Source organism: Melanerpes formicivorus, unplaced genomic scaffold, assembly GCF_026170545.1.
Source record: "Melanerpes formicivorus ecotype bairdi unplaced genomic scaffold, bMelFor1.0.p_v2 SCAF_13, whole genome shotgun sequence".
In the NCBI taxonomy this organism is placed as follows: Eukaryota; Metazoa; Chordata; class Aves; order Piciformes; family Picidae; genus Melanerpes; species Melanerpes formicivorus.
In genome coordinates this window covers 555,310-786,132 of record NW_027142365.1, presented here as the reverse complement: position 1 = coordinate 786,132, position 230,823 = coordinate 555,310, and the positions used below count along the sequence as shown (strand labels likewise).

At 48.7% G+C, this 230,823-nt stretch overlaps 4 protein-coding genes across 11 annotated transcripts; 3 read left to right on the top strand and 1 right to left on the bottom strand.

The window, feature by feature from the left end:
- Positions 1-38,972: 38,972 nt before the first annotated feature.
- On the bottom strand, positions 38,973-46,146 carry THNSL1 (threonine synthase like 1). 5 transcript variants are annotated; one of them, XM_068145756.1, is made up of 2 exons: positions 46,064-46,146; positions 38,973-45,215 (listed from the first exon to the last, which is right to left on the bottom strand). In XM_068145756.1, exon 2 carries the CDS (start codon positions 45,156-45,158, stop codon positions 42,936-42,938), a length of 2,223 nt encoding a protein of 740 aa, XP_068001857.1. In that variant the 5' UTR covers positions 45,159-45,215; positions 46,064-46,146; the 3' UTR covers positions 38,973-42,935. The 5 variants fall into 5 exon arrangements, with proteins under 5 accessions (XP_068001857.1, XP_068001852.1, XP_068001855.1 ...); XM_068145751.1 differs by having other exon boundaries at positions 45,766-46,145; XM_068145754.1 differs by having other exon boundaries at positions 38,973-45,218; positions 45,920-46,145.
- Positions 46,147-46,333: 187 nt separating this feature from the next.
- Positions 46,334-54,905, top strand: ENKUR (enkurin, TRPC channel interacting protein). The gene is made up of 5 exons (XM_068146421.1): positions 46,334-46,816; positions 47,818-47,963; positions 48,383-48,606; positions 50,402-50,548; positions 54,576-54,905. Exons 1-5 carry the CDS (start codon positions 46,740-46,742, stop codon positions 54,747-54,749), a joined length of 768 nt encoding a protein of 255 aa, XP_068002522.1. The 5' UTR covers positions 46,334-46,739; the 3' UTR covers positions 54,750-54,905.
- Positions 54,906-63,068: 8,163 nt separating this feature from the next.
- On the top strand, positions 63,069-117,390 carry PRTFDC1 (phosphoribosyl transferase domain containing 1). 2 transcript variants are annotated; one of them, XM_068145750.1, is made up of 12 exons: positions 63,069-63,143; positions 65,746-65,852; positions 66,510-66,693; positions 82,684-82,749; positions 89,463-89,480; positions 90,858-90,940; positions 91,347-91,393; positions 92,459-92,535; positions 93,507-97,054; positions 107,721-107,871; positions 115,552-115,720; positions 115,813-117,390. In XM_068145750.1, exons 1-9 carry the CDS (start codon positions 63,084-63,086, stop codon positions 93,552-93,554), a joined length of 690 nt encoding a protein of 229 aa, XP_068001851.1. In that variant the 5' UTR covers positions 63,069-63,083; the 3' UTR covers positions 93,555-97,054; positions 107,721-107,871; positions 115,552-115,720; positions 115,813-117,390. The 2 variants fall into 2 exon arrangements, with proteins under 2 accessions (XP_068001851.1, XP_068001850.1); XM_068145749.1 differs by having other exon boundaries at positions 107,716-107,871.
- Positions 117,391-119,121: 1,731 nt separating this feature from the next.
- ARHGAP21 (Rho GTPase activating protein 21) lies at positions 119,122-211,821 on the top strand. 3 transcript variants are annotated; one of them, XM_068145746.1, is made up of 26 exons: positions 119,122-119,210; positions 120,336-120,646; positions 158,696-158,878; positions 161,963-161,987; positions 170,806-170,898; positions 172,980-173,058; positions 176,276-176,330; positions 181,658-181,687; positions 183,128-185,078; positions 194,966-195,124; positions 195,673-195,775; positions 195,866-195,902; positions 196,327-196,452; positions 197,317-197,601; positions 198,601-198,665; positions 198,748-198,896; positions 200,647-200,789; positions 200,885-201,040; positions 201,146-201,224; positions 202,709-202,782; positions 202,873-202,962; positions 205,286-205,411; positions 205,621-205,662; positions 205,984-206,089; positions 207,888-207,919; positions 209,235-211,821. In XM_068145746.1, the coding sequence occupies exons 2-26, from the start codon at positions 120,566-120,568 to the stop codon at positions 210,966-210,968; spliced, it is 6,003 nt and encodes a 2,000-aa protein (XP_068001847.1). In that variant the 5' UTR covers positions 119,122-119,210; positions 120,336-120,565; the 3' UTR covers positions 210,969-211,821. The 3 variants fall into 3 exon arrangements, with proteins under 3 accessions (XP_068001847.1, XP_068001849.1, XP_068001848.1); XM_068145748.1 differs by lacking the exons at positions 119,122-119,210; positions 120,336-120,646 and adding an exon at positions 123,660-123,677; XM_068145747.1 differs by lacking the exons at positions 119,122-119,210; positions 120,336-120,646; positions 181,658-181,687.
- Positions 211,822-230,823: the final 19,002 nt, after the last annotated feature.

Here is a 230,823-nt window from a genome sequence, read left to right as displayed (position 1 = left end):
CGCTCCCGCAGTGCTGCGGGGGTGGGACGGGAGAAGCCCGGCGCAGCTCCAGCGAGATCCGCAGAGTGTGGGCTGGTGGCTGTCAGGGCTGCGTGCTGCCGTGCGAGGAAGGCGCTCTTGCCTCCGGCAACTCTGGGATAAGCGGCAGGGAGGTACGGGGCCGCTCCTCGGCTTCCCCAGCAACGCGTGGGCAGCCTGGCAGCCCTGGGAGAGAGGAGGGAGGCCTTTGACAGAGAGCACGAATGGGTGCGAATGGGCAACTTTGTGTTCTGGGGGCTCCGGGCCCCCAGCCCGTGCTCCGTGCAGGTGCTGCCGTGCTCTCTGTGCTCCTCGGGTGGGTTGCCCCACATCTGCCCCAGAACAGCCCGGGCATGGAGTGCTTCCTCCCACTCCCAACTACAATGGCTGGGCGATTGTCTCTCTTCAGCCATATCCTTTTCTCCTCGTTTCCCCCTGGTGTTTCGACTCCAATAAGCCAATTCCTACTGCTGTCTTCAAAAAAAGCCCCGGCTTTCAGGGCTGACCTGCAGAGCACCTGTGTGGAGCTGAAGCAGGGCAGGCAGATCTGACAGCTTTCCCCCTGCCTTGCTGAAACCACGCTGGAAAGACACAGCTGGTGTTTCAGAGGTAGTTAAGAGTTTCCAGATACACCATCGGTTATCGGGTCACCACAGCAGTAATGCTGATCTGGTTTAGCAAAGCATTTAAATGTTCAACTTTGCACATTTGCTTTGGCAGAAGTATTTGTCTGCTCAGTGTCTTACTGTTGGATGAAAGGGTTGTAACAGGAGGCAGATAGCAAAGGGCTGATTTTAGGGGAGGTGGTCCACAGCAAAAATCTCTCAATTATAATTAATTCCATTCTGAAACTCCATTGTGGAATTCAAAAGTGCAGATGAGTAGTAAAAAGAAGATGCTATTTATGCCCCCCTTTATCCTACACACGTGCTTGCACATCCTATAAGGAGCAGATCTCAGTCATGCAGAATGTAGGATCTAATTTTAAATTACCAGCAAGATAAATCTGCTCCTTAAAACATACTCTGATTTTAGAGCTGTTTGAAACCACACTTAAAGGAATAGTCATTTTAATATAGCTAAGTCTAAATCCCATCTGCAGTCCACATACCCCATATGTGGGTAAGACAAAGTTAAACATAGGCTTTGGGTGCTGGGCTTCTGTCTTGTGGCATGCAGTTGAAAAGGATATTTGGTGTTTTCAAGAAGAGTTTACTTGTGCTGAAGGTTCCCTCAAGTGAAGAGGCTGTGAGGTTATTTAGAAGCTGGTATTTACAGTGTAGCACAGCACGGGGAATCTGTGCTTGCAAGTCTGCACTGAGCAAACACCTGAAGATGCCTTGTTTGCTGTGGATAAGCGAGAACCAGGGCTTTTGACAGGAGCAGCTGTCAGTTCTGAGCTAAGCTAACACAGGATCAGTTACGTGGGGAGATAGCAGTGGCAACATAAATAAACATTTCTATTTCCTCGTGGGGGGCCTGTGCTGCTTCTCTTGACTGACTCATGGGATGCTCCGAAGGAAAGGCGACTGCTGTGTGCAGGGGACCCATCCACGCAGGGCCTCCACTGACTGTGTTACCGAGCAGGCTGGAAGTCTGCCTTTGGATGTCGCCTGAGCTCAACCTGGCTCTAATTACAGTGTGGAAAAAATAGCAGTGCAAAATGTTAGCATTTTTTAACAGACCAGAGTGAGTGTAACCTACTTTCTCCAAGCGTGGCCTGTACAGAAGACTCTTGGCATATCTGAACTGTTTGAAATGCTGGAAGCATCAGAGCTCTCACGTTGTTAAACTCAGGTAGAAGAGAGGAGAGGCTGCTGTGGCTGTGCAGTGTATTAACAACTTCTAAGCCAGTGTGGTGATGCACAGACTATACTCATGGAATCACAGAACCATAGAATCCTTCTGGTTGCAAAAGATCTTTAAGAGCATTGAGTCCAACCATTCTCTAACTCTACCAAGGCTGGTGCTAAACCATGGCCCTCAGCCCCACATCTCTGCAGCCTTTAAACACCTCCAGCGATGGGGAATCAACCACCTCCCTGGGGAGGCTGTGCCAGTTGTTAAGAACCTTTTCAGAGAAGAAGTTTCTTTTCTCTAGGCTGGATTAATACATTGCTTCCCAGGCTCTCCTTTCTAAAGCTGTTGTCCTGCTGTTCTCTTCTTGTCTGCCCACTTTGTTAGCCTCTTTCTCTAGGTGTCCCAGACAAGGCATCTTCTGCAGGCTGTGTAAAACCCTCTCCTAACACACTCCACGCTGAGGTCTGCCTGGCTTTCACCTTCACCACAATATTGGCCACTACTCGAGTCTCTAATGCTATGTAATCCTCATAACCTTTCAGGATGTATTGCTCCCTAGTTATCCATTATCTATTTTCTTTCAGGATTTGAGCTCTGTTTCCTCTGTTTCCCAGTACTTTGCACCTGGCTTGTTGCATTTTACCTTACTGATTTTAGGCCATCTCTCTGAGTTTTCAAGACTGTCTTAATTCCTATCTGTTACTCAAAATGCTTTTATCTCCCTGTTCCTTGCAGTAATTTGCTCATTTTGTGATCTTTTATTTCCTTATCCATTTTTCTTCCTTAACCTGTCTAATAGAATGCAGCTGCAATCAGCACCCTTCAGGAACCTACTTGAAACGTCCTCCTGGTTTGATAGTACACAACTGATGCTTAGTTTTTGAGAGTGACTTCAGAAGCAATCACTTGCCTGCTCATGACCCACCCACACGATGTTTCCCTAGCTCACTGATGAGAACCTCATGCTAAGTATGTGATGGATGCTGCTGATGCAGACACACAGCACATCTACTGCTTTATCACAGACCATGAGGTCAGCCATGAGTCACAGAAGAAAATTGAGTTTATTTCCTGTGGAGTTTTCCTGACAGTCCCACATTTGCTGATTTTCATGGATTTATTATTTTCTAGGTGATTACCAAGAAGGATCACCCAGTTCCAACCCCCCTCAGGGCAGGGACACCTCACACTGGATCAGGTTGCTCAGAGCTCCATCCAGCCTGGCCTCAAGAACTTCCAGGGATGAGGCTTCCACCACCTCCCTGGGCAGCCTGTGGCAGTGTCTCACCACCCTCATGGGGAAGAACTTCTTCCTGATCATCTCATATTTGCTTTCAGCAATATAAAGTAGAACAAATTGTTGTCTGATGTAGCTGTGCATGTCTTTACTGAAGCCAATGAAGTGATACGAATTTGTCTGGGGAAGTATTTGCCCACTCACCTTACACACAGAAGGCAAGATCCAGAATTCCTATTAAAATGTTGCATAAACCTACGTCCTGTTACATTTTGTTCTAAGGATCTGCAGATGTCAGCTAATGAAAATAAACTTCAAAGGGAGGAATAATTTGAATTAATTGGGAGCTAACTCACAATCTCAGAATCAGCTCTGTTTGGAAATGGTTGTGGAGTGGGTCTCAGCCTTTTAACAGCTCTGCTCTTGACACCAAGCTGGCCACTTGAAAGAAGTAAAGAGCAGAAGGTACTGAGCATGGACCTCGAGGTCTGAGGCAGAGGCAGCCTTTACTTCCAGACTGACAAAGTACTCAAACTCTCAGCTAAGATGTGGCTTTTTATTTTTCTTCTTGGAAACCCCCAAGATTTCCCCAAGAAAAGCAGATTCCCCTCTCCTGTTCTCCTGTCCTTCTGCCCCATGCCACACTCAACAGTGAATCCAGAGGCTGATCTGGTGAGGATGTCCCTGCTTCCTGCAGAGGGGGGTGGACTGGATGCCCTTTGGAGGTCCCTTCCACCCCAGACCATTCTGTGCTTCTGTGAAGTGAGTACATGCCAAAGGAGGTTTGGATTGGATATTAGGAACAATACTGTTACTGCAAGAGTGGTCAGGCACCGGAGGAGGGTGCCCAGGGAGGTGGTGGAGTCACTGTCCCTGGAGATGTTCAAGAACTGTGTGGACATGGGGCACTGCAGGACGTGGTTTAGTGGCCCTGGTGCAGCTTGTAACCATTTCCTCTGGTCCTGTCGCTTGTCTTCAAGGAGGAGAGGCTGCCCCCTCCTCCAGCCTCCCTCAGGTAGTTTGTAGAGAGTGATGAGGTCTCTCCTCAGCTTCCTCTTCTCCTTGTCATTTGCAAATGTTTAATGAAAGAGAATAGCGCATATGGATAGTGAATGATTCTGAGTCCTAAGCCCCTCACACTGCCCACCCTTGGTGCATGTGGCATAGATGGGAACAGCAGCTGGGTAGTACTGTAAAGACAGCTCAGTTACATCCATCCCACACTGCTGGACAGGATCTGGGGGAAGTGAGCACCCTTCAGGTGCAGCTATGCTGAGGAGAGCTCAGGTCCACACCTGCTTTTTAACTTACTTGCAAGAGAGCACCTTCTAGTTTTACCCTGCTATGCTTGGAAAGCACACAACCTTCAGCTTTGCTCCCAGCATCACTCATTTGCAGCCAGCATTTTCAGCAGGTGGGAGCAGCCTGTGGGCCACTGGCTCCTCTGGATCCCAGTTAGTTAGGAGTCATTTTGCAAAGTCAGACCTGGACTCTGCAGGCTTGGGCAATTCACAACCTTTCACTTTTTTTGCCCTTCCACAGCTCTTGCAGAGTGATGTTAGAGGACAGAAAGCATCCCCTCTCTCCCACAAACACGAGAGGCATCTCCTGTTTGATAAGCCAGACATTATCAGCCATCTGATCTCAGATCAGCTATTTTTTACTGCCCTTCTGCCAATGTGTTATCCTTGCCCTGCACACTGTTTCTAAGGCATCTTCAACAAAGCCTACAGATTTCTACATCCAAAATGAGCACCAGGAATTTATAAAGAAGCTGCAACTCAGTCTTCCCTGTGGCTGCTGTGTGTGGGAGTGTGTGCCTGGCTGTGTGTTTGTGTGGGTGTAGCTGCATTCAGCTCTTCAGTTCTGTTCCTGCTGGGAAAGCGACTCGTGGAGCAGTTGATTCTGATACCAAATTGCAAGGTTACTTCATTTTCCAGAGGGGCAGCTTAACACATTGAGAGGAGGGAGCAAAGTTTGGTGGTTTGAGTTGTTTCTTTCTCCCTAAGATCTGCAGTGTCTGTGATGCTCTGTAGCAAACAGAGCAGAACAAACTCCTAGTGACCATTTCATGGAAACCTGAATGTGCTCAGTGAGCCAACAAGAAGCAGGAAGGGAAATCAAAGATGAGACTTGGTGATTTTATTTTCCCCCTCTTCCAGCCATTCCATCTGAATTTCTGTGATTTTATTTAAGGCAGAGATATTGCACTTAAGGGGGGGGCGGGGTGTCAGTGCTGGGTTTAATTAAATATGCTCAATTAGCTTGTGAGGAAACATTTCTCTGCAAAAATCAGCTGGGATCCTTGGTGAGTTCATCCTTTCCCTAAAGCTAAACCCAGCTGTAATAGCTTCCCTCCTAACTCCAGAGAGAAACACTCTGTAACTTTGGCACTTTAATCTCCACAAAGCCTGTATAGAAACAATCACAACAAATGAAGATTGAAGAATGAAGACAAGACAGCTTTAGGGCTCCATTACTCTAAAAATAGGAAGAGAAAGAAAGTGTCTTCAGAGCCTGCAAAGTACTGTAGCTTCTGCTACAAAAATGAAAAGCTCAGCTGCCTGCAGCTGGCTCCTGTCCTACCATCTCTGTGACTGAAGGCAGTAGGAGTCTCCTTTTTCTCTCTCTCTGCTCAGATGAGGATTTGCACTTGTCATTTTGGTCTATCTCTTGGGGAGAATTCACAGCATCTGCTTAAAGCCCATCACACCTGCTCTCTGCAGGCTGTCGGTGTCCCAGTGTCAGGGTTACTTTTCAGGGTCCCATAGGCTCAGCCAGGAGGGACCTGTCCATAGAATCACAGAACGGTTTGGCTTGGAAGGGACATTAAAGGCCATCTAGTTCCAAGCCCCCTGCCATGCTGAGTTTTTCATCAGCTGACACCCCCAAGTCCTTTTCCTCATGACCACTCTCAAGCCATTCTCTGCCCAGCCTATATTTGTGCTTGGAGCATCTCCCAGCAGCCTCACCCTGACCCAAGCCCTAGATTGTCTGGTGCTGGCTGGGGTTCCCCGGGGTCTGCCTGAGCCCCAGGCCCTGTTAGTGTGGGAGGGAACACCCCAGAACTGCCTGGGAGCAGTGCTGCAGCTGGAGTTGCCTTTTTCTTTGCTAGAGCTGACAAAGCTCCTGTGCCACACACCAAACACACCAGGATACCTCCATCAAGCTATCCAACCCTGCAAAACCAATCCAGCACTCAAAAAACATCTCCCTTTTCTTCACTTATCTTCATATTCTGTTTAACGGCTTTGGCCCTCTGATACTAATTTAGCTCTTTGCTTTTGTCCCTTCCGTGGCCTGCCCCCTGCCCTGCCACGTACACACCTCAGCACACTTGCAGCCCTATGACACTGTCTCAACCATCTTCTTTTTCTACTCCAAACTCCTTCTGCCATTTACCTCTTTAAGCCCAAGAGGCTCCATTGCTCAGCTGAGGCAAGGTCACCTCAACCATCTGCAAGGACAGGAAGAGGAAGGTGCAGCTGGGTTGCACAGCTGGGAAGGACCAGGGGGCAAGAGAGGTGGAAGAGCTCTTTCAGCATTCCCATTCTCCCAAGAACTAGTGCTTGCTGCCTCCAACAAAGGCTGCAGTGCTGCCAGGTAAGGGTTAAGTCAGCTGAGGACACATCTTCTGACTGAACCTTGCAGTGCTTTTGTTTTCTCTGCACCCTGCAAGCTCCACAGAGGTGTAGCTGCCAGCCAGCTCTGTTGTGCTTTCCACCTCTGTGCCCTACACTGCAGATGGTCTCCTGCCACTTTGCTCTAGGCCATCAGACTTGATAAATTCCTATTGCAAACAGGAGATAAGCTCCATGTTCAGCAGAGTGGACTGATACCAAGCCTGGTTTGATTTCTGCTCCCCCAGGAATGTGCATGCTGTGTGTATCTCACGTTGATGCCAGCCGGCCTCGGTTCTGCATTCTCCTGAAGCTGAAGTGATTACCTCTGGGGTTGGCAGGGGAGCAATGATGAGGGTGATGCTGTTTTACTTGAACAGGATTTTAACTCATGGCCCCACTCAGCATCTTCAGCATATTCTGCTTTGAGCCACCTTGTTTTGAATGAGGATGTGGAAGCTGGCATGGTTCTGTCAGTAGCAGGTACAGAGGGTAGAGCAGCCCCCGCAGTCCTTGAATCTCCCCTTGGAGCTTTGGTCCCTCTAGGGGCCTTCTGTTGCAAGGGGAGCAACACCGTGGTCCTGAGCAGCAGCACACAACCTGCACAGGTAGTGTGGACCCTGGAAGGCTGCTGGCCTTGCCCAGTACCTCTTCCATGGCAGTTTGGGCATTAATGCTGACCTGGGACTATTGCCAGTAGGATTTCTGCTCAGCGGTCTGAAAGCTCTTAGCCCTACAGGTGCAAGCTGCACTGGGGCCAGTCAGCCTCTTAGTGGTCCCTGGGCCATTTTTCCAGACACAGCTTACAAGTCTGGTCTGACTTTGCTCCTGTCTTTGCTATTTTCACCCCATGGATTCAGCCATTTCAAGCTCATCCTCCAAACAGATGTGCTCCCCCTCTCTCCCCCTCTCTGCTTTGTCACTCTCCGGCAACTCCTGGATGCTTTGACCCCTTGCCCAGGTGCAGTTTGCCAGTCCACCACCTCTTACCATCTTCCATTTCTTGTCATCTCAACATTGTCCCTTGTGTCTTGTGTAAATTCCTGCTGCTCTTCCACCTTTGCCATCTCCTCCTCCTTTCTTTGTTGGTGCTGCTGACAGCACTGTGGATGGTTGCACAGGGTTGAACTCTCATAGTTCCTCCTTTTCTTTTTCATTTCTTTTTCTCTTGGTTCTCTTCTCCAGTGACTTTCTGTCCATGCCATTTCATAGTCATTTCCCAGCTGTTCAGGATTCACCAGCACCCTGCTTTCCCTCTGCACCTTTGCAAGCTTTTTTGGTTTTTCTGTTTTTCTCCCCCCCCTTTTTTTTCCAGGCAGTGGCCACTCTCAACCTCTGCAGGAACAAATTCATCTCTCTGCAGCACCTGTCACCTTCCATGCCCCAGCTTCTCATTCTACATCTGGTCCCATTTGCATAGCCCAGTCTCCAGCTGGGTTTCCTGGTGCCTTTCATAGCTTTCCCCACATCGTTTTTAATCTTTTCTGTGCTGCTCCTCCCTTCCTTTTCCCCCAGAGGCAGAAGGGGCCTGTTAGCCAGCTCCCTTTCACAGGAAAGTTTCTCTCAACATCAAAGAATTCCAGATTGCAAACACTGTTAAAAGTAGTGCACAGCTCTCTAGGTCCTGGTGAGTTATAAGACTGGCAGGAGGTCTATGCCCCAAGACCTCTTACTCTTCCTTGATTTTAGTGCAAATCCATTTTGTCTAGCCCAGAAATTTTGCTGCTCAGTTTATCTCTTTTTCCATGGCTGTACCTTTAGGTCAGCTTTGGAAAATCATGATTTCCTTACAACCTTGCCCTGCTCTCCCAGTCCCTCACCTTTGCCACTGAAATGCACACTGGGAGTATATTTCTTGTTCTAGGATTAAATAATGGTCAAAATTCCTTATGAGTGGAGCACCCACAGCCTTCCCAAGCAGCCTGACCCCTGCCAACCAGCCTTGCTCACTGCCCTTTCTTAGCCCTCTTGCAATGCCAGCCTATTTCTCTTGTGCCAGCACAGTGGGCATGGTGAACTACTCCCTCCTTCCTCACTGAAGGAACCAGTTGGACCTTGCACATATCCACTCCCAGCCTTTCTTTCTCTGGATTGCACTGCTACAGGATTTTCACTCTTCTTTTTGTTGGAGCTCTGACCATGCTTGTGTTCACTCCTCAGGTCCCTCAGGATCTCCCTCTGTGCTGGCTTGCTCATACCAACACACTAGCCCTGCATTCCTGAAGAGAAGCATTTGCCTCTCCAGCAGTCTGCTTGTTCCTTAGTTCCTTAGCTCATTTTCTAGTGCCTTAGCTCATTCCCTATTTCCCTAGCTCATTCCCTAGTTCCTTAGTGCATTCCCTAGTTCCCTAGCTCGTTCCTTAGTGCCCTAGCTCATTCCCTAGTTCCCTAGCTCATTCCCTAGCTCATTCCCTAGTTCCCTAGCTCGTTCCTTAGTGCCCTAGCTCATTCCCTAGTTCCCTAGCTCATTCCCTAGCTCATTCCCTAGTTCCCTAGCTCGTTCCTTAGTGCCCTAGCTCACTCCCTAGCTCGTTCCCTAGCTCGTTCCTTAGTTCCCTAGCTCGTTCCCTAGCTCATTCCTTAGATCACTCCCTGGTTCCCTAGCTCATCCCCTGGTTCCCTAGCTCATTCCCTGGTTCCCTAGCTCATTCCCTGGTTTACCTTGTTTTATGTACAGTCTTCTGGATTGGAGAGGAAACCTCAGTGCCCAGCTCTGTGGTTCATATGATGACCTAAACCTGAGTGTGGCTGCTTGTTAAGAGGCAGAGAAGCACGTGAAATAACTCTGATCTCACCCAGCACAGGCTTCTGGCACTCACCTCTCACCCCTGTGCCACAGGCTATGTCACTCTTTCCTAGTGATTGTTAGCACTCCTTTGGTAGTGCCTTTGGGCTGAGAGCACCCTTGGTTTCACTGTCAACTCCCTGAGTCTGCAAGAATTTACTTGTAAGTAGCTCATTTAATTTCTACCAACAGTTTCCTTTCTCCCTAAACCCAGCAAGGGTTAATCAGAGGCTTTGTGGTATCCATCAGCATTTCATTCCTATAATTTCCTGCAGACATAAAGGGCCAAACACACAGAGTTCAGCACTGTGTTTCTATTTGAAATGACAGAAGGGGATAAATCCACCTACAACTGGTGACCTTTGGGGATCTGCAGCATTAGATCACAGGGGGAAACTCTGAAGGATGGAAAATAGGGAAAGCAATACCTGGGCTCCCTGGGGAAATATTTGCAAGAAAAGATCCTGCTTTGCCCTTGGGTTTATTCACACCTTTTGCATCTGTCCTCAGGCCAAAGTGCTCAAACTCATCCATAAAAAGCAATCCACCTTTGGCCAGATTTTGCCTCTAATGAGATGTTGGCTGCCTGCAGTAGGTGGTTGGTTTTTTTTTGCTCTGAAAGCCCTGTCTAGCTTTTTTCCTGTGACAAAGGTTGAAGCTAATGTCAAACCTGCAATTTCCTTACGGTAACTTTGTGGTTCCCAACAGGACTGTAGGAAATGAGGATGCCCCAAAGGGCAACACAGCAAAATCTGCTCTGAGTGATAGGTAAGACCTTCTGGAGGTGGATGTCCATCCATAGCCATGCACAGACACACAGGGAGTGCTTGAAGGTCACCATGTGAACTTTTGCACTGATGCTTATCACAAACCTCCCCAGAGAGCTTTTCCACTTTTTAGAGCTAGTTTAGACACTGATCTGAAATAAACATAAATGCTGAGATACCACTCTTGATGATGGAAAAATCCAAGAGAATAAGTAACAGATTTTCACCCAAGAGTCCTTCATCTCTAGCTTTGCTTCAAGTTTTGCTCTCAAGTCACACAAAGTCAAAGCAGTGTTCCTAAAGCTTATCTGGTCTCCTTCTTTCAGTAGTTCAAGAGGCATTACACAGGCTTGGATGTGTCTGCCTAGACTTCAGTAAAGCCTTTGACACTTTCCCCTCTGCATTCTCCTGCAGGAACTGGCTGCTCATGGCTTGCATGGGTGGAGGCTTTGCTGGGTAAAACATTGGCTGGATGGCCAGGCCTAGAGTGGTGGTGAGTGGAGTTAAACCCAGTGGTGTTCCCCAGGGCTCAGTCCTTGGGCCAGTGCTTTGTAATGTCTTCATCGATGATCTGGAGGAAGGGATTGATTGAGGCCATTCTCAGCAAGTCTGAAGACAACACCAAGCTAAGTGGAGTGCTGATCTGCTTGAGGGTACGAAGACTCTACAGAGGGACCTGGACAGCCTGGATTAATGAGCTGAGGCCAACTGTGTGAGACTCAACATGACCAAGTGCCAGGTCCTGTACTTGGGTCACAACAACCCTAGGCAATGCTCCAGGTTTGGGGCAGAGTGGCTGGAAAGCTGCCTGGTGGGAAAGGGCCTGGAGATGTTGATTGAGAGTGGATGAAGATCAGCCAGCAGTGTACTCAGGTGGCCAAGAAGGCCACCAGCATCCTGGCCTGGATCAGCAATAGAGTGGCCAGCAGGAGCAGGGAAGGGATCATGCCCCTGTGCTCAGCACTGGTGAAGCCACACCTTGGGTCCTGGGCTCAGTTTTGGGGCCCTCACTACCAGAAAGGCATTGAGGGGCTGGAGTGTGTCCAGAGAAGGGCAATGAAACTTGTTTACAGCACAAGTTTTATGAGATTATGAGGGAACCAGGGCTGTTCAGCCTGGAAAAAGAAGGCTCAGGACAGACCTTCTCACTCTCTACAGCTCCAGAAAGGAGGTTAGGGAGGTTGTAGCTTGAGAGTCCTGCAGGCTTCTGGACCTCTGAATGGAAAGAGGAACCTTCACAGTATCACAGTATCACTTAGGTTGGAAAGGACCTCGAGGATCATCGAGTCCAACCTATCAACACAGACCCCATGACTAGACCATGGCACCAAGTGCCACGTCCAATCTCCTCCTGAATGCCTCCAGGGTCGATGACTCCACCACCTCCCTGGGCAACCCGTTCCAATGCCGAATGACTCGCTCGGTGAAGAACTTCCTCCTCACCTCGAGTCTGAACCTCCCCTGGCGCAGCTTGAGAACAGTATCACAGTATCACTTAGGTTCCATAAGATAACTCTCACTCACTGGTGTTTCAGAAGATGATCTTCACCTGTGCAAAGCTTGTGAACTTCAGAGCCTTTCAGTGGGCTCTAGAGATGAGATGCTTGTCCGAAATAGGGTGGATTTTGCTCCCCATTAACAACCACCTTTGCATTTCTTCTCCTGGCAGTAAGTTTAAAAAGGAGGAACAAACAGAAAACCAAAAACCTACAAACAGCCAAAAGCTTCTCTTTACCATATGATTCCCAGGATCTTCCACTGGGATCTATGACCATAATGAAAGCAGACAGCATGCCTGAAATCCTCAGGGCTGGTTAAAGAAACATTACATAAAGCTGCATCCAGTGACTTACAGAGCAGCTGAAAAATTCCACCTGCACCAGTGCCCTGGGACCTGCAGAGGTGAAAGCAAATCCTCTGGCATGCCAGGGAGTGGAATTTGCCTTTAATCCTTAAATACAGGCTAGGCATTTCGTTTTCACTTTGTTCCTACTTTTGAGTTAGCAACCTGAATAGCTAGGAAGAGCTTCTCCTAGGAGGTTTGACACCAAGAAGAGCCTTTAGACTCTTACATGGCTCAATCTGAAGAGCAGAATCAGCTAGCACCGTTAGGGTGGGCTAGCACAGGCTCCTTACCCAGGTCGGACACCCTGAGCACCTGTCCCTAGGGTCGTCCTTGGCCACCTGGGCACTGCTGGCTCGTCTTCAGCTGCTGTCACCCTGCACCCCCAGGTCTTTTTCTGCTGGGCAGTTTCCAGCCGCTCAGCCCCAAGCCTGGGGCGCCTGGGGCGTTGTCGTGACCCAAATGCAGGACCCAGGGCCCTGTCGAATCTCATGCAGCTGGCCTCTGCCCATCGACGGCTGGGGATGCGGGGTAGGGCCGGGTGCGTGCTGCCAAGGCCACGGGACGCGCGGCGCAGCACCTCGGGCAGGAGCTGCGGCAGCCGGGGGCTGCAGGGCATGGAGACAACGTTAGGGGGCGCTGCGTCACCTCCTGCGCTGAGCCAGGGGTCAGGCTCCGTGCCAGGCTCAGCTCCCGGGACATCCCTGCAGCTCCTGCCCAGGAACACAGGTGAACAGCAAAGGCAGGCTGACAGGAGACCTTCTCGTGGCCTTCCAGTATCTGCAGGGGGCTACAAGAAAGCTGGGGAGGGACTTTTGAGGGTGCCAGGGAGGGACAGGACCGGGGGGGATGGAGCAAAACTAGAAGTGGGGAGATTCAGATTGGATGTGAGGAAGAAGTTGTTCCCCATGAGGGTGGTGAGAGACTGGCACAGGTTGCCCAAGGATGTGGTGGAAGCCTCATCCCTGGAGGCTTTTAAGGCCAAGCTGGATGTGGCTGTAAGCAACCTGATCCAGTGTGAGGTGTCCCTGGCCATGGCAGGGGGATTGGGACTGGATGATCCTTGAGGTCCTTTCCAAGCCTGACAATTCTGTGATGTTCCTAAGATTTTAGTGCTAGAATGTAGAGATCAACTCTAGGCTCTGTTCAACAGGAAAGATAAAATGCTTTATACTAAGTGGTCTCTTACCCGTCTCAAAACACTTCCTGCCCTGAGGAGTCCCTGAAACAGCAGCAGTGGTGGCACAGCAGTCCACAGTTATGCCTTGAAGCACATTTTCAAGCACCTAAGACAAAAGGAGGAGGCTTTGTGCTCAGGTTCTGTGTGCACCATCTGCTGAGAGGAGACACACAGACTTGCAGAAGGCTGCCAGCTGGCTGGCCATTCCTCTTGTTTCAAATAAACATTCAACATGTTTTCAGTAAATTCTGAATGATAAAAGTCTGCTTTTCCCTTTCTGCACTTCCCACCAGAGAGGGTGAGAGCTGCCTTGGTTTTTTTACTCCCCCCTCCCCCCCATTTCCAGCAAGATGAACTTTCACATCAGATTGAACCTATCTAATAACAATAATTATCATCATCATCACATGATGAACTTCAAGGGGGTTATTAGCTCTTTGAAGCAGGCTAAAGAATAAGATCACTTAAAGACTCTTCCCTGAGCCTATACCTGAAGTATTCCAAGGATGTACCAATAAATGATTTTAAACAGAGATTTTTCTTCCTAACACCTTCCAGACCCCTCTGGAGCGACACAGACCCTGCACTACTTCTGCTCTATAGTGGCGCAAGGTGAGGAGCCAAGGCCACGCCTGGGTGCAGGACACGGACAAGCACCCTGATGTAATGGCTGTGTTTAGCAAGGACCCTGCGGCCAACACTGGGTGCTTTCAGGAGTTGAGATCCCAGTGACACGTGGGGGAGGATGCTCCTCAGCCCTGGGCACCCCGATGTTCACGTTTGAAGTGAGCAGAGTGGAGCAGTCAGCATGGAGAATCTGACAGGAACACAAACCTGACCCTGTCACTCTCAGGGGGAATGCAGCCCTGCAGCACCACTTCACATTTGTTATCTCAACATTTTCCACATAGAATCACCAGGAGCATCAAAGTCTTTGGCACACCTGGGTCTCCCTGCCTCTCTCTTAATGCCTACGAGAGCATGCAAGCAGTTGTTGTAAGAGGAAGTGGCAGAGCATCAGCTGCTCTCTGGTAACTGCTCATCTGAAGGCTCTTCCCTGCAGGACCTGGGAGGTCATTTTCCCCTCTGTCACTCACAGATCAGCAGTCCCAGCCCCTTTGGTCTGCAGAGGTGCAGAGAGTTGCCCTGCAGCCCTGAACTGTGCCTCCCATATTCTGAACCTGTGCCTATGACCACACCAGCTCCATCTCCTCACATCTACAGCTGAACCTTCATTTCAGATTCTTAACCTATCCAGGCACTTTCCTCCATCTGCTTCTTTGCATCTTGCATAAAAGAGCAGATTGATGTTTTTCCCTTTCTATGAGCCAGGAGAGCTTTCATTGTACAACCTCAAGTGTGAGTACCAGGACTATGCCAAAGGATTCAAAGGGGTTTGGGTGGCAAAAGACAGGTGGACAGACAAAGAGACAAAACACAGGGTTCAGAGACCTGGGGATAAATATTCATAGCAGCAGCCTGATCCTTCAAACAAGCATTTGGGTCAATAACTTTCCTTGGGCTTGTTCTCTTAGCAACTTCAGTAAGTCTGTGTAAAATTATTCACAGGCATAAACATTGGCAGAACCTTTCCAGGGGTCATTTCTCATCACTCAGTATTTTAAGCTCATCTTTCTCTTTGGTGACATATATTGTTCACACATGGGGAAGCTAAATCCAAAGCACTCTGACATTTCACTGGTTTGAAATTGTTTGGCTCAAACCACAGGACAACTTCCTCCCCAGGAGGATGTCTCATTTAAAAACCCAAACCCAACAGTTCTGCCATAGCCTTTTCACCCTCCACCTACCCCCAAAATGTCAACAACTTCATATTTAGCTCATTTCCTCCAGGGTTGGAGGAAGAGTGTAAGTGAGAGTCCCTAGAAGATTAGTGACCATTAATTTACCGGCAGTACCAACAGCCTGTCCAGTGAAGCAGGAAGGAAGCAGAGTTCATTTCAGCAGCAATTCCTATTGTAAGGAATGTTTCACATGCTGAAATGTTCCCCATGGCCATGAAAACTCATCCTCACGCTGCTAAAAACAGGCTGGGAGGTTACTGCTCACAGAAACACAAACAACAGAAGTTATAATTCCCTAAATAGCACAAAAAAGAATGAAGAAAACAATCAAGTGGAGGAAATTCCTCCTGAAGGTGGTGACCACATCAGGCAGGGGCATAACAAATATAGCACACATCAATGAACTGAGGCATGCTGAAAGGTGAAGCTACTGAAGTGCCTTCTGCACAGCTCATATCCTGCTGCATTAACTACCCCATCTGCATCCAAATATATCAATCAGCCAACTGGTAGCACAAGCCAGGGAGCAAAATCTCCTACTCTGGGGTCAAGTTCCTTTGCCTTCATTTGTCTTCATTAGCAGCACCTCTCAAGGCTTTCCCCAGAATAGAAGGTGGTGAATTAGACAAAGAGATTGTAAAAGTCAGTCTCAGGAGTGCTCAGGAATACAATAGCAGGGCTGGCCCCAGAGCACGTGAGAAGCAATGGGAAAGATTGCTGTGATCAATGAAGATTACCAAAGCTGCATGTTCTTGGCAGCCCTCCACCGCCCTCTGCCCAGCAGTGCCCTGCCCCAGCACGGTGCTGCTGCAACACCAGGGCCTGGAGGGAAGGAAATCCTCCCTCAAGGAGCAGCAGTGACTGGAGAGTTCACCTGAGCACTTCCCTGCCTGACCTGGCTGGACAGAGAGAAGCAAGGCCTGGATGGCTCTGTTTTGAAGCTTCTAAGGAGCCTTAGCTAATGGTTCTGAGTGGATATTTAATAGATGAAATAGGAAAATTAATTTACTTAATGTTATCATCAATTTCCTTGCAAAAGCTCAAGAGAATTACAATGCCAGACTCTAGGTAGAAAATTACTTCTGCAAGAAAACAGATGCTGAGCTGCAGGACTGGGCCCTGGCAGATCAGCCCAGGTCCCTCAAAACAGGCTGAGGCTTCTTTTGAAAACATCTTCCAAATGTGATCTGAGCAATTAGCTCTTCTCTGGCGTTGCTGGATCCCTAGACAGCCCCTCTGAAAGGAAGGACATCCACCAGCCCACATTTCAGTCCTACAGAGAAGCCAGATTAGCAGCACTGCCTGCCCCTGCTGAGACAGCTCTCCCTGCTGCTGGTCTGGGTGCAAAGCCAACAGAATTGTGCAGCCCAACCTGCTCCGAGGGAGGAAGGTTGATCTTTATACCAACTGCCCAGGGAGCTTGGCCAGCCCCCTGTGTGGGCACAGTGATAGGATCAGAGAATTGTTCCAGTTGGAACAGACCTCTGAGATCGGTGAGTCCATAGTGAGCAGTTTGGAGATCTGCCTATAACAGCTTATAAATCCCAGCTGAAGACTTCTGCTGCAGAGCCTCAGAAGCCATGCCTACATATCAACTGGCCAGCTTCACTCTGTGAGGCTGATCTGCCTTTCCTGCTGCTGTCTTTACAGTTTGGGGGAGTAGATGCCAGCACTGATGCCAAAAGACAAGCTGTGGGCTTGGTGGGGCAGGACATTTTGCCCAGCACTGGGCAGCTCTCTGGCCAGCTGCATGCTGCAGTGCTCTGCTTACAGCAACAACCTCCTGTGACCTTTACCCATCCCTTTTGATTGTCTTTCCCAGCCTCCCTTCCCTTGCTCATCCTTTTCCAACAGCTGTCACACTGGTATCATAGAACTGGAGAATGGTTGGAGTCAGGAGGGACCTCCAAAGGTCATTTAGTCCAACTACCCTGCAGTGAGCAGGGACATTATCTGCCTTCCCATCTTGATTGGGTAGAGATCTGGTTGGGTAAGTCACACAGAGGTATTGCACAAAGCAGAGCCAAGCCAGATGTGTCTTTCCCCCTCTCTCCCAGAGCCTGCCTGCATACTATCCCAAGCACCCAGCTCCCAGGCTCAGAGTGCAGCTGGGTGTCCTGGGAGCTGCTGGCAGTTGTGTTTCCTCCACTTGAAGTGGGGCTGGTTTCTGGCAGTGTTGGAGCTGATTCAAACTCCTCACAATATCAGCTGACTAATGAGACAACAGAAACATTGATCAGCAGGAACCATCCCCTCCTGAATATTCAGGAAGCCCTAAAGTAAAATCTCTCTGATAATGACACCCCCTCTTTCATGACGTCTGGAAGTGTCTCATTCATGGTACTGAGCTACCAGCTTCCCCTCCAGCCTCCTTGTACAGCAGAATCTGCTCATGATCGTGCCCAGGAAATACTCTGACAACACTCACAAAGTGACAGAGGTTTGCCATGCACTGATCACTCAGCATTGGCTGCCCAGGAAGGTGAGGGAGTCACCATGCCTGGCTGTGGTGCTTAGGGAGATGGTGGAGTGGTGGTGGCTTAGCAGCTGGATGTGATGATCACAAAGGTCTCTCCCAGCCTGGACAGTTCTGTGGTTCTGTAATAAAAGTCAGTGTGAGCTCCTGCAAACGTAAAGCAGGTGACCACGTTCTGCAGACCTCTGCTTCTCTGTTGGCTTTCACCAGCTCTACCCTGAAGCCACTGTGGCCTATTGAAGTGGGCAGGGACAACCTCAGAATCCCCCTGGCCACAGCATCTCTCATTCAGAGGCAGCAGCAGCAGCCAGGGCTTCGTAGGAGCCAAGAGCTTTGCACATACTGGCAGTCCAGCCCCATGCAGAGCAGCTCCAGCAGCAGGGACAGGGGTGACAGCTTCAAGGCTGGCGTCCTCAGCCCTCGTTGTGAGATGAGACACAGGTAGTTTGGCATTTCTGTATGGAGAGCTATCTAATTGGACTCATTAAAGCAGCCTTTGCATACATTAGCATCAGCACTGACACAGAGCAGAGCTGGGATTGTGTAACTGTCCCCATTCAGAAGGGGCCTTCAGTCAGACACCTATGGAGCTGGCAGCAGGCACAGGGATGGCACATTGGCACAGGGAGGACTGCAGCCTCCTCTCCATGCCACTGCTTGACAAACAGGATTGTATCAGCCAGGAGGCTTCACTACCTGTCACTGTGAGGAGGCATGCAAAGGGAAACCTGTCTGCACTTAGCTGTGTGCAATTAAACAGAGAGCTTCAGCAGCTTCTCAGCTAAACTCTGAGCAAAGGGGACTGACATTTTCCAGCACAGTTTTTGTCTTGTTTCATAAATCACACCAGAAGCTGTGAGCCTTTCCTTTCCTGGATGACTTTGGATCACAAGCACACACTGAAGCAAAATTTCTTATATCAGTTGTCCACAACTTCTTGTGATGCTCAGCAGGTCACAAGCTCTACAGCACAATCACCAAGTTAGTTTGTGTATTCTGGACTAGAAGTCTTCTTAGAATCACTGAGGTTGGAATATTCCTTTAAGATCACAGAGTCCAACCATGAACCCAGCACTGTCAAGTCCAGCACCAAGCCAAGTCCCTCAGCACCACACCTGCATGGCTTTTAAGTATCTCCAGGGATGGAGACTCCAGCACCTCCCTGGGCAGCCTGTTCCAGTGGCTGAGAACTCTTCTGCTGAGTAATTTCTCCCCCAATCTCCAACCTAAACCTCCACTGGTGCAGCTTGAGGCCATTTTTTCTTGCCCTAGTTCTTGTTACTTGGGAGAAAGAACCAACCTGCAACCTCCTCTCAGGGAGCTGCAGAGAGCAATGAGGTCTCCCCTCAGCCTCCTCTGCTCCAGGCTCAACACCCCCAGCTCCCTCAGCTGTTCCTCCCCAGCCCTGTCCTCCAGACCCTTCCCCAGCTTTGCTGCCCTTCTCTGGACCTGCTCCAGCCCCTCAGTGTCCTTCTTGCAGTGAGGAGCTTGATGCAATTTGGGCAAATACTGAACACCCTTTAATGCATAATTCCTGGGTTTCTTCCCCTGGGAAATGAACACAGAGGATTGACACGCTTGGGACCTGGTCTCAGCCCCTGGCAGTGACATCATCCCCAGTGTGCCCATGTGAGGGCAGTCCTGCTGAGGGAGGAAGAAAGAGAAGACTTCTGAAGTACAGCTTCTTATTAGTTTTTGGTACAGAATTTGCCTGGAAGGTTTTACAAACAAAACCTTTTGTTCAGTAAAACTCTGCATTTGGGACATGACTGTGTCTCATAAAGCAAAAGCTATCAGCCTGGGAGCTGCGCTCTTGCCACACAAGTGTCCTTCCAAACAGGACATCACAGATTAAAACTTGAGCCATGAGTGCCTGTGTGGCCTGCAGGAGCCAGGGCTGTACAGAGGCATCTCCCTGCTGCACCACCAGGGTCCAGCAAGCCTGCAGAACTTAACCAGTGACAGCCACATAAAGTGAGTGCTGAGGGCTCCTTCCAAGCAGCTGGGGATAAGGATCTTTGTGACAACCTCTGTGATCAGTGCAAAGCAGCCTCTGCTCCCAGCCTCATTATGGATGGAGCTTGTGATGGGGAAATGATGGGAAAGGTGGCAAGATGCTGTCAGACCCCTGCCACAGCCAGAGCCAAATGGCATTGCCCAGGCAATGCTGCTGTACGAAACAGGCACTGAAACACAGCACCTCATGCAAAGGAGGCAGAAGAAGGGGAGTCTGGCAGCAGTTCAGTGGCCCTGGGCAGGCAGAGCACCACCAGCTTTTCTGGAGGAACAGTGAGTTTGCTACTTGATAGGAAGTGCCAGGGAAGGAGCCTGAGGACCCACTGGCCAAACTCAGAACTCTGAAGAGATCTGCCAGCAAGCTGAAGCAGAAGGTGACTATGAGCTTCTGGCTAGGAGAGGTTTGTGAAGGAAGCAGCTGGGTGAGACCCTGCAGGCTTCAGTCAGCAGCTGCTGAGAGCTCGGGCTGCAGACAGGGGTCAGGGAGATGTTTGCATACAGCATTTCAAATCGGGTCCTGTGACTCACCAGAATACAAACATCTTCCTCAGTGAATGTAGGCAAACAAAGATCACCTGTGGAACTGCAGCCATCTAACCACTGCTGCATGGGAAATACCAATAATGAAAGAGTAACCATTCTGAAGATCACAGGAGAAGAGGACAGACTAAAGGATTTCCCTGTGATGACTCTGATTGCCTCTTAAAAAACCAAACCTTGTGAGACCGTGTGTTTGCCACAAGCTAGCAGCCCTCTGGCTTCCCAGCATTAAACCAACTCAGTTAAGACAACAAAAAACCCCTCAAGAAATGGCACTTTCATTTCTGCTGTCTCCTGCTTCCCCCAGCCACATTTCCCTGCAGAGGGAACAGCACAAGAGGAGTGCAGCAGAGTCTGTCTGCCCTTTGCTCTGCCAGGAGAAGCCAGTGCTGCTCTCTGCCTCCCAGCCCTGCAGGCAGCCAGCCTGGCTCTGCAGCATGCAGCTTATCTTTGAAAGAACTGGGATGAAAGTGTCAGTTCTAAGCCAGGCAAACAGTCTGTGGTGTTTGCTGCAAAGGTAACAGGCTAACCCTCTGCATTCAGCCTTCATCTGGGGCTAACCTACAGCAGCTTGCTCTATCACACAACAAACCCCCCCAGCAGAGAGGGGGAAGCAGGACAAGGAGAGAGGAGCCACAGGTTGGAATCAAACTGGATTCAATGAAACAGTAAAACTATTACCAATATAAAATATATCAAGTTATACTCAGCCCAGCAAAACACATGGTGGTCACAGCAACCAGGAAAGCAGTGCTCAGGAGCAGCCCCAGCAGGAAGCTCCTCTCTCCTCAAGCTCTCCATGCTGAGTGTGATGCTGATGGTCCAGGGCTCACCTGTGGCCAACTCAGCTCAGCTGTCCTGACCCAGAGCTGCTGATGGCCTGCAGCCCATGGCTGGCCTGGTGCTCTGACCCAGCAAATCCAGGACACCACCCCACAACTGATAGCTGCACTTATGGCTCTAATACTGTTTGTTTTGCAGGACAGAAGGAGGATTGGAGCATGGTCCTGAAACACTAAACCAGGCAGGCCACTATTTCCAGGCAGACTGGGCTGCGTGGGTCTGAAATGAGCTGCTGATACCATCCCACTCTTGAGGGCAGTAGCTACTCCCATTAGGAAAATCCTCATCAAAGCTGTTGTCTTTCTCACTGGAGAGAGAAAGTGCAGGTCCAGGCCTCCCTCTTTTCTCAGGGCAGTCCTGCATCCTGCAGGGGCAGGCTGGGTTGCCACTGCCTGGGGATTTGTACCCCTGCATCCATCTTGGCTTACTCCTGCTAGAATAAACATGTTGGCAACTGGAAATCGTCCCCAAGATGTCTGGAAGAGCAGTGGAGACAAAAACCCCTGTGGGAATTGGAGGGAAAGGGAAGGAAGGAGAACAAGAGGATGCAAAGGGCTGATTTGTTTAACTGCCCTCCAGATGAAGAAATCCTGGAGCCAGGTCTTTAAAGCAACAACTTCAGGGGGTGCAGACATCCCTTTCACATGTGCTGCATCAGCTCCAGGAGAGCTGGTGAGACTCAGAAAGAAGGAGGCTCTGCTCCGTCCTGCTCTATGAGAGTCCCTAATGAGATGATTTCATCCAGCAGACCTCTGGAGAGCCCGCACTGCACGGCAGCTGCAGCAGGGCCAGGCAGCCTGAGAGCGAAGGGCGTTCAAGGTTTCACACCCCCACCCTCCCTCACCTCAGCACGATGGAGCCAGCCTGCAGCAGCCAGCCTGCAGCAGCCAGCCTGCAGCAGCCAGCCTGCAGCAGCCAGCCTGCAGCAGCCAGCCTGCAGCAGCCAGCCTGCAGCAGCCAGCCTGCAGCAGCCCCTGGCAGCCATGAGGACAGAGCTGTTTGTCGGTCAGCAGCGGTCAGGCGCCCGAGGGATCGCCTCGGTCCTGGAGAGAGGGCACTGAGCCTTTGTCTGCACCGCCGTCTGCTCCCTGACAGGTGAAAAGCAGACTTCACTGCCGAGTTTGTCAGGTGATAAACTCAGGTTAATTGGAGGCAGGAAAGATGGAAAATACATAGGACTGTGGGTGGGCTGTGAGTGCACAGAGGGGGCTCTGGCAATGCCCCTCCTGCCCAACAGGAGCAACCTGAGCACCGGCTGCACTGCAGGGGTGTGAAAGCCAAGCAGAGACCTCGTCATTATCTTACAGTGCAGGCAGTGTCATCCAGCACTTGTCCTCCCTGCAGTGTCAGGAGAGCTGTTCTTCCAGCCACTCAGCTCCTGATGCCCTTAAAGCAAGCAGCTCGTCTGTCTGCTCAGCCTGGCAGCACTTCTCCAGTCCACCTCCCTGGCTCACAGGAAGCCAGGTGGAGTTCAAACCCTTCTCAGAAAGGAGAGAGTGCCAGGGCTGGTAAAGCAGCCTCAAATTCAGCTGCTGGATTCACAGCCTCACTTGGGGGGAGAGTTTGGCCAGTCAGGAGGAGGGGAAATATCCTCCACTGGTATTCCTTAGCAGATGACTGACACCAAAGCAGTGCTCCTGGAACAGCCCTCACAGCCCACCCTGTTGTCAGCTCTGCATCTGGGGGTTAGAGAGCAGGTTTCTGTCCTCATCTAAAGCTTCTCCTGGCTGACCAGAAGTGATCACCCAGGGCATGCTGGAGCTGGAGGTGGGAAGTGTGTCCCTGAGGCACCTTCCTGAGCATCTTCAAAGCACAAGATCCTGGGTTTGATAGAAGAGCTTTAATACAGGAGTTGCTTCCCACTGAGCTCCAGAACACTGAGATAACAGAAATACCAACTGCGAGAGTCAGAGCCTGAGCTGCTGAGTGCAGTGAGAGAGTAATTTATTTGTTTCTGTTGAGGATCATTCCTTTGCTTGCTACAGAGATACTGCAGGATTTACTCTCACTTGAGGATGAGCAAGTTCAGAAATGCTGAGTGTTTGAAAATACTTTGCTGGAGAGGCAGAGGGAGAAGCTCTCCTTGAAGATGGAGAGCAGAGACCAGGTCACTGAGTCACACTCCTTGCTGTCACACAGCCTAAATCATGTCATCCCCTCCAGACACCAGCAGCCTTTCCTTGGCAAAATCACAAAGCATTTGCTCTGTAAGGGGCTTGAAGGGCTCCATGGGCTGCAGGTGGATATCTGCTCCACTGTTAACCTCCACGGGCTGCAGGAGGAGAGCCTGCCATGGTCTTCACCTTGGGCAGCAGGGGAATCTCTGTTCTGGTGCCTGGAGCACCTCCTCCTTCACTGACCTTGGTGTCTGCAGAGTTGTTTTTCCACTCTGCTTTGTGGCTGCAGCTGCTGTTGCACAGCATCTTTCCCCCTTTCTTAAACATGTTACCACAGAGGCACTACCACCAGCACTGCTTGGCTCAGGCTGGGCCAGCAGTGGGTCCATCTTAAGCCAGCTGGCATGGGCTCTATCATCAGACACAGGGGAAGCTTCTAGCAGCTTCTCAGAGAAGCTCCTCTAGCCCCTTCAATACCAAAGCCTTGCCATGCATCCCTGAGACAGCTGATGGAGCTCAGCAGGGAGCCCTCACAGTCATCCCTCAGAGGGCAGAACATCCTTGCCCTCCAGCCCATGCTTAAAAGGATGAGGCCTCCTGCATCTCCCTGGAAAAACTGCCCTGATGTGAAGGGGAAGAGAGTAGGAGCTAGAGGAAGGTCAGGATGGGGCCCGTGGCCCTGCACAGCACCTGAGGCTGCTTTTCTTTCTGCCTGGCACTAGGGGTAGGTAAAGGCTGAACTCAGTGATCTTGGAGGTCTTTTCCAACCAAAACATTGCTATGATTCTATCTAGAAAGCATCCAGATTAAAACCACATGGGAGAGCCTGCCCCCTGCAGAAGAGCAGCAGGGCAGAGGCCTGTGCCATCTTTGAGGGGAAGCAGTGACTCCTCGCCTGTAAGGTGCCCCCATGGCACTGTGCCCAGGGGCACAGCCCTGCCGTGGCAGCAGGCTGCTGCAAGCTGGGCAGCCTCACTGGGGAGCACCAAGGGTTGGCACAAGTTTTGGTTCTGTTCTGCAAAGCTCCCCACAGTACTCAAGGACATTCTCCAAAGCCCTTTCTCCCAGCTCGCTGCTTGCCATCCCATAAATAGCTCCTCTTCAAACAGTGCTGAAAGCCCCAAGCAAGAGGCCAAGACTGAAAGTGCTTCACTCCTTCAGCTCTTCATTGCGTTTGTGCAGGCCAAAAGCTTCAGTGCCCTGTTCAGCTTTTCAGAAAGGACAGTAAGCACATCCAAGGAATGCTGTCTGCTCCCTGGCACTGCCATCCATCAGGGCCCTTTGCCTTGAGCCATCAGAAGCACACCCAGGGAGCAGGGGAGGCTGAGGAAACAGCAGAGGAGCTGAGCTGCAGCTCCATGTGCCTGCCTGAAGTGGGCTTGGAGATCATGAGCAGGGTTTCCACATTCAGGTACCTAAATATAGAGCTGTGCATCCTCACCATGGCTGAACTGCCAGGAGCCTTTCTATTCAGAGCTGGAGCTGCATCAACAATTTCTGAACAATCAGTCTCTGTGGTGGCTAATTTTGGGTACCAAAAGGCAAATCTATTTCAGAACACAAGTTCCTTCTGGAATACTGAGATTGGTTTGCTTTCCTGTCTCGTTTCTGGGAGTGCTTTGCTCTGTGGCTGGGAAGGCAAGGCCAGGGAGCAGCAGCCTGAGCTCTCTTAGTGTCAATACCATATATTATCACTTAATAAATATCATAACAACCTGGTTATCCCAGCCTGTTCTTTCAGCACCTCCTCACATCGAGATGAAGTCAGTTTTCTGACTTAAGGCAAGGTCGTGATTTTGGAGGCAGAACTTTGCAAAGGCAAAGGATGGTTTGGCTTCCTGGGGACTCTCCACCTACAGCAGCCTGCACTCTGCTAGCTGCTCCATCCAGCACACGGCCTGGGGCAGTCCCTGGGTGCACTTCTGCTCCCCATGAAGCAGAAGGACCAGGGAAGTGATGGTGCCCCTCTACTTGGCACTGCTGAGGCTGCACTTCCAAATCTGGGCTCAGCTTTGGGGCCCTCACTCCAAGAAGGACATTGAGGGCTGGAGCAAGTCCAGAGGAGGGCAACTAAGCTGGGGAAGGGTCTGGAGAACAGGGCTGGGGAGGAGCAGCTGAGGGAGCTGGGGGTGTTGAGTGTGGAGAAGAGGAGGCTGAGGGAGACCTCCTTGCTATCTCCAGCTCCCTGAGAGGAGGCTGCAGTGGGGTGGGGGTTGGGCTCTGCCCCCTAGTCTCAGGTGACAGGAGAGGAAATGGCCTGGAGTGTGCCAGGGAAGGCTCAGGCTGGAGATTAGGAAAAATTTCCTACTGAAAAGGTGGTCAAGGATAATACTAAGGAGCTGGAGAGTAAAGGTGAGTTCTCCCTTCTTTGGGGACAAAGCACAGAAGGAGTTAGTCTGATCCTCAGAAGTCAGATTGGGTTGGTAGAGCAGCAAGAGGCAGAGCAGGCTTGCAGGCACAAAGCCCCAGGTGTACCCAAAGCGATGCTGGCAACTCTCTGACTGTCAGCTCAGGACAAGGAGTGGCCTCCAGGCCAGTGTGGAGCTGATGGGTGGGGGGAGAGCATCTTTGCTGTACTGACATTAAGAGCTCATTTGCAATTTTTGACTCAAATCTGTTCACTTCAAAGGCTCAGCTTGGGGACTGAGAGGGAGGTTTTTCAACCAAACATTAGTCTCAATTAACTAAATGTAACTAAGATAAATGAGCTGGGCAAAAATAAATAGAGAATGGGAGCAGATAAAAGTGATGAGACCATTAGATCTGTGGAGGGAAGGTGCTGAGCCTTGGGAGGCAGCAGAATGCAGTCAGGGTCAGAGAGGGATAACAAGGCCCTCTGAGGATGGAGATGCTGAGCAGCCAGACATATTGACACAGACAGACAAACAAGGGCACAGCCCACAGCAAACACTGGGGAAGGTGGGGAAGGTTCTTAATGAGCAGTTCCAGCCTCATACATCCACTGAAAAAAGGACTTGGCATCCTTCCCAACCACAGTGCCCTCCAGATGAGAGACTGAGCTGCAGCATCCTCAGGGGAGGATGAAAAGAGACGGCAATAGAGTTGCCTCCTCGCTTTCTTTGATCCTGATCACTGACTGTAACCTGTGTGCCTAAGGGCCAGGCTGGGGCAGCAGGAGCAAGCTGGAGGATAACAACTGAAATAAAATGAGATTGATTGGGATTTACTTGAATAGAGCAGAATAGAACCATGGAATTGCTTCTGTTGGAAAAGACCTCTAAGATCATCCAGTCCCACTGTCATGGTCCCAAGTGCCACATCCAGATTGGAATGGAATAGGATGGGATGGGAGAGGACCATGCTAAAATAATATTAACTGGTTTCAGGGCATTAATGCAAAGCTTTATGAACACCTACAGCAGGTTCTGCCCTCTTAGGTAGCCAGTAACTGATTTCAGCCTCAGTGCCCCTTTAGAAGACTATCTTCTGGTGTCCCCAGCAGGACCACCCCCCCAGCTCTCTCAGACCAGGCAGGTGTACAGCAGCAAGCACTATGTCGTGGGATGTCAGGGGCTGCCCTCACACACCCCACAGAAGAATCAGTGTGCACAGGGAAGGCAAAAGGAACCAAATGCTCTTCAGGCATCAGGGAGCACCAAAACCCTCAGTTGTCTGCTCCAAAATATCTGCACTAGGTTATGAGCCCAGGGTGAACAAGTCAGAGGCTTCCCCTAGGGGCCATTACAGCAGGGCTGGGGGCTGGCAGATGGCTGCTGGGGGTGCCCAGGAAGCTGAGAATAAAAGGAGCATGTCCTAGAGCACAGCTGATCTGCTCATGGATCCTCCTCCCTGCCCATGGTGGGGAGGTTGGAGCAGATGAGCTCTGAGGTCCCTTCCATTCTATGACTCTGTGAACCAGGACCCTTGAAAGTAATGAAATGCCTGAAAGATGTGCAAACTCTTAGCCTGGAGAAGAGGCTCAGGGGAGACCTTACTGCTCTACAACTACCTGAAGGGTGGTTGTAGCCAGGAGGCAGATGGTCTCTTCTCCCAGGCACCCAGCACCAGAACAAGAGGACACAGTCTCAAGCTGTGCCAGGGGAGGTTTAGGCTGGAGGTGAAGAGAAAGTTCTTCCCAGAAAGAGTAATTGGCCTTTGGGATGTGCTGCCCAGGGAGGTGGTGGAGTCACCATCCCTGGAGGTGTTCAAGAGGGGACTGGATGTGGCACTTGGAGCCATGGTTTAGTTGTCAGGAGGTGTTGGGTGACAGTTTGGACTGGAGGATCTCTGAGGTCTTTTCCAGCCTTGTTGATTCTATGATTCATTGCTCCTCCACCAGCTTGTGAGCAGTGACAACTTTTCCCCACCTGCAGAGGTTATCATTGCTCTTGCAAACACAGGGTAGATCCTTCACAGAAAAGGCTTTAAACCATCAGGATTTTCCCTTTTGTTTTTCCCTAGGCAGAGCCCAAACTCTTCAGTGGTTTCTACATCAGTGGCTCCCCTCAGGTTTTTCACTTAAGAATCAGAGAGGTACAACTTTGCCTCCGTGGATTATTGCTCTTACTTGCTTGTGCCTTTGCCTGTAAACAAGGCTGGCTGCTTAATGGGCAGCCATCTCCTCTGTTTCTCAAATAAGGAGGTAGCTGCTGTCCCAGAGGCAGACACAAATAATTGCCTGGTAACAGCCAGTGGAGAGCTCTGCTCTTCACCATGAGCCTGCTCCCTGCACAGGGACTGAGCAGCTGCTGCCGAGAGCAAAGGGAGACCTGCAGTGCTGCTGCCACTCCTGGAGCAGCCTCACCCCAGCCCTGGCTTCGCTCCAGAGCCCTCTTCAGCAAGGCTGGCCACCTGCTCTGGACCTTTCCTCTGCAACACCATTTACAGAAGTACTTTTCTTGGAAAAGAGATTCAATGCCATCAACCATCCAACCATTCTCTAACTGTAACAAGGCTGGGGCTAAACCATGGCCCTCAGTACATCTCTGCCTCTGAAACACCCCCAGGATGGGGATTCAACCACCTCCCCGGGAGCCCATTTCAGTGGTGAAGAACCCTTTTAGGGAGGAATTTTCTTCTCATCTCCAAGCTAAACATCCGCTGGTGCAACTTGGTGCCATTTCTTCTCATCCTATCACTTGTTCCTAGGGAGAGACCAACACCCACCTGGCTCCAGCCTGCTTTCAGGGAGAGAGCCAGAAGGAAAGCCTCAGTCCCCTTTTCTCTGGACTAAGCAGCCCCCTTAGCTGCTCCTCCCCAGCTCTGTTCTCCAGACCCTTCCTCAGCTTTGTTTTCCTTCAGTGGACCTGCTCCATCCCTTCAGTGTCCATCTTGGAGTGAGGGACCCCAAACTGAACTTAGTGCTCAAGGTGTGGCCTCACCAGTGCTGAGTACAGGGAGATAATCCCTTCCCTAGTGCTGGTGGTCACACAATCGCTGATCCAGGCCAGGATGCTGTTGGCCTTCTTGGCCACATGCATTTTAACTCACCCTGGAATGAAGTCCTTTAGCCTCAGCTAGCAAGGCTGAGCTCTGCCCATCAGGCAAGTAAAGAGGGCTGCACTGCTGGGGGGACACTGGCACATCACCTTGGCCAATGCAGCTCTGGCAAAACACAAGGGAGAAGTGGATGGGAGAAACAGAGATGTGGCTCCACTCTCTCCTCCCTGAGCAGGCATTAGGAGGAAATAATGTGTGGGGATGTAATCAAATACTATGCTGTGAGGGTGTGTAGGGAAACTGGGTTCAGACTGCCTGGGAAGAGGTGACTTGGTTATTCCCTGACCTTGGAGCTGTGGCATTTCTTTACCCAAGTTTTCCCATCCTATTAATAGGGAACTTCAGCAGCTGTAGCCACAGACTCAACAAGCATCTCCAGCGACCATGTCCCTTGTTGTCTTTTGGCTTCATTACACAGTGAGCAAGAGGGAGACGGGAAGAGTGAATGAGAGTTTTAATTGCTTTGAAAGGAGGATGTCCTGCTCATGTTCAGAGCTACATGGAGTCAGAGCTGGGGTAGCAGGCTTCTAGCCTGTGTGAAAGCAGGACTGAAAGGATGAAGAAGGAAAGTCATGGACAGCTCTTTAAAGTTCACAAATACATAAAGAATTTCCAGTCTTCCTCCCAGAGAGCTCCTTGGCAGCTTTGGGATTCAGCTGAAATGAGTCAGGTTGCAAAGCTATCAAAAAGCCCAGCACTGAAACTTGTTACCCTGAAAGTCCAGGGTCTTCTTCAGAGGGGCATAGTTCTCTTGCTCCCACTGCACAGAGGCAGGGGCTGGTGCTGCAGTCACCCAGCTGGGCAGGTGATGGGCAAGAGCAGGCTAATCCACAGCCTGCTTAAACAGATGAGCCTCAGTGAAGCTGCAGATTGTGTTTCAAAGGGATCATTCATCACTTCTCTCATTTGCAAGGGAGCTTCAGCTTTTCCTGGCAATCCATTTTGGAATGCTGTTTGGGAAGTGTATTCCAAATATTTATTCCCAGATAAAATGTCAGCTTATCTGTCAGTGCTTTAGAGATCTGTCACTATCCTCCCCGAATACCCAGACTGGCCCAAGGGCTCTCAGCAGTGCAGGTAAAGCCACTCACTGTGGGGAAGGGCAGTGGCAGCAGGCAGCTGTGGCATGGCAGCAAGGGGAGAGAACAAAGGGGCCCAGGGCAGCACAGGGCAGCTGGCACTGGCAGTGCTGGGAAGCAGGACCCAGCCCCACGATCACCCTGGTGTCATCACCTAGTCCTGTGAAATGGCAGCAAGGTTCCCCAGCTCCTGCTCCAGAGATGCTCTTGGGGAGGCTGTGTTAGTCCTATGCTGCAACAGTGTCTCTGTGGGCAGCAAACCTCTCCCAGACCTCAAAGTCAGGCTTGGCATCTGCAGGCTTGTTAAAGCCTGTGGTGAATCAGGAGTGAACCTTGCCAGGGTGCACTGCCAGTGCCTGCCAAGCAGAGACTGTGTTTAGCCCGGGGCTAAACCCCAGCAGTTGCTCTGTCCCCAGTGACCCTTCCCCAGCAGAGAAGGGGAGCGGCCAAAGGAGAGAAGAGCCACAGGCTGGAATGAAAATGGATTTGATGAAACAGCCAAGCTGGTACCAATGTCTGCACAAAGAACATGAAGTGATACTCACCCAGCAACGCTGCAGCAGCCACAGCACCCAGGCAGGAAAGCACTGAGAGCAGGAGAGGAGTGGGGTGAGGAAGGGGGTGAGGAGCCTTCCTTCTCCCAGCCAGCTCCTCCCTGTGCACCGAGCGTGATGCTGCTGGGCTGGGGCTCACCTGTGGCCAATTCAGCTCAGCTGTCCTGGCTGACTGGGAGCTGCTGATTGCCTGCAGCCTGTGGCTGGCCTGGTGCTCTGGCCCAGCAAATCTGGGACACAGGAGTGCACTGCAGCTGCATCTTCCAGTGCAGCCTCTGAGCTACTCTGTCTTGGACCTTTTTCTCATCGGGGTACCCATGCCAGCAGTTTGGGTTTAGGCATCTTGCCAGCCCTCTGCCAGACTCTCATTCCCTTGGGCAGGCTGTGTAAAGCACTGAGCCTTTGCTTGGCATCAGTGTGCTGGGTCCTGGGTCCCAGTCCTGAGAGGACTTCTTGTGACACAGGGCACCCAGACTCCTTCCAAAGGCAGACTTCTGGCAGTTGTTCCATGCTAGGCACTGCTGCTGTTGTCTCAGAGAAATGAGTTGTTTTCCCTCCGTCTGATAACTCACAGCATTTCTGCTGCAAACTGTATTAAAAGACTCAGCAAACTGAAAATTATTTTCACTGGAAGTGATTTTCTTCTTCAGCTTTTCCCTTATTTGTCTTTTTTCCCCCCACATTTTTTTATGTAATAAAAGCAATCAGCATTTCCAAAAATACTCCTCTCATTTATGTATCATCACAAGGCAGAAACTGCTCTTGAATTATCAGTCTGTGGAGGAAACTGTCATAACTTTACAGACACCAGAACAAAGAGCTTATTTTTGTTATCATGAAAGGCAAACCCACGTTGCCTTCAGCCTGCCTGCGTTTCAAAGCCATCAGAGGCAGGGCAGCAGGTGGGGCAGGTTCTGGCAGTCAGCTGAACACACTGATGATTAATTACTTGTATGCCCCCAGACCTCTACCCCTGCTCCAAAAGCCAATCTCTCAGACCAGGCTGAAGGCAAACGAAGGTGCAGAGGACCACCTGCTCTGCCTTGTGCTGCACACTCTGTGCTCCTAGCCCAGATGCAGCTGGGGGTGGAGTGAGTCTAAGTTCAGAGGCGGCAGCTAAGGACAGCAGGGTACAACCCAGTGGGCTGCAGAGGAGGAGCATTTATTTTCCAGCTGCTAGACTGGTGAGAGTCTCTCTCAAAACCACCTTTTCTCTGCTGATCAAATGCCCCAGAGGAAATGTTCTTGGGCACCGTGCACCAGCACAGCTTCAGCTCACTCCAAGCCCAGACTGATTTGCCCAAGGGAGCTTGGGCAGCAGGGCTAGCACAGAGCAGGAGCTGAGTGCAGCTAGGAAGCCTTCCTTCCTGAATGCCTTCAGCTCGCTCTTCTCTCTGAAGTCCCACTTCAGCTTCCAGAAAAGGGAGAGAAGGAAAGAAGACAGCAAACACAGGAGGTGGTTTGTTGCTTTTTGTTGGGGTCACTGACTTTGTGTTCCATAAGAGAACCATCCCAGTGATGTCAAAGCGCCCAGGAAATCAGCACAAGTCCTCACAGTCACAGAGGTGCAGTTTTCTACATCTCTATCTTTTCTCCCTCAGGTTTTATAGATTCCAGGTCAGTATTTTGCCTCCAGTCCCTAAACCACTCAGCAGCTCAGCACTTCCAGTTCTGCCTGCTCATACTTCCCTTATCTGGCAGGGTTTCAGTTTGCCCTCTCCCAGCTCAGCAGCAGGGAGCCAAGGTCAGGCAGTGCTGCACAGAGGCCAGCTGGAGGCCTGGGCTTCAGACCAGGCTGTGTCCCCGAGCCTGGCTGCACAGCTCAGGGAGCTCCTGTGGTCCTTCTGTGACATCTCATACATCTTGCACAGGAGGGGTGAGTGCATAGGCCAGATGCCACCTGGCCCTGCTGATGTGGCAGATGGGTCCCCACAGGGATGCACATCTCTTCCTACACCTGATCTGAGATGCATCAGTCAGGATGACTTTCACAGGGACCCTGTGTGTCTGATACTCTGTGAGGGCTGCAATACAGAGGTGATCTATGTGCCTGGACATCACAAACACTTCTGCACACACCTAAACTCTCCCATCTTTTCTGCCTCTCAAAACAGAGTAAACTGAGGAGGAGGGGAGGGGAGGACTGTTGCCAGAGTCACCACTCTCAGGCTTTGTGAGAAAGGTATCAGCTTACCAGACAGCAGCACACTTGTGCATATCACAGACTCACAGAATGTTAGGGACTGGAAGGGACCTCAAAAACTCATCCAGTCCAACCCCCGGCCAGAGCAGGGTCACCTAGAGCAGGTCACACAGGAATGCATCCAGGCATGGTTTGAGTATCTCCAGAGAGTGAGACTCCACAACCCCCTGAGCAGCCTGCTCCAGGGCTCCAGCACCCTCACAGAGAAAAAATTTTCCTCCTGTTTCCATGGAACTTCCTCTGCCTCAGCTTTCACCACTGCCCTTGTGCTGTCCTTGGGCATCGCTGCTCTCCACCTCTGCTCCTCGCAGGTCAGGTTAGAGGAACAAAATCATGACTTCTGGCTCTTCTGTCCACTGAATATTGTTGTATTCATATTCTTGTCCTCCTGTTCAGAACTGACAGCAGCTTCAGGGTGCACATTCCAAAGGATCCCTGATCCCAGAAGAGAAAGAAAACTCTTAATTTGCAGTCCAAGCACCAGGCCAGAAGAATCTTAATGATAGGAACTACAGAAGTATTTATTCCAAGTTGTTTTGGGGGTTCATTTTGTGATTCTAGTACTTTGAGCTGTAATACAGAGCTGAGTTTATTCTAGAGAGACTGAATTTGCAAAGGTAAAAGGCTCAAAAGGTAGTGTGTGATGGTGGAGAATCTGAGTGCACTACACAGACATCTGCTCTGCAGGCCAAAATGGATGACCAAGGTGCTATCAGTGGCACTCCAAAGGCTGCTCTTACATCTCCCATTTCTGCTTTTTTTCATCCTAGTGGGACCACACCTGGAATACTGCATCCAGTTTTGGGCTCCCCAGTTCAAGAGAGACTCCAACAGAGAGCTACGAGGATGATGAAGGGACTTGGACTATGAAGAGAGACTGAGAGCCCTGGAGCTGTTTAGTCTGGAAAAGAGAAGGCTGAGAGGGCATCTGATCAATGCCTATCAATAGCTGAGGGGTGGCTGTCAGGATGAAGGTGCCCAGTGACAGGATAAGGAACAACAAGCTCAGACTGGAACACAGTAGGTTTCACTGGGACTTAAGGAGAAGCTTCTTTACTGTGAGGGTGCTGGAGCCCTGGAGCAGGCTGCCCAGAGAGGTTGTGGGGTCTCCTTCTCTGGAGACCTTCCAAACCCACCCTGGCTGATGCTTCTTTGTCAGGGGTTTGGTCTGGATGATCTCCAGAGGTCCTTGCCAACCTCTAACACTCTGTGATTGTCTACCCTGTAAAAACAGATCTACAGACCACAGTGTCACTGACAGCATCTATTGCAGCTGGCAGAAGAAGGGAAAGCAAATTAATCCCAGCACATACAGAGAGGGATTTAGGAGCATGGGACTGGGCAATTGCTGCTGGGGAACTGGAGACAACTGCATAACAAAATTGCTTTCATAGGTTGATCAAAAGCCATCCTAAATTAAAGTGACAGGAAACTCATGGGGGGGAAGTGAAGGGGGACTGGAGGTTAAAGAGACCAATTTGGTGTTTCTCTTTGCTCCTTACCTACACAGCCACAGTAGCCATAAGGCACAATAACTCAGAGCTTCTCAGCTGCACAATTACATAGAAAGGGAAGAGCTTAAAGGTAATTTATTTATGAAGCAGACAGTGCAATAAAGCCAGGGAACCAAACCTCACCACCAGAGAAGGAGGTGCTGCTGCTGCCCCTGACCTGACCACCACGGGTGCTGGGAGCCCTGCTCCTCACCCCATCGGCTTAGCACAAGCTCAGTGCTCCCAGAAGCCAGATTTGATTTTGGAGGGATTTAAAGAAGAAAGAACTGCAGTTTGGAGTTCTTCATTCCCTTCCCTCAGCTGTCAGCTGTGCCTTGAGCAGCAAGTGGAGATATTGGGCACTAAAGAGACCTTAGCAGGCTGCGCAGTGGTTTTCATCCAGCTTTTCTACAGCGGCTCTATACAGTGCTGGGAAGTTCACTTTGCACTCAGCATCTCCCAGCTCAACTTCACTACTACATGTTTTGAGAGGAGGTTGTACTGCTTGATGTGTCTGCAGTGAAGTAATTCTAGTGTCAGGCAAAAGTAACCCAGAGGATAATTGTGCCTGGCTTATGTGCAGTGAGGGAAGGGACCTGCACTCATTGCACAATAACATAAAGGAATGAGAAAGCAAGAGCTTGAGCACCAGGGAGCCAGGAGCACAAGGAGCACGAGAGCTGTGGGCAGGGCAGGTGCTGCACGCTTCCTGGAACCCAGACTCCAGACCTCCTTTTGTTTGGGATGATGGAGCACCATGTGCCTCTCCTAGAGGAAGTGAGGATTGCCTTCCTCTTCTCAGCAATCATCTCCGGCATCCAGCAGCAGTTTGGAGAGCCTGTTTTGATCACAGGCAGAGTAAAATTAGACCATTTCAAACTGTATTAAATATTTAAGTATGAGGTAATTCTCTAAAATGTCTGTTTCTGCATTCTGGGGCTGAGGAAGTGAGAAAGGTTATGCTGCTCATTAGAGGGAGCAAATCCCTGCGCTGCACAATGATCCTTTGTAACCTACCTGTTCAAAAACCTCCTGAACCTGCTTTATAAACCCAGCTTCTTCTCCACAGGCAAACCTGGCCATCTGTGGAGGGCAAACAATGAATTCCCTTTGGAGTACCCTTATTCCAGAAGAGTCCTTCATCACAAACATGATCCAGAGTGATAAATCACTTAGGACAATAAAATTACTTGCATGAACAAACACAGCTCCTGTCAGCAACTGAGCTTGCTTGCCCTAGGCATTAAGTTCATTACACAGGGGAAGGGATAATGCTTGCAGTTACAGTTCCCAGTATCACATTTTCCTTTCCCAGATCACACTTACTCACAGCATCCAGCAGCAGTTATATAAGATGCTGTTCCAAACATTCATAATCCACCTCTTGCAAACCACAGACTGCACCAACTTAGCCCCTGACGTGCTCTGTGCTAGCAGAGCAATCTGCAGATCAGTGGTGGAGCACCAGGAGCAGTATCTGCCAGCAGCCAGCGTGGCCACGGCTCTGCCAGTGACGCCTGCAAGTGCATGGCTGCAGGAACTTACAGTGCCTGGCGTGGAACTGAGACACCCTCAGGCAAAAGCACAAATGTGGCATATTTACCCCATTTCTGGGAGCTGGAGCACACACCCACGTGATTCAACATCTTGAGAAGTCCTAGAAGCAACATCAGCAAGGTTTGAGCCCCCTGGTTTCTATGCTAGTGTCCATCATGCTGCTCATCATGGCATTAGAGTGTGTCTGTGCTCAGCCTGCATCTGGGGCTAAGCTACAACGACCTCTCCCCAGCAGAGAAGGGGAGCAGGAAAAGGAGAGAAGAGCCACAGGCTGGAATGAGAATGGATTTGATGAGGTAACCAATGTCTGCACAAGGTGTATAAAGTGATACCCAGCAAAGCTGCAGCAGTCACAACACCCAGGCAGGAAAGCACTGAGGGCAGGAGAGGAGCAGGGTAAGGAGGAGCTCTAGCAGGAGCCTTCCTCCTCCCCAGCCAGCTCCTCCCTGTGCACCGAGTGTGATGCTGCTGGGCTGGGGCTCACCTGTGGCCAATTCAGCTCAGCTGTCCTGGCTGACTCCGAGCTGCTGATTGCCTGCAGCCCGTGGCTGGCCTGGTGCTCTGGCCCAGCAAATGTGGGACGGGGGGCCCTGAATGCTGCTGTTGCCTGAAGTAACCCAGCTGCTTTGCTTAGCTGTGTGTATTTCTACTTACAAACCATCCTGCAGCTTAAGCTCTCTCCATGTGCCAGCCATCAGCCCTGGAGAGCAGAGACTGTTTCTTTCTCCAGTACATTTGTTTTGCCTTGTTTAAAACCTTCTCCATGGAAGAGGCTTCTTGCTCTTCTCAGTGGACTCTTGTCCACCCTTTCACCCAGTGCTCTGCCTAATCATGACTGGAAAAATAAAGACTAAATAAAACCAGTGTTTAACTGAGCTTGAAAGTTAACAGCAACAAACCATTTAATTCCTCAGCAACACTTGATGATTATTAAGTGCAGCTTTCTTTGCACTGCCATCCCCACATCCTTCCAGCAGTCATCTCCACCTCAACACATTTCCTTACAGTTTGCAGCAAGTGGGAGATGTTCATGCCCTCAAATTTTACCCGTGGTCATTAACTGAGGTTTGCCTCTGCAGCCCTCCTGCCCAGTTCAACCAGCAGGCAGGTTCCTACCAACCTGATCTCCCTGGCAGTGGTTGCTTTCACTGCAACTGTTTTCAACAAACTAAAATTCACATTCTGCTTTGCAGAGCCACCTCTGAGAGATGATAGAGGTGTAACAGCACGTTAGGAAAAACAACATCTGCTCAATGTCAGAGCAGTACCTGCTCACTCCACAGAGACTGTCATTAGTGTCAGCAGCTGATGCAGCCACGGCTCTGTCCTCTCAGCTGTGGCAAATCATAGGAACCAAAACCAGAGGGCTGAGGCATCAGCAGGGGGGCACAGGAGGATTAGCAGGATGTGTGCACATGCATTAGAAAGAGTCCTAGAGAAGTCTGGCTGCCATGAAATACAGCAACAGAAAGAAAACAAACCAGCCAACCCCTCCCAAAGCAGAAACGAGAACAAACAAACACAAGCCCCTAAAGCAAACAAAACCCTGAACAAGCCAAAACAAAAAGACAAACCCCAAACAACAGCCTCCCCTCCCCACCCCTGCCCCCAAACCAAGCAACCAAGAAGCCCCTCACAAAATAACCAACCAGCAACAAAACCCCAAACAGGTAAGAAAGTGAGTGAACGAGGCTGTCAGAATCCTTCCTGTCGCCTTGGGACAACAAATACAGTGACAATGGACAGCAGGTTCCAGTTCCAGCAGACACTTAAGGTAAAGTCTTTTTATATTCCACCCCAGGATGCAAGTAGGGCACCAGCTAGAGCAGGAACATAAAGGATCCCTTAGCTCGGGTCTGATCTTAGGGAATCAGCAAAAAAGCAAAGTAAGAGCAGGACCTTGACCATGGGGAAGAGCAAAAGCAAGAACAAGATGCTGTCTCCGTTATGTAACACCTGGTGCATGGCTTCAGCAGGTTGTGTTGTGCTCCCCTTGTGCTTGCATTTAAGGATAAAACAGAAATAAGAAGGCATTTGAATTCAGCACACAAAGACTGCCAGGACCTGGGAATGATGAAAAGCTTGGAAGCAAGCAGGGCTGCTCATGGGCTCTGCTAGCAGCCTGGCTGACAGGGACTTGAGAAGGTGCTGCTTGGTCACTTTAACACTGAACTATGACAACCCTGCCCCTGCACAGCAGGATTGCTTCTCCTGGGGGGTTATTTTTTTCTGCTATTATCTGCTCTTTATCCCCAAACTTGCTACGAGCCTCATAAGTTGCACCCTGTTCAAAACCCCAGACACTTGGGGTTTGTATTATTTGTGTTCATGATTTAAATGAGACTTTGGAGGGGGCAGGAGACATATTTTAGATCCTTATATTAAAGCAAAGTTGATGCAAGATGTACAGATGAAAATTCTTTAGCAGCCACATAATGCCACGGGTGGTGTTTCCCTGACCTGGAACCACCACATATTCCTGGGCACTCCACGTATCAGAGAGTGTTAATTACGAAGGTTTCTTTCGTACCCCTGTATTGATTCCATGCTGCTGAATCCAAACCCCTCCGAGGCTGCGCAGGCAGCTGGGGCTGGCAGCCTTCCCCTCAGAGCCCCTCGACGCCCGGCAGCGCTCTGTTAGGGCGCCACCTCGTGGCTACAGGCTGTAAGCGGCAGCCGTTAGCTGCTGCGTTATCGACATTCCTGCTTAAGATCACAGGATCGTTGTGGTGGTAAAAGACCTTGAAGAGCATCGAGTCCAAGCATTCCCTAACTCTGTCAAGGCTGGGGCTAAACCATGTCCCTCAGCAACACATCTCTGCCTCTTCTGAAACAGCTCAAGGGATGAGGATTCAACCTCCTCCCGGGGCAGCCTGTGCCGGTGGTTGAGAACCATCTGAGGGAAGAAATTTCTTCTAATCTCCAACCCAAATCTCACCTGCTGTAACTTGAGGCCATTTCCCCTCGTGCTAGAATTTATTTCCAGGAGGAAGAGGCCAACACCCACCTGGCTCTAGCCTCCTTTCTGGGAGCTGTAGAGAGCCACAAGGTCTCCCCCAGCCTCCTTTTCTCCAGACCGAACAGGTCCCTCAGCTGCTCCTCCCCAGGTCTGTTCTCCACATCCTTCACCAGCTTTGTTGCCTTTCTCTGGACCTGCTCCAACACCTCCCTTCCCTGCTCCTGCTGGCCACACTATTCTTGAGCCAGGCTAGGATGCTGTTAGCCTTCTTGGCCACCTGGTCACTGCTGGCTCATCCTCAGCTGCCTGTCACCCAGCACCCCCAGGTCTTTCTCTGCTGGGCAGTTTCCAGCCCCTCAGCCTCCAGCCTGGAGTGTTTGTGGGGAGGTTTTGACCCAAGCACAGGACCTGGCCCTGGGCCTAGTCAGATCTAGTTGGCCTCAGCCCACTGCTAAAACCCTGGGTTTGCACAAATGAGCCATTCCTGCCTCCCCTTTCAGAGCTGTGTCGTGCTCTCATTACCCATTCTGGATGCAAAGAACTGTGACCATGGCTTCCCTGTCCTCATCTGTGTACAATGCGGATTAATGATGCAGGGAGCACCAGTTTCATTAGGAGAGGGGATGCATTTATTAGCATTTCAAACAGTCTCAGATTGCCACATGTACCGAGTCAAAAGTCCACTAAATGCCAACAGAATTTGGTGATTTAAGCTGAACCGAAGAGAAAATGCACTTGTCCCAAAATACATTTGTAAAGCAGAGCCCTGTGAGCACACTTTGTCCTCTCTGACCTTTGCTTGGTATATAAAAGGTTGAGTTGAGGTATAAAAAGGACACTTCTTCAGTTTGTCTTATACTGGTCGTATAATGAGCCAAAAAGGAGCTGAAACTGCCTACTGGATCACGACTTGTCATGAAAGCAGAGAGAAATGCCATTCTGTCAGGGGGTAGGGAAGCTTTACAGCAGGATCTAGACAGGTTAGATCCATGGACCAAGGTTAATTGTATGAGGTCCAACAAGGTCAAGACAGATCCTGTAACAGCTTACCCTATGGCAAGCTACAGACCTGGGGATGTGTGGCCAGAAAGCTGTGACTTGGAAAGGGACCTTGGGGTAGTGGTTGGCAGTCAGCTGAACTTGTGACAGCAGTGTGCCCAGGTGGCCAAGAAAGCCAATGGCATCCTGGCTTGGATTAGAAACACAGGGGCCAGCAGGGAGAGGGAGGCTGCCCTGTGCTCAGCACTGGTGATTCCACACCTCAGGAATTGTACTCACTTCTGGGCTCCTCAGGATGGGAAGGACACAGAACAGCTAGAGTGTGCCTAGAGAAAGGTAACAGAGGCTCCTGCAGGGCCTGGAGCATATGGCCTCCAAGGAGGGGCTGAGGGAGCTGGGATTGCTCTGTCTGGAGAAGAGGAGGCCAAGGGGAGACCTCATTGCTCTCTATCAGTAGCTGGAAGGAGGCAGGAAAATGGTTCCCAGGTGCACCAGGGAAGGTTCAGGGTGGATGTTAGAAAATGTTTGTTCACTGAAAGGGTTCTCAAAGGTTGGAATGGTCACCATTCCTAGATGTATTCAAACAGTGTGTGGACAGGGTGCTCAGGGACATGTTTTAGTGATGGACTTGCAGTGCTGAGTCAAAAGTTGGACTGGAAGATCTTGAAGGTCTCTCCCAGCCAGAGATATTCTGCACAAAGAACAGAAGGGGTCCAAGCACATCTCATGAGCTGCAAAATGTCTCTTAGCTTCCAAAAGCTTGGTAAAACCAAGCAATAATTAGCTACACTCACTACAGCTGACATTTGCATAGGCACTTGCCTCCCATGTGCCTTCACCTCATTTCCATAATGAAAGGAGCTCTTGCCCAACCCCTCACAACACACATTGTATAATGAAATTGAAAACTAATGATCCATATCCTAATAGCCATGAGTCAAGTCAGTGTGCATGAGTAGCCCATTTGCAGCTCTCCAGGGACAGAGAGAACAAGGCTAAGCACATCCAGCAGCCTGTTCAGCACACAGCATCCTCTGCGTGCAGCAGAACTGAGCTCACCCTCTCTGCTGCTTGAGCCTCTGTGAAACTCCCTCCGTGAGGAAAGGCTGAGAGAGCTGGGGCTGGTTAGCTTGGAGGAGGCTGAGGGGGATCTTACCCCTGCTAATACATTTCTGAAGGGTGGGCATCAGGAGGATGGGACCAGCCTTTTTTCAGCTGTCCCCAGTGACAGGACAGGAGAGACAAACTTGATCATAGCAAGTTCCCTCTAAAGATGAGAGAGCCACTTCTAAGTTACTTATTCAGTTCATATCAGCTGCTAGCAGGGCTCATGGGACATGAAAATAGCAAGTAGAAGTGTTACTAACACCTTCTCCTTTAAAGCAAGCTTGGGTTGCTGCCATGACCTTTGAAATATTGATCACCTGAGTCATGCCAAAATAAACCCTCTGCCACCTGAGGTCTGACTGTTTAACAAGCACAGAATGCATTGGGTTGGAGGGGGCCTGCAAAGGGCATCTTGTCCAACCCCCTGCTGTAGGCAGGGACTTCTCCAACCAGATCAGGTTGCTCAGAATCCCATCAGGTTTGACCTTGAATGTCTCCAGGGAAGGGGTCTTCATCACCTGTCTGGGCAACCTGTTCCAGTATTTCACCATTCTCAAAGAGCTTCCTCCTGCTGTGCAACCTAAATCTACCCTGCTCTAGTTTCAAACCATTTCCCCTCATCCCCTCACTACAGGCACTTTGTGAGTCCCTTCCCAGCCTTCCTCTAGGCCCCCTGCAGATATGGAAGTGCTGCTCTATGGTCTACCCCACAGCCTTCTGTTCCCTGGGCTGAACAGCCCCAACTCCCAGCCTGTCCTCACAGCAGAGGTGCTCCAGCCCTCTGATCATCTTGGTGGCCTGCTCTGTGCCTGCTCTGTACCTGCTCCAGCAGGTCCATGTAATTTTCCTGCCAAAGGCATTCCCTGTGGCAGATGCACATCTTGCCTGGGCCTTGCACTTTGAGCAGGGAGAAATGGCAACTCTTTAAAATGCTTGGCTAGATGGTGTCTTCTTCACCTCTTGTGTGGCAGAAAGTACAAGCAGACACAGGAGGGGGAGCCACAGTTCAAAGCCTCAACTGAGTCCTGACATCTAGAAGATGCTGCCTCATTGAGAGGCTCCACTGTTATCAGTTTACTACTACTCTTGATAACACTTTTCCTATTTGAGTCCTGGTGGGAAGCAGCCTCCCATAGCTCTGTGTGCTCACATCTGAGGACTCTTGGCTGTTAACCTGTGTCTGCACACCATTCAAAGCTTGCCAATACATCACTTTGCCATTCTCTTAGTGTGAGATGTAGTCAGAGTTTTATGCCCTTGCCAAATGCAATCTGCAGTTAGCAGAACACATTTGTCCATAGCCAAATGGTCTCCTAGGGCAACCTGCTCTGGTGTTTGCTGATGGGAAAAACCCCAAACAATCAAGAACCTGTCATTAGCAAAAGCAGACTGCTAACACAGATCTATTTCAGGTTACACAATGAACACCTCTGATGCTGTCACACTTTCCACACACACTAGAATCCATCCTTCACGTTCCCTGATGAGATGCCAAGCACTTTGGGAAGCTTCTTATGCAAGCCAAGGAAATCAGTTTAAGGGGGGAAAAGATATGGAAACAGAAGTGCAGCAGTACAACAAATCAATGTGACCTCAAGGATAAAACAGATTCTAAGGACTCTGAACAAAACAAATACGAGTAAAAAAGGGTGAAGCCTGGCTCTTATTTAAGAAGACTCTGCTGCTGCTGGAAGCAAATTCTTCTAGAACATTAAAGGATTCCAAAATTGGAAGTTCCAACAGGAAAGATCTCAGAAAGGGACTACCACACCTTAAAGGAAAAAATCACAGCTCAGAAGGGATTCTAAATATTGAATAAAGGATTCTGTTTGGCACAAGAAAACTTCTGGGAGGATAAAAAAGAGCCTGAAACCCAAAATTACCAAATGATTTTAACATCAACGCTGTCCTCACCATAAATACAACAGATTCTACAACACATCACCAAACTGAGTGCCTCAAGGGTTAACACCACAAGTGTCCCTCAGTCCTGGTAGTGAAACCAACCCTCAGCAGCAGCATGTGCACATCCTTACAGCATCCTGCCATGTTTTGGTGCCCTAAGTGAAGGGAGTCAAAATGTAACTAATCATCCACTGCCCAAAGGATCACGTCCTTCCTGCGAGACCACAGGAGCTGTCAGTTTCAGAAAGGTCAGACGATGTTCATCATCTTCCTCCTTCCTGGGAGAAGCCTCCAGGCAGGTGAAGGAGAGAGCACAGCCAGGGACAGCCAGCACTCCTGGTGTCTCTGCTACCTGTGACCTGCAGAAGAGCATTCCAGTCTTTGCACTTCCAGTTCATGACCTTCCATCACAACCAGAAATCTCACAGGTGCTACAAATACTGCTGAGAACTCCACAGCTGGATACAGGACTGTGGCTGTTGTGCTGGGCCAGACACAGGCCAGGTGAATCGTGCCTCAGTTCAAACATGCAGCTTGGTAAGAAGGCATGGCCAGAGAGAGTGCAGGGCTGATCAGAGCACTTTCATGAAATGACTCTGAATTAAGGTTTCTATATGGGACATCAGCACACTCATATCAGCAGCACAGACCTGGTGATCCTCATGGCCCCTCTTTTTCAGGGTCTCCAATAGGCCCCAGTGGACTGGAGGTAGAGGGCCATAAGAACTCAGCAAGTGAAGCTGACTGACTGGACTCTGGTTGATTTCTGCAATCCTCAAGGCCCTCAAGATAGCAGGGGCAAACTTGGAGTAATGAGCTGTAGAGGAAATAATAACTGGGCAGCTTCTGTCCTGCAATCGATCTGCAACTACTTTAGCCACCGCCGTGTGCGTGTCCAAGATGTATCCTGTAGTGCTGTAGACAGAGTGGATGGCAGCCAAACACTCCTCCTCTGAGCACCAGCCAGCCACCAAGTCCTGCTGCAGCCTTCCAAGCAGATCTCTCCCTAGCTGGAAGTGGCCCTGATTTTCCAGCTGGTCATACAGGTGTGTCACCAGCTGCCCATCCTCCTGAGCAATCATGTACAGGTATCGCTCCAGATTGGAGGACTTCAGAATATCTACAGCTGGAGACAAGGTGGGAATCAATTTTCTTGCCCTCAAATCATACACACCTGTCCTGATGAAGTCAGTCAAAACATTGTTCTCATTGGAAGCACAAACACATCTCCTGATAGGAATTCCCATCCTTTTAGCATACAGAGCAGCTAGGATGTTGCCAAAGTTTCCCGTGGGAATGCAGACATCCACAGGGCTCCCGAAGGGGATGGTGCCTTGCTGAACAAGATCCAGGTACGCAGAGGCATGGTAAACTACCTGAGGAAGCAGCCGAGCCCAGTTGATGGAGTTGGCTGCAGCTAGAGCTGTCCCATACTCCACTGTAAGAAAGCCAGTATAATCAGGGTTAGTGAAGAGCTGCTTTATAGCTGTCTGGCAAAAGTCAAAGTCAGATTTGACACCTACTGACCAGGCATTTTCCTTCTGACAGCCAATCATCTGCCATTTCTGGATTGGGCTTACTCCATCCTCAGGAAAAAAGTTCATCACAGCAATTCTCTGTTTGTCTGTGTCGTGGAGACGACTAAAGCCATCCAGGACAGCACTCCCTGTGTCACCAGAAGTAGCTACCAGAACCAGGTAGTTGCAGCTTCTGGGAATGCAGTATGCAAACATATGTGGCACCAACTGCAATGCAAAGTCTTTAAAGGATGCTGTTGGTCCATGAAATAGCTCAAGCAGAAACTGATTGCCTGCCAGGTGCCTGACTGGTGCAATTCTAGAACAAGTGAAGTTTTCTCCATAAGCTGTTCCAATGATTTCTGCCAGCTTAGAAGCAGGAATGTCAGCAGGGTGTATGCATCTTTCCAGCACCACCTGGGCTCTTTCAATGTAAGATGCTTCTATTAGGCTCTGCCATTCTCCAGCAGTGAATTTTGGAAGTCCTCTCTGAGGAACAAAGAGTCCTCCATCAGGGGCTAAGCCCTCAGTTATGACATCACTGAAGTACTTATCAGAGTCTCTGCCCGTGCTCCCCTCGGACCTGCTGGACCTGGTTGACACGAAAGTTTCCAGCTGTGAGTTCTGATATCTCTTCACAGCATCAAGTACCTTCTCTGCTACAGCCTCTGCTGAAACACCCCCTGCACAAAGGACACGGATGTCGTGCCACCTCTGGTAGAACTGCTTCCTGAACTGCAGGATGTCCTTGAGAGAAACACCAGGAGCCTGGCCCACGATGCGATCCACCTTCATTGACTGCAGCCTGCTCATGATGACCGCCGTGGGCACGTCCAGGTACACCACTATCCCGCTCCTCTTCACGTGCTGCATGCTGGCAGCATGCATTGGGTTGGACCCAGTAAGGGAAATGACACTTCCAGATGCTGAAAACTTCAACAGGGCTTTTCCTTCCTCCTCTAGAAACTGCTCACTCCCAACATCCCGCAGTTTGTCCGAGACACTCGTGTTCCAGGCTGCTTCAAGGACATCATCATCTATGTCCACAGCAGGGCGATCCAGCTTCTGAGCTACTATTCTCCCCACCGTTGTTTTCCCAGCACCTGGGGGTCCCATCAGGATGATGTTTTTGTTTCCAACAAGAGAATGGCTTGAGGACCAGGACTTCCAGATCCATACCAGCGCAGTGGGTCTTGAAAGCATCAGCTTCAACCACGTGCTGGAAAGATTGGTTTGGGTTAGCAGTCTCACAGGCTGATGCTGGACAACGTGAAACATCTTCTGCTGGGTTGTTTGGCTGGGGGGTTTTCCAAGCCAACTTGACAATCCACTCAACTGCTTCAAAAAGAGGAAGAAATCCACATTAGTTAGTCCTTCAGCAAACACCTATGGAGAAACCCAAAAGGATATGAGAACCAGAGCAAGAATTCAAACACAAACCCAGTGCCAGAACTTCATCAGTGCCAGGAAGGTACTTCTCAGCCTGTGACTCCTTTACTTCCCTGCACAAAGCATCAGCAACTAAACAGAGCTTTCACCACCGCTGGCCAGGACGAGAACCCCGGTGAAGGCTGGGCTGTGCTACTGGCACGGGCACAGAGCTGTACCAACATAACCTGTGGCTGAAATGCAGGAGCCGCAGCAGCCAGCTGCAGCTCACAGCTGCCAAGAGCTCAGGGGAGGTCAGGACTAAGGGCTACCACACTTCGAGATCATTAGCGCTGGACAGCTTCCATTCGACTGTTCCCAGAGCCTTCTGCAGAGAAACCAAACCACACCACACCACCCCCAACTTCAGCCCTCCCATGGCCGTCCCACAGACCAAGCTCCTGCAAAGGCTCCCCAATGGGGAGGTTTAGGTTGGAGGTTAGAAGAGATTTATTGCCTGAGAGGGCACCGGGGAGGCGCCGGGAAGAGGCAGGGACGTGGCGCTGAGGGACACGGTTTAGCCTTGGTCGAGTTAGAAGAGGGTTGGACAGGACGTAAAGGCTCTTCCAACCGAAGCAATCCTGTGACTCAGCACCGCCCTCCCTCCTCACCGTTCCGACGGCCAGAAGGTGTCAAACGCGCGGCTGGGAGCGGCTGGAGGAGAGCGGCCGGGCCGCGCCGCACGGGGGTAAACGCGACACCACGGAGCCGTGTCAGTCTCGCCCGCCCCGGAGAGCACAGCCCCGAGCTCGCACCTCCCCTCGGGAGCGGCGGCGCCGGCCCCGCCTGGCCCTGCTCCCTCGGCTGGGCTGGGGGCGGCTCAGCTCCGTCCGGCGCTCTTCACCCACCGGCCCCGCCCCTGCGCACGCGCAGCCCCGTGCCCGCCCCGCCCTCACTCGGGCCCTGCCGGCTTCGTCGGCGCCAATTGCGGCTGCGCGGCCCGGGGCCCTGCCCGGAGGAAGGCGGCAGTGTGTGACGTAGTTCCGCCCCGCGCCTGGCGCCGTTACCTAGCGTCAGCGCCGCGCTTCCCTAGCAACCGCGAGGCAGCCGCGCGCCCATCCGCGCCCGTGGCGGCTCCGCGGCGGGAGCCAGCTGCGAGCTGACAGCGGCACGGGGCCGGGACCCAGCTGCGAGCAGACAGCGGCACGGGGCCGGGAGCCCGCTGCGAGCAGACAGCGGCACGGGGCCGGGAGCCCGCTGCGAAGGGAGGGAAGAAGAGGCAAGGTTGGCACTGTCCAGGGCCCCGCCGTGGGGTGGGCGCTTCACTGTGTCTGAAGCCCCGCAGCGAGGCGGGCGCTGCCCCGTGTCCAGGGCCCCGCCGTGAGGAGGGCGCTGCCCCGTGTCCAGGGCCCCGCAGCGAGGCGGGCGCTGCCCCGTGTCCAGGGCCCCGCCGTGAGGGCGCTGTCCCGTGTCCAGTCTCTTAGCCAGAGGATGCCGACCCCTTGCACGCAGGAGAGCATTTATAACCTCCTGCCCCGCCGGGAGCAGAGGCCTGTCGAACCTCCCAGGTAGGTGGGAGTGAGAGCACCCCTGCAGACGCGGCGCCTGGCTCTGGCACGGCAGCACGTCTCACGGGGAACATGCTCCAGCTTGGCGTGGCTGTTGCTCCTCCTGCTGAGTCACTAGCCGACATCTGAGCTCATGATTCAGTTTGGTATCTTCAATGTCATCTTGGTCATTGACAAAGAATTTACAAAGCCTCTTTCCACGCAGAGGAGTTGGATGACATCTTTGTTATTGACACTGCAAATAATTTTTCAGTGAACAGCTGGGAAGCTGGGGGGTTGTGGGGTTTACCTCAGTGCCACACTTCCATTCTCTTCACCTCTCAGGTGTGTCTGCTGACGTTGTTCCTTTTGCTTCTTTCTCACACCTTACCTTAAAAACATCTTTAGAAGTCTTTTGCCCCTATAGAAACTTTCCTTGGAGAGTTTCTGTTATATTTTTATTTGATAATTATGCACACAAATGTTGTTTTCTGCAAGGCTCTCTCCATGAAATAAAGCTGCCAGAGTTAACATCCTCAGTGAAAGGGTAACACAGGTCCTAACTCAATAGCTTTAAAATATCAGTGACACTCATCAGAACAAAGACAGCTACTCCTCTTCAGGTAGGAGGGTTCAAACTTGTGTGATTTCTACTTCTGAGCCTTTTCTGTACAAAAACACATCATACATAACCATTTGTTTGTTTCTCATATTGGAAACTGAAATGACAGTATGGCACACAGCACATTAGATCTGTTCCTGTCTGAACACCCTCCAAGGGTTTGGATACTGCATGACCCTCAGGGGTAGTTTAGGCCAGGGATTCTTTAGGCTGGATACAACCTAACTGAACCCCCTTCGGAACTCGCTGACTTCTGTTGCCCCCCCACTTCCTGCTTTGATTAGCCAGCTGGTCACAACAGTGTTGAACTGGTTGATAGCATGATCTGACCAGTCTGAAGCAATGCATGCAAAACCTTGGGTCTTTTTTCAGCCTTTTCCCCCCCTGGCTCTTTTCTAAGGTATATATCCACATTCAGACCATCTGTGAAACGTGAGGCACAGGAAAATAAAGCTCAGTGCAAAACTATGGGACCAGCAAAAGTTGCAGTGCCATCTCCAAAGAATTTTCTGCAGAAACATTCAAAGGAACCCAAGCTTCCAGCAAGTAAGTGTGGAAGTGACCTATGTGAAAGGTCATGTGTGGGTTTGGCTTTTCACTTGGCAATGTTGAAAGTAACAATTAGTTGCAGGGAATGAAATGTGCAAAGCAACTTAAATGGTTTTAATTACATTTAACAAAAGCCCTGCACTACTGCAGCTAAGAGGCAATGGGTGGAATGTGATGAGGGAAAGCCATCTAACCCTACACAGTGCTTCCTGGGTCATGAGCCTTCTGCTGTGGCAGACAAGTCTGCTCCTTTTCACCACAGTACACCCCAAGTCCATCCTTTCATTACAGACACAGTTGGTTTCTGCTTTTGTCTCATTTTATACATAAATTTTACCTTTTGAAAAGTGGAATACCACTGAATTGCAAAGCTCCTCGTGGCTGCTGCTGAGAATGTCTAAATGCTCAATTCACAGGGCAAAAGGAACAGGATAAGAAATTGCCTGCACTGTCGGTGCCACGGAGGACAGAGCGCCCAGTTATGGGAATCCAGAGTAAAAAGAACTTCATAAACACAAATGCAGTTGCTGCTATCACAAGACTGCCTAAAAAGCCTCAACCTGTTTATGTTGATAGAAGACAGGGAGATAAATATCTGCTTGAAACTTCAGGACTTGTTCCAAAATACATTAACAAAAAGGTCAGTGTTACTCCAGTGGGAAGCCTCATAGCAGTGCCTGGTTTAGGTTCTCCTATCAAATGCTTATGATTCTGTTTGATATTTATGTGTACTACTGCTGTGTGTGGTTGAGTCTGAGGGTCTTCAGGGACAAGTCATTGGCACTAGCACTGTGCTTTGCCTTTGCTCTGTGCCCACCTGCTTATGGGCTCAGCAAAGCCTTGGCAGAATGCTGCTGCTAAAGCCATAGCCTATGGGCTGTGTTGGGAACCCAGAGAGTGTCTCATGGGAAGAAAAATGGAGTTCTGTGGTGAATGAATGCTGGCTCTTTAACAAAGGCAGGGAAGAAGAAGGACTGCCCTTTGGGGTTGCCCTTCTCCCAGGTAACTAATGATAGGACAATAGGTAATGGGCTCGGGCTGCTCCAAGGCGGCCTAAGGGTGTGGGGTGGGTGTCCCAGGTGCCAATGGTCACATTCCTCTGGTTCTGCTACTTAGAAATGAGAAGGAACTGGTTGGATGTGTGCTAATCAAGAGTAGTCTTGGTTGCACAGGTGATGAAGTAGTTCAAGATCCTTGGGAAGACAGATGGTAGTGCACAGATCCTGTACTTCAGAGTGCAAAGATCAACTTATTGAGGGAACTAGTAGGTAGGACCTTGTGGGAGAGAGCTCTGGAAGCAAAGGAGCTTGAGAGAGCTGGCATGCCTTTAAGCACAGCCTCCTCCAGCCCAAGCACAGGCCCTGCCACTGCTTAGGAAAACAAGATTTGTTGGAAGTCTGGCTTATCTAAACAGTAACTCCTGGCAGAGCACTAAGATTAGCCAAGCTTTTTAGACACATCAGATGGCACATGACTTATGACAAGGATGCAAAATGTGAACCTGCAGCCCTTGCAGTTCTTTGCATGCCCACACACAGATGTAAACCATGCTGGTCATGATGCTAGCCAGCACTGAAAGATGTGGGACTAACTGAGCATTTAAAGAAGGTTGGCTCTGGTACCTTCTAGTAGAGCTTCACTTGCCAAAGGACAAGGAATAGATGTGTTCCCCCAAGTACAGCTGGGATGTTTAGAAACACAGCTCAGCCCCACACGGTGTGGGAAAGTTTGCCATTCCCAGCTGGGCCAGTTCTCATGTGTGTGTTAATACTAGAATCAGGGAATCATTAGGCTGCAAAGACCCCTAAGGTCATCAGGGCCAACCTTCTACCCAACACCTCCATGACCACTGGGCCACATCCCAAAGTGCCACATCTACTCATTTCTTGAGCACCTGCAGGGATGGCAACTCCACCACCTCTCTGGGCAGCCTGTTCCAGTGTCTGACCACTCTTGCAGTACAGAATGTCTTCCTAATATCCAACCTGCTCACTCTCATCTGTGGCATGCAACATTCAGCAAGGGTCAGGATACAGGAGGACCTTACAGAGAAAGCACCTAAGGAATGTGTTTCAGATGGTAGAGTCTGACACCACATAAAAATGTACTATAGCTTGCTGTCATTGACAGGTTTCAAACTCCTCACTCGATCATCAGTTCTTAGGAACAGACTTCTTCTCTTTTGGTTTCTGGATTCTGTTGTCTTCCAAGGCTGCAAAAAGAATTGGAAGGGAGTTGTTTGTCCACTTGGCTCAGGCTACAAAGACAATTACATTTGGTATTTCTAAGAACACAGTGGTTGAAGATTTTATTGCTCAGTGGCACAAGGCTGCATTTCCAGCTGTCTTTGCAAATGTAATATACTGTGGCTGACAGATAGGTCTTTGTTTCCCTCTTATAAACACCTATGAGCAAATTCTTCCTTGCCCTTACAGGATTTTGGTAGGACACCAAAATATGTCACAAAGAGAAATGAAGAAGAGAGGAGAGCTCGGGAAGAATATGAGGCCAGTATCTTGGAGACTCTCAAGAAAAGAGCCATGAAGCGGCTGTCTGATGAGGAAAGGACAAGTCTTCTGCAGGTGTGTGTTTAGATGCAGAGCTGTTAGTAACATAGACAACTCAGTCAGCAAATCTGAGTCCATGTGAACAGTTTTACAGTCGAGCTTTAAGGGAGGCAGGTGAGCTGGCTCCTTTTTCACTAGATGGAGCTGCAGAACAGTTGTAAACTGGACTGAAGGGAGCTGCTCTAGCTGCAGCTTTAGTCCACTCCTACAAGAACTTCAGTTCGGCTGGATTGCTGTTCCACTTCCTGACTTGGAATCTCAGTGAAGCTTCACATGATCACAGAAAATCGCCTACATGGATGCAGTAACAGTTCTGAGGCTCTACTTGTGAACTGTGGAAAACCAGAAATTATTTGGTTTGCTTTGATTTGGTTTTTCCCCCCACATTGCCACTTTTATTGGCAGTTTCTGTCTTCACATTGTGACCTCACTGACTAAAGCATAAGGTCATGCTTCAGTATGGAGCAAGACCTGAAAACAGAATTAAATTGCAATATATCTGTAGAACTGGTTGGAAAAAATGTGTTTTGCATAGTCTCTTTCATACAGTGTTCATTGCAGGAGATTTTCTAAATGGAAATAATACCACAAAAGAAGTAGAGCAGAGATGTTAAAAGTCCATCTCTGCTTGAGCTGGAGTTTCCCATGACCACATTTTAGCCAAGTTTCCTGTCCAAATGGAACCTGAATTACTCTGATATTTGTTTATTGGTCTGCCCCTTAATAACCGGACCTTAGCAGCCACCTGAAACAAATTAGCAGATGGGTGGACATCTCCAAGATGCTAAATTCCCACTACAAATAAAGCCAGCAGAGTATCCAGAGAGATTGGATCCAGTGAGTGTCTAACTGACTTGCAAAGAATAACTGGTTGGTCAGCAAGATCCAAAACAGTGTGTGCCTTGCTTGTGCACTAGAAGTTAAGCAGGAGCATGGGAGAGAGCATTAGAGAGAGCACAGCAGCAAGGGTGAAGACTGAGATATATTTATGTTGGGAAAGGCATGAGACAGACTGATGGTCCAGCAAGTTAACTATGCAGCAGAAATATATGTGGAAGAAGGCATATGAGTTCAGCTGCTCCCAGTTCTGCTCCTGGATTGGTCAAAATGATCTTCTACCTTTTTTTTTTAATGAATGAGTGCACTGGATTTTATTATTTACTTTCAATTTTAAAGTTTGTTGTTTGTTCTTTTAGTTAACTCAGTATTTTCCTTTACAGTTTTCAAGTTGTTCTTTCAGGGGCCAGATCATTTACACAGTTATGTTGTCAGGGGAAATTCGTGTCCCCAGGGTGTGTGGCTTGCCCCCAGCGCTCAGCTGTAGCCATGTGGGAATTCCTGGCTTCTAAAAGAAGAGGCAGTGCTGGTGAACAGATGTGCACCACCTGATCTGGGAGCAGACGTGGCAGGAGATGTCTGAGGACAAACCCAAGCCTCGGGGGCTTACAGAAATACATAGGAGCAATCTGTGCCAACGTTTTCTGGCCCCTCCCTTACACTCACTTGTGGTGGGATTTGATGAGAACTAAAAAGAATGTTGCTAAATGCTGGACATACTTCTCCCTGATCCAGTGTCTATTAGAATCCCTCACAGAGTTAGATCCTCAGTTCGTGATGGAGCCCTTTGCAGCAGTGGTCAACATGTTACACTTGGAGGTCTGCAAGGGAGATTTTAGCAGAGAGAAGCGTGAGCTGCTCTTGACCTTTCCACTCCACAGGGAGAGAGTCAGCTGGGATGAGTGCATGCTTTCTTGTCTTTCAAAAGCCAGGGTTCAGGGATTTCCCAACCAGCTTGGCATTATTTAACAGAAAACGTTTTGGAAAGGCTATTTATTTGTAAACTGCACCTGACCCCCGGGCAGAATCAGACAAGCACAAGAGTCCTTCAGTTCTGAAACAGAAGCAACAATCTTCAAAACTCACTAGTTATGAGGAATAGCTCTTTCAGACTTAACTTCAGTCACATGAATCGATTAGCTAGTCTGGGAGACAAGATGCTGAATAATAGTGGAGGAGTGTGTTCCCCACAGTGTGGAGAGCAGGGGAAGAGCAGAGCTGGGATCCAGCCACTTCTGCCTGTGGAGGGTAAAGGGTGGGAGATTCTCTTCACTGAGCAAGACAAACTTCACTGAGCTTAGACTGGATGTGAGGAGATCATGTCTCGACTGCAAGAGTGGTCAGGCATTGGAACAGGCTGCCCAGGGAGGTGGTGCAGTTCCCATCCTTGGAGGTGTTCCAGAAATGTGTGGCCATGGCACTTTGGCACATGGTGTGATGGCCATGGTGGTGCTGGGTTGAAGGCTGGACTGGATGATCTTAGAGGCCTTTTCCAACCCAAACAATTCAGTGATTCTGTGAGGCTGGAAATCACAATGTGCCGTCAAATCAGCGTGTCAGTTCATCCTGGTTTCACTTACTGGGGAGAGCTGAAAACTTGTATGTGTAGATTTTGATTATCTTCTTGAGGAGAGAAAGTAAGAGCAAGTGTTGCAGTAATTGCATCAGTCCCTCCTGGAGAGGGACTTTTTGCAAGGGCTTGTAGTGACAGGATGAGCAAATTCCTTACAGTGAGCTTGGGGAGACACTGGAACAGGTTGCCCAGGGAGGCTGTGGATGTCCCCTCCCTGGAGGTGTTGAAGGCCAGGCTGGATGAGGCCTTGAGCAACCTGGGCTGGTGGGAGGTGTCCCTGCCCATGGCAAGGGGGTTGGAACTGGATGAGCTTCATGTTCCTTTCCAACCCAACCCCTTCTTTTGAGTCTATGATGATTGCAAGGAGGCAAAGCTTTTACATTTATGGTTCCATTCATCATATATTGGTGAATAAAAGTTTGTTTCTGCTGTTGAATTAACAGACTTATGAGAAAGTTTCAGCATGGTTGTGTGAGGTTTTCCAGGCAGAGTTAACCTTGGGGTTTTGCTCATGGCAGATGAGGTTTGCTTTCTCTAGCAAGGTAATTCTTTGCACAGCAGCATTCAGGAGAGGCAGCAGTTACTGGAATCATTGTTGATAGAGCCAGTGGCAGCTAGGGGTTTGTAGTCCAAATGAGAAAGAAGCTACCTGCAGATGCTATTGTAACTGGAGATTGGGAAGGGGAATGAAATCATTTAGATAATTTTTCTCATAGCAGTTTACAGAAGTTAAACCATCCTGGGATCAGTTTGGTGTCGATGGTCTGAGCAAAGCCTCAGAGAAAATGAAGGTAGTGGTGAGATGAGCTGAAACTGCAGCTGAATTTTGGCTGGAGTTCTAAGTATTGGTACTCTTGTGATTACTTAAGGTTGGAAATGCCACTGTGTGGTGTGTTGATATCTGTGGGAGGCAGGTTGCTGTTTATGGAGACGTGGTTTCTGTAGTGCAGTTCCTAAGATAATTCCTGCTGCATTTTGGAGAAAAGAAAGCATTTGAGTGACAGAAGTTGAGGCAGCTTTTGAGAATCCTGGTAGCTCCTCAGTGAGCACATTAGCATCAGACACAATGGAGCAGTCAAAGTTGCTTACCTGTAGATGGTTGAGAGCACAGAAAGTCTCTTCTGTAGAATGGGAGTCACTCTTCAGGGACCTCGTGCAGTTTTTTCTTGGAGACACTGGGGACTGGAAATGAAGTGAGCAGACTTCCTTAAGCTCCTGGCAGGCTACAGAGCTGACTATTAGTCACAGGGACATACTGTCTCAGTTCAGCATTTTCATAGCTTGTCCTTCTTTGCCTAGTTTAATTATTGTGTTGTTGCCTCTGAAGACTGGAACATTTTCTCTCCAAGGCACAGAGGGGTTTTAGGACCATTCCTTAGACTGCATCAGAATGAGTCCATTTATTTTATTTTTTTTTGTGGCAACTACTTTGACTTTTAAGCCTTTGATTAACTTGGTGCAATTAAGGTGATGAAACATTATCCATGTGTTTATTTATCTATTATTTTAACATTGCAGTGACACTTCTCAAATACAATATTAACAACAACAGGAAAAGCTCCCAAAGTGTGCATGTGGTTCTCACTGAAGTAAGTTTTTCTCATGTATTTCCCTTCCATCTCATGGCACCAGGGGCTGAGAAAGAACTGGAAGGAAGTCTACCATGAATTTCAACGTCTTCCAGTACAAATAGACACCATACCCAAGAAGCTAAATAAAGAAAAGCTGGAAACACAGATGAAACAGCTGGAGCATGACATAGAAGTAATTGAGAAGCACAAAGTTATCTACATTGCAGATGAGTAAGGACTGCTTTTCAGATATTGCCTCTTTCCTCCCTTTCTTTTTCTCAATCCCCACACCTCCACAAAGTCTCCCTCTAAATTCTCAGAAGAAATTAGCACCACCAACTACCAACAAGTAAAATATTCAACTAATAAAAGTATGTAGCTTCTTAGAAAAGTGATTGCTTTTAGCTTTCATATATAAACCACAATTCAATTCTTCATTTAACTTCAGGTATAATTAATAGATCTATTTAATCTGTTATTCTTTGTAATTTTATTAACTGGTAAGATTCCTATCAACATCATACATAAAAGCATAAAAATTACTGTTTCATAGCTTTGGAGCAGCTCCTTTCCTTCTATAACCAAAGCAAAGTGAAATAATGGGCTGCTGAAGACAGCTTGGTAAATACAACTTCGGGGTGGGATTGCTGCTGGACTGGTTATTAAGGAACTGTTGCACTTTAACAGCTTGAGTGATTGTACTTCTAAACAATTTGGCTTCTGCATAACATTCTGTGTACTCAGTTTTGGTAACCAAGCACAAGTTTTTATAGTGGAAGCCTACAATCATACAGACTGGAGGCCATACAGAGAGCACACAGAGCATGCTGTGTATGTGTAAAGGATTCTGCAATGCTCCAGTAAATGTGTTTTGGTTGCTGTTGTGTGTGCATTGTAAGAATGAAAGCAACATACTAGCACATGAGTCAAGGCCCAGGCAGAAGTGATATCAGCACACTCTACTGCAATTATCTGCATTTAAAAATCATGGGTGTTTTTATTTCCTGCTGCTTGACCTTTGCTTCAGAACCCAGCTTCTTCTGCCCAGTGTCAGTCATTACCAGCAGCAGCTGTTCTGACATCACACAATCTGACATCAGCAGAGGCTGACGTAAAAAATGTTAAATCCACTATTAAAAGCCAAATTTTCACATACATCAAATTCCTTTCATAAACTTGTCAGGGACTGGCTTTGAAGCCTTCACAGTGATTCTAGGGTATGTTTCCTCCTCTGCTTACACTGGTCCGTGACATGCAGCAGGGAAGCGTGGGTGAGCAGGAATGTGTTGTGTTCTTTGTAGCCTATTGTTGAGCAGTCCTGTTTGCTTCTGAAAGACACAAGCTGGCAGAAAGCTGTGCTTCTGTGAAATATGAATTTCACTTACTGTTTACTCCAAGAATTACTTCTGCTGTGTGTTTTAACCAAACCACAGCAATTACAAGCACTCAATGACACGTCACGTTATCTCCTGTCAAGTACAAGATGCCTCCTTTAACAGAAGCAATGTAATCAAAGGTGGCTCTTTCTGGTGCCTTTCCTCCCCTAAGATGTAACTCCAAAACAGCTTGCATTCCCTCTGCCTCCCCCTCAGCTTTCAGTTACTTGTAGCCCACTTGGGACTCTGGATAGGGCTCTTCCATGTATCAGCAGTGCTAGCTGCAGGAAGATGTGAAGTAGGTGACTCTCTCTCCCAAACTTTGAGGCGAACAGCTAGGCTGCACTTGGAAGCATCCCTCACTCACCAGTGACAACGGCTGCTCGATTGTCAGAGGGGTATTAGATTATGACTTAATTATGAGAGGTTAGGAAATGGGTGGGAAGGGATGCAAAAAGTGCTCCTGCTTAACAGGAGGGGGAAGACTAAAGCCAGAGCTCTCCTGCAGCTGTCACTAGTGTCTCTGAACTGTATTGTGAGGTTTTCTTTGCATACACCTGATATACAAAGTGCTTTGCAGGTAGCTCTGCTGCCACACAGAAAGTTCCTCTCTTGGGAATGGCTGCTGCCACCTGTGGAGAGGGAGGTCATTAACTCCTTCCATCTGTTTTGATGTGTTTTCCACACAACCTCCTTAGACTTCTGCTTATGGAACAAAAATGCACTGAAAAGAGAGACAGAAGGCTAACATTCCTCCCCTTTAACTCTCACTGGGGAGTCTGACTAAATAAATTCACAGAATCCAAAGAATGTAACTCTGTATTTGTATGTTCAGGAAATGACAATACTGGAAGGTGTAAAATGAATCAGCTGATGTGTACCATGAGTGTAGCTACAGCCAAAACTAAACTTTATTGTTGGTTCATAAAAGGTAATAAATAGTAACAGAAACAAGTCTGCCCACAGGCTAAAAACTAGCATTACCAGTTGAAATGCTCTCTAAATTCACTGGTAATCAGTGAAATCATGAGAAAGCAAATCCTTAAAATGCTCCTGGTAATTGCTAATTACCAAAGTGCTGGTTTTAAGTGGTCTGTGTTCAACTGGACAGCCATCAGAAAACACAGGCAGAAGAGGGGATGAATGCTCTCCACGTCGGTAAGAGTCATGCTGCTGGGAATAGTTCCTGTTGGAAGTTATGCATGGTAAAACTCTGTATCTATTTTTTAAAAATAGCAGCATGAAATTATGATAAATATCTCACTGGCTGCTCTTCAGCATGAGACTATTTATATCCAGGAAGGAAGGGATCAGATACGGCATCGTCACACACAGGGAGCTCCTGATCGTATGGCTCCGATAGAGCTGCCTCCAGCAAGCAGCAGGTCTGACAGCAGCATATGGGCTCCATGTGGCTGCTCTCAAAGCAGAGTGGTTTCTCGGGCTCTGCATGTGTTCCTGTGGACTCAGACTGGGGCACTTCCTCAAAACCTTACTGGCAGAGGCCTAAACTCATTCCCCTCATGAGACAGTAAGGGCAAAATTCTGTGGGAGAAATTCCTCCCCAGTTTCGTTGTCCTTAGTCTTTGCAGGTGAGTGCTGGTGGAGGAGGGCCTGTGCTGGCCCTTTGTAAGTTCTGTGAGAAGCTGGCATCACAAACTGCTTTCTGCTGTCTCTGCCCCAGAGCTAAAATCCAGTCCTTTGGCTGGCACGCCTTGCAGGGAAAACAACATCTCTAACCATTTCAGCCCTGATGAAGGCAAACAGCTCTCAGATAAGAAAATTTCACATGTATGCAGATTGCTGGGAGGCTAGATAAATACTGGTCCTAGTCAACACTTTCATCCTCAGCTTTATGATGCTTATAATATTAACAATGTAATGACAGGAGAGGCAGGTTGCAATACCTATTATTTAGGTTGGCTGACACTTCCCATAGGCAAGCAGGCCAGCTGCTGAGCCCTGATCATCCAGCCCAGCAACCAGAAGTGGTTGGAGCCTGACCAGGCTAAGGAGGACTGGCCACTTCTCCCCAGGAGTGGACCTCTGAGGTAGTGATGTGTGCTTGGCTGCTGAATGCCTAGCTTCTGTCTTTATTTTCCCTTTCCATTCTCAGTCTTGCTCCAGCTCCTTTTTGTTCTGCACTGTTCTGTAAACAAAATATGAGTAAATTCAGGCTAAATCCTCCAGGCTAAGCAGTGGTGTTATGGTAGGAATCCAGGCTGAGCTGAGCTTCATGTTTGTGGTGTTTTCTTTACTGTTTAAAGGGTGCTGAATTCCACTTCACCCAGTTATAAAGAACATTCTTTGCCCCCCCCCCCCCAGACTGTACCTCCAGCAAACAGTTGTAGATGGAGCAGCCAAAGGCAAATGGTAGACTACATTCGTGTCAGCTGCTCTTGTTGATGTTGCCATGAAGACAAACTTGTGTTCAGCCACCACACTGTTAATTCCTTACTCCATCCCTGACTCTACAGCATGGAGACATTCACACAAACATGCAAACATTGCAATAACTTCATCTTCAAATCCTTCCTCGAATATTCTTTGCAATGGTGCCCACCAAAAATTCAACAACAGCTGAGCTGCTGACGAGCTGAGATCAGGGCCTGTCTCCCTGAACGGTGCAGTGGCACCACAGCCGGCTGCTTCTGGTCTGAGGCTTAGGTTATAAGTTATCTCTCATGTGGATCATCTTTTTCTCTCTTTGCTCAGTGTCTGACACAATCAAATTCTTGTCTGCAAGTGGAGCTCCTACGTGCTCCTAATAATAATAAACAGGATCATCTGGGAATGACTGAAGAGCAGGCAATAGAGGGAAGGGATTCGAGCTGTGTACAGAAAGGATCTGTGTTCCAAGAACCCTCGTGTCATTGGCTTCAGCAACTGAAAGTAGGAGTTGAAGGAAGAGAGAGGAGATTTAGAGCACTTAAGTTATTCCCTGGAGCATTATGATTTATTCATGTCTTTGTCACAGAATGTGTTTGTAATGCAGTGGTGAATGGCTCCTACCTGGCTTTGTCACTGGGAGCCATGAGTACTGCATTTCTCATTTTGGGGGTTCCTGACTCCTGCAAACCTCCTGAGCCCATATGTGTTAAACACAGGATAGCGTGCCTTAAGTTGGAAGCTCCGCTTTGACCCTAGGCAGCACTAAGACATCAGTTTGAAAGCTATTGTCTCAGACTGATCACTTGAAGTTAACAAAACTAAACTAATTCTTCTTTTCCTCTCACTGGGAGAGGGTCCCTGTCGGGGAAATTCAGGTGGCTCAAACCTCTAACTCCCAGAGCCTCTGTGAAGATAGACAAGTACCTTTAGAACTGCTCCCACATTGCTTTGAGGGCCTCTAAAGCTAAGGCAGCAAGGCAATAATTCTCTCTTCAGAGGGAAGATATTCAGTGGTGTTCAACTTGTGGCCCCAACCACTGCACAATGAGGAAGGAGCCAGGTTTTGCTCTGTCTTTCACACAGTAAAATGAGCTCCAGGTCTAAGCCCAGCATCCCAGCGCCCTCAGGGAGCAGGTGTTCTGTGCAGCCACACGGCTCAGGGGTTGGCCAGGCCGTGACCAGGCAGACACAGGAGAACTTGCTGGGCCAGGTTCTGCTTTTCAGCACACTTGTGCTGCTGCACTGCTTGTTCTAGGCAAGCTGTGAAGTATACAGAATTGCATCAAAGACCCAAACCCAAACCACCACCATGGCTTCTCATTTACTTTTTAAAGCAAAGATCTTGGTTTGCAGATTTCCCTCAATTTGCTGTAGTTTATTAAAGGAAAAAAAAGGCACAGAAAGCAAAGGGGGGAAAAGGAAAAAAGTGAACAAGCTCCTTTGAAAAGAAAACAAAGCCTCCCAGCTCAACTCATTACCTGGGTGTGACCCACTATATATTTACAGTTCCCTGAGTAGTTTTCATGGCCGTGTGTGAGGAATTTGTCACAGGACATGGTGGGAGCAGCATTTCTTGAGCATAATGCTTGATCCTTCCAACACCAGCCCTGCTCCAGAGCTGCTGTGGGGAAATATTTGCATAATATGATGAGGGAAATCAAGTTTGTTCTGGTATTAAAGGAGAAGAGGAAATTTTTGTTTGCACTGACTTCAGATATGAAGAGCTATGTATTAATAACATGAACCTGAAAAGCAGGAAGAGTATCTTCAGGAGCCAGGAAATTGCCAAGTGAAGCTCTTGCTGCTCTGCTCTGGCACAGTGAGATTAATAACAAACAAAAACGTAGGTTTGTATTAAAGATGTTTATCACAGACCAAGTAAGTCCAAGCCCAGAATTCTGTCAAGCAGTGACTCAAACTGATCTAAAGGTCATTGTAAAAAGGCCAGGCTATATCTTGAACGGCAGCTTCTAGCCATTTTACCAATTCACAGATTGTATCAGGTGGAAGGGACCCTCAAAGGGCATCTTGTCCAACAGAGCCAGGTCTCTCTTGTGCTGGTGGTCCCACAGCTGGACACAGCCCTGCAGGTGAGGTCTCGGCAGAGCAGAGCAGAGGGGCAGGATCCCCTCTCCATCTCTGGCCATCTTTCTTTTGATGCAGCCCAGGCTGCCCCTGGCCTTCTGGGCTGCCAAGTGCCCATTGCTGGCTCATGTTCAGCTTCCCATCCACCAGTACCCCCAAGTCCTTTTCTGCAGGGCCGCTCTCAATTTCATCATTCCCCAGCCTGGATTGGCAGTGAGGATTGCCTCAGCCTAGGTGCAGGACTTTCCATTTTGCCTCATGGAACCTCATGAGATTTTCTTGATACTGAGCTTATCATAATTAACTTTCAAAGCCTAGGCCAGTCTTGTAGACCCAGTACAGCTTTCCTGTGACAGCTAAATGCCCTGAGCTTCCCCTGTGGATCCTAGAGGCTACAAGTGCTTTAAAGCTGAACTTCCAGTTCTTCAAGATGCTAATTCTGCTCAACTGGAAGGTGTGCAGGAGCCAGGGCCCAGCTTGCAGCACCACCCCCAGCACCTCCTGTAGCGCAGTAGTCACAAAGTTGCTGCCATTCATCATAGTGCTACCAGCCCTACCTAACTGGGCAGCTTTCCCTACAGCCTCCCTAGGTGCCTAGGTGGAGGAGAGTGGCTTGAAATAGGTTCATGTTCTCCCAGGTGTCTGGAACACAGTCTGGCAAATAAGTTCTGCTGCTCAGGGGCTGCAGCAGCTGCACTATGGACCAAGGAACTGCCTCGGGTTGTGCACAAGGACTAAACATTCTAGAGTATATTAAAACTGGATATGAAAGCAATTTAGAACTGGTTTCTGCATGCCCTGAGGCACTGTACATGCTTTGGGGTATAGCATTCCCTTCATGATCATTTTACCCCCAAATGTCCTTCTCTGCAAGAAGCTGGGGGGCTGCTTGCCTTGTAAGCACTGAGAAATGCAGGTTTGTGCCTGATAAAGGTTGTTTAAAGAGTGCTGCTGCTCACAGAACAGCTGCAGCAACAGGCAGAACCAGAATCAGAGCTCTTACTTCATCCCCTCATGGACAAGCTTCTACCTAGGTAAGCCATCTTCTGGGCTTGGGTGAAAGATTCTGGGTTTTCATGCTTTTCTTGTCTGTTTTTGGTGTTTATGTATTAAACTGATGGTGGAAATGCTTGTTAGAACTTCTTCGGGGAATGCATAATCGAGTGGCAAAGACTGCCAGGTAAGTCCGTGCTAGTGTTTGTCTTGGACTACGCTCTTGATAGATCTCTGCTCCCAACCTTCTGTTTTCAGTATTTTTTCACAGTAGAGTTGTGAAAGAGTGGATACTACACGTGCTGCTTCCATCAGTGGCAGGGCAAGGGAGGAAAAGATCTGTAAGTGAAAGGAGAACGTTTGTTGTGTGACATAAACACAAGGGTTTGGATGCAAGTCTGAACTCTGCTTTGTGTCGCCACGTGTTGCCTCTTCCATCTGCTGCTTTATGTCTTTTGGCTGTGTCCAGACCTACCCAGGCCTACTTGTTAGTATGATCTACTCTGTTTTCTTTGTTCTTTCCCCCTTTGATCGTTTCCCATGGTTGTCTATCTAAAACTGTTTATTCTTTTCCTCCTATTTTTAGTTCATGAACAAACAGCTAAACAAAGATAATAGAAACATTCTTCAGAATACTTTTTTTTCCCCCTCTGACACCATGTCTGAAATAATCATACATTGGCCCTAATTAAAAAAGGGTTTGAAACCTCACTGTACACTTACTCATTCCACACCGGTTCACACCGTACAAACCCCGTGTCAGCGCTGAGCACATGCAGCTCCCCAGCGAAGTCCCTGGCGGCTTCACTCCCACCATGCACAAAGAGCCTCATGAAGTCTGTGGCTTTGCAGAGCCATGGGTTTGTCTCATTTGCAACAAACACTAAACCACATGGACTACATTTGTATTACAATGGGGAAAGTTACAGGGGGAAGAGCGACTTTGTGGATGGGACCAGCGGCTGTTGATAGCCGCACGGCCATTGAAACTGCACTGCAGCCAAACCGACCCAGGGTTTGCTTTGCATACTTTTATTTATTGTCACGAAGACACGACCCTCAAAGGGCATCTTCTCCAACTCCCTGTTCAGTCTGGAGAGAATGCCCCAGGGAAACCTGCTTGTGGCCTTCCGGTACCTGAAGGGGCTACAAGGAAGCTGGGTGCCAGGTAGCGATGGGACTGAGCGGAACAGCGCAAAGCTGCCCCATGGCTTCGCGCACAGCTCAGCCTGCGCCGGGCACTCTCCGTTTCCTTTCCTTTTGGGAGCCTCTGCGACCGAGCCTGCCCTGTGACGGCGTGAGGAAAGCCGATGAGCGCCTGTGCCGCGAGCCCCGGGCACTGCTGCCCGGGGCCTGCCCTCAAACACAGGAGCGCACCCGCAGCCCCGGGCCTGCCGCTCGGTCCCCGCGCGCTCGGTCCCCGCGCGCTCGGTCCCCGCGCGCTCGGTCCCCGCGCGCTCGGTCCCCGCGCGCTCGGTCCCCGCGCGCTCGGTCCCCGCGCGCTCGGTCCCCGCGCGCTCGGTCCCCGCGCGCTCGGTCCCCGCGCGCTCGGTCCCCGCGCGCTCGGTCCCCGCGCGCTCGGTCCCCGCGCGCTCGGTCCCCGCGCGCTCGGTCCCCGCGCCGGCTGCCGCGGCCCGGCAGGGCGCAGCTGTGGGCAGGGCGCAGCTGTGGGCACGGCGCGAGCGCCCCGCCCCGGCGCAGCGGCTCGGGCGGGCCGCAGGAAGATGGCCGGGGGAGGCGGCAGCGCGGCGGCGGCGCCGAGCGGCGGAGCCCGCGGCCTTGTGGTAAATGCGAAGCGTCGCCCGGCCCGCTCCGGCCGCTCGCCCCCGCGGTGCCCCCGCGGCCCCTGGTACCCCCCGCGGCCCCTGGTACCCCCGCGGCCCCTGCCGCTCTCGCTGCGCCGCTGCTCTATGCGAGGGGTCCCCGCGACTGCCCTGCCCTGCCCTGCCCTGCCCTGCCCAGCCGGGCGTCGGCGCAGCTCCGCTCCCTGCCCTCCGCCGGTCCCCTGCCAGGCCGCCCCGGCCGGCCCCCGGGCCCCGTCCCCTCGCTGTGCCTCTCTTCACGGCCTGAGGAGGGGGCGGCGGCCGTGCCGGCCCGCGGGAGGTGCGCGTGGGGGTGCCCGGGCTGCGGCGGGCGCTCGGCGCTGAGCCGTGCGGCTGTGCTGCTCCCCGGGCTGCCGCAGCAGCCCAGGACAGCCTCCCCGCGGCTCCCGGCGTGCCTGGCTCGCCGCGAAGCTCAGAGGCCTCTGAAGGATGCCCGAGGGCTCCGGGGCTGCCCTGTGCCCTTCCGCGGTGGGAGAGAGCCCCGGCTTGGGCAGTGTGCCTCGTCAGCGCCCGCGGGGCCGCCGTGTGCCGAAGGAGGGAGGCGCCGCTCGTGCGCTGACCCTGCCCTGCCCTGCCCTGCCCTGCCCTGCCCTGCCCTGCCCTGCCCTGCCCTGCCCTGCCCTGCCCTGCCCTGCCCTGCCCGTGCTCACTTCGCAGAGCTGCAGCGCAGCTGCCCAGGTGGGGGCCCAGAGCCGGGGGCTTGGTGCGGGCAGCGATTCCCCTGTCCCTGCCAGTGTCCCCTCACGCCCCTTCCAAACTACTGTGTTTCAGCTCTGTCTGAAACCACTGTGCAGCTGCCACCTCTCCGGGGCTCAAGCTGCATGAGGGGTTTGGGTGGGAGATAGAAGAAACTTCTTCCTGAAAGGATTCTCAACCACTGGAACAGGCTGCCCAGGGAGCTGGTTGGGTCCCCATCCCGGGAGGTGGTGAGGAGGCAGAGGTGTGGTGCTGAGGGCTGTAGTTTAGCAGCAGCCGTGGCAGGGTTAGAGGATGATTGGACTGGGTGAGCTGAAAGGGCTTTTCCAACCGGCCTGCTTCTGTGACGTTTTTGAGGTGCATGGCTGTGTGTAGCACCACAGCCAGGTGAGGCTAGGCAAAGGATGAATGCTCATAACCATGTTTTACTGTACTAATTAATTGCTTCTGCTTGCTACTGGAGCTGGGGCTGCTTAGTTTGAAAGAGAGGAGGCTGAGGGGAGACCTCATTGCTCTCTACAGCTACTGGAAAGGAGGCTGTGGAGAAGCTGCTGCTGGTCTCTTCTCACAGGTAATTAGTGGTAGAACAAGAGGGAGCAGCCTCAAGCTGCCAGGGGGTAGCTGTAGACTGGACATTAGGAACAACTTTTTCCCAGCAGGAGTGGTCAGGCCCTGGAACATGCTGCCCAGGGAGGTGGTGGAGTCACCAACCCTGGATGTGTTTAAAGGTGGTTTAGATGTGGTGCTTGAGGCTATGGTTTAGGGGTGACCCTTGCAGAGTATGGTGCTGGGTTGGACTTGGTGATCCTGAGGGTCTTTTCCAACCTGAATGCTTCTGTGGTTCGGTGCTGTGGATATTTTTTGGTGTTGAAAACCTATACAAATGTACAGTTACTTCAAATTGTCCTAGAGCAGAACACTCTGAATAGCTTCAGGGAATTTCTAAGCCTTTATTTTGGGGGAAATGCCTGTTTAAGAGGAAGAGGACTGTAGCTAGGCTTTATTGTGCTAGAATAATGAGAGAAAGCAGAAAGTACACTTGAATCGAATGCTTGTTGTCCAGTGTGCACCTGTAAATGAGAGCTTCTCCATTCCTGCAAAGCAATGCAGTTTATGTTCTTAGATTCAAGAGCACCAGAAGGATAGATAAGAAAATCAACATCTCATCCTGATCCTGTTTCCTGAGGGCCATATTGTAACCCCAGCAAAAGCCACTGGTCCCTTCCGAAGCAGTTTCCATCTGTTTAGTTTGATCTTTTGCATCATACCAGAAACATGCAACGAGCAGAGTGCCTGAGCAAGCACTACTGGGAAGGCTTCTTAGTGGGTGGTGTAGTGCAATTTAAAGCACTCTCTGAAATGGTTTCAATTGCTGTTACTTTTGAAGGAAACCATGCCAGACCGGCCCCTGCTGCAGAATGTTTGCAAAGTGTCAGCCAGCCCTACCTACTGAAAGGCAGATGGGAAAATGAGCTTCCCAGGCCTTCTGCAGCAGTGTTCTGGGAGCTGGGTTTGCTTCTAGTGACAGACCTCGCCAGGGAGGTTATTTATAATCTGTTTCTATGGAAATGAAGAACAGCACTAAGTAACTTTTCTTTCTTCTTTTGTGTAGCTTCAAGGCTTGTGTAAGTGAGGGGGAAAAGCTTTCACTGAGTGCAGGGATCTCCAAGTCATGCTCTGGATGGGCAGTGGCAGCTACCAGCAAATGACTGCTGCAGGTGAAATAATTACTAGGAAAAACAAGCCAGTAAATGAGAATGAAAGAGGAAGTCTTGGGATTAAGCCAGGCAACAGAGTGTGCTACAGCACTGCCTCCCTACCTGTTCTGTGTTGTGAGGTGTTCCTAATGGTGCTGTTTGCTGTGCAGATTTCTGACAACTGGCCTGGATACAGCCTGGATTTGTTCACTTACCCCCAGCACTACTACGGGGATCTGGAGTACGTGCTCATCCCCCACGGCATCATTGTTGACAGGTATGTGCAGGGTGAGTGGGGCTGAGTCCCCTCTGTGGCCAGGCTGATTCCTTTTCAGCCACAGGCAGCCTGGGTGCACCATTTTGTCCTGGAGTAGTGCCTTAGCCATTGCAAAGATGTTTTTTATTTGTTTAACCTGGGAAGGAAACAAATGCTTGCAGGTTAGGAAATGCCAGGCTTGCAGCTGCCTTTGCACCTCATTTGTCTGATTTCTTTCACCTAGTTGCTGATTTGGGCATTGATAAGGTTCCCACAAAAAAAGGGAGTGGAATCACCTAGTGAAATTGGCACTGGGATGTAAATTGCAAGAGAGCTGAACTGGGGGTGAAAGGGCAAGTAGAAGGCTCTGGATACAGTACCACTTGGATGTCCCACTTGCTCTCTGACCATCCTGGGGTTTTGCTGCAAACAGCATTAAAAAAACTACCTCCAGTTATGTAAGACTCTGTCAGCTCTCTGCTGCAAGTTACCAGTCCCAGTGAACCTCCTGATTCCCAGCTGCACCACTGACTTCTGCCATTCAGCACAGCTGCTCCTCCCCAGCCCTGTTCTCCAGACCCTTCAGCAGCTTTGTTGCCCTTCTCTGGGCACAGTCCAGCCCCTCAGTGTCCCTCTTGGAGTTACTTCATCCTTTGTCATGCTTTTGTCTTCCCCCAGGACAGAACGGCTGGCCAAAGATATCGTGCAAGACATTGGAGACAATGACATTGTGGTTCTCTGTGTCCTCAAAGGTGGCTACAAGTTCTGTGCTGACCTCGTGGAGCACATCAAAAATCTCAGCAGAAATTCAGAGAGGTTCATCTCCATGAAAGTGGAGTTTGTTAGACTGAAAAGTTACCATGTAAGTCCCCACCTCATTTCCGTGGGTTCCAGTCCCCTGTGCAGAGTGAATGCTGAATTCTATCCATGGATTTCCCCCTTCAGATTCCAAGAAAAACAGTGTGAAGAGTATTTTTGTTTGAAGCACCTGTGAGGTCTTTCATCCAGAATCTTTGCTCATGTCTCTGTATGCTGTGGACAGTGTGGATGAGGGGAGGCAGCATCCTCCAGCTGCATTTTGTTAGGAATTTAGTCTGCCTTCACCTTTGGTTGAGTCGAGTTTTCATCCTGTAAATGTCCTCACGTTCTCAGAGCCCTCAACACTACTGTCAGGCTTGCTGCATGCTGCTTCATTTTCCACCTTCATGTAGTTTGGCATAACTGCAAGGTGACAAATCTGTGTCTTATGGCAAACATTCAGTGCTATGGCAATGAGCTGCTCCCTGCTTTGCAGCATGCAGCTTGCACGGAGCGGTGTATGCCACGGGTTGATAGGTGTCTAGTAAGAGAAAACTGACCCAAACCCAGTGCTGAGCAAGACTTCCTGTTAGCTGCAGAGGAAATGGTGCTGTGATTTGTTGCAGTGAGGCCCTGCCAGAGAGACAAGTGCCCTTTTTTAGGATGCAGGGTTACAGTTTCTTTTTGCAGAAGCTCTGCATTCACATTCCACCTCAGAGAGCACATTCCATGGGAAGGGAGAATTTCTGGAAGTGAGTTGTCCTGGAACTGTCTGAGGAAGTACACTAAATAAATGCAGTGATAATACAGTTTCTCTCTGAGCACAAATGCAGCTTGCTGAGCCCAGTGTTTCCCACAGCAGCTCTGTGTCCTTCCCTCAGACAGGAGCTGATGTGTTGGCATTTTGCTTTGCCCCCATGGTAATGACAGCACCTCAGTGATTCTGCAGGGTAAACTGGGGTTTCTTTTGCACTTGGCATGTGGGCAATGCACATTTCCTATTGGGTTGTCTCTTCACAGAATCACAGAACATTAGGGATTGGAAGGGGCCTCTGGAGATCATTCAGTCCAGTCCCCTGCCGGAGCAGGTTGCACAGGAACACATCCAGGCAGGTTGCGCAAGTCTTCAGAGCAGGAGGCTCCACAGCCTCTCTGGGCAGCTTCCTCCAGGGCTCTGCCATCCTTCACCTCTGGAGTTACTGTTGTGTCCTGTCACGCTGCAGGCTTTACAGAGTGTGCCCTTGCCCACACAGCCATGCTCAGGGCACTTGAGGGACTTGCTGTAACTAGTGTGAGTGACTCTTTACCCTGGCCATATATGAGACTCCCAAATTCCCCCCCTCAGTTCATTCTGTGATAACTTACCTCTCACAGTCTGTTACACTTTACCCAGGGGCAAGTCATTACAATTTTAGAGCTAAGACTCTACAGGAAGCCTTGGAGCATTGCCACCTCTGCTGCTTTGCTTCCCTTTGCCTTTTCTGTTCTGCTCCCTAATAGTACTTACTACTTCTCTCTGGTTTTATCCCCTTTTCATTTTATTGACACTGTTCTCCTCACATTATTGATCCTGCTTCCTTTTGCTAACTGTTCTCTGTTTCTCTCTTAAAGGCTGTCCTGCTGCTCTCAATATACTTCCTTCAGCTATGTCTCCCTTTTCCCCTCCAGCTATATAAATCCAACAACTAATTTCAGCTCAGACTCGTGGGATTTCTGAATTGTCTCGTTCCAGCTTCAGTGCTGAAAGGTCAGTGGACACTCAGAGCTTGCAGTTTACAGTGGCATTTCTTGGGTTTAGATGTGTAGCAAGCCAGATCTTGGCCTCAGTGAAAGGAGATCTTAGCTGCCAAGTGCCAGTGGAGAATGTCCTACTTGGATGTCTGGCACAGGGCTGTGCTTACAGGCAAAGGAGGTTGCAAGTATGACCAGCTTTACATGGCCCTTTCTTTTGCCAGCCTGACATCATATTCCAGAATGTAGAGGCTTAATTAGTGTGTGATGATCTGCTTTCACATTAGGTAGCTGGGACTTGGGCAGGGAACTGCTCTGTTAAAGACTTCTCCATACAAATGAACTGATGGGGTTTGTTGGTTTTTGAGCATAGTACATTTAGATTCTCTGAATGTTGCCTCTGGCTGCCTGTGCTTCCATCATCAGGTTGGGCTCAGCTGGTTTGCAAGGCACTGACAGATATGCCTAAGCCTAGTCATTGCAGTGAGAAAGTTCCCTGGGTTTTGGAGGTGGTGTCTTGTTTCACTGTCTCAGATTGCCATGGCAGGTGACTGGGCTTGGTGTGCGCACAGGCAGCAGGGGAAAGAACACTGGGGTTTTATTTTGAGAGGACATCTCCACCTTGAGCACAGATTGTCACACAATATTGATCTCTGTTCCACATAGTGTCTGAATTGCAGACTCTAGAAGTGCTCTTCTCATCTTGGAATGTCAGGAGCATAGTGCTGCAAGTCATGCTGAAAATGAACTTCAAAGGAGCGTTGCTGGCTACTTGGAGGAGTCTCCTAGAGGCTCTGTCCATTCTTCTGATTCTTTAAAATGAGGACATTATTTTATGTGGCTTCCAGAACATAACTAATGAAAGAAATGTGACCTCTGAATTCTAATCCATGAGTAATGGTTGCATTGAAGCCTGCTCACAAACATATCCATTGATGTGATCTGTTTCCTCTTTGGCCTCCAGTTGTTTGAAATATATTTACAACTGTTGGCTATTAATCTTGGTATCAACAGGACCCTTAGTGCTGCAGAGCTCTGCAAACAAGCAACAAAACAAGCATTGTTCAGCAGCAATCTGAATGTTTTTGCTATATGAAGCCATCTCAGTAAATAGTTTTGCTAAATCTCTCTGCTGTAGGAGTAAGGAAACAGAGGGATTTTGTAAGCAGTAAGTTGGAAGCTGGGTGGTAAATGCAGCAAAACATGTCAGTCTTCTGCAGTGCAGCTTTGTTCCCCACACACCATTGCTGAATATTTACATCTTCAAACCCACAGCAGCATGGGGCATCAGGCTGTCAGCAGAGGGGAGAGTGGGGTGAAATGTGCATCCCTGTTCTTCTTCAGTATCATTTTACTCTCTGCATCTTGCTTGGTTTTGAAGAGCAGTGTGAGCTCCACATCTGGAGATGTGGTATAATCATCACCCTAAAAAGCAAGCAGCTCCAAAGGGTTTCATTAGCTTAACAGCAGAAGAGCAACAGCTAAGGGTATTGCTCCCATTTGGTGATTCATACCGACTCCCAGACTCTACACCAGTGTTGCACTGACTGCTGGCCTCCATGCCCACGTGTCATGACAACAGAGTTTGTGATCTCCTGACAAAAATGTGCAGCCTGAGCTGGAGAATCCACTTCAGCTTTTGTCCTTGCCGGTTTTCTCCTGGGCAGGTTGTGGGTTTGCTTTGTTTTGCTTCGTGCACACGCCTGGGCTGATAACTGTGTCTTCTCCTTGGTGCTGAGTAGCCATCAAAGAGTTGCAAATTGGACATTTCCTCCACAGCAGCTCCCAGTGTCAGGGGGACAGATTTTAGCTGTGTTGCTGTCCTGAGGAAATGTGTTCCAGTGACTGGAGACAGTGTTGCCAAATTGCTGTCTCCTGGGCAAGAGGAAGATGAAACCTGGGACTAGAAATCTACCCCGGGCTTGCTAGAGGGCTTTCCTCTCTGTGTCCCACAATATCCAGGAGGGCAGTCCTTGAGAGCAGGACAGAAAAGAGCAGTAGGGTGAGGAGAAGCCTGAGGAGGAGCTCAAGCAGCAGGCTCCCATTGTCTCAACCTTTCCCTTTTACACTGAGTGTGGTGCTGAGGGTCTGGGGCACACCTGTGGCCAATTCAGTTCAGCTGTCCTGGCTGACTCAGAGCTGCTGCTGACCTGCAGCCTGTGGCTGGCCTGGTGCTCTGGCCCAGCAAAACCAGGACACAACCCTGATTATTTCTGGAAGCCACCCACTTTCTGTAGTGTTCTCAGGCAAAGGGGAGAAGGCTGCACCATATGTAATAAAATGTGACCTTAAAATTCAGTGTTTTGGAGCTTCTCAGGTCTGACAGAGGCAGATGCTCTCCTTCCTAGACATCTATAGCTTCCATTTAACATGATGGCAGAGTTGTGAGGTATGAGAGCTTAAATTCATCACTTGCTCAGGGCTGTCTTGCCTGTAAGGAGGAAGAAAGTGTTTCTGATTTGAGTTATTTCAATTAAAACATGCAGTGTTTCCCTGCTGGACACCTCTGAAGGGCTTGGAGCATTACTAATGATGTAAGTAGGCATCAGCCTGTGGGCACAGCTCAGGAAAGGCCATCACAAGCCTGTCACACAGTCGGTCTAGCAAGTTCATCTTAATGGAAAACTTACTCAGGGATGATCCCTGTAGCTCTGTGCATCAGATAACACACCTACACACCGTTTAAATTTGTTAGCACCATCTGAGTCCCTACTGATGTAGGGTTTTTAGTATGAGTAAGTGTTTCAGTGACTCACTGGGGAAGGGAACAGCTCAGCCGGGGGAGAGCTGAGTAGGAAGTGGCCTGATTGCCATAGGGACAGAAGGAGAACAGCTGTGGCCATGAAGGCAGAGTGCTGCTGAGCTGTGCTGCAGCTCCAGCAACACCAAAATACTCTTTGAAGGCCTCTCTGGGACACAGCAAAGCCAGGAATTTCATGTCTTGTCAGGGCACTTTTCAGCTGGGTGTGTTGTCCCCTGCTTAGGTGTCACCTTCCTTCCTAGTGACTTCTGAGTTTTACTGTGGAGCTCTTTCTCTAACTGGAAAGGATGTGGCAGTTTGCTTGTCTTGTGGGTGATCCTCTGCTCTCCTGGACTTAGATCTGCTGCAGGCTCCACAGGAGGCATTTTCTAATCGTCCTGGAGAAGTTTGTCTCCCTGGGGGTCACATTTTTCTGACAAGCTGTAATGTTTGGTTTTGAAAAGTGTTTTCCACTTTGCAATAACTGTTGAGGCTTGGTGTATGCCACAGAGGTGCAGCTCCCATCTAGAAATGGAGCTGGAAATGTGAAGTTAGTTTCTCTTGGCTTGTTTATTTTTTTCAGGGTGCTTTCTTTGGGGGGGTTGAATCTTTGGTATGCTTAAGCAAGCCGGGTGTCTGGAACATCTTAGCATGCTCAGTTTGAGAACAGATCCAAAGCATCAAGGGATTCTATTAGAAGCATTCTTTTCAAAGAGTTAGGTTGTGAGGTTGCCCTGGATACAGTGTTTGTTGTAATGCAGTTGTTTGTTACAGAGCCTGGAAAGTGGAACTTTAGTCTTACTAAAGTACAGTTTCCTATTCCACCAAAACCCCAGCAAGCCACTGCTGGATGATGACATCTGCAGCAGTACTGTATGTCATCATCAGGAGAGACTTTAGGCTGTGTTCTCAGTCTGCCTCACAGAGCCTTACATGTTAAATATGTCCAGAACACAGCAGTGTGCTGGGGTGGCCAAGAAGGCCAACAGCATCCTGGCCTGGACCAGCAACAGTGTGACCAGCACTGGCCCCAGCACTGGTGAGGCCACACCTTGAGCACTGGGTTCACCTTTGGGTCTGTCACACCAAGAAGGACATGGAGGTGCTGGAGTGTGTCCAGAGAGGGACAACAAAGCTGGTGAAGGGTCTGGAGAACAGGGCTGGTGAGGAGCAGCTGAGGGTTGTTTAGTCTGGAGAAAAGGAGGCTGAGGAGAGACCTTCTGGCTCTCTCCAGCTCCCTGACAGAAGGATGTAGCAGAGTGGCTGTTGGTCTCTTCTCGCTAGTAACAAGTGCTAAAATGAGAGGAAATGTCCTCAAGTTGCCCCAGGGGAGGCTTAGGTTGGAGATTAGAAGAAACTTCTTGACTGTAAGGGCTCTCAGCTGCTGGCACAGGCTGCCCAGGGAGGTTGTTGAATGTCCATCACTGGAGGTGTTGCAAAGAGGCAGAGACATGGTGCTGAGGAATGTGGCCTAGCTCCAGCCTTGCTGGAGTTAGATTGTGGTTGGACTCAATGATTCTAAAGTTCTTTCCACCCAAAGTGATTCTGTGATTCTCTACTGGTTGCTGCTCCTGTTGTGCAGCTCTGATCAGACCAGTCTGAGAGTGCCATGCCATGTGCTCTGCAAAGATCACCCCTTACTTAGGAGGGTGCTAATAACAGCAGGCAGGGGGTGTGTGGTTTGTAGTAAGATCTGAAATGGAGCAAAATGAATTAAAAGAAGCCACAGGGTTCTAATGTTCCCAAGGAATCCTGTGACTCCTTTTCCCTGGCATCTCCTCATGCTCCTTCATAAAGCAGATCCTGGCCTGTGCAGGGTGCCTGCAGTGCCACCCTGCAGTGCCACCCTCCAGCGCCGCCGGCAGACCTCCAGCTGAAAGGTTACTTTAAAAGAGCATAGCAGTGACAGGAGTGCTGTGTTCCTGCAGTGCCCCTCTGCCTGACAAGTGCAAAATGCTCTTCCCTCCTCATTTCAGACAAGTTTGAATATTTAAGCAGAGGAAGCATAGTGTAAAACAAGCTTGCAGGGAAACTCACAAAGGACATGTGCTGGCAGAGGCTTCCAGGTTGTCCCTGGCCAGGGGACTAAAGGCCGTGGTAATAAAGTGAGCAGCACTGAATTGTAAGTCTCAGTGACACACAAGGCTCCAGACTGCTGGGAGGGACTAAACATCTGAGGGTTTCATCAGTCTCATCCTCTGTGAGTTTGCTCCCACCCATCTCTGTCTTCTCAGCCTGTGGCTTCTTGACAGATCTGAAGATCCACAGAATGCGTCGGGTTGGAAGGAACCCTCGAAGGTCATCATCTCCAACCTCCTGCAGTCAGCAGGGACATTTCCAGCTAGGTCAGACTGCCCAGGGCCACATCAAGTCTCATCTTGGATGTGTCCATGGATAGGGCCTCAGCCATATCCTTGGGCAGCCTGTTCCAGTATCTCACCAACCTCACTCTAAAGAACTTCCTCCTGATGTCCAACCTAACTATGCCCTGTTCCAGCTTCAAACCATTGCCCTTTGTCCTATCACTGCATTCCCTTTTAAGCAGGCCTTTGCCCCCTTCCCCCCCTTTTCTCCTACCTTTCCTTATCACCACATCCTAGGAACTGCTGATAGTCAGGGTCAGAAGGTGAGTACTTGGTGCTTAGCTTGGAGAAAGTAGTTTCCTCTGGTGCTTGCAGAGCCCCCTCGAAGGACAGCCTCATACTATGGAGCTACAACTCCACTCTACAGTTTTTCACAAGGATAACTTACTTTTGTTCATTGCTTTACCAGAACAAGCAAAAGGCTGAGTCCCTGGTACCTCTGGATCTAGTATTGGCACAAAGGGCTGGGAAATGGGAGTTGTAGTTCTGCTGCTGTGATATCCATGCATTTAAGGCTAAACAAAACTGGAGTGAAAGGCAGGTGCTCCAGTTAACAGGGATCTGAGCCCAAGCTGACTTTGTCCTGCTTGAGTCCAGTGTAGCTGCCCATAGCTTGATGTCCTTCATGGTTGTTGCATTACCCTGGCACAGTAACAGGACAAAGCTGTTCCCTGTATTCTTGGGCTTGTGGTGGCCTGCTGAGGGAGAAGAGAAGCCCAGGTCTTCTGCTCCAAGATCATGGGCTTGTATGCATTATCACAAAAGGTGGACAGCCTTTGCAGTGCCTCCTGGCAGTGCAGAGTGAGCACCTGGGTAGGGTATGGCAGTTGTAGGAAGCTTCTCAAGCTGCTCTTTTGCCTGCAAGTTTGAAGCTTGATTTGCCCTCCTGTCTCTGGAGCCTGCAGGCTGAGCCTCACTTTCTGTGGCTGAGCAGTCCCCTGGAACTGTTTGTGCCTTTGCTCATCCTGGAATGCACACAGATTTTACTTCTGTTTCAAACATTATTGTACAGCAAACAAGGATCCTTCAGCCTGCAGAGATCTGAGCACTCATTGTGCTTGGGATTTATATGCTGTGCAAACCATTGGCATCACAGCTTCTTGATTTCAGTTCCTGTTGATCTTCTGAAGTGCTGTTTGTGCTGTGTGGTTCTAGGTGGTGCTGCAATCCTGCTGCCCTCTTCTTAAACAAAACAACCTATTGAACCTGAACCAAACAAGCAGAGAAACCTTAGCTCCTAAACCAGAAAGGAAAAGGTGAAACATTTTATTGTCCATAATCCTTGTTAGCCAAGGTCTAAATCCTGCTGCAGTTTACAACCCTTTGGCCCTTTCCCTGCAGAGCTGCTTCATGTTTGTGCCAATAAAACTGAAATCCTATCTCTGCTTTGAGATTCTTAAGGCCATTTTTACCTGCAGTAAAACTCCAGGGGTAGATCATCTGTGCAGTCCTGGTTCCAGCAAACTCCCTTTGTTTGAAAAATGCTTGTGAGATCTTTATTCTGTACATCTACAGAGCTTACTAAGTGGTTGAAACAGAGTGCTGAGCACATGCCTCCTGCACAATGGAAGAGAGTAAAGAAGTTACAGCTTTTAGCAGTCACCCCTAGCAAATCTGTTGTTAGCTGCAGGCATGACCTGCATTAGCCTGTGTTAACTCCATTCATATCGTGTGTGAGTTCACCTTTGTCGATGTCTGAGAGATGTCTTGGCCAGGATGGGAAAAGCTTCAGTGGCAGTTCATGCTTCATGGGGGACTGGAGAGTCTCCATGGAAGCAGCTCCTGTAGCGCATGAACTTTCTAGTATCTGTTTCAAGATCTCAGAATCACAGAACACCTCAAGGATCACTGAGTCCAACCATTCCCTAACTCTGCCAAGTCCAGTGCTAGACCATGTCCCTCAGCACCCCATCTCTGTGGTGTTTAAACACCTGCAGGGCTGGGGATTCAACCACCTCCCTAGGGAACCTGTTCCAGTGGCTGAGAACCTTTTCAGGGAAGAAAAATCTTTACTTTCTTCAGGTTAAGTAGAGAGGAGGCATGCCATTAGGGTGCACAAGAAATGACTGAATGCCTGGACAGCTGACTGTAAACAGTTCAGGTGATTAAGGACTTGCTGCTGCTGTGAGAGCTGCTGAAGCTGAATGAGCTGCCTTGCTTTTGCAGTTGGGAAGAGACATAGAGGTGTTAGCACAGGCCAGCTGATAAGGAGTACCTCACTGGCTGTAAATCCACTGTTTGTCCTCCTCTGTCCAGAGCCAACTTCCTTATTGCAGGGCTCTGGCCTTCCCTGGGACTGGATAGACTAGCCTGCCTTTGAAGCACTTCCAGACCTGTGTGATGGAGCTGCTGGCTAAGGAATAACAACAATGCAGGAAAAAGAATAAAAAGCAAGCAAAAACTTCAGATTAGTTCTATTGCAGGGCTAATCATGGAGAAGTAAGGTATGTCTTAGACTGGAATAACTAGAGCTCTGACAGACCTACAGCAGTGTCAAGTTCACTATTGCAGTGGGTCCAGAAGAGAGCCACAAAAATAACCAGGGGGCTGGAGCAGCTCTGCCATGGCAACAGGCTGAGGGAGCTGGGGGTGTTCAGCCTGGAGAAGAGAAGGTTCCAGGGAGACCTAATAGCAGCCTGCCAGGACCTGAAGGGGCTATGAGAAGGATGGAGAGAGACTGTTTGCAAGGGCCTGCAGGGACAGGACAAGGGGCAATGGCTTCAGACTAGAGAAGGGCAGATTTAGGTTGGATGTTAGAAACAGGTTGTGCACCATGAGGGTGGTGGAACACTGCAACAGGTTGCTGAGGGAGGTGGCTGAGGTCCCATCCCTGGAGATGTTCAAGGTGAGGCTGGACAGGGCTCTGGGCAACCTGATCTACTTAGGGATGTCCCTGCTGACTGCAGGGGGCTTGGGCTGGATGGCCTTTGGAGGTCCCTTCCAACCCAGATGATGCTGTGACTCTATGATTCTATCCTGGCAGTAGCAGCAGGGCAGATCTGGGTGCAGCACAGTCAGCGGTGTGGTTTCCAAGCAGCTCAAGGAGGCAGCTGTGAAGCTACCAGAGACACAAAGCCATGAGTGCTTCAGTGCCCTTGTAGGAGAGGGATGTTCTGGCAGCAGGTGTGTGCCACTTTGCTGTTTGATTTCCAGTTGGTTCAGCATTGTGAGCTTTGTTTGCAAGGTATTCAAGGCAGCTCCCACAAATAGATCAGTGACCTGGCACTTACTTGTTCTGCACGTGGGTGTGCCCCAGAGCTTGCAGACTGCCTTTGGTATACATCTGGTTCTGAGGAAGGGAAGGCATGCTTTCCATGGCTTTCCTGGGAATGGTAGGGGTTGGAAGGGACTCTTGAATACCCTCAGCTCCAACCTCCCTGCCAGAGTAGGATCACAGAGAGCAGGTCACACGGAGCACATCCAGATGGGCCTTGCAAGTCTCCACAGATGGAGACGGGCAGCCTCTGCCGGTGCTCTGCCACCCTCAGACTAAAGAAGTTCCTCCTCATATTTAAAGGGAACTGCCTGTGTTCAAGCTCATGCCCATTACCTCTTGCCTGTCACTGGGGACCACTCAGAAGAGCCTGGCCCCATCTGCCTGGCACCCACCCCTTAGATACTTGTCAGCATTGATCAGATCCCACTCAGCCTCCTCTCCAGGCTAACCAGCCCCAGCTCTCTGAGCCTTTCCTCGTATGAGAGGTGTTCCTCTCCCCTGTTAATCACCCCCTGTAATGTCTCTGTAAAATAATTGCAAAGACTGCTTGCTAATAATTCTTCATGACCTAAGCTGGAAGAAATACTAGATTGGTTGTATCTTGAAATCTCTCCTCAAATACATCTCACCCAGATGGAAATCTGACCCTGGAGTGAACATGCAAGCAAATGATCCTGGAGCGGTGCCAGGAGGAGTTGTGTCGAACGTCTGCCTGAGCCAGAGCCTGGCTGGATGGTTTGGGAGGTTACTCATGGAAAATAGGCAAGGTTGTTGCTTTTTATGTGCCTCTGCTAAATGTGATTGAAAATAATTTCTTTCTGAGTGCTCAGTGAGGCTTTTAGGAAGAAAATTTTGATCTCATCTCTGACGCTGGAATTGTTTTCCAGCCAGCATCAGATTGGTCACAGTTAGATGCCTGGATGTAAGGTGCTTGCTGTAGACTTCCCCTGTGGTGACAGGGATGATTGATGTGATCTGCCTTGTTTTCTCCACTGATCATGGAGTCCAGGATGCATAGATACAGGTGTCCTAACTTTCAGATGCCCACTAACCTTGTCTTTAATGAAGACATTTCAACTCATGGGTCACCCAGTGGGAACAGAGCCAGCATGGATCACATGCAGCTAATAACAGTCTGAATGACAGTCTTAAGGCAAAACCATAACAGAAACAAAAAGGTGAGGCCAAAATGAATGTGGAGACTGAAGTCTGCTCTTTTTTAGTGGACATGTTGCACTAACCCTGTTCCTGAAGTGGTGCTTGACTCTTGCTCTTTAGACTCTGCCTATTGTGGGTACAAGTCAGGAACTTCACAGTAGTAATTCTGTCCTAACCATTTCACCTAGTGATAGGGAAGGATAAGGGAAGCTTTAGAGATGTTCTGTATTCAAGGGCTTGAGTCCCCAAGGGACAACTGAAAGTGATGGTCTGACACTTGTTTGTGGTGATTCTGCCCCTCTCCTCTGCTCTGCTGGGACCCCCCACCTGCAGCACTGCATCCAGTTCTGAGGCCCCCAACACAGGGAGGACATAGAACTGCTGGAGCAGGTCCAGAGAAGGCCACAAAGAGGATCAGAGGTCTGGAGAAGCTCTCCTACAAGGACAGGCTGAGAAAGTTGGGGCTGTTCAGTCTGGAGAAGAGAAGGCTCTGGGGGTACCTTATAGCTGCCTTCCAGTAGCTGAAGCAGGCCCACAAGAAAGCTGGGGAGGGCCTTTTTACAAGGGCTTGTAGTGATAGGATGAGAGGGATTGGATTGAAGCTCGAGGAGGGTAGATTTAGAGTGGAGATGAGGAAGAAGTTCTTTAGAGTGAGAGTGGGGAGACACTGGCACAGGTTGCCCAGGGAGGTTGTGGCTGCCCCTCCTTGGAGGTGTTCAAGGCCAGGCTGGATTAAGTGCTGAGCAACCTGGGCTGGTGAGAGGTGTCCCTGCCCATCCAAACCACTCTCTGAAAACCCTCCTGTAAATCCCAGCTGTAGGCAATGGGCTGATGGTGCAGGGTGAGCTGTCCTCACAGCATCCTTAGGCTGGGGGAGCTGCTGCATCACCCCCGTGGCAGGAAGCAAAGCAGAACAGGGCCTGGTCCTTCCTTCTTAAGAGTTTTGCCAGCCAGTTTGGGGTGAAAAAGGTGATCACATTCTGGGGGGAAGAAATTCCATCTGAACTCTGCAGACTATAGACACCTGCTGTGTGACAATGGCCTGGTGTCCACAGCTCATCATTTAGTTCTGCATCTAAACTGTTAGGGGAGAGCTCCTTTTTTTTATCTGGCCATGATTAAAGACTCTTTGTTTCACTGAGGCCAGTAATAATGCACTCCAGATTCTGTTTCTGTGCAGGAGTAACAGATGGTCACAGTTTGGTGCAGTTTTCAGATGAGCAATGCTGTTTATAATATATTTCCCTGAGACCACCCAACTCATTTCACTTGTACCTTGAACTGTGTCCAAGTGTGGATCCCAGGAGGTGTAAAAGAGATGTGATAATTCTGTGCCCCACCCAGTTTAAAAGACATGACTTGGTATAGATGGAATTTAAATATCTATACTTCTAATTAATACAGAAAGTCAACATTTTGTCTGTGAAAAATGGAGGTGGAAGCAGCAAGATTCCTGCTTTGGTTCCTCAAGTATTCCTAGGATCTGAGGATGCCTATTGGCAAGGCCTGAATGAAGGAAAAAATTACCAACTGGGGGTGAACAGCTCCAAAAGCACAGCACAGCAACTAAAAGCACAGAAATGGAGAGTTGTCCTGGGAAATGCAGATTCCTTAAGCACAGGGGAAGAAGGAGTGTGAAAGACAGCAGGGAATGGGATGTGGGGATGCAGCACGAGGCACTGTCTCTTCTGGAAGCACCCTGTGCTGCACTAAGCAAGCAGTGTGTGGTTTGGAGCTGCCTCTCTCCAGGACATTGTATTTCATATCAACTATTCTCCAGCAAGATGGAGCTGGCAGGCTTGAGAGCAAGGAGTGAGTGAGGAATTCTGGGTGACGGGAAATGAACCTTTCATTCATGTCTCTACATGTGTAAGAAGTCCTCAGGACTCATAGATTGGATTGGGTTGGAAGGAACTTCAAAAGCTCACCCAGTTCCAAGCCCCCTGACATGGGCAGGGATGCCTTCCACTAGAGCACTTTGCGCAAGGCCTCACCCAGCCTGGCCATGAACACCTCCAGCCAGGAGGCAGCCACAGCCTCCCTGGGCAGCCTGTGCCAGGGTCTCACCACCCTCACTATCAAGAATTTCTTTCTCATCTCCAGCCTAGGTTATATCTAGACCAAGTCAATCAGTTTTGGCAAGGCAGGGAACAACTCCCAAAGGAAAAAAGCAGCTCTGAATGACTGGAGACCCTGCTGATTAGGAAACAGTCTGAATTGCCAGGAGCTTGTGCTGAATGAAACAGGTTTTTTTCTCCTGCCTGACATTTACTGTACTTTATACATATTTAGTGCAGCCTTGTTTTGAGGTTGTAAAGTGAGAACTTGGGGAAAGAGTCATGGAGAGGTTCCCATGGCAACCCCAGCATGCACATTAGCTCTGAACATTGTGGCACTGAGTCTTGCTGCTTGGCAGGTCTGTGTTTTACAGTATGAGTTAATTAATGACTGTGGAGATAATTATAAATGCCAGTAAAATCAGTGATCAGGCTTTTAATTTGTTTTGGCAAGAGAGTCTCTGCTCTTGGTGGTGCAAGGAGTTCCTTGCAGGCGCTGTGGGGGCTTCAGGGCTGCGTTTTCCAGGCCTGCTGACTGCTCCTCGCCGGGCCCTGGCAGCAGTTTTCTCTGGGCAGAGCAGGAGGGTTTCATGCTTGCCTTACAGCAGCCCATGTGTGACCATGCAGACTGACAGGATGCTGAGATCCCCCAGCTCTCAATGGCCTTTGTGTTTGCTTAACTGCTTGCCAGCAATGAAGATGCTATTTCAGCATCTTCCTTTCAGCTGGAGCCAGGACTGCCGAAGGCAAAGGAAGCAGTGCTGCTGTGAGGGCTGCTGGAAGGCATTTGGTGGAGATTTGTTTTGCTTTTAGTTGAAAATAGATAAATTCATTAATCACTGCACCTCACTGTTATCTTTGTAGCTCTTCTCCTTTTCAGCTGAGGACAAGCTGCCTCTCCAATAACTGTGCTGTGTGGATTGTTAATGAAATGCCAGACTTTCTCATTTGGAAATGAAGGAATGTTTAGTCACTGCCTTGGTTACATGTGGCCACTGCAGGCATTGTCAACTCTTTCTTCTAGTCTTATAATAGTCTTGGCCTGGCTAAGTTCCTGACTTCTGAAGTGACCTGTCTTGGTCTACAACAAAAGGCTTATCCTCTTGAGCCTGAGCTTAGAAATCTTCCTCATCTCCACTTTGTATTTAGTGGTTTTAACCATCTGAGGAAATCAGTTTCTTGCTTGGTTAGTTGTGGGTTTGTTTTGGTTTTGTTGATTTGTTTTGGTTGGATTCTTTAAATCTTTCTGGTTTTCCTTACAAAAATGAGAAATGTTGGAACATATTAAAAATCATATGCAGTGTAACCTTCATTCCTGCTGAGCTCTGTCTCCCAGGAAACCACTCAGAGCAGACTGCAAAGGATCTAAAGTTCCTAGCTCCAGTGCAGGAGAAGCCAGGGCAGGTCTGACAACCCTCCTGTGAGGCAGTGACTGCTAAGCACCTCTCACAAAGCTGTGGTGTGAGAGGCTTTTGGGCAGGGAGTCCAACTGAAAGGGGAGCCCTTTGCTGGGGCTGTAGTGTCCTCTGGGCATTCTGCAACCCAGAAAGGCTGTATGAGTTTAGACAGCCCCTTCCCATGGGGCTGGGGCACCTGTGTGGCCTGCCCTAGGTGTGGCCTGCCCTAGGTGATCCTGCTTTGGCACAGGGCTTGGGCTCAATGATCTTCAGAGGTCCCTCCCAACCCCTACCATTCTGTGACTCTGATTCTGTGACAGTTGCTGGGGTTGTCAGCTTGCTTGGGGTCAGGTGGCTGCAGAGGTGCTGTGGAAGTCCCTGGACCTCTGGCACCTGTGCTGTGAGTGTGGGCAGGTGCAGTGTCCCTCTGCAGAGGTGAGCAGCTGTAAGTCAGCCACGTCTCAGCTGCCTGTGTGCTGCTGCTGCTGCTTTCTGGGGGGAAGAAGGAAAGCTGTGAGGTCTCCCCAGACCTTTCTCTCCTGTAAGACAAAGGTATCAATAAAGGCTTTACTGATGTTTTTCACACCTCTGCTGACAGGGAAGTGGAAGCATCCTGCCCTGTTGCATCTGGTTAGACCTGACTAGCAGTATTTGATTTTATGAAACTGAGCTCAATGTTTTTATCTCTGAATGAGCTGAAAATGCAGGCCCACAACCTTTGACACCATGGGGCACTCTGGAACTGCTCTTGGTAGAGGGGATAGGTTTTGCAAAGCTTTGGCTGCCCCCAGGAACGCTGACTGAATTTCTTCAGACCCAGCTGAGTCCTCTGTGTGAATGACAGGCACAAGCACATTTTGCCTGTGCTCCTGAAGATTGCTCTCTGGCCAAGTGCTGAGGTGCTCCTGTCCTCCTCTTATGAGAGGGACAAATGGAAATGCTGGAGCAGGCACCAGGGGAGGTGGCTGAATGCCCATCCCTGGAGGTGTTTCAAAGAGACAGAGAAGTGGTGCTAAGGGCCATGGCTTAGCCCCAGCCTTGACAGAGTCAGAGAATGGTTGGACTGGATGAGCTGAAAGGGCTTTTCCAACCAAGCCAATTCTACGACTGTCTGAAATATGTTTCTCAGCACTTGTCACATTAAGAAACTGCAAGCAAAAGGAGAGAGGCAGCTTCTAGTTCAGTGAAGCCTGGAGCTTGGTGCTGGCTTAAGTGTAAGCACGAGACGATAGTGGAACAAGTGAGTGTGGGTTTGTCATACACCAGTACTACTGAGCATTAGGAAGCACTGGTTACCAGGACTGAGAAAGAGCCAGAAAAAGTGAAGCTGATTATTACTTGTGTGTCTCACAGTTACATCCAGTTTCAAAGTTTGGTCTTTCTTCTTTCAGAATGATCAGTCCATGCAAGAGATGCAGATCATGGGAGGAGATGACCTGTCAAAGCTGACTGGGAAGGTTTGTTCACTTTAAGAAAGACAATACTAAAACCACTGGAGAAATACTGTGTAATTTTGTACTGGGGTTGCAGATGCTGGTACTGGAACCCAGGGAATCTTACCAGTCTCTACTGAATTGATGTAATGTCATTGCCTTCAGATAGCAGATGCTCTAAAAGTTCACAGTGTAGCCTCTCCACCCTAGTGCAGAGCTTTCCCAGTTGTTATTTGTACAGCCTCAGTGAGACTGGGGGTAAATGTTTTGCAGAGAAGCTTCCCCTGAGCTTGTTCCATGTCTTGGAACCTTGTTTCTAAGGCCTTCATGTAAGCAGACTGCACACTGAGTATCCCTGTTGGACTCAGCACATGCGGAGTTCAGCACATGTTGCCCACTGACCAAGGTTCACTTGTAGAACCTTTCACCTGTGGGAGGCTGGCCCTGTGGCTTAGCACTGTACTTGAATATCCTGGTAATGAAAGAGCATGGCTGGAGGCAGTGAAAAGGCTGTTTTCCTCCTGCCCTGGTGATACAGAGCAGCATTTTGCAGAGAAAGGAAGGTTGGTTTCATTAGGCAAATGGTTGTGTGGAGAATGGTCAGAAATGGATTCTCTACTGATGCATTGAGGCAACAGAACACTTACCTTGCTGTTTGTACTGGACATGCAGTGGCTTTTAATTAGCTGGCACTAGATAATCCTGGAGTCTTCAAGGCACTCAAAGGTAGCACGAGCAAACTCAACCTCTTCTCCTCTCCTCTCCTCTCCTCTCCTCTCCTATTTCTCTCTCTTCCACACAAGTTAAATAAAAAAAGGAGAGAAAAGCTTCCAATCTTTCATTCATATCAAGTGGGTTTTGATGCAACCAGAACATCAATGAAAACACTGCTGTTACACTCAGGATGTTGGAGTGATACAGATGGCCTTGGTTTGCATTTCTGCAGACTCCTGCTGGGTGTTTGTTTCCAAATGATCACTAAAGCATTAATCATCTTCTTGGGAAATATGAATTGGTTGGCTGCTTTCTGACACTGCAGCTACCTGGTTTGCTCTGATGACTTCATGTGTCTCTCTGCCTCACAGGCAGAGCTGGCAGTGCACATATTCATCTTACCTAACATTTCTCTTCCCCAGATAGTCCACACACTTTCTAAGATGCTAGGCCCAGCTCTGCTTCCCCACCTTCCAATCCCAGATTTTCTTGATGAACAGTTTCCATTATGATTTTTTCCAGACACAATCTTTCTAGTATCATTTCAGTTCACTGGGGCAAACCATCAGTTTCTTTCCCAGGACTTCTTTGTATTTGCATGTCTCCATGTGTCTAGGAGAGAGGAGGAGAATTTCACCCTGAGTAGTTGTGCTCTTTTCCAAACATGAAGTAAATTGTTTTCTTACACTGAAAATCCCAGGGACTCTTCTCTCATCAGCTCTCCTGCTCCCAGATGTGGAACAGGACACAGACATTGGCTAGGAGATGCTTGGGAAAGGCTGAAAGAGTCAGTTTAGGCTTGCTGGGTAAGGAGGCTGGGCTCTGGGTAGGCGTGAAGGGGCTGGTTTGGGAATGAAGGCAGCTGCTGCTCAGGAAGGGAGCCCAGTGCTGGGAGCCCAGTGCTGGGAGCCCAGTGCTGGGAGCTCAGTGTGGAGAGTCTGAAGCAGAGCAGGGGGGAAAGGCTGGGACTGCCAGGGGAGCAGGCTAGCTGAAAGGGCATGTTGAGTATGTGTGGCTATCTGTGACACAGCTGATGTGTCTCTGCAGCACATGGGAAGGGGGCTGGGCAGAAGGCTGGGATGCAAAGCTGGAGCTCACTCATACTGATGTGCCTAAAGTTGGATGTATGAAGGAGTGTCCTTGTGGCCACAGATGCCAACTCCTCCATCTGTTGTTGGCTTAAGCAATTAGTGCAAGTATTCAGCACATTTTACTAATCAGCCATTTGCAGACTGATTCAGAGCCTCCTACAGTCAATGTAAATCCTTCCTGAAGTGTTTTCAGTACCTTAGTTTAGCTGCTGGCTTTTAAAACTGCTGGCTTCAGTAACCAAGTCCCTGACTGAATTAGTGGAAAACTTACTGACGGGATTCAATCTCTCTGCTTTTGAGTGAGCTGAGTGCTTCTCCTGCCTGCTTGGAGCACTTACTGAGAAGAGATTGTCAGCACAGTGAAAAATGAATATGCCAGGTTAATTCCCCTTCACTTAATAACCATGGAAGGTGTTTTCAGAAATGCCAGCATGGCTTCTGAACAGAGGTTCCATTAACCTGCTGTAAAGTTCATAAAGCAGCAATAAGATAAACACTGTGAAGCCTGCAGGGAAAACCAGGTTCAGAGATTTTGATCTTAAAGTGCTCTTCATTAATACCTGGAGGCTCAGCTAACCTGCAGTTTCAGTGAACAGCTAAATAACTTCCATGCTTTACTTATTCCTGGAAACAAAGACTCCTGACTCTGTTCAAGTACAAGCTGTTCTAGAGCAGTGCTCTTGCTTTGGGTTTTCTCTGAGGAAGCTTAAAGAAAGCAGAAAGTTTGAGAAGCTGCTCAGGATAATAGCTCTCCAGAGGAAGGACATCTCCTCTGTACTGCCCTACAATATGCTTTTGTTTATAACAATATTCTGAGCCTTGAGGAAAATGGCCCAAGCCAGGGAAAAGAGAAACACTCTGAGAGAGGAGGTTTAGCTTACAGACCCAACTTGTTCTCTCTGGTGACCAGTGAGAGGACATGAGGAAATGGAAAGAAGCCATGTCAGGGGAAGTTCCAGGTGGACGTGAGGAAAAGGTTCTGCACTGAGAATGTGCAGCCACTGGAACAGGCTCCTCAGGGAAGTGGTCACAACACCAAGCCTGTCAGAGTTCAAGGAGCACCTAAACTGTGCTCATAGTCTTATGGTTTAGTTTTAGGTAGTCCTGCAAGGAGCAAGGAGTTGGACTCTGATCCTTATGGGTCCCTTCCAACTTGAGATGTTCTATGGTTCTGTATTGCACCAGCCTGCTCCCTGCCAGTGAGCTGGTAGAAGCAGCCAGGTGAATCACTCAGCAGAAAGGTGTTTCAGCCTCTGAGGGTTGAGCCTCCACCCCTGCTTTACTTGCACTCTATAAGTACTACTCAGACAGTTACAGGGTCCTTCCTTCTCAAGGTAGTGAAAAACATGAGCTCTGCTGCCTCAGCTGAAGCCCTGTGCAGGTGAGTGGCCAGACAAACCCTTCAGGCATTTCTGGATCCATGTTGATCTTCTTTCCTTCATGTGAATCATTTGTGATAAGGAAATGCAGACAGGATGACATTCTATTAGAGGAAGGTATAACTGGTTGGCAAGCTCTCTCCAGAAACAGTTAATTACCCTTCACTGCCAGCCTGGCTGCATTACAGCCTATTCTCCAGGGGCTGCTCAGTATTTCACTCAGGATTCAGAAGGTGGAATTAGCATTTGGTGCTGCTGATACTGCCTGGAAAAATACTACAAGAGACAATTGTGATCTTAAGAGCTTGGTTGAAAGAATGACCATGAAGATGAATATTCACTGCTGTGCTGCTGCAGAAGGAATCCTTTGCACAAATGCATGTGGGGAAGGAATGAGGAAGCAACAGCTGTGAGCTGGGGGGCAAAGGAGGCTCACAGCTTGCACAGGACGACGGTGCATGTTCCTAAGAGATGCTGTGCTGCAGCATGTAGAGAGGAGGATTCCTTGTAGAGCATTCAGGGTGCTCCTTTTGTTCACCCCTCCACTGGAAAAGGCTTCTCTTTGGTTTGGGGTACCACAGCTGGAGAAGGATTCTCTCCAGAGCAGAACAAAAGCAAGGGACTTTTTACAAGGTCCTGTAGTGATAGGATGAGAGGGAATGGACTGAAGCTGGAGGAGAGCAGACTGAGACTGCAGGTTAGGAAGAAATGTTTGCAGTGGGGGTCGTGGCTGCCCCCTCCCTGGAGGTGTTCAGGGCCAGCTTGGATGAGGCCTTGAGCAACCTGGGCTGGTGGGAGGTGTCTCTGCCCATGGCAGGGTGTGGGAACCAGATGAGCTTCAAGGTCCCTTCCAACCCAAACATGCTATGAATCTAGGAAAGATAGAAGATGTAACTCATGAGCAAATGTTGGGTGAGTTGAGGTGGTTTGGTCTGAAGGAGAGGAAACTGAGGCCATACACCTGTCTGCAAAGGTAGAGGTTAACAACAGAGTAAAGCTTCTGCTCTGTCCACTGGGAAACAGGGTCAGGTCAAACAGCCCCAGATCTTTCCTTACTGTGTGTTTGCTCTCAGATAATGAGGCAGTGAGACCCTTGGCCAAACAAGTCACAGGCCTGCCTGCTGGCCTGGCTGGGGCACTGTGGGGTTGGGCCCTGGCTGGCAAAGCCTCTGCACTGCCACCTGTGTCGCTGCGCTCTACCCTTCGCTCAGGGACCAGCCAGCCTTTGGCACAAGCTGCTAATGCCAGACTTCAGCCCTCTGCCAAGCCAGTTTTGGGATGCCCCATCTGCACCAGGGGGGCTTGGCACTAGAAGACCTGTGCTCTTCCTTTGGGAGGAAAATTCTTGTCAGCAGTTGGAGGAGCATGGACCTGGCAGAAGGGCTCAGGATGGCAGGCTGCTATCGGGCCAGCCTCTCTTGACAGGTGGCACTTGCAGTTGCCCTGGACTGCAGTTCATGCCCATCTTTAGTTCTGGTGAGGTTCTTTCTTTGCCAGCCCTTCTGTCCTCCCCCTCTAGCACATCTCTGTGTGTTTCCATACACACAGCAACATTTATACATTTCAGCAGCTGCCCAAGTTCCCTGGGGCATGGTTCAGGCCCAGCTCCTGCACACAGTCTTCAGGTGTCCACTGACTGAGCTGAATGATTTGGTTATGCCTCAGACCCAGGTGTCCTGGGCAAGTCTTTGGAAGTGCTCTTCCTACTTAGGATTTCATCCAGGAAGCCAGAGGAGAGCCTCCCTGGTGTGGGATGCAGAAAATGTCACACCTGCACACCTGTCCTTAGCTTCTCCTGGAGGTGCTTTTGGTCTCTTCAGCTTACCTAGAGGACTGTGATGCTTCCATTCTTTCTTGAAGGAAGAAGTTTCTGGAGGCAGGCATCACTGGGCTTTTGTTGTTAAGAGGCCTTAGACTTTTTACCTCCACAGAACTAGGTCTTTCAGATCCAGTGGTGTCTGTGTCTGCAGCTGAGAGGCTGAAAGTCAGGAGTGCCTGGCAGGATAACCACCAGTGAGACCTGTTGTGAAAACACCAGGAAGGAGCCACCCTCCCAGATGAATGCAGTGGAGCTCAGTCTAAATTAGTGGCTTCCTGAGCGAGGTCTCCAGTGCTGACACCTGCTGAACTGCTACCAGCAGTTCCCTCCACACCTTTGCCAGGTGCTTTGCCCTCTCGGAAGCCCCCAGGTACACCACCACGTGTGGTGGCACGTTCCTGCAGTGCCTGATGCATGAAGCATGCCGTGTCTCTCTGCCCAGCACCAAGGCTGTGAGGAGGAGCTGCAGGAGGAGTATAAATAAGGAGGATCTGTATTGAACATTTCTGGTTTGGAGATTCAGAAAGGATCTACCTGGCAGTTCAAGAAGCTGTCAGAGGTGTGCTGTGTACGAGCACACTCCCTTCACACATTCTCCAGGCTGTTTGGATCCTTCTTGGGATTCCCCACCTCGGGATTCTGTGGTGGAAAAGGAAGTCAGGCAAGGCTCCATGTTATGTATGTAGCAGAGCCAACAAGCCTGCTGGAAAGGAAGTAGAATGTGAACTGGTCTGGTGAATGCTGCATGGATGTGAAACCATCTGTCTTGAGGCCGTGTGGGACATGCGCTCTGCACGTGCCTGCGAGATACATGCAAAGATAGAGCCATGGAATAGGTTGGGTTGGAAGGGACCTCCAAAGCTCATCCAGTCCAACCCCCCTGCAGTCAGCAGGGACATCCTCCACTAGATCAGGTTGCTCAGAGCCCTGTGAGCTTCACCTTGAATATCTCCAGGGATGGGGCCTCAACTACCTCCCTGGGCAACCTGTTCCAGTGCTCCACCACCCTCATGGTGCAGGACTTGTTCATAGAGGCATTTGTCAAATGACTTTGCTAGAGCAGGTTTCACCTCAGAAAGCAGAGCTTAAGGCAAGCCTGTAAGAGCTCATCCTTTTGAGCATATGATAATAAACAGGGTTTTAGTTCTTCTGACATGGACATTGCTTCTTGTTACTGCTTTGAGTAGAACAGAAGTCACCTTAGATACTGTGATTCCTGTGAGGAACCATTGCAGCAAAAGGATCAGCTCCCAGGTCTTGCTGCTGCTGCTCATGACTGTTCACCACCCCTGGTGTAGCAGCAGTATTTGAGGAGAAAAGGAGAGCTCCCAGTGTGACAGGGGGTGGTGCATCCTGGGCTGCCATCCCCATTTCTGGGGGGCGGAGGAAGAGCGTTTGTTTCAGAGGGGCAATATCACTGCTGCAGCCTGACAGGAGCACCAGCAGATCTGTACTCTCTAGTGTGTGGCTGGGCACACTGGGATGAAGTGAAGCTCATCCCACTGGATTTCTTCCACCTGCTTTCGTTTTCTGCTCTTGCACAAAGAGGATCCTCTGGACAGGGCTGAGCCAAGCTGTAGCTCTGACTGCAGGACACAAACACGGGGCAGGAAACTCCTTGTGTGTCCCAGTGGGTGGGAGGTGTGCACATGCACCATGCTGTCCTGCAAGCATCTCTTCCTTTCAGTTGGTGACTCTTGTGTGACCATGTGCCTCTCTGTTTGTGTCTTTCAGAACGTTCTGATCGTGGAGGTGAGTGAGCTGCTGATGTCCTGGTGTCCCAGGGTGGAGCTCTGCTCTGGAGCCTGCCCTTGCTTACCCTTCTCTAGCTGGGAGGGGGTGCAGAGGGGCAGGGCTGGATGTGCTTAATGACTTCCCAGTCTTTTCGCAGTTGCATGATGGCACAGGCTCCGTTGTTGCTGCTCTGATCGACACTCAGCAGTCCTTGCTTCTGCCTCACTTGGTTTGCTCTTGCTGTGGTGTCACCAGCTGCTGCTCTGCAGGCTGCTCTGTTCCTTGGGGACAGTGGATGAGCTGCGGCGGTGCCCTGCGCTGCTCAGCTGCGTGACACTGCAATGCTGGCACAGCCCTGCGGATGCTTGACGGCCTCAGGGGTGTTCACAGGCTGCTTGGGAGCCTCAGGCATCCCCTAGGGCCCTGTGTCTGCTGCTGGGCAGCAGTGCCCTGCAGCCCGCCCTGGGGAGGGACAGCAGAGATGTGGCACTGATGCAGATCACCAGGGGGCCATTGCAGGGGACAGTGTGGGACAGTCTGCCGCCTCGCTGCTGCTGCTGCTGCTGCTGCTGCTGCTGCTGCTGCGAATCCTCTCGCAGTTAACGGAGCTGATTCTCCTTTGAAGTGCTGGAAAGGTGACTGGGGTGGTTGGAGAGCACAGCAGGCTCTGAGTGGCAGTTCAGGCCCAGGCTGCCTCTGTGGGAAGCAAGCTGGAGAGTGCAGTGAAGGACACATCTCAGTGGTGGAATGTCTTCTCTTAGCACAGGTGGGAAAGAAGCTCAGCAGCCACAGCCAGCTGGCTACCTGAGCAGCTACCAGGAGCTCCACATCTGCTAGCACTAACTGCTGCAGCAGAGTGTAACAGGGCCACAGCAGAGGTGGTTAATGCTTTTGGACAGCTGGGAAGCAGAGGCAAGGTGTTGCTAACGAGAAATGCACATCCAGAGAGCTGCTGTCTGTGCCTTGGTCAGTTTTGTAGCCAGGTATCTGATGGTCTGGTTCTGATGAGGTTGGGTGCAGCAGCTCTGGAGAGCACTCATTTAGCCCTGGCATGGGGAGATGCTGGCATGCAGGCTTGAGCATGATATGCAAAGTCTGATCCCTGCACCCTTGTAGAGCCCAGCAGACTCCTCTCCAGCCCTGTGTTACATCCCAGGTGCCAGAAACACAGCTGCTTTCAAGAGGGAGTGCACAGTCCTCTGCCTGGGTGTTTTATGAGTAGCAAGTGCTGGTCTCCAAGAGTGGGAGCCCAGGTGTAAGCTTGTGTTGGATGTGGCTCACAGTGCACTGGGGAAACACAGTGTGTGCAGAATGAGGAGGTGGAACTGCTCAGCCATTGCCCACATTTCCTCCTTTCAACCTCTCTTTGTTTTTCACTTTGTCACTTCTTGTAAGGATATTGTTGGAACTGGAAGGACTATGAAGGTTCTGCTTCATAATATAGAAAAATACAGGCCCAAGATGATCAAGGTGGCAAGGTGAGTAAAGCAGTCACAGACACACTGAGTAATTACTCTGGCCCAACATAGTTTCCAGGGGAGGTTCCCGTTCCAAGATCCTGCTTTAGTTCAGCCCTGCAGTGGTGTGTGGGGAGCTCTGCAGAGTCACTGCCTGAGTCACTGAGAGGAGGGTGGAGGAGAGGACAGGAACTGGTTTTGCTCTGCAGTGGCAGTGAGCCCTCAGCCTTTTCAAGCCTGGCACTGGTGGGGCAGGAGATGGGGAAGCATCCCCATGTCCTGCCTGCCAGCAGGAGGCTGTCAGGAGGAGCTGAAGGAGCAGAGTGATTGCCATGGCTCAGATGTGTTAGATCAAGGCAGAGGTTTCTGTGCAAGCCATCCAGGTGACTCTCAATCCAGGTGGGGTTTGCTTTGTTTTCAATTGCAGCTTGTTGGTGAAAAGGACATCTCGGCCTGACGGCTACAGACCAGACTGTAAGTGCTGTCCTGAGAAGCTGGAAGTGGCAGTGGGAGAAGTCACCACTCACAGCCCAATAACCTCAGCTGTGAGCCAAACATGTGGCTGTACAACCTTTATGCAGTAGCATTTCCAACATGTGGAATTGAAGTGTAACTTTGACTGGGTGCACTGATGTCAAACATATGAAAGAGACAACGAAAGGACTTCCCAAAGGGTAGTTCCACAGTTCATGTGCCAGCTTCTAGAGTGGAGCAGGTTTTAGCCTGGTGTATTCTGTAACACCTGGTGATGGATTCTATACAACAGCAGAGATCACTCTCATAAATCACTGACCCTCTGCTCACTTAAATCCAGGACTCCAAGGTGTCTGTTACCCACAGTTTCTAACAACTGAATGAATTCCTTACTTGAGTACCTATAAAATTTGTTATGCTGACCTATTTTTGTGTCCACATGGTTGTGTTTTCCTAAGCAAGCAGTTTGGAAAGAGTCAGACTTGGTTTGTATGGTGCTGATGCTGCACAGATGTTCACACTCAGTAAGACACAAGCCTCTGCCTGGCCTGAAGTATGTGAGTTGTATGATCCAGCTACACCACGTGCACTTGCCATGTGCATGGCTCCACAAGGCTGGGGCTTTCATTTGGGAAGCATTTGATGTGCTTTGACAGCACAGTATGCAAAATGTTCTTTGCTGTTCCCAGTGGAAAACCTCTGAAGGTTACCAATGCATTCAGTGTGACACCAGGCACTTGTCATCACACATGGATGCCAATGGAGCTTCCAAATGCAGGCAGACCTTTTCAGCTCCCATTTTGGCTTCCCAGTGCACTGTGCCTGTTGTGCCACAGGTGTCTTGCTCCCCAGTGACTGTCCACACGTCTGCCACAAGCAGGCTGTGAGCAGGAACTGGTTGTAGGGCTACTGCTGACCTTGAGGGCTGAGAGTCAAAAGTAACATGACCTCAACTGACTTGGTGGATCTATAGTTTGCTTGTCAGAGACTCAGCACCTGACTTTGAGGGCTGTATGACTGCCACTGATCTCATGCTGATGGTGTTTGTTGTTTGTCTCAATGCAGATTATGGATTTGAGATTCCAGATCTGTTTGTGGTAGGTTATGCCTTGGACTACAACGAGCACTTCAGAGACCTGAACGTAAGTGTCTTGCAGAGGGGTAGCAGGAAACCCCTGTGTGCTTTGCTGAGGTGTTTCACACACCCCATGATCTGCTTCCTCTTGGGCCCTTGGTGCCATGGTTGAGATCCTCCCAGTGAGTGTAGAGCTTCCCAAAGTGTGGCGTTTCAGGGCGTGGTTCGATGGCCATGGTGGTGGTAGGCTGATGGTTGGACTCGGTCATCTTGAGGTCTTTTTCCAACCAAAACAATTCTGTGATTCTATGAATCCTGTCCAAAGGAGACACTGCTCAGTGCTGTCAGTGGTTCCTTCCCAGTCTCTTCCCCCCAAGAGCACAGGTCCTTATCACAGTCATGGAATGCTGGGGGTTGGAAGGGGCCTCTGGAGATCGTCTAGCCCAAATCCCCTGCCAGAGCATGACCACCTAGGGCAGGTCACCCAGAAATGTGTCCAGACAGATCTTGAGAGTCTCCAGAGAAGGAGACTTCACAACCTGTGTGGGCAGCCTGCTCCAGGCTCTGTCACCCTCACAGTCAAGAAGTGTCTCCTCAGGCTGAGCTGGAACTTCTGTGTTCCACTCTGTGGCCACAGTATGGACTGCTGTGCTTCCATCTGCTGTGACCCTGGGGCTTCCCAGCTCCACCATTCCCAGTATGTGCAGGGACAGTGAAAAGTGGAACACAGCTGCAGGCCAGACCTGTTTGGACTCCTGCTGCTGTGTTGCCTGCCCCTTTTCTCAGAGAGATAAGGATGGAAGGAAGGTGCCAGCCTTGCTTTTGCTTCCTGTGGTACCCCCAGGGCTGCACCTCAGAGCTGGCAATTGCAGGTAGAAAAACTTGCTGGAGCCAGGAACTAAATTCAGGTCTCTGGGCAGGAGAGGTAATTCCAAGATCACTGGTTTGGTCAAGCAAAAGTGTTCCTGCTAACAGTGCCTTACTAAGTAATAATGTCACCAACTCTGCTGCTGCAGCCAGTGTTGTGTTGTTTTTCAGCACATTTGTGTCATCAACGAGCATGGCAAAGCAAAATACAGAGTCTGAAGCAGGAGCAGCCTCACCTGAAGATCTGCAGTGAAGCAGTGATTTGACTACACTCCCTCAAGCATCTCCCAGAAGAGCAGATCAAATGACTTCTGTTCCTCAGCTTAGTGTAATGAAGGTTTAACTCTAGAGATACTGATGAATATTTACAGGAGGGAGAGCTTTTACCTAAGCTGTGAAGTAGAAGTTACTGCCTTTGTAGAGCATTCAAACTGCCACCTAAGATGCCTTTTTGACTCATCCTGTGTCTGCCTCATGTCTCTCTGTGAATGCATGTTTGTTGCTCAGACCATCATTCTGCCCTCTGCAATCCATGTGCCTCACTGTGGCACAGCATCACTCAAAAGTGATTGTTTTACAGGATGTTATTGACTTCAGCATCACAGGGTCACAGCTCACAGGATGTTAGGGGTTGGAAGGGACCTTGGGAGATCATCCAGTCCAACCCCCTGCCAGAGCAGGAGCAGAGAATCCAGCACAGGTCACACAGGAACACATCCAGACAGGGCTGGAAAGGCTCCAGAGGAGACTCCACAACCCCTCTGGGCAGCCTGCCCCAGGGCTCTGTGATACTTACAGTGAAGAAGTTCTTCCCCATGTTGAGGTGGGATCTCCTGTGCTGTACTTTATATCCATTGTCCCTTGTCCTGTCACAGGGAACAATGAGCAGAGGCTGTCCCTGTCCCTTCCTTCCTAACCCCCAGCCCTCAGATATTGATAGACATTGATCAGATCCCTCTCAGTCTTTCTGTTTCCAGACTGAACAGCCCCAGGTCTCTCAGCCTCTCTTCATCAGGCAGTGACTGTAGCCCTCCCTTGGACTCTCTCCAGCAGATCCCTGTCCTTCCTGAACTGAGGAGTCCAGGCCTGGATGCAATATTCCAGGTGAGGTCTCACCAGGGCAGAGCAGAGGGGGAGCAGAACCTCCCTGGATCTGCTGGCCACACTCCTCTGAATGCAGCCCAGGACCCCATTGGCCTTCTTGCTCCCCAAGACACATTGCTGTCCCGTGCAGAACTTGTTGTCCATTAGCACTCCCAGGTCCTTCTCCACAGGGCTGCTCTCCAGCAGATCCCCTCCCAGCCTGTCCTGCTGCAGCTTATTCTTCCTGCCCAGCTGCAGGACTCTGCACTTCTCCTTGTTGAACCTCAGTAGGTTTCTCTCTGCCCAGCTCTCAGTCTGTCCAGGTCCCTGAATGGCCTCACAGCCTTCAGGTGTCTCAGCTCAGCCTCCCACTTTGGCATTGTCAACAAACTTGCTGAGCAGACACTCTGAAGACCCTTTAGCCTTGGTCAGGCACACTGCTGCCAAACCAAGAGCATTGTTTGGCTTGAATTCCACACATCAAAAGTTTCAGCTGGAGCCATGTGACACAGGAAGGTACATTTCTAACAGGCCAGTCCTGCCTCTGCCAGACAGAAGTTCTACCTCTCAGGATGAGCTGAATTAGAGCACTGGCACAAAATGAACCTTTACAAGACTCTGTTGATGTGAAATGGGAGATGTCCTGCTCCTAGTGTGCCAGATCTAACCTCTTTGATGTGCTGAGTGGGGATCAAGACAAAACAATGCCAGGCAGGTTTCCATTTCTGCCTGGTAGCCTCTTCATTGTGTAGGACACAAACCAGTTAAAAAATTAACACTGAGTTCTCCTATGCAGATAATTAAAGCTGATTAAGCATGACATTTTAATGCTACTGAGACAATTACTCACTTATGGTTTGGTTTTTGTAGCATGTCTGAGACATTTTGTGACTGGTTTGTCAACCCCAAGAGTCCAGATCCGAGCGTGCTGGAGAAGCCTGTGTAGAGCAAGGGGAAGGCAGAGGGAGAGACAGCAAAGCAGCTCCTGCTTGAGTGTGAGGGCTGGGGAGATGCTCTCCATCCCTTAGCCCTGGTGCCTGAAGGAGCTTGCTCACCTCTGTGTTGTACCAAGCCTGGAAACCTGAACTCTGTACTGGATGTGACTGTTCCCAAGGGCTCCCCCAGGGAAGCCATGCAAAGTGCTCAGCTGCAGGCCCATGGCTGTGCTCTGGACTGGCAGGGGCAGGTTGTCATCAGCTCCAGAGCGAGTCAAATAAACATGAGGACACTTGCTACATGGCATGGGTGTGGGTTTCCTGCTTTCCTCCAGAGTGTGCACATCCTGGAGAAGCTCTTCAGAAGTGCACATGTGAGCTGGCAATCTGAACATGCCTTAGGTAGGTGTCCTGTGGCTCAGGAGCTGTTACTTGGATAAAATGAGGTGGATGGGATGAAGATCAAAGGATTATTTTGATTGCTAGAGGAGTGCTTTAGCCTCTTTTCTTTACTCTTTTGTAGTTTCTAAGAGCTCTGTTGTCACAGAATCATAGGATTGTCTGGGTTGGAAAAGCTCTCTAAGACCACCCAGTCCAACCATCAACCCAACACCACCCTGGCCATCAAACCACGGCCCCAGGTGTCATGGCCACGCCTTTCTTGAACACCTCCAGGGGTGGTGACTCCACCACCTCCCTGGGCAGCCTGGGCCAATCCTGACCACTCCTGGAGCAAAGAATTTTTTCCTAGTGTCCAATCTAAACCTCCCCTGGCACAGCTTCAGGCCATTTCCCCTTGTCCTGTTGCCTGAAACTAGGGAGGAGAGACAGATTCCCACCTCACTCCAACCTCCCATTAGGGAGAGGTAGAAAGAAATGAGGTCTCCCCCGAGCATCTTCTTCTCCAGACCTCATTGGAAAGAAGAATAACTCTTTGCTAAGAAAGAGCAACATTCTGCTCTTCCATAAATGATGGGAGGGGAGAGCTGACTGAAAGAGGGCAGGGAGTGCTATGTGTTGAAGAAAGGCTGTCACTTACTTTGCAGAAAGCCTGGAGAACACCCAGGGGAAAAGGAGACAGCAGTCCTGGGTGAGGTTCTGAAAGCCCCTTGAGGATTGTCAGCTGCAGTTTGGATATTTACTTGGACTGTCCTGGTGTCCTGGCTGCTGTTGTCTGTCCATCCACGAGCCCCAGGTTTCTTTGTACCTTCCTGGGAACACGTGGATCCGCAGCTGAACTTCTCACTGCTGCCAGGGCTTGTTTTGGAGCACAAAGGAGTTCCAAACCTGCAGAGACTTAGGCTCAATTAGTTAAATACTTGCTGTCATGGCTTGTTCCCTCTGCTGCTGCCTGGAGAATGAGCTACTGACAAAGTGCTGGAGTTCAGGACAGCAATTTATTTGTAATGCTAGGGGAGAAAAAGGGTTGGATGCCATTCAAAGGATGACCTTTAGTTTTGCGGCAGGAGCAGCACAAGAGGTTTCCCTTTTCTCTCTCCACAGCAGAAAGAGACAAAGATGACTTTCTGTGTGGTGAGCTAGCAGTTTCTCCTGGTCCTGCGTGGCCTGATAACAGCAACAAAACCTCATTTCTAATCAAGATGTAAAACCATTGCGTGGAATCACTACTACAGCTCCAGCATCCATTGGTCCTGCTGCTAGTGAAGCTCTGCAGGTCTGTCAGCACTGTGGAGCCGTGAGGTTAGTCAGGGGCCAGCCCTGCTGCTGGACAATGCATGTTATGCCTTTGTAGTGATTGAATTGGCATAGAGAAACGCTGGGATGTAGCTGAGACCTTTTGGCAGCCACACCAGAGAGCAGAATCAGCTTGAAGCACATTTTCTCAGTACTTTTCCATTTCCCTACACTATTGACACTCTTCATCTCTTCTCTCCAGATTGCTTTTCTCAGCTGCACTCTGTTTCTGTGCTGTGTTCCGTCCTGATGTCCTTTAGCCAACTCCCTGCCAGCCCTGCAGGTTTTAATGGCACTCAAACTTTTCTTGTTTCCCAGGAATGATAGGCCCTTGGGCTGAAGTCTTCAAGGGCAGGTTTTGAAGGAGCATCCAAGACAATTGTATGGATTCATAGACTGGTTTGAGTTGAAAGGGATCTTAAAGATCATCCAGTTCAAACCTGGGCTGGTGGGAGGCAAGGACACCCCCACCATCCAGGTTGCTCATCCAGGTTGCCTCATCCAACCTGGCCCTGAACACCTCCAGGGAGGGAGCATCCATGACCTCTTCCAGGGTCTCACCACCCTCACTCTAAAGAATTTCTTCCTCATCTCCAGTCTAAATCTCCCCTCTTCAAGCTTCAATCCATTCCCCCTCATCCTATCACTGCTAGCCCTTGTAAAAAGTCCCTCCCCAGCTTTACTCTAGGCCCTGTTCAGGTACTGGAAAGCTGCTGTGAGGCCTCCTTGGAGCCCTCTCTTCTCCAGGCTGAACAGCCTCAACTCTCAGCCTGTCCCCATAGGGGAGGCTCTCCAGCCTGCTGAGCATCTTTGTGGCCTCCTCTGGACCTGTTCCAGCAGCTCAATGTCCTTCTTATGCTGCCTGTGTGAGTGCTGAGCTGCATTCTTTACCTTTCCTAACCTGGATAGAAAGGGAACACATGCAACAGTGTCACATGGAATGAAAACAAGAGGTACCAGGATAAAAAGGAGGGATAAGTATGACTGAATTCTTTGGTGTGGGCATGGGCATCTCTTTGTATTCCTGAATCATACAAGTGTTGTTGAGTTGATTGATTTGTTTGGCTGTCATGAGAATTGCTGTAGTGGTGTTCCTGCTTTTTGTTAGGAACGTTGGAATGAGGCGAGTGCTGTTGGAAAGAAGAGCACAAGCTAAACACCAGCACAGAGAGACAAAATCAGACCAGGTACAAAGCAATATTCAACAGTAGCATAAGCAGCAGAAGAGTCAGGGAGACTAAAAACTTAAGTGTCATTAAGAACTGTATAGCATTGATTGGAGTGGCTCCAGCAGTGAGAGCAGAGGAAGCATGTTCAAATGGATCAGAGATGACCTGCTGAATGAGTGCAGAAATGGAAGGCTTTCTGCTGAGAGCCAGCTTAGTCCTGGGCCCATTTGTGCCATATGGGAAAGCAAACCACAATAAACTGCAATTGTTTCTCTTCCTGCAGAAGGCTTCTCACACAATCACACAACATCATTGACTGCGTTTAGGCTTCTGACTACAAACACTCAGGTTAAGCTTCCAGGACTGTTTTGCCCAAGCTGTGTACAAGGCAGTCCTGGCTCTGTCAGCTCAGCCTGACTCTCTCTGTGTCTTAAACAGAATCAGCCACCTTAGACACTTCTGTTACTCCATCTGAACAGAGCTCAGTGTTGTTCCTAACTGCCTCTCTGTCTTGTTTTCTGAGGGTCTTTATGTCTTCCCATGGAAAATAAGGCTTTACTCTATTCCTTATCTCTTCACTTCCATTTCTCCCAGTTCCTCTTAGTCCATGCTGGGCAGAAATCAATTAGCAAGTTCAGCAGGTGCCGGGAGCAGGGTGAAGGATGACCTGGACACACAGAACAAACACCAGTGAGGTCACAAACTCCATGAGCACTGAGGGAGGCAGCTGCTGGACTTTCAGGGGAGATTTCAAGAAAAGGGGAACATGCTTCACTTGAGGGGAAAAAATCTCTAGTTTGGGTCCAAAAGTATCAGGGTGAAGAAGCTAACTCACTTGCAAGGCATGGAAAGGATGCTGTGTGCCACCACCACTGCCCAGCATGCTTTAATTTGGTCCCTGAGCTTAGGCACCAGCTGTGGCTGGAGGAGGAATGTGGCCTAGGACACAAATGAGCACAACAAACGTCCCCTTTGGCTGCAATATTTCTAGCTCCAGTGCTCAGACAAGGGCAGGAGGCAGTTTGTCCAGGTCAGGTCTGGCACACAACTGCTTCTGTCAGGCCTCAGCCATATCTTGCAGCATCCCAGCCAAAATATGTCTCCAAATGTTTTGGCATTTTCTTCACACAGCTCACAAGCTGGAGTCAAAGCCAGCAAGTATTTTCCTGATTGTGTTCCATTTATTTATAGATAAAGATTCAAATATGAGAGCACATTTCCTGTGCAGAGAGGAAGGAGCAAGTCAAGGCACGCTGTGGCACTGCCCCAGGCTGGGCTGAAGCCTTCGGTCAGGCACAGATTTGCTGGGGTTATTCTCCATCCCTTGAGCTGTGTTTAGACTGTTCAACTCCTGCAGCCTCTGAGACATGTAAATTGTGCTGTGGAGAAGGACAACAGTGTTTGGTGAAGTCAAGAGAGGTTGTGCAAACCATGTGTAAAGCTACTCAGTAAGAAGGGGGAGTGCACATCTCTGTATTTGAACTGCAGACAAAGAGTGTAGCATACAGGCCCCAGGGAAACACAGGGCAGCTCAACAGGCTGCTCACACACCCCGAGTTAAGCCTCCACCCAGTCTTGGCAAGACCAGAGCCACAGATTTTAGTTAGCCCACGGCTCGACGGACGTGTCCGGGCTTTGCTGGGACAGCACCAGGCCAGCCATGGGCTGCAGACCAGCAGCCAGGACAGCTGAGCTGGCCACAGGTGTGCCCCATCCCATAAACACCACAATCATTCTAAAGGGGGGAAGTGCCTGAGGATAGTTCCTCCTCCTCTCCACCCCTTGAGGACCTGGCTTACCAAGCTGCTGGTGAGGGCTGCTTTCTTGTCTATGATTGCTCTGTGTGTGCTGGGCTAAGTGTTCATACAGTTCATTTCTGTGTTGGTGTTTGTGTAGTAGCTTTATGAAATCTGTTCTCATCTCAAGCTGTGGCTCTTCTCTCCTCTTCCTGATCCTCTGTCCTGGCTGGGGAGGGGTCATTGGGTGACAGAAACACTGCCATAGTTTAGCCCTGCATAGGGACCATATACAGCCAGCATGAACCCAGTATCATTTTCAACATGGCTGTTATTCCAAGTGGTCCTTACCCTCTGTGGGTGTAACAGGATCAGCCTAGGGACAGGAGCCTTGCAGTGGTGTTTTCCCCTGCCATTGTTGGAAGGGTTGGGTTGGGAATGAGAAGGTCTGTCTCAGTCTCTGGCTTACCAGTGGCCTGAGTGCCCCTTCAGAATAGTGCTCCCTTCAGCCTTGGAGGCTCCCACGGCAGAGAAGAGATGGTGAAGCAGCTACCAGTGTCAGCCCCAGCATGCTGCTGAGATGTCCTGGCATTCTCCAAGCCCAGCTCTCGGTCTCAGAGCAGATGGGACCGCAGTTTCAAACTGCAAAGATGTAGGAGTTAGCTTTCCAACAAGAACAAGCTCTAAATAAAATGTCATGAACACCTTCAGACATCCCTGCCCTCCTCCTGAGGGTTTGTGCTGCCCTCCCTGACTGCCACTACCACCTTGATTCAGCTTCTTTCCAGACCCAGTTTTGTTCACCCTCTGCTGGCTTTCACTCTTGTCCCCCAGACTGCTCTATAAATGTGCATTTCACGGTCCAAAAATACCCTTCCCAACTTCCCATTGCCTTGCCAGCCCCTGGCTCCAACCAAAGTCATTGTGTGGGTGGGAAGCTACTTGAAAATCAAGGAAGTAGGTGATTCCATGTTTAGGTTTAATCACCATTATGCTACCAAGAGATGTGAAACACTAAGGCAGCGAGGCCTGGCTAATGTCTCCTGCTGCCACTGACAGGAGCTGCTGCTTCCACTCCTTCAGGTGGCTTTGATGTGTTAGGGCACTGCAGTGTCCCAGCAGATGTGCTGGGTTTATGCACAGCAGAACTGGTAGCCAATGGATCAGGAGCTGCAAACTTGCACTTCTGTAAGTGTTTAGAAGCTGGAGGGGGTTTGGCTTTTTCAAACCTTTCCTCTGCCTTGAAATGCTTTGCAAAAGCTCTTGGCCAGCATATTTTCAGAAATCTCCTCATTAGGCACCCCAGGAAAACAAGCACTGATGGTTTGATCCTTTGTCTATAGGTTCATCTAAGGTGAGAGATCCTGGGAAGCTGCCATCGCTCTTCTGAGCTAAGTCAACTCAGAGCCATGGGACCAGGATTGCTCTAAAAATCAGGGTTAAAATATGCAGTTAAGCTTTCATGTGTTGGTGCCTGCATTCATGGCTGGCTGAAAGGCACAAAGTAGTTCTGATGTTTGTGCAGTAGTTGTCAGGAGAAAGGTGGGCATAGTAAAAGCTCAAAATCAGTGTTTTTAATCAAGTCTCAGCTCAAAGCTACTTTTCTCTCTCTCCTATTCTCGGTTACTTTCCAGAGCTCTACCAGAATTAGTGTTCAGCAGTATAAGTCAGTCACAGGATTGCAGCTTGGTTGTCTGTGGGGTGCACTTCCTTAGCCGATGCCCTGTGCCTCTCCCACCACTCTCAATTATTTCCAGCCTGGAGAAGCTTCTGGAAGTCCTGCTGCTGGTTTTAGCCTTCTTCACCTGTGTGCCAGCTCTCTCCCCTGCGTCTCTGAGGATCTGTCAGTCTCCTCGAAAACAAGAACTCTTTTTCCCTGACAAAAGCAGATTCTTGGCACATTCTTCCAGCATTCCTTCGAGCAGCCAGTCAGCAAACACCAGCACCACACTCGCCTGCCCTCTCATTGTTTCCTGACCCTGACTTACGAGAGGTCAGTGTGATAGATGTTTAAACTAACCACAGGCTCGGTTTGTGCCAGGCCATTCCATCCCAGCTTTCACGTTGTATTAATTACAATTCCTTTAAATCCTGCTGCAATTAGAATTGAAAGCAGCAGTTGTATGCTTTCAGCACCTCCTACCCAAATATTATGTACTGCCTGAGGCCAGCTTCTACTCCTCTCCTTCTTCCTGGACATCATCCTCCTTTCTACTCTTCTTATTTTCCAAACACCCCTGGAAAACATGGAAGTTCACCTAATCAGGTGTAGCCAAGTGTGGTGACATCCAAGAGCCAAGTGCTGCTTTAGATAAGGGTGTCACAAGCTGGCCCTCTGCAGATGTTTCTGAGCTGGCTTTCGGTGCATAACTGCCTGATGTGGGCCAGGTCTTGGGTGCTCTGTTTTGAAAACTGAGAGGTTGCAGCCCTGACTCACAGATCCAGATCAGCTCTGCTCTCCAGCTCTTGGTGTGCCACCACAGATGAAAACAAAGCACTGCAGTGTCAGTGCTTCTCCACACTCAGCAGTGGCACTGCACGTGGCAGTGTCCTGTTTAGCAGCAGCATCTTTAAGGGATGCTCTTGTCACAGCACCAGCTGGGTGCACTGGGATTTAGCTGCTTGACCTCTTGCCCAGTGGATCAACTGCTAAGTCACACTCTGCTTGCTGCACTGTGATGCTTCTTAACACCATCCTCTTTTGCCCTTTTGCTGCTTGCTTTTCACTGTCTTCCTTCATCTCTTCTTCATCTCTTTTTCATTCTGCTTTGTCTTCATTTTGCTAGAACCTAGCAGCCTTCTGCTGGGCTCTCAGACTCCAAAGGATCTGCTGAACTTCCCTTCTGGTCTCACAGGACTGCTGCTGAAGCTTCTGGCAGAATTTCTTTCTTGTGGCTTCCCCCCCAGACTCTACTGAAATAGCTGCTTGGCTTTCTAAGGAGAGATGCTGCAGTCCTACAGGAGCAGGTGGTTCTCATTTCAGAAACTTCAGTCAAGGAACTGAAGCATGTGACACCTTGTGAATCACAAAGCCTTGCTTTCTGGCCTGACATTTCTCTTATCTCCTTGAGCTCAAGCCTGATGCTTACAATGGATAACTAAATGTGGTTTCATACCACGCCGCTGCAGCCCAGCCAAGCAGTCTGCAGACGAACGGTGGAGGTGGAGTGCCTGCAAGATGTGGATTCAGAGACATCACTGGATTCCAGCCTGGACAGTAGGTTTATATTTGTACCACTGCCTTCCAGAGGAAATGAAAGTTGGCAGAGCCTGGCAACTCCTCAGTCAGTGCTCAAAATCTCCTAGTGTCTTACCTGTCACCACCACCCCCACTATTATTTTTCAGGCAGTTTAGCCTGAGATCCTATTTGCCTCTTTTTCAGCCTTTGTTCACTCCTGCCTGAGAACTGGAGTGCTGGCAAGTCCAGCCAGCCACCAGCACTTCATCTTCTCCCATGCTGTAAGGAGTCCAACAGCAAATGAACTCTCTTCAAGCTCACAGTCTGTCCAGTGAGGAAAAAATGCCCAAGTTAAACCCCACAAACAATCATAGAGAAAATTGGGGTCCAAACACACATTACAGAAAGTTATCTAGAGCAAGAGAAGATGTGGAGTTTGAACATCTGAAATTCAGAATTCATGTCTTGCATTTGAAAATCTATCTCTGGGCTGGGATGTGTCTGGCTGTGGTCTGTCTCTCTGGTGGTGTCTGAACTGAGCTAGTTGCAAGGAGATTCCGCTGTCTCCAGGCGAGATCATCCAGCTTCTCTCACTAGCTCATCACATAGCAACAATAACTTTACACTTAGCTCATGAAGATATGCCAGAGAATCTTCTTCCACACCTCACTGCTGTCCAGACATGCTGGGAAGCAAAGCAGTGTCCCTGGAGTAGCTGTGCTTGAGCCCATAACTGTTGTGGGGGGTTTTGTCCCACTTAGGGTCTGAATGTCCTTTATGTCCTTTATGTTTTCAACTGTGTGCAAAGGAGAAGAGCCACTGGAGTGCTCCTTGGTCGGTTACTTGCACAACTGCAAGGAACTGCAAGTTCCTGTTCATGGAACAGGTCATCCTGAGTGCAATCACACAGCACTTAGAGGATGGCCAAGGGATCAGGCTCAGCCAGCATGGATTTAGGAAGGGCAGATCCTGCCTCTCCAACCTGATCTTCTATGATCAGGTGACTGCCTGGTGGATGTGGGGAGGCTGTGGATGTAGTCTGCCTGGACCTCAGCAAGGCCTTTGACACCGTCCCCCACAGCAAACTGCTGGCCAAGCTGTCAGCTCATGGCTTGGACAGCAGCACTCTGAGCTGGGTTAGGAACTGGCTGGAGGCTGAGCCCGGAGAGTGGTGGTGAATGGTGCCACAGCCAGCTGGCAGCCAGTCACTAGTGGTGTGCCCCAGGGATCAGTGCTGGGCCCTGTGCTCTTTAACATCTTTATTGATGATCTGGATGAGGGCATTGAGTGCATCATCAGTAAATTTGCTGACGACACCAAGCTTGGGGCAGGAGTTGATCTGCTGGAGGGTAGAGAGGCTCTGCAGAGGGACCTGGACAGGCTGGACAGATGGGCAGAGGCCAAGGGCAGGAGATTGAACACATCCAAATGCCGGGTTCTGCACATTGGCTACAACAACCCCATGCAGAGCTACAGGCTGGGGTCAGAGTGGCTGGAGAGCAGCCAGGCAGAGAGGGACCTGGGGGTGCTGGTTGATGGTAGGCTGAACATGAGCCTGCAGTGTGCCCAGGCAGCCGTGAAGGCCAATGGCATCCTGGCCTGCATTAGGAACAGTGTGGCCAGCAGGAGCAGGGAGGTCATTCTGCCCCTGTACACTGCACTGGTTAGGCCACACCTCGAGTACTGTGTCCAGTTCTGGGCCCCTCAGTTTAGGAAGGAGGTTGACTTGCTGGAAGGTGTCCAGAGAAGGGCAACAAAGTTGGTGAGGGGTTTGGAACACAGCCCTGTGAGGAGAGACTGAGGGAGCTGGGGTTGCTTAGCCTGGAGAGGAGGAGGCTCAGGGGTGACCTTATCACTCTCTACAACTACCTGAAGGGAGGTTGTAGACAGGCGGAGGATGGTCTCTTCTCCCAGGCACCCAGTACCAGAACAAGAGGACACAGTCTCAGGCTGCGCCAGGGGAGGTTCAGGTTGGATGTTAGGAAGAAGTTCTATACAGAGAGAGTGATTGCGCTATGGAATGGGTTGCCCGGGGAGGTGGTGGAGTCGCCGTCATTGGAGGTGTTCAGGAGGAGACTTGATGGGGTGCTTGGTGCCATGGGTTAGCTGTTTAGGGTGGGTTGGATTGGTTGATGGGTTGGACACGATGATCTTGAAGGTCTCTTCCAACCTGGTTTGGTTTATTCTAATAAAGTTATTCTAACTTGGGTAAAGCCAGGAGCTTGTGTGGAAAGAAGAATGCGTGCTGATGCATGTCTCTCTGGAGCCTGCCTATGAGGAAGGCTAATGAGGAGCAAACTGTCCTGTGGATGCTGTGCCTCAGCCCAAGCCTCCAGAAAGCTGAGTTATCTCTTAGGGGTCCCACAAAAGCCTCTAGGGATTTGTTTCTTGCTGGTGCTACTGGTCTGTCTCTTGAGAAACTTGCTCTGGTTACTCTTCACACTTTCATCTGGTCCCACAATCCTATCTCAGCTTCCATGTCTTAGACCTTCCAAGGTGTCCAGGGATTCTTGTCAGCATTTTCTGCAAGTTCACAAAATCTCTGTGCTCGATCCCTTATCTTCCCTCTTTCTACTTGGCCTCTAAGGGATCTCACCTCATAGACTTTCAGCAGCTTGCTCCATGCTCATGACTCACCAGATCTCTCAGATTCATTCCAAGTGCAAATCTGGAGTTGTCTCTGGCAGTAGCTGCCAGGCTGCTGGCTGGTGTTTCCTAGGCTGACTTAGTGCAGTACCCACTCTGGGATAGTTTTTGGTCATCTTGTTTAACACCATTCTGCTAAACATTTTCTTGCAACTCTTTAGCTCCTGTGTCCTCCTACAGAAACTTCAGTTTGGTTTCTCACATCTGTTACTCCCACTTGGTATAACCTGTGTTCCCATGGTTCTGGTGCAGGTAGGGAAGAGCTGGGAGATCCCCAACCACTGCATCCTACAAGTGAGAGGTCTGAGTTAGGTTTGGTGAGTGGAAATAGATTAAGTCTTGCAAACATCCTCTCAGATTGATGTGTACCATCCTTTGCTCATTTGTGTGTGTTTGTTTTGTCCCTGAAGTTGAGAAGGTGAACAATACAGAACCGAGCCTACTGGAGTTGTCTACAGACAAATGTCTCCAGCTGTGAAGGTGTAAACACAGAAGAGAGGGGCTGAGAGCTTGGCCCTGACCGATGGGGACTAGCTGGGAGTAATGAGATTAAACTGAACAAAGGAAAACCACTGAAGGTTGAACATCAGGAAATATCCTGGCTGTGTCTATCAGACCGTGGACTAATTTCCCACGGGAAGTGGTGGAAACTCCATCTCTTGAGTCATTTAAAATTAAACCAGATAAATATTTTTGAGCAGTTGGGAACAACCTATTTGGAGCTGGCAGGGGATGGTTTTGATGCTGGTTTCGAAAGACAGTGTTAGTCTCCAGTTTCTCCTACTCTAAAATGAAATAGCAAGCCTTGTTCAGGGGCTGCTCAGCAGGACTGCCAAACCTGCAGCTGCACTGTGCTCTCCTCATTATGCTCAGGTTGAAATGCTAATGTGACTCCGACCGATCGTTTTTCTGTGTTGTGGTAACGTTACAGCTCCAGCCTGCTAGAGTAACCAGATGAGTCCCCCACAGGCCTCCTCCTCCCTGCACTGTAGACCTGGTTGGGGACCATCATAGGATTTCTCTGCCAAAATGCTTCTTTGCTTTGGACTGATTCCTTGTGAACTCCTCTATCACATACCCTGTTGGGCTGAGCTCCCCTAGATGGCAGAGCTGAAGCAATTTAACATGCAAGAGGCTTGGTGCAGCCTTGCTGCAGCAGGGTCTGCTGCAGACACCTCACCGATTTCCCCAAAGCTGCTTGCTGGAAACAGCTTCTGTTGGATGGCTCACTCTGCTGCCTGTGAGATGTGGCCTAGCCTCTAACTCCACACACAGTTAATGCAGTTAGGGTTTGGCCCCCAAAGGATGTTGTTTCCCACGAACAACTCAAGTTTCCAGTTCTCAAGCCCAGCAGGCCAAGGAAAGAGTTCACTCCTGGTTGTGTCTTTAGCAAACCCCAGGGGTCCAGCTGCAGTGCCAGTGTGAAAGACATCAGCTGTGATACAGTTGTGCAAGTGCTTGGAAGAGCAATGGGGGCCATGAGGCAAGTGCAGGGAAGCTGCAACTGACCTTCTTGTCCTTTTGCACTTTCCAAGCCTCCTGCTCCATAAAGCTCTGGGTTATCCCACTGGCAGCATTTGTCCACAGGGGTTTTCTCTCACAAGTGTTTTTTCCTTCTAACTGAATTCCACTGCGATGCATTTTGTTTGGGTTGGAGTGCTGAAGAAACCTGAATCCATACTGGGTCCCGTTGTGAGGTCTCCCTCTACAATCACACACAATTGTCTCTAAGGATCTGATAAGAAGCATTTGACCTCTGCTGTCTCCAGAGCTTGTCTTTGTTTCTGACAGTCTGCAGAAGAGGAGGCTGGTTCAGGGGCTTGCTTGTGCGATTCCTTTTGCAGCTGAGCAGCCCCCCATGGTGTGCTGCATTTCTCAGCTGGCAGAAGACTTCTTTTTATTTCCCCCCTTTTTAATTCTTTTTAAACTATTGTCAGATTAGCAGAAGATGCCTGAGAGCTTCCACCTTACAGCCAGGGACACGCTGATAATGGCTGCGGCAGAGATACGGAGGGAAAAGCTTACTTGGGAAGCGAGAAGATTGATCTGAGTTGTTTCAGGAGTCTCCATCTCCTACAGATTTGAGCACTCAGGTAAGTGACACAACCCAGAGCACAGAACTATGAGCAGAGCAAAAGAGTCAAGTGTTTTACCTGTGCTGGTAAGTCACCAGTGCAGAATCCAGGCAACCTTCTTAGCTCTGAATTTGTACAGCTTCACAGTTAATTCCTGAAGAATTTTCTTGTCGTGATTATTCTGCTTGCATCCACTCATCATTCCCTTCTTATCCCTTCTCTAATTTCCATTATTTGATCTTTGTTTTTACCAAGAGTTTAACCATTTCTATTTTCTCAGTCATCTTTTCCTCCAGCTCCTTTCACATTTACCTATTTTGTCAGCTTCTGCTTCCTCCCCTTTGTTTCTTACCATTCTGATGACCATGAATCTCTTTTGCTTTTCCACAGCACAGCTTCAGAGTATCAAATTCTCATGTTGCAAAATTTCCCTTCATATAAATATGGACAAAAAGCTAGCTGGAAGTCATCCTTATTTCATTCTATTTGGCACTGAGAAGTGCAGCTTTTACAGAGCCTCCACCCTACAGCTGCATCTCATCACTGATCCATTTAAATGCACTGATCCTAGCCAAAAAGCAAATGTTTCCCATTACAACCTGTCTCTAAGTGACATCTATGTGCTAGCTTAGGAATAGATCTTCATAACAGAACTACTTTGGAGGTAGAACAGGAAAAGATTCTTCTGGTTCAGTGCTGAACATTTGCATGCTTGTAGCCTGAAATCATTACGGATCCATGCAGCTCCATCCGGCTATGCAGTGGTTAAAACCAACCCTGTGAGCACTGCTCACTGAATGCAAATCCTGCAGCTGCAGGTTAGGTGTAGCACCAGGTAGGTGACTTTAAATTGGCTCCTACATTTGTAGGGGTTCCTCCACAGAAAAGGAAATCATGAGAAGCTCTGAAGTTCCCAATGAAGAGAGGGTAGGGGATCCAACATGCTGCTAATATTCCAAAGGCAGGCAGCAGGGACATCCCCAACTAGATCAGGTTGCCCAGAGCCCTGCTGAGCCTCACCTTGAATATCGCCAGGGATGGGGCCTCAGCCACCTCCTCGTACCACTGGAGCTCATGAAGAGTACTGAGGCCTGATCTGCCCACAGGCTAACACAGGAGTGTGTGAGATGGCTTTTTAGTTTGACTTCACTGACATGGTTTGCACTGCTGGAAATCCTGCTACCAAGAGGAGGGGTCTCAAAAGGAGACAAAGTGGGGTTCGTAGGCCCTGTGACACAGAAGTGTTTTGATGTCAACCTCAGAAAGCTGAGGAAGGAAAAATGCAGAGTATATCCAGTATTTCAAACGTGTAGATGTGACATGCACTCAGTATCCAGTACAGAGTAGCCTTCAGTCCTCCTGCTGCCTCTGTACTTCTTGACTGCCTCAGGAGAGCCAAAGAGTTTTATAACAAGAGAGTGGGTAGCTCTAATTCTGGTACTCAGGAACTTGTGGGAGGCTGTTTCTGGACACCAAAGGCAAGTAAATAATGAGAACATGCAGGAAGAGATGCACAGGCTGTGGAGCACCTTGCAGGAGCTGCCACCAAGCAATCTGCAGAGGCTGGACCCAGCTTGCTCAGTGTTTGGGCACCTTTTGAGATCCTGTGGTTCCTCCTGGAGGCCTTTCTCACTACCAGATGTTTTTTACCTGTTAGATGGGTCCCTGAACCACAGCTTCTGCAGTGATAACACAAAGGTCAGTCTCTTTCTGATCACACTGGCATCTCCTTTGCAGAACTTCTGGTCCACAGCTGTAGCTTACAGCACCTTTAACCTCTGTTGTGCCTTCTCAAACACTCTACTTACAGCTGTGAAAACCTTGACCTGTGTTTGCTTTCTGAATCATCATCCTGGCCCTGCTAAAGGCAGCGATTCTTAGGTCACAAAGTTATTGTTTCATGCTGTTTTCAGGCAGCATCAGAAGAGTATCTGCCATGGACTCTGCTGAGGTGACACATCCAGGGCTGTCTGCACAGCCATGAGGACTGAAAAACAACCTGCTGTAGGGAAGCTTTGATTGTCAGTTCCATGAAAGGGACACATCTCCAACTGCTGTCATGTCCATCAGTGAACAGGACAAGGATTTAGTCACTGCTTGCTACAGAATAGTTTGGACTGAAAATCTTTCTAGGATGCTGATGTACAGAACAGATCTCTGATGAACAGAACTCTCCCTCACCAGTGTGAGAGTGTACTGAGAAAAGACAGGATCTGAATTGGGTCTGCATGCGGCCGGCATCTGGTAGATGATGCTCAACTCTTCACCTCAAGAGAGATCGCTTAGATCATATCTCAGTATTCTGCTTCTTTCTGGACTCACAAGTCAGTTCTGAAACAGGTTTTCCAATGATATCTTACAGTAGTGGACACCACTGCTCCATTCTTCATTGCTGTGAAGTGGGCCCAGCATCTCTGTCCATAAAGATGACCTGTCCTGGGCATCTCCCTAGGGGCACAACCGCTCCTGGCACAGTCTGGCCGAGACTGCTGCGTTTTGTAACACAATGAATGAACTAAACTGAAAATCAATATTCTCTTTCACAGAACCTTTCAAAATACAAGCCCTGGTGCTTTGTTCCTTTCAAGAATATCCTCCCTTAGAAAAGGCAAACCTCCAGGAACACAGATCCTGCAGCATGCTGCTGCACTGCTGCTCTCAACCCACAAAGCAGCACGACAGTTTATAAAGTGATAAGCCAAAGAATTAGGAAATAATTAATTAACATAATTGAAATGTCTCAACTGAGACCTACTTGGTTAACAGCAATGCTACCAGGAGAACATTCCCCCTACACACTTGGATGAAAGCCTCACTGTTAATTCATGCCATACTTACTGCTTAATATAGAAATAATTAATACTTGTATATGTGCCGTTCCGTAGAGCAGAGCTGCACAGCTGTCCCCTGCCAGTCACCAAGGGGGTGCTGGCTTATACACATACAGCTTTTCTTTGACTGTCATTCTCACCACACAAGGGGAACAAAATGCAAGTGGGCTAATAAGAAGTCATCGCAGTTCCAGTAGCCTGGGCTCTCCCAGAAGTCAGCAGAGAGAAACAAGAACCTGAAGAAGTTGATGTAAACCATCCTAAATAGTGGTATGAACGTGTCTGGTCAGATCCTGTGTCTCTTCACCGACTACTGAGAGAGCCTGGCTGATTAGCTCAGATGCCATGAATAATTTATAGATGGATAAAATCAGGTGTCATGAATACCATCCTCAGTGTCTAGCACATTGGGAGAGCACAAGGCAGGCAGAAAATCTTCCTTGCCTCAGGATATTTGGGGGCTGTGCTATTAGGCTCCCTGTTTGCCCAGAGAGAGAGTCCTGTTGCAGCAGATTTGTAAGGATTTGCTTGCACCTGGAGCCAGCACCAGTGGCTGGGCTGAAACACCTTCATCTGCAACAAGAGCCTCACATTCTCATCTTCACAGTGAGCTAAACCAGAGGTGAATGAGACATTCATACTTGTGAAAGGGAGTGCCCAGCATGCACTTTGCCAACCCATTAACATTCTCAATATTTCAGCAGTGCTCCTGCTCTGAATTGGAACCAAAAGCAAGTCTTTCATTAAAGAGCCAGAAGGAGAGCTCCATTTAATTACTACATTTCCAGCCACTATGTTAAGGAGCATTTAGATTCTGCACATCTCTTATGCACAGTCAATGGAAATTACATGAGCAGAGGCTGGCAAGGCTTGGAGGAAGCCAGTGTAAAATGAGCAAAGACTGCAAGAGTCGAGACCAGAAATTACAAGAATGAGGCTCTGGCATTTATCAGAGAAGAACCCAAATGCTTAGCTACTAAGTGCCTGTTGGGGAGTGACAAGTGATCCCCCAACACAGTTTAGAGCAGGCTGCCGGCTTGCTCTGTCCAGAGTGCCAGGTGTGACTCTAAGAAGGTGTTCCAGCAATGTTTCTGCAGATCCGAGGAGCAGCAGCAGCATGGACCAGCACAATCCCCTTGCCCAGACGTGCAGCACACCCTCCTCAGCCAGTGTTTCTAAACCCTCTGTCAGTGCAGAGTAGCATAACGGGGGGGGGGGGGGGGGGGCACTACCCCGTTAGCCCAGCAGTGTGAATGAGCTGTTTGGTTCTAGGTGCAGCTCAATTCGGGAGCTGTTTGAGGTAGCTGTCTTCAGGAGACACTCTCATGAACCACCTTCTCCTGGTGATCCAAGCTGCATGTTTCACTTTCAGCCTTCATCTTTGTTCTTGTAAGGACAACATTGTTATGACCATGAAGCACACAGTCCTCCGAGATGGAGTCAGGAAACATCTTGCAGGAGGAGAAGCCAAAAGCTGACTGCTGCAGTGTTTCCACTCAGTTTATCCCCCCCACTAAAGCAGCTAACTATTGGAAGGGGACTTCAGCTCTGCACAGCTGTTATTTACCTCTGTTTTGAAATGCAGACAGTTGCAGTAATCTGTTTGTTTGTCTTTAACTCTTCCCTGCTCTGGAAGTACCACTCAGTGCAAAAGGCAATGTGGTTCCATTTGAAGAGAACGGCTGTGCTGGTGATAGTTTAACAGCTGTCTCTTCCCAAAAGAAAAGCAATAACTAAGGGACAGCAGATTAAACACAGAAGCTATCAACAATGCAAAATAAAAAGTCTCAGCAGATAGAAAAGCTTGGCAAAGGATGAGTAATGCAAATCTTTGCTTTTTCTCTGGCTTTTGCCAGGATTTCTCTAAAACCTAAGGATTTCTCCAAAGAAGCAGCTTGACACATCCCAAATGGAATGGAACCTGTTGCGCCTGTGGCTGCTCCTACAGCTCTGGGAATGAAAAGATCAGACAGGAATATCCAGGAGCATATCAAGGAGGAGGGTTTGCTCCCTAGATTTCTTTATTAATCAGCTGCAGTTATTAAGGCTAATTACCTCTGCAGAAGTGGCATGCTTCTTGTGGCCCCCACCTCAGGCAGCTGGACAGTCCTGAAATCTAATGGTCCATCCCCACCTGATCAAAAGCAAAGACCACTCTTACTGTACCAAAAAAACCATTAAGCCCCATCCTGAGACTTCAGGGGAAAATTCTTTGCATTACTGTGATCAGAGTTGTTTCATATTTTGCTGAGGGCTTAAGGACTGCCTTGAGAATTTAATTATCTTGGCATGTTTCCTCTCGCCTCCCTCCCAGCACTTTGGTCTGATCCTGCAAGTGACCTTTGTGTGGCCATGCTTTGCATCCACATGGAGCCACTTGGAGGCTGTGCATGTGAAATGGTACAACACTGCAGAGGAGAGTTCCAGTATGGCTAATGAGTTAAAATATTTGGCTGTTGCTTCCTTCTGGGAAAACAATTCTGAAATGAACATCTGAGGGTGTCTCAGCAGAAGACTGGGCTGAAAATACTCTGTACATGTGGCTTTGCTCCTTACCTCATTACTTTCATTTTGACTTCTCCCAGCATCATATTATTGCTGAGCAGATTCCTGGATTGATTTTTATCAAGATTAGCAACTCTAAGTCCGTTGTCAGACAAGGACAAACTGGTGGAGGATGCTAACAATTCATCTAGGTACACTAGGAACGTGCCATTTGCAATGCTTTTTTCAGTCAGTCCGGAATCATGTTTCCTCCTGACACACTGCAGTTTGCACTGGCAGCCAGCAGTGAGCATTTCTGTTCCTTAGTTGCAATAATTTACATGGCTGGATTTCTGAAGTTGGTTTTTTCTCCTGTACAGGCAGGTGAGCTACTTGGAGCCTGAACCCAGCCACAGGTGTCCCAAATTCCCCCAGTTTTCTCTGTCAGTTCCTAAACCCAGAGCAGAATCACTCAGCAGGTAGTATCTCCACCTGACACCAGCCAGCATCTCCTGCAGCACTTGACACTTGCTCAAAAGGTTTGTTGTACTGGAAGGGAATAAATCCGGCCTTTTCTTCTCTTTGAAAGCTGCACTCATAGACAATCTTCCCTCTGGAATTGGGAGATACTGGGGAGTCTGTCATATTCTTCCAAGAAGCTAATGGTGGCCGTTTGGCTCTGTTAAAATGTCAACTATATCCTTAGCCCAACCTCTTCTGGGAAATTCATCCCATACAGACATAGAGACAAACCCAGCCTGCCTCACAGAATTATTAATATTTTGGGGAGGGTGGGGGGTCCTGTTTTTCTGGATCCTATCTCCCCATTTTTTATCTCACTTTTTAAAGCCAGAGCCAGAAGATGGGTGGTGGGAAAGCAGTGGGGAGAAAAAAAACACACAACAACAACAAAGAAGAACAGTGCAGTATCACTTTCAGAGCCTAGTCCCCATAAATAGTAATCAGCTTAGAGGTTTAAAGACCTTCTGGCCTTTAGATGGCTCCTGCTGTCCCAGAGAGTCTCTCTTGTGCCTCTCTCCAGTGAAAAGAGAGCTGAGCAGCAATCTGTTGGCATAAGTAGCAGCACATGGAGCCAGGTTTAGAAGCCAGTAGGAGCTAGGTGCCTGGTTTCTACAGGGCTGGTAGTGAGGTTCTGAGGAGCTCCAACTGTTGTTTGGACAGAGCAGGCAAAATAAGAAAGCAGCAAAGGATACACTGCCCTTGGGTGGAGCATGCCGTTGCTGGAAGGAGGGAGGGTTCTGATGAAATCAATTTGTTTGTGTGATACAAATGCATTGTTTTAACTGCTGAGCGTTTTCTCAGTGCCTGCAAGCTATCTCGATCTAGCCCCAGCTACAGAAGATCTGTTAAATGTCAGGGCTCAGGAGAAGGCTGTCACACTTTGTCCACCTAGAGGGAAGCTATGGATAGTCAGAAGCAGGACAAGATGGGTAGCCTGAATTGTAGAGGTGTCTGTTAGCACCTCTGTGCTACTCACACAAGGTCTCACTAATCAGCAGATCAGGGTGCTGATGATGTGATAAAGCAAGGGGGGAGCGCTAGCGCTGTTGTCAATTCATCACCAGCTACTTCCACCTAAGCTGTCAGCTCAGCAGTTAAACTAAACATTTTACAGACCAGGACTGATTTATCACCTCCCAGTCGACAGCACAGACCCAAACAGAGAGCTGATGCTTCGGCAGAGGAGCTAAGGTAACCCAAACTGTCAGTTTGCTCTTCTCTGCCATTCAAACACTTCAACCTTTTCTGTTCTTAATTTTTTTTGGGTATTTACTGTGCTGAACTCTTTTAAACTGTGTGTGTGTGGGAGGGGAGGGTTTCTGAGGGAAAAGGCTGCACATCTAATAGTCCCTGCTGGGTTTCTAAAACAAGTTAACATTGTTTGATCTAAAGTGAATAAACCCTCAGCAGAGCTGAGGCTGATGACTATATCTGTTAGACTCTGGCTCCTCTAATTCAAAACAAATGAAAGAGTGTAGATAGCTTAAGTGAATGCAGAGGAGATGGGAGGGATTTTTTTTTCCTAGACCTTTACAAAATTAGGAAATCTTGCTGTAAACAGGCTTGGCATTTTCAGAAACAAGTTGTTCTTCCACGACGACAGTTTCCAACAGCAGAACATGAAGAACAGGAGTTTTGCTTTGCTTAGGGTTTCAGAGTGCTTCAGTAGATTTTCATTGCTAGGAACCCCACTTCAACACAGAGTTCTGATGGGCTCCTCCTAACCATAACCTTGCCTGCTCAGATTTTACATTGCAACTCATTCCTCTGAGCTCACTGAGTTATACTTGACATTGGTTTTGCCTCTGGCTGGGTGATGGTAAATTCCTACAGGCTTCACCAATTTCCTATTTCTTTACAGAGTACCAAGTTTGCCTTGGAGCTGAAACACTCGGGTCCCCAAGCCACCAAAGTGTACCAAACCCCAGACTCAGAGGAACAGCAGTGCTTGGTCTGAACAGCTGAAGCTTCTTGCTGTATAAATTGTGCATTTTGCTCCCAAATGGTTCATCCTTCTCTGGATGTGTGAAGTAAGTTCACTCCTCTCACATCCCATCTCATTACTGGTGCCTTGACAGTCGTCTCTTGCAATATCTGCTGCTTTCTGCTGCTCTGTTCACAGGACCTTTGCATGTCTCTGATCAGTGATTCTAAGCTGGCCACCGCTGCAGCTCACAGATGGCATCCTGATGCTCTCCAGATGCACAGCCCACCTCATATCTTAGGCATCCTCCTTGGCTTTCCAGTAGGCAAATGCTTCCTTTTCACCACAACTTTAGACAGGCAGAGATCTGCCCTGAGGGCTGTCCTGCAGCATACTGCATGAGTTTAAAATGGTGTAACTTCTAAGAGACACTGCCTAGCACCCTGTGACTGGTGAAGATGCACAACTGAAGCTTCAGGATGTCAAAGTCCTCTCTTACTATGGACCTTGTGGCAGGTCTGGCTGCAGTTCTCTTTGGTAGTGCTCTGGAAGCACTTGATAAGCATCAGCATCTGCGGCCAAGTGAGGTAGGTGTGACCTCTTGTGACAAGAAGATTACAGTAAAGGAAAGGAGACACTTTGGTCACAGTCCAGCGTATACATGGGAGCAGTGATTACATTTATTTCTGTTGCCAGTGCAGGAGCAGTTGAGTGAAAGTGTTCTGGGAATGATCATTACCTCAGCAACACTACAAGCAACAACTTCTGAAAGCAAACAAACATCTGCTTGCTTACAGGCTTGCCTCTTCCCACTCACTTACTTCCATTCCCAAACTCAGGCCCTCTTAAACTTGGACCTTTTCCTCCCTAACTTGTCAGACTTTTTAGTTTTTCTCCTTATGCCAGCACAAAACCTCCCAGGATTAACTACTGTCTCCCGTTACTATCCACTGTCTCATCTACTCTACCCAGGTACTCCACACTGATCTAAGAAACCTGCTTCTGTCCATTCATGTCACTCTCTAATTCAAAGGTAAGGCACTGGCTCTGACTGAGCAACCTCCCTGCTTGTGGCAGCTCAGGTCTGACACATGGTGGGCTGCAGGGGGTGAGAAATGAGAGGGCCTCCAAGATGGCAAGGACAAGAGAACTGCTGGAGCCGTGAGTTGCTTCCCAGGGGGCTGGGTGCAGGTCACACATGCCTGAACACGTTGTGCATGTGGGAGCAAGGCATCTCCCCAGGCACTGCCAGAGACTGGGCTTAAGGGTCATGCTGGGACATATTTAATGCAATGAATTTCAGTCTTCCAGTCTACCTGGCCAAGTGAATTTTGATGTCCACAGTTCAGCCTGTAGAATTTCTATAGTCTCCAGATACCAAGATGTTAATTCAGCAAATGATAGTTTAAGGAGACAAAACCCCATAATTACCTGCCCGCTGACCCAGCAGAACGGGCAGAACAGATCGGCCTGAGCACACCTCAGCCCCTGGACTACAATGCAAGCTTGACTCAAACTCAGCTGCTAGACTTTGCAGCAAGGTGGCTGAGATGAGCTGGAAGATGTCTGCACTGGCTCTCCTGTGGGGATGACATTCTTTAGCAAGGAGTGATAATAAACAGTAGGATGGTGCTAACGCTGTAAGCTGCTGCAGCTGCCTGCTAAGTGGGGATGTGTCAACACCTTCGGACTGGAAGGTGAGAAAGTGAAATTACAGCTTTCAGTTACGCAAATTCTGCTTTTGCAACCTCTTTTATTAAATCACTTTCAAGGGTGGTTGAGGGACTCTGAGTTTTTACTTGGGTGTTATGAATCCCAGGAAATGAGCATGTTTCTGAAGCCTCCTTCTTAAGGCTTTTCTGTTGTAACTAAGACACCATATTTAGAATGGAAAGTGACAGCAGCATAGCCTTATATGTGAAAGTGCCCCAAAGAGCCCAGCATCTGGAACAAACACATCTGCCACAAACCAACAGAACACCGAGGAAGAGGAAGAGAACGAAGCACACAGTTTAATAGAAGATTTGACAGTGTCAACATTCTGCTGATAGTTACACCAACATAATCTCCTCAGAGTTAATAATGAGATCTATTTCCTCAGCCTAACTCTGAAATAATTTGTGACTCTAGGATCACATTTTCTTCTGTGATATTTTCCTCTTCCTATTATAGTTTTAAAGCTAAGGCTAGAGAAATTGAAGTGCGGTGTAAGAAAAGCTAACCCAGAAGGTCTGTCGCCGTAGTGATGTAGCTATGTCGATATCGGTAGAGACGTGACAGACACTACAGGATCGTCCCAGAGTCTGCTTGTGATTCAGAGCTCTCTGAGACCTTTTGTGAATCTGACAGCCTTTCACACGGATATTAGCTAAGATGCTAATTTAGATTTGGACTCAATACTGTGGCTCCTGCAGAAAAAAAAAGTAGGGGTTGTTATGAATTCACAGAGCTGATTCTAGATACATCACGGATTCCTGCTAATGTTCTGTGGATTTACGTGATGACTACAGGGCAGAGCGCAGTATGCAGCCAAGCTCACAGCTGTGCTTTTGGTTCCAACAGGAAAAGTGTCCTGACTGTTCACCTTCTCAAGCCTTCAAAAATCTTTCCAACTTTCTGGTCATTTCGACTTCTTGGCAGCTGAGGAGCAGGCTGTATTATAAGGTTGCTCAGGGTCTGGATGGCAAATAAATCTTTAAATGTTGTATGATAGTGAGAAATGATTGGGAAGCTGGACAGAACCATCCTGTGGCTTGCCAGATTGAACAACAATGTGGTTGTTTAAAACATGTATAAATAATCTCTGCTCCAGGTCAGGTTCATCCATGAAGTAGCTTTCAGTAGCAGAAATTTATAAGGAACTCAAACTCTTCAGAAACTGCTGCCAGTTTTTAGCTGCCTTTCTAACTGTCCTTAGCTGAAAACAGCACTTGGCCCTTGAGCCTCTTCTTCCAGCCACTGGGTGTAAGCTCTTCCCCAGGTTCTCTGAGTACCATCGCTCAAACCTACTGCAGGTGCCAGTTGCTGCCCGGGCCCCTCGCCTCCTGTCAGAGGTCACTTCAGAATAGCACAGTAGCAGTTGTTTGAGCCCTCAAACAAGACACCACCGTTCGTTTCACACGAGACCTTTATTATTTCTTACAAACGCTGTGTTTTCACCGCCTCCCACCGAGGCCTCACTTGTTCACCCTCTACCCTGAGCGCTGGACCTGGGGCCAGCCAGGCGCCGTCCCAGACCCCGCGCGGCTCGGCCGCCACCGCCGCCGTGCCCGCAAGGAGCCAAGCGCAGGTGGGAGCCGCGGGCAGAAGCCCGAATGCTGCTGCCGTGCGAACGCCCCCGAGGGGCGGGGGCCCGGCCAGGCTCTGCGCTCCGCGGCCGCAGGGCGGGTGCCCTGGAAGGCAGCCGGGAGCCAGTTCCTGCCCTCGCGGTGTCGTCTGAGGAGGCGGGTGGATTTTGGAGGGAACAGAAACCGCCGGCCTGGAGGCGGGGGAAGGGGACGGGCTCCCCAACGGCCCCAGGGGCGGAGGCAGCGGGAGCCGCCACCGCCGGGAACGCCTCGTCGCCGCTGCGGGGCCGGAGCCCCGCGGGCCGCCGAGTAAGGAGGGGCTGCCCGCCGCGGGACTCCGCTCCCGGTCCGGGCTCGGCGGGCTGCGGGCGGCTACTGCCCCTGCTCCTGTCAGGGCGGGGGCCCACATGAGGTGCTGGGGCGGCCTCGGGGCCTTCCCGAGGCGGGGGTGTGAACGGGACGGGGGAAAGGGCAGCGCCGCGGACGAGGAGGTACCGCGCTGGCCTGCGGAGGGAGCGCAGCCGGCGGCGCGGGGCAGGCGGCTCAGCCGCGCGGGAGCCCGCGCCTGCAGGGGAGCGCTGGCGGGAGCTCGGCACGCCCGTGGCCCCCCCCCCACGCTGAGCCGGGAGCTCCGCGAGCGGCCCCTGCCCGCGGCGCGGCGCGGGGCGAGGCCGCTGCTCAGCTGCCCGCGGGAGCGCAGCGGGCGCGGCGCGACGGCCCCCAGCACCCAGACACCCTAATTGGCAGCGGCGGAGCTGGCAGCGGGGGGGCAGGACTGAGGCCGGGCCCGCAGCGGCCGTCGGCTGCCGCGGTCGGGGCGAAACGGCGCGTCCCTGCTGAGGGAGGGGCTGCGGGCGGGGCGTGGGGCGCGGTGGTCTGATCGCGAACGGCTCCGGCTACGTAGACTGGGGGGAGGGAGCTGCCTGCGAGCGGGGTAGGCTTATCTGAGAAACAAAAGCCCGGCTCTGCCAGGCGAGGGTCTCGGCCTCGCTGCTGCCGGGAGGGCTCTTTGTTGCCGTTTGCTAAACGGAGTCCGCGCCTCTCGCTCGGCCAGGGCGCTGGTCACGGCCAGGGCGAGCACCGCGAACGGGCGGCAGCTTCTGCCCGGCCCCGCGGCTCCCAGCCCCGTCCTGCACCGCTTGGTCAAAGTTCGGCTAGGCCCGGGCGAGGAGCGACCTGGCTGCTGCTCCTCTGGCTCCCGGGACAGCGCTGCCCCGTCTGCCCTGCCTCCGGCAGCACGAACACCCCTGTGCAGTCAAGTAGGAGGGAGTGGGCGCCTCCTGCTTCTCTCCTCCCCGCGGCTGGGGCCCTGGATAGGAGGAGCCGAAGGAAGAGGAAGATGACGAGCGGGCGCAATTAGCCTAACAAGGGACGGGTGGTGGAGGCGGCGGCAGCGGCCCCGTGCCGAGGACTGACACATCTCTCTCTCTCCAGCCATGAAGGCAGAAGCCGGCGAGTGCAGCTGAGGCTCAGGCCCGTCCCGGCGCTTTTCCTTATGGCAGCTGCGTGAAGGGGCCGAGTCCCCCTGCCCCGACGGCGGGGCTGGCCTCGTCGCCTCGGTTGTGCGCGAGTGACTCTGGCACTGGTTCCTTGCTCCCCTCTCTTCCCTTCCCCGATGTGGGCTCCAGAGGATTTGCACCTCTTTTGTAACCGGGAATGAAATAATGGCGACCCGGTGGGCAGCAGGGCCACCCGGCGGAGATGGAGACAACGACCCCCCCCCGGGCGGCGGCGGCGGCGGGCAGGTAGGAGCGGCGGGGGCGGGCGGGGCGCGGGCTGCGCGTACGCGGCGGCGGGCAGGGCTGTGCCGGGCGGGCAGGGCCGTGCCGGGCGGCCGCCTCCCGCTGCGGGGAACGGCTTGGCTGGAGCGGGCTTAATGGCCGCCCCCTCTCTTCCTCCTTTCCTTCTTCCCTTCCTCCCTCCCTCTCTTTTCCTGCCCGCCCGCCCCGGAGTTGCTGGGAGTTGGATGCTGGGAGCGGTGCGGCGTGCGGCTCCCCGGCGGCGGGAGGGGAGGCTGGCGGCCGGCCGGGGGCTGGGCTCGCTGCCGGGGCCGGGAGGCGGGGGGCTTCCCCTGCCTGCCGGGCCGCGCATCGCGCCCAGCGGAGCGCCCGCCGCGCTGGCTCTCGGGGCTGCCGTGGGGTCTCCTCGTAGCCCCCAGCCTCGCGGTCCGCTCGGGGCCCCCGTGTCGGTTTCTCCGCGTTGTGCCGATTCTTGTGAGCCCCGGCCCCGGGGATCGGGAGCGCTGCGCTGGGTGGCACAGGGATAGGGCTTCGTCCTCTCTCCTCCCCCGGCTCAACCCCCGCTGCTTTTTCCTAGTCGTGTGGGCCTGGCCTCTCCCTTCTGGTAGCCTGTGCTTGCCACGCTCCTGCCTGTGCGCAGCGGCTTCTATCAAACGTATTTCTGTCCGTGGCAGTTGTTGCTGGAACGGCCCTCTGTTTAGTTTAAAAACTTCATAGCATGCCCTGTGGTGGCACCGTTGCATGTTTTGACTCGTAGCAGTTTTTAACGCTGAGCTGTCTGTTGCTTCCTTCTGTGCTCCCTGGGAATAGTAATAAATGTCTGTGAAACAACTGTAACTTCAGATCCTGCAAAATACACGTTAACGGTTCAAGAGGACTCGTTCTGAAACCTCTCTGAAACTTTATTTACGAAGACAAGCTTGGTTTTGTATTTCTCGGGGCATGTTGTGCCAAAGGCTGACTTAAGTCGCTGTGGGGCTGTGAAATGGGTGCCCTTTATATGGGTGCTCCTCTTTTGTTTGCTGAAATTGAAATACGGCAGAGTAATTTTAAACTTGGGGACCTTCAAAACCAGAGCGTTGGTGGGCTTTGGTTTGGCCGAGGGGTCTTTCTGTTACGTGGTTTTAAAAAACATTTTTTAAGGACAAGAAGTTTCAGTTTGCTGCTGTCCTCCATTCACCCTTTTGCCTTGGTTTAAAAGTTGCACACATGGTATTGTAGTATTTTCCGTACTGCCATTAGCTCAACGAAGAGATTTAAAGAGTCTCTTAAAGCAAGTGGGTTAGGTGAGGATCAAATGTGAGCTCAAAGTAAGGAAACAGAAAAAGTTAAGGTTTAAGGTTGTGTGATAAATGGCGATCCTTGTTTGTATGTAGATTCAATCTGGCATTATTCTTCTTGATGGCCTTTTTAAACACATGACTGGAAACAAGGCTGGTTTTGGAGAACCTGGCCTTTAATGCTGTTCAGATAGTGTGGGAAGAGGGAGGAAACCACATGTCCAAGTGCAGAAATGAAAACCCGCTTTTTCATTCTGTGCTGTGGAGACAGTAGGTCTTCTGGCAGTAGCACTTGTCATAATCCACCTATCCCTGCTGTGGTAAGCCCGAACGCGGCCTGTGGGGCTGTTGGAGCTCATCGTGTTTAAACTGTGTAATTGGGAACTACTAATGGGTATGGAGTTGCAAAATGGACTGCTCTGTCAGTTTGCCTGTTAGTTCCATGCTGCACTTAATAGGTAACTGCCAGCAAGCATGGACGTACAGTGATGATTGCCTTAATCAGCAGGCATGACATAACCTTTGCTTAACCATAGGTAACCCTCATCAATGCCTAATCGAAGTTGTGATGCTTTTGCATGCACTTGACTATGCATTTTTCTGCATGACTTAAGGTTCCACTTAATTTCTTGCAACTTATTTTCATTTATTGGTGCAAAAATGCCAAGAGAGTGAGGATTTGTGGCTTGGCATCAGTTCAGTTGATAGAGCAGTTACTGTGTGCAGTGCTTGATGTGTTGTGTGGGAACAAATCTCTTTAACTGGACTCTTAGCGGTATGTTCTGTTGGAAAAGAAGTTGCTGCAGTTGCAGGGGTTTATAGTGTGCTAATACTGACATGCAGGGTGTTAGCAGTTTGGGGAAATGATTTATGTTTTCAGGCCACTGTATCCCATATGGTGTTTGCATTGTAATGCAATGTTAGCTCATCTGCATTTAATGTGCAGATGTAGACCTGTGTGCACAGCAGGCTGGCACAAGAAAGACTTCGAGCGTAGCCTGTGTTCATCTCAGGCAAGGGAGTTGCAGCAGAAATGAGACTTTTCAGTCAGTTAAAGGCTTTGGAAGCATACAGCTATAATCATCAAGGTTTGATCAGGTCGTCTGGCTTCTAGATAAGAGGTGAGGCAGAGGAAGGGAATGTCTGAGAAGCCAGTGCTTCTGTGTGTCTTTGCATGCAGAAGTGGAGAGTGCAGAATGTGTCATTTGCCTGCTTTAGGTAATGCCTGTGTCGGTTGCTAATTGTTACCTGGTTTTGCATGTGTGTCTGCTCTGTTCCTCTGTCCCATTTGGTCATGCCTTGCCGTGGTTTCTGGCTTTACCTCACTTTTGTTGTTTTCCCTTTGACGTTGTACCTGGTGATCTCTCACTCCAGAGGCAGTTCACTGCGATGATTGCTGAGAACAAAGCTTGTGCATTCAGGCTTGGAGGCTGGGGCCTGAACGTGGAGCGCCTGCTCAAAGGGACAGATCACGTCTTCTGGGCTCTTGGGGGAGCTGGCAGAAAGGGCCTGGGACTCTCAGAGCTGTTTGTCATTCTGTTTGAACTGACACACTTTTGCAAATGGGTGCAAGACTTGCTGAGCTTATGTTCATAAGGACAGATAAGGAAGAGCGTGTTCTTTCTGGCTCTCAGATTAATAGGCATCTACTATCTGTTTTGTCAGGTTGGAGCCATGTTTTGTTGGAGTGGTTATGCCCTGCTCTGGTACAAGCAGTACTACTTCAGTCACAGCATCCCATCTACAGGCTTGTCCAGGTTTGAGACTGGAACTGGCTTGTTCATTAGTGTAAATTTAGTGTCCTATCTAGAAAGGCACAACAAGAAGGACAAAAAGTGCTGCCTTTTCCCTTTCTCTTCCCTCCCCCCCCCCCCTCCCATTTTGTGTTTGCTTTAAAAGAATTGCTGAATCTGTTTGTGGGATAGTTTACTGTTAATCTCTATTAAAATTATATTCAAATGTTCAATAAAAGATGAAAAAAATATTAACCACAGCATATGTGGCTTTAGAAGCCAGGGTCTTGTTATAAACAAGACTGTTGGCTCAGCTTATGAGCACTAAAAACACTTTATCAAATAATGTTAAGGGTGTTGGGTATTTTTCTGTTGATCTAGTTGGAGCACACAGACATGTAGGTATTGATTGTAAAGTTCTTGTACTTCATTGCACATCTGCAGTAAGCTGTGGGGTTTTGCTTTTGTGGGTTTTTGGTTGGTGTGGTGTTGGCTTTTTTGTGCTGAGTTGTTAGGGATAGTTGACTGACTTTATAGATTCCAGGGAGGTTTTTGTATTTGGCAATAACGACTTAATATAAAAGAAAAGTCAGAGGTTATTTAGTGCTGGCTTTGTAACCACAAGCACTCAATGTGAGAAAGGAGAACGCCTCTTAGTGTTCTCAGCCCTATGCCTTAGCAGAGAGAGCACAACTGCATAAACTGAAGAGAAGCCCATGGTGGGAGGGTCAGGAACCAGAGAAGGGCAATGGGCAGTGATGGCACTAAAAATAGAGGATGATTGATGTTCTCACTGGCAATAATTAATGGATCATTTGCTATTTTAACAGCGCAGTTGGGATGGCATTGGTAAGCTCAGAGTGGTGACTGCCAGGTGTTGTCTCTCTGCCGTAGTGCACAGCACTAAGGGGCTGTGTTTGGATACTGCATTTCAACCTTGGTGTGATTATGCCTTTAAACATGGAAACTGTCCTGGAACTTGGTGGTGTTAGATAGCAATGCTTTTTCTGTCTGGTACTCAGAGGCTGTGAGGTTCAACTATAATGTTAAAAATCAGAATGAGAGAACTGCATTTGTAAGGTTTTGTATGTCAAGTAATACACAATACCAAAAGTAATGATTAGAGGTGTGTTATTTCTTATGGTGATAGAGAGTTCTGCACAAAACTCGCACCAAGGGAGAATAAATCCAGTAAAAATGCCAGCATTACCAGCAGCTGTGGCTGCAGCTCTTCAGAAAGCTTGAGTCAAATCCCATTTAATCATACAAGCATAACACTGACTTCTGTCCCCATTTATGTCAGAGTAAGCCTGAGGTAATTTGACAGAACATGGACCTCTTCCATGAGGAAGTATTATGTATTTGATAAGCAACAATATAAAGCAGCAAATAGTTCCTTCAGGAAAAGGGATCTGCCTTCAAGTCTAGCTGCATCTGGTGTTTTTTTCAAGTGGCTTTCTGCTTCCCCAGAATCCACCTTTGCTGGTGGCACTGCTTTGCTACTTGCCTGCAAAGACAGCCTGGTTTTTGCAAAAGGAACCTGCTGCTTTGAAGAGTACCTTGAACCTTGTCAGCACGAAGGAACTGCAGTTACTCCATGCAGTACATGCATCAGAAGAGTGAACTTTTTTCTTTAACAGGCATCAAAGCACTGTGGTGGCTTTTTTTTAATGTATAAGCTGGTTTTTAAAGATTGCTGCTACTGACAGGTAACAGGTAACAGGTCTGCTACTTCAGATGGACTTGTGCTGACTTCCTGTCTTTGAATTTACTTTCTTACACTATAAACAGTTGAGAGAACAGTTGGGGACAAGAAGGTGTTTCATCTTACACACTGCAGGCATTTGAGAGCTTGTGCTTCTCGAATGTATGAAACCATCATCCTGTGATGACCAAATTGCAGCTCAGCAGAACAGTTTGGGCTCTGGAAGGAGGGAAAGCTGTGGGGTTTTGTGGGGTTTCATTTTGTGAATAGGTTCTTGAGTTGCTGTGTAGACCATGATTAGAATACAGACGTGCAACCAGGGAGATCTATTCCGAGAGAAACTTCCTGTATCTCTTCCTAAGGAAGTCACAGAATCACAGCCGGGTTTGGGCTGGAAGGGACATCTCCAACTAGAGCAGGCTGCTCAGAGTCCCAGATAATCTGACCTGAATGATGCTGTGGATGGGGCATCTCTCACCTCTCTGGGCAGCCTGGGCCAGCTGTAGTGTAGTGTAGCAATGAGAGAGTAACCTGATAGGCATGTGTACTGGTGCTGTGTAGCTAGTAACCTTTTTAGTCTGATAACAAGTGGAAGCAAAAGGAAGGTTTCTGGCATTCAGAGGCTGTGGTTATTCTTTCTTGCAGTTGTAGTTTGTATAGAAAACTGCATAGGGTAAGAAGCAGGTGTTAAAAAAAAAAGCAGGAAATGATGTTAAATGAAGACAACTTTAGCTGGTAACAGGGTTTGTTGCTTTTAAAACCATGAGCTAGCCCTGCCTGATATAAATGGTGAGGTTTCTAAATGGGTGCTGAAGCAGCCCCAAGTGACAGCACTCCAGCGACAGCCTGATGAGCTGTCAGGTGTAACTCTGTAGTTGTAGGTGTCCAAGCCTATGAGCTCATCAAATCCTTGAATTTAGGGCTGTGCTGCAGAGGAAGTGTTGGTCTGCCTACTTAATAGATAATATGTATGTATATATACTAAATAATAGGTTGTGGCAAGCATAGGAGATAAGCAGTGGATGAGAGTTATGCTGCCTGATCAGCCCAGTGGGTGAATGGGCATGGCCACATTCCCCTCTGCATGGTTATCATACAGGATGTAGATCAATACTGTGCATTTCTCCTCTCCAAACACTTCTTAGATCTTGTCATTTTTAACATTTTTGCAAAGACTCTTCTCTGGTGTTTTCCCCATCACCTAGTAGTAAGTACCTTAGAAGAAGTCCAAGTGCAGCTGATGAGTGGGAACAGCAGCAGCAAACAGCATTGACTGTCTGAGGCTCAGCACATCCTGTAAAGCTGGAAGTGCCTAATCTTACCCTTGCAAGATGGGAGAAGGTTGTGTGTATATCCAGTTCTTAAAGATAGACAGATTATTTAATGGGAGGCCTGCCTCTGTGTTTTTCTTCTTTTCTCGGTTTTCCAAGCCAGGGTGCAAATGCATTTTCCCTTTGCTGCAGTTACAGGGAACTCAGCTACTCCCTGAGTTGTTGTTTACCATCTCTTGTTAGGAATGGTGAGACAACTGTCTGAATTTACTGGTTTATTGTTGCTCTTAGGTTTGAAGAGAGCTCATGTGGGGACGTGATACTAGAGTTTAGAGACTGGATCACTTACTAATGGAGAAGTGAAAACCACACACAGCTATATGCTTTGTTCTCTGAACGTCCTCATTTGTGCTGAGGGGCTAGGACTGCTGCGTCTTTCTGAACTGGTGCACCCTGTTACCGTTTTGTATCTCACCAGGGAGTTGTGTTCAGCAGGAGACCCTGATGCTTTATTTTCTGTTCCTGATTTTTTGCATTGAGAACTTGTAGTTCAGAACTGATTTGTGAGTGAAGTATTGGGAGCTGGTGCTGCAGCTCTCTGAATGCCACGATGTTCCAGGGAGCCTGATACAAATCACCTTAGGAAATACTTGGTGCTGGGCTTTAGAGGTTCTGTGTGGGCATTCTGGAAGAACACAACCAGCTGCTCAGATTTGGAGTCTGGTTTGCAGCCACGAGCATACACCTTTGGGAGAGTAGGTAGTAGGCTTGTTTTTGTTCTCCATTTCTTTATTTACAGTCACCAGCAGCTGCTGCTTTGCTGGAGTGAATGAGGTGCCTCTCAGAGGACATGGCTAATTACAGCAGGGCTGTTGGTGGAGGGGTGCACTTGGAGATAGACGTTTTCTTTTATGTCTCTGCCATTTGCATAATGTGTTAGGACACACAGTGGGGACTGCATTAAGCACTAGCAAATGCTCTGGAGGGAATAGTCTTGCCCTGGCGTGGCTAAGCTGGCTGCTCAGCATAATCTTCTGCGTTTGAAATTTGGAGGCCTGGCTTTTTGTTTTTTTTCCTTGGAGGACTAGGAAAGAGAAGTCAAATAGAGAGCCATGAATTAGATTGAGGAGAGCTCTTAAATACTGAGTTACAGATGGTAAAAGTCGGTTGAAGAGAGAAATCTGAGCCAGTCAGGGTTTGTGAGTTTGTTGTTGGGTGTGGTGTTGGCTTTGGTGGGGTTTTTGCTACTAGGGATTGTAATGTGGCTTCCCAGGTACATCCCTGGACACCTCACCAGAGTGCTAGTTCTTGCTGTTGCTGTGTTTTGTTTTTTCCTATTTTAATTCTCCATCCAGGTCTCTTTATGTTACAAAATGGAGAATATAAGGGAGTGAGCACTCTTGTAATAAAAGAATGCTAAACAAGAAAACAAAGCTTCCATAAACTGAGTGTTGAATGTACACAGATGTTCTCTGCTCCAGTGTCCGTGTACTCTTTCATTCTAAGTAAGAGGGTAGAGGAAGGCTAAAATAAGTATTCCTTGTGCTGTGATGTAACACTTAGAGGTGAAGATGTATTGGGTGCTACCTGTCCTGAGCATGGGCTGAGCTAAAAGAGAATCTTTAAAGTCTCAGCACTTTCTTCCAGACCAGGGCTGTGAGAGAGATGCAGTCTGCCCAGGGCTGTGAGAGAGATGCAGTCTGCCCAGGGCTGTGTTCCTGATGTTGAGCTTACCTTCTCTATTTGAGAACTGAAACCGAGTTCCTCCTACAGCTTCAGTTGCATTTGTGTATCAGAAAGCTCCATATGGAGAGAACCTGCTCTGAACTAGATTATGGAGCTGTGGATTGCAGAATCATTAGGCAGCTCCAGGTACATTTGAGAGAGGGGGAAATAATGAACTCCTCCAAGGACTTGCCATGCTGTAGTGAAAGATGGAAGTGGTTGGTTTCCTAAGAAACTTGATTCATATTTAAACACAATTCTTTAATTAAGGTCTGTTATAGTTTAGGCATGTTTAAACTCATGTGCCCTCATTTTTGTAATGTCTAAGAGGACTGGAGTTCAGTCAGTGCTTGCCAGGGGTATGCAGAACTCTCAGAATTTCCCTGTGATGCAAGAATCTGGAACCAAAATGTTTTGTTATTGTTTTGGCCAGCAAATGAAGCAGCAGGTCTGGTCTGTGCACCTCAAACAGGTGGCTCTTAATACCTGTAGGTTCTGACCTGTTTCTGAGAGATGCAGATCTGTCTGGGGCTATGTGTGAAAGGAGCACCACGGTGTGGGTGTGAGGAGGCAGCCGCGGCAGTGCCTGCTTGCTTAGCGCTGTGCTTCCCTTCTCATCTCTCCCGTCTTGATGCAGCTGGGACTGCGGGGAGAAGTATTCCCTTCTGTAGCCACAAGCATTTCTGATTCAGCAGTGGCTGTAAAGGCTTGCTTCTCACTTCTTGCATGCATTTGTTGTGCTCAGTCACCATGGTACAAAGGTAAGTGAGCTCTGCCTGGCGTAATCCATTTTCATGGCAAGTTCACCGGCCGCCCGCTCCGCTGGGGGTGCTGTGCTGGTTGGAGCTGGGTCTGTCTGAATCCAGCCTTGCATTTGCTGCTTGCTTTAGTTGTTTTTAAAGAAACTGCTGCAGAACTTGTTTTGAAGCTGCCTACAAGGCGGAATTTGAATGTGATCTCCTTTCTTGTCTTCAGGAAGGAAGAAGGGAAGGCTTGTGTGCTGCTCTGGGGTTGTTAGAGCATCCCTTCTCACCAAATCAGCATTAGTATGAGAGGTCAGAGAGTGAAACAAGTTGACAGGAATGGTCTTCAATGTTTCTGGCAATCTGTGCGTGCGAATCAGGCGCTGCAGTCATTCAACTTGCCAGACCGTGGCTACTGCTGTTTGCTCTTGGTGTCAGGCAGGTATCTTGTTAACTGCATCATCTTTGCTGGCCTTCTCATTGGTTTTGGAAGTGAGAAGTAGTGCTACTTCAGGTACTGCACACCTGAACAAAATGAGCCTTGAATCTGAGTTAGTGGAGCAAAGAATTTTTCTGCATGCCAGTGTTAACAGCTAGTTGAACATGGGTCAGCGTGTGCCCAGCTGGCCAAGGTCAACATTCATCCTGGCCTGGATCAGGAGTGACCAGCAGGACCAGCAATGTGATTGACCCCTTGTCCTTAGCACTGATGAGACCACACCTTGAGTACTTGGCTCAGTTTTGGGTGCCTCACTCCAAAAAAGATACTGAGGTGCTCAAGTGTGTCTAGAGAAAAGCAGTGAAGCTGGTGAAGGGTCTGGAGAAAAGTCCAGTGAGGAGCAGCTGAGGGAACTAGAGTTGTTTAGTCTGGAGGCTGAGTTGAGACCTTCTCACTCTACCTGAAATAAGGTTGTAGCCAGTTGGGTGTTGGTCTCCTCTCCCTCGCAACAAGTGATAGGATGAAAGGAAATGGCCTCAAGTCGCACCAAGGGAGGTTTAGGTTGGAGATGAGAAACAGCTTCTTTCCTGACAGGGTTCCCAACCACTGGAGCAAGGCTCCCCAGGCAGGTTGCTGAATTCCCAGGCAACTATTCTCTTGTTGTCTGTTGAATTGTTTTCTCATTACTCTTAGTCCTGCAGAGTCTTGTGAATACTGCAGCAGCAAACCCAGTAAATCCCTAAGAGATAGTGGACAACAGCTTTCTCCTCCTATGGTGCTTATCAAGAAGGTAAACCCCCCAAAGGTAAACTTCTACCTGCAAAACTGAAGTGAGGTGGCTACAAAAACAGTTGAGCTGAGTTGCAGGTTTAGTCCTTTGTGGGTGAGCTGACCAGCAAATTCCAGCCCCCTAAACTATTTCTGAAGCTGGATCTAAAATGTGAAGACCTCTGTGGCTAATTCGGTTTCTGCTCTTGTAATCAGTGATTCATGACTGAGAAACTCAGCTCTTTAAGGTGGGTGAGTAGATACTGTGGTCATACTAGACAGTTACTCAGCAAGGCGTGCTCAGGGCAAACACTTCTCACCTGGTAGATTTGTATTGTAGAGAGTATTTTTTCTCCTCATTTCATTTAAACTGGGGAGTTGTATGGACTTAGGGAAAAGATCTTGTATTCAGACTGCTACTTAGAATTCATTGGTGTCTATTTTTTTCACTCTGGCATGAGTTTATTTGGGAAAAAGATGATGATGTCCCCCATCTCCCTCAGCATGTTAACTTTCACCCATTTCATGGCCAGTTGTCAGTGTGATGCAACATCAGTTAGTGATAGAGTGGCTGTCTGTGGCTTTCCTTGCACCTCACAATGGGAAGCTAAAGTTTGGAAACAAGAACTTTATCTGTGTTTTCTGTTATCTGTCTGCTGTGAGGAAGCTGAAGCACAAACACCACAGTCACCTCTGTCTGATTCTGGATGGTGCCAGAAGGGTGAATCACAGTTCTAGTCTGGGGGCTCTTGCTTTTTGCTGGTGTGTTGTGTGTGGAGTTGTTTCTGGAGCTGTGGGTTTTGTTTTGTCTGTTGCTTTTATCTTTTAAACTTTAAATTCAGGCCATTAATGCCAGCAGATGAGTCGAAGGGAAGAGGGGAAGGTATTATCTATGAGATTAAGAAAAGGATTTGTGGGAGTGACTTGACCTTAAGTTCAGTTAATACTGTGGACACTTCCCCCACTTAGATAATCTGGTCTGGAAGATAGCTCTTTGCTGCTTGGGACCAGGATCCCATGAGCTTTCATTGCTTGGAATGGTCTGGTAGCCTTCCCTGCTTTTGTAAGCGAGAAGCAGGGATTGCAAGGATGCCCTCAGCTGAACCTCTCGCAGGTTTTACAAGTCATGAGGAGCAGTGATGGTCCTTTCTCTGTAGCCATTGTCCTGCAGTGCAGTTGGTGTTGGAGGAGCTCGGTGCCCCTTCATTTGGGAAGGGAACAGATCTGGTTGCATTTCAGAGCAACTCACTCTAGCAGGATCTTGCAATTAATTCCTACCCCTTAATGAAGGCTTTCTGGGATAGTTGTACTTGGTTTCATGAGCCTGTTGGGTTTTTCCACTGTTACCTGTTTGGTGTTTTTAATGCCTCTGTGCATTGTCTGTCACTTCCACTGCACAGCCTGAAGTTGAGGACCAATTAATGCCCTCTCTCAGCCTGTTCCCTGTGTCCTCTTCCTGCTGAAGTGTTACTTCCTCCATTGTTGAGACTTCCTTCCATGACTGAGTGCAAGGCAGAGACTGGCTTTTAACGGCAGAAAGGCCATGGAATTCTGTGCTGGTTTTGCAGCTCTGATGGGGATAGTCTAATGATTCAGTGAAGGAAAGGATTAATACTTCTGCCATGAGTAATGCTGGTGCTGAAATTGTTGTTGCTGTACCTGGGTGGCATAGTAATGTGGTTGGTCATACTTGCTGTCTTCAAAACATGGTGCTGTCGTTCCCCATCTGTTTGGTGCTATTGAGGTTTCTCCCAGAAGACTGTGCCCAGCTTATGGCCCTCCCTGCAGGACAGGACAAAGTGGAGAGAGGGAATAAGTTCAGGGGCTGGAGTGCTGTGTTCAGCCTGGAGCAGGGAAGGCTGTGGCTGGGGGTTTCAGCCACTTGTCAGTGAAGGGACAAGAGGCAGCAGTTTGCAGTGAGGAAAGCTGCAGCTGAATGCGGCGGGGGAAAGCTGGTTTTGAGGGTGGGGAAGCATTGTAACAGATTGTGGGAGGTCCTGGAACCTTCCTCTTTGGGGACTTTCAGGACTTTACTGGACAAAGATCTCATGAACCTTTTAATCAGTAGCCTGCAGAGCCAGAGCTGTGGTGTTCCTTCTGTAACCTTCCATTGTGTGACATAGTAAAAACCTTACTGTGCCTCTGATAAAAACAAGAGACTTCTCTTAAGGCGTTCATGCCAGGAGAGGGACACCTGTCTGAGCCTGGGGAGTCCTTGAACAATAGGGAGAAGGGGATTGGGTTCACTGCAGAGCACTGACATCTCTCTTGCTTCCACAGCTTGAAGTTTGTTTTTGAATTCCTTCTTTCCAGAGGCCCACCTGTATAGCACTTCATGAAGATGAAGTTTCCAGCTGTTGTGCTATTTTGGATTAGTGGGAGTGATGTCTTACAGAGATGAAGGTGTTTCAGGGATAAGAAAAAATAAGATGATTCATCTTGATCTGAAGTCTGTCTTGAGAACCTCACTGTGATGACTGAAGAAGGGATGGGTTTTCATCATGCAGCATGAGTTTTGACTAGGCTGATGACTAGGTCACCTAACCTCTTTGTCACCTAACTTTAGGAGATGAAGTTTGGTAAGAAAAATAAGAAAAGTAGAATCAGTTTGACTTTCTTAAGAGCTATCTTGTCTCTGTAACTCCTGTAGTGAGGGCTTCCTGCATGATGGATGCCCAAGTGAAGTGAAGGTAGGAGTCTGCTTTCTAGAGTTTTCTTTCTTAGCTTATCTTTATTTGGGGGAAATACAGAAATCCAGTTTTAAAAGGAGTCCCTGGAAGCTCTTTGTGTTTTTTTCTCATTGTGCTTTAAGTTCTTAGTGCAAATTCTCTCCTGTCAATATCTCAGGGAATAAGGACTAGGAAGGATGGATCCCATTTCAGCACGCTTCTGAGAGTGATAACTCTTGATGGGGTTATGATCTGGGCCATTGTACCACAGATGCATTGCTTATCCATTATCAGTTAGTGAGACGGTCCAGGGGAGACCATGAAGATGATCAGGGGGCTGGAGCACCTCCCCTACGGGCACAGGCTGCAAGAGTTGGCACTGTTCAGCCTGGAGAAGAGAAGGCTCCGGGGAGACCTTAGACCACCCTTGCAGTATCTGGAAAGGGCTCCAGGAGAGCTGGGGAGGGACTTTTCACAAGATCTTGTAGTGATAGGATGAGAGGGAATGGACTGAAGCTTGAGGAGGGCAGATTTAGACTGGAGAGTAGGAAGAAATTCTTAAAGTGAGAGTGGGGAGACACTGGCACAGGCTGCCCAGGGAGGTGGTGGATGCCTGCTCCCTGCAGTTAGAGGTGAAGGGAGTGTATCTCCTGTCCCTGCTGACCAGAAGAGAGGAAGTCCTCATTCTAGAATGAGTTCCAGATGAGACTCTTTATCTGCTTTAAGCACTTGAACAAAGATCACTAACACTTGGAAACCAGGGACTTAGCTGGGAAGTTTTCCTTCCCTCTGCTCTTAGGCCTGGCTGTGTTTCTGGTGGTGTTCTTAGCAGTCTTCAGCTGAAGTGGTTTGCCGAGTGCCAAGCTGTGAAGCTGGCCAAGCCCATCACTTCTAGACATAAATCCTGTAGGCTTTCAGTGTAGTCAGGAGAGATGGTTTGGAAGGTGGAGCTTACTTACTGTTAGGTATTTTTTGTGTGTGGATGAATGCTAAGATGTTAATCCAAGCAGTGTTCTGCCTTTTAAGGTGCTGCCTGTCTTGACACTTCCTACATTGGGGGAAGGTGTAGCACACTGCTTGTCTTACCTGTCAGAGGATGTGCTGGTGGTTGTTATTCTGAGCTTTGGAAGGCTGAATTGTGCCACCAGAACAGCCAGGTTTAAAAGTGTGATTCTGAGCCACACATTATTGCTGAGATCTGTTAGATAACCTCCCTGTGGAGCTGGGCATGTCGAGTCTGTGGTTTTTTGCAATCACTGCATTTCCCTTTAGTGGTAACCACTAAAAATTGCCCTGTGTTCACAGTGTAATTGAAATGTTGAGGCCAGAGGGTGCAGCTATTGACTTCCTCTCTAACTGCAGCAGGGCAGTGCTTGCAGTTGAGGAAAAAACCCCAGACCAGGGTTACAGCAGTGTTTTGCATACTCTCTTTGTCAGAATAAGTTTCCTTTATTCTGTGGTTAGGATACAAACCAGTTTCAAATTCCCCTGCATGAAAGCATCAAGTATCCTGTCAAGTCTCTTTCCTGCCACAAGCAATTGCCTGTTGGATGCAGATGAAGTCAGGCACCTGACTCCTGTGCTTTTGGAGGTTTAGACAGGCAGTGCAAGCAGTGTTTAATTTGGTGCTTTGCACATGCTGTCTAAAAACAATGTTCTGTTGCCCGAGTTCTAGAAACAATTGGGATTTCTGGAGGTTCTTCTTTCTTCAGTGTAATACATTGTCAAGTTCAGTATCAGTATTGCTTTTAGGGTTTTACTAACGGGTGGAGCAGGTCCAGAGGAGGCCACAAAGATGATCAGCCTGTTGGAACACCTTTCCTATGAGGACAGGCTGAGAGCGTTGGGGTTGTTTCAGCCTGGAGAAGAGAATACACCAGAGAGACCTTAGAGGAGCTTCATGCCTTTGTCAGAAGTCCTTCCAGTGCTCCTGTAAGGCCCTTCAAATACTGGAAGGAGAAGGGGTAATGGCTTCAGACTGTAAGAAGCCAGATTTAAGGCATGAGGAAGAAATTCTTCCCCATAAGGGTGGTGAGGCACTGTAATAGGTTGTCCAGGGAAGTTGTGGAGGCTCCAGGCCTGGAAGCGTTGAAAGCCAGGTTGGGTGGGGCCTTGAGCAGCCTGGGTTAGTAGGAGGGGTCTCTACCCATGGCAGTGGGTTTGGAACTGGATGATCTTCAAAGATCCCTTCCAGCCCCAACCATTCGATGATCTGCCTGGTCTGTACTTTGCTGTTTGATGTAGATGCTGAACTGTGTCCATGTCTGAGGTGGGAACCTGAGCTCCTCTCATTGTGAATGCCACTCCAGAAGTGTGTGCCACTTGCAGTGAAGTGCAGCAGCAGCCTTGCTGTGGATGCCTCTTGTGACATTGAGCTTCTATGCTCAAGGAAAGCTTTCTTCACCTCTGTTGTTGTTCTTCCTAACAGAGAGAATGGGAAAAGTAGAATTGAACCTGCTGGAAAATGAATGTTGGCCAGAAAAACCCCAGATTTCCTATTCCACCTGGAGTGACGTAATCCTTTAATGGAATCTGGCCTCTTCTGATTGAATTGTCTTGTCTGAAGAATTCCTACTGCAGGATTGACATGGATTAAGAGCACTAGCCTGTGGCTCTGCAAGGTCCTTTTGTATTTCTGATGAGGTGTTGAGCTCTGCCTTTCTTTGGGATGATTTGAGAATGATTGTGGAGAAAGTCTGTATGAAGTAGGGAATTGGCTTATTGTCCAAAGACATCCCCATGGAGTGTAGCTTGGGCAGCAGCTGCACACTGAGGGAGAGAAAGCAGGGCAGGTCAAAATGCAGGGCCTGTGTTCTTCAGGGAGAAGAGCCAGTGGGGAGCAAGAGAGCCTTCCTTTGTGCATGCCATCAGTCTGCCCATCTGCTGGGTCCTCTGCAGCTGCTCTTGAGCTCTTTGGCCAATTCTGGTTACATTTCAAGGCAAGAAGGAGGTCTCAGAGGTAGGAAAGTGCCTGAAGTTAGAAGCAACTCATCAGCTAGATGGAAGAGAAGTGCAGGTTAGTGCTTCACGCTGCTGGTGAGGTGGGGGAGCTCTGGTGCCCATCAGACTGCTCTCTGGCCAAAAGTCTGCTTTTGGTGGCCTTTTAGTAGGGCATCTCATGGAAGAAGATAAGCGACTGGCACAAGGTGTATGAGACCAAAGTCAGATCTCCTACTCCTGTAGCAACTGAATACATTTGATTTGTTTCTAAAAGAAACCTTAAGGCTCCTTAGAACTCCAAAGCTCACTGAGAGAAGAGAGGAGCTGCTTTTGAAGTGTGTTTTCTTCCAAGTCAGTCGACGTTTGGGTGAGTGAAGGCTGGAGGGAAAGGATGGAATCTGGCACAGTGGTGGGGAAGAGCTTTGATCAAGTGCATGCATTTTGTACAACACAAACCACTGGAAGTGCTTGAAGCCAGTTTTAGAACCTGTCAGATGAGTGGTCTGCTAACACTGCAAAACTGGGCTTGGTCTGCATGGAAAACTGAGGGAAAACTTGGCTTTCATCCAGTTGCCTAAATTGTCTGCAGAGGGGAGTAGATGGGCAGAGTTCACAGAGGTCATCTTGGAGCTGTCTGGTGGGTTTTTGAGAGTAAAACCAATATTTTGAGCCTCTGAAAAACTCAGTGTATGCAAGCAAGCTAGAGGAGCTAAACTAGAACTTTCTTTGTCAAATTTATTTGTAAACTTGGTTTACAGGGGGCAGAGATGTTTTGCTTCTGTTGTTTTTGTTTGAGGTACCTCAGACTCATCTGGGGTGATTCATGATGATAAATTCCATCAGCATTTGTTAGAGCAGCCTCTGGCACTGTGCAGCTTCCTGACATGTGGGGCAGTCAGAAGGGAAGGCTAGACACAACAGCCACCAAGCTGTATTGCTAAACAAGCTGGTTTTATTTATCTCTTCTTCACTTAGGAGTGACAAGTGGTGATACTTGCTTCTCTGCAGGGTTCTGTAGCTAAAGTGTGATAGATCTCTGTACTGCCTTATGGTGACTGTAATCAATACAGCAAATTGACTGACAGCTTTGAAAGTCTACCCCATGGTGGCTTTGTTTGGTAGTGTGTGCTAGCTACTATAGTTGCACTTTGTGCCCCTACCAAAGCAAAGCAGAAGCACAGGTGTGAGGAATGGTGCTCAGTACTAATCTAAAGTGTTAGGATCTGTGTCCCCTGTCCATACATCTACAGGAAAAAAGGCACTAGGTAGTGACTCTTGTTTCCTCCTTGCCAAGCTGGAGGTTTACAGTCCATGTGTTCTGTTAAGGACTCTTTTATGTGTTCCCTCTATACAGGGACTCAGAATTGTTGGTTGCCATGGGTGTAAGGTTTGCTTGAAAGCAGGGTGCTGCTGTAATGTTTGGTGAGAGCTGGGCTTCAGTCTGCAGCAAGGAAGCCACTGCTGCTAATGCCTTGAAGTGGGAGCTGTCTCTGGAGCGTTTGCACAGCACTGCCAAGGTGTGAGTTCTGCCTCAGCCTTACACCTGTGAGACCAGAGGTGGCAAGAGGAGAAAGCCATTTGGAAAGGCTCCTGTGAAGAGCACTTGGAGATCTCTCTTGAGGAGTGTGTTCTGCATGCCTGGGCCTTGCCAGCCAGAGTGTAGCTGCTTTCCAAGAGTTTGCTGTCAGAGCCTGGACCTCCTACTGCTGTGGGAAGCCTCCAGTGAGATACTAAGGAATGTACTCACCTGTTACATGTAATGTTCTCGTATGACTCGAGTCTTTAGGACATGTATCATGGCTCTGATCATTCCTTGAATTTCAGGAGAGCTGTTGCACGACAAACTAAGGCTTTCACTCTGAAATTTAACCCCTTGAACCAGCAGTGCTCAGTGTGGAGCTGTGTACTCTTGTTTTAGTCTTTCAGAGCCACCTGTCCTCCCTGGTTGGAAAGGAAGCAGTGGACAGGCAGAGTCTCTTTCCTGATGTGAGAGTGGCTTGTGCCTAGTCAGCCCAGGCTGACATTCGAGGCTCCTCTTCTGCATTTTGCCCTATTGTTTTTCCTGTGTGGTGACATTTGGACTGATGAAGGAAGTTAAAATGCTAGGATGCTGTAAAGACACAGGGGAAGGTATGACTGCAGATAAATGGTGCAAAAATACCCCATGAACTGGGATAGCATCTAAAAATAGTGCTGTGATAGTGCAGAGGCAAAGCCTTAAGTTGCAGGGATTGACCATCTGCAAGGTTATCACTTCAGATAAACATGTTTGTATGACTCCAGCACATCCATAGGGAAAGCAAATCCAAACCCTTAGTGCTTTGAAGAGCAAAAGAATATTTTTCTGTGAAAGACAAGATTAACAGAATTAGGTAGTGTGTTTTCCAGTGTGCCAAACTGATTCTTCAGGGTTTGTGTTGTGCTGCTTTGTGTTCTGTTCTCAGGTCACTAATGCTGGTTAAGTGAAAGAGAAGTTAGGAAATTCTGAACAGTAGTTAAGATTAGACTTCAGCTTCCTCTTGGAGCTTAACTTTCTGGCTGACAGTTGTGTCCAGCTCCTTTCTTGCTCTGCTAGTGGACTGCCTTCCTGCTGGAGCAAGGGAAAGGCAGGGGAAGCAAAGGAGAGTGATTATTTTGCTAGCTGAGAACTTGAGCTGGTTCCCACACGCTCTGGCAACTTCAGTGACGTTAGTTCCTCATTTTGGTGGGCTTCAGGAGGAGCTCACCTAGTCTGGTGGCCTGTCAAGTGAGACTTTCTTAACTGCAAAGTCTATACTTGGTCCCAAAGGTCAGTGTGTTCTTGCCCTCTACAGAGTGTCATAGTTGAGTTTTGAAGAACCCCCACTGGGGTGTTGAGAGCCCACTGTCCCAACTCAAACATGAACATTTCACTGAAAAATACCTTGATGTTGAGTCATCACTGTACTGACCAACAGCAGTGATTGTGATTGCAGTTCTCAGCTGGCAGTGTTAGCTCAGAGAAAGCAGAAGCAGCACTTGCTGCTGCTCAGGCTGCAGCTTGCCTTCCTGGGCAGCCTGACACAGGTGCTGCTTTCTGGGAGCATCTTGAAGAGGCTCAGGCAGTTCTTCGTGCACCCCCAGTTCAGCCTTCTCAGCACCTCTTGGCCTGGTAAGGGGATCCTGGGCTGTGAGTGAAGGTGTTTCAGTGTGGTCACACTTGATTAGCTTTATTTAAATCTTGTTTTCAGAGATTGCTGAATTATCAAGGAGATTTAACTGTATTAAATAGATTTGCTGTGTAAATAAAGATCCCAGTGCATTGAAGGAGTTTTCTCTATGATCACCAGAGCTAGCACTGCATTTTCCTCTGTGTGTTTATATCCTGGCCCCATCCTCACAACCTCCATTCTTTAGATATTGATCAGCATTGATAAGGTCCCCTCTCAGTCTTCTCTTCTCCAGGCTAAAGAGCCCTGCTTCTCTAAGCCTCTCCTCACAAGAGAGATCTTCCAGCTTCATAATCATCCTTTTTACTCTCTGTGGGACTCTCCAGTGATTCCCTGGCCCTCCTGAGCTGGGGTGCCCAGAACTGGACACAATCCTCCAACTGTGGCCTCACCATGGCAGAGTAGAGGAGCAGGAGGATCTCCATCGACCTGCTGGCCACACTCCTCTTAAAGCATGCCAGGATGCTGTTGGACTTCTTGGCCTTGAAGGCCACATTGCTGTCTCATGGTGAGCTTGTCCAGCAGCACTCTTGGGTCTCTCTCAGCAGAGCTGGTTTCCAGCAGGTCAAGCACTTACCTGCACTGGTGCAGGGGGTGATTCCTTCCCAGGGGCAGGACCCTGCACTTGCCCTTGCTGAACTTCATGGAGTTCCCCTCTGCACAGCTCCCCAGCCTGTGCAGGTCTTGCTGAATGGCAGCACAGCCTGATGGGGTGTCAGCCACTCCTCCCAGGTTGGTATCATGAGCAAACCTGCTGAGAGTACACTCTGTCCCTTCATCCAGGTTGCTGATGAATGTTCACAGCTTTTCGTAGCAGTTTCAGTGATAGGAAAGAATTCAGAATGGAAATATTTCAGCCTCTTCCTGCTCTTGACTCAGTTTGTAGGAACTTTATTTATTGCCAGTCTTGTCAGCTGAGCAATGAAAATCCTTGCTGAAAATGTTGTTTTTCAAGCCTGCTTTGCCTTTTTGTTCTTGGACACTCAAATTCATTTACTGAAGCCAGATTTCCTCTGGAGCCTTGCTGTTCTTGTTATCAGCCTACACCTGTTGGTGAGCTCTGAAATACATTGCAGTTGATTTGAAATTCCCCTTAAGTACTCACAAGGTACAGCTGGGGGTGATGGTAGCAGAGGGAATTAAGAGGTACTGCAAAAGGCCTTTTCCTCTTCTGTGTTTGGGACAAGAAGGGTGAACCAAGCATTGGCCTTCCTCTAGGACCTTCTAACTTCTGGTGGAAAATAGTTGCTTCCCAGATATGAAAGCCAGTTTTCCTTGATGTGGAGGAAGGGAGGCACCAGTGAGGATGTTTGCTTGTTGCATCTGTCTGTGCATGCTCTGCTTTTGGTTCTTTAAGTCATTTAAATGTCATTATAAGGAAGAAAATATTCATTGCTCCATGTGGAGTGCAGCAAAGCCTTTCACAGGAAGATGGGATGTAGAAACAAGAAATCATCAAGGTTGGAAATGACCTTTCAGGATTGTTGAGTCCAAATGTTGACCTGACACCACCATGTCCACTAAACCATGTCCCCTAGTGCCATGTCTACTTGTCTGAGTGCCTGCAGGGACAGTGCCTCCACTGCCTCCCTGGGCAGCCTATTCCAGTGTCTCACCACCCTTCCAGTGAAGAAATTGTTCCTGGTTTTGTTTCCTCATATCAAATCCAATTTTGTTACTACATTGGAGAGTTGTGCCTGTGAAATTCCTCTTGCTGGCTCCAGGCATGCTGGTTTCTTGGCTGGATAGATGATGTAATGAAGAGATTTGCATGTATTGGGACTTCCTGAGTTGGGTCCTCATGGGTTACTGAAGTGTATTTTCCATGTCTGGCAGTGAGAAGGTAGCCTTGGAGAGTTGTTGTTATGCATTAGCATCACTGGAGACTGACAGTGCCTTCTTCTGCAGGTGTGTTCTCCAGTGACAGACAGCTTGGTCACAGTGAGCTTGATGGAGGAAGACAAGGACTTTCTTTAGTGAAGGATTTACCCTGCTAGAGCATTTGGTGCTCTGAGTTCTGCTGGCATCTTGCTGGGCTGTGCTTCAGTGTGTGCTGAGGATGTGGCTGCCCTTTGTGTGCAGCTTGCAGCTTTCTCATGCCCAGCAAGTATCCGGAGCCTTAGGAAGCAGAAGCCCTTCCTCTCTGTGCTCATGAGCTGTGGTTTGGCTTCTGGAAAGCCCACTGCAGTCTTTGGCTAAGCCAGATACTTAAGGGACAGGTTTTGAGGAAAATCTTGCCTCTTCTCTCCTGCTTCTTTCTCACTTGCCAGAGTTTGCATACAAGATGGGCAGATTTCGAGAAGTAAAAAGTGGAAGCTATGTTTCTGACCTGCAGCTTCCACTAGATCAGGTTGCCCACAGCTGCATCCAGCCTGGCCTTAACATCCAGGGATGATTCTTCCACCACCTCCCTGGGCAACCTTTTCCAGTGTCTCACCACCCTCGTGGTGAAGAACTTCATAGCCTCTAATCTAAATCTCCCCTCCTCTAGCTTGGGTCCATTCCCCCTAGTCCTGTTCCTACCTGACACCCTAAAAAGTCTCTCACCAGCTTTCTTGTAGCCCCTTTCAGATAAGAAGATAATTGGCAATTACCCTGATCACTGCAGAATTGTACTGGAATGTTGTTTAAGAAGAACCTGCTTGATGTAATTTCTAGTGCAAGACAGCAGTCTTAATTTTCCAGCTCCCCTTTCCCTTCTTCCCAACTTCCTTAGCTGCTGACAGCATTTTTCCACAGCGAAGCAGGCCCTTTTCCAGCCCAGGAGAGGCTGCCTCACACCTTCTGCCAGCATCCCTGCTGCCAGCCCCACAGGGTGCCAGGTCCTTGCTCACTCCAGCCTTCCTGTCCTGGAGGCTTCACTGCCTCATTCTGCTCCAGCATCTCTGCAGTAAGCCCCTGCTCCATCAGACCTTCTCAAATAGCCTCTGTCTCCAAGATTTCTCAGGCTTAGATAGTTACCATGTGTTGTGAGGAAGTGTATCTGTTCCACCTAGTAATAGTTGCTAAGCAGGACGTTTCTCCCAGCCTCTTGTCAGCACAGACTGCTTCAGTTCAGATCATTTAACTTGGAGGAGGAGATTGTTATTCTTGCTTTTAATATTTCAAGCTCTCTAATCCCCTTCTTTCAGTGCTTCTGCTGAGGTCACATTCAGTTTGTGCTGGGCTATACTACTACTGTTTTTTGTAATTAGGTCTTGCAAGGGCAGCAGAGAATCTTTGGCACGTACATCTTCAGATGAACCTGGATGGCTTTATCATACGCAAGTGGCTGACAGTGGTGAGAAGGGGAGAGATTGGCTTAGGCTCTGGCATTTGTTTGCAGAGCCCTTGAGATGACAAATCACAATGTGTTGGTTTGGGTGAAACAAATGAGGCCGTTTCTGTATGAGTGTTTTACACGTAACAGTTGCTATTTGGCCACCCGGTTTGTTTGACTCTCGTACTGTGTTTAGAATTGGAGCCCTAAGCTTGTGGGTCTCATGAAAACACAGAAGGCAGCGTCACAATCCTGCCTAAGCAAGTCTAAGATTCATATGCTATGAGGTAGGACACTAAAGGGTCGATAATCAGCCTGGCTTCAGCAGCAGGAATGAAGAGGGGAGGAGCAGCAGCACAGTTTGAGAGCAGCTTTGTGTTTGCTTTGCAGGAGAGTGAGGATGTCCTGGTTTCCTTTCCCCTCTCAAATGCATCATTTGCCAGCTTCAAAGTATTATTTTGAAGAATGCTCTGCAGTTCTGTCAGTTTATCTTGTTGAGTTGACACATACTTGGAGTGGGAAGGGAGACTGAAGAGGAAGGAAGGTCCTTGTTCCTGAATGTCATTACTGCATAGCTCTCATATCCTCGAGGATCGCTGGGACAAAAGCTGAGTCAGAGCACAGCAGCAGCCTGCGCTGGAGCCAGCCATGGCCCAGATCAGGATTTTGGACTGCGTGATCAATCACAACTGGAGCTTTCTCTGTAACCTCTATTGTGCCTGGAGTGGGCAGGTTTGTTTGCTTCTCCTTACAATTATTATTCTTATGATTGTGTAGTTTGGTGTAGGGGGGGAAAAAGGGCTCTGGAGATCATCTGTCCCCACCCCCAGTCCTGCTGAGGATGTAGTGTTAGGAATGTTGCCGTTGACCAAGGAGTTTCTCTGGAGTTCCTAAGCATACCAAGCACGTTGTGACTAGATAATTGCTTTTGTTAACACTTTGAGTGCTTTGTTCTGTTAGAGCCTTAAGCTTTGAGTGGTTTGCTTTGAGCTGCATAACAAGATCAGTGTCACCTACAGGGAGGGGGAGAGATGCCAGCATCAACTGCAGTGATAATGAGCATGAAGCTCACTTCATTTTCTGGTTTATTAGAAGTCAGGTATCTTGGCTGCTCACAAAGTACTTGACCATGAATATGATTTAAAAAAATAGCAGGGATGGTGGTGGTGTTACTTCAAACATCCACAGGATGTTGTTGAGTTGTTAATATGGACAGATTGATGGCTGATTGACTTACTGCAGAACTGGGGTGGGGAAGTGTGGAACAAAAACCTGCCTAGATTTGGAATGAAAATGTTTCCAAGTGGAATCCAGTTCCTAAATGGTTTAAAATAGCATATGCAGTTGTGATGCTACTTTCAAGAGACTTCAGGTATTACCTGCATTTCTCTTACAACATTCAGCCAGTCACTGAAGCAAACCTGTTTTTTTCCTTGTGGTGTAAGGGAGAGGTGAGCACTTCCTATGAAGCTGCAGTTTCAGGGTAGTAAGTAGAGGCAGATGATAGAGAAATATTCTCACCATACACAGAAGTCCTTTGAAACAGTGCACCAGTTACAAAGCAAACAACCCCTGGATGTGTCATGTCTGCACTGGAGCTTCTTCACTGGGCAAATACATTGCTGTGGTGGTGTAGGGTTGGTTGGTGTGGTTGGTGGCTGTGTTTTGGTTTGGGTTTGTTTCTAGATGATGCAAAAGCTGATTCATAATGCCTGGGCTTTTTGAGTTATCTCCTTAATGTTGTTCACAGATTGCATCAGGTTGAAGGGGACCCTCAAAGGGCATCTTGTCCAACCCCTCTGCAGTCAGCAGGGACACCTCCAACTACAGCAGGCTGCCCAGGACCATATCAAGTCTCATCTTGAATGTCTCTAGGGATGGGGCCTCAACCACATCCCTGGGCAGCCTGTTCCAGTATTTTACTACTCATTGTGAAGAGCTTCCTTCTAATGTCCAACCTAGATCTCCCCTGCTCCAGGTTCAAACCATTGCCCCTCATCCTGTCACTCCAAGCCCTTCTGAACAGTCCCTCCCCAGCCTTCCTGTAGGTCCCTTTCAGATACTGAAATGCTGCTCCAAGGTCTCGCCCAAAGCCTTCTCTTCTTCAGGCTGAACAGCCCTAATTCTTTCAGCCTGTCTTCATAGGAGAGGTGCTCTGATAATCTTTGTGGCCTGACCTGCTCCAACAGTTACATCTTTCTCTTGTCTTGGGGGTCCCCAGAGCTGGGCACAGTGGTGCAGGTGAGGTCTCACCAGAGCAGAGTGACAGAATAGCCTCTTTTGTCCTGCTGGCCATGCTGCTTTTGATGTGATAGACCTTCTGGGCTGTAAGTGTGCATGATTGGCTCATCTCCAGTTTCTCAGCCAGCAGTACTCCCAGGCCCTTCTCTGCAGGGCTGTTCTCATCCTCAGCACCCCCCAGCCTGGACTGACAACAAGGATTACCCCAGCCTAGATGCAGCACCTTTCACTTACAGGTTAAAGAGGAAGCATGAGCCTTGGTTTTCACAGGTGCTTAACTGATTTAAGTTTGATCTAACTCGCTGACACTTATATAAGAATCGCATCCTATGCTTCAGAGCAATCCAGGAGGAAAAAGGCTCCTGATATGGCAGTCCTGTGAAGTGTTAGAATGAGTTTGATGTTTGGTATAACTAGAGGGAAGGGAAAGAGAGGTTGTCAGCAGTTTGAAGTGGAAGGCTTAATTAGCACACACACACACATACTTTTCCTCCTGTTTGATCTTCTAGATTTTAAGTGGAGTATGTAAGGCTGTGTAGGTTGGTTTTGGTGGTGTTGGGTTGCCTATAAACTAGACATTCTAATGAGTTGCTGCTTATACTTTTCTTTGAAATGAAGCTGACAGTTCACTTAGGGGATATTGCAGAGCAGCTCCTCTCTTCCCTCTGCACTGGCATGCCCTGGCAGAAGAGGAAGCTGTCAGGCCCGCTCAGGCGTGCGTGCCGCTTGCTATCGTGCCTTGCTCTTCACCGGCTCCACCTAGAAGTGTCCAAGGAGGCTGCTGGTGAGGATAGCAGGTCAGTGACCGGTGAAGTCTGAGACTAACAGCTCTTCCTGAAGTGGGACTCTGGTTTGACTCATGGTCTCCTTGAAGTAGCAGGTTACGCAGTCTTTGGCAATTCCCATCCATCCTCCCCTCAGTAAAAGATCAGGGGATGAATTAGTGCTTGTGCTCTGAGAGCTGAGTTGCAGACCTGCCTTACAGGGAAGCAGATTTTCTGCTAAACTGTTACCAAAAATATATAATGAAGCAAGTACAAACCTAGGTAGTAGTCTGTCTGACTAATGACTTCTCAAGTGAGACTAGAGAGTTGTTCAAAGGATTCCTTTTGGTTGTGCTGCTCACCCCCAGCACACATTTCCTGAAGTTCAGTTTTTAACACAAGAAGTGAACAAGTATGAAGAGGGCAGGAATATTTTCTTCTGTCTACCAGGATAATGTAGGTTTTACAAAACCACTTTGATAGTGCAGCATGAAGGTGATTGGAGGCAGTTGCCCTTTGCAGTCTGGCACAGCAGGCTGTTGTGTGTCTTCAGATGTTTGCAAAGGATCTGCAGCGGTTCCTGCAGAAATTTCTCAATCAAATTAGTAGATGTCAGTCACTGTTGTTCTGTTGAAACCAAGGAGTTGCAGTTTGTAGTTCAAACCTTGGATGCAAATGTCAAATTAGTGAAGGAAGGGAGCAGCTAAAAAGCTTGTATCCTGTGGGAGACCACTGTAAAGAGGTTAATGTGCAGGCTTGTCTCTGGACTCACCTAGACTCTGCCTAGAGTGTCAGATGATTAAGCCCATTATGAATATAGACTGGTCTTGGTCAACAAGGAGCTCCTAGCTAGTGTGGGGGGTTGGGGTTTGCTGTTGTTTGGTTGGGTTTTTCCCCCTTTGATGTTCACGGCGTTGTCCCAACCCTAATAGCATGCTAGGTGTGATCAAAGCAAGGTGAGTTCTTCAGCAAATGTATAGCAGTGCTGAATAGTGGTTTTACTCTGTAACATACCAGTGAGGCTTATCTTCAGTAGGATGCAGAAACTACCCCAGTGTCCTTGTTAAGGACATCCTTTATCAGCCTTCAGCATGCAGGTGAACTCTTGAGATGCTTGATGTGTCTATGCTGCTGGCCACAATGGGCTGTATTGGAACATACATGTCTAAAGCAATGAATGACACTCTTCAGACAACTGGGAAAATTACTTGCAGGTGATGTAACAATTCTAGTTGGTTTGGGTCTGTTTTTCCTGCTTTCATCACAAATAATCCTGCTTCAAGGTGTTAGATAGGGAATTGTGGACCACAGCTTGAATAGATGTTGCCATTTTAGCAGCAAAGGGCATCACACATCACTGCTCTGAGCAGGCTTTTACTGAGGGGAACAGACCTCCTCCTGTGCTGCTCTCAGTTGGGTCTTTGCTGAACAACATTGGGCTTCATTTGTTTATCCTCTTGCTGCATCCTGAGCTCTAAGAGCAAAGACCTAACCCTGAGTTGCTCAGCCATAGACAGGTATGCTTCAGAGCTCTGTGCCTCAGCTGGCCACTGAGCTGCACAGCCTGGGCCTGACTGTTGAAGTCGCTGGGCTCAGAGGACTCTTCTCATGGAAGACTATCCTGATGCACATGGGAGCACATTAGTATGATGTCATGTTAGAAGAGCCAAGGTCTGTTCTTTCTTTTCTGAAGAAACAGTTTGGAGTTTATCCCTGGAGGCTCTGTCTCCTGGGAGGCACTGTGTGAGGAGGAGATGCTGCAGTGCAAGCCTTGGGTCTGACTGCATTCAAGCCCCAGAAAGCAGCAGTACTGCAGCAGCTGCTGCACTGCAGCTGTTTCTCTGCCTTCAGAGAATCTCTAAGAATGTTACAAAAGCTTCCCAGTCCTTGTGTGTCACTTGGAGGATGAAGTAACAAAGGTGGCTGCATTCCTTCTGAGATACTTGCAGCTGATAATGGTTTTGAAATGTGATATTGATACTGTCTTACTGTGCTCCTCTGTTTGTCTGCTGCCTGGAGGAGGGAGGGAATATGACCTGAATCTTGCCTCATAGCAGTGCAGGGTGTGATGTTTTCAAGCTTTATTGAGTAAAAGGTGTAAAATCATCGCAGGAAATAGTTGGAGGCTTTACTCATTGTGGGAATTCACACTGCTGGAGAAAGGTTTTGTAATGCCTAGGAGTACAGGGAAGTACCTTGGCAACAGCAAGCAGTTGGAGCTGCAGTAAGGGACAAGTGAAGACAAGTAGCTCTTAAATAAGCAAGTCTATTTGTGTTAAAATAGATTGCTTCTCTCTTCCCACCCTGGCCTCTGGACAGAGATACAAGGGTAGATTTAGTCACCCTATCAGCTGCTCTTGCTGACCTGCTCAGTGCAAACTGCAGGTCACATATGATCACATCATAAGCCAACGTTCAAAAGCTTCTGGATTTGCAGCTAAACTGAAAATCCTGTGGCCAACTTTCTCCTCTTTATCCTCTTAGTGATATCTTATCTCTGGGCATAAAGATTTAAGGTGATTTTGTTTCAGGTTAATGACATAGTCCTTTCTTTTAAGCTTTCTGTGCATTTTACCTTTGCAAATGAAGTTCTTCACTGAAAAGCAAAAGCTGCTTTTCTTCCTCTGTATAAGCAAACCAGATAGAAATGTAGAGCTTTGAAATCATTCACCTGGACTGCTGGGTATGTGGCTTTGTGCCTGTATGCTGATCTCTTTGGGTTTTTTATAAGACCCCAAACTTTTCACTTCTGAGGCTTTTAAACCTTACACTGTAGTGGTTTGCACATCATCTGGTGTGTGCAAATGAAGTGTCTGGAAAGGTGGGAGCAGGGTGGTATTGCAGTGGTGGGTCTGTCTGCAGGAGGTTAGTAGTAGTCTCTGTATGAGGAAGCTTTACCACTGAGTAGCTGCAGCTGTATCTTTAGGTTATTTTCAGGAGGGAAGCTGGGGGAGGTGTAAAGACTCCTGACAGGATTGTCTGGCAGGTTCTGTGGTGTCTGGAGCCATGCTCTCTGTTAAACTTCCCGAGAATCTGAAGCTTGGTACAAATAGTTCCTCTCTCAAGCCAGCAGTTCAAGCTCTCCCCATGTGTCTAGGTACATCTTTTGCAAGCAGAGCTGGGTGCTGGGATAACTTCAAAGAGTGTGTGCTTAGGGCAGCAACTTGGATTTTGTCTTCAAGTGTTAATTCCCTTCCATTTGCCTTTGATATCAGAGGTCAGATACATTTCTGAGGTCAGAAGAGGTACTTCTGAGGTCAGGGATACTTCTGCTGTACATGAAATAAAAACTTGAGTGAAACAGCAATACTGCAGAACTGAGTGATCTTTAAAGCTTGAATTACCAACAGGTGACCATGATGTGTTCATGCAGAGGAAGTGCAGCCAGTCTCTAAATGAGCTCACTCTTGTTTTCAGAAGAGGCATGAGCATTTCTGCTTTTGCTGGAAAGTTCAGTAGCTTTAGTTAAAGAACATCAACCTCCCGCTCACATTTGACGGGAGCAGCTGTAAGGTGTACTTCTGTCTCACTGCTGAGCCCATGAAGTAAAGCCCTTACTCGGTGTTGTAGCTGCATCCTGGAGGAGCCCAGTCCAAACACCAGGGTTTGTCATAGGGACAAGGAGGCTGTGGTGCTCTCTTGGGCCAGCTGAAATGGATTCTTTGATCCCAGACACAGCCTGAAGCAGGCTCTCTGGTCTCCTGTCTGATATTTCCAGAGCAGACTGTTAAGGTGAGGACAAAGCATTTCCTCTTATTACCAAGCAACAAGAGAACAAGCAGAGAAGGAAAAGCTTCACTTAGCCTAATTTAGGATCACATGACATTTTGCTGTTTGCTACTAGCCCTGCAGATGTTTCCTCTCTTTCCACTTTAAGGATGTAGCTGTTAAGAGGGGAGGCTTTTGCTAATGAGCCTATAAGAAAACAAGGAAGCTCTCAATTTCTTTTTGTTTTTAATGTTTTTCTGACTGAATTTAATACTGTGAGCTCTGTGTTTTGTTTCATAAATAGTAAATGCAAGGTATAAAGGAAAACACATTGTGAAGGTGGTTTGCAGTTACTCTCTCTTGGTGCTGTTACCTGTCATCAGCTAAACTGAAGGGGACTTCATTAGCTCTGAAATGAATCTCAGTGAAGTACAGGTTTGGAGTGTGAACAAACTACTCCAAATACACATGGATGTGCACACAAACCCCAGGGGACTTAGGGGTCTATCTGTGTATAAACCCCATAGGTTTGTAGGTTAGGTTAGAGTCATCTTTTATTGAGTTGAAGGATGCAAACCTTGCTAGTATCTAATGTTTAAAGGGAGATGTGGTTAGTTTGTTCTGCCACTCTGATCTGGTGAGACCTCACCTGAAGTATTGTGTCCAGCTCTGGAGCTCCAAGCACAAAAAAGACACAGACCTGTTGGAGAGTGGGTCCAGAGGAGGCCATGAAGATGATCAGAGACCTGGAGCACCTCTCCTACCAAAACATGCTGATATGGTTGGTGGCTGACCAGCCTGGAAAAGAGCAGGCTTGGGGAGACTTTAGAGCAGCATTTCAAAGGGCACCTTCAAAGACTGAAGAAGCACTGTTTAGAAGGGCTTGTAGTGATAGGACAAGGGGAAATGGTTTTAGACTGTAGCAGGGTAGATTTAGATTGGACATAAAAGAAGTTCTTTACAATGAGAGTGGTAAAATACTGGAACAGGTTGCCCAGGGAAGTGGTTGAGGCCCCATGCCTGGAGACATTCATGATCAGACTCCCTGTGGCCCTGGGCAGCCTGATCTAGTTGGTGTCCCTGCTGACTGCAAGGGCGTATGGACAAGGTGCCCCTTGAGGGTCCCTTCCAACCCGATGCATTCTGTGACCACACAGACTGCAGTAAGGGAAGCTTAGGCTGTGTGATAAGCTGCACCTCTGGAGGGGTTTATTACTTGTTTTGTGTGCACCTTGACTTTACTGAGAAATGAAAATGCTGTTTGTTTCTCCTTTGGATGATTGTTTACTGGAGCAGTGCATAGGATCATGTGTGCCTCTGTCCTCCTCCCCACCCCCTCCAGCCAGCTCTGTGCCTGCATGGTGCATGGCAGTAGTGCATGTCCTTCCCTCTGCCTCCCAGCCATCTGCTGTGCTGGCACACATGCCTTGCTTCCCAAAGGGTGCAGATTTCCCACTTACTTCATAGACTTGGAGCTGTCACATGGCTTTCTTGAGCTTGCCTCCTTACCTGGGCTTGGTTTGAGGCTGTGATTTATGTAGTTTATTGAATTGGTTCATTCACTTCTGCAGTGCATTTCAAAGGCTGTCTTGTGTTCTCCCCAGTCTCTGCTCTGGGCAGGGGGCTGTGTGTGTTACTGGATGCAGCACTATAGGTTGGGGACTGACCTGGTGGAGAGCAGAGTAGACTAAAGGGACATAGGGGGTCCTGGTGGACAGAAAGATAAGTAGGAGCCAGCAATGTGCCCTTGTGGCCAAGAAGGCCAGTGGTGTCCCGGGGGGCATTAGAAGGGCTGTGGTTAGTAGTTTGAGAGAGGTTCTCCTCCCCCTCTGCTCTGCCCTGGTGAGGTCACATCTGGAATATTGTGCCTGGTTCTGGGCCTTGCAGATCAAGAAAGACCTCAGGGAACTGCTTGAAAAGAGTCCATCCCAGAGCCACAGTGCTGCTGCAGGCAGTGGAACATCTCCGTGCAAGGCCAGGCTGAGGGAGCTGGGGCTTGGAACAGAGCAGCCTGAGGGCTGCCCTCACTCCTGGGGATAAAGATGTGCAGGGCTGGAGCCAGGCTCTGCTCAGGGATGGCCAAGGACAGGACAAGGGGCACTGGGGGAAAGCTGGAGCAGAGGAAATTCCATGTGAACATAAGGAGAGACTTTGTCACTGTGAGGGTGACAGAGCCCTGGAGCAGGTTGCCCAGGGGGGTTGTGGAGACAGTGAAAACCTCCAGTGAAATTGTTCTTCTGTGACCTGCTCTAGGTGATCCTGTGCTGGCAGGGAGGTTGGACTGGAGTATGTGTAGTTAAAAGAGTATTTCAGGCTTGTATTTCATCTGGGCAGGCAAATATCTGTGCCTCATGTGTGCATGACACCCACTCTGTGGGAAGGGGGGAGTGGGGTCCCTCAGTTTTGGAGTTAAAGAAGTCTTCCTCTGGAGATTGGTTTAACTTTCCTCTCTTTTTTTTTACCCCCTGGCCTTCCTGAAGAGCTGTTGCATGGAAGAAAAGTCCTGGGCCCCAGTTCCAAAAGCAGACTGTCTTCTGATGTTAGCAGTGGTCCCCGGGGCGGGGGGGCTCGACTGGAGCAGGCTTATCTGTCTCTGGGGGTGCAATCTCCTGCTGTTTTATGTGTGAGGGCTTGTGCTCCATTATCTCCACATCTCAGCTTTCTCTTGTGGGGAGAGTGGCTCTGTAGCTGTTTGATCTTTTGAGCTTTGAGGGCTTGTTTGCATCTTCATTTCCAGTTCAGGGCTTCATGGCAAGGCAGCCTCCCACTGCAAACAGGCTCTGCAGTTCCCACCACTGGGCTGCCAAGTGTTTCCTGCAGCGCTCTCACGTGTGTAATACTGAGGTGGGCAGGATGGAGACACTTTCTGTCTCATGCTCTGAGGGTTACCTGGCATTGTGTCCATCATGATCTTTTGGGTGGGATCCATTTCCCTGTGTCCTGTTCTGCAGAGTAATGGAGCAATAATTGGGGGTGTTAGGTAGTGGAGGTGGCATCTGGGGATGTGGTTTAGTGGCCATGGTGGTGTTAGGCCAATGGTTGGACTTGATCTTGAGAGGTCTTTTCCAGGCAAGCCAGTTCAAGGATTCTGGGGCAGGTGACTCCAGTTGTCTGTCCTGTTCAGGGTCTATTCTCAGCAGTGCCACTGTAGATAAAAGTGTGTTCATCCTGACCTACTCTCACTGCAGCCTGCTCTGTTGTGGCCATGCCTAGTTCTAGTGAAGTGCTGCTAATAAGAAGTGTGTGTTAGCTATTACATAAATCAGTGCTGTACTGCTGGGCTGTACATCTTGTACTGTGAACTTGTAATTGAGAGTTGAACTCATTACTGGACAGAGTAATTTCATCATTACAGTGATTTATTTCTACTTAGGTTGGTTGGCACAGGAATAGGTCTCTTAGCCATGCCCAGGTAGTGCTCCTGTTTCTAAAATGCAGAGCAGAAAATAATGTACTTTGTGATGAAATTGGAAATCCTTACAGTGCTTAGTTAGCATCAGGGCTGAATGGGGTGAGAGTTTCATGTGGGGAGAGGCTGTACAGCAGAGAGTTGGCATTCAGCTTGAAGTTTCTTAACAAGTCCAGCATGGATAGCTGTAAAACCCAGCTGCACTTGCTGCCTTGCTCTCTCTCTTTGCCTCTTTTTATACACATTCTAGATGCATTGTGGTTTTTCCTGGTACTAGCTTGCATCCAAGGTCATACATCTGGGATTTTTATAGGTCCTCTTTTATCCCACCAATTTGGCAGACTGATGTCCATCCATCAGTGTGGCTTTGGAGATAGTGATGGTTTCATCTTCCAGCTACCTTGTGGACAGCAAATGCTGGAAGGCTTCTTAGAGGAAGGGCACTGTACATGTGCTGCCAGGCCACACTGCCTTCCCTGCATTTCTCTTTGCCAACATCCATCCTGCTTGTTCAGGGGAAGACTACAGGCTTTGGTTGAGCATAAAGGTCAGGAGTTTGAACAAGTGGATGTTTGACATGGAGGTCCTGGCTTTCCTTCGTCCCAGTTGTTCTGCTGGTCTCTCTGAGGGATTTTTTCCAGTCAGAGGCTAAGGCTGAAAGTGGTGGAACTCATGTTTGCTTTGAGGAGAAAGCAGTGTCCTAGGTAGGAGGTGGCTTTACTTAAGGTGTCCCTCAGTGTCAGCAGCTACTTTTCTCTGACTGGAAGCTACCTCTATAGTAAAGATGCTGTTTGTACATTCCATTTGGGTTGAAAGACATTAGAAGTGTCTTCTCCCACCAGGGCTTGAGACCATTTCACCATGTGGCCACAGCATTTGTCTTCCTAAATGTGACTCATCTGCCTTGAAGTCCTTGACTTGTGACCTCCAGTAGAACTGCAAGGACTCACTTTGCACCTTGTATGAATGGTGCTGCTTTGGGTGCCACTGAGAGAAAACATGGGCTGCTGTTCCTTGGGTGCTGGATGCAGCTCCTGTGCTGCAAACAGGGATGGTGAGGATGCATCTGAAAGCAAAGGTGCAGAACCCTTTCTTTGGTCTCTGGGATGTTTCTTACAGGAAGTGTTCCTTGTTTTCAGGATGCAGAGAGACTTGGGGAGTTTGGGGTGGGTTTCTGTCATACCAGGACCAGGGAAATGTCTTCTCCAGTAGATTAACCTTTTGCTCTGAGTTTGCTTCTGTGCAGAAGTCCCAGTCTGTCACCACAGGAGAAAATGAATGAGGATGGAAGGGGTCATACTGTCCTCTAGGCATGGTAACATTTCTGTGCTTCATCACTTCTGATCAGATAGGTGTAGCAGAACCAAAGGGTTATATTTATTATGGTCAATAAATAGTCAATAATTATTATCACCTCATTTGACTTTGTCAGTCTCTAGCAAAGCAATCTGAAGTTTTCCATATGATTGATACTAAAAAGTTCAGTGGCTTGTAACTTCATTTCAAACTCATCAGTGGGAGCACCTGGTTGTTGAAGAAACAAAGGCTGACTTGCAGTGAAACTCGCTGCTGTCTCGTGGGTAACAATTCCTTTCCTATATTGGCAGGGTTGTTTTTGTCCCATTCTGTAGCCTTAGCAAGAAAAGACACTTGGTTGGTTGGTTGGTTGTTGCTGTTTGTTTGTTCCTTCCCTCCCTCCTCTCTGTTACCTTTGTAAAGGTGCTTATACTTAGTCACATTAAAATAAGGTCAAACTGTTCCAGAAAAGCCTTTTCTTTCCCCTCTGGAATTGCAGATTTAGCAGGGCAGTTAGCTGAGTGATAGCTGCTTTGGTACAGAAACTAGGGAGAATAAATGACCCAAGAAAAGAAAGCTCCCTGTTGTCAAGTGAGCTCAGCATTTGGTAGAGCATTTGGAATATCCTCTTGGTGTCTTGGGATGATTTAGGGATCAATGACTATGTTCAAGATGTTGCTTTGCTCTGGCTTATGTCACTAAGTGCTCAGAGTGTTTCTTTGTTCATTTTATTTTCTTTGGTAGTATATATTAGAGCTATTGAATCAGTACAGTGAGTGCCACCAGCTCGCTTTCTGTCCAGCCTCTCTCCATTCAGCTGCACTGTCAGCTCAGGTGTGACATTCCTCGGGCTAGATCAGAGTTGAAGGCTGGTAACTGCAGCCGCAGCAGGTGCTGCCTAGCGCTGCCCGTCCCTGGGCTGTTGCTGGGGCTTGGTAGGTGCTCAGCTGCTGGCTCTGCTCCAACACTTCCTTTTCTTTTCCTTTTCTGTTTTTTCCTCCTCCTTCTTTTAAATTTGTATTTAGGCTTCAGCAAATGCAGTTTGGGTAACCTTTGCATCTGCAGTGCACCTTCTACTAGCAGAACACTTCACAAAGAAATCATTTGTGGTCAAAACAAAACTACAGGTCCATCTGGCAGTGGGTCAGGAGATGAAGGGCTGGCTTGGGCTGACATGCACATTGGGTGGTTTGTAGAGCCTCTGGAGAGTTGTTTCTTTTGGACTGATAGAATGGGAAATGATTTATTTGAGACTTATCCTTAGTTGGGCACTGTATCACTTCCTGATTTTCCATCGTCTTCATTGTGTTTCGGTCCCAGTGATCCAGGGAGTTCAAGGCACCATCTGATTGTCCTGAATGCTTCTGTTGCTCAAAGGGTTAAATCCAATGTCACCCCAACTCTGCTTTTTACAATGCACTTACAGCATCTGTTGTGTGTCCTTGTGATTGCCTATAACAGGAAATGAGGCTTGGAGATACTTTGTGCAGAAACCTTGTATGAAGAACTCCTGAGGGAAATGATATTTGATTCATTTTTAGTAGCCTGGGATTCTTCAGTCCTTGAACCTGATTGTGTGCATTCTGACTGACATTTGGAGCATTGCATCTATAGGAAAACAAACTTGGGCATCTCCACTAAGGAGTATGGCAAAATAATCTTGGGGGGGTGGGGGGGGGTGGTTAGATTTCAGATGAAATGAGTGAAAATGAATGTTTTGGTTTCTTTTCTCTTGCAATGTAATTAGTTGACTCAAAAGATAAATTGCCTTAAAAATAGGAGGTATTAATTGATTTGTAACTTGACTGCTGGCCTTGTTGGCTCACAAGGAAAGCCACGAAGCAGCTCTGCCTTCAGTGACATTCCTGCCTCTGCTAAACACTGTTTCTTGCTTGCTGTCCTGCATCCTTGTTTTGTTTGTGGGTTTGAAGACTTCTTCATGCTGTTTTTAAAGCCTTCTCTGTCGAGGGGCAGTGGTGGGTGTGCTGTGGCTGGGCACTCACAGGGTTACTCGGCAGATGTTCACTCTCCTTCTCTTTGTAATTCAAATGGATGGCTGTTCATCGTGGGACTGTGAAAGTTGCTGTTACTGCACACGTTAGTGTTAGTAATGCTGCGCTCTCTCTCCTGTTGGCAGAGCTTGTAGCGGCTCCCAGGCTGGCATGAAGAGAACCTCTGAGTTCTGGCTTGCTCTCCCCAGCCATAGTGATAGGGCCAGGGAGTAGTGATGTTTATGAACAGTTCAGCAACCTAGAATCACAACATTTTTTTACTTGGAAAAGACCTCCAAAATCATCCAGTCCAAGCATTCTCTAACTCTACCAAGGCTGGGGCTAAACCATGTTCTAAGTACTACATCTTTGCCTCTTTGAAACACCTCCTGGATGGGGATTCAACCACTTCCCCGGGGAGCCTGTGCCAGTGGTTGAGAATCCTTTCTTCTGATCTCCAACCTAAACCTCTCCTGGGGCAGCTTGAGGCCATTTCCTCTCATTGTCTCACTTTTTACTAGGGAGAAGAGACCAACACCTACCTCACTACAACCTCTTGTTGGAGAGTTGGAGAGAGCCAGAAGGTCTCCCCTGAGGCTCCTTTTCTCCAGACTAAGGAGCCCCATTTCCCTCAGCTGCCCCTCACTAGCCCTGTTCTCCAGAGACCTGTGCTCTGAAGTCAGGTTACAGCATCTCCCTAGTGGACATCCCTTGTTACACATGCTAAGTCTATCTTTTGGCCTAGTAGGAAGGGGTTTGTTGGAAAAAAGCCTCAGGTGTATTGTAGACTTGGATTTATCCCTGTTAGCTTAACCTTGCCGAAGGCTTTGTGGCTGGTGTGTGATACCTGTGGCATCACGCACTGCCTACAAAATCCAGCAGAGGAGACTGCAAGGGAGAGCTGAGGAGATGGGCTGCTGCCCATCACGTCACAGGGGAAGTCACTCTCATTTTTTAGAGGCCAGGGATGGCTTTTTTTAAAATCTCTTTCCTATTTTTTGGAGTTATTTCTGCTGCCATTTCACCAGGATCAAGATGTTCTCGCTGGCTGCAGTTTCAGCGCATGTTAGGAGATGGAAAGTCTGAGAAGGGACATTTGGTTGTGCAGAACTGAAACAATAACTGTTGTGTTTGGAATCTGAACAGATTAGTGGAGAGCACCTCGGTAGCAAACCCTTGTCCTTAGCCTGAAGGGTCTTGTAACCTTTACCTTACTCTTTGCACTGCTTGAACTTTGAACTCAGGCCTCTTGTTTTGCCCCAGTTCTCCCTAATTTTTCACGGCAGTCGTCTCATTGCAAAGCCTTTTTGCTTTCACACCAACACTTGAGAATGTGAGGGCAGGTGATGGATGAGGACAGACTGGGCTGAGAATACAGTCCTTGATACTTCTTATTGTTCTTTCCAGAATGTGCTGATCATCCAGGCTGCTAGAGGAGCAGAGTTTTGTCGGCTGCTCTCAATCCTCTGCATTTTCTGCCTCCAGAACTGGTTCCATTTCCTAGCTTGGCTGTAGCACCACGACCCTTCCCCATGTGCTGGTAAAACAGGGCTTTTGGAGATAGGGAGGCTGCTCTTTGAAGCACTGCCTAGTATTTGCTTATCCTTCCTGCTGGATATACCAGGATGTGGGTTTCCAAGGACAAACTGAAGCATTTGTGCAGCAATGTGTCATGCTTTACACATCTGAATGCAGAATGTTGTTCTGGTGGGTTAGCTCTGAGCAAGCAGCTGCAGCGCTTTCCTTGCAGTAATCCATGCTGTCATCATTGTGGTTGGAGTTGGGAATGCTTTATCTGCTCAGGAGATGTTGATTGGAGTTGGCTGGGCCCACCTTGCCAATAAGTGCTGCAATTTGAGATCCCAGCTGTAAGGCTGAAGCAGAAAGGATTATTTTGGAGCAGCCCGGGGAGCAAACTGAGCAGTAAATTCTGACACGTATGGGGCAGGGCTGAGGCACAGCAGCAGAGCTCCAGGGGGACAAGAAGGCCATTATTGCTCTCTGAATACCCTCTGAATAGGCTATAGGATCTGGTATCTAAATTTGTTTCACGCATCATTGGACTGGAATATTCAGAGGGGGGGCTCAGGGTTCTGCATGCTTTCTTGCTTTCTTTGTACCTCTCCTGCCTTTGATTTGAAATGTGGTGTGGCACCGCTTGGGGAACTTACAGGGGAGATGTTACATAAGTGAGAAGATCAATATTTTTATCATAGCATGTTTCTTGAGTCACAGGTATATAAACTACCATTGCATGAGAGGAAGGGCTGCAGTTAGGTAGTAAAAGGAAGCTAAGCTTTTTTAACTTGTGTGCTTAGAGTTTGCATAGTGAAATGATCAGAGAAAGTAGCTAAGGGCATTAAAACCAGAGGTGGAGTCCAAGATATGACTGGAGGAAAAGAAGCATCAACTGCCTTCTTGCTGAGGAATCCTAACTGACTGCATGTGTTCTTCAGTCCTGCTCCACTTGTTTTAAGTGAGGAGCTCCTAGTTGAGAGGAGCATGCCTGCACTGTAGGAGAGGAGGAGAGGAGTCAGTCTTGCACATGTGAGAGTGCTGTGTGCACCCAGAAGACAGATGATAGTGTCTGAAGTGGAGAGCGATTCAAGCATGGAGGCTTTACTTGGGGCTCATTTGAGCCTCTCGCTGTTGGATGGTGACTTTCTTAATATCTCACATAAGTTCCAAGTAATTCTTTATGTCAGTGTGACCAGAGATGTAATGCTGGAAGGGATGCTGCTTTACAAGACATTCCTCTTCAAAACATTAGTGACCATCAAGTTGTTTTGAGGCTGGGGGGAGAAGGGAGGTTTCTGGAGTGCACAGGAAGGTTCAGTGTGTGTGTGGTGTGCTTTGGGGGCTTTTTGTTTTCCTAACAAAATGATTCCCCAAGTGATGACTTTTGTGTCTGTCTGCTTTATTTTAGGCATCAAAAAACAAAGAGGGAAAAGAGCAGAGTGAAGTTATATCACCATCAGAGGATGAAGAAACTTTCTCTTGGCCTGGCCCCAAAACTGTTGTGCTAAGGAGGACTTCTCGGGGTTTTGGCTTCACCTTAAGACACTTCATAGTTTACCCTCCGGAATCTGCAGTTCACTTTTCTTTTAAAGTAAGTTAAATAAATGAACCACTCACATACAGCTTTGTTATCCTCTCTGGGGTCAAAATCCTAGCTTGAAAGTAAGCATGTGTCTAGGTGAGACTTACTCAGGTCTGCTGAGACTTACTCAGGTCTGCTGTGTGGGAAGCTCGCTCTCTGCTTCGTTAGATAGACATGCACTGATCCCTTCCAAAAGCATGGGATGGATTGAGTAGGAGTTTACACAAGGTCTTGGGCACCAGAGCCTTCAAAGCTGCATGGTTTTGTTGTTCTAGCCTTGATTTGTTAGTTTTAGCCTAAACACGGCTGTCTTATCTTCACAAGACTCCTTCCCTCAGCTGCTTGGCAGCCCAGCCTCATGGATCTCCATTCCCAGGGACAGCAAACACCTCTTGCTTCTAACCATCTCCACCTTTCTCCTTGTGTGCTCAGTCAACCTGCATTCGTTCCTCTCCCCTGTAAGCTGGGCAGGTCTCCCACAGTGGGGAACAGTGAGCATCTCTAGGACAGTTGTGGAAGGAAGGGGTGTTTGGTAGGTCTGTTGGCAGAGACAGCCCTGTGTGAAAGATGGTCTTGGAAGCTGAGGCTGCAGTTCAACACATTTCATTCTGGCAAGCCGACTTGCTGTGCTTGAGTGAGACCACACAGCAAACTGGGAATAGCTGCACATTCAGGAGCAGCCCCTAGCTTCCAGTGCCTCCTGTCCCTCAGGGAGTAAGGAGTGTGTGCTTAAACTAGCATTGCAAAAAGCCTGGGTGAATTGCCTTTAACATCAGATATTTATTAGGATTTGTTGGTCACAACACCTGGTTTTGCATGTGAAGTTTGGTCTGGGAGGCAAGGGATAAGTCCCTTCTCTCTGTGCATGGAAGCAGCAGATACTAACATCTTGCAAAGTGTAAGAGGTAAGTGTAGGAGGGAGGGCTAATTCCAAACCATTTGTGTTCTAAAGCATTACATTTTTCAAGACCTGAGCTCATTGGCTTGGGACCATGGAAAACTAATGTGTTGCAGCTGTCTCTTCTAACTGGGCTCTGCACTGCCAGTGACAAGCTGACAAACCCACTGCAGCATTTCATCAGTGGTGGCAGTTCTTTAGTACCTAACTTTGCCCTTCTTGAGTGTTTGCTTCCCTAGCACCAAATCAGGTAACTCCCCTACACAGCCCATGCTTTCCAGACTCTGAATTCTAATAGGTTGGGTTTTTTCTTCACCTGATAAACTGGGTGGAAACTAGAGACATGCAGTTAGCCTTGTCTGATTCCTTGCTGCCAACCCTCTGGCTGTTGGAGGGCTTCAAGAGAGAAAATGATGAATGTTAACAGTATTTTGCCACTAGTGTGGCATTTATACCAAAGCAGAGAGCAGACAGGACTGTCTTAAGGATTTCCTTCTCTCAGGGTTTGGGTGGTTTGGCTTTTTAAAAGTAGAATGAATACCTGATCTCTTTCAGCTCAGGGGTTTAGTCTTGGGGGATTTGTTGTTGTTGGGTTTGTTGCTGCCCTTTGGTTTTTGCCTTCCTTATCTTTCTGTGGTGCCTTACAAAAGCTTTGTGTGTGTGTCTCCCAAGAAATTTCTTTGCACCTAGGAGAGACCTGTCTAATCCTCATCATTCTGTAGTGTTCATGTCTAGGTCTTACCACTGCTTTCTTTAAGTTTTCCTCTCTTCAACACTTTGCTTAGATCAATGTGCAGTTGCTCTGATAATAATATGCAGGAGCCAATGATTTGTCTTGAAATGTAAAAGACCTGGAAATGTAAAATCAATACAGTGAAAAATAGGAGGAAATATACAGATGGGAATGGATTGAAGCTTGAGCAGGGCAGATTTAGGCTGGAGATTAGAAATTCTATACAGTGAGGGAGGTGAGAGACTGGAACAGGTTGCCCTGGGAGGTTGTGGATGCCCCTTGCCTGGAGCTGTTCAAGGCCGGCTTGGGTGAGGCCTTAAGCAACCTGGGCTGGCGGAGGTGTCCCTGCCCATGGCAGGGGCTTAGAACTGGATGAGCTTTTTTAAGGTTCCTTCCAAACTCAACCATTCTATGAATCATCTCCTTGCTCCTTCTTTCCTTCAGGATGAATCTGTTTTTAATGAATTGGTAAAAATACTTCCCAAAAAGTAGATCCTAGTGTAAGAAATTGTAATGAGATTGAGCTTTCCACATGTAAACAGTTGTGCTTCTCAAATGCTAGGCTCTTGTAGAGGAGATCAGCCATGATCTTTCAAAAGACTACTTTGTATTATAATAGTCATAGAATCATTAAGGTTGGAAAAGACCACAGAGATCAAGTCCAGTCTGCTACCCAGCACCTCTGTGGCCACAAGGAGAATACTGACAGGAAAGTAACTGAAGTAATCATTTTCTGATTGAAGTTGTGTGATTTCTCTCTTGGTTTTTTGACTGTTGGTGAGACTTGCTGGTTCAGATGGTGTGCACATAGTGCAGTGAGCAGGCAGAGAATCTTCAAAGTTGTCACTAAAGAGTGTTTAGGGAGATGTTTTTCTCTAGGCAATAGCACTGAAGGCAAAACAAACTTGGTGTTTCAAATTGCAGGAAACATTCAGAGCTTACTTGCTAAATATTTTCTCTATGGCATAGTTAGCTTTGAATCCTTGAATGATTAAAGTATAACCTTGGAATGTGGTGAAAGCGTGCCTGTGGTAGCACACAGTGCAGTACTTGGCTTCATGGCAGCACTTCAGGGGTTGTGATCTTTGTTTTCATAGAATGGCTTAGGTTGGGAGGGACCTCAGAGACCATCTGCTGCAACCCTTCTGCTCTGGGCAGGGACACCTCTCAGCTGAACTTGGTTGCCCAAGGCTTCATTCAGTCTGACCTTAAGGACCTCCAGGGAGGGAGCATCCTCAACCTCTCTGGACTATTTGTGTGTTTCTCTGGGGATGTTTCATATTAAGGCAGGCCTCCCACTGCATCCTAAGCACAAGGGAAGGCTGAAGGCTGGCAAGGTGAATGCTTGTTGAGCAGTACGAACAGCAGAACGCAGCCTTGGTCTTGCAGATTCTGTTCAAGCCTCCTCTGCATTTGTTCCATTTGCTGGGTTTTTAATGTTATGCACTTTCTTTTTCCTTAGGATGAAGAGAATGGGAATAGACAAGGTAGGTCTTGTTTTCCTTCTTTCACAGATCCCATGTGTGGAACCCTTCTCTTGAGCTGTGTGATGCACTTCAGTAGCTACCAAAGCAAGTTCCCATGAGCTCACTCCATGGTTGTCCTGGGCCCTCTAGATGGTGCTTGGTTTAGGAGGGATGGGAAAACCTTATTTCTAGGTTATTCCTCTGGGTTCCCCTCCCTTTCCATAGCTTCCTTCCTCTCCCATTGCCTGTCTCTACTCATCATTCACCAATTAGCTGTTATTAATTTGGGCTCCATCACAGTCCCACTTCATTGAAACTCCCTTTGCTGCTCAGCTGTTTTCTCATCTGTGCTCCATCTCTCCATAAGATTTTGTTTCCCTTAGAAGAGTAAGAAATGTGTTGATTTAGGTAAGGAAATTGAGTTCTCAGGGTGACAGCCCTATCTCACCTCCTGCTTTCCCTTTCTGTCCTGATGGTGGGCAGAGGAGGTGGAGTTAGCTGTGGTATGAGTGCAGTGTGCAGGGCTTCAGTCTGTGCTTCTGCTGCCACTTGCTGACCACAGGGACAGCACAGGGTCAGTGCTTGTTTGGCTGCTGAGTTCCAGGTCACTTCACAGCCTGGCAGAGAAGGGGACCTGCTTTCAGCAGACTCTGAAAAGTCTTGTTTAGTTTGAAGACGCAGAACATCTGATCTCTTGGCTTGGGTGTTTTGTGTAACAGTGATGTATCAGAAGTATTCTGGGAAACTTTCTTTTCCTGTGGAAGCAGATTAATTGATCCCTTTCATCCTCCTGTTTTTACTTGTCTGTTGTCACCTGCTTGTTATACTCTGCAAAGTCAACCTCCTCCCATTCCTCATCACCCTGCAGACCTGTGCCCTCCTCTGTCTATTCTGACACACAAAAATAAAATGCAGGTTCCTTTAGGAAAGGAGAGACAGTGCAGTCCCACTGCCACACCAGCATGGAAGATGCCACCTGTGATCTAGAGAAGGAAGCTCTGCAGTATTCTGGCAGGGAGGACTGGATCAGCTACACGTGCAAATATCATAGGGTGGTAGGGGCTGGAAGGCATCTCCCGAGACTGAGTCCAACCCCCCTGCCAAAGCATCACAGTATCACAGTATTACTCAGGTTGGAAAGGACCTCGGGGATCATCGAGTCCAACCTGTCAACGCAGACCCCATGACTAGACCATGGCACCAAGTGCCACGTCCAATCTCCCCTTGAACGCCTCCAGGGTCGATGACTCCACCACCTCCCTGGGCAACCGGTTCCAATGCCGAATGACTCGCTCAGTGAAGAACTTCCTCCTCACCTCGAGTCTGAACCTCCCCTGGCGCAGCTTGAGACTGTGTCCTCTTGTTCTGGTGCTGGTTGCCTGGGAGAAGAGACCAACCCCCTCCCAGCCACAACCACCCCTCAGGTAGTTGTAGAGGGCAATGAGGTCACCCCTGAGCCTCCTCTTCTCCAGGCTAAACAATCCCAGCTCCCTCAGCCTCTCCTCATAGGGCTGTGCTCAAGGCCTCTCCCCAGCCTTGTTGCCCTTCTCTGGACACCTTCAAGTGTTTCGATGTCCTTCTTAAACTGAGGGGCCCAGAACTGGACACAGGACTCAAGGTGCGGCCTAACCAGAGCAGGGTACAGGGGCACAATGACCTCCCTGCTCCTGCTGGCCACACTATTCCTAATGCAGGCCAGGATGCCATTGGCCTTCTTGGCCATCTGGGCACACTGCTGGCTCATATTCAGGCAGCTGTCGATCAGCACCCCCAGGTCCCTCTCTGCCTGGCTGCTCTCAGCCACTCTGACCCCAGCCTATAGCTCTGCATGGGATTGCCATGGCCAGAGTGCAGCACTCGGCACTGGGACTTGTTGAATGCCATCCCATTGGACTCTGCCCATCTGTCCAGTTGGTCGAGGTCCCTCTGCAGAGCCTTTCTACCCTCTAACTGACTAACATCTGCCCCTAACTTTGTGTCATCTGCAAACTTGCTGATGACTGACTCTACCCCTTCATCCAGATCATCAATGAAGATGTTGAAGAGGACAGGGCCCAGCACTGATCCCTGGGGGACACCACTGGTGACTGGCCTCCAGCTGGATGTGGCACCGTTCACGACCACTCTCTGGGCCCGGCCCTCCAGCCAGTTCCTAACCCAGCACAGAGTGTAGTGGTCCAAGCCACGAGCTGACAGCTTAGACAGCAGTTTGCTGTGGGGGACGGTGTCAAAGGCCTTGCTGAAGTCCGGGTAGACCACATCCACAGCCTCCCCACATCCACCAGGCAGTCACCTGATCATAGAAGGAGATCAGGTTGGAGAGGCAGGACCTGCCCTTCCTGAATCCATGTTGGCTGGACCTGAGCCCTTGGCCACCCTTCAGGTGCGCAGTTATTGCCGCCAGGATAATCTGCTCCATCACTTTCCCTGGCACTGAGGTCAGGCTGACCGGCCTGGAGCTTCCAGGTGCCTCCATCCGACCCTTCTCGTGGATGGGGACCACGTTGGCCAGTTTCCAGTCATCTGGGACCTCACCAGTGAGCCAGGACTGGAGGAAAATGATGGAGAGTGGCCTAGCCAGCACATCTGCCAGCTCTCTCAGCACCCTAGGATGGATCCCATCTGGTCCCATGGACTTGTGGATATCCAAGTGGCTCAGCAGGTCCTGAATTAACTCCTCATGGATTTCCAGGGTATTACTCTGCTCCCCGATCCCAACGCCCAGCTCCGGAGACCACTCCTCCTGAACTCCTGCCTTGCTGTTAAACATTGAGGCAAAGAAGGTGTTCAGGACATCAGCTTTCTCCTCATCTTCAGTCACCGTGTTCCCCTCCAGGTCCACCAGGGAGTTCAGGTTCTTCCTGCCCTTCTTCTTATTGTTAATACATTTATAAAAATGCTTTTTATTGTCTCTGACTGAGGTGTTCAGCTTCAGTTCCAGCTGGGCCTTAGCCTCCCTAATTTTATTCCTACATAATCTAACAGCTTCCTTGAACATACCTCGAGAAGCCTTCCTCTCCTTCCAAAGGTGATACAGCCTCTTCTTCCCCCTTAACTCCTCCAGGAGCTGCTTGCTCATCCAGGCCGGTCGCCTTCCCCGCCGGCTTGCCTTCCGGCACGTGGGAACCGCCAATTCCTGTGCCTTCAAGAGCTCCTGTTTGAAGTAGGTCCAACCCTCCTGAACCCCTTGGTTCATGAGGGCTGGTACCCAGGGGACTTTGCAGACAAGTTTTTTAAATAGGCTGAAGTTTGCCCTCCTGCAGTCCAAGGTGAAGGTTCTGTTGGTGCTCCTCCCAATCTCCCTGCATATTGAAAACTTCACTATCTCGTGGTCACTGCACCCTAGGCAGCCTCCCACGATCACGTCTCCCGCCAGCCCTTCCCTACTGGAGCACAGCAGGTCAAGCAGAGCCTGTCCCCTGGTAGGCTCGCTTAACAGCTGTGTCAGGAAGCAGTCCTCCATTCGCTCCAGGAATCTTCTGGACTGCCTCCTCCCTGCTGAATGAAGTTCCCAGCAGATATCTGGGAGGTTGAAGTCACCAACAAGGACAAGATCAGATGATCTTGAGACAGCCTCCAGTTGCTTGTAGAACAACTCATCAGCCTCCTCATCCTGGTTGGGTGGTCTGTAACAGATTCCAATCAGGATGTCAGACTTGTTAGGTTGTCCTCTGATTTTGACCCACAGGCTCTCAACTACCTCACCTTCCACCTCAAGTTGTGTGGCAGAGATTGACTCTCTAATATACAGAGCCACCCCTCCTCCTCTTCTCCCTCGCCTGTCCCTCCTAAAGAGCCTGTAACCCCCCATTGTAGCACTCCAATCGTGGGTGCTGTCCCACCAAGTTTCTGAGATGGCGACTACATCATAGTCGCCCTGATGGATTAGGACCTCCAACTCCTCTTGCTTGTTGCCCAGGCTGCCTGCATTGGTGTGCATGCATCGCAGCTGGGTTCCTGACTTCTGCACTGACCCTACCTTGCGCCCTACTCTTACCTCTGCAGAGGGACCGATTGCCTCACCCACCCCCTTCAGACCTAGTTTAAAGCCCTCCTAATGAGCCCTGCCAACTCCAGTGCCAGGACTCTCTTACCCCTTCTAGATAGATGCACCCCATCAGGATCCAGCATGTCAGGTGCAGTGAAAGTTGCCCCGTGGTCATAGAACCCAAAGTTCTGCCTCTGGCACCATCCCCTGAGCCAATTGTTGATGGTGTGGGTTCTCCCACTCCTCTCAGTGTACACCCCTGCCACTGAGGGAACTGAGCAGAACAACACTTGAGCTGAGCAGGGTCAGCTAGGGCAGGTCCCACAGCAACATCTCTCCAGGCAGGTTTTGAAAGTCTCCAGAGAAGAAGACTCCACAACTCCTCTGGGCAGCCTGCTCCAGGGCTCCAGCACCCTCACAGTAAAGAAGATCCTCCTGATGTTGAGGTGGAACCTCCTGGGTTCCGGTTTGTATCCACTGCTTCTCGCTCTGTCACAAAACACCACTGGAAGGAGAATGGCCCCTTCTTCTTGACACCCAGTCTTGGGTCCGTTCATCTAAAGTGTTCTCCCAGATGTGTTTTTCAGCAGAGGAACAGCAGTCAACACACATTGATTTGGTTCACAATGAGACCTGTGCAGGTGGGATTGAGGTTTCTTGCTGGAAACTTTGGTCTCACTACTTAAATTATGAATCATAGCTCAACTGTTGCTACTTACAGCAACATAGGATGCTGGCTGCCTTAAAATACAGATCAGAGGGCCCAGAATGCTCTGGAGAGATAGCAGTATTGTCATTAGCAGGAGAGAAGGCAGGACTTGTGCTCCTGGGAAGAGCTGAAATGGCTGTGAGGCAAAGGATGTAGGTGTCAGTAGAGCTTAACCTGACAGGTTTGTGTGTTGCACCTTTACAAGTAACCCAGTGGCACAACAGCTGTAAGAGATTTTTCTCATGCATTTAGCCTGATCTTGGGGGTGGAGGAAACGATTCCTGTTTACCTTGCTACAAGTTGTTCCCATTCCCAAATGAGTCAGTAGCCTGTGAGGAGAAAACTGAGAGAAGCCAGTCTCCTCTTCCATGCTGACAAACACCAGGTTCATTTGGCACAAGCAGGCATGCCAGAATTTCTGTGAAGGAATAGCACAAGGATTCTAAAGTGTTGAAGAATGAGACTTTGGAAAGAGGCAGGACGCTGTGTGTTGGGCTGCTGGTTGTGGGGATCCCTTCCTGCTGGAGCTGCACTTGCTCCAGGGGCTTGCTGGAGAGCTGTGGCTGCAGTGTGTTGTGCAGAGGAGCCATCTACTGGCAGTCCTCTCGTGTTTGCCTTCAGACTTGCTGCTCTGAAGCTGTCTCAAGGATTAAAATCTCTTCAGATAAACGTCTGTCCTTTTGAAGTTTGTTGGTGATGGCTCACTTGAGCTTTCCCTCCAAAGGACTAAGCTGTTCAGTTGTGTGAAGCTGTGTGCCAGTCCAAAAGTGCCTTTTTTGGTTTAGACTTGGAGTGAAGGCTTCTGGTTACCTGCACTTCCTCCTTCACCCTGACAGGTTAAGCTTCCCTTTAAAGGTTGAGATTTTTGTCAGGTTTAGCATTGACAGGTGTGAGCAGGTGAGTGTGAAGAAAGGCATCCTGATTGCTCTTGCCTTTTTATTGGAAGCGCTACAAGATTTACTTTCAAAGGAGCTGAACATCTAATGAAGTCCAGAGAGCAGAAGATAAGAGCCTGTACCAAGTTTGATGCATTCTAACAAAGAAATAGTATTCCTTGATTGAAGAGAAGAGTAAGCAAAAGAGGAAAGAGCATCCTTCAGCTGCCTAATCTTGATGGACTCGATGATCTTTGAGGTCTCTTCCAACCTTAGTGACACTGTGATTCTGTAATCAACCTGCCAGAGGCGCTTTCAGGTCCTTTCCAACCTAATCTGTGAGTTTGGGGAAGCATTGCTGTATGTGGTACCCTCCCCAGATATCAATTCTAAATCTTAACAGTTCCTACTTCTCTTCTTTCAAAAGTAGCAGCATTTGCATTTTGCTCCAGTGTTCCTCTTTGGCAGGGAGAAAGAGCCTGCTAGAATTGTATTGTGACTCAGCTGCTTGTGCTGGTGCAGTGTGCTCCCTTCTGGCACCTCAAACTTCTGGAAGGCTGGCTGTAGCTTTATAGTGGGAAACTTCTCCCTGGCAGTGTGAAGGTCCTGTTGACTTGGAGTCCCAGCTGCTAGACCAGGTAGTATGAATGCTAGGCCATAAATTAGTCTAAATGTATCCAAATGTTTCACTTTATTTGGACAACAAAGGAAACAAGACACTAATCTTAATTACGTAGAGTCTACTTTGGTCTCACTGCTTATTGAAGGCAGCAATTAGTATTGCAAATTGCTGGTTAATTAGATTTGCACATAATTATGAAGCATGTATTGGCTTGGAAAATCTTGCAATAACCTGGTTTCCTCTCTTTGCCATATGTTTGATTCACAGATCCATGTGCTTCCCTAGCCTGCTTTCCTAACCTTGCTTGTTTAGACTAAGGGCCTCATTCTACAGGCTGTCCTGATCCCTGCTTAAGCCAATGCCTTTTTGCCTTCTATATGCTTGGTGATTGATTTTTCATGGGGTTGTTTGGGTTGTGAAAGAGCTGTAGGGTCGAGTCCAGGTCTCAAGCCCAAGGCCACCATGGCCACAGGGATGGTGACTCCACCACCTCGCTGGGCAGCCTCTTCCAAGGCCTGACCGTGCTTTCAGGAAAGAAATTTGTCCTGATTTCCAACCTAAACTTCCCCTGGCACAATTTCAGGCCATTGCCTCTTTTTCTGTCACCTGACAATAAAGAGACCAAGTCCCACCTGGCTCCAGCCTCCTTTCAGGGGGTTGTAGAGAGCAAGGATGTCTCCCCCCTCAGGCTCCTCTTCTCCAGACTAAACAGTGCCAGTTTATTTCTGATCTCTGTGAACTGGTGCAGTTTTTCTCTCTGACTCACAAGTGGAAAGTGTATTAAAGGTGTTCAGAGTTTGGATGTTGAATGGGAGGAACTTTGTCTGTGTGACCTCTTGTACTGTGTGCTCAGGTATGGACAAGACCAAAGGTGGCACCTGAGTGCTTGGCAAACTAGCAAGAGGCCACTGATGTTTGTGTGGAGCATTTTCTGAAGGCAGCTGAGGCAGCTCCTTGGTCCTGGGTTGTTAGTGTCAGATAAGGCTTCTGAGTGAATCTGCCACAGGAGCTGCAGTGTTTTTCTTGTCACTTTTTGTGGGCCTATGAGAGGTCATATTTTAACCTCACTCTTGTACATGGTTGAAGCAGCCTTTTGTTCATGGCATCTGGGTAAATTACTCCTGGAGCTTGTCTGAACTTGCTGAAAAGTTACTACCTTTTAAAGGACAAGACCCACCATGTGTGCAGCGTCAGCTGAAATCAGCAGATTAAAAATGACAGATATTAGCTTTGGCTCACAAAGAGCATTTGCTTTGTCTTGTAGCTGGGTCCTGCTAATCCAATTTGAAAGTATCTGGGGGTCGAGCTGGCAGCTGGGCTTTCTTGATTCCATAATTCAGTTGCTTTGTAGATAGTAGTTCCCTGACTCTGGCAAATCCACTTTCTGAAGTTATTTTGAGGAGGTTGTTAGAGCCATGTGAGTATGCAGTTCTGTCCAAGTGATTTGTGATAGAGTGACAGGACCTGAGGGTCTGCAGAGTGAAGGCTTTGGGCTAAAGCCTCCATTTGAAAAAGGGGGATCAGAGTCAGAGGGAAGTCTCATTTTGGGCAGCTTACCAAAACTGTTGAAAGAATGAAGGAAAGGCATAAAGGAGGCAGCTTGTTTACATTCAGTAAACAGTGCCATGGATTAATATCCATGGCCAGGTGGGAGATCTGAAGCTGGGGAGGAGGGGTTTGCTTGTTGCTACTTGGGTGGGGTTTTGTTGGGGGTTTTTTCCCCTCTGTTTGCCTTCAACTAAATTACATCAGTTTGGTGGCAGAGCTGTAAAAGCACAAGGTAATTGCCATTCTGGAATGGTAGAAATGAAGTGTATGCTGAGAAGGCAAGAAGACACAGGTGTTATGGTTCCCAACTACTGCAGATTAACTTCCCAGTTGTGTAGGTGGGGATCTGTGTGACCGAGGATGGGGGAGGTCATTCTGCCCCTCTCTGCTCTTCTGAGGCCTCACCTGGAGCATTGCATCCAGCTCTGCCGCCCCCAGCATAAGAGGAGCTTGGAACTGCTGGAGTGGGTCCAGAGGAGGCCACATAGATGCTCAAGAGGACTGGAGGCCCTCCCTGTGGGGACAGGCTGAGAGATCTGGGTCTGGATCTGGAGAAGTGGTGGCTCTGGGGAGACCATAGAGCAGCCTTCCAGTACCTGAAGGGGGACTACAAGAAAACTGGGGAGGGACTTTTTACAAGGGCTTGTAGTGACAGGATGGAGGGGGAATGGCTTTGAGCTGTAAGAGAGGAGAGTGAGACTGGAGATGAGGAGTAAATTCCTTACAGTGAGGGAGGTGAGACACTGGAGCAGGTTTCTGAGGGAGGCTGGGGATGCCCCCTCCCTGGAGGTGTTCAAGGCCAGGTTGAATGAGAGGTGAGAGGTGTCCCTGCCCAAGGTGCCTTCCAGCCTAAACCCCTCTGTGACCCTGTGAATATGTACAGCATGTGCAGACATGACAGTGTGCCTTGAATTAGCCTTTGCTTCCTGAACTTTGGTAAGTCTCCAAGAAAACTTCAGGCTTCATTTTGGAACATCTGAGAAACACTGCTAGAAAATCAGTGTTACAGTTGCCCAAGGGCTGGGAATCAACATCCTGTAAAAGCCTTGTAATGCAGTGTAATTGCATTTGCTTAAGGAATATTCTTTCTTCCTCAGGAAAACAAAGGAACAGACTGGAGCCAATGGATACCATATTTGTTAAACAAGTTAAAGAGGGTGGGCCTGCTTTTGAAGCTGGACTGTGCACAGGTACTGCTCTTCTGTAATGTCCATGATGTAAATGAGCTAGGATTTAAGCTGCTGCATACAGCTCTAGCTTCCAATCAAACCTTGTTCTTTCCTTCAGAAGTTCAAAACCTGTCTTTCAGTTGCCCTGCAGTGAGGTTGTAATCTCAAAAGCACTGCAGTGTTCTCTCTGGCAGTGCTATGGTGGTGGTGGGTTGATCTTTGGACTTTATGATCTTAAAGGTCTTTCCCCAACCTTAATGATTTTATGATTTGATATAAAATATTTTAGGTCTTGATCTTTCTTGATCTGTTTTTGTTTTAAAAGTAAGAACAGGTATATGAGAAGATGAGGAGAAGGGAAAGGGAGGAGAATTAACACCTGTAAAAGCTACTAGTTCTTTAATTCTGTGACAGTTGATGACATCAAACCAGACTTTAGTCCTTCAAATTATTCTGCCTTACTTAAATAGGAAGAAGCCTCTCTCTTCCTATCAGTTCCCACTCCACTTTTGATTTGATCAAAGTGGAGAGGAGAGAACATACTTGTTGTCAAGTGCCAGGTACTTTGTCACACCCTTTACTGACGTGTTGAAAGGGACTGGGGGAAAGAAGGAAAAAGCTGTGTGAGAGTGGGAAGTCTTAAAAGTGCTAAACTTGTAAGTTACGTGGATGGGGCAGCCTGTGTGAAAGGATTCTGGCTGTGTCCTTAATGATGTGTTTTGTTAGAACGGTTGATGTTACACACAATCAGAATGTTAGGGGCTGGAGGGGACCTCTGGAGATTGAGTCCAGCCCCCCTGCCAGAGCAGGTCACGCAGGAACACATCCAGGTGGGTTTTGAATTGTCTCCACAGGAGGAGACTCCACAACCTCTCTGGGCAGCCTATTCCAGGGCTCTGGCACTTGCACAGTGACAAAGTTTCTCCTTTTGTTCCCCTGGCACCTCCCCTGCTCCAGCTTGTCCCCAGTGCCCCTTGTGCTGTCCTTGGACATCCCTGAGCAGAGCCTGGCTCCATCCTCCCCACACTGCCCTGCACATCTGCTAAGCGTGAATAAGGTCACCCCTCGGGTTCCTCTGCTCCAAGCTTAACAGCCCCAGCTGCCTCAGCCTGTCCTCACAAGGAGCTGTTCCACTGCCTGCAGCATCTTTGTGGCCCTGTGCTGGGCTCTCTGCAGCAGTTCCCTGAACATGCATTTGACTGGAACAGACTAATTCTGCTGTGTTCCTTCCCACAGGCATACAAAGATTCAGGATGCTCAGCAGTTTTTAAGCAGTGCTAGCTCCTGTCTGTGCAGCATGAGGCACTTGTCTTTTCTCAACTCCTTAAGCAGTTATTCATGAAGGGCTACTTTGGCATGATTTTCATGTGATTACATAAAGAAATGTTTTGACTTGATAAAACACAGCATATGCTGAAGCTGTGCAGAGGAGCCATGGCAGTTTCTGCTCTGTTCAGTGTTTGCCAAATCAAAAGAGCTGATAGCTGTAGAGAAGATTTTATTTATAGCCAGAGATGTTTAGAAGCCCAAAATAAAGACCAGAAAATAAATGAGGGGAAAAAAAATGTGAATTACCAGAATACTCTTCTTAAAGACACTGCTGATGGCAGTTCTATCTAATTAGGTGATGCCATTATTTCTTGTTTAAAACTTCAGGGTAAGATGTATTGATGCATCTGTGTCTTGAAATGATGTTATGAACCACTCAGGGAATGGGTAGGCAGAGGAAGCCCTGAGCCAAGCACTGGATACATTTCTTGTTCTCTTTATCTTTTTAATTCAGCTTGGCTTCGGTTCCTGGTCACACTAATGGGAAGAAAAGTCTTGCAAATCTAATGAGTGTAGGTTGGGTTGGTTTGTCAATCCTGACTCCACTGCCACAGGGCTCTCTGTAATACCGAGAGGCTCAGCACAAGCTTCCTTACTCGGAGTCCGTGAGCTCCGCTTCAGGAACATACCTGGCTGCTGCTTGCTGCCAAGCCTGGAGCACTGCAAATCCTGGGAGTGGGTTACAGTATCTTACCTGTAAGATATTCCAGCATAAAAAGGATTTTAAAACCATCTAGGCAAATGAATTTAAGGTGTAACTTTTCCCCTTACAGGTGACAGAATTATAAAGGTCAATGGAGAAAGTGTTATTGGGAAGACATATTCTCAAGTCATTGCTTTAATCCAGAACAGGTAAGGTGCCAGGATTAAGTTACATGGCCTATTTATTTTTTGCACAGTGAGCAGAAGATGGTCACTCCTGGTAGTTCTGGCAAGATAGCTGTTGTTCCATTCTCCTTAATGCACAGTCAGTGTTGGTACTTCCCTTTTCATGTGTTCCCTAAAGGCTGAGCAGGGTTTGGGAACAGGCGTGCTGAACTGTGCCACACTCCTGTGGCAGTGCCTGTCCTGTGGAGAGTCACACTGACTGTTAGGGGAAGGTTGTCTGAATTCAAATGGGCAGATGAGGGATCCAGATCCCTGCAAGAAGAAAGTCAGAAAAACCAAACTCACTGAGCAGATCTGGTAGCTAGAGATTAACATACTTGGCAAAGGAAAGATTTCATGCTAGGACACACCTGCAGAGTGTTTCAGGTTGGCAGCATTAGTTGTACATCCCAGAAGCTCACAAAAGGTCAGTGTATCCTTGAGTGTTTTATACAGTAAATAGAACTACCAAGAAGTCTTCAGCTGAACCTCATAAGATAACAGGTACACACTAATCCTGACCCGTGAGGGGAGCTCAGACTCCAGATCAGGGCTAGTTTCCTCCCAGCTTGGAGGTGATATTTCTCATATGACTGAAGAATGAACTCTCTCTAATTCTTTGCTGGAAAACAGTGGGATTTTCTTGTCTCAGAGCACTTTGTGCTGCACAAACTGTTTTATTTCTTGTGCTGCCATTTCATGGCAAATAAAACTCCTTTACGGAGTGTGCCTCTTACTGTAGCATACTGCTCTTGCATTAGCAGAGCCATCCTGGCTCAGCCTGATGCTCTCTTTCTGGCAGTATCCTCTCTGATAATATCCAGTAATTTATTCTTAGAAGACTGTGAAGCACTGAAGCTGTGGTACAGTGATATGTGGTCAGCCAGTACCAGCCCACTTTCCAGAAATCCTTGGATGAACAACTTGCTGAACCCAAGGTTTTATCTGTATCCCTTGGCTTAATAGTCTTTGATAGGTTGGTCTTGTGCAAGCTGACTTTTGAATGTACTCAAGCTCTTCATACTCTGCAATACCAAGCAACAGCTCTTGCTCTGCTTTGTCTCTTAGCTCTTCTTTCACCCAGCACACCTCAGAGTTTTTGTGCAAGTAACTTGCTGCAGGGCCTCTGAGAGGTTAAGCTGTCAGTTGAAATCTTCTCTGCTCAGGACTCCAGACAGTTTCATCTGCAGCCTCAGTGTGTTGGGTGGTGGTTTTCTAGACAGTCCAATGACTGTATTCTTAATCACAGTTGTTGTTACCCTTTGAAGCATCCTGTTGACACTAAGTGGTTTTTCTTTTTTCGTTTTTCTGATCATCCCCAGCACAATTTTTAAGGCTACACCACCTTTTATCTTCCCTTGCTTCCAAGGAGAGAGTTCCCACTGTTTAGCTGTTTTGCAGTGAAACTCAGTTTAGACTTGCTGATTATTTTTAATTAGATTGCTCCTGCAGCTCCATTTCCATAGCTGCTCATTATTTTTCTAGACAGTTGTTCAGTTATAGCTTTTTGTCTTCATTATATAATGCTGCAGACATCAGAAATTAGCTGCATTAAATGAAATGATGCAGTGGGACTTAGGAGCGGGATAGAATTTGCCCATAGTTTGTACTGTTCTCAGAAAGGTTTGGTGCCATGCCTAGAGTGTTGCCTGTTTTGCTCTGGCTGGAGATAGAAAAGCTGAACTTAGACTGATTGTTTTCTCTGGATCCTTGGCTGCACCAGCAGGGTGGCCAGAAGGTCAAGGGAGGTGATTCTCCCCATCTGCTCTGCTCTCATCAGAACCCAGCCATGAAACCAGATGATCTTTAAGGGCCCTTACAACCCAAACCATTCTATGATTCTAAGGTGAAGGGCACCAACTCAAAAGAGTTGTTAAAAATGACTGTGTCCTGGGTAAGATTAGCCACAGGGCCAAGGGTTTGTACTCTTTCCCAATAGCTGTTGGCCTGCTCCATTCAAAAGGTGTTCTCATAGGTTTCTGTGATTGTCTTGGAGATGTGTTGCTTACTGATGGAAACTCAGTAAGTTATTTATGCTTTGAAATGCTAAGTCTCCAACTTCTTTCCTTTTCAACTGTGGGGAATTTGATGAAATCTCTTCTGCTTGTTTCTCTCTTCAGGTTTTTCTTGACAGTGTTTGAATTGCTGAGCAATGCCCAGAGTTTAGCTGCTGAATCTGTTCTTAATAGAAAATAATGCATCAAAAGTTGGGTTTACTGAGTAGTGTTTTGGTTGGACAACACTGAGTCCACACACTGAAACTGACCTCTCAAAGTGTGGAATGGAAGCCATTCACATTGTAGAGACCTCTGAGAGTCTGCAGCACAAAGTGCCACTTTATGTCTGGTAGTTCTGAGGAACGCTTGCTAAGTAAAAATTTCCAGAAGCATTCACAGATTGCATTGGGTTGGAAGGGACCCTCAAAGGGCATCTCATCCAAGCCCACTGCACTCAGCAGGGACATCCACTCTCAATCTGTCCTCTTCCATCAATGGAATTTAAATACAAGCAAAATGGGGAGACACTGGAACAAGTTGCCCAGGGAGGCACATTTGCAGGGGGTTGGACAAGATGATCTCTGAAGGCCCCTTCCAACCCAGTGCATTCTGTGACTGAGTGATGGTACTCTCAATTGCAGGATCTCTATGGTGCTGCAGCTTTTGGTTTCAGCAATTCATTGACAAGCTCAGCACTTAAACAGCAGGCATTTATCACCCATATTTCAGAGGTCATCTGACTGAATATGCTTAAGTGGATTCTGTGATTCTGCTAGGAAGGGATTGGAGCAGAAAGGTGTAAGTCAGTGCCCAACATTTCACATGGTGCAGTGATTATGATGTTTCCCTAGCAATTTTAAGAGTGCCAACAGACTTTAGTTTTCAATGGAAGAAAAAGAGTTTAACTAGAGATTTGTCACCAAGTTTGGTCTCTGAAGCTCCAGTGTCTGCTAGGACTCAAGGAAGATAAACCTAACCAAGTGTGTTGGCCTAATGGACTAGTTCTGCTGAGAACATAGATGCAGTTTTCAGTCAGATTTCTGTTCTTATTTGTTCCTACTAATAGAAATCAGTGTCTCTTTCTGTTTTGCAAGCTAATTTGGCTGGGAGTTTTGGGATGCTTTTGGTCTGTGGAAGTTAATGGATTGTCTTTGCAAGGTGAGCTGCGACTGAAAGTTCACGTGCGGTGTTTTCTTCTGTTGCAGTGACAGCGTGTTGGAACTTAGTGTCATGCCAAAAGATGAGGACATCCTTCAGCTGGTATGTTTGAAGCTTATGTTCAGGCACTGTTGACTAGAGAAAAAGATTTCTGCTGTTGGTTACAGAGTCTTTGAATTGTGCTGCCAGAAAATAATTGCCGTTTCTCTCCCTGTTGCTCCTTAAATTTATGTCTCTGCTTGTTTGCCATCCCTGACATTTCAAAGGAATTTAACTCTGGGGGAGAATCCCTTCTCCAGAGGGTATTTCTAGCATCTCCTTGCAAGTAAGAGCAGTGTTTGTATTTTTATTACATTTTTAATTAGCTTGCTCATGTTGGAATGTATGAAGTGGATTGCTTTCTTTAACTGGGTTGGCTAATTCTAAAGGTGTTGGGAAGCATTACTAAATAAAACTAGCATGTGGTGCTTAAAATTAGCTGTTGTTAGTGGGTTTCCAGGAGAGCAGCAAGGTAATCAGTGTGCTGAAGGTTTCATTACCAACATTTTTAATTGCAACTGCTGTAAATATTTTTTTATGCTAGTGTCTGTACATTCTCACTTTGAACTGAGGTCCAGCATGTACAGTGGGAGAATTCATCTCCCCTTTAGTGTCCCTTTAAGTCTAAAAGAGCTGTGAATAAACTGCAATGTGTAAGTGCACATGGTGAAGAGCCAGGTGTGTTGAACTTCCTGAGAACCAGGCTCAAACCCACTCACCCAGGAGCTGGGTTTTTTCATGCAGCTCCTCACATCTGAGATGAGTTTACTTACTCTCTTGATCATTTTGAGACACTTGTGTATGTGTAACCATTTTGAGACTGTGAGGAGGAGGAGGATGAGTATTACACCCAGTGGTTCAAATGTGATTTATCTGTAAGCAATTTCAGTAGCATTCTCAACCACTTTTGACAGAATGTTAGCCTCTTGTAGGTTTTAGTGCCACTGACTTCATACAACTGGGAAGACACATTTAGGTCAACTACAGATAGTTCTTCCCAAGTGTATTTAATGGAATTGTTGTGGATTTGTAGCCTTTGGATAACAAATTTAATACTAAAAAGTTCTTCAAATTGTGGCACTTCAGTGGTTCAAAAACTTCTTGTGCTACACAGAAAATACTGAGCATAAAAGAGAGAAAATTGCAATTGCTAAGCCCACTCGCAGGCAGCTTTACTGTAGGCCTTGCACTGCCTTGTATGCTTGTCACAGATGCACAGATTGCATTGGGTTGAAAGGGACCCTCAAAGGGCATCTTGTCCAACCCCGCTGCGGTCAGCAGGGACACCTCCAGCTAGATCAGACTGCCCAGGACCACAGCAACCCTGATCTTCAATGTCCCAGGGATGGGGCCTCAACCACACCCCTGGGCAGCCTGGTCTAGTATTTTACCCCTCTCACTGTAAAGAACTGCCTCCTGGTGTCCAACCTAGATTTGCCCTCCTCTGGTTTCAGACCATTGCCCCTCATCCTATCCCTACAGGCACTTCTAAACAGTTCCTCCTCAGCCTTCCTGGAGGTCCCCTTCAGATACTGAGTTGTAGCTGTAAGGTCTCCCCAGGGCCTTCTCTTCTCCAGGCTGAACAGCCCAAATTCTTTCAGCCTGTCCCTATGAGAGAAGTGCAAATGTGCTGCAACAAGTCCTAGCATTCCAGGGGGGCTCTTTACTACTACGTGTTTACTTCCCTCTTGCATAGCTTTAATTGACGTCTTAATCCTTCCTTAACATTCCAGACCATTGAAACTGCCTATCAATAAGTCAAAGCTGACTATGTTTGAGCAGAGATGTTTCTCTTGTCATAAACAGTAGTGTCCTGGGTGGGAATGACCAGGGGAGTGTGTGAAAGTCACTTAAAGCATATCTGTTACCCCTTTCTAGTCAAAGGATATGGAGGTTTTCAGTAGACTGAGAGGAAAGAGTTTGCTGCTTTGTCACGTGGAATTCAGCAGCTCTCAAGGCCTTGTGGCACCAAGGTGTTGCCAGTGATACACTTCTGCTGTAAAATAAGAAAAAAGGGAACTCTCTTACATGAGGAAGTTCCTGACTTCAGTATGCCTCTGACTGCAGCTCTGCCCACAGTCAGCCTCCAGAGTATCCTTTGCTTTTTTCCCTGAGACCACCTCAGACCTAAGGAGCAATATGGTATTTCATTGGCAAGGGATGAAATCTTTTCCTTCCCCTGTAGTCAGCAGAGAAGTGTTTATGAGTAGCTGTGTTCAGTCCAGTCTCGGGGCTCTTGTTTACATCCAGATTTTGTACTGACGCAGTTACTGATGTGCACAGAGGTTAATATTAAAGCTCTGGCAGCAACTACAATGGAAGGAGGGGTGTGGTGTGTAGACATGGTGACCTAGAAGAGACTTCAGCTTTGTTGTATAACGTTGCCTAGATCAGAAAATACAGTTTACATCAACCCTTCTCACCTCAATTTAAGAGATGATTTGCAAGAAGGTCTCTTGCACAGCTTGTATTTGGAAATCCAATTTCTTGGGCTCAAGGCATTAAATCTAGAGACTAAAATTTCACTGCCATTGGGAGGAAAGGGTGCAGTTGTTTGGGTGTTCGTTTTGTTTGTGGGACTTATGTCTTTGTTTTGGTGTGGGGTTTGGTTTGGGTTTATTTGTTTCTTTCTTATCTATGTTATCAATGTTTGCTGGGTGTCTCAGAGTAAAATGCCATGAAAGCACTGGAGCTGTGTTACTGATACTCTTGCCAGAGCAAACCAGAGCTGAAAAATGTTTCCTTCTAAGAGCTGAAACCCTTCTCTGGTGAGCAGCTCCCATACTTGTGCTAAACGTGATAAGAACAAGTTAGGACCAGGAATGAGAAAACTTTAGTAGTAAAGAAACATCCTCTGAAGCCAAACTGATTGGAGAAGGAAGGAACAATGCAAGGTGCTGGGCAGGCTGGCTTCTGATTCATCCAAAGACTGATCTGCAGTTTTGCAGGCAGCTCAGCTGAAATCAGTGCTATTACTCAGCCTTTAGTGAGGAGTAGTGAAGCATGCACATCCTCAGTGAGGCATCTGCCTGCATGCTTTTGTGGCCTTGGACTAAGGGCTGCAGGGCATGGTCTGGAAAGCAGGGGGGTTTCACCAGGATTCTTGCTGAGAGCAATCCTTGGATGCCGGCTGTCCTTATTTTAGCATTGAATCAGGTGGGAAGAGAGGGAGCAGACCCCTGCAGGTGAGTTTGAGGGTTAATAACTGTCTTGTGGAATGTTTTATTTGCTTTAAATTCATTTTCTATATCACGTGGCATGAATGTATTTACCATAGGAGTGGAGCCCTTCATGTGCTAATGGCTACACACGTTCACACTGGATAGGAGTTTGCAAACTTGGTGCAGACAAAACCAGATTGCAAAGTGGGAAGGAAATTTTACCCAGTAAGTGGAAGCATGCTGAGTCCTTACTGCAAGTGCAGCAGTTCTCTTCTAGTAATTGTTGCAGAGCTGTTCCTCACCAGAGCTGCTGCTGCCACTCTCAGTTGTTGGCCTGCAAACCAGACTGATTTGATTTTTTTTCCCCTGTTGTGTTGAAACTTGTGAGCAAGTACTGAGTACAGGGCTCTGAGGAGTGGGAGTGGCTTGGCTGAAGCATCACTGACCTGGAGATTCAAAGAGACTTTCTCTTTTTCCTTCCTTTTTTAATTTGAAGCTTTTTAAAGACTTAATTTTAAGCCATACCCTAATGACTTTTTATGAGTGTATAATGACTTTTTATGAGTGTATGTGTTGCAGTCACCTAGAGATTAAAGCAGTGCTGCCATACACTATATATCACTCGAGGAACAAAAGGTAGAAGAGGGCATTCAAGCTGTGCTTTATGTGAAATCACCAATACCCTACGTGTCAAAAGAGGACATAAATGTTAAGTAGTACCTTGGTCTACTTCATTTTTCAGTCTTCAAACCTCTTCTGAAATTTAAACCATCACCTTCTGGTTACAGCAATTAAAATCTTTTCTAATAAGAAGGCTGCTAATGCATCATTCAATGTGATCTAGTTTGGCATAGATCCAGGCACCCCTTTGTCAGCTGCAGTATTTCTCTGTAGGTCCTTCCTCAGAATTCTGAAATAAAGACATGAAATATTCTTTGTGAAGATGTCACAGCCTGCATTTGTCAGCTTTCTCATTCCTGGAAGCAAGTTCAGCTTTCCTTCCCAGTGATCCCTTGGGAAGGGGGTGGAATAAGGTTGAAAGAACCACACTTTGTCATCCAAACCTGTTTTCCACTAACTTGCTCAGAACTGGCTACCTGTCTGTGCAGAAGTACCTGGAATTGTGGGAACATCCTCTCTTTGGGGGAGGAGGGGGCAGAAAGCCCATCTGATAACATTTTGGACCCTGTAAGGATGCTGTCTTTTGAAGAAGACATTTTAATAGCCATGATGAATTTTGTCAGGAGTCGAGAACTGATCTTTTTGTACTCATTTGTACACAGTGAGTGAGGCAGATCACAGGCGTTTCGGACTGCAGGCTTCCTGCTGTCAAAGTCAGTGAAGCGTTGTTTGGTGTGGGGATGTTGTACAGAAGCATGAACAGAGTGCATTCTGTGCTGGTGTGATGTGTGGCTGTCCCAGGTTTTGAACCCTGATACCAGCTGTGGGAAGGGGGAATTGTTTTCTGATTGTGGGGGGTGATAGGTTTTGTTTGCCTTGTGTGCCAGGAGTCTCTTGCTCTGATCTCTGTTTTCTGGGTCCTCAGCATCTTTTCCTTTCTTGTAGTTCTTGCAGCCTCTCAAGATCTTAAATAGCCATTTATTTAAAGATTCAAGGCCAGTTCTCTTTCTAGGTCCTTTCCCTCCATTAAATGTGCAAGTGGGAATCTAACTGGATTTTTACTACAAGTGGAGGGGGAAAAAAATCCAAATCACATGAGCAGACTGTTTCTGCAGCATCATTGCTCTCATTTCAGATGTACAGCATGAAAGCAGCTGCAGTCAGCTGACAGCTTGTGGTCGTGTTCCCATATATGTGAGGAAGGGGCGTGCTGGTTGCAGTGCATAATGAAGTCCTTGTTTCGTCACCGGGAAGCAGGGACAGTAGCAGCCCAGGGGAAATGAGAGACAGGAATGTTGCTGTGGTGGCAGGGAAGTCTCGCTGCATAGAGGCAGAGCTCTCTGCAGGCAGCTCCAGGGATGCACCAAGGCAAAATGGCACAAATGTATTTTGCTTTCTGAAGGGTAGAGGATGAATGTGAGGAGCGGATCAGCACCTGGGGATGGACGTGGTGTTATTTTTTATGCTTTGCTGCCCTTTGCCTCTCTTGGTACCTTCCAGTGAAATCAGTTGTATTTTTAGCTTTCTGTGTTCACCATCAATATGACAAGATAATTCTGTCTTTACATCTGTAAGCAGCTTTTACTGTGTTTCCCTGTTTTCTGCCAGCTGCAGTTTACAAAGGATGTCACAGCACTGGTAAGAAATGTGCAGTAGCCATTGCTGGGATGGTTTTGTGAGGCATGTTGGTAGTGATTTGTGAGAAGCAGGAATGTGAAGCGGCAAGTTTGTTGGAAATGAGCTAGGTGCAGAGTGAGCTGAATTTTCTTCATGATGCTAATCTCTTAATTTGTGCTTTGTGCCTGTCTTAATTGGTCGGGTTTCTCCTCATGGTTTTGCACTTCACTAATGCTCGGTGTAACGCTGCAGCAGCATTGTAAATGCCTCGCCCTGCTCCCTACTCTGCTCTGTATTAATGTTATGCCTGCGCTCTGGGCTTTTATAACCTGCCTGGCACTCAAAAGCCAGGGCATACTGATATTGTGGAATTGAGCACGTTATGAGTTGGACAGGAAATGCTGTGCTGGGATACCACGCCTAAGCATGTCAAAGCCCTGCGAAATCATTTTAATCGGCTGCCGCGTTGGCAGGCTCTGCCTTGGCTGCTTGTTTCTTCTGCTCAAACCACACAAAGTCATGCTGAAGTTGTCAGTAATAGGGTGCTGTTTTAAGGGTGCTGGATGCGTCTGATGGATTTATTGCTTGGAATGTTCTGTTAATTCCACAGTGATAAATGCTGCTTTGCTAAAAGGCTTCACAAGCATACCTAGTGTGTTTTATCCATGCTCAGTCAGGCTCTGGAACATAAAGGTGCCTATAAAATACACTAAGGAAATGAATTTGTGGTGTTAATTTGTGTTTTAGCAGCATATGGACAGCAGTGAATGAATTTTGTGCTTTTTGAACCTTGAAGTTAAAAATGCTAAATATTACTGTGTTTTCAGTAAGATTTGTGTGTCTTGTGCTGGCTGTCTCCTGTGAAATGCCCGATGACTTGCAGGGTGTTGGCTGACAACAAAGATGTTACTGCTTCGATTTACTCGTTTTCTGTTCAGGACCAACAGCCTTTGGGTGCAGGATCTCTCGGAGCGGTGTCTTGGTGCATCTTTGTCTGTGCTTTTCTTACTCGCTGCGCTGCGTGGACAGAGGAAATGGGGAACAGAGAATTTTCTAGTGCTGGCTGAATTTGTGCAGTATTTTAACCTGTCAGTTGCTGTGAAGCTCTGGTTTCCAGCAATGTGAACTTCAACTGGGAAGAATGCATGAAGCATCCTGATGGAAAGCAAAATGATAAAGGGAGCAAAACACTGCATTCTGTGCTGGTGGAGAAACCTGCCTCGGTGCCCTGCCGGCAGTGTTCCTTACAATTGCTTGTCAGTTCATTTCCTACCTGTCAGGGGGGTGTATGCCATGGTTTTGCTTGTTCTGGTTCTGCTCCTGGGGGGGAATGCTGGGGCTATCTTTGTAACTAACATTTTGTCTAAGATTATAGACAGTGTGAGTTCCGTGCTTGTGTTCAAACAGTGAACTTCTCCTTCTCCCTCGCTGCCGAGCACTCACTTCCTCCTCTCTCCGCAGGCATATTCCCAGGATGCCTACCTGAAAGGCAACGAAGCCTACAGTGGTAATGCCCACAACATCCCCGAGCCACCGCCAATATGTTACCCACGCCTGACCTCCGCAGCTTCTGTCACGGCGCAAGCTGCTGAGAAGCTACCTTCGGACTTCTCCCTGGGGAAGCAGCAAGTGAACCGAGCAGTGCGGGCGTTGGCACAGCCAGAGAGGGCCTACAGAATGGAAATCCAAGTGCCTCCGTCACCCACAGACATTGCAAAGTCAAACACGGCCGTCTGTGTTTGCAACGAAACTGTAAAGACTGTTATTGTGCCTTCTGAGAAGGCTGTAGACTTGCCATCTTGTAGAAACAACCACGCTGGTCCATCACACAGGACAGAGGAGGTAAGATATGGCTTAAAAGATCAGAGCAGTCTGAAAGCACGGACCACAGCGCCGCCATCTTCAGCGCCCACTGCCATCGTACTTCCCCAGACTCCGATAACGAGACCGGTGGATCCAACTGGACCCCTGAGTAAAGCTTCAAACTATGTAGTGTGTGCAGAAGGAATCCCCAACACTCGACCTCCTGCTCAAGCCACAGACTCGCCACCAGCCTCTGCCAACCATTACAGCTCCCCCACCTCCCACCAGCACATAGACTGGAAGACCTACAAGACGTACAAGGAGTACATCGACAACAGGCGCATGCACATGTACGGCTCCCGGACCATCCAGGAGAGGTTGGACAGCTTAAGGGCAGCTTCTCAGAACACAACTGACTACAACCAGGTGGTGCCGAGCCGCAGCGCCTCCCAGGTCCGGCGCAGGAGCACCTCTCACGACAGGGTCCCCCAGTCCGTTCAGATGCGGCAGAGGAGCGTGTCCCAGGAGCGCCTGGAGGACCCCGCGCTGATGAAGGAGTGGCCCCGGAGCGCTTCGCAGGACACCCTGACTTCACCTTCAGTTAATGCCAGGAACCACAGGGCTCGCTCCTGGGACTATCTCAGCAAGCAGGGGGAAGTGCTGGAGAACTTCCACTCTGAGAATCTGATCGCAGATACGAACGGAGAGAGGAGAAGGACTTACAAGTGGGCAGGGTTTACGGAGCAGGACGACCGGCGGGGCATTTACGAGAGATCCCGGCAGCATGCGTTTCACATGTCCCTCCGAGGGCAGAACTTCCCTGTGGCTCCCAGTGCTTATATTTTAGACAGCAGGAGAACAGGCAGCAGGGCTTCTCTGCCTGGGTCTCATTTTCAGAAGCTTTCCCCAGAAATGAAAATGTTGCAGTCTTCTCGAGACTTGCAGGCTCCGGGGGGGGGTTCGAAGCCTACAGCAATTTCACAGGAGAGGTTGTCTCTCACACCAGCCAGAGGTTCTAAAAGTAGCTCTTTGAAGAACTCTGCTCCCTATGCAGCAAAACCATCCTTTCCTCTTAACCAGAGCCTGGATGCCATTGCCAGCAAAGACCAAAGAACAGTAAATCACTTGCACCACGGCGGTCTGTTAAACCAGCAGTCCAGGATCCGAGCAGAAGGTGCCCCAGATCACAAGCCGGAAACTGGCAAACCCATCCAAGCCTCACCTCTGTCTCTAGCTTCCACCAAACCTCTTCAGCCGACAAGTGAGACTTCAACTACCTCTGACAACGTAGATGGCTCCGTCAGACAGAAGGCTCGAGATTTTGAAAGGGAAGGTATCCGTGAGCCTGGAGTTCTGCGAAGGGATGTTCAGGAAAACGACAAAGACACAGTGGTCATGAGGGACAAGTCTCCTTCTGGCCACCAAACCCCACAGCCTTTGAGGCATCAGTCCTACATTCTTGCTGTGAACGACCAAGAGGCAGCCTCAGACACTACTTGTTGGTTACCTAACGATGCTCGAAGAGAAGTCCACATAAAAAGAATAGAGGAAAGGAAAGCATCAGGTTCCAGCCCACCTGGTGACTCCTTGGCTTCTATTCCCTTTATTGGTGAGTTCAAGCACTTCAGTGTATGGAGAGCAGCTGACTGCTGTTCCTCTGAATCCTGGGGCAGAGGGGCATGGGGGTGCTTTTCTCACCTAGGGTAATACTAGATGGGTGAAATTGAAAATGCTCTTCAGTGGAGGCAGAACATGTTCTGTTTTGTCTGGAGAGTCAGTGTGGAAGGAAGAATAATCTACAGGGATTTAGTATTTTTCTAGAGTTTTCCTTGTCCCCCCTGGAGAAGTCTACGTTATGTAACTGTCTGTTTATCACTCCAGAAGGCTCTCTTGTTAGGTACATGGACAGCTGCTAGCAGCACCTCCCAGGGTATTTTTACTTCTCTGGTATAAAATAGATGTTTGGAACCCAGTAAAGAGAGAATATGGATGGAAATCTGTGTAAGGGTGAATTGGGGGGGGGGAATGCTTGTCATCTGAATAGGTAGGGTGAGAGCTTTCTGAGAGAGGTATGGGATAGAGGTGCCTCAGGTGTCAGGATAGCAATACAGTGAAGTGAATTTGCAGGTAGAGATGCTAATGTGGACAGAAATCGAGAGTTTGTGGAAGCAAAACGTAAGAAGGCAGAAAGATCTGCTCGTGGCTTGTGACACAGAGTTGGAATTAGAGGGAGTTTATATAAGGGGGATTCTTTGGACCCTGAAGACCTTTCTTTAAGAGTTAGTATGCACTTGTAAGATGTGTAACTGCTCTTTGCAGAGTTAAACACTGTGCCTCCAGTCAATGCTGGGCACTCTGTTACGTGTTTGTGCTCACCTGGAAGTGCTTGCTGGGAGTTGTAATTCCCAAGCAATTTAAATGTTACTGAAGTGTCAGATCAAGACTGTCAAAACCCTTTTCTACACCATCTCTCACCTTGGTTTTGACAGAGATTTGTCAGGAACTCATGCTCTTGTGGCTTGCTTCCAGATTTTAGAGAGATATGATGATCAAAGCAGCCTTAAGCATGGCAATTGTACAACATTTGGGTAGCAGCTGAGCAGGTCAGAGGAAGCCAGGCTGTAACTCTCCTTTGCAGTCTCTTGGCATAACACCACCTGGGATTGTGTGAATTCTTAGGGGATCCTTGGCCTCGTGGATTGAAACCTCCTCTATACTCCAGGGAGATTAAAAAGTGGTGCAGGTTGAGTGTGGGCATGGGCTGAGCCAACACAGTACTTGTGGCCATCTTCCTAGCAAGAAATTCTGCCAGTGCAGGTGCTGTGGGAAATTTCCACCACAGCTCCAGCACCTTGAAGATGAAGTTCCCCTCCCTGAACAGGAAGGGCACCAAATGCCATTAAGAGTGGGCATCTTCTGAAGTTAGACTGAATGTGCATGATTCTAACTTCCTTTGTTCCACTATCATTCTGCCTAATTACAGTGTCACTTGTTAAAAGCCTTGCTTAACCAGGCAGATAAACCCCTCTAGATCTGCTGTGCAACCCAGGTAAGGGCTGTCTAACTCTTCTGAAGGAAAATCACTCAGATTCTTGGATTTTCAGCTTTTGGCTGGGATTTTTGTTCTTTTTTCCTTCTGATTGAGAAGGCTGCTAATAAAGACCTACCTTGCTGCTGCCAGCCTCCCTTCACACACACCCCCCCCCCCATTTACACTAACATAGGCTCTCGTGGTATTAGGTCTCACAAGATGTGGTTCATTTCATGAATACACTTACTGAAGTTATTTGCACACTGGGCCTTTGGAGCAGTGTGAAAATGTCAGTTTGGGGGAAACAAAATCTTCCCAGGTTCCATAGCATTGCTCTTTTAAGTACTATATGGTGTGTTTGTAGTCACTTTTTGCTCATTGAAGTAGTAGATATGGCAAAGCCATGGTAGAAGCTCAGCCTGGTAGAGTTAGCTTCTGCAGCAGTCTTTCATGACTAGCCTGCTCTTGGGAATGGTACAGCCTGGGGGTGGTTTTACCTCTTTGAGTAGCAGAGTGCCCCACAGCACAGACAGAAACCCCAGCAGAGATCTTGCAGGTGTTATGGAGGGGTGCTGGAGATCTGCATTCTGACATCAGTCCTCTCACAGGAAGCTGCTCTGAAGCAGGGACTTGAAATTTGGGGTCGTATTTGATCATAGAAATGAGAGATCTGTTCAGAGCAAACCTGGTATGCAGATGTAGTATCTTTTATAGGAGAAACTGGCACAATAGCCAAGATGCCATGTGTTTCAACTCTTCTTCCAGGTAAGCAAATGTTCCTGGGGGCTGAGGAAGCTGCTGGGTCTACAGCAAAACACACCCTGGCACTGCAGCCTTCAGTCCTTCCATGTGCTGCTGAGTGCAGGGTCTTGTGGTTAGCTTGGAAAGCTGCTGTTTGTTTCAGATCCAAGGAAAGGCTCTGTGCTTGAAATGTTCTCTGTTGCTTTAAACTGCATCTGTCAGCCTCATGAAAGGTTATGCCAGAAATGGCCTCCTCTGCTCTCTAGTAAAATTTGCCTTGCCTCTGTCAAGGGCTGTTAGCCATTGTGCTGTTTCATGGACGGGGTTTTGTCGTGCAGTTTGCACACAATTTCTCCATCAGAGAGCAGCAAATGATAGATTCCTGCCCTCTTGGCTCATCTGGGATGTGTTCACCTGCATCAGGATGGAAACCAGAACCCTACTTAACTTTTTGTAACTGCTCAGGAGAGGTTGATCCAGAATGTAGCTATTGGAATCCGTTGCTTAGCCATAGAAGCCTGGTGTGCACATCTGAGCTTTGCAGCTGGCTTAGAACTATCTATTTTACCTTCCTGCACCACCTCCCAAATGGAGTTGAATGAAGCCATCCATAAGAGTGGGATGGACAAAGTGCTTCAGTGCTTCCCCTGACTGCAGCGCCTCCAGCTGCCGGTGCAGTGTAGTGCTTTGCCCATTACTACCAGGTGAATGTTGTTTGCAACCACAGAGCGGAGGGTTGCATGTAAATTAATATAGTTAAAAATACTTAGCTCAAATAAACATCATCTGGAAGTGTAAACATGTTTTCCAAACCAAACAGGTTTATACTCATCCAATTAAAGGGCTGCTCTTTGAGGCCTGCAGTAGCAGCAGACAAGACCAAGACTTTTCCTCAGAGGTGTGATCCCCTTCTGGGAAACATCTGGTACAGCTCTACCCTAGAAACATTTTTAGGCCACTTCATTCTCCTGTTAATTTGTGAATAAATGAGAGAAAATAAGCCAGATAAAAATATTTGACCAGACTTCAGTAATGCCAAAGTGTGGTAAAAATGAGGTGAGTGTCCTCTGTCTGGCCAGAGCTGGTACCACAGGAAGGTGTGAGAACAGGACAAGGAGAGGTGATACTCAGTGCTGGTGCTTGAGGGTCTCCAACCACTGGCACTGTACAGCGTCTCTCAGCCAAAGGGTAGTTGGCAGGGCTCCACACACTCCTCCATCCTCCTCCGTACTACAGGAAGATTTTGCAGCCCAGTACTCTGTGTTGATTTAAATGAAGATTGGAAAGCAGGTTCACAGCTTTCACCACATGGTATTTATGCTTTTTAGGGGGGCTATAACTTGTCTCCTGCTGGCTGAATTTCTGATAGAGGTGTTTGAAGAGCAACCAGCAGGCTGCTGATCTTGATTCACTTTCAAGCCACTCATGGTTTGATCTCTCTCTTGCTTTTATCCTTAGTGCAGAGAAACCCCCATGGGGATTTCTGTGCTGGTTATCAGGCAGGCTCTGCTTTTCGCCTTGCTTTGAGATACCTTCTGCCAATTTCCAGACCCAAGGTTTTGTTAGCATTTTTCAGACTGCTTCAGTATCTGTTGTTCTACAGAGCTCTGTCACAATGAAAATGTTTGGGTACTTGTTGATAAACAGGAAGATAAATGTAGCTGGATTGTAGTGAATGGGAGAACCATAGACTGAGAGCCCTGGGGCTCTTTAGTCTGGAGAAGAGAAGGCTGAGAGGGAGCTGATCAGTGGTCAGTAGTAGTAGCTCAGGGGTGGCTGTCAGGATGAAGGTGCCAGGCTCTTTTGGTTGCCTTCCTGGGTCATCTGCCCTGGGTGACCCTGCTTTGGCAGGGGGGTTGGACTTGATTTGTAGAGGTCCCTTCCAACCCCTAATACTCTATGAATGTACTTGTTCTGGTTTCTGCTCAAGAGAGAAGCATCAGGCAGGGAGAAATTAAAGCACTCAGGGCTTGTGACCCCAACCTTAAAGGCAAGTGACAGTTGATTAGAGGTGGCTGATGGGCATGTTTTAAGCAAACTGTAATTGTAGCAACACCTGTTAGTAATTGAGCTAAAGGTGAAAGTCTTCAACCATTGTGGTAATTGTAGTTGTGTTTGTCTGCAAGTCACTGCCTGGCTGTTCCAAGCTGTGACAATATGAATGGAAGTGCAGGAGAAATGAGAGCTGACAGATGTTCAGTTTGGAGGGACTGTTGCTTCCATTACTTTAGCAATAGCATTGGCACAGCTTTTAGCATGTCATCAGTGTTTCTAAGAGAGGCATCAGCCTTCTATTTGTCTTCTTTCAGGGTTTCACAGTGTCCTGCCAAATCATCATTGCTCCGGGCTGAAATTTTCATCTTTCTTACCCAAAGAAGGATTTTTAAATCACTGTGGTATCCTGAGACACAGCAGCCAAAACAGAGTTACAGATCCATGGTTTATGTGCTTCTGTGACTCCAGAATCCTTTTGTGAGTTAAAACATAATCCTGGAAGTCAAGAATTCAGAGCATCTAGAGGAGTTCCCCGTGAGCAGAAGCATCACATTGGTTTGGTTAATAGGTAATAGAAAGAAGTGAGTCCAGCAGGTTGAGAGAGGTGATTCTGGTACTTTGCTCTCGTGGGACCTCACCTTGAATACTGTGTCCAGCTCTGGGGCCCTCAGCAAAAGAGAGACATGGACCTGCTGGAGTGGGTCCAGAGGAGACCACCAAGATGAACGTCTCCTATGAAGAGAGGCTCAGAGAGCTGGGGCGGCTCAGCCTAGAGAAGGAAAGGCTCTGGGCGAGACCTTAGAGCAGCATTTCAGTATCTGAAGGGGACCTACAGGTAGGCTGGGGAGAGACTGTTCAGAAGGGCTTGGAGTGAGAGATAGGATGAGGGGCAAAGGTTTGAACCTGGAGCAGGGTAGATCTAGGTTAGGCATCAGGAGGAAGTTCTGCACAATGAGAGTGGTGAAATACTGGAACAGGTCACCCGGGGATGTGGTTGAGGCTCCATCCATTGGGACATTCAAGGTCAGACTGGATGTGGCCCTGAGCAGCCTGCTGTAGTTGGAGGCGTCCCTGCTGACTGCAGAGGGGTTGGACAAGATGCCCTTTGAGGGTCCCTTCCAACCCAATGTCATCTGTGAATATTTTCAAAGCATAAATCCTCCTCAGTATATCATTGTAACTTAAAGTAATTGCAGGTAAGAAAGGAACGCTGTCTTGGCCAAAAAATGCAGTGGGAATTGAGGATCTGATTTGTTTTGTTTTGCTGGGGTAATGTTGTGAACTGGAACCCTTAGAACTGCTTTGTATTTGTATGGAAAGATAGCTTCACATTTGCTTTAAGGCTGAAGTAAAGCCCCCAGTCAGAGATGAGGTTTTCAGAATGGCCTCCTGTGGAGAATCACCTTGCAAAGCCTTTTTCTGTTTGTGTGCAGCTCAGCTGTTACTTAGGTGAGCACATTAGCAGAGGGCTGGATTTGGTGGTTCAGGAGGCTTGTTCCAGTGCTGAGTTTCTGTGGCTTGCAGAAATGGATGTGCCCAGCATGCAGACATGTTCCCATTCCATTCTCTTGGCCACAGGAGGATAATTACGTAAAGCAGATACATGAAGAAGCTCTTTGTGGGGACAGTGGGGGCTGTCAGGGCTGCAGGCACTTACAAAGTAACTGACAGAAAAAGGCTTTGCAGAGGTCCTGTTTGGAAAAAGGAGGTAGCCAGCCATGCTGGACCCAGGCAGTAGTGGCTCTTCTTCCCAGATCATGTGCTTCAGGCTGGCAAGTCTCTGCACTTATTGGAGCTATTGCCCATGGCTGAAGGGGAAGAGATTTTAGGTTGGAGTCCAAGATGCAGCAGCTTGCATCTCAAGATGTGTAACACACAGTCACTGCTGTGGGGTGCTTGTTAGTCACTTCAGCTCTCTTGTGTGATAGCAGGGGCAGTTCCATAGAGCTTATTCTTGATGGAATCAACAGTGTTTAGTTTATTGGTTATTTCTGCTCTCTTGTGCGGTAGCAAGAGTGAGCTTACCTTGGATGGAATAATTCATGTTTAGTTTGGGAGAGCAGGGTGAGTTCCATGTAGCTGAGTATTGCTTTGAACAATTGATCTGTATTGGCTGCTGCTGCCCTTTGGTGTGATAGCAGGATTGGTTCCATGTCACTTGTTACTGCTTTGAACAATGCCTTGGTTACTCTGCCCTTGTCTCTGCACAGCCCAAATGGCATACCTGGGATTTTACTTGATCTTTCTATTCCTGGCAGGCTTTTAAGAAAAATGCTCTGGATTAGTATCTTTGTGTTTGCCTTCAATTCAGCCTCTTTCCAGGTTCCTTGGAGATGAAGAGCCTCTGAGATGGAAGTGGGGGGTTGCTTGGTTTGTTTAGCTTCCTTGCATGTGTGTGGATGAGGATCCTCCTGTTCCTCCAGTGTCTTGTCAACCCTCTCTCATTTCTTCTTACATCCTTCTCACTGATGCCTCTTCCTTGTGACTGCTGCCCCCTGCTCTGCTTAGTAGACTTTGCTGACCCCCTCCTGTCCTGCCAGCTGCCAGGATGAAGGAAGGGAGAACACCTCCATGTGGCTGTACCAGAAGGGAAGTGCTGCCTATGGCAAGGTGGAACAGGTTGCCCAGAGAGGCTGGGGGTGTTCAAGGCCAGGTTGGGTGAGGCCTTGAGTCAACCTGGTCTAGTGGAAGGTGTCTCACCCCTTGGCAGAAGGGCTGGAACTAGACCTTTAAGGTCCCTTGCAACCCAAACCATTCTGTGATAATGTTTTTAAGAACTCTTACAGGCTGTTGCTTTGGAGACAGAGTAGCCTGAGCTCTGCAGAAGGTTGAGTTTCTTAGAGCAGTCATTGAGGCAGTTCCACCAAATCTATGAGAGTAACCACAGCTGCATTCGATCCTGCAGGGACCTCTTTCAACACATACCTCACCTGAGAGTTGAATATGGCTTTCAGAAAGCCCATAACATTGAAGGGCTGCTACCTTCTTCAGTGCATGCAGCTTGGGAAGTTTTATGTGAATGCTTGGTGTGTCCAGGAGGGCATGCTGGGACGAATTGCCTAGGGAGGTAGTTGAGGCTGGAGATATTCAAGGTGAGGCTGGACAGGGCTCTGGGCAACCTGATGTCCCTACTGGCTGCAGGGGGGTTGGACTGGATGACCTTTGGAGGTCCCTTCCAACCCAGACTATTCCAGGATTCTATGCTGTCTCAGCAATCTTCATGTGCAAAGCAATTTGAAGCTTGTTACTGCAGTGTGTAACTCCCCAGCTCTTACATTTTTAGGAGTGGAATGTTCAAATGAGATAATAAATGGTTTTTGATGAACTCATTCCCCCCTAGCTGGCACTTTCTGGGCAAACACCCTGAGCAAAACCTGCTCTGAATTAAATGCTATAAACAAAGACATTAACTATTACATGAATCATAGTAATGTTGTTGTGCATCAGTGTGGTAGGGTCTGCTGCAGATCTCTGGTGGTTATTTAGTGCACTTTTGGTGTTCATTCCTTTGTATCCTTGGGAGACTGGTTAATTGCTGTTCCTTCATTCCTCATCCACAGAGGCAGTATAGTACATCCTCTCTGTCATCCTTTGTCCCCCATCGAATCTTGACTTGTGAAATCTCTCATTCAGTCTCTGAGCCACTCAGGGTAAATTTGCCTTTCCAGAGAGAAAGCCCAGCACTGAATGAGGCAGTCACTCCTGTGGTGTACCTCATGATCACTTCATGTCACGTAGAAGCTTGCCATTAGCTGACCTTCACCCTCTTAGGGACTCTTCCCTCCTGTTTCGGTGTCATTGTGCCACTTCTTTAAAGCTTGCCTGTTTCTAAAGCCAGTGCTGATTCATCTGGGGCCCAGATCCACTGCAAAGTACTAATCTGAATAATTGTTGTTAATTTCAGGGTCTTAGAAACTGGATTTCCTCAGCTGTATTTAAGTGCTGTGGGAACCTGTGTAGTGTTGCCTAACACTTCTGTGTTCCCAGCTTGCACAGGTTTGTTTCTAGCACCACTGTTGGTGTAACTTTTGGAAGTAGAAACTGTGACATTTGGAGATCAGTCTGTAATAGCAGTAACTAAAAAGCTGAGCACTTGCAGCTTGTATGCCATAAACTCCTTGTACAGCAGGGGCTTGTATTCCTTAGTCCATGTTACTGTCCTTGTCTCAGGGTTCGCTGCAGGGAAGCTGAGCAAATGGGCAATGGAACAGCGAGCTGCTGCAGTTTGGAACTGGAAGTGTACCTGAGGTGGTTCCCGTCTCCTAGATGCTGGAGGGATCTGTCAGTGCTTCTCCTACAGGCAAACCTTAGAACTACAGAATTGTTGTGGTTGGAAAAGACCTTCGATAGAGTCCAGCCACTGACCTAACCCAGCCCTGGCCATGGGCCCTGAAAGTGCCATGTCTGCACCTTTTAACAGCTCCAGGGACAGGGAGTCCACCACCTCCTTAGGCAGCCTGTTCCAATGCCTGACCAACCTCTTTCAAACCTCAGGCATTTTTTAGGCTGTAGTATCACAGATTTGCTGCAGGAGGTTTTGTTTGCCCTTTTTATTGTTCCTAGTTTGCAGCTAGGTGGGGTTTTTTGTGTGATGGTTCAACATAACCTCAGGAATTAGGATCTTTTCCATGCCAAACAATGTAAAGGGTTTTTATTGCCTGAGCTTCCTGTACTCTAATTGTTTATTGCCTTGTTTCCCATGTACATTGCCCAGTTTTGATGGCGCAAGTGCTGCCCTAACAGAACTGTTAGTGACTGCAGGGACAGCACAATGCAGCACATGCAGTTGTGCTGGCACAAAGCAAAGAATAAACCTCTGTCTGTGAGTGTTCATTGCTTTCAATGGGCTTTTCAGTGGCTCTGCATATTACAATTCCTAGCACCTAGCATACATTCACAGCATTACAGCAGCACAGTGCAGCCCCTGCTCGGCGTTTCATCTGGCAGTTCTTTTCCCCTCCATCCCTTCTATCAGAGCACGGAGCAGGATCACGTTAGCTGGTCCCAGTGATGTGCTGTAGAAGAGGTTCCAGCTCCTTGCTCAGGATGCCTGAAAATGTCTCTTTTGACTTCTTCCATCCCGTAAGGAACACGTTCAGTCCTAGAAATACTTGAAGCCTTTTGGACTCTCTGGCGATGACCCTTGTGACCGTTGAGTCTGTGAGGTGCTGGGCGTGCATGGCATGCGATCCTTTGTATGAGCAATTAGGGGAAGAGCTAATTGGTATGTAGTGCTGCCGTCCCTTGAAAACAGGAATACTTGCTGCTTTGTGTGGATGGGGTGGGGGGAGGTTGGTTCTTTGGATGTGGGTATCTGCTTAAATGCTCCTTTCTTTGCTTGGAACTTGGCTTTCTTATTTAAATGCCTGTGTTTTGCTGCAGGAAGTTGTGCTTGTCTTTCTTTAAGCTTACACTTCCTGATGGAATAAGTGTGTGCTTCTCTTGGGCACACAAACAGAAGTAGTCTGGTTGAAAGCAACACTACCTGAGCTGAGCAAATAATCCCTGTTTCATCTGCTCACAGCAAACTCTGTAATTGGGTTTGATGTTCTTTGCCCCCATCTCTGGAGGACAGTTAACACCCCTATGAAATCAGACTCCTGTCTCACAGAACACCTTTGACAGTGTGACCTCCTTGGACCCTGTAAAAGACCTCGCGTTCGGTTTGTGCTGATGCGGATCGTGAGCAGTTCCCTCCCTGTCTCATGTGTGACCCTGGCCTCTTGCAGATGAACCGACCAGTCCTAGCATCGACCATGATATTGCACACATTCCTGCTTCTGCTGTCATTTCTGCATCTGCTTCCCAAGCACCAGCTATAGCAGCTGTTCCTCCCAGCCCCACCTCTCCAGTCCCTTTAATTCGGCGGCAGCTGTCACACGATCATGGTGAGTGTTCACTTCCTTTTCTCTTTCCCGTCTCCTTTTACACTTTGGAGAGTAAGAGTGAAAATTACTTGCCTTATGAGGGGAGGCTGAGAGCCCTGGGGCTGTTCAGTCTGGAGAGGAGAAGACAGAGGGGATCCGATCGGTGTCTATAAGTATCTGAGGGCTGGGAGTCAGGAAGGAAGGGACAGGGACAGCCTGCCCCTTTTATGCTTCGTGATAAGACAAGGGGCAATGGATGGAAACTACAGCACAGGAGGTTCCACCTCCACGTGAGGAACAACTTCTTTACTATAAGGGTCACAGATCACTGGAAGAGGCTGCCCAGAGAGTCTTCTCTGGAGCCTTTCCAGCCCTGTCTGGATGTGTTCCTGTGTGACCTGTGCTGGGTTCTACGGTCCTGGTCTGGCAGGGAGGTTGGACTCCATGATCCCCAGAGGTCCCTTCCAACCCCTAAGATCCTGTGATCATGGGCTCTTTATTTCTTGAAATAAAGTGCAAAAATCAAATGTAGGCCCTTAGATACTCAATCCCCCTCTGTCTGTCTGTAGAGTCCATCCGGCCTAGCGTGCTGGACAGCCAGCCTGCTGCAAAGACTGAGAGATCCAAGTCGTATGATGAAGGACTGGATGACTACAGAGAGGAGGGAAAATCGTGAGTCCATCCCCCAGAACCCAGTGAATTGGAGATCTGTTTTTAACAGTGTATAAAATCTCCTTTTGACACTTGTTTTTCTCTCTGCAGATCCATTAAGCATGTGTCTAGTTTAAAGGGGATTAAGGTAGGTAAAAAATAAACACCAGGTCTGAAGAGTTACACATAGTGCTGAGCCCAGCTGCAGAGCTGCACAGCTCCCACCATACAAAGTGATGTCTGAGATGCAGAGTGAAGTGTATAGAGATTGCTGCATATCAAATTGTCCCTGCTGTGTGCATCATACAGGCATGGCCTCTTTTCTTGCTCTTCATTTTCCTCAGCCACTGTCAATAAAGTCTATCTATTATGTGCTTTTGTAAAATCTTACTAACGAGAGCCTCAGACTCCTGCAGTTCCTCAGAGTATTCTTGGGATGTGAGGTCACTGCTGGATGGAAACCTCACCAGGAGGACCCTGGAAGGGGCAGTTTGAAATAGATGAACGCTGGGGTTGTGAAGAAATGACTTAGAATAAATGCTGTGAGGTTCTCTCTGTGATGCTTTGTTTAGGTCCCAGACAGCCAGAAATCTTCAGAAGACTCTGGCTCCCGAAAAGATTCCTCTTCAGAGGTCTTTGGTGATGCCTCCAAGGAGGGCTGGCTCCATTTTCGCCAGCTGGTTACGGACAAAGGAAAGGTACCTGTCGCCTCCCGCGTGCCAGCCCAGCACGCATCTTAGGCTGCTGAAAGCCGGCAATCTTGGAGCTTCCCTCTTCTGCTTTGTTAATTAATTTTGGGGGGATATGAGCATCAGTAAGACTGACAGCATTCTAGACCTGTTGGAATGTTAACATCAGTGAATTCCTTGGTATCTTTTGCAGAAGGCTTTCTAAACTCTCTTAATTTTACATTTCAAACCATCTGTGAAGTGAGCTAGTTTCTAATGACTGATTAAGTAGGAAGAATCAGTCTCTTGATAATTGTAATTAGTGGTCCTTGTTCCCCCCTCTTTGCTAATAATGAAAAAAAGCTGTAGGTTTTGAGACTGTTGTGGAGCTGAGTTCAAATTAACCTTCTGCACAAGTATAAACTAATACTTGGGGAAGACTGGGAGTCTGGAATTGCAGCCATGTGTAAATGTCAGTCTGATTTGAGTGGTGTTTAAGGGCATGAACAGGAGACTGGCCGGTCACAGAATGGCTTGTGTTGGAAGGAACATTAGAATTCATCTAGTTCCACCCCCCTGCCACATGCAGGGACACCTAAATACTTGATTTTTTTACTAAGTTTGTATGAATACCTCTGTGAAGTTGTAGTCACATTCTGCTGCTTGCTGCTGTCATGGGTGAGCAGGCACTTAATGGGTGGTTGGGGTGGGCAATTCACTGCTGTAATGGAGAGCCCTTCCTGAAGCCCACTTCTGTGCAGTCTTTTCCCAGGGGCCTTTCCTAAGGATGGTACAGATAAGTAGTTAGGCTTTTCTTTCTGAAGCTTCTGGAGGTGGCTTTTGTGATCCAGAAAGATGTGCTGTAAGCTAACAGGTCGGTTGGTGTTCTTGCAGCGAGTGGGTGGCAGCATTCGGCCATGGAAGCAATTGTATGTTGTTCTTCGAGGTCATTCACTCTACTTGTACAAGGATAAAAAGGAACAAGTGACCTTGTCTGAAGAAGAACAACCTATAAGCATCAATGCTTGCTTGATAGACATCTCTTACTGTGAAACGAAGAGGAAGAACGTCTTTAGACTCACCACGTCAGACTGCGAGTATCTGTTTCAAGCTGAGGACAGGGATAACATGTTAGCGTGGATTAAGGCAATACAAGACAACAGCAACCTAAACGACGAGGTAATGCAGAAGCCATAGCTCCTGTCTTTTCATTAATAATTGATTGTATTTTCTTGTAATTAATACTGCAACAAGAGATGATTTTGCAGTTAAAACAACAGACCAAAATGCATACAAGGGGCAGCAAAGAAAATAAGGTGAAAGGCAAAGAAACAGAGTAAATAGATGGAGTTTGGCAAAGCCTGGTACCATCAGAGAACAGACTTCTGGAATAAATGAATTCATGTTACTGCTGACTTGACTAATCTCTTAAGAGGAGAACTGCAGGATCGAAAGAAGTGTGTTCTGTCTCCAGACCTCATTGCAGCAATGTGTGCAGTGTGGTGAATCCTGAGTAGGTACGAAGTGAAGCTGTGAAGGATGCCTGTGTTGTGATTAAGTGTTTGTGTCCATGCAGGAAATGCTGATGCTGAATGCAAAAGAGAAACGTACACTACTGTACATAACATACCAGTGTCAGTCCCAATGTTGTCCTCAGTGCTGCTTCATTGCAGTGATGAGTAACAGAGGAATATTTTCATGTCTGGTCACGCACATCTGCTCAGGTTTGAGAGAATTGTCCAAAGCAAAAGGGATCGCCACACATCGGTTCTCAGGTGGATCCAAGCACATTGACTTCCTGTCTGCTTCAGCTGTGTATGTAGCAGTGTGCACACAGGACTGGATTTTTCAGAGTAGGCTGCATGTTCTCTGTTTAGATTTACTTTCAATTCAACAGGACTTGATCAGACTCTATTGCTTGGGGATGGGGGCAAGTGTAAGTGGCAGCATGGAATTTGTAATTACTGCCGTGTTCCTCATGACTTTCAGAAGTTTTGTCCTTGCTGTTCTTAAGGGCTACCTGCTAGATACTGATTTATTATTGTTATTCTTATTTTCAGCTGTACTGAAATGTTAACTTTTCCTATGCAGTCTGTTGGCAGGAAGAGGTAATGTTAAGTATTCTGAAAGTAAGAAAGTGTTTGTTGTACTTTCTGAGCGTCTCCATTCGTTCCACAGGACACTGGGGTCACTAGCAGAGACCTGATTAGTCGAAGGATTAAAGAATACAGTACAATGATGAGGTAGGTGAATTCTGTGCTGCCATCACTTTTTGTAGACTTCTTATCTAGCTGCTTTCTACTGAGGCAGTGTTTCTTGCTTCAGTTCTTCAAGCAGCAAAACAGAGCCATCTCCCAAAACACCTCGCCAGAGCCTAAGCATCAGGCAGACTCTGCTTGGAACTAAGGCAGAACAGCGGACTCAGAGCCCACATTCTCCCAAGGATGAGTCCGAAAGGAAGCTTCTCACTAAAGGTCTGTATGGGTTCTTTTCTTGGTGTCCTTATAGCTCCAGTGGGAGGGCACTGAGGTGCCATTCTCTGGGTCTTCCAAGTCATGAATGCACAGATGCAAACCAAGGATTAACCAAGGGTTTTCATAAGCTGCAGCTATGGTCACTCATTTCATTTAGCTACTTCATTCAGATGTTCTCTTAGATTTCAGGTCTCAGATCCCTGAAGCTTTTTATTCCAGTCCTCTCTCAAGAGGGTATTAGGTTTGGTTTTTTCCTTTCCCTACAGCTCTGTGTAATGTTAACAGTAGCAAAATACAAATGTTAAACTTCTTGTGACCTACATTTTGCCAAGCTTTGGAAATAACTTTGTGAGGAATTGATACTTTGATCTCCAGCTGACGTGGAAGTGACAAAAGGTAAATTGGTTAAGAAACCAGAATTTTTCCACAGGAATGTTGAAGTAGGGAAGTGAAAACTATCAGCTTTTCCCAGAAGTAATGCCTGCTGAGTTCTGAAAAAGGTCCAGTGAGCAGGCACTGCAAACTTCAATCACTAAATGAAGTCCATCACATCCTGGCACAAGCTAATCTCTGATGTCTGTTGTCAGCCTGTTGTTGTAAGGACATCATACACACATTCAGGCCACTGTCTGAGCAATCACTTCTCATCAGCCAGTCTCTTGCATTTAGGCTGTGAGACAATTCTGGTTTATCTCCCAAAGAAATGTCCCTTGGCTCCTGCTATGCTGTGGATTATGTAACTGAATTGCAGGTGTGAAATGGCAAATCTGCTGCAAGAACATTGCCAGAAACCCTTGACTAAGAGGAGGCACTGCTGCATGAGCTGACTTGCAGTACAGGATGGCTGGGAATCCTCCTTTGCTACACTGAGTCATGGCATGGCTTAGGTTGGAAGGGACCTCAGAGGTCATCTGCTCCAGCTTCCCTGCCATGGGCAGGGACACCTCTCAACTAAGCTTAGCTGATCAAGGCCTCATCCAGTCTGGCCTTGAACAGAGAAGGCAGCCACAGCCCTCCTGGGCAGCCTGTTCCAGAGTCTCACCACCCTTGTACTGAAGAACATCTCCCTAAGATCCAGCCTAGCCCCGCTCTGTCTCAGCTTAAAACCATTTTCTCTTGTGCTTTGCTACACACCCTTGTGAAAAGTCCCTCTCCAGTAGGATCCCACCACAAGTTGTTTAGGAGAGGTCAGCTCTAATGGAACCCTTTGTCTGATTTTTGGGTAGATAGTATTTTAAGTGTTTGAGTCCTATGTGAAATAATTTAGAGTGCACAGGTCTGCACAGGTGAGAGCATGGCTGTTTGGGTTCATAGAGCTTTTGGGCAGCACTGTGATCAACACAGACTTAATCTTGCTTTATTAACTGTAGATTGTGGTGGGTTTAATATGATTTATGTACCTTTAGTCTTACAATTACGACATTCCGCAGTACCATCCAGCTACTTGCTCTAAATTTAGGCTGTTAAGAGCCAAAGAAGGTTGTGAAGGTGTTGGGTAGAGGGTTGGACATGATTATCTGAGAGGTCTTTTCCAACCTTAATGATTCCATGACTCTGTAAAGTATGTTTAAGACAGGTCAATGTTTAATGAGTGGTTGTGGGAGTCAGGGCTGCTGAAAGAGGTCACAGTGCCGTAGGTGTCACTCGATCGCTGCAGATCCAGTGCCTGTATCTGCAGTAGTTTGCGTGGCTTAAATGCTCCTGGTTTTCTTCTTTACTTCCTTGTTTGCCTTATGGTAACAACCAAAAGATGAGACAAGCCCCCCAAAAGACAAGGGAACGTGGAGAAAAGGCATCCCAAGCATCATGAGGAAGACGTTTGAGAAGAAGCCATCTGCTGTGGGAACGTTCGGTGTCAGGCTGGACGACTGCCCCCCGGCTCACACCAACAAAGTATGGCAGCACAGTTGTGCTTCCTCTCCTGACTTTAGAAGAGTTTTTGTATCAGTTCCTTCAAAATGTACATACAACTGCTCATTTTTCCTCAGTATATTCCCCTGATTGTTGATATCTGCTGCAAACTGGTTGAGGAAAGAGGCCTGGAGTACACAGGTATTTACAGAGTCCCCGGGAACAACGCTGCCATCTCGAGCATGCAGGAGGAGCTCAACAAGGGAATGACTGACATTGATGTCCAGGATGATGTAAGTCTTCGATCACATGAGTTCTGAGTCGAGCTCTCAAAAGCTTCTGCCTGTGTTGTGACTATAGAAACAGAAAGCATGTCTCTCCTTTCCCTCTAACTGCAGAAATGGCGAGACCTGAATGTGATCAGCAGCCTGCTGAAATCCTTCTTCAGAAAGCTCCCAGAGCCCCTCTTTACCAATGGTGAGTTGCTGCTGCTGTGCTTTTTGTCTTCAGGAATTTCCATTGAACAGGTGTAAGGTGACTGGCAAGAAAATCCAGTGGAATCATCCTCACTCTGTGGTACATGTCCCCTTTCTTCACTAAAGAGCAGGGAGTCAGGGTGATCACAGAGCTGAAGAGTGAGAGAGTTTCTCTTATGGGGCAGGAATTGCAAATCTCAAGAACAAATGAGTAAAAATTGCAGGTTTACTTTGCAGTACTCTATGAAAGTTGTGTTTCCCTACCCACCATTAGCCTCCCATATATTATTGTATTAGCATCATAGTGTCAGTCAGGGTTGGAAGGGACCACAAGGATCATCCAGTTCCAACCCCCCTGCCATGGGCAGGGACACCCCACACTAGATCAGCCTGGCCAGAGCCTCAATCCAGCCTGGGCTTAAACACCTCCAGGGATGGCTCCCCAACCACCTCCCTGGACAACCCATTGCAGGGCTTCACCACTCTCATGGGGAAGAACTTCCTTCTCACCTCCAGCCTGAATCTCCCCACCTCCAGCTTCATTCCATTCCCCCTAGTCCTAGCACTGCCTGAGATCCTGAGCAGTCCCTCCCCAGCCCTCCTGGAGCCCCCTTCAGATACTGCAAGGCCACAATGAGGTCACCTCGGAGCCTTCTCTTCTCCAGACTGAACAGCTCCAACTCCTTCAGTCTGTCCTCACAGGAGAGGTGCTCCAGCCCTCTGATCATCCTTGTGGCCCTTCTCTGGACACGTTCCAGCACCTCCAGATCCCTCTTGTAATAGGGGCTCCAGAACTGGAGGCAGTACTCCAGGTGGGGTCTCCCCAGAGCTGAGCAGAGGGGGAGAATCACCTCCCTTGCCCTGCTGGCCACACTTCTCCTGATGCAGCCCAGGATCTGATTGGCTTTCTGGGCTGCAAGTGCACACTGAGAGCTCCTGTTGAGCTTCTCCTCCCCCAGCACCCCCAAGGCTCTCTCCTCAGGGCTGCTTTCCAGCCAGTCCCTGCCCAGCCTGGATTTGTGCCTGGGATTGCCCTGACCCAGCTGCAGGACCCTGCCCTTGGTCTTGTTGAACCTCATGAGGTTGGTGTGTGCCCACCTCTCCAGCCTGTCCAGGTCCTTCTGGATGGCCTCCCTTCCCTCCAGCTGTCTGCTGCACCACACAGCCTGTATTAAATATCCAGTAGGGGCTAATCTGGAGTCCCATCCCTGGAGATGTTCACAGTGAGGCTGGACAGGGCTCTGGGCAACCTGATCTAGTGGAGGATGTCCCTGCTGAGTGCAGAGGGGTTTGACTGGATGACCTTTGGAGGTCCCTTCCAACCCAACCCATTCTGTGATTCTAGTTTATGACTTCAAAATGTCTTCCATCTCTCTGTATTCCCTGTGTTCATGAAGAGTGAGGCGCTGTGAGGGGAGTGGGTGTGTATATAACTTTATATATGGAGAATACTCACCTGTGATGAATTTCTGCTTCCTTTCCCAGACAAATATGCAGATTTTATAGATGCCAACAGAAAAGAAGATCCTGTTGAGCGTCTGAAAACACTGAAGAGGCTGGTAAGCTGCAGTCAGGTGTGGTGTTAGGTGCACTGCAGCATTTAGCATTAAGTGTTCCACGTTCTGAATTGCCTTTTGGTTTTGTTTCAGATTCATGATTTACCTGAACATCATTATGAGACTCTCAAGTTTCTTTCTGCACATTTGAAGACCGTAGCAGAGAACTCGGAGAAGAACAAGGTATCAGACAGAGAAGTGCAATGGGTTTTGGTTTGGCTTAGTCATTAGCAGAGTCCTTGTGCAGGATTACTTCTGCTAGGATCAATAATTTATTTCTGTAGATAAAATTAAGGTTTTTGCTACGTTGAGAAGATTTTTTTGTGTTAGACTAAGGACCTCCTGCCAAATATGCCTCTGTTCAGTGTGAATTCAGTTTATTCAGGCTGGGATTAATTCTTGTGGGAATGACTGCCTACATCCTGCATTTATCCCAAGTCTGTACGTTTCATCTAAACAGCAATCAGAGCTTGCCAGGGCAGGGCACAGGTCTGGGACCCGAGTGCAGCTGCTGGCAGAGGCTGTCCCTGTCCCTCCACCTGTGTGTGAAGCCTGGCTTCTGCATGCTTGAGTAATTTTTGAGACTAGGGCTTGCTGTAGTTATAGAATGACTAAGGTTGGAAGAGACCTCCAAGATCAAGTCCCACCTTCTACCCAACACCTCCATGACCACTGGACCATGTCCCAGAGTGCTGCCTCTACTTGAGTGTTCGATGTCCGCATAGAAGGTGGTTGGAAGAAAGGAAACTGACGATGTGAGGGCTGACAGTTGATCACTACAGGCTCTTAGTCCTCCACTAAGAATAGCTTTTTGTCTTTTCCACGGGGTGAGGAAGAGTTGGTTTGTGAGAGGTGCCCACAGTAAATGCAAGTCCTAGCATCCCCTTTGCTGAGCTCTCAGAAAGGGCTGTTTGAATGCAGGGCTGTGCACAGCAGGGGTGTGCTTCTGGCTGCTTCCCTCAGGGTAGCTTATCACTTGGCTGCCCATGTGCAGGGTACAGGAAAAAAATGATGTGAAATGATGCTGTCAAGAGGAACCTGGGACCAATCTGAAATCAAACAGTGCCTCAGTTCTGGTGAATGTGGTAGGTTACAAATTACAGCTACGAATAATACCTTCTCCTTAAACAGGAGGCAAAAGGAGATGTGTGTACTGAAAAAATAGTTAAATGATAACTTTTAGTGGATTTAAGCTGACACCATAAGGAGCTGGCAGTAAATACCCTGTTCCTGTGCAATGCCTAAAGCAAACCTTGATCATTTTATGGGCTTGATGTGCTGTATAGATGTTGTTTAAATAATGTGAATGTTAAAGAGTACATAAGGCTAGAGGAGTGAGGTGATACTCTGACTTTTCAAAGGCTGTGATTCAATTCCAAAAGTGAGGATCAGGGACTTGTCATGTGTGTAACTTCCTTCTGGTAAGCACAAGGGCCTTGCCTCCTATATGTTGTTACAACACTACATATTTCCATGTCACAACAGTAAACTTAAGTCAGAAGTAAGCAAAAATAGAAGGTAAAATAGAGGGTAAGTATTCTGCTGCTACTTCTGTGGAATTATTTGTCAGTTGTAACATCAAAACTGAGTTGAAAGGGTGATTTGTGTTGTGACATGATTGCATAACGCTGAGTCTGTCTCATGAATACATGTGTTGGGTCTGGGATGTTGGTTGCTGCTGCCTCCTCCAAAGTAGATGCAAATTGAAAGAGCTCTTTGTCAGTAGACATAATGCAGTATTGGATTGCCAGCTTATTTTTTTTGTCATGTAAACATTCTCAGGGAAAATAAAAGCCAAACCAAAACCCCCAGACCCAGGCAGCTACCAAACCCTTTTAGTTTAAAATCTTAAACATCAGCGTTGCAAAACAAAACAAATAGTCTTTAAGGGAAGATGGGGGAAAAAATACCCAAAACAATTCCCCTGGAAGTGTAAAGAGTATGTCTGAGTCCTTTTGGGGTTTGTGCTTGTGGAGCTTGCAGTGGGCTAAGGAAGGTTGAATTCTGAATTGTAGAAATTACAAAATCATAGAGCAGTTTGGGTTGGAAGGAGCCTTAACAATCATCCAGTTCCAACCCCCTGCCGTGGGCAGGGACACCTCCCACCAGCCCAGGCTGCTCAAGGCCTCATCCAGCCTGGCCGTGAACACCTCCAGGGAGGGGGCATCCAGTGTCTCACCACCCTCACTGTCAAGAATTTCTTCCTAATCTCCAGTCTCAAAGTCCCCTTTTCCAGCCTCAGTCCATTCCCCCTCATCCTGTCACTACAAGCCCTTGTGCAAATTCCCTCCCCAGGCACATGGATGGATCCAAACGTTGAATGCATTTATTGCAGCTGCATACAGGAGAGCTTTTAGTGTAGTGTAGCGTCCTGCCCGAGTCACCAGTGTGGTTTTAAACCCCTTGGTCCATATCTAAAGCAGCTCTCAGATAGAGGAGCAGTGTGATATCCCTGCACCCAGCCCATGGTACTCCTTTTTCTCATTGGAAATGTTTCATTTCTTAGATGGAACCAAGAAACCTGGCAATAGTCTTCGGTCCAACGCTCGTGAGGACATCTGATGACAACATGACACACATGGTTACCCACATGCCAGACCAGTACAAAATTGTAGAAACACTCATCCAAAAAGTAAGTGGCTGCTCTCCCTTCCCTGTGAAGTAAGGCTGTACCCAGGTCGCAAAGCTGCTCTCCTTGGGCCACGTTGGGGCTGGTATTTATCCTTCACACTCCAGCATAGCTGCTTTTTGTTTCCAGTGGATGTCCATGTTTGTTTCTTCCACATTTTAGGGGTCTTGTGTTCCCTGTGGGGTTTTCACCTTTCTTATTTTAAATTGTAGCATGACTGGTTTTTCACAGAAGATGATGCTGAAGAGCCCCTTGTAAGTATTATGTCCTAAATATTTGTCTTCTAACTAGCTTAGCTTAGAACCTGCTTCTGCTGCCTCTAGAATGTTTGCATCACTGTATGGTTTGCTCTTCAGAAGCAGCTTTTTAGCTCTCCAGTCCTTACAGTAATGAATTACAGAATAAATATAAAGTAAGGCAAGCCATGCCTTTTGTTTAAAAGCCAGCTGGGAGAATAAGAAGGCATGAGGAAAGCCTCTCCTCAGGTGAATAGTTTTGAGTTTTCTGAATGCTGTTAAATCATGATGAACTATTTGTGAAACGATGATGAAGAGCTCTTTGTTTATTAACTATAGACAGCAGTTCAGGAGGAAAGCACAGTAGAATCTCAGCCAGTGCCAAACATAGATCATTTACTCACCAACATTGGAAGGACGGGAGTATCTCCTGGAGACGTATCAGGTAACTTGCCCGGACAGCCCCTAGGCTAGAACGACTCTTAATGACTCTAAACACTCTCTTAACTCACTGTGACTCTCTCTTCCTATCTTTTTCCCCACTAATGAACTTGGTTTTCTCTTTTCCAAAAGATCATTAACACTTCTCAAAGACTTGAGCTGTTGGTAATCATGCATGACACACAATTTGGGAAAGTTTGTTGCCTACCGAGAATGTAGTGATGAAAAGCTGAGGCTTGCACAGAGTGTGTCATCTATGGACAGTGAGCCATGTGCTCAGCGTGGTGAGGGGAAGCAGATAGCTGCTGTGAAGTGGTTCGTTGTGATGGCAGAAAGGTTATCTTCGGAGGGGGCTTCAAGTTAACCCTTCCCAGCGTTAGGAATGCAAAAAACTTGAGCAATGTTTTTCTCGTCGAGTGATGGACACTTTAATGCTGCAGTATGTCGATACTAAAGCTGATTTCCTTCTGTTTATAAATGCCATCCTCTTTTGTGGCTAAGGACAAGCATTGCAGGCTCTCTCTTGGTGACTTTTTTACCCCTCCTTTCACTCTACTACTGCACTAACCCAGCATGTTGTATCCCACGAATGTTACCCCTGCGTCTCCAGCTTCCTTTTCAGTTTTCCAAGGGTGGTTCAGCACTTACTGAAACGATCACTTTGTACTGATGTTGTGACAGGAGAAGTGGGAGGAGTCTATCACACGGTGATGTCATTAGTGGATTCTGTGATGTCACTGGTGGACAGCTGGAACTGTAGGAAGAAGGAGGACTGTTGCCCACACTGTAGCTGCCTTGTCTGCAGAAACCCCCGGTTCTTGTAAATGGAGAACAAACCAGTTGATCTGTGCTGTAAATTTTCATTTGAGAGTATTTTAAACAGATCAATGCTACTTTTTAAAAGTTTTTCTGCTGTTTCTTGTTATCTCTGAAGCAGACCCTGAGGAGAAATAGCATGGTATGGTCTACCAGTCTTTCTAGTCATAAAGCATTAGCCATGTGTCAAAAAGGGGTGTGGCAGGGGGCTCAGCTCTTTCTTCCTGGGGAGAAAGTCCCTAAAGCTTGGAGCATCCAAGTGCCTATTTTTCAGTCCCTGTGCTGGCCCCTTCCTACCCTCTTTGTAACTGTATGATCTTGGGTTTTGCCAGACAGTGCAAGTATGGTGTCCATTTTTCATTTCATGAGAGCGCTTGTTGTAGAAAGGGACAAAGCTGGAGCAGCGGCTGGAAGCCAGCCCCTTCCAAAATCAAACTTTACCTGCACGTAGGCAGAGGTGGAGAGGGATGGGTGATTGGGATTTCCCCACAAAACACCAGTCAATTCCTTTAAAACCCTTGCAAAAAGACTAAGGACTCCACGAGCCACAATTTGTCCCTAGGGCACCAACAGTGCTAAGCCATTCGATGTTGCTTTGCGTCTCCTGCGCCTCAGGAGAGTACCCAGTACCATCCTGAACAGGTCTCAGCTGCGGGTTTGCAGGGGCTGTGTACTTAAAACATGGACTAAAGCTTAAGCCTTAGCATTTCTGTTTGCTTTCTTTAGAAGAACAGGGCTCCTTTGCCATTCCTGTCATTGAGCTGGTTCTGCCTACAATTCACAGCATCCTTTCATGGCGGTGGCTTTCTGTGGTGCAGCTTGCATCTTTGTGAGCTCTGACTATTCACTCTGTTCTGGTTTTGATTTGCTTCACGTTTTGTTCTGTGCTTGTCTTTGGCCATAAGTCCAGCATTGTCTGTAGCAACAAGGAGGAAAGACATGCACAGGACTGAGCAGAGCTGTTTTTCTTTCTGATTTCTCCACAGATTCAGCCACTAGTGACTCAGCAAAGTCTAAGGTAAATCACTTGGGGAAACAATGGAGCTGCAAGCTTCTGAAATCTGTTAGATATTTGCTTGTATCACCTGTATGCAGGTGGACCACAGAGCATGTTTTTAGTAAGTGTGGATCACCAAGTAATTTTAGTGTTACATTGGAGAGGTTGCTTGCAGATAGCTGCATCTGCCAAAGCAGCCAGCTGCATGCAAACAGCTTTGCTCCAGCTCTTGCAACTGGAGTCCTTACCTCCTTTTTCCATCTCGCTGAGTAGAGAGAAATACAGTCAGTCTGTTCCCTCTCACTGTTAGCATCCTGCTTACTCCCAGATAGTAATTGTGTTTCCCTGTTTTCATTGGGAGAAGCATAAGTAGGATGTTGCCTTTACTTCATCAGAAGTAATAGTAGCTACAACTCCTGTAGGAAGCCAAAGCTTTGGCTTCAAAGCTGCTGTTCAGAATCTCCTTAAGAAGTATTGCTGTGCTTGGGAGAGCAGCCTTAGTAGCCTTGGAGAGCAAGGCTGGAACAAGAGCAGGAGCTCAGTCCTCAGTAATGACTGACCTTTGGACAGCTCTTTCAGTCTCTCAGGCTGTGGTTCAGTAGCCGCTGGCCCTGGGCGTCTGTAGCAGTCAGTGATGTGGCAGCATGTGGCTGCCCTCACTCATCTGTGAGCACAGGGGTCAGCTTTCTGCTGGTGTGTGTCCTGGGCATCCCCACTGGAGCTGAGAACAGGACTGAATGCATCCACCTGGGTCATTGTGGAGATGCCAGCCCAGCTGCTTTCTGAGGACTGTCCCTCTGCTGGTTTGTGCCATTCTAAAGATAGATCCTTCAAAAACCAGGAAGTTTATTTTGTAACTTGTCTATACTCGTGTCTAAACTAGAGTTTCAGGAAGGTGATTAATTGGTACCACTTCAAAACTCAGCCTGAAAGGTGAAAGATAGTTGTAAAATGGTTGGACAAAGGAGCTTTTTCACACAGGTGAGATTCTGAAAGGAGGGTCTTAGACCACACTCCTGAGTCCTCATCTGTGAAGCAGTTTCTGTTGCAAAGCAGTCTTGAAGAGGCTGCCTGTTCTGTTAGTCAATCAACAGCCCAATAGCTGTATTTACAAACCCATCTTTGTTAGGTTGAAGGGATTCAGATACCAAGTGGAATCCTTGGGGTGAAAATTGACTGCTTGGGCAGTGCCACGCAGGCTACAAAGAGCAAGGAAACATTTCCTGAACAAAGGCAGGCTTTCTGCTGAGATGCTCAGGATGTGGCTTTCAAAACTCAGGCTCACAAGTATTTCTTTCGTGATTCCTAATCATGCCTTCTCCCTCTCTTTGAACAGGGTTCTTGGGGGTCTGGGAAGGATCAGTATAGCAAGGAACTGCTCGTGTCCTCAATTTTTGCAGCAGCTAGTCGCAAGCGGAAGAAAACAAAGGAGAAGCCCCAGCCCAGCAGCTCAGAGGACGAGCTGGACAATGTCTTTGTCAAGAAGGAGCCTGCAGAGCAGTCTCGTGGTGACACAGCCAAAGAGGATACGGCGAAAGGGGAGTATGAGAGAGAGAGGGATGTAGGGAGAAAACAGAGGATGTTTGTCCTGAAGGAAAAAGACAACAGCACTAAAAAAGATGTGAGTGTTGTGAAGGATGAAAAGAAGTCGTTGAAGAAAGAAAGCCTCCTGTCAGAGGAACCATCATTGCCTTACCATGAAAAATGCACAAAATTGCCCAATCCCAGCTGTCTGCCAGCCACTCAGAAGAGTAACCCCAAACCACCTGTTTCACAATCTTCTTCCCAGGTTGAGGAGACAGTGTCTGACTCTGGCACTATGCTGAGCACTTCCTCCCAGGCTTCCCAGCACAGATACTCATGCAAAAAAGTAGCCAGCCCTGAAATTAAACACTTGGAGTTTTTAGCAGCTGATGTCAGTTCCATCACCTCAGATTACTCAACGACTTCATCTACCATGTGTCTCACTGGATTAGATGCCAGCATGCTGAGTCCTGAGGTGCACTCAGTGACAGAAAGCAAGGGAGAAGATGCTGATGACGAGAGGAGCGAATTGGTCAGCGAAGGGCGGCCGATGGAGACCGACAGCGAGAGCGACTTCCCCGTCTTTGCCACCAGTGCCGCTGCCGACAGGCTGGCCAAGGGGAAGGCTCCAGAGGTGGTGAAGAGTGGTCGGAGGAACTCTGAGGAAAGTGAAGTAAGTTGTACTGAGGGCAGTTCCACACCCAAGCTGGAGAGCCGCAGGCTGTTCAGCTCACACAAACTGATCGAGTGCGACACGCTCTCCAGGAGGAAGTCTGCGCGGCACAAAACGGACAGCGAGGGCTCGGGCGATGCCAGGAGCGAGAAGGACTTGCCTGCTGTGACCAAAATGTTTGACATCATGAAGAAAGGGAGGTCGACCAGCAGTTTAGCTACGTCAGCCAGGAGCGAGGCCGACAAACAGGAGCCCACCTGGAGACTTAAAATCACCGACAGGTTAAAGCTGCGGCTCAAGTCCTCTGCGGATGACATGTTCGGAGTCGGGAACCAGAAGGCTAACTCGGCGGAGAGCGCCAAGAGGAAGAACATCAGGCGAAGGCACACGCTTGGGGGGCAGAGGGACTTTGCTGAAATCAGTGTCCTGAACGCTTGGAAAGCTCAAGAGCCGAGTCAGAGTAGAGAGAGGGAGTCTGAGCTTTCAGCTGTGAATCGGCTGAAGCCGAAGTGCCCAGCGCAGGACCTCTCTATCTCGGACTGGCTGGCACGGGAACGTCTGCGCACCAGCGCGACCGACCTTGACGGAGGGGAGCCTGGAAAGCCCAGGCTTGAGAACGCTGCCCTAGCAGATGGAGCTAAGGCAGAGCTGCCTTCATCTGCAGACCTGCAGGCAGATGAGGGCAGTTCTTCCAGCAGCTTGACTCTAATGAATAGAACACCACCCTCAGGACCATTTCAGCCACCAGACCAGGTAAATGGTGAAAACTACCAGAATATGAACAAAACCAATTTTAGCCCAGCAGTTGATGCCCACCCTCATAAACTGTCTGGGACCCAAGTGGTTAGATCTCGATTCTACCAGTACCTTTGAAAGGGGGAAGCTATGTCCACCGCAGCAATTCAGTCCCCTACTGTTACACCTCCAGTAACTCTGTGTGTGTGTGAGTGTGTGTACATATATATATATATATATATTTTCCTGTACTGTTGTTGTTATGCAGCCTTCATTTGGGCTGGTTTCATCAATGTGCTCTGTGGAACGTCTTCACAGTGCATTACCACAGCCAGAAGAACACTAAAGTTTAAAGTATATATATATATTTTAAGAAGAAAGAGAAAGAAGTATATTTGATGGCTGCATACAAGTGTTGAACAAAGCATCTGATGCAACGTGCTGCGTGGTGTGTCCAGGGCTCTCTGGGCCGAGAGGGGGCCTGGCATTAGTATGAAGACAACTTGTTCTTTTGGTGTTAGTCACTAACAAGTGCCTCATCATCGATTCATTTGGTGTGTTAGGGTGCCATACTGTTAATTAGAGCAAGTGATCACAAACGAACGGATGCGTTTCACCCTTCACGAGTTCCATGGCGTTTTACAGATGTTAACACAGGTGGCTACAGAGCTTCCATTCCTTAGGCATTCCAGTTAAATGTTTGGAGTTTTATATTTCCAATTTTAATACAGATTTTGAGTTTTATGTGACTTGAATTTTTAACCTTTCTGTAAAATAAGTAACTTAAATGTACATATTCCATGTGTATCTTTTCTTCAGATACCAGATTTGATATAAATGTTGTAACATAGGCCTGTAGATAGTGGATACTGGATGGAGCTGGTTTCTTTTATTGAGAATATAATTCTGCATGAAAACCTAATGAATCCAAACCTGTATCATGCCTGTGTGCATACCCACTTAAACACTGGAAATAAAACTGTTTTGGTGACTCTGTGCCTGATGCCAAGTCATTCTGGGGGAGCAGCCTTACAGTTGTCCTGGTTACCGGCTGCATTTGTTCCTGGAGACAATGCTTGGGTTTGATCTTCAAGGCCTTTTCCAGCCGTGGTGCAGGTGTGCACTCTGTCACCTGGCAACGGCTATGGGACCCAGCTACTCTGCTACAGAATCAGAGCATATAGAAATGGGAAAAGGTGTGACTGTGTCACCCCCATCTCACGTGCTAACCTGCAGCATCTCATCCCACAACCCAAAGGCACTAAAGAGGAGCACCTTTTATCATAGAATGGCTCAGGTTGAAGGGACCTTGGAGATCATCTCACTCCAGCCTCCCTGCTGTGGGGCAGGGATGCCTTGCAACCAGTCCAGCTTGCTTAAGGCCTCATCCAGCCTGGCCTTGAACACCTTCAGAGAAGGGGCATCTCAGAAGGGTAGGGGTTGGGAGGGACCTCTGGAGATCATCCAGTCCAACCCTGCCACCAGAGCAGGAATTATACTGACTGGCTGAGATGGGTTTAAATGGACTTCATTTCCTTCCAAAGTGACTTTAACAGTCACTTGTAGGAACAAAGGTAACATAAAGCAGGGCTCCGAGTAGGTAGGGCCAAGGACTGCCAAAAGATGCCAGTGTCCTGTGACAGCACATGGCACCTGCCACTGTCACAGCCACATAAATACCAAGCAGTCCTAGAGTCTTGCTAGTGTGATGTGATGCTTTTGTGCAGTGGGGATCTCCCTGTGCCTCCCATGTTCTCGGAGCACGTCCTGAGCTGGGACACGTCTGGGGGTCCCAGTCCTGGTGATTCAGCAGCACTAAGGGAGTGCTCTGCAACCACCTTTTGGTTTGGCAGCATTTCCAGAGACATCTGAATGCCATCTGGCTTGATTCCATTTCTGTGGTTTAAAAATAAATGAAAGATCCTCTCTGGTAAATGGGAAGAGAGCAGAGTGCAGAGGAGGGAAGCAGTGTGCTTTGCAGCAGGGAAGGAACAGCAGGCTCAGCCAGATGATGCCGCGGAGACAGGAGCACCACGCCTGAGCACCACGACGCGTCTCCAGTGACGTGTGGAAAGGTTTGTTGGTCTCCTCTGCTTCTTACAATCTCTTCCCATCCCTTAGCCACAGCTGCCAGGTCAGACAGCTCAGTGTAGTAAAAGCTCTCAAGCAGGTGACGCTTGAATTGCCTTGTAAGCAGCTAAATGGCCAAGTGCTAGGTTGCTCATAGAGCACAACCGTGCAAGGAACAGGTATATAATGTGCAGAAATTAAGTTATAAACTACTAGGCAGTGGTTGGGACTCAGCTTGCAGATGTACATAAATTAGATTGTCTGGTGGAGATGAGGTGAGCAGGCAGTGGAACCTGGAGAACTGTTCACCTGCAGCTTGAGTGTCTTGTCAGGCTGCCATGAGATGGGAGGGCACCCAAGTGGTGCTGGTATGGACACCTACAGCTGCATGTCCTGATCTGTGAACATGCAAGTGATGCAGTTCTTTAATGCAAACAAGAGGACAGATAGGGAAAAGCTGAAGAAAAGGACAAGCCTGAAGAATAAGGCCTTGTGCTCCTCTGGCTGCAAGAAGGGTTTGGCTGCATTGTGCCCCCCTGTGTGCCAGCAGCAGAGCAGCATGGCTGGTGTTGGAGGAGGGGGCACAAGCGGCTGACCTGCTGCACACCAGCCCATCCCTGCTGGCCCTGCCACCAGCACAAAGGGGTCTGTGCCTTTGAATGCCAGGCAGAGCTGGCTCCAGCAAGGTCTTTCCCTGACATGAAGGCAAGAGGGTCACTCCCTGGTGGCACTTTAAAATCCAGTTTACAGAAACAGCAGCAGTGCTGGGCTGTATTGCAGCTGCTACTTGATCTGGTCAAGGAAGAGAAGGGAGAGCTTGACGACATGACTTGTGATGTCTTCGGTGTCCTGGCACTTAATTTCACTGTATGATGTAAGAACCAAAGACCGTATCTCTTCAGCCGTAAGAGTGCTGGCCGAGCACATACGGTAGGGTCATGCTCCTGATGCCTTTTGGACTGCATCCGGCAGTGCTTCGCTAGATGGAGCAGTTGCTTTCTCAAAGCGCTCTTCACCGACGAGGAAATGAGCCCCGTCTTAAATACACTCCTGGTGCATTAAGCCATTGACAAATGCAGCATGGCCATTCTACACTAATTTGTCGTAAGTGGGCATCTGATGACTCAATCTATCTAAACTTAGGCATTTGGATGTGGCTCAGCCCCGCTGTTCAAAGGAACTCACCTGGATGCGTCTGCCCTGCCTTGCTCTCAGGGCTGGCTTAAGACTGTACGGAGGAGGGCTGAGCTCACTCGAACCAGCTCATATTTGATCGAGATGAGCACGCATGGGGTCAGTTACTGCACATTGCCTGTTCCCTGGTGCTAATCGAGAGCCTAAGCCTGCAGATCAGGAGAGAAAACTCTGCTCTTAGGAGAGTGTCTTTCAAAAGAAAAAGCCATCACGATGCTGCAAGATCAACTCTTGCAACTGCCCTGCTTTTATGAAGCCCATGCTCTAAAACCAGGCAGTCTCCCTACTGGCCAATTGCTGTGCTACTGACAGTTGTATTGAGCCTTAGAATCGCTAAAATGTGGTATTAAAGAGGACTGATGTTGATCATTTAGTATTTGACTGTGGGCAGTGTGGGGTTTGCTACGCAGGAATTCTGTGGGCAGAGGTTTGTGGGATGCTCTTTACAACATTGCAGAGATTGTCCAGGTACAGAAATGTTTCTTGGACTGAATGGCAGAGCAGCCTGCAGCAGCCTTCTGGCAGTGGGGAGCTCTGTGTGTTGCTTCTCACTGTTCTTTGTGGGAGGCCCAAGCCAACTATCAGCAGGATGTCAGCTTCTACCCAGAGGGACCCAAACCCCTTTGTCATTAATGATACAGGAAGACCCTTGGGAAGCACTTCACAGGGTTGTCTGCAGTCTCTTTGCATGTCCAAATGACCATCCTGCATCACCCTGGCTTGTGGTAGAGGCTTGGCTTGCACTGAGGAAGCTTTAGTGAGACTTTGAAAAGAAGGCCTCCATTTTTTAACTGAAAGATTGCTTTGGCAAGTAGAAAGAAAACAAATCCTTTCATGCACATCTTTAGTCAGTTTGCATCTATCAGTCTCTCTTGCCCTTTCCTGAGGGAGATGCCTGGCTGATTAAATCAGCCCCCGACCACAGCCCAGGTCTGGAATTGAGGCTAGACCCTTGCTGCTGGGTGTCAGCTTCTGCTGTTGTCTGGCACAGGGGAGGCAGCTTGCATCCCTCTCAAGGCTGATGCTGTGTTTGGTGATCTGTACTACCATTGGACTTTTGAGAGGCCTTGCTCAGAGATCTGGCTTGAGCTGGTAAGAGTGAGCTTATTGCTGGGACTGAGTAAGAGTCTTCTGGTTGTGGCTGTGCAATGGGGAGGCTTTCATTCTCCCTGTGTCCTGCTGTGTTGCTGGCAGGCAGGATTAAAATGGAGATCCCTAGGACCCTGACTAGAGCTAGGACTGGACAATACCACAGTGTTGCTGTATACCCCTTGCCTAGGGATAAAGCATGGCAGGCGTCCAGCTAGCTTAAGGGGGTTTAGGTTCTTCAGTCCCCTGAAACCTGATCCTGTTTCAGGTTAGGTGAGCTGGAGTGACAGTTCTGTGGTGGCTGGAAGCAAAGCTAGATCTGTGCTATCCAGGATTAGTAGCTGCAGAGAGCCTTTTGGAGTAGCTTCAGTCATGGGGCCTCTAGGGCTTGTGTGCTGCAGGCTGTGTGGCAAAGTGGCCAAGTTCCTGCTGCAGTCGATGGATGTTGTCAGGGCTTCTCCAACAGCGCTCAGGCTGCTGGGAGGGGGAAGCTCAGTTACGCTGCCCTGGCTTTGTGCAGCAGATCAGCTGCAGCACCAGTTCCTGGCTACTGTAGCTCTCCCTGAGGAGAGGGGCAGCAGCATGAACTGGAATGTTTCAGCATGTTTGATGGGATGGAATCATTTGCCATTTAAACTGCAAAAGCTTAAAATGCTAGATCTGTGCATGCATGGCCCTGAGCGCCTGCTGCTCTTCTGAGGCTTTACAGTCTTCCCAAACCTGCTCAGGAAGACTTCCCAACTGTAGCTGTCCTCATGCTGTAGAATTCAGTGTTTTCATGGTACAGAAATTATTTTAATGAATGCCAGAAAACGGAGGCAGGAAGGCTGTTCCCTCTCTGCTCACGGGCAGCACACTGCACGATGAAGGACTTGCTGTGGGAGCTGCTGCCTGCTTGTCTATGGCATTTATTATGCAGTTGGTCTGGATCATGCTGGCTCCTTCTGGCCTTCAGCCTACAAATCTCTGCAGAAACCCCCTCTGCCCCACGCTCTCTCAAGCAGATGGTTAGGCAGATGAAGAGCAGAGATGTGCTACCTCAGTAAGGGCCTTGTTGGTGCCAAAAATTTTAAGCTGGAGGAAGGAAAATGTGCAACAGAAGGGGCTGAGCCTTCCCAGCAATGAGCTCTGTGCTGGAAGGACACACAAGACGATGCCTGGGGAGGACCAAGGTCTGGGGATCAGTGGATGGACTCTGAAGGAAAAATAAGACAGGAGGGAGAAGTGTGACCCCAAGGTGTGAAGGGCTGGGCTATGCTGTTCTGAGCATATTGACCATCTCTTGCTGGCACAGGGGATGGGGAGTTTGCACTGCTTCCCTGTGTCAGGTGAGGATAACAGCATCACTTGAGAGTCCCTTTAACTGCAGTGGCACAAGGGGAAGCATAAACATCTCAGACAAGTGTGAACGTTGAGATGTCAGGTGGGAAAATTACGACGACAGAAGGCAGCTGAAAAGATGGATGGTAGCTGGGATCACAGAGATCTTAGCAATGTCTAGCAGAGAGGAAAAGAGACTGACAGGTCAGGGGAAAATCCAGGATTCAGTGTGTTGTTTATCAGCTGAGGCAGAGGAGAGCCCTCTCTAAGTGCTGTAGCTCTGGGATCTGTCGCGGGTTTGGGAGGATGCTGGTTTAGAGCGGGTCCCAGAGCTCTGAACGGTAGGAGAGTTGGTGTCTTGCAGATGCCCTCAGCACTTCAGGTGCCGCAGACTGAACGTGTTCTGCCGCTCGCAGGCACAGGGACAGACACCACCTTTGTGCGTTCTCCCCCTGCCCTGGGAGCCGGCTGGGCTGCGCTAGCTCAGCAGGGGCGGGGGCGGGGGCGGGGGGCGATGGCGTCAGAGCGACAAGAGGGAGGCAGTTCCTGCCGCCTCCCGAGCTCTTCCTGCCGCCTCCCGAGCTCTTCCTGCCGCTTCCCGAGCTCCGCGGCGCTCTGAAAACAACCGCTGGCGTCGGCAGCCCCTGGCTGCCCTCGGCGCTTCTCGGCTGCCCCTCTCCCGGCGTGGCTGGCAGCGCTGCGGCAGCTGCTGCGCCGCCTCGGAAGCCCCTGAGTCACCAAGGAGCAGGCGATGGGAGTCAGACGGGTTTGTGCGGCAGGGGACACAGAGGAGCTGTGGAGCCATCATCAGGTCCCACTGCTGGTATTTCAGGGACTAGGGCACCTGTGGCAAGCAGCAATTCTGCGTGCCCACCTGGGAAGCAGAGGTTTGGTCTCATCCCAAACTGGCAGCCGTACAATGAGCTCCAGCAGGTTTAACTCGGCGCAGCTGGTGACGCTCAGCAGAACTGCTGGGGCCAGGCGGCATCGTTGCTGTATCTGGAGAGGCACCACTTCCACGAGTGGCTTGTTTACGTGTGGCAGCTGTAGGGTGGGTCCTGCAAACTTAAACCTGAGAAGTGAAAGAGAACAAAACGAGCTGAAAGCTTGCATGTAGAAGATGCCTTTCCTGCAGCTTCCATTCCCCCCCGCGCCTCTGTGTCCTTTCGTGTGCTGTGTTCAGATGAGTTCACATCTTGGCGTTGTGCTGTGGCACTGTGACTGCTTTCACAACCTGGTACCACAGGAGCAAGCTGGGGCTTCCCACAACAAGCTGGGGCGAGGAGCAATGAGCATGCTCTGTGCTCAGGCAGGGATTGTGGGGACTGCTATTTGAAGGCATCACCAACTTCCCTCTAGTGTCCTGTACCAGCTGGCAGAAGCAGATGCCAGTGGTTCCCATGTTTCATAGTTTCATCCCACAGGGTCTGTGTGAGATTGTAAGTCCCTGAGAATAGCAGGGAGCAGAAGTAAAAAGAGAAAATCAGTATCCTTCTGAAATCCACATTTCAATGTGGGTGGAAAGACCTTAGCAAGCCCCTGGCTAACCTGTGGGGGTGTCCAGTTACCTTTCTCCTGCAGCAGCAGCATAGCCAACTCCTTGCATCTTAGCTGAGGCTGCACTGCTATATCTTCTGCATCACTTCAGTTGCAGACCCTTGTAGACCCTGATTTTGGCACAGGCACCCCTAAATGGCAGTGACTTTCCTAGAGGGCTTCCCCAGCACCTTGCACTGCCTATGCTCTGTGTGGGCAGGAGTCCTGCTTGTAGGAGGATGTGAGGAAGTTACTGAACAAAGAGAAGCAGAAATTTGAACCTGAAATTGCAAACGGACCCTGATCAGCTTGTCATCCTGCAGGGCAAGGACCTGGGGGGTAGCACTTGGGAAATTCGTGCTGAAGGGTTGAAAGATGCTGATGAGGATACACAGGAGAAAAAGATCAAACCCAGGAATAAGCATTTTGAAAGCAAAGTGAGGTGGAGCAGTTAAGCAAAAGTGCTGGTCACAAGCTGGCTCTTCAAAGGGAGGATGTGGCCTAAAGATCTTGTTTTGTCAAGCAACAAAGACAAGAGGGAAGGCTTGGATCTGCTTATTCCTCTTAATTGCTTCCTCTGTGACTGAAAAATGTGCACAGAGGAGGAAAAGGAAGAGGATGAGAAAAGCCTGGGGGTGCACAGTGTTTTCAGGAGGTTGTTGGTTCCCATGGCAGCCCTAAACGGGCCATTAGTGGCAGCCAGGCCCCTGGACTGCTCAGGATGGATCAGGATTTCACTTCACTGGCCTAGGTGAAAGGCAAAGCAGTGGAAGAGGGAAGCAGGAGAGAAATAGTGAGATATGGAAGAAATGTAAGGAGGAAGCATTCACAGGTGCCAGGGTAGCATCCTTCTGGAACCCACATCATGTGTGCTGCCTTGAGCATCAGAAGGATGTTAGGGCTTCAAAACTGCAACCTGTTGGGAGATGAGGCTGGTGTGACACTGCTGTGTGGTTTGGGAAGGGCAGACTCTCCTCCCACAGGTCCCTTGTCCATTTGGTGGCCAGGCCTGCTCAGACACATTAGTTCTGATTAGGCTTGCCTGGCATCAGTCACCTTGGGGCAATAGATTTCCGGTTAGAATAGATTCACACTTTTACCAGGCCTCCAGCAGCATCCTTGGGCTGCATCAGTCAGCCTCGTTGTTCTGGCTGAGACAGTCCTTAATCTCTTTCATGTCTTCTGTTGATGTTTGTTCCCGGCATGTCCTGGAGTGCTCATCTGCTTCTGGCACCTGAATACACAGGTGACAGCTTCCCTGTTTGACAGAAGCTGCTGAAATTACAGCACTGTGGCTTTCCACTCACACCTTTGGAGAGCAGAAAGACATCAAGCAGGGAAGCAGACAAAAGCAAACACCATCCCTGGGAGTGCTCCCCCAGCTCAGCCATGGTTCCCATCACATTTTTGGAAGAGAGCAGTCAGGGTAGCAGGTCTGACTCAGCCTGATGAGGTGGTGTTCAGAGACGGAGATGAAGCACAAGTGTGAATTAGATGAGGTTCAAAGTGCTACACAGCAGGTGCTTCCTTGGTGTAAATATTTTGGCACAAAGCTTTGTTAGGGTTTTAAGCTGAAGCACGCCATGAGACTGGCACAGACACATCTTTGGGTGGGTATGGAGGTACACCTGTCCTGACCTGCAGTAGCACGTGGTGAGCACCTGCCTTTCTTGGCAGGCTCCATCACTAGTGGTAGACCTGGGTCCCGTTCACCTGCAGGAGCAGTACCACTGTGTCCTGTCCCCAGTGTGCCCTTTGCAGCAGTCTGGTTTTCTCCCACCCAGCATCAGAAACCATCCTGGCAGTGGCCTCCTTGCCACTGGTTTTCCTGGCATGCTTTCCCTTAACCTGTCTCAAAGCATGCTCCCTCCCCTCCTACTTGCTTGGTGCAGCGAGAGGAGAATTGCCGTCGCCGTTCTTTGTCTCTGGTTTTTCTGTCTGGCACTAGAGGGCAGAGGGAGGGATGCTGGAGCCTCGCAACCCACACTTGTCTCTTCTCGGCGGCTATCGGAGGAGGCAGAGATAAATCTAGCTTGAAAGGCTTCTCCCTTTGCCCATTACGAATGTGCATCAAGGGTTTCGTGCCCCAGCCTTTTTAGTGCTATTAAAGTTTAATGGCCCAGGGTTTCATTTCAGAGGTACCACAAAGCGAAGCAGCATCCCTTTGTTGCTCTGGGTGTTGGAGGTTTCTGCAGTTGGGAAATGACTTTGTGTGGTGGAGATCTCGCTTTCTCCTTTGTGAGACATCCCTTTACTTTGAAAGCCTTGCCCCCCAGCCCAGCATCTGTCAGAGGGTGCTTTGCAGCCCCGCCGCAGGATGGTGGGGAGGGGAGCAGGACGTGCAGGGTGTGAGCTGCTCAGGGGCCATGGTGGAGCCCAGTCAGGAGCCAGGAAATGCCAACTCTTCCCAGGCTGCTGAGAGTCCTCACTAAACTGTGCGGGGATGGGCATCTTCCTGGGGCACACAGCCGGTGCCTCAGCACGTGTTCCTTCTCTCTGCTAGAGAAGCGCTGTCTGGGAGCCGCCAGGGCTGTGGCACAGAGGATGAAGATCCGCTGCCGTGCCCTGGTTCCCAGGTCGCCTTTGTCGGGAACAGGAAAGCACGGCGCAGCCTGCCCGGGAGGCCCCGCAGCCGCCAGGCGCTCGCTGCCATCTGTGGATAAGGAGAGGTCGCTGTGGGAGAGCTCCCTGAATGCCGGTTCGGCTCTGGGGTGAGGAGAGGCAGCAGCCAGCAGAACCAGCTCCTTCTGCGCCTCCAGCTGCCGTCCTTCGATGGCTGAAGCACCAGGGGCAGATGGCAGTGCATAGCAGCTCACTGGCTTTACACCCCTGTTGAACTACTTCATTTTTCCTCTGAATTTTGGAGCATCCGTAATTAACACAGAGAATAGAAGTGGTTATTTAATCAACAAGACTAAAAATGGTCTTCCTTTTTTTATTCAGTTCATGCCTTCAGTGTATCACTTTACTAGCATGAAATGATCTGACAGTTGTGGGAAGTGGAGAGAAACTAAATTTCTTAAACTCAAATGGAGCTGTGCTGAAAAAGCCTTCCACAGTCTGCCACACTTTTGGAGATGATGAGTTTTAGTCTGTTTTCCACAGAAGAAAAGGAATCTTTCATATGTTGGCAGTAAAGAGGACACCAAGGGAGCCAGCAATCAGTCCCCTGGCCGGGATAGGTGCTTTGTAGAAGAGCTGGCACTTGGATTGCTGTCTACTCGTTCTGACTTCTTATCCAAAGCACCGTTTCTTCAAGCTAAACTTTGGTTTCAGCTGATCAGCATTTCCTGAGTGATCAAAACTCCTGACCACATCCTACCACAGAGCACCAAGTGCTGAGCGCAGCTGGGACCCAATCCAGTGCTGCCTTGTCTCACTGTGCACTGCAGCAGCACCTGGGAAGGAGTGATGATGCCTCAGTGCTAAAGCTCTGCGCAGCCAACCTCAGGAGATGTCTCTTCTGAGCTGTCCTGCAATGTCAGTGCACTGCTGGCTGCTGGTGGGCCACAGGAGCTTCTCTGCACAATGTGGCTCAGCATGGTTACGTTGAGGGCTCCTTCTGTGCAAGACAGCAAGAGGAGGCAAATCTGTATCTATGAGCAACAGTCACTGTTTCTTCTCTTTTAAAGGCTAAAGATAGGCTCCATATGTGCTCTGCACAGTGCAGTCTCACCAGACATACTGCAGAGCTTTTCTCTGGCAGCAGCAGACCTGTGGTGAGAGGTATCCCTTGGTGAACATATTCCTCCAACAGCCTCACCAAGGAGTGCACTGGATGGCTTTAAGTCAGGTCAGGGCAACAAACACTTTTATTTTATCAACAACACCTAACAACTACGACATGGTGCTGTAAATTACTCTCAGTAATCTAGAGAAGGGAAAGCAGGGAGGGTTTGTTTCTCACAACACCTGGGATGGATGCAGGGGAAGATGCCAAAAGTGGTCCTGCTGCCCAGCAGGATGTGGGCAGGCTCACTCAGCCAGCCCCAGCCCCTTGCACAGCGCAGCAGCACAATTAGCTGATTTGCTCCTCCTCTTCAGGAGGAGACAAAGCTTAGAGAGATACAGGACTTAAGAGTAGGGAAAAGCATCTTAACATTTGATTGTGCTTACCTCTACAGGGAGGAGAGCTGAGAAGGTGATGGTGGTGAAGCAAGCAGCTGTGTGGCCTTGGTTCTCCAACCACTGTTCTTTGGTTTGTTCATTGTGCTCCCTGTGAAGAGTGAAGAGGTGATTGGGAACAGTCAGCATGGCTTCACCAAGGGCAAATCCTGCCTGACCAACCTGGTGGCCTTCTATGAGCAGGTGACAATGTTAATAGACGAGGGGCCAGCAACTGATGTCATTTCCCTGGGCCTGAGCAAAGCCTTCGACACTGTCCCACACCACATCCTGGTCTCCAGGCTGGTGACACATGGGTTTGATGGGTGACCACTAGATGGATACAGAACTGGCTTGATGGCTGCACCCAAAGAGTGGCTGTCAATGGCTCCATGTTCCAGTGGAGGCCAGGGACAAGCAGTCCCTCAGGGATCAGTCCTGGGACCTGTCTTGTTCAACATCTTTGTGGGTGCCATGCACAGTGGCATTGAGTGCACCCTCAGCAAGTTTGCTGATGACATCAAGCTGTGGGGTGCAGCAGACAGGCTGGAGGGAAGGGAGGCCATCCAGAAGGACCTGGACAGGCTGGAGAGGTGGGCACAAGCCAACCTCATGAGGTTCAACAAGACCAAGGGCAGGGTCCTGCAGCTGGGTCAGGGCAATCCCAGGCACAAATCCAGGCTGGGCAGGGACTGGCTGGAAAGCAGCCCTGAGGAGAGAGCCTTGGGGGTGCTGGGGGAGGAGAAGCTCACCAGGAGCTCTCAGTGTGCACTTGCAGCCCAGAAAGCCAACCAGAGCCTGGGCTGCATCAGGAGAAGTGTGGCCAGCAGGGCAAGGGAGGTGATCCTCCCCCTCTGCTCAGCTCTGGGGAGACCCCACCTGGAGTACTGCCTCCAGTTCTGGAGCCCCTATTACAAGAGGGATCTGGAGGTGCTGGAACGTGTCCAGAGCAGGGCCAAGAGGATGATCAGAGGGCTGGAGCACCTCTCCTGTGAGGACAGACTGAAGGAGTTGGGGCTGTTCAGTCTGAAGAGAAGGCTCCGAGGTGACCTCATTGTGGCCTTCCAGTATCTGAAGGGGACCTACAGGAAGGCTGGGGAGGGACTGCTCAGGATCTCAGGTAGTGATAGGACTAGGGGGAATGGAATGAAGCTGGAGGTGAGGAGGAAGTTCTTCCCCATGAGAGTGGTGAAGCCCTGGAACGGGTTGTCCAGGGAGGTGGTTGGGGCCCTGTCTCTGGAGGTGTTTAAGCCCAGGCTGGATGAGGCTCTGGCCAGGCTGATCTAGTGTGGGGTGTCCCTGCCCATGGCAGGGGGGTTGGAACTGGATGATCCTTGTGGTCCCTTCCAACCCTGAATGATTCTATGATACTACGATTCCCTGCTCAGCACAGAGCTGTTCTTGGTGCAGGACAGGAGTGGGAGACCTGGTCCCAGTGAAAATCACAGGACAAACATGCAGGACAGCAGGAGACTGAAAATTCAAAATCCAAGCATGGAGGCCTCCTCCTCTGCTCATGACTCAGCGTTTTTAGGGAGTAACTGCTCACAACTTGCATGTACCTGGAGGTGCAGCAGCTCCAAGGCATAACCTCTCTTTTCCTCATGTATCTGTAGTAGCTGCTGTGGGTCTGGCTCTGAGAGAGCCTCTTGCAATGGGAACCATTACTCAGTAAGGAGAGTTTCTCAGTGGCTGCAGTGTACGAGCAGGATGTTCCCTTCTGTCACACATCTGATGTGCATACAAAAGTGCCTGTTCTGGAGACAGCCACCTGCAAGCAGCCATTTTCCACTGCTTGTTTTCCTTTCCCTACCTACCGAGCTGTGAATTCCCTTATGTGCTGGTGGAGCAACTGCTCATTAAAACTAATCAGCTGAGCAGATGCTGAAGGAAATAATGGGCTGGGAATAAAGAGGAGGTTGGCCTCTCTGCAACAGGCATTTGGAGTTCACTGAGTTTTTGTTCTGGTACCATCACCGTGAAGCCAGCGCTGGCGGGAGGCAAGCAGCTCGGCAGCAAAGGGAACCTCACATCACGAACCACTGATTGCCAAACAGTGCAGAAGGAACCATCAGATAAAATACTCTGCACCAAACGAAACCTGCAGCACAGTGATGGATGCACGTGCAAGTCAGCCTTGTTGTGCCACCACCACAGCCATAACGGGCAAGATGAAAACCCTCTCCCTGCCCGTGCCCTGCCTGGGTACCTGTGAGAGAGGAAGCCAAGGAGGATGCTCTCCCTTGCAGTAAATTGATACAGGGTTGAGAAAATGGCCTGCATTAAGTTAATACCCGAGTGTACAAACAACTTAGGGCCAAAATTAGCCATCAGTTACATTAGTGTAAATGCAGCACAGCATCACTGGCTGGATGGGACTTTCTGGGCTGTAAGTGGAGGAAGGATTTGGTCCTCAGAAGACTGTAACAGGAAGCAGGGAGAGTGAATCCCATTATCTGGCTTTGCGGGGGAATTGAGAGTGGTTTCTCTAGGAGCCTGCTGCTCCAGCTGGCATGCTGGTGAGAGCCCTACCAGGCAAGAAAGGCAAGGCTCAGGTATCAGCCTGTAATGCAGGAGCACACTGATGAGACTGGGAAAAACATAGCAACAAAAGGTGGGGAGGTAAATCCCTGTTTGCCAAGGTAATTTTCCTGACAATTCCAGTGAAAAGTCAGTGCAGCAGGAGGCACAACTTGATTACGTCAAACACTCGCTGGTTTGCTGGCAGGGCTGTAGAGGGGGGCTTCAGATGTCATCTGTTTACCTTGGTGATGCTGCCTGATGCTCTCTCAAAGCAGATGCCCACATAAATACATTTTAAACAAAAATTGGTCCTTTTACTGTATAGCTTCAATTGGTAATAAACCCCATGGGGTCCTTTTCCCCTCTTGATTCCCATCAGCAGTGGTTTGCTGTGTTTCTGATCAGTAGCTGATTTAGTGACAGAATGGGAAGAATGTGTGGTGAGGTTTATTGGAACACAGCAAACATTTCTGGTGACATTTGTATCACACAGCTTAAGGAATTAATTTCTTCCTTCTCTCTTATCTGGGTTCCTTGCTTCTGCACGTTTTGGAGTTTCCATTTCTTTGTGGTGGTTTTTTGTTTAGTTTATTTGGTTTTTAAAATAGTTCTTAGAGCCAAGAGCACAAATTATTCAGCATCAGAGCTGTGCAGATATGAAGTCCTCCCGTTTGGTGGCCAAGCTGGAAATGAAAGGTCAGTGAACTGCAAGTATTTGGAACTGGTTTGAAATGCAATATTTCATCAGGAGCTAATTTTTGCCCCTTTAAGAAATGAGCTAAGCATCAAATGAGAGCAAACCTCATTTTGCAAGGCCAGGAATGCATCTCTCCTGATACTTTTTGTGTTGTCTCAAAGACTTTGCTGGGCTTCATTCCCTAAACCTGTGCCCTGTGGAGGTGAATGCAAGACTGATGGGAAGAGGGATGCTAATAGCACAAGATAAGGAAGATATTTTCTTGGAAACAGCTTTCCTGGGGCTGTAAACTAGGAGCGAGGCCAGACTGAAGCATCAGGGTCTGAGTGTCCTCATTTGTGCTTTGAGTTCATCCAGATTCCACATTGGGAATCTGTCCTTCTGTAGTTAATGTGCCTGAAGCTCAAGTCTGAAAGGGAAGCTTGTGAACAACCCTTCCTAGAGCCAAACTTTCATAACCCTGGGGCTCAACTCTGCTTGGCCTCAGTACTGCTAAGGCAAGTGCTTCTTTTTGTGGAGCTGCCAAGAGGAAGTACTTGGGACTCCTAGGAGAATTGAGTCCCCAGTGCAGTCTTAGAACAAAGACTTTGAATCCTCAAATTCCCTAAATTCCAAGTGTCCTCTCCTTTCTGTTTCCCATCTCTCTCTCCACATTCCTTTCTTTGGCTTTTCTGGTGTCCTTCCCTCTTTTGCCCAGGAGGGGCTTGGTTTACTCCCTCAAGCTTGCTGTGGGTGGAGCAGCAACTTCCCTTCTCCACAGCCAGCAGCAAGGGGTGGCATGGGCACCCTTTGCTTTTTATATCAGTAGAACCAGGGTCCCATAGGAACACCTATTTCCCAGATCATTTTTATTTCCAGTGAGATTCAGAAGCACAAAGCTTTATTCCACATGTGTTGCAACTCACAGTGCCTTCCTGGGGGCTTCTGAAGTAGACCACAGTGAGGTCAGATGGCTTGAGAAGACCAGACCTGGTGCTCCTCATTCACAATACCATGCTGGGTTTCCTCCACCACCCCATTTACTGTCATGTCCTATCTCTACAGCATCTCTCTTTCTCCCACCAGCAATTCTTTTTTGTTTCTAAGCCTTTGTTTGCTTCTCTCCATCACCCCTCTTTCTCTTTACCACCTTTTCTCTGTTGGTATTTTCAGTAACCTCAGTCTTGGGGTGGGGGACAAGGAATAAAAATAACAACAAAATCCCTTATTCTTTTAATTTTATAGATCAAAGGCAACTGAGCAACCGAGGGGGGAGAATTCAGGGCAGCCTTTGATGCACAGTATTGATGTTGGCTTAGCATGAAAATCTCTTTGTGCTGTATTTGGGCCAATTACCAGAGGTCCACACAATTAACCTGAGACACACTAGCCCCACGTGAAGCAATGAGATGCAAAGCCTAGGGAGGTTAGTTCAAGCCTTAGATGTTTCTGTGATAGGAGGTGACTTACTCAGTGCCTTTGTGTCCAGCTCTGTGCTGAAGGTGCTGCTGTTTGGCAGAAGCTGTGCTGCCCTGGCACACCTCTCACGGTGCTATGCAACTCCTGTGCCCTGCGCTCTGAGCACGCCCGGCGCTGGCCTCACTGGGGCTGGAGATCTTTCCACAGGATCAGGTGTGCAAACACCTGCAAGATGGCTCCCTGTCCTTCATACTATGCTCCCTTGGTGCTTACCTCTGTACAGCTGACATCCTGTGCTCAGAGGCAGGACAGCCAACCTCTTGCCCCTCCCTCTCCTTGTCTTTGAGAGCAGAGCTGGTCATCCACGGCCCGCCACTGGTTCAGTGATAAAAGCCAGCCTGCAGCACACGAGCCAGGCTCCAGAGGAGGGCTCCAGCAAGGGTGCTTGCCTTTGCAGATGTCCTGAGACTCCTTTTAGATGAGCACAGACAGATATGGACTGCACCAGATCCAGGTCCTGTACACTACACATGCTCAGCCTCCAGGGGATGAAGAAACTCCTTTTACTGCTCACAGTCTGACATGGAGCGTGCTGGCACACTCCCCTCTCCTCTTTTGTGGGCTCTGAGGCTACTGACAATGCTTTTATCTTCAGGTCTATGGTCGGACCTCCCTGGGCGGCCAATGTAGTTTCCCACAAGGGCTTTCTCAGGACCTGAAGCTTGTTTCAGCAGTCAGGTTTCCTCTGCTTGAGATATACCTTTTGTAGCCTGGAGGCTCTATTCCTCTCATACGCCACTAGACTATGATGAAATCTTTGTCAGCACTGCTACCTCCTGTCCTCGTTTCCTACTTGCATGATCGGTTGTTTAAAGGGTGGTGTGATTGCACCCTGCCTTGAACAGAGCAGCCTTTGTTTTAGGTAGACTCAGACTGCCATTTACATCCCTGAATTCATCAGTGGTGATGTGTCATCCTTTGTCCCTGGACTAAGGATAACAGACACGATTCAGACTTTGCTGCTGAGAAGCTCACCTCAGGCTGAACAGGTTTGCCTCTGTTGTGGCCCCGTGTGAAAAGTGCATAAAGGAAGCCTTTAGCTGTTTGTGCCTTGGCGTACTGCAGCCCTGGATTCCCATCGCCCTTCTCGTTTAGAGCATCATTTTTTGTGTGTTTGACCATAGGGGCAGAGCTCCATCAGCTTACTTAGCTGCAGAGCACTCTGCATGCACACAGGCTTTACAAGTCTGAAGAGTTTCGGACCACTGGATGGCTCATTACCTGCAGGATCATTACAGCTGGGAGACAGACAATAAACAGGGCATTAACTCACCCGGCCACACCTCTTGCAGTGGACGATCTCTTTGTTTTACCTCCTCAGTGGACACTTCACCTTGTTGAACCAGGTCAAACCCGGGCAACCTGCCAGCAGAACACGGGAAGGACAAGCAAACGCCACCCCTTCTGCCGGAGCAGAGCTGGGGCTCTGCCTTACCTCTCCCTCTGTGTGTCGTCCTCATCACCTGTTGCAGCGGGAAGCCCCAGGGCAGCATGGGCAGGGTGGCAAAGCAAACCCGTTGCCCTCGGGGACAAGAGCTCCAGGTCAGGGTTCAGGCAGCCAGTGGGGCTGCCTGTGGAAGGAGCTTGGTAACTTTGTCACTTTTTATTCGGTGGCATTTTCATAGATAAAAAAGAGACTTGAGTCCCCAAGGCTCTCATCTGTCACCTTTCACAAGCACTAAATCACTTAGTAAACAAAGTCTTTACGTGTTCAGTGCTCCCTTCCTTCATCTGACATGGCTCACCCCAAACCCTCTTGCAAATACAAATGCCTGAAAAGAATGCTTCCTCCAAACACCCTGAGTCCCAAACCCTTCCAGAGTCAGCCTCTTCTGGCCTTTGGCCACTGCTCTTCATTGATGACAAATCCATACAGTGTTAAAGCCAGAGCCACAGCTTGGCTTTGTCCATTGCCTGTGCAGCAATCTGGATGTCCTGGCAGGTACAAAGTGCATTTCTTTGTAAAGCAGCTCTTTAGTTTGTTCTCTATTCTGCAGTTCTCCTAAGCAGAGTTGCTAGCTGCCATTTCTCTATGCAAAATAGTTTCTCTTTTTTCCCTCTATTCCTCACGTCCTTTCAGTTTGACATAGAGAAAGAGCAGGCTGCCTGAATTTCACTTCCTAAATGCTCCACAAAATGATTACTATGTCTGGACAGACAACTGGAAAATTCTCCAGAAAAGTCTGCTGTGAGGCCTGGAGGGGCTCAGTACTTCCTGAACAACCCCCTGAAAGCCAGATAACAAAAGACATGCCACTGCCAAGCAGGGAGACTGTCACCACCACTGCTTCTGAAAGCTTTTATCTGCTTCCCTTGTGCCTCCAGACATAAAGGGTACAAAGAAAAGCACCATATAACTTCTTTTAAATACTCCTGGATGTCCAGTGTGGCTGTGACACTGGTGTCTGGGGTGTGGGAACCAGAACCAGGATGCCCCACTTCTGGGCTTCCCAAGAGGTGAGGCCATGGATCCTGGAAGCCAGAGGAGGGTTTGCTCCCTGGGGGCGAAGCTTGCTGCTGAGGAGGGATGTGAAGCCCTGCTGAGGGGCCCCTGTGCAAAGTGGGCTTTCTCCCAGGTGAAAACACTTCTGTAATTCAAGGAAAGGATTAGGACAGATTGTATTGAGCTTGTGTGGGAGAAATGGAGAGCACCAACTGCAGATGATCAGAAAAGCCTTGTGGGAAGCCCATTTTTAAGGAGCCACTAAGTATTTTTTGAAACAGAAAGAGCTCATTATGTCTCTGGCCAAGTTGAATGTGAGTGCATTTACTCCAGTCAGAAGCCCTATTGAGCAGGGCCCTGCAGCCCACTGAAGTCCATAGGAGCTGAACACTTGCTTCAATGCTTTCAAAGCCACAATCTTGCAATCTTGTTCTTTTCCTGCCCCCAGTTTCTGTGTTCCTCACACGCTGGACCATGCCATGTACCAAAGCAACACAAACAACTCAGCAGAGCTGCCTGCAGATCATAGCACTTCATCCCCCACTTGTTTGAAGCCCTGCAAGCCTGTGCCAACTCAAATCTCACCAAAAGCCACGAGGAAATACCGTGTGACACACTCTGTCTGTGAAAGACACAAAGAATGAGTCCTCAAAGGTGTGGTAGTGCATTAAGTCAGCAGACACTCACTCAAAATGTGTCTAGAGAAGATCACAGGCTGGGGGAAGCAGGCAGGAGCACTGCAGGAGCAGAGGCACGTGCTGGGGTGCAGGAGGAAGGCTTCAAGGGGCTATGTGCCCAGTTGGAGTGATCCCATGCAAGGCTGTGGAGAGAGCCACCTCACATGGGACTTGGTCCCACATCCAGCTTCCAACTTTATTGGCCACCCTTCTTTTCTCACAAGTGCTAACTACTCTCCAGGAGTTGTCCCCATGCCCAAGACAAACATTTCAAGGAGATAGCATTTTGCCCCTCCACCCATGAGTGTGTTCCATGGTGGAACAGGCTTCTCTACAGCCTAATGTATGGAGTCTCTTGGGAATCATCTGCCCAGGCTCTTTGACAGGACATGAGCTGGGAAGTCCTGCCACATCCTAGTCCAGGTTGGTGAATTGCATCTGTTTGGAGCAGGAGCTGCCACTTGGTTGAACTCACAGCCCCCACAGGAGTACTGTGTTTAGAACATGAGAGGCAGTTGCAGGCTGTGAGCGGCAGAGCAGAGCAGGGCTGAGCTGGGCTGCTCAGGGCCTGAGGGGCATACAGCAGCATGCACTTAAAGCCCCTCTTGCAAGGAGAAGTCTCAGCTTTCTGGCAAGCAGGCTGCTTCAGAGACCTTGCTGGTGGGAGACACTATGCTCCAAGCCCTTCCCCAGCTCACCAGAGAGCAAGTGAAGAGCAACTACTTCTGGAAGTGCACCTTTGGGAGCCAGGAGCAGCACAATGAGGTAGGTAAAGATGCAGGAGCTTGGCAGGGGCTTGTGGGAGCCTGCACGAAGCTGAGCTATTGAGATGGCCAAACCAGAAGGCTGCTGTCAGTTGCCATCATTTAACATCATTGCACC

What these genes read in the sequence shown, in the direction of transcription:
- PRTFDC1 (XM_068145750.1), top strand. Translation starts at nt 63,084, where the DNA reads ATGGCCGGGGGAGGCGGCAGCGCGGCGGCGGCGCCGAGCGGCGGAGCC. An exon ending in GCGGAGCCCGCGGCCTTGTG is followed by an intron (nt 63,144 to 65,745) that starts GTAAATGCGAAG and finishes TTTGCTGTGCAG; the next exon opens with ATTTCTGACAACTGGCCTGG. An exon ending in TTAGACTGAAAAGTTACCAT is followed by an intron (nt 66,694 to 82,683) that starts GTAAGTCCCCAC and finishes TTCTTCTTTCAG; the next exon opens with AATGATCAGTCCATGCAAGA.
- ARHGAP21 (XM_068145746.1), top strand. Translation starts at nt 120,566, where the DNA reads ATGGCGACCCGGTGGGCAGCAGGGCCACCCGGCGGAGATGGAGACAAC. An exon ending in GCAGCTGTCACACGATCATG is followed by an intron (nt 195,125 to 195,672) that starts GTGAGTGTTCAC and finishes GTCTGTCTGTAG; the next exon opens with AGTCCATCCGGCCTAGCGTG. An exon ending in ATGATGCTGAAGAGCCCCTT is followed by an intron (nt 205,663 to 205,983) that starts GTAAGTATTATG and finishes TATTAACTATAG; the next exon opens with ACAGCAGTTCAGGAGGAAAG.
- ENKUR (XM_068146421.1), top strand. Translation starts at nt 46,740, where the DNA reads ATGCCGACCCCTTGCACGCAGGAGAGCATTTATAACCTCCTGCCCCGC. An exon ending in AGGCCTGTCGAACCTCCCAG is followed by an intron (nt 46,817 to 47,817) that starts GTAGGTGGGAGT and finishes CTCTTTTCTAAG; the next exon opens with GTATATATCCACATTCAGAC. An exon ending in CAAAATACATTAACAAAAAG is followed by an intron (nt 48,607 to 50,401) that starts GTCAGTGTTACT and finishes TTGCCCTTACAG; the next exon opens with GATTTTGGTAGGACACCAAA.
- THNSL1 (XM_068145756.1), bottom strand. Translation starts at nt 45,158, where the DNA reads ATGTTTCACGTTGTCCAGCATCAGCCTGTGAGACTGCTAACCCAAACC.